This window comes from Phaethon aethereus (genome assembly GCF_964289735.1).
Source record: "Phaethon aethereus genome assembly, chromosome: 3".
NCBI lineage: Eukaryota > Metazoa > Chordata > Aves > Phaethontiformes > Phaethontidae > Phaethon > Phaethon aethereus.
The window spans coordinates 36,639,020-36,927,377 of record NC_138576.1 but is presented as its reverse complement, the minus strand read 5'-3'; the positions used below and the strand labels follow the sequence as shown (position 1 = coordinate 36,927,377).

The following is a 288,358-nucleotide window of genomic DNA, read 5'->3' as shown; positions in this document are numbered from 1 at the left end:
AAGGAGAGCACAAGGTAATCATATGGGGTTTTAATTGGGATGTAATTTACAGCCCCTTTGCCAAAAAAGTAAATTTGATGGGAATTTGGTTTGTGCTATGATCAACTGTTATTCCTTCTTGAGACTGACTCTTTTAAGTGCAATTATTATGTATATAAGAAATTTAAATTACATTGCACATACACTGTAATTCAGTCATCCCAGGTACAGAAATATTCTGTAGATATAAAACAACCCCACATGAAAAAGCTTTCATTTGTATAGCAGTCTTGATTTCGCTTAGAAAACCAAAGTAAATTAAATAGACTTTGAAGTCTCCTTCAATTGAGTTGCAAGTTGAAGAGAGAAAAGAACAAGGAAAGAAATAACATGTTTTGTTAGTTTTGCTCCAAGTTAATATTTGAGTTTGTTCTTATTTCTTATCCTCCTTTTTCTCTTCAAATTTTAAATTATTTGTTTGCCTCACTAGAGTCAAATCGCTTTGATCCTTAATTCTCTGAGTTATTTTTCTGTGTTCCTTGTTTCTCTGCCAATCATTAATTCATCTCATTGTGAACAGACTATTAAAAAAGTCAGGTTTTGCTCAGTATGGCAATGACGTATTATATGCTTAGCTTTACATCCAAGATGTTGAAGACTTCCTGATTCATTCTATGTGCCAATGAACAAGTTTTTCTAATGCTTTGCAGAAGGAGTAATCTTGCTGTGTCTGTGTCATTGTTTCCCTTTTGGCTACCATATTCTCTTGAGTACCGCTGTCAAACTGACTTCTGTCAGAGCTAATTAATTCCTCTGCGATAGTATCTTTAACAGAAACACTGACTCTTAAAAACCTCTGTCATGATGATAACAATAAACCTGAGAGCTGATCCTCTTAGTGTAAACTGGCAAACCTAAACTTGGGTTGTTGGGAACACCATATGTTTCAGACATGCTCTGGCAGGGCTATGCAGTTTTGAGTAGTTTTCAGCTCTACACTAGATATTTAACCCTCTTTCCTGTCCCAGTCATCGGTTCTACCTCTTTCCTTCTATTGCTTCTGTATTGCTCCCCTCCAACACCTTTCTTCTCAGCCTCTTACTGTCCCATATTCCCTTTTCTTTTTCAGAACATTCAGAAATCTCTTTTAGGAAGTTCCCTAGTTTCTGTACTCCTTTCTAAGCCCTTTCTCAAACACTGGTTCCATTCCAGCTGTTCTCCTGATCTCTAAAATCACGTGATGTACCGCCTACGACAAATGCACCAGCTTCCTCTTCTGCAGCTGGTTACCTTCCAGCTTGGCTTCCAATATTTCTGCTCTACTGAAGCTACTCTCACTGCGGTCTCCAGGTCCCTTTCCAAAGCCAAACGTCAGGACCCTTTCTTAATAATTTTCCTCTTTGCCTCCTCTTTTGGTTTAGATGTGAACCAACATTTTAGTCTTTACTTACATTTTATTCTGAAGCACATTTGAAATGAGGCACTTTCTTACCTACATCCTTCCATGACTTCCATGACTTCCATGACTACAGCAGTCCTCAAGGAGGTACGGCAATTTCCCTGAGAAGATTACCAAGGTTCCTAAACTGGTAATTTGCAAACACCTCTTAAACATCCACTTTATGATCAGTCATCTGATTCAGACTTTCAAGGACAATGAGCTATCCCTTTTTAGAGATGTAAAAAGTTTACAGCAGACACTAGGAATTTTTGCAAATAAATACTTTGTCATGATTTTGTTATGAATTATCAGTTTCCACAAGGTAATTTTTATAGTGTGGAAATATTTCCCATATAAGAAGAATTTTAAAATAATTATCTTCCTAGATGAGGAAGTCTAGACAACAGGAGGATTTTTTCTCCCTTCTTTGTGTATTTAGAAAGAGAAACTAAAATATTTTGGTTGACTGGAAAGTCCTTGTTTACTATTTAGGCTGGAAAAACAATAAGAAAAGCATACTGTTATGAAAATCAAGTTACAGCAGTGAAAAAATAAATGAAGTACAGCCTAAAAGAAGAAATACAATGCCTTTGACAGAGCTCAGACTTTTAGGAAACTATTAGAATGTTTGTATTAGGAAGAAAATCGCAGCAAGACTGTGGTTAATACCTGAAACACAATGAATTGAACGCAAACTCCAACGTCAAAGAAAGAGAGAACAAAGAGACCATGGAAACATCTGACAGCTTGAGGAAACAAAAGTTCTATCCAACTAAAAGTGCAGATGCAAATGAGAGTCAGTTGGTATAAGAATCCAGCAGTGGGGATTTTCATTATAATGATGCAATATAAATGATCCCATAGAGAGGATCTGGAAACACAACAAGGAAATTACTGTATTTTTTAAGTATGAAAGACTGTATTTTTATGTATTAAGGAAATGTTTATGTATTAAAGAAATAACTTCAGATATGATGCTGCAGACATATTACTAGATTAGTCTGGTAAAAACTATTCATGTAGAATGGCTTGCTGTAGAAAAGGTGCATTTCTAACCTCTCTGTATGTTAATTTTTGTACAAATGCTGCTCCACCTTTTGTGTATAGGTAATAGAAAATATCTTGACCGGGCAAGGAGGGTGGAAGATTCTAGTTCAACAGTAGGCATTATTTTAAATTACTGTTTCAGTATTTATGATACAGTCTGAAAGAAAATCAAATGCAGACTGGAGTCTGCCATGGGTCTCTGTCCCTTTTAATTCAGAATAAAGAACACCTGATAAAAGGATTTACAGTCATTCAAGGTCTATATCAAAACCTGGACAGCCTGATATTTTCTTTTTTAATATTTCTTTTTACTGACAGTGTTAATTTAAAAAATATATTTACAGAAAAAAATCCTTGGCCAGATGCTGATCTCGGGTAGCCAAGCATAAATCTGGAATAATCTGATTGATCTTGAGATTGTAACTCTAGATTTACGCTCATATGCCTAAGAGCTCCATCTGGCCCCAAGCTTTAGTAACTAGTAAACCCCTTCTGTTCAGGTTTCTTCCCATTGCTCTTATAATATGGTATATGGATTCAAAAAATATGGAAGTTATTTTGATGTTTTAGGTCATGATCAATATTTTATTATTGAATGCATTGAAAATTGACACTTACCATAGGAAGAAAACCAAGAACTTCTCTAAGTCAGAGACTTTATTGTTACACTTGTCTTTTCTGCAAAATGAAGTCTTCATGAAGAACATAAGAAGAGCTAATAAAACCTGGAAACATTTTTTTCTTAAGGTTAACATTTGTGGAATAAGTTTATCACCTTCTGTTTCAAAGAGGGTTTGTTAGCTTGGTATTTTAAACGAAACCATTGACTCCGAAATGCCCATCTGAACACTGGAAATTGTCTGTGCCGGGCAGGTAGGAGTCTGACTGTGAGCTCTGTTCCTTTACAGCCAGACTCATCCTGAATGTGTAGCCAGCATCCAGCTTGTTGTGCCTGCTGCCAGAATACAAATAACAAATAAACATGGCAGAAAGTGTATAGGGAGAGATTCTTTAACACTGAGTGTTTCCTCCAGAACTCACTATTTTAATAATGAACACAGCCCATCCATGATAGGCAGAAGACTGATGTTTTTAATGCAAATATATTCATCAGTTCTGGAACCACTCTAGCCTTAAAAATCAAATTAACAATATCCATTGAGAGATATAATACATTTGCACACACCAAAAAAGGGAAGAGGTGCCTTCTCCTTGGTAGCTGAGAAGGTTAAAAATACAGTTTGAGGTTGACAATGTCCTTCTATAAGCAAGAACAATACCATAGCAACAGTTGTTATTGTTTAAATATAATGTTTACATTTGAGTACAAAAAGTACTTAATGAATGTGAAAAATAATACACTGAATAATTTCAGAAATAGCAATATTATGCATCTACCATCGTTCATCATTGATTAAGCTCTAAAAATGTGAGGACAGAGACACTGAAATATTACATTTATGTTTCTAAAGATACATCAGCTGTAAAAACTATGAATCCTAATAGAAGCATTGTAGTGAATCACATTAAGTATGCAAGGTTAATTATGCAAGTAAGTTTGACTCTTTCCCAGGTGGCCCTGCAGGACCTACCTGCTGTAAAGAGACAGTCTGACTGATTCCACTATGGTGAATAGAAATGTGAAAAGAAAATTTGCTATTTGTCAGCATATCCCAGGGGTTTGGAGAATTTTTCCCCACATATTTTTAATAAAAGATACTCAGGCAGAACTGCAGCACTTAAACAAATACCCTGACTTGTAGTTAGGAAAGGATAATAATGTCTGGTTTTAGTCTGACTTGAGGTTTATACGAACAGAACAAGCCACATAGTTGACACAAACAAGAGGATGTGCTGCCTTCTCTGGAGACCTTCATAGACAGATGAACAGAGGAAACAGGTAGCTGTGCCCCTGCCTCACTGTGCAATTCTACAGCATCAACTGTCTGTTCTTGGCATCCATTAATTTCTCAAAAAGGACTTTTTCTTTTATCCCTCGCCGCCTCGTCTTATGTCTGGCTGAAGCCAGTCTAAGACAGCAAATCTGCCAAAAGGCTCTAGGAATTATGCAGCCATGGAGTGGGCAAGACTGGCAAACCAACACGGAACCAGCCCAGAGAAAACAGAGAGAACCCCACCCGTGTTTCTCTCAGACCAGTGAGTCAGTCATCTTCAAACTACTTTTGTGGGATGACTAATGTCAGAGCAAGAGACAGGGTAGGAACACCATGCCAGGACCAGAAGAGGGTAAGACTGTTTGTTCAGCCTCCATGTAGCCTTATGTCAGCTTAAGCTGCCCAGAAAGCTCAAGCTGCTTCATCCTTGCAGACGTTTTCGGAAAAATGATCTCAACTGCCATGTCCGTGTGCTACAAAAACCAACTTTTTGTGTATAATCTAATACCTCATGAACTGACATGTCCCTTTAGGAAACAACATCAGCCATCTGCCTGCTTCATTTTGGTCCCTCCAGTGGATGAAGATAAAATTTCTCTTCTGTAACAGTGGCAAGAGAATGCACATTGCATTTTTCTGTGAGACCTGAGCAGATCTTTCAGTTAGAGAGCATCTTTTTTTTTTTTTTCAAAGCAGATTGTTTATATGCAAAAAAACCCCGAACAACTCAACATTTTCAGAATAGCTAAACTAGTTGCAAATTTGGGTTGAATTTCTCATTAGATGTTTTAAAATGTTCAAATAATTCACTTTAAAATATGCAAAGTGACTGGTTTCCTTGTATTCCAAATGTTTTATTTGGTAGTACTTGGCGGGGGGGGGGAAATGCTAAGGAAATAAAAACATATTCACCCAAATTATAGGAGGCAGGTGCAATTTTTTTCTTGTTCCTGCGAGGGTCTGAAGCCATGTTTCCTGAAAAGCAACCTAGCTACAACATTGTAAGGTATTCTAGAGAGTTCTGTTCAGTCTTTCCCACTGATTCTGTTCCATTTGCATGGACTACTTAAATATTCATCTCAGGCAGTGAGAAGGAAAATGACTCAGTATTAAAGCACTTTCCTGGAAGGTGAGAAATATTGGCTCAAATCCATGTTTTGATTGAGGGCAGAAGTTGGAATCAAGGTTTCTCTTTTCTCAGAAATGTATCCTATCCCAGTCGTATTTACTCTTTTTTTATTGTCTTAGCGAAAGATTCGGCCTCTACAAGGTGGAAGAGAGTCAGCAAAAGGTGTTGCACACATAATACAGCATAACTTGGTAGTTAAGTCATCCTGGAAGGTGCAAATTTAAATCTCCGCAGGGAGGGGCTGGTGTGAACATGACATGAAATGGACAAATTCATCAGCTACAGGGCGAGCAACCACAGTGCAACCAACCTTCCAGCTGCCACTTTTTTGATTTTCCAGTTATACCTACATACGCTGTTCTGAGCCTTGTGTCAGAGTTCAGCCCTGGAGCAAAAAACAATAAGTGTTGTTCCAATGACAGGTAGGAGAAAAGTGGACAGGTTGTTACTCTGTAGCTTGGGTCTCCAGTGCCACAAAAAATCTTAGACTTAAATTTTATCTCACAGTGTTTGGATTTCTGGGGAAATGAGTGGTAGAAGCAGTTCACAGAAAAGGCCTCCATTCGCTTCAAGCCCTATCAAGTCGTAAAATTGTTAATACACTACATTTATGCTAATCTATGGTAAATGTTAATACAGTAGTGCTGTTAAAAACTGACTCAGTTTTTGCCAACTGTGATGGCAAAACCGAGACACCACTCAAGGGCACATGTGTTAGTCAGAGACTATTGAAAGATAAAAGAGAAGATTACTTGCCATGGCTACCGTATCCCTGAAAGCTAAAGGAACACTTCAGAAAAAATGATACCAGTATTTCAGCTCACATAGGAAAAGAGATCTTATGTTTTTCCTTCAGTATCTTCCTTCAGGAGAAGGATAAAACTAGAAGGGTATCTTGAACAGGAGCATTATTTTAGATGTTTATATTCTGAAACAGCAATTATTTCATTTGCTTAAGTTGCAGCAAGTACAGTTTGGTTACTATTTTAAATGTCCCAGATAATCCTGACTGAAAATTAATTTAAGATCCCTCAAAAACTTTACAAAAAAACCCAACCAAACACAAAAAAAAACCCCAAAACCCCCAGGGCATTACTCTTTGAAACAGCATCTATTTATCTGGAGGAATGGTAAGTCACGTTTGACGGCATTCAGCCTGAAACACCAGGTTACAGCACAAGACCTGAGAGTAAGAAGCTTTATGTTCTTCCCCTTGCCTCAGTGCATAAACTTGAAAGGCAAGAAATTACTTGATGTCACCAGAAGGCACAATGCAGGCCTGGCCTGTCTGCAGAGAAGAAGGGAAAGTGAGGTCAGTCATGCAGAAACCAGCAAACACGACCAGATCTGTGCCACCCCGAGGGGACCCTGCCATTGCACAAACTCAGAGGTACCCATCCCAGCCAGGTAGTACAGCCTCCCCACTGGCCTGCCGTTCTTGGTGACCTCCCAGCCTCCACGCTCCAGCACCAGAACATTTTCTGAGCCCTTCAAAACCTTGTAGGAGATCCCCAACTTGAGAATTCTGGTTAAGACTACGTACCGACTGCTCCAGGGTCTTTACAAGGAGAACCAATAAGAGGAACGACAGCAATTAGGCTAGTTTCTGAATCTGTATATATGTAAAAGAAAACCTTGCCTTTCATTAGGGTAGAAAGCTTTCCTTTCCTTGCTAATATTTTTATACTTGCTGTTTGTAACCTGGTGGTATTTTTTAGGGTTTTTGGTTGTCTTTGCAAGAAAACAAAAGGAAGGATCTTCGTATCACGCATTTTAACATCTTTTTTGATATGTTCAAGCATAGCATCCCTGAAATGTAAGACTTGAATTCTCCTTCTCATATATTTCCTTTGAAGAAAAAGTATACTCAGACCTCTCTGTCAATTGGCATTGTATTTACCATATTAATGGCATATGATAAAAAGATTCGTTATTTAAAATAAGTGCTGACTCCCATCAGTTGTAAGTTCAGAAACAACAGATCTGATGGCAGCTTCCTTGTATCTACTGCACGTGAGCAATAGTATAGACTGATGGACAGGCTGATTCTACTTTGCCTATGCAAGGGGTCCAAAGCCCCTGGAACACAGGCTTATTGCACTTGTACAGCAGAGCTCCTCTCCCTATATTAAGTGTAAAATATGTGTCTTAAATGGTTATGCTCACCCTCCTGGGTTACTTAGATTTTTATTTTTTTAAGTTTAAAAAATTAATTTTGTCATGAGCAGACAGAGCCTGCAGAAAATGAGAATTAACAGAAATTTTAGATTTTCTAATGCTGGCATGAATTCTCAGTTGAAACCTTCGGAACTCTGTTAATGAGTTGGAAAAGGATGCATTGCACTTCCACTACTCTAATGTTACACCACAGAGGTTCCACTGAGGTTGAATCTTGCTGAGGGTTCAAAAGCCTCTGGCTGCCAGCTGGAAGTCTACTAAATGCACATCATCAGACCAGTCATACAAAAGTTGCCGTAGAACATGAATGTGTTGCAGTGAGCTCCAAACATAAATTAAATTCAAGGTAATTTTAAATTATTTATCTAAATAGGAAAATAACATCTAGTTATAGAAATCCTCATCTTCTTTAGGAAAACAGGTTCAGGAGAAAAGGACACACCAAATTATAAGTAAGTAACATGAATTTATTTAAATTAAATACAATCCCAGTATCTTCCTCTGCACTATGTAAAGCAAACTTTGACTTTAGGTATTGTGTTCATGAAGTAGGCTGAATGAATACCTGATTAATCTAAGCAGAGTATTAATCTAAAAGAGAAAAGGCCTGACAACCACGTGTACAGTGGCAGGTCATGAAGATCCATTACTGATCATATTCAAGGGCAGACTGTCATTTCTGAATTATATTGAAGTCACCTTAGAAGCTTATAGCTTAGAAGCTAGTCACCAGAGAGAGAACTCATAAAAAAATATTAATTTTGGCAAACAGCAGTGAAACATATCCATTTATTTTATTCTCTAGCTTAGGCAGTTAACAATTCTAAGGTTCTATGTTATCTATAAGTTTTTGAAGATCCAGTCCATTACCTACACAAAATAGGCTGTTGTAACCATTTAAACATTTTTCTCACCATTTATAAGTCCAATTATAAAACATAATATCATACATTAATCTGTATGTATCCACACAATTAAAAACAGACATGAACTTAATTTTGTCAAAGCCAGTAATTCACTGATAGCTAAAAAGCACGTGGATATGCAGAGGTGAATAGGACGGGATTAGTTCTATTTATTTATTTATTTGTTTATAATAGTGTTTTTTAGTAACCAAAGCATGTAGACATGCTTTAAAAAACCTCCAAATGTATTTTCTGTTGGGGAGCACAAACAAAAAAGAGAGGAGGTCTTGGCTAGCTCCATCAGTCAATGAAAACACCACATGCCCTTATGTCTACTCTCATGAGCCCAGGAAGTAGCAGTAGCCACAACAGCACCAGCTTCAAACTCCAATGGCCATGCAGTGCTAGAGCTACAGCAGCTCCAGCCTCGGTGTTTCTGGGGGGAGATGGAGCTGGTCTGCGTAGCATCTGAAGGTATGGCAGGAGCTGGTAAAGAGGGGGATGTCCAACAGATTCTTCCTTTACCCTTCAAAGGTCAAAAAGTACTGTCAACAAAACAGCGACAGCTGCAAGTCCAGTTACAGGGCTTCTATCTTGACACTTATTTCATATTAACCACTTATATACTTTATACATGAACACTTCAGTGTTCAGTTTTGGGCCCCTCACTACAAGAAGGATGCTGAGGTGCTGGAGCGTGTCCAGAGAAGGGCAACGAAGATGGTGAGGGGGCTGGGGCACAAGTTTTATGAGAAGCGGCTGAGGGAACTGGGGTTGTTTAGTCTGGAGAAGAGGAGGCTGAGGGGAGACCTTATCGCTCTCTACAACTACCTGAAAGGGGGTTGTGGCGATGAAGGTGTTGGCCTCTTCTCCCAAGTAACTAGTGATAGGACAAGAGGAAATGGTCTCAAGTTGCCCCAGGGGAGGTTTAGATGGGATATTAGGAAAAATTTCTTCACTGAGAAGGTGGTCAGGCATTGGAACAGGCTGCCCAGGGAGGTGGTGGAGCCGCCATCTCTGGAAGTGTTCAAAAAACGTGTGGATGTGGCGCTTCAAGACATGGTTTAGGGGACATGGTGGCGCTGGATTAATGGTTGGACTTGATGATCTTGAAGGTCCTTTCCAACCTAGTGATTCTGTGTGATTCTGTGTGTGATTCATCACATTTTGACTCCGATCATTTTTACTGTCACTATAACTGAGATACTAAAGCTAAGCTTGCCTGGCAGCCAACATCAGCAGTAGTTGTGGTAGCAGCGCACTTCCACTTAGGAAGGGATCCCAGGTCACAGTTCAAGATACCAAGCAGAAGAGTGCAGAGATGCTTGAATTACGAATGCTTAGGACTCGTCTGCTCTATGAGGGGGAAAACCCCCCACACATTGGCCTTCATTGTTCAAGTAATCACAATCAAGAACAGATATTCCACTGTGTCCAACCCCTGAACTTATTTCTGAAATGGCAATTCCATGGTTGGATTTTTTTTTAATACCTAGGTACTAATATCTGCATTAGCTGTAGATAGCTCCTGATACTACAAAAAAAGTGAAGGGTCTCAGAAAAATTAGACCACTTTTTGCATGACTTCATCTTCCTCAGCATTATAGTCTTCAAATTTTCAATCTTCTTATACAGGCTTAGAACAGGAGTTGGCATTATATGGGAACATACAAAGTAAATACAGTTTGCAAAAACACTGAAGTAATACCTTCTCTCTGTTTATCACTAATAAGGACTGAGCTCTCTCTAGTTTCAGGCATTGTCCTTCAAGAAAGATGTGGATCAGCTGAGCAGGATCCTTAGGAGAGCAATGAAGTCAGGAAATCATAATCTATAAAGAAAGGTTGAAGGGTCATTTAAATTAAAGCATACTGAAGAGGCATGCAACGTTGCTCAAATACATAAAAGGCTGCTGAAAGGTGAAATAAAATAATTGACTGTGCTAGTGGTGGATAGTGCAAGAGGTAGTTGGTTTGAATTAGCATGAAGATTTGGATAGGATACTAGCAAAGTTTCTCTGATGATGAGTGTAGTGTAGCACTGAAATATATCAGCCTGGGGAAGCTGCTGAGGCGCTGGCACTGGAGATTCTTGGGAACTGCTTAGACGGACATCTGACAAGAATGATCAAGACCTAGTCACCATTGCCATGGAGCAAAGGAACCTAGTGAGGCTCTCCTGAGGTCCTTGCTGGTCCTGTGCTGTGATGCCCATACAGATTAGGGTGTTCATCCGCACAGCAAGTTTGGGAGGAACACAACCTTAGCTGCCAGTTGTGGTTACTACATGTAATTTATGGATTACTGGCTCTGCTCAAAGACATAGCTAGAAAACAAATGTGCTTCTTTTCTGTATTGATCAAATTGTGTGGTCATGATCAATAGGAAAGAAGCATAATAATTAATCTGGTAATCTATTTTATATTTTAGAGTTGTGATTCCTATCAGCTCACTTTTGACATCTAAAAGTTAGATCTCTGGCGTAAAGGTCTTTCTTTAAGATGCAAGACATCTCTTCAGGCACTTTCGCCCTATTCTTACTGACTAAATTAAACAAGGTGGTTTGTTTACTATGTGTGTGTAGTTCCTCTTGGCAACACAGGAAGCCTCATCAAGCAGACAACTATTTCTGTGGACTGCCAAGATAAACCTTGAAGTAACTGAGGAGATTTTGAAAGGAACAAAGAGCAATCCTAGTGTGGAAATGGCAAGCTGCATTTCAATTCATATTGCGCTGCTGATTAAATAGAACCAGTGTAAATGCTCAGATTTATTTTAAGGGTCATGCTGAGGGGGTACTGTTCCTTCTATGTATCTAGGTATATTTACGATGTTTTACAATTTGGCAGGGATTGTTTGAAGTACACTATGATGTTATAAGCCAGCACACTCAAATCAACTGGACTGCTGAAAGAGGGCTTCCGGAAGGCAGACATGCAAACCAATTTATCCCTAAGACCAATATATGATTGCTTCTTCAGCTCTGGGACTGGATTCAAAAGCTTCCTGCCGTGTCACTCCATTCCCCTCCGCAGTGTATGATACTTCAGTGTGCCTTCTACTAAAGTAAAACTCAACATCTGCTTTCAGCAAGTTTACAACATCCTTTTAAATTGATGTCAATATTTCATAACAAAATTACACCAATGTACACTTAGATCCAAATATTTGTTTAAACAAAATAAAAACTCCATATGATATCCCTTACGAATTATCTGGGACATCTTGTGCCTGATAGCAGTAAGGAGGTTTTTAATTAGTCTTTATGAATAAGGAAGACAAGTCCTTACATGTGTTAGTTTTTTATTATAGTGCTGTAATATTAGTAACCTCACTTTATTAGGAACCTTACTTTGAAGTAGGACACACAATTTTAAAAAATAAATTGGTATAAGTTATGTTTTGTGATGTGGATATTATGTAAATCAAATTTCATTGTGTGAGAATGTGCACACACAAAGAAATCATTATTTCCTAAGTTATAACTGATATTATATACAATATGCAATTAACATAATTACTTTCCCTAATGTGTGGATAAATAAGATGTATTTCTTAATTTTTAATACAGCTTTGGAAAATTATCATATAAATGCTGTTAAATAAAATCTAGTTTGGTTTGGATGCTCTAATATTTTTCATGACATGAGCTCTAAATGGATTCCAAAATCAAAACACAACACAGCAAGGAGCTGCAGCTGATAGACAAAGATCTGCTCAGTGCCTAATATTAAAAACATTTTAATTGTGCCCCTGTCATTGAACATAATGTTACTATATTGAAGGTCCTGCCCAACATAAAGTTAGTATGGAAGACAACAGGTGAATTTCACTGTTTCAAAAGGGTCGGTGGGGACAATTTTGTTGTTGTCAACTCACATGATGTTCCAGCAATGTATATCCTTGAAGAAAGTATTTCTTTTCTTCATAAAGGCTGAAGATATTAAAAACCCGACTGGACAAGAGACTGAACAACCTGCTCTTTTTAACCCTGCTTTGAGCTGGAGGGGGAGACTAGATGCCCTCCAAAGGTGCCTTCCTACCCAAGTCATTCTGTCCTTCTGCCATTCTGTGAATAAGCAGGTCGACCAAGAAAACAGAAATTGCAATGCAGTAATGTATGTGAACCATTCCTTTTCCTGGAAACTTCTCTTTCCTTTGGAACAAGTTTATTATTTTGGTTGCACATTCAGCAGTATTGCCCCAAATCCTGTGTTTGCAGATAGACTAGGTGTCCCAGAAGGGACTAAATCACAAAGAAAATGAGATACAATGCTGCATAACACAAATAGAGGTATACATAAATCTGAGCAAAATGAGAGTAACATTCTCTTCCAGTTTTACTATCTGAAAATCTGGCATCTACTGTAGCCTAGCCATTTAAGACCCCTCTGTGAAACAGGTGGGATTAAGGCATCTTTAGAGGATATCTTTACCAACTTAAAAAAGACCTTAGGAGACTGATGACTTAATCTGGGCACTTAAATTTTAGATAGCAAAGCTAATGGAAAAGGAACCTCATAATAAAAAAATGAGAGAGATTCAGCGAACGATAATCTTAAGTGAATGCTAGGAGTGTGGCATTAGTTGGAGAGAAGCCAATCACACACATAACTTACAATATATTTTTATGTGTTCAAATCTGCACACAGATTTATCATCTGTCATTATAATTATTTAGATTTGAGTAGTCCTACTTTATTTAGATTTGAGTAGTCCTACTTCAACGGGCCTTTTTTTAAATTAGACCAAGTCTCTACGTTGAGAAAAGCACAGTAATAATCCCCCAGGTCAACATTTCTGCAGTGTTGGATACGTATTTTCACCACCTTGCTGTTTGCACATTCCTGTTCATGTTTGCATTTGTTCAGAGCAACAGCACAGCCTGCATGGTCTCAGGCAGAGCAGAGCAGATACAGATGAGCATGTGTCAGTCACTGGGAAGCCTTCGGAGAGATCAGGTACAATTTGCTGTGGGAGTGTCTCAGCACACACCACTCCGTAACACTTTGTAAGATGCAGCACAGCGTATCCTTCTTTGTGTGTTCAGTCATTTCTGCTGGATGCATCCAGATAGCCTTGTGAAATGCATCACGCTCCCTATCCCTTTGTTCCCTCATCTAGCATTGCTTTTAAATGAATGTGTCTTTTCTCCCTCTTCTTGTCATTCTTTCCGACTGGCAGGTCCTTTGGCTATTGCCAGCCTGCAGAATAGTACCCTGAGACAAAAGAAAACTTATGAAACCTGAAGACCTTCTCTGGTTCTCAGACCACAAGGTCTGCATCATCGTTCAAAATTGTGGGGAATGGGGAATAATTTATGTGTCTTTGGATACGATGTTTCAGCAAATTAATACCATGTTAGTAAGCAGAGAATAAGTAGCGAAATTAAAAATGTGTTTCCTGTCTCCATCATTTCCATGTGCTGTTCACAGTAAAAGTGCTTCTAACCCCAAAGGCTGTGATGCCATGCCATTTGAGAAGAGTACTGATAAAAAGGGATGTAGCACTTGTTACCTGGTGCACTGGAGACCTCAAGGACAGCACACTAAAAACTCTGAACCAGTTTCCAACACTAAAGAAGACACGGAGACATCAGAGCTTCCGTACCTTTCCCCTAGAGAAGACTTGGGATGTTATGCAAAAAAAGAGTTTTAAGCACACTGGTTAGAGGCAATTATTTGGACCTCCAGTACCTACTGCTGCTTCCCTTGAGTGTTGCATTGATTTTAAGGAGAGTCCTCAAGGATTAAGTTCTACGTGTCAAGAGTCCACCCTGACTCTGTGACACCACAGCAACTAGCGATTACGGAACACAACACAATCAATGGACAAACAACCGCAACATAAAAGAAAGTTTTGTCTGGATAATAAAATACAACATTCAAGTAACTCTCTGGGGACCTCTGTGGGTCATAGTCCAATAAAATGGGAAAAGTCAGCTTCGCTATTTTTTGCCTAATGCTGTGCAGTAGCATTGCAGCAGGAACTGAAAGCAAAGACTCCAGTCCCCATTAGAAACCAATCCCAAAAGCAGTCCTTTAGCTGGCACCCAGCAGTTATCAGGCTACAGAACATCAGCTGCAGCAGCTGGGCAGGAACTGGAGCACAAGACAATAAAGGATCGATGGTGATGGGGAGCAGTTTGCTATCATTCACCACTGTAGGAGATGCAGACTTCTTTTGATGGAAGTCAAAAAAACTGAACAAAATCTCTCTCAGACCTTGGTCTTTTTTCCACAGGATGTGCAGGCAAAGAATATGGTTGCACGACCAGTTGGGCACCTAACACACTATAAGTGAATTTCATGCACAATAAGTTTTCATCAGGATTTCAGCAGGCGTACACAGTGTAATACCGTTCAGAATACATACAGCAACAGAGAAAAAGAAAAGAGCTTTGCTTGGAAAGGGCAAAGCCAGTGCTGATTTTTCTCCTGGTTTCTGTATGCAGCCTGTGCACACCTTGTCTTAAATAGGAACCCCTCCAGGGAGGCTGTGAACTCACAATATCTCCCCAACGTTGGAAGCTTTCAGTGGTGGGAGAGAGTTGGGAAGGAGGGAGAGAGTCAAACTAGAACTGTACTGCAGATCCTTTACACACTGTGGCACAGTGAAAATTGTTCCAGGGAGAAAATGATGAGGACATAAAATGGAAAAGTCATTCTGTGGAGGATCTCTGAGCTCATGAATCTCCTCACCTCAGTTCTACTTCATTCTCAAAGTGAAATGAATCACCACGGCAAAAATGGAATTAAATCTTATCCAGGCATAGTCCTGACACGCACAGTGAATCAACGTCTGTTACACATGGCACTCCTTTCCTCTGGTAGGGAATGGGTGCCATAGTACTGACTGTCTCACAGACTGGCAGAGTCTCCCACTGCCTAGCAAATTCACCACGGTATCCCTGCAGCTCAGGTGGGCTCACCAGAGGTTTACAACACTTCTCATTGCTGCATGGAAACATAGTTAACTGCTCATGCCATTGAAAACTTCCACCTATTATTTCCAGCCCAGAATTTCCATTTTCTCAGAAACGGCCATGTTCTCCTTTGGTGTAAAATTTTTATTTTAATTTCCTACCAAATGCAAGCACAAAAACCAGGACAACTGGGAAAATGTTTTCAAGTGGAAGATGCCATTAAAAGGAATAAACCTACTACTGTAAAATGAAACTTTTCAAGACAAAGCATTCCAGCTAGTTCTCCTTCTAACCTGACCCCTGTTCCAGGAATCTGTAAATATGTCTGTCCTGGACTGTTTTCTTGCAATGCCGCTGGACTGCACAATACGGATATCTACAATTTTTAATAGGTCAGCTTTAAAAAAAAAAATTGTTTACATAATGCTTTTGCCACCACTTATATTTTTGCATAAATAAGCAGAGCAAACACAGCAATGAGCTCCAGTTCTGGATTATATGCTCAAAATACAACAAACCCCATCCACAAATTTTCCATCCTGTATTTTCTTGATATAAACATTCAAATTACACGCACACAGTTCACAATTACTTAATTGTTCATAACAAAATTTAAGTGTGTACTTTGCAATTAGTCCTACATAGTAAGAATATAATTAAAGGAATAGGGATAATCATTTGAAACTTCAAATGAGGGAAAAATTGATGGTATGGTGTTTGTATTGCAATTTGATTCCATTTTAGAAGCAAAGACTGTAAAGTGTTATTTCTAAGCAATAGAGGACATATTTAAAATATCGTTGAGTATGTTGCATGCATTTACCACTGGCCATTTTTCTTTGTAAAACTGTCATGTTTTAAGGATGTTGGGGTTTTTTTCTCAAGTAACAAAATTGGTAGTGTTACATACCATATTGAGGTAAATCTTTGATCACCATTTACATTTTAAATGTATAAAGGCTTATTTTAGAATATCATTCACTCTCCATTGACATAATCTACCTGTCTACTTCATATTTGCCTACCAGCTCTTCATCTGCATTGCCAAAATACTTAGGTATTTTTAAGTGGTTTGGAGTGTTTAGTGACTTGGAGAACACTGCAGTTTTCTGCATCTACCTGGGAGCATTTGAAATAGACTTGACTTTTAGCAGTTCTGAAACAGTCACCTGAAGCATGCTCATGGTTAGGAATACAAAGTCACAAATGACTTAGCAAATTTAGAAAAAAATACCATATCTGACCACTTCATGTTCATACAAAGCACAATTTGGTAAAAACAGAGATTAAAAACAGGAATTTGGAATGCAAAGAGATGGAATTCTAGGTTACAATGAAAATCTAAGGTATATCACTAGGATATCAGCTCAGTGTCCCTCCGCAATCTGGTGTTTTATCCTAGTTACGCAACAACAGTTTGGCTCAAATGGGAAGGGTTGTCACCATCACTCAAGTTTTTAAGCAGAATGAGATCCAAATCTCAAAAGTGATTCTCAGAACAACCAGGTTTCATCTGCTTTAGCACAGAAGTCCCTTGTGACCTTCTGGCTTGAGCACTTCTAATGTAAAATCTGCATTGTCCACTTGTTCCAACTGTAGACCAGCCTACATGGGAATGGTTGCAAAACTTGTGTTAACTTCATGAAACACTAAAGTCACACAACATGTTTGAGACTGAAACGTGATAAATGTAACAGACCAAGCCTACTCCATATAGCGTTGAGCTTAATTGCAGATATTCCCCAAATGCTATGTGGAATCAGAGAAAATTGCTGGTATTAAAATTACTCTGAACCCAGGTGGTGGGGGAGGAAGGCAGAAGGAGAAAAGAAGAGGTCTTTCATAACATTTGTATCTCAACCAAAATTGCAGGGTGTACCTCTGTGCTGGGTAATGCACAATGTGATCACATTAGTTTTAATTTTGATTTTCATGTGTTCATAACTTTTATACTCTTTGATGAATTTTTAGGCAGCCGAGCTTTACTATTATGAATATTTCTCAGAAAATAATGTAATAGTATTTCATTTACAGTTCTAAGGGTGTCTACCCGTATATATTTCTATACTAGTCTGTTAGTTATGAAAAGTGAAACAATAATTCTAACTTTTTTGTAAAATACAGATTTCAAAGAAGCCTTAACCACAGACAAACAACACCAGATTTCGAGTAAGAAAAAAAGATGCCTAACAAGTTGATAAGTACTTTTGAGCAATGAATTACTCTTGAGCAATGAATATTTTTGAAGTGTTGCAATACATTCAAAATCTATTTGCAAACACGAATAAGCAAAACTCAAACATGTTCTTTAACAGAAAAAATTTCTGAGTTCTCACAGTAACCATCTCAACATATAATAGGCAATCACACTTTTAATGTCAGTTTTTCTCATAAAATGTATTGCTAATCATGTTTCCGTCTTGCTGAGCATGGTGAGCATAAGGTTATAACACTTTTTTCATGTGCCCTGCAAATGGGACATTGTCTGATTTTCATAACTGGGGTAAAGCCTATACATTTTGACAAAAGCGAAAGGATTTTGCCTCTCTTATTCTTTTTCAAATAATGTCCTCCTTCAGAAGCAATCTTAGGAACTTCTTTAAGACTATACACAAAGTAAGGTAATATTCAGCACGCTTAAAGATACTACAACCTGCTTTCAAATTCAAGTCATTATTTTAGACAAAGTATAAGGAAAGTTATATTTTAACAACTTCTGATGAGTTAGTTGAATTATAACAAAAGAAGGGTTTTAGATATGAAACTAAATTCAATTTTATCCAGTAATAATGTGATGATTGTGACAATGGAGAATGTGCTAGATAATTCAATAATAAATTTGGAAATATGGCTTGAATGAATATTGAAAAATTGTTGTTTCATTCAAACCCATTTCAGCCTCCTTGGTCAAAACATGACTTTGTATTTCTTACAAGATTATGATTTTCTTATTTGTGTGATTTCTGCTTTGTGTTTTGACTGGCCCACCATAGACAAGATATACCAAAAAAGCTAGAAGCTTTCAAACTTAAAACCTGGTGTTTACTTATTTTCATTGAGCATAAAAAGCAAATTATGTTTATTTAAATTTTTTTGAAAGCTCATGCTTTATGTTTCACCAGAACAAGCTTTCCTGTCTACAGAGAAATTTCTAAACTACCTACAAATAACATGTGGATCCTCAGGGTTCATCTTGCCTTTAGTCTATGTTTATATTTTGGTGTTCGTATCAGGAGAATATCAGAAATATACTGAGATCTTACATTTAATGAAAGAAAGATTAAAAGTCTTTTTTTTCTGTTTTTAGATTGAAATTTGTCAACATGCAAACAAAACCAAATTTTTTTACTGAATTATTCTGATAGTTGTTGGATTTTATATATGTCAGTAAATGTTCATTAAACACATTTAAAATACAGGAAAATACATTTGTGTAGAGTGTTGGAGAGATAATTACACACTAAACACAAACTGCAAACAAAGGGATAATTACTTGCCTTCACGGGTTTCCACTCAGTGATGGTGAGAGTATATATTTATCTGATAATGGTATGTTACCTGTGCGCTGGGTGCTTTCTTGTCCCCAGTTCATAGCCTAAGGTTCTTAATAATAATCTACGTCAACCCTTTCAAACTATATGCTTCTGTGGATGGGGGAGGAGGTTCAATGTCAAAGGAAAAAGGGTTCTCCCTGGCATTTGTGCTAAAAATGCAATTCACAGTTTCTTCTAATTATACAGTTTATGAAAAGCTTTAGTTCCAGTTGCTAAAACCTGCCTTCATTTTCACACTGATGTCCCTCATCTCTGTTGCTGAATACTGCTTTCTTTTTTCACAAATATAAATTCCAAATTAGGGTGTACATTCTTATCTGCACATGGGAAATTAGCATTCAGCACAGTTTTCCAGTTTTTTGGAAGCTAGCAAGATCCTTACTGAGGTTGTGTGGGCTAAAGTGGCATATTTAGCCAATCAATGGGAAATATAAAAGGTCAAACACACCAACACGCTCTGATTCTTTCTGGCGCAAGAGATTAATATTATACACAACACTTTTATGTGAATGCCCAAAGCATATGCAGCAGAAAAAGCTTTTCCTCTTATATTTTAAACGCAGAGTTGAATTCTGTGTCCTTAAAAGTATACCAAGACAGAGTTTGTCCAGTGAGTTTCTGAGAATACAGAGGTTCACATGTGAGTAGAGGGGGTGACGTACATGGTGGAAAATGTTATCTAGTGACATTTTCTTTAGGATATCTTAAGGCTTCTAAGACACCCAGAAAGCAGGTACAACCCAAGGCCTTTGGGACATTTGTATGTGTCTGGAGTTGTAGCTACAAATGTCTGGACAGTTACATTCAGGCAATGGATTTCAGCCCAAGGCGTACGAGGATCTTAAACTGCGATGTATGAAAAGTTCAGTTTTGAAGCCAAGAGTTGATAGACCTTCGCATAACAAAAGCCACATTAAATATCCTAGGCCATGTATTTATTAGCATGTTAGCCTGGATCCAAGTTCACCGTGTCCACCTGTTGTTTCTTGTTGTTTCTCCACCTGTTTCTCCTGGCAAAAAATGACAAGTTCCTCAGAAATGTGTGGATGCTTCTCATTTGTTCCTGCTTCATGTTTGTCCAAAAATGATCCTCTTTGGACATACAGGCTATGACTAGTAAATCGGATGTTTCCCCAGACCATTCTTCACCAGTGAAGCTAGGGAGCAGTCAGGTTCCTAAAGCCAGGTGGCCCAAAGCTGTCCATGTCCATACAATTAAATGTTATCACTCCCTAGAAGCTTGAATGGATCCAAACCAGCAAATGGCCATGGTGCTTGACCTGCAATAACTCCCAGACTATGTCAGAAATTGTTTGGGGAGTCTCTAGGTGGTGAGGCCAAAAGCATGCTAAGGGGCCATCTAAGCCCTTTTGCAGCATGTGCAATCCCATTCCAGCGCCCAGGAAATCCTGGCTCAGGTACTATTCAATTTACTGGTACACGGAGACGGTCACAATTTCTGAAGGAATTAATGAGATTTACCATCCAGGCAAAAAAGGGCAGTTCATCTGCATCTGCCTGAGCACATTAGACCTTTCTGGTTTGTAGGAAAGATTCACATAGGCACCTTTTTTGTTCTGGCCTCTTCTTCACAATACATCAGAGGGACAATACCATCTCTAAGTCCTGCTCTGAGGACCTGCAGCCAGCAGAAATGCAGCAATAGAGTGCTTCTTGCCGAGTTTTACTTGGGCTGGGAGAATTTTTGCTGAGAAAAGGAAGTCAAGATGTTGTGGTGAGCGTGCTTATGTTGGGCAGTTGAGCAAGTTGCATGAGGAGTTGCTGGCACTGCACTTTCCAAGGAAAGGGAACAGAGAAATTCCCCTCCCCTCAACTCAGGAACACACTAGCAGACCCCTTTAAGAATCTGCCCCACACTCAGACATCTTCCTTTTATGTTCTGTCCAAAAGGCCTCAGGGAATCATGCTCCGGTGTGCACGTGGGGAAGAGGGTTACCAGGAATGACACAGCCTTTGGCACAAAGTGTCACAGCCTGCCATTTACATCTAAAAGTTTTGTGCTCACAGTCGGTTGCTCTGAGCCTGGAGGACACGTGATGCCTTTTTGCCAGAATCTCATGGGGCTAAAAGGACACAGTAGGTAAGTATGGCTGGGCCTCAGCCGTGACCCATCTGCCATGGCTGATGCAGAAATGCAGCCAACTAATTTCAAGCCTGAAATGAGCGCTGTTACCCGCAAGTGCCAGGATGGCACTGAGGAATTGCTTTCCTCCCTCTCCCATGGTACATGGGCTTACGCAAAACCGAAAGATCTCCCAACACCTGCCCTCCTGCTTCTGGCCACAGTCCCCCTGCACCTCGCAGCAAGAGGCGGCGAGTTCAGCAGAGCAGCTGAACAAGCCGTGCGTACCAGGCGCCGGCAAGCCAGGGCACCAGGAGCACCAACGGGCTGGGAGCAGTGTGGACAACCAGACGAGCCGATGAGCTTGAGTTTGCTCCAGTCAAAGTGTAACGTTCCTGGAATTCACTGAAGCCAGAGGCACATCTAAAAAGTGGTTCATAGCGATACGTCTGTGCAATCACAGCAAAGGTGACAACTTCTAGCTCCGGTAACATATCAATTCATGACTGAAGCTAGTACAGCAGTAGGACCAAGGAAAATTAATTTTCAATATAGCAAAAGGCTATTTCTAAAGCAGCTAGAGGTAAAATGAAAGCTGATTAGTAGCGTGAAAGGAGTGGCTAAATGAACTACCGGAAAAAATAATTGAACTGAGACTCCAGAAGTGCAGAAGTGCTGGCACAACTGAGGAGCTGCAGAATTGCTCAGAGGAGCCAAACGTGTTTTAAATAAGCAAGGCGGACCAAAAGCATCCAGAAATCAGGCAGCATGCCAGCAGCAGCTTAATAAGTAATATATTATGCCAGAGCGAGCTGTTAGAAGCACTGCCTTCACCAAGCACAGATGAAAAGTAAATGTGACCGGTCCTCAGAGACATGTGCTAAAAGTAGACGTGACCAGTTCAGAATGGCTATTGTGCAAGCACCGATGAGCCCTGACCTGCTGACCCTCACCACTCATTATTCTGTAGTTTGGCAAATCAGGTGACTGAGAAAGGAGTAGAATGGCATGATTTAACAGTAGCTAACAGAAAAAAAAAAAAAAACACAGCCCAGAAAGACCCTTTTAAAATATTAACATATAGATTACAGAAATGTCAGCCTTAAATAATAAAATATTCCATAATATAAGCTTCACTGATGATATAACGAATATTAATGAAATCTTGCTATAAACACGAGATATAAGCCTCTGGGATAGAGGAGTACTTAAGGAGTTAAAAGCAGCTAAATTACTTTATTCTCAGGTTAAAAACTGAATTATCTTCTAAACTCTTCAATCACTGATTAACTTAGAGAGCATTGGGGAGCCTGCTTAAGAGTTATGTTCTGATTTCTTTATGAGGCATTTTTAGAAAATTTTGGATAAACAACTCACCGTATGAGTGAAACGAGTAACATCAGCATTCACATAAGTCTACAGAAAAATGGAAATCAATAGAAACAGAAAGTGTTAAAACAAAACCAAATTGTCAGTGAACTCATAAGGTCAAATTCACCGATTAGGTTTATTTAATAACTATTAGATCAGACAAAAAGAAACCCTGATATTTTCAGAACCCAGCACTAACTATTTTTAAATACCTATTCAGCTGCAATGGCTCCATCTGAAACAGGTACAAAAAAGTTGTACTTTCTAGGTAAAAAGGCACGATATGCTGCAAATGGAAACATCCCCAAAGAGCAAAATGTTCAAAGCAAAAGAGGAAATATTCTGTGACAACCTTTCAGCAGTGGCATTACATCAATTCGACCTGCCTGAAGCTAACCGCAAGCAGTGATGTTTCTATCTGTATGCTTTGCTTCCCTGCTTTAATATAGTTAAACCTAGGAAGTTCCCACAGCAACCAACAATGCAGCCTTGATACACAGACCAGTATTTCATAAAAATAGGTATATCTAAGTACAGCAGGAACTTTTAGAGCTTCTAGAATGCTTTTGGGGTAGGAAATTATTTTTTTCCCTGGAGATAGTTTGACAGGATTGGAAGATGTACACAGGCTGGAACTGAGATTAAACTAAATCGAATAGACAAGGAAAGATTCCTACTATATTTTCAGTCAATTTTTAAGGAATGTAAATTAAACTTAATTGCCACTCTTTGTTTCATTACAGTCCTCAAATTGGAAAAAAATATATGTCCTCCTCAAATTGCAACAGGACTCCCACTGATGTAACAGGAGGAAAAAATACCAATTTAGAGTTAAAAAAACCTAAATTTTTTTGTTGTTTGGGGTTTTTTTAATTATTGTGTGCTATTTATTCAGCAATTTCTAGTATTATTTGGTGGTGAAAAATTTGGTGGTGTTTTAGAATCACTGTGTTGCCTCCTTTGCTCTTTTTCCTACCTTTTCCCCTATCATCTTCTCTTTCAATTGTCTTTGTCTATCTTGTTTTCCTTCTATTTATTCTGCTCTTGTACCTAAAATCTTTACACTCTTCATTCCATGCTCTATCAAAATTATTTGGCATTAACATAGTTATGTTTGCAGCAGTGGCAGCTTAACCCACAGAATGCTCAAAAGAAAATTTCTTAATAAGTTTGTGTGTGTATTCCTGTGTGCCTGCACCCATAACTCAACAGAGGTTTAAGAGAACTATATTGTACGGAAGACCAGCATAGCTTATTCATAACCAATGTAATATTAACAAGACAAGAACATAAGCAAAAATGGCAACATTGCCTAGCAGCTTACAAAGGACATTGTAATTATCCCCTGTGTGTGCTTTCTGTGCTCAGCCTAGGCTGATACATGCCCACCTCTGTGGGCTTGGGAGGACCAGCGAGATCTCAGATGATAGTTACCATGCAAATACAAATGTTCAAAAACGCGGTAGCACATTTAGTGCTATTAAAAACGCACACATTTGTGGAGACACATTACATACAGTAACAAGTCTGTACCAGGTTTGCTGTAACCCCTGTTGCATTATGCCACTACCACAAGTCACTATTGAGACAGAAAGACCAAGAAAGGTGTTGGAGGTGGTTGGGATAGACCCCAATATCCACCTGCAAGCAAATCATGTTTCTACTCAGTTTCTTTTATGCTAACTCATGATTAGCCATTCATCCAACCATTCATTGAAATGGCTGAAGCAATTGTTCAATGAGATCCTCTTGTGGTTCTTTGGGTTAGCCTAACAGACAGATAATGGGCAGACAGGAAAAAGAAAAGTGGAATATGAGATCCTTCTGTATCCATGGCTTCTGTCATTTTTAAACAGGTGTTCTTCGCTATCAGAAATACAGACACATAATAACCAGACACAAGAGCCTCCACCTCCCTTTCCTATTGATCTGAAGTAATGGTAAATATTGAACAGTGAGTGTTTGTTCCTGGCTGAAGTTTTATTAATAAATTCCAGCACATGATAGAAGAATGAGGTTGGTAACTGCGGTCTTTCTTGAAAAATATCAGAACAGACTTTTCTCCCCATGATACTTTTGTGTCATGAAACACTCCTTACTCAGACCCAGTCAAAACACTCAGAGAGATGAAAATCTAGTGACTGAAACTGAGCTATTACCAAACACCCAGTAGAAACAGTGCATGAAAGATGCGTGGCATAAAGTACACAAATTTGGCACAGCACATTACTCGCAGAGATCACCCCAGTCTAGAAGAAGAGAGTTCCTAATTAGCAGGCACAATGCTTGGATTTAGGTACAGAAGTTATGAACAAATTTATAAAATGGCAGGAACATACAACCAAGGCCAACAATATGTAACATATTTCTTCTAGAAATTAGAACACAAGGAGGGAGAAAAAAGGTAAATATAAGGCTGGACAGCTACTAGAAATAGCCATGTCTAAACAAAGAGGAATGCTAAAGGTCATTCTGAGTATGACATTTGGCTAAACTCAAAACAAAGAACCAGTTGCATAGCAGTAGTCGTCACAGAACTTTTAGTCTATAAAAGGCTTTCAAAATTTATCTCTATTATTTAAATAAGTTCTCATGTCAGCTTTGATCTTTCTAATACATCAGTAATGTTTTGAAGCCAGTTGTTATTTTACAGACAGCATCATGGTCCTGCAAAGACCTTTTCTATAATTGAGTTTATGTATGAACAAATGTTGTAAGGGTGTCAAATTTGAGAGCTTTAGATGAAGGCTAGTATCCTACTGTGAATATTTTCCTAGAGGAAACTTGGGGTTTTGAAGGACAAATAATTACTGATATCAGATGTATTTGAAAGCATATTAGGCAAGCCAGTCCAGTATCAGGAGGAGGTCAAATCTGGATGCCATCTACTACACAAGAAACCTATGGATCTCCCGTAGGGTTAATAGTATCTGTCAGTTTCATATAGGTCCCCCAGATACCCTGCATCTTCTAAAATGGCACTGGACACCTATTTTTAGGCACTTACATTTCTTGATCACACTCAGGTCTTTTCACATTGGTTCTCCACTTTCTAAAATCCATTTCAAAGCAAAATTTTTGGTTTAGTCACAAGGTTTCCTCTGCATTAATCAAGTTTTCCATTACACTATAGAACAAAAGACACATAAAATAAAACAAAAATGAAAGTTACCACAATCCCAGAAACTGGCCTCTCACTGATAATGCTCAATGTCCAGCTTAGCTTCTTGACTCTGACCTGAAGAAACAGAGAGATCAGCTGGACAAATACAGTGCTACATGTAGTTTTAAAAATTAAGCTCACTAAAAATCATCCAGCAAACTTTGGCAGTAAATAAAAATTCAAAAATGGGATAGAGACACAGAATTTACTTACTTATCTGTAGCAGCGACACAGAAAATCTATGACTCTCAACTGATCCCTTCTGTGATAAGACCAAGCCACAGGGTAGACAAGTAACAAAAAATATATCATCTGTTTAAGATGTGACAACTCCAGGTCGCTGTTCAATGAAGCTCTTAAATTTCTATTAATTAAAGACCCACTGATTTCAAGATCCTTTATGTTAAGCAGGTGGGTTAGTGCTTTGCTGGTTCATTAGATGGTAAAGTAGTTTCACTCAATACAAATATTTTAGGGGAGCAATTACATCTGTTTAGGCAGACAGGATCAAAAGAAGAAATATAACTAGAACTAATGATATAAAATAAAGCTTGACACATTATAATAAGAAATAAGACATAAATCTTTAAATTGAGGGTCATTATGGACTGGCACCAGAATATCTGGCTTCTCCCTTTTCAAAGTCATCATGTCAAGACAGATGAAGATTAAATTCTATTTAATTTTACTTCATCTGTAATGCTGCTCATAGTCTCACAGGTCCTGCTGGTATTAAAACCTATACATTACATGCTTTGACAGCGATACATTATAAACCTATACATTAAAACCTATACATTATATCCCTTAATTCAAAATTCATTATTTAGTTCTGAGATCTTCGGGATAAAGCTGCTTCTTAAAATATCATATTTCATTAAAATGTTATTGATAAATACTGCATATTTATTTTTTTTAAATTACACTGTTGTATTACATATTCAGTTTGGTAGTCTGCACTCACAAAGGTAGAGGCATATGAACTCTTTGGCAAGTGTATGGAATCAACAGAACTCCAAGCGTTTGCAGACACAAAGCATGCAGTTCTGCCTGTAAGTGGTAAAATGGTGAACGAACTTACTTTGCCTAGCCCTCAGTCTGGAACAAACTGTAGCATTTTGCAAAAGCATTTTGGTTCAAGATTGTTTGTTTTTCAGTATGTATCATGCACTAGTAATGTTGTAGCTATGGCTGCAAGTAATGCTAATACTAAACTGCTTTTCACTTATATATATTCACCTGAAATTCTCCATCTCGATGGATCGAGAACTGGCTAAACAACAGAGCTCAAAGGGTTGAGGTCAGCAGCACAGACTCCAATTGGAGGCCTGTAGCAGTGGTTTTCCCCAGGGATCAGTACTGGGTCTGATTTTGTTCAACATCTTCATCAATGACCTAGATGAAGGGTTGGAATGTACCCTCAGCAAGTTTGCTCATGATACAAAACAGGGAGGAGCGGCTGATACACCAGGAGGCTGTGCTGCCGTTCAACGGGATCTGGACAGACTGGAGAGTTGGGCATAGAGGAACATCATGAAATTTAACAAAGAGAAGTGTAGAGTTCTGCACCTGGGGAGGAACAACCCCATGCACCAGTACAGGGTAGGGGTTGATGTGCTGGAAAGCAGCTCCATGGAGAAGGACCTTGGAGTCCTGGTAGACAATCAATTATCTATGGGACAGCAATGTGCCCTGATGTCCAAGAGGGCCAATGGTATCCTGGGGTGCATTAAGAAGAGTGTTACCAGCAGGCTGAGAGAGGTTCTCCTCCCTCTCTACTCTGCGCTGGTGAGTCCTCATCTGGAGTATTGTGTCCAGTTCTGGGCTCCCCAGTTCAACAGAGACAGGGGACTTTTGGACAGAGTCCAATGGAGGGCTACGATGACGATTAAGGGACTGGAACATCTCTCATATGAGGAAAGGCTGAGAGACCTGGGGCTGTTTAATCTGGAGGAGAGAAGGCTGAGAGGGGACCTTATCAATATCTGTAAGTATCTGAAGGATGGCTGTCAGGGGGGTGGAGCCAGTCTCTTTTCAGTAGTGCCCAGTGATAGGACGAGGGGCAATGGGCACAAACTGCAGCAGAGGAAGTTCCACCTCAAGATGAGGAAAATCTTTTTTACTGTGCTAGTGATGGAGCCCTGGAACAGGCTGCCCAGAGAGGTTGTGGAGTCTCCTTCTCTGGAGACCTTCAAAACCCGACTGGATGCATTCCTGTGCAACCTGCCCTAGGTGATCCTGCCTTGGCAGGGGGGTTGGACCAGACGATCTTCAGAGGTCCCTTCCTTCCAACCCCTACCATTCTGTGATTCTGTGATTCTGTGAAATTGTCTTACTATCAGTAGAAGTAACGCCTTGGAAATCTTGTGCAGAATTTTGTATTTCAAAAGCATATGTGGGAATGGAAGTCCTCATTCTGCTTTCTATTGGCGTTGGATTGTCTCTGGCGACTTTAGAGTTTAAAATTAGAAGACTATTCCACCCCTTTCCCCACATAATAATTTCTTCAACATTTTTATTTTTTCATCCACTACTCCAGTATTACCCCAGAGGTATCTTTTCCCTTAGCCCTGTTCCCAAAACTCATTTTCATGTAACAACGGCAGAAGCGTATGCGTGGAAAAGAAGGTATAACAGTAGACACCTGTGTAACCTGTACATGTAAAGAACAAAACATACATAGCCAGTTTTGACCAGAAGTCAGTCCTATTTCTTTTAGAATTTGGTTAATATTCTTGCATTGCACCTACCCCACACTAGATATTCTGTTTATTGACAACAAAATATGCAAATGAACTACCATAATACCTACAAATAAATGTAAGTTCAAATGATAAGAGGATGTGAGGATCTAAAATGTTGCAAGTTTCCCATCAGTGTGTTTTTTTATGCAGTGGTAAAATATGCTTAACTGATAACACCTCTAGGATAACAGCATGCCTGAATGCACCACAACAGAGAAAGCGATGGAGCAATGGGAAAAGGGAAGAACTGTTCACAGAAGGAAAGTGACAAACAAGCAATAAAATCAGCAAAAGCAGAAAAGAAAAAAAAAGAGAGAAAATGGAGTGTAAAATGCTATGATGTAATTCAAAACTTTCAAATTTAAATACATAACTAAGAGAGAAAGTTAAAGTTCATCATAAAAATAGTCATTATTTACTTCTAAAGATATATTAGAGTGTATTATAATAATAACACTGTCTTAGACTAGTGTTTTAATGATCCTTGTCATACTTTTATTTCAGTATCTCAAGACAAATGGACTTGATAAAGAATGAGGAGCTCAGTAATTGCTCTGGGTCTAAGGTGTTTGAAAGATCTCTTTACTCAGTGATGTACTTTCAACATTCTTATTAGTAGAGGACATATTCTGCATTGCCCTCTCCCAAGGGTTCCTAAATCTGGGAAACTGAGCAGCCTAAGAGATACAGCACCTGAGACTTCTCAGTGGTATTTTAATCTACATATGAATTTGTATTCTTTAACTGCTGATGCTCCCCTAAGCAGAGGAAAAAGAAAACTTCCACACCTTTTCCATCTAAAGCTCAAATGTTAATAATAAAAAGAAAATTTCTTCCTATTTTGTTAAGTTGTTTTTTCCTATCATTGTTAATATTGAACATTTCGAATATATTTATTTAAACGGGAAATGCTTGTTCATGCAGATCAGGTCAGCAGCAGTGTCTGGACAGAAAATCAATAGGAGAAAAAGAGCAATGATTTGGCAAAAAGAAGAAAGAGATTGCTAAATATTTTTGCTGTCACTTGCCTTGCTTGTCACTTTCCTACCTCCAGGATAAAACCCAAGAGTGAAGAAGTAGGCATCAGCTCCCACCTTCTTTTCTTAAAAAAGTTTTGATGTATTTATCACCTAGGAAATAATGGAAAACAAAAGTAAACAAAAATATATCTCTCCTTCCTTTAATTTTTTTTTCTGTGGAATTCAGGAAGAATATTACAGAAAACGCTGAACAACTCTATCTACTGTGCTTCACAGAAATATAATATATCCAGGCACCCACACTGGAAAAGTGTGGTTAGCATAACTGATAACTGTAAATACAAGTCTTGAAATTGTCAGCATTTTTCTTTCTCCTTCCAGAGCACAGTGTAAAGAAAATGTGTAGCAAGTTCCTCGCAATCTTTTTTTTTTTCTAACGTATATGCACATCTTCATTGCACTGGTCTGAATTAATGTCTTCCAAATAAACATTTAAAGCTGTCGTGTGGACAGGGCCTGCCCCAGAGAGACACAAAGCAGGTGGCTGCCTGTAGTAGCAGACTGCTTGGAGAAAGTTTTTTCCTCATTACCCAGGCTCTGGCTCTGCTCTGCCTCATCATCGCCCCCTCCCAGCTTCCCTAAGTCATGCTATCAACACAAAATTTAATTTTGGTGCCGTTGGTGATGAGGACAAAAAAACCTTTCTTCGTCATCTTTGGGGCGACAAAATTTAATTTTTTTTTCATACTTCTGAGTAGCTTTGGGTCAGGTCTGCCTTACCATGCCTGCTTACGAAGGGGAGAAAATAAGCTCCCAACACATATTTACTGTTGCAAAAAATCCTTGTGCATTTACTCTGACTCCAATTATCACTCCAATAACTACAGGATCCAGGAATACTTTCACACAGTTTTCTCTACAGAGAAAACTAGACGCAGTGCCAAACAATAATATAAAATAATAATCAACACAACAGAGAGAACAATAGAGATTACTGCCTTTATTTACATGTCAATTTACTTTTGAGGAGGAAAATGAGGGCTAACATCTCCAGAGATTAAGATCCAGATCAAAATCAGTGAGTATATAATGTGTTATTATTTAAGATTTTATTTTACATTAGTTGTTTGTATATCCTCAATTTTATGTTATTCAATTATATTATCCCTAGATCATAGAAGGTCCTTCAAATTACTACTGCTATATTAATGCTTTGAAAGGTATTTTTTTAATAACTTCATTATTTTTGCTAGATTTGATCACATTCAGATTGTTCAGGATTAATATAATTGTAATACTTTTCAAAAGACTCATTAATTCCGATTCCTGAACGTCTGGCAATAAAGTGACGAAAAGCAAACAAGATTTGTTCGTTAGACTCCTCAGACATTAGCATTCAAACACAAGTGAAATCCAATAAATGCAAATTTAAGAGACTCCTGGCACTTGAAACCAAAATGATCTTTTAACAGTAAAGTCAGTTTACTGAAACTACCTTTTTTTCTGAGCTCCTCTATGAGCTTTGGGGATTTTTATTGTAACATTTATATGTTTTAAATACCATCTTTTTTGCAACATGAAAGATCTACGGAAGATGCAAATGAAAAAATGATTACTATCCACCTCTGGAAGGAATCAGAGAAGATTGATTATAATCATAGCAATTCCAAGCATAGTTTAAAGCATCAAGAAAAAAAGCTTTCACGTAAACAATTATTTTAAATCTTATTTTTACTTCTCACTGCAAATATGCTAATATGATTATGTGATTATGTGGCATAGATTTATTCAAATTCTTATCTTTTGTACAGTCTAATGATTGAAAATGAAGAACAACTTAATTATAGACAGCTGATCAATTCATGGTTTATGTCAAGTTCCATCTGAAGTTGAAATTGGAATTGCTTTCTTACCCTGAAAAGTGTTTTTTTTCATTGCTCAGAAAAGATTTATGACCAAAAGCTACTTTCCTGACTAGGGATGTGTTCCCCGTAATTAAGAAATGTAACTGATTTCTTCTGGTTTGTTTGCAATTCAAGATTTTAAAACTACAAGATCCCACCTCTTTTACCTTATTTCATTCATATATTTGGAAGTTTCTGACTTTCCAAGTCTGTCTACCAGCTTTCAAAGACCAATTAATTAAACTGAAATGAGGAAGAGTAACAGCTGCAAAAAAGAACATCGTTGTCAACACCAAAAGTAATAATTCAACAAGCTCTTCTTTTAACTCCTTGTTGGTTGTCGCAATGACTAATCCAGGCTTTAAAACACATTTTTACATTTGCAGTCAATTCTGAAATGTTAAAGTCTGCATTGCCTTGATTCCTACCCTCAATGTTGACAACTTACTTGGCTCAAACTTCGCTGTTATTGTGGTATTCGCAACATCTACAGCTTAATGCAATGTAGGCCCTCTGCAAGCTCCACGCCCGAGCTTCTCTACCTGAAGATGAAGTCAGCTGGAACTAGACTTGAACCAGAGGATTGACCAGAATGGGGACAGTGTCCTTGACAGTTCAGTCCTTGACAGAACAAGGAGCCTGAGTTTGAGCCTGGGTTCCCTTTGCCACAAACATAAAATAAACAGCTGAGGCTTTTATCACGGGCACATAACTATAATGTGCAGCACAGATTCATTATGCCGTGAACAGCACGACACATGGCCTGGCTCTCTACAGGCTCCAGCTCAGTGCTGAGCACCACTGCCTTGTTTCTACCGCCAGCTGTGGTTGACGAGCAGTATTGCCACGTTTGCCCAGAGCAGAACCCGTGCCAATGAACCTCAAAGACCAATGCTGGCTCCGTGCCATAGCACGGGATGGGATCTGCCTTCATGCTGTCCCCAGATCTGCTGGAGGAAACAGTAGGCAGGCAGGCCCATAAACACCTCTGCAGAGAGCCAGCTCCCATCCCGCAAGGCTGGCGCCGAGCTGCAGCTGGAGCACCAAGTACATCCAGGCTGCTCTGGGCAGAGCTGCGTGGGCCGGTCTGCGCCTCGCAACCCCAGAGCTCCAGCTTCCAGTGGGGTGTATTTGCTCGAACTCAATGGCAAGCTTACGATGGCTCCTTGTGTTTGTCTGAAGCATGACGCAGAGACGCCTGAGTGACTTTTCAGGGGCAGCTTGCCGGGCAGTGCGTAACGCAGCCGCATGGCAGCTCTGCAGTGCAGCCCGCTACCTACATCTTCCCGCTACCCAGGGAATCCCAGCTCCCACAGGACTGCAGAGCTGACTACTGCAGGAACAGCAGGTTTTCAGTAAGTGTTTCGTGACTGAACTATCTAGCTACTGGTTGTTATTATATCACAGAATCCTGTAGGCTAGGAGGGACCTCTGGATGGAGATCACCCAGTCCAACTCCCTGCTTAAAGCCAGGCCAACCCCCAAACTGAACCCTGGGCAAGCTGATCTAACTGTGTAGTCGGATCTACTTTCAAGTTACTCAATGCACTTCCATTTCAGTTATCTTCCATTAAATAAGTAGAAATAGATTATTTATTATTTCAGGATCCAGTCATCTTTGTGATTCAAAGCCAATCTATTCTATATAAATCTGAACAGAAACTTCTTACCCTAAACTCACTGACTCATTGCTGTACCATCAGTAACCTCTGTTAGAATCCTTCATGAGAAATTTATTTACGGAGCAGTAAGAACTCTTCGTAAGAACAATACTCCAAATCATTGCAGAGCCACTCAGGTTGCTGTGGTGTCCATATACAGGCAGACACTGGCTTACAGTTTCACGTGCAGTGCTGTACACAAGATTTAACATACAATGTACAACTGGCAGTATCCATGAGATAATACGAATACATTTCAGAGGAGAATGAGGTAAGAAATCTGCTAGTACTTAAACACAACACAGAAAGCAGTTAATCTACACAAAAATAACAACACAGAACAAAACATTAACTCAAATGGTTAAGTTTCAATAAACTTATTTGGCATTTGTTTGTTTTGAAAGTTTTTATTCCTTTTAATACTGGGACAATTAGTGCAAGAGCTTCTAATAGGGACACGGTCTTGAATGATGACACAAACACATATACAAATGAAACATCTAATGGGCTCTGCCTTGCATGAAACCATATTCTTTTCATTATTCATGTTAGCTCCAACATGTTTTAGGAATCTCAATGAGTATTAGAAAAATTGTTTGAGCCACAAATTTAGGAAACCAAACACTGTTCAGTTGAGCTTGAGAAGGCTATGGCATTCTGTACAAATTTATCAATCAATACAAGGAATACAGTCTATGACACACAGAGAAAAGCACACTGCCTCTTCTTCCAGAAATTAAATGCCTGTGGGGTAGCAAAGAATGGCCCTACTAGTCTGCCCGCAGTGACACCCAAGAACAGGCTGATCAACCTTGCTATAGCACCCGTGAAAGTACTGTCCTGCCATGGCCTGAGGCTGCCTGTGGGATCACCAGTGGTGTTACGTGCCTCAGCAGGTGGGTGGTTGCATGAGGCACTCTTGTAAGCTGTCTGCAGGCACTTCAGCATTTCTCTTGGGACCCCCTTTTCAGAACAGTGTAGGCATACCCAGCGAGTTGTTAGAAAATTTTGTATGTTAATCTCCCGCCTTCGTAATGTGCTTGTAAGATAGGGGTTTTTAACCCTCTTTCTCATTCCTGTGTTCTGGGTAGTCCACGCACAGAAGAGCAGCTTATTCCAACTACCATCTGGCATAGTTGCTTGCTTAGTTTAAGTAACAGAGCTTCATGTGTGGGCTTGAAGGTTGCTGGGTTCAGGCACTGAAATGCAGAGAATTTTTTTAGTTCTGTTTTAGTTTGGGTCTGCTCAAGGACAAAACAAAGACATTACATTCAGTAGGCTGTGAATCAACCCTGTGCCTAAAACAGAGGAATTTTTAGTGACAATTATGAAGTTCTGTTACTTGAGCACCCCAGCAGAAGACGTCAATACTAAAGAACTACCCTACTGTCCTACATAGACTTGCTACAAAGGGGTGGTATAACACTTACTTGACTGCTGCTTATTGCAACCTTCATTGAATGGAAAAGGGAGATACGCTGCACAGCTGCAAAGTGGATGCTGTAATATTTCATAGTGCTAGGCTATAATTGAGTCAGGGCAATGGGGAGAAACAAAATCCCACTTAGCACTCCGTTTTTCCCCACCAGTAAATCAGCAGCTGATTTTGCCTGTAAATTTCTCAAGTATATGAATACTATAGCAGTGTTCAAAAAAGAGTATGTTAAAGAGAATATAGCTACAGCGTATGGTAGGAAATACCATACAAAGTGCAGAAATAAGCCAACAGGAAAAGATGGACATTTTTTGTATTAATTTAGCTGAAAACTATGTTGGGTGCTGTTTAATCAGTAAAGAACTGTTCCAACTTGACCCCTTTTCAGTAGGTCATTAATACTAGAGATGAGAGACTTCTAATCCTGCAGTTAAGTTCTGTACAACATCTGAAACATGACAGAGTTTAATTTTATCTGTTTTAAGAAGTATTACACTCATGTGAATGCACAAATTCAAAACGTTGGGCAAGAAAATTTATTCTTATTGTGATGTTGGTCTAGTGACCTCCTCAATTACATTTTTCCAATGGGGACAAACTCCAAATACATCTCATTCTTAACCTTCAGAACAGAAATTCATACACAAAGGCCCCCCTAAGGATCGTGTTCAGGGAGAGAGACATAAGATAGATCTAGTTTCTTTCATGTTCTCTGTCACTGGAGTCTCTCTCAGATATCATTCCTGAAATTTATCATACATGTTTCCTCATCTTTCTTAGCAGTATCTTTCTTTCCTAAAGGTGGTGGTAACCTGGGATTAGGTTAGTATAGCCAATGGACTTATACTTCTCACTTGTAGGTGCATCTCCAGTCCCTAGCAAAGAAGTTCTACTGGAAGAGCTTAACTTTCCTAGTATCCTGAGGTAGTCTATTGGAAAAAAAAGATACAAACTAAAAAGACCTCCAACAAGAACCTCAGTACCTTAAATCAGCATCTAAAATTATTTTCCAGAAATGCTGACAAACGAAACCTGCGAAATAGAGGTTTAAGCCAATGAAGTTACTCTATTTTGTTACTGCTGACTTTGATTACTTCATGTTGTATACAATAACTTAAATTTGAATATGAAGGAAAAAAATAAAATCAGAAAACATTTTTTTTCATTTTTTTAATTATCAAAACAAGGAGGCGTCAACAATTTGCAAACAAAAAAAGTAAGAGAACGTCAGTGAGCAATTAATCTAAACCAAGCCCTTCCTCTGAAAAGGTTATATCTTCAACTAATTGACATTTTCAACAGAAAGGCTTCATCAAAAAATTTTCTCAGTGGCTGTACTTTACATCTTTTTGTAAGTATCCCTGGCTTTGATAATTCCAAGTAAGACATCACCAACCTACTAGTTAATAATGAAGTTTAAAAGAAGAAAAAAATTCCTATAAGATCTGGGTTGATATATGTCATAGGCTATTAGTATGCATGTTTATCTATTGTAATTTTAGCTTTAAGCATATTAAAAACTTTCATTAAAGTGAGTGCTATCTATATTATTCAGGGAGGTGGGGCATACACACATGTGGTTACCATAATGGAAGTAACAGGCTCTAAATTCACCCCGTACGTTACTATGTGGTAACCTGTTTAGCTAAGCCTTAAGATTACATTTCTTCATGGTATTTAAAATTCCAGCCATATTCTTAGGTAGCTAAGCTAGTCTTTTAAATCAGATTTCTATTCTTAAATCTTTGGAAACAATACATAAACCCCCTTCAGACAACTAAAAATCTTCATCTTCTTGTTAACTGATGCTTGACACCGGCTCTGGGTGCACTGTGCATCAAGACAAGCTCTGTGAGCGTTTTCATTTCTGTGAGATTGACTCTAGCAACAGGCGGGGGCTGAGCAATATCTCAAGCACACTTTACACACAACGGTCTCACAGAAGCTGTGCCAGAGCAGACAACTTGCAGGTACTCTGGGGCAAATGCCATTTCCACTAATGCAGTTTTGCAATTATTTTTAAATGCAGCTTCTTGGTATGGGTCATTAGACAGTTTTTTTTCCCAAGAGAGACCCTGACTCTGAATACAGTTCCAGCACACCAGGCTACAATGTTCTACTTACAAAGACATAGCATAAAACTATCCAGGACATAAAAAAACTTGAAACTTAAACAAGAGGGTGGAGCTGGGAAGAGGCAGTGCTATATACATGTTGGTGTGGGCAAGGAACTAATGCACAGAGAGATTAAGGCCATTGTTCAGCAAAATCTTAAACACATGTATGAGTAATCCCAACGCTGTTCAGGGTGGCGTTACTGCTAAAAGGAAGGTCTACAGCCCTATCCATTAATTCAGGGCCCTGGTGACCTGTCCAAGGTCACCCAGTAAATCTGAGACAATGCTGGGATTTGGACTCAAGCCTCCTGCTTTCTACTAGTATGCCTTTAAAAAGAAATCTAGTCTCCACTTTTTAGTTTGGGTTTATCACCATTTTGTTGATTTTCTTTTTTTATAGTTTTTAGATATGTACCCTGAATCTCAAACAAGCAATTACAAATTTCATCCTTCTTTCCAGTGTATCTCAAATCTAACTAATATTTTTTATATATATATAATGTTATATAACTGAATTATATAACAAAGAGGGGGCAAAAGTAACAGGAAAATAACATAAGCATGGACGTGAGAACAACATTTTGGTGAAATGTAGGTATACACATAACGTTTCATAAAATTACCACGACACACTTTCTGTGAGGATCGCCATATAAGTGAGCCTTCACTAGAAAGTAAAAAAAAAAAAAAAAAAAAAAGATTCTGCTGAACATATTTGGGAAGATCCTTTCAGAAGAGAATGTCAGACTAACATATCTCAGAAATAGCGACCTCATCAGAGAATCGTCAGGAGCTACAGGCCTGTTTTACAGAAAAAAAAAAAATTCTTAAAGACTCAAAACCAGACCTTGCTATTATGAAATGGACTTTGTTGTTAAGAGGTGACAGCTTAACTTTTACATTGAGTAGAAAAAAAATAGTAGAGTTTAAGCCAGAATTAATTAATTTATCTTACCTAATTAATTGTTTTCCAGTGAAGATACGTTGCAATGATTTCATCTTGGTTACATCAGATCATTTTCCACTAACAAGCCCACACAAATTTAGAAGAAGAGGCTATTATGCACTCAGCATTTCTGAACAGTTTTTAAGCCAGGAGCATAAAAAGTAACCATTACCTCAAGTAATGGGGTCCCCAGTACTGTCCCAAGACCATTTAATCAAAACAGCTAGAGGACAAATAACACTTAATTTCACTGAAATTAGTAGGAGGCTTCTTTTTTCTCACCTCACCTTGCCTCTTTTTCTTTCAGACAAGAGAAGCTGTTCAGGAAGCTAGGTTACTCCTCATCCTCTGTCACAACTGTTGAAGCAAAGTTTAGATTCAATTGAACTGATTAAGGAGATGGTAGCTAGAGATTTCGTTACAAAGTAGAACTTGTTCAACTTCACTAGCAGGGTGACAATGAAGGAGAAAAAACTGTGAGAGAACTGGAGAAATGAGAATCAGTTACACAGACTGTGCTACCAAAGGAATCCAAGAACCATGTGAAAAGCGGCTTTCTATAAGTTGCCTTAGCTTTACTTAGTATACTTTTATGTCTCCACGGGAAGTAACATGAGCAGAAAAATCCTCCTTTAGGATATGAAGCCTGTCATCTTCTTAACAACAGTGAGTGATCCATTTAGAGAGGCTCGTATGCACAGTGCATTCAGCAACCTGCAGAAAAGCCCTCCACCAACAAACGTTGCACGTAGTGGTAAAAGCTCTCACTCTGACTACTTCAAAGAGCAAGGTTTTCCATTAGGCTTGCCCAAAAGTGTCTACAAATCATGTGATTATTCCATTTGGGAGTCTGCCACTGAGCTTCATTTGTGTATGCATACATTATAGAATTATTATTGACCCTTATGCATATTGGTTGGCACCATCCATTAGTAATGTTGTCAGACACTTCCCATTGTAACACCTTGTTTACTATTTTTTTAACCTTGCCAAGTTAAATGGGCAGAAGTTTTCCAGGCCAGATGTCTGCCTGAGATCATACTTTAATGGAAAATTTCCAGGAGGAAGTCCAGCTAGGAACCCATCCAGAAGAAAATAAATCTTTGTTTAAATATTGCCAGCATTGATCCTTTCTTACAGAAGTTCTACTGGCCCCTGACTCTGCAAAAGGACCATGACATTTGGCAGGGCTGAGCTTTTTCATCAAGAATGTACCTTTTGCCACCCTGGTGAAAATCACTCCATACGGCTTCAGCCAAAGCCTTTGCAAAGCCAGGGGTTGTGTAGGTAAGTCCAACAGAAACTTGCCAACGTTTCCGAAGTTTAAAAGGTAAAGTTTCTGCAGAGCTGTCTTTACTAGGAGTGCTTGAGCCTCATGCTGCTCCCACGGCACCTGCTGCTGACCAAAGAGCACATGTAGTCCTCTCCCTTTCCAGTGTGTAAGAGAAGTTACAGAAGCTAGAAATAAGTTTCCCAGGCAGCAAAAAAGCAGAGGAAAGGGAAAAAGGGAGAAAAACAAACAGAAACAGAGATCTTGTCCAGAAAGCTCTCTGAAAGATCTTTGGAGCTGTAAGAAAACTAGATCCTCTATGTTCAGGCAAAGGAGACTTTGTACTTTCTTTGCAAATAAACAAATCCACATCAAAGAAAGATGGGACTTTTCATCCAGACAAAAACAATCCCTGAATTTTAGCTAAACACGAGTGAAAACGGGTAACAACTTTTGCTTCAGCACTAGTTCCCTGCTTCCTATGAGTTCAATTTTCTGCAGGATATCTGCTCTAATTTTTTAATTTATTTGGAAGGACATGGGTTGCTATTGATCACCAACTTAATCAACTCATACAATCTGAACATCAGAGTTCACAATACTGTCAGAATTTTGTGAAGCTTTATGAAATTAATAATAGACTTATTTAGAATATCTGGATATTACAGAGGCAACTGTCAGTCCCTGTAGTTTTTGTTCTTGACATCCTGTTTGTGCTCTTTTACATGAAAGTACTTTTGTTTACAGAAGTAGATTTCTATCATATCATAAATAACCATATTTAAATCCTAACATCAACTGGGCAGCAGCTTCTCCTAAAAAGGCATAGGCTGTGAGATTTGAGTGCAAATCCAATTTAGTTCAGTCTCTAGTGGCCATTGCTAATAAAACTGAACATAATTTGTTGCAACTGGCAACTTCTGCTGAAAAGAAACTTGCAAGTTACCCAGTACAATAAAGTATAGAGCTGCTGTCAAACTTCGCTTTCTGCAGGGGTGGGGGATGGAGAGAACAAGAGTGAAATACAGTTTTCCAATTCCTTTTCCAGGATCTAGGCGTATATATATTATCTTTATTAAACCTTACTGTGAAACATGGGGAGTAGGAAAACCCCACTAGTTTCAACGCAGTCTGACACTACAGTATTTAGGGTTTGCTTGAGAGTCCTGGAAGCTTTAAAATAAACACTCAATTGATGTGTTGAATAAATTAGGATGGCTGAATAGATCTGGAAAAGTATTTAATGAACACTTGGAAACATCTATCCAATGTTAAGAAACAAAAATAGGAAAGGAGAATTTTTTCCACAAAGCAAAATAATTTACAAAACTATCTTACTCCAGAGGTGGCTGTAACCTAACTGAGCTATAGGTGATACTAGAACAGTTGCACAAAATCAACATACATACTAGTAAATGAAATCGGCTGGTGACCATCCTCTGGTGCTGAGGTCAATTGACACAGCACAGCTGGTACCCTGTAACTAAACCTTTCTTCAACCAACCACATGGTGGTTTCATCTACATAAACAAATAGAAGCACTACACCGCTCCCCCCAAAATGCCCAGATATTCTTTGTGAAGATATTAGTAGGCAAAAGCCAAACCCATGGCAAGGAGCATAATACCAACTCATCTGTATGGAGACTAATGGAACAACACTTAAACATCTACCTTGTCATCTTAGTATAAACACAAGAAAAGGTCCACAGCCATGTTTTGGTTTGCTGAATAGTCTATATTGTTAATATTGTGATCTCTTTTCTAATGTAAGAGCCAGCCTTCCTCCATCAGGCACCAACAGAGGTGAAGTTCTCACCAGTTACTCCCCAAAGAGACATGTACTTTGAATGACAAGGGTGGCTTGGGTTACCAACACTGGTCGTGGTGCTTCAAGACATGGCACATAGTCCAACTCTGCTTTTGGAAGCACAGCTTTAGTGTTAGGAAGCCTTTCCAAATATATTACTCCTAAAGGAGTTCTCAGGAATAATGTCCAGAGGAATAAACCAGGAAGCAAATTCTCCACTGCCTGCCATGGCTCCTTCCCAAAGAAGATAATAAAACTAACTATAACACTGTACTCTGGCTAGGATTTGTTGGTTCAGGTGTATCATTGGCCCCTCTGCGCACAGACATGAGTCCACACAATACTTGCGTAGCAAAGGTCTCTGCTCTCCATTTCATGGTGTAGATTTTCCCTGGAGGTGGCAGCATCGATAAGTACTGCTTCCTTGAGGGAACTGGTGGGGGTACAAGGAAAAAATTTCTCTTGAGTCATTGAGGTTTACAGTATTTTTCCACCTATGTAGAAGGCAATTTCAGCAATTGCTGATTGATTTTCAGACAATTGCAGCAAGTAGCTTTGACCACTGAAATCAGGAGGGCAAAGAAAGTAGAGTAAGCACAAACATTGCAGAGAAAGTAGAAAAAGATTTTGTATGAAAGAGGTAACAGAGTCCCCTGCTGGGTAAGCGTCTTTATTACCTTATCTAAGGTCAACTGCAACGTAACTGAAATGGGCCTGTTCTCTGCAAGCACAGTTTTAGCTCCAGCCTGCCTCTTGCATGGTCTGCCCTACATCTGTGACACCGCTTGATTCTTCACTATTATCCATACCTACCCATTCGCCACAGATCCCAGTTTTTAAAACCTTGCCTGTAGCCCTGCTCTCCATGGAAAAGGACTAAGAAGTATTTTTGTCATTTATTAGTTTTAATGAATGTGTTAAGGACATTGTTTATACATTGTTTCCTAATGAAAGCTTTTGCACATGTGCACAAACAACTTCCACTCTTGCATCTTAACATTCAAGCTACACAAAGAAGAATGTGAGTTAACTGTCATATGTTAACATACGTTGCTTTATGAAATGCAACAATACCATCTTTTTCACAAATTCTGTCCTGCCTACTTGAAAAGAAAACACAAAATATACTAGTTAATTTATAGTTTTCTTATCTGCCTCTGACTTTTCTCCAACTGTTCACACCGTTACTGGTGACTGGTTTGGGGGGGGGGCAGGGTGCCACAGGTATCAGCTTAAAAGGCTTTGGTTTGTTTTTCCATTACTGTTCTTCAACAAGATATTCACAGAGTGAAACCCAATTTTACTCTCACTTAAATCAATTGGCAGAATTTCAACAGGGTGTTCCCCAGGATCTTATTCCTACATGCTTTGGACTTGTCATGTTACTCCAATCTCTTTATTCACCTGTTACTTTACACGTTTGTCAGTCTCCTGGCATGAATTGAACTTACAACTTTTTTTCCTTTTTTCTTATTTTACTTTCACTGGAATTAAAGCTGCTATGACACAGTCTTACCTTGCCTCCACTCTAAAGCCTTTAGATAGCCAGATTCAAACCACTTTCTGTGTCCCTTCAGCTGGGCTTGCTTTTTATTTCTTGGGCTGGCAGAAAATTATGTGAGAATCTTTTCTTCTGCTCAGAAACATGGTGTATCCTTATTTAATACACTTACTGTTGACATCTTATTAAAAATCTACAGTGAGCATTGATCCAGTGTTAATTACTTCTTAAAAATAATTTTGGAAATGCTTTTCTTTATTTTCTGATGTCTACAGTGAAGATTTTGTAATCTTTTCTAACCATTTCTCTCTAGCCAGTTAAGAAAAGAGATGCAGTGGAGAGCAGACAAAAACTATGTCCTTTAAGTATTCCTGTTGTAGACAAAAATCACTGTCACTTATTTCAGATATTTTCTTTTCATTTATTTCATTCTTTACCGCTTTCCCTACTTACCCTCCATGCTTCAGAGAATCATCTGCAAAACAGTGCTTTGGTGTTCCCTCAACAAAATCATACATATTTCATCTCTGCAGAAGTTCCCTAGCGAACATAACCCCCAGGACACTGAACAATGAGAAAACTTCAAGACCAGTGTATGTGAAAAATCCAAACTGGAAGTCCAGCAAGAGAACATAATAAAACATTAATTTTCTTAACAGGACTGTTAAGAAATCAAATATATGTGAAATTCATTCCAAAAAGTGAGCAAATTAAGGTGCTAAGACTTAACAAATGTGAATACATACCACTTGAGCACCGTGCTATTAGACATTCCCAGGAAGAAAAAACCTCACAGATTATAACCTGTTCTATTTCTGCCCTCACAGCTAGTAGGTTTCCTCCTCAGAACTTCACAGTAAACAAACAGAAGAAATCTGTTCTCCCAGGGAGCAACACACTTGTGCTTTATCTAACACTGCTTGACAATGGCATATTTACACTTTATTAGGATATGAATTTGGATAGGTTTAGTGTCTCCAGTACACCATAATATTACAAGCTTTCAAATTTATGTGTAGTCTAAGGTATCTTAATAGCTAAATTAAAGTCAGTAGTACACGTAAAACCACATATCTCCACATGTGTTTATGAAGCTGCAGTCTAAACAGCAATCCATGGTGTTTATTATTACTTTTTAATACAACTTATGAACAGCTGGAACTCAAAGAAAGGCTTTAGGAAGGTAAAAGTAATACCAGCCTTCAAGAGGGAATGAAGAGAAAACATCATATAATAAACATATATTCTTTTCTTAAGGAAATAGTGGAGAAGATATTGAGATAAATTATCAGTAAGCAAACAAAAACTAACTAAACCATATTTCTAAACTGTCCAAAGTGATGACCAATAAATCTTGCCAGGCCAATATGGTTATTTCTAACGATAAAATTAAATGGCTACTTACTACTATGTGGACTATTTGCCTGCTTACCAAGGTAGGGCCAGACTATTAGGGAGCAAATGTTGATATAGTGGATATAAAAGATTTGTTAGTAAGCAAACTATTGATACTGGATCAAAGTACTTCTTCACCATACTAGTTCATCTTAGCTGAAACTTTTATTTGCCTTAATAGCAATAAAAAGTAAACATCAAACTTGCAAAAGGCAAAGAATTATTGGAGAGTAATTGTGGATCTGAATGTTCACAATATCCACATAAACTTACCAGTGTTCAACCCAGCCCGCTGCAGATTTTTCAGTAATGATATAGCGGGTGATAAAGTCATGCCTTTGGTTTATGAAAGTAAATGTAGATGGTACATGGAGCTGAAATTTCATTGGTAGAAAATGACAAAAAAAGGTACAGCAAGTAATGTCTTTCCTATTTTTCTGTTTAAATTCTTTTCACAAATGATTGGCATACAGTTTTCTGCTCTGTGAAGTTCAACCCTTGAAACCTCAAGCATGCATGTTGCTTCTTTGTAATTTCTTTTGTCAAAAATGTAATCAAGTCTTGATCATTTGCACTTAAATAATCCCTTATTATTAGTTCTGGGAAAAAATATTTTGATCTGAATAGGAATTAGGTGCAAGGTTCTTGCCTGAAGAATTTTTAATTTAAACTTCTCCTTTTACTTTCTAGAAAATTCTTATTACTGGCAGTATAAGCCCTACTGAATATGTTGGCCAGATTAATGTCTTTCCTAATAACAGGTATTTTTTCCTGCTTCTTGTAGATTGGTGTATAAATGATTGATCTTCCTGTTTTCCAGTCTGTGCTTTATCTATTAACACATTGATCTATGTACTTCTGAGATTATTTGCTTTAGAGCTGTCTGCAATTCTGGAAGAGACAATGCTGTTTTGACATTAAGTGCCTCTACCCTTTTCTGCCTTGCCTCTTCGTCTATCAAGTCCTTCACAGAAAAGGTTTATAAATTTTGACTAATATTCCAGTGATGTTTGAAGATTTAGTGATAGCCAATAGGATCCATTTTATGCTAACAAAATGTGAATTCCCACTTTGTTTAATGATGAGATTTATAATATTTATGAACAAGCAAATAAAAAATGTCTTTCCTTCAGAACCATCAAAACCTTGACTTTCTATTGACGTCTTGACTTTATTCCCTTTCTCTCATAGGACATAGATGACAGTTCCATAAAATCCTCAACTTTATATCATGTACCATTAAGCTAGTCACTTGCAGAGTCCTCTTTCTTCCATCCTCTGTCTCCTAACGTAATGCAAGTACTAAAGTAAAGCTGCTGTTTACTTTTGTGTTAATAACTGCATCTTGGTCTACCACGGTTGGGTCTAAGCAGTTATATTTTTCAAAACAAGAGTATAATGAAAACAACAATATCCATATTCTTTTCCTGCAACAGTGTCTCTGGTTTTGGAGTCCAGAAGTAGTGTGAAGCCATGGTCTCCAAGGTGAACCACAACACACCTGCAGAATCATCTTACAGACAGCTTGCAATGCAACAGCATTAACTGCTGGTTTGTTGAACGGACATTGCTTTACAGTAACAGAAAGGGGCTCAAACTAAGATAAAACAATGATATAGAGAGAAATAAAGACACTTAAAATGGTTCATTTGAATGTACAGTGGTTATGGCCATCTGAGAAACTGTAAAGCACAAATAAAGACTTGCAACAGCAAAATTGAAACTGGTGGTTGGTGGTAGAACACTGAACAGCAGAGGAGAGAAATCTTATCATTACAGCAACACATTTCCTAATACAGCATTTCATATTAATTAAAACTAACATTGCTTGTACTAAGGTCTTCAGCTCATCACTAAGGAAATGTTTCCTGGCAGAAAGTCACTATGTTCATTGACACCGTGCAGCAAACATAGGCTGGAGCTGATAAAGTTTTGGGTTATTTTTTACCATACTGTTTACCCTTCTACAAGACATAATTCCCATTTACATTTCATTTTTACTCAGAGATTGAGGATCCATTGTTCAAATGATGCACAAACACACAGGAATGGCTTCCAAATCCAGATGCTCATAATGTAAATATCCTGAAAGCTCTGGGTTTTCCCTTGGATTCCCCAAGGCATCTGCCTTGTCAGCCATGCTCCAATGCAGGCTCCATTCAGCAGACTCCCTGGCTGCAGGTGGTCATACCCCCTACACCCTGCAGCAGCAAGGTAAAGCTGGAGTTCAAGCCGGTACTCCTCCCATGACCATTCCCACTCCTTTTCTTCTTGCCTGGCACAAGTTTCTCCACCTGTAAACTGTCTGGATTGGTCTAGATTTGAACCAGTCTGAAAACCAACACATAGACAAGATTACCAGAGAGTCTGGGCGCACATGTGACCTTAAGCAGTAAACTAAGACCACAAAAGGAGGTCACATCTACAGAGACAGCACATAACTCCCCAAATTGTCTTTTACTTCATGCGCTATTAAGTGCACATGGTTTTGGGATGAGACAAGAGCCCTGCTGATGAATGTCCCTCAAAACGAGAGGAGCATTGAAGCCTGCTCCACCTTATTCAAGGTGCCCTCCATCCAGAGCTGAGAGGCAGCCAACCTCCCTGCAACACTGACTGCAGCCTAGATGGACCAGAAAGCCTGGCTCAACTGGCAAACCTCTGCTTTTTCACGAGAGGTTATATTTTGTGATTTAGCTGAATCTTTCTATTAACAGGGAAGTCATTAATAAGATTAGCAGGCTTCTTGATGAAAACAAACTGTGGCACCCAGGGGAAGAAAAGAAGTTAAGACATATGATAAAATCAGAGAGGTAATAGGGGAGGATTCTCTCAGGAACATGAAGTAGCAAGCAGCATTGAAAATAAGAGGCATCTACCTTTTTTTTTTTTTAATGTTGAACTATAGTAAGACAGTAATGCACGACTGTCATGGACTGAGAAAACAAGACAGGTAGTTATAGTAAAGCTCACTTTTTTTTAAGAATATCTAGGAGCTAAAGGACAAAACAAATGCAAAAAAACATTCACTACCAGTAAATCTGCTTCCTTGGGTTTTATGTCAGAAGAAGACTTATCAGATTCTCTCATTTCATCATCATAGAATCATAGATTCATTTCTTTTCAATTATGAAATTTTGATGATCCTGAACATTTGAAAAATTTTTCACCTTTCTCTGATGATTTTTGCTGCTCTTGAATACTTCTGGATGTGTCCTTGCCTTTCAAATATCTTCTCTGTTCTTAACGACAGTCAGGTGGTTGTCTTCCACCTGTCCCGACATACCCTTTTTCTTCCACAGTGTTACCTTATATTTAATGTTTTGTATACTGATATTTAATATACCAATTTATTTTTATTTCTGTGATAAAAAACATTTTAGAAAGAGCAATAAGAAAGATACTGTGCTTCTAGCTTGCTCATTCATGCTTTCATTTACTAATGCTTCTGTTTGCTATATGTAAGCAAAGAAGAACAGAGACATTGAAAAGGGAGGCTCTTGTAGCATCTGGGATTACTTGCTAATTGATTTGTCTCAGTATCCTATTGGTTAATCAGAACATCTGCACTCACTCTGCCCATCCTATGTGTGTGTGTGTTATGTTTTTTTAAAATAAAATTTCCATTATACAGGGAGAAGACCAAAATTCTCTCTCTTTGAAAAGATCTTGTTATTATCCTAGAAAGACTGGATTGAATTCTGTGTTGCAAGGTCAAAACTACAGTAGAAAGGATCATCCTCATTATAAAGTGATATCTTTGGGCTAGAAAATCATTAAGGTCAGAAAATAAATGTCAATATGGTATTTAGCTAGTGAAATGTCTTTTACGTTTTTAAGTAGCATACCGTATGCTACTTTTGAAAAACATGGTAATACAAATTTATAATAAGCACAAAAAGTAGGACTGAAATATATTATATGCATGTGAAAAACATCCAAACTCATTAAAAAAAAGTATAGAATTTTTTTATTTGTATTCATTAGATTTTGCTATCTTAACAGTACATGGGTAATACAGAAAACTATTTACTAGGTTTGATGAACTGCAGTAACTGCATGAGATAACTGTAGTAGGCACCTGACATGTAACATAACAAACATAATGGTATTTGCATTTGCAAAACTCAGCTTTCGCCTCCAGTCAAATTTATTTTTTGAGCACAGAAATATCTGAAAACATGACTTGGTCATTCTAAGAGTGAAGTAAAATTGTATATTAATTTTGAAAGATAATGATAGTAGCTAAGCGATTGGGTAATCATTCAAGAAAATACCTGCTAAATCATCTTATCCATCCCATCTGTGCAGCTGTTCCATTCCTACAACTCCTGCAATTAGCCTGCCCCTGGACATTGCAAGATACTGTGGTCATCCAAAACCCAAATATCTAAGCTTACCTCACTACCTTTGCTGCCATTTGGAATGCAGAATTGCTGTGTATAATTGTTAGCAATTATTTCATATAAATCAAATTGTGAAAATTAATATAATTTTCTTTCTGGCTCTGATATTCTTTCTCACTGTGTCTCTTTCTTACACGACTGTTCTTTTGTATAAAGGCAGTTTATTTCTATATCTGAGGGACTACGCAAATTGTTGTCACAGACATAATTTTAATTACTTTAACAACATAAAAACAAGATCAATACAGCACAGCAGGCAGAAATGCTGTCTAACCTTTGAGCTCATCTTGACAACAATTAATGTCAGCATGTAGCTGGAGAAGGACCAAGCTTTGATGTTTTTATTCCCTCTTAGCAAACACTGGGGTAGTCTTAATGAGGGTGAATGATGTGTGCCTTCTAACACACCGGGCTGAATACACTCCATGTTGCCTTGTCATCATAAGCAAATGGAGATGGTTTTCTACGTACTTAATGGTGATATTTCCTAGAAAATGACAAGTCAAAGAATCACAGTCATCAGCAACAACAGCACACCAGACCACAGAGACCACCCTGCTGAAAAGGACAAGCCTAATGCTTATGGCAATACCTGCTTTTGTGAATCCAAAAGTCACAGAATCACAGAATCATTAAGGCTGGAAAGGACCTTCAAGATCATCAAGTCCAATCATCCACCCAACACCACCATGCCCACTAGACCATGTCCTGAAGTACCACATCCCCAAGTTTTTTGAATACTCCCAGTGATGGTGACTCCACCACCTCCCTGGGCAGCCTGTTCCAATGCCTGACCACCCTCTTGGTGAAGAAATTTTTTCTAATATCCAATCTAAACCTCCCCTGGTGCAACTTGAGGCCATTTCCTCTCGTCCTATTGCTAGTTACTTGGGAGAAGAGACCAACACCCACCTCGCCACAACCCCCTTTCAGGTAGCTGTAGAGAGCGATAAGGTCTCCCCTCAGCCTCCTCTTCTCCAGACTAAACAACCCCAGTTCCCTCAGTCGCTCCTCGTAAGACTTGTGCCCCAGACCCCTCACCAGCTTCGTTGCCCTTCTCTGGACACACTCCAGCAACTCAATGTACTTTTTGTAGTGAGAGGCCCAAAACTGAACACAGGATTCAAGGTGCGGCCTCACCAGTGCCGAGTACAGGGGCACGATCACTTCCCTACTCCTGCTGGCCACACTATTTCTGATACAGGCCAGGATGCTGTTGGCCTTCTTGGCCACCTGGGCACACTGCCGGCTCATGTTCAGTCACATCCAAGCTCTCCAGCTTAGGTGTACATGCCACAGTTGAGACCTGGGAGGGGAATTATTCCTCGCCTGGAAAGCAAACTACATACTCCCATCTCCATGGCTGGAAGATTAGGTCCTACAGTCCAAAACCACTGAAAAGTTTCTGTGCACCCGAGGAATGGGTAGCACTTTGACAACAAAGGATTAGCCATCCGAATGGAGACAAAGTGCAAAGAAAAGATAGCACAACTCCTTCTCTAGGAACCAAGGGGATGCAACAATTAATAAAGATTGGACCTAAAACCACCACTCTCTCACCCATAAATTACACATTACCCCAACTTTCAGGTGACACTAACTCGTATATCCTTTTTGAATGCTTAGTGGAAAAACAGCGGAATGAAACTCCCATTTGTAAATGAACATTTGCTTAAGCATTAAAAAAACAAACTCCAAACATCAGGACAAAAACAGCAATGTAAAGCTACATGAAGCTTATTTTATCCCTTTAACAAAATTAAGATAACTTGCAGCTCTTGTTGCTATACATGCCTGTTTCCAATTATTTTTTCATCGCTCAAGTTATTTCCTAAATCAAAACTAGGCCAAACATTGTTATAAGTGCTTACAACAGTTATATTTCTGTAAAATTTAGATTTCTAAGGCAAACCAAATCACCATAGTATCTAAAGTTCTTTTTGCAAAGCAAAAAGACTCACTCTGAATTATTGCAAGTACATACACTATTCCTGAAACACAAATGAATTTTTTTTACAGATTACATTTTCTTAAAATTAATGACCAAAATATTTAGAGAAGAAGAAGCAATATGTATACAGTTTCTACTTCAAAGCAAGAGGATTTTGATCAGTTTCTACAGTTTCTTGAGCTCAAAGAGGATGCTTGCTAACTTGCCAGACATCGTGTGGAAGCCCCAAAGGTGTGTTAATATGCTGTTTTGCACACTTTCAACCACCTCCCAGATGAGAGGAAGTTCTTTATTCTCTTGTGGATATTCAACTGAAGAATATGCTCCTGTGATTAGTTGGGGTTTACTTGAATGACAGAAGTGGCTAAAATGAATTTTAGTTCCTTAATACTTTTTTCTAGTCATTTGGTTTTCTCTTCATGTCACCTGTAACAAAAGACATGGCATGACTGTGGTTCCAGGAGGAAAGAAAAGAAAAAAGCACTTGTCTGGTCATTTTGTAAATAATAATCTTGAGCTTTTATATGCTTTTTTATTCATAAAATTTACCACATCATCTTTATTAGATGATGATTGCTTCCATGGCTAGACACATTTAGTTCTTTTGTGGCACTACAGCAAGTTGTGCTGTGTTAGGCTCTTGTTTTATCAGGGTCATCTCCTGGATTCATTTCAGACAGAATTTATTCACTATCTGCTCTCATTAATTCCAGGTTTTAGGGTATATTTTACTGGTATCATGTCTGTAGTACTCTGAGCAAGTCAAATATGAAGTAGTTGTTACTGTTTTTGTAATGCAGAAATATCAGTTTTTACTCTTGTCCAATGCATGGCTGAAATCTGATACAACTAATAGACAGAATAAAAAAATGGTTACATACTTCTCAAAATTTTTTATAATTAGATAGGAAATATGTCTTGCAGTCACATAGATCTCCATATCCTCAGTTTTCATTCATAATAATGATGTTACCTATCACCTTCAGCATCTGTCTGTAACTAGGATAAAATACTTTACCAAGTGATATCAAGTACCTTTAGTTTCTTGCTTAACATGACTTATTGTTCTGGTTTTGTCTGGGACAGAGTTAATTTTCTTTATAGTAGCTAGTCTGAGGCTATGTTTTAGATTTGTGCTGAATACTGTGTTGATAATATAGAGATGTTTTCGTTATTGCTGAGCAGTGCTTACACAGAGTCAAGGCCTTTGCTGCTTCTCACCCCACCCCACCAGCGAGCAGGCTGGGGGTGCACAAGAAGTTGGGAGGGGACACAGCTGGGACAGCTGACCCCAAGTGACTAAAGGGATATTCCACACCACATGATGTCATGTTCAGCATATAAAGTTGGGGGAAGAAGAAGGAAGGGGGGGATGTTCAGAATGATGGTGTTTGTCTTCCTGAGTACGTGTGATGGAGCCCTGTTTTCCTGGAGATGGCTGAACGCCTGCCTGCTGATGCGAAATGGTGAATGAATTCCTTGTTTTGCTTTGCTTGTGTGCGTGGCTTTTGCTTTACCTGTTAAACTGTCTTTATCTCAACCCACGAGTTTTCTCACTTTTACCCCATCCCATGGATGGAAGGTAAGCAAACAGCTGTTTGGTTCTTAGTTGCCACCTGGGTTAAACCAAAACACTTCACTGCTTCCTAACTCAAAAGGGTGGAGACTTGATGCTTCAATTAAATAATACAAAATCCATTCAAAGATGCATTCAGATGTTCTGCCCCATCTTAAGCCAGCATTTTATTCTTTATTAGATTGGCATTTCAGTGCAGAATTTGGCAGCTTCATCCCCACTGAAAAGCATAATGTCTTGCTTTAAAAGGTCTAATTTAATCATTAAATCACCAATGTAAATTCAAAGAAGCATATGCCCAGTGGCTTCATGACGGCAACTGGGACAGACATAAGCTACTTAAAAAACACCCACTGGAATGAGAGATATTTGTCTTTTGGTTTTCATCAACTTTTTTTTCCTTTTAGGCAATTTTTTAAAAGATGCTGCAAGCTCAAGTGGCCTATTGAAAAGTTCTAAATTGCCTTAAGTAGGAAGATTTATTGGGCTCATAATTGACAGGTGGTAACAAGTCTCAAAGGATTTACTGAGCATGAGAGCCTTTCCTCTCCAAGAGCTCGTTACATTATATCTAACATGTCAAGGGTACGGACTGCAAAGCAGGAAAATCTTTGAAGGTTTTAATAAAGACAAAAAAGGGCCTGAATTGGAGCACTGAATGAATGAAACTGGACAGCACTGCAAAGCTATGGGGAAAGAGGGACACAGCGCACAAAAACAACTTCTGCACATTGGGCACTGTTCATCGGTCCAGTGCCCAGCTTGCAACATTTTGCCCTTGCAGATGAATCTGCAGAGGGGATTTAGGTGACAAAGAGCACCCTAAAATTTATCACAAGAGGGGAGCCACAGAGAATACCTAAATTTTAACATAAGAGGGTGTGACTCTCTCATCCTGGCTCTCTCCAGGCAGCAGGTACTTGAGATTTCCCAAACCTGAACTCCTCCAGAAACAGGCCATCTAAGTAATGTCTTCAAAAAGTGAGTCAGGTCTTCCATTCAAAGCTGTGTTTCCCTTTACCCAGTTGCTTTTATTCAGCCAGTGTATGTGAGAGCTTCAGTTCTCTGCTGACCTCAAGCAGATTTGGTCAAGCATTTCCAGCCTTTCATGAAGGCGCAATAATTTCAGAGTATGGGGAATACCTGTTTGTTGATTCATGGAAACTATTGCCTCCCTCACAGTAAGGAAATGATTGAATGCTGCTACCCCACAGTTTGTGCAGAAGGCTTTCATCATGAGGCCAATGAACGGAAGGGGATGTAAGTAATTCCGGGAGAAATCCGATACATTGGGGGTGGATATCTCACTAACTTCAGCTTTGTAAATGTAATGTTATTTGAAAAGGAAAGATTATTAATATGACAGAGCACAATTTACCAGCAGTACAGTGTTTTGCAAACCTCACTAAATCCTCTGAGCATGAAAGACAATTTTCTTTGGTCTTCTGTCAACAGTTGGGAATACCAGACAGTGGACATGAAAATGTGAATCATCTTTCCTCTCTCTTCCTCCATCCTATCAAAGATACATCTTTATGATTTTGATGCACTCCCACACTGCAATTTCCTATAGCCATAAACGAGAGATAGGAGGTGGTCATCAACTGGTCTGCAGCCAGTGAATCCTAGCCAATATCCCAGTACAAACCCCATTAATGCTCAGCATGGACTAAATTCAAAGTTCCTTAGAGAAATACAAAGGGGTGTTAGTATTGCTACTTTTTCTACAGTATTCCACTGATTTCCTTCTTTTTCCTAGCTCTCTCTAGTCAAGTAGCATAGAAACTGATTGTCCATGAGTGATAAAAATAAATAAACAGAAAACAGTACTTTTTTTCTAAAATGAAAGACGCAAAATTCCCACATATTTTAATTTTTTCTCTGTGTTCTGTTATCAAAGCATAAATATACAGGCAGAAAATCTTAATTACGTATGACTGTTTCAATCCTTTTAAAGGTCTTTGTTGCTTCCAAGGCAGTGATTTAAAAGCCGGTGACTGAACTAGAAGCCACAGGCTATGTAAATTGCTTATCTATTGATTAGTCAGTAGAAAGTGCACAGTTGCAAAGAGTAAATCGGTTTTGCATGGAGGCACCTTGAGTTTAACAATAAATGTCATGTGTAATTTGGGACTAAAAACAAAGTGAGCGGCTGCCCTTAGACACAATCTGACAGCTCAAATACATTTGTCAAACCAGAGGGAGCCTAATAATAACCTATTCAGGGAAATGTGACATTATCTGGCACAGAAGTATGTTGGAAATGGTTCACTTTCTACACAAAAATGTTTTCAATACCTCACTGATAGTTACTGGCAAATAATGTGGAAAACCTCTGTCTTCAGATTTTTGTATTTTTTCTTTTTTATGTATAAAATTATATTCCATGCATGATATGATGAAATGGTTCTTACTTTTCAGTTGAAATATCCAGAATATTACAATACTTCTTATTATACAGATAGTTATCACGTGAAACTACAGCAGTCAAAAGTTAAGGCATCAATGTGTATTGTTGTCATCTTCTTTCTTACACTGACTTCACTTCTTATACTATAAATATTTCCAGTTTAATGGTTGATCAAAATAATGATACTGTTAATTAATTTCACACTGCATCCACTCTTTATCTCATGCCACAGAGAGTTAATTCCTAGGTCTTTCCAGTTACCTCTGTTAAAATATATATATGTTGTATTTTATTGATAAACATTATGGCACCATAGGTGGTATCCCTGTGGTGCACCTGTTCCACAAACCATGCAGAGCTGTTCCAAGTCCTATCCGCTCTTCAAAAAAGAAGTTAAAACCCACTTTATATGTTTCTAGCTTGGGGGGTTGGACAGCTACAAGGCTGAGAAATACCACATATAACTTAATACAGTAGATAGCATTACATGTTTTGATGTGTCACTGTGTACCATTCTGTTAAAAAAAATCACTGAAAATCTAGGTGACCATATTTTGCTTGACCTTAGGCAAATCTCAAACATACATACTTTGATTTCCTCCAATAAAGAAATATTGCTTATGGCAGTTATTTGGCTGAAAATTATAGCTGTTGCACGGTTGCACCAATACAGGTTTCTAACATTAGTAACAAATGCCTGGGTTGTGGAAGATACTTTACAAATATAAAACATCATTTTTGATGATACCCAGAAATCTTCATGTCACTATTACATGCACTAGTAACAAGTTTTTAATTTCAGCTTTGCTCATTCTTGATGTATATCCCTCCATTATGAACTAAAGCATAACCCATGAAAATTCCTATTTATCAACCTGAGGTGAATCAAGAAAACTCTTGCTTCCATGGCAGAGACTCATGCCATAAGTTATTTTCAGGTCCCATGCAGTCCTTTTTGCTATTTGCCCTGGCGACCATTCAGCTTCCTCGTCTCTCCTACCAGACGCTGCTGGAGCTGCCCATTCTCCCACTGCAAGGACTGGCCTTGCCTCTCCTGGTGGAGATAGTAAAAGGAAGCGTTTGATCAGGAGCAAAACTACAGGGTGAGGGGAAACAAAGTGACTGTGATAGGGCTATTGCAGGTCAGAGGCAAAGTGGCTGTAAATTCACTAAAATCTGCTACCAAAGCAGCATCTCTAGGACTCCTGCTGCATTGCTTCACAGCCACAATGTTGATGGGAAGAAACTGGAACTACAGCCTTGTCCTGCTCCGTGGCCACGCTTACGCGGTGCCTTACAGCTTGAGGCATCTTTCTACTCTTATGCTCAGAGGCCCCTAATTCCAGCATCTGTGAACTTGCTTTGGAAGATGTCAAGCACCTCTAATCCAACCAAAGTGAGTAGAAGCTGTGACCACTACCCTACCACTCCTCAGATTGGCCTTGTGAGTACAGGTGGGAAAAATAAAAAGTTTACCTTAAGAACAAATGTGTTAGTGAGCAGGATTCAGAGTTCAGGTGCTATGACTCCCCATCTCACATCTTCCTTGCATGTTCATGGTCTCTCACTTCTTTCTGATCTTGAGGCCAGAGGCAGAGATTTCAGCAGTAACAGCTGAAGAAAATTAACTCATGGAGGAGTCTGTGAACTAGATTTGTGCAGGCTGAAATCCCCGGCTACCAGCAGCCAGGTCATAAATAAGAAGGTGCCTGGATTTAGCTCAAGTGGAAAGGCAATACAGCAGCAAGGACAGGTGTAATAAAAGAAATTTTCTAGGCTGATATTGATCACTACCATCATTCTTTCTTGCTTTTGTTTCAATCCAAATGAATTCTAGTAATTTCAAGCATACTGACTTGATTTCTCTCCGGATTTTATTTTCTCTCCTTGCACTCAGATGGGTTTATTATGCAATAACTCCACAATGAGCGTGAGGCAGGAAATAATGATTCATTTAATTATTTGTTTGCCCTTGATATAATAACATTCTAGAATTTGTTTTGGAACAGCATATTTCTCAAGAGTCTTAACAGTTATTTTAAGATTGTAATCCAGCAGGTGCTCAGACGGGCTGGGCTAGTAAAACCTAAACAAAAGCTTAGAAATAATGAATAAAAATTTCCATTGAATAAATGTGAAAATAAAATGGTCATCTCTTTCTGTCCTTTTCTCCCTATCAAAAAAATATGAAGACCATTACGTATCTAAATAAAGAGAAAAAAAGACTCCAAAATACCTGATTCAGTACAGAAAGTTTTAAAATGAAAAAGTAACAGGCTTTTCATCATGTCATCTGGTGACTTCAGTGTTACCACTCACTTTACATAAGAACTTGCAATTGTACGCTTCCTGAAGCAGCAGTAGAGGAGCCATTCCTTGCAATCCCAAACAGTAACTTCCAGCGGCCTTTTAGCAAAGCTAGCAGAAAGGTGATAAAGCCCACTGTGTTGGAGTCATTACAAAATGAAAACCAGGATCCTTCTTACATGGTTTTCTAGTTCTTCCATCAAGAAACAGATAACCTCTTAAAATTCAAAATGATGGCACTGCTCTTTGCAGAGTCAATACTGCATTTTTGTGGGGATGAGCCATGTTGTGCTGGTTTTGTCTGGAGTAGAGTTAATTTTCTTTGCAGTAGCTAGTCTGAGGCTATGTTTTGGATTTGTGCTGGAAACAGTGTTGATAATACAGAGATGTTTTCGTTATTGCTGAACAGTGCTTACACAGAGTCAAGGCCTTTGCTGCTTCTCACTCCACCCCACCAGTGTGTAGGCTGGGGGTGCACAAGAAGCTGGGAAGGGACACAGCTGGGACAGCTGATCCCAAGTGACCAAAGGGATATTCAATACCATATGATGTCATGCTCAGCGTATAAAGCTGAAGAAAGAAGAAGGAAGAGGGGGGACAGTCAGAATGATGGCATTTGTAACTGTTTCCAAAGTAACCATTACGCGTGATGGAGCCCTGCATCCCTGGAGATGGCTGAACACCTGTCTGCCGATGCGAAGTGGCTTTAGTTTTACTTGTTAAACTCTCTTTATCTCAATCCACGAGTTTTCTCACTTTTACCCTTCCAGTTCTCTCCCCCATCCCACCATGGGGAAGTGAGTGAGCAGCTGTGTGGTGCCTGGTTGACGGCTGGGGTTAAACCATGACACACGGTTACCATACCCAGTGGGCTATGGGAGACCCATGTTGGACCCAACTTCTCACTGACTGTTTTGGCAAGGAGGTCTCAGTCCCACTGTGCTATCTCAGACACGAACGTCCTAGTATTCAGATGAATGGGCACACAATGCAGACACTCTTACCAGAAACACTGGCGTGTGTGGGGATTTTTGTTGATAATTATTTTCCTGTGACAGGAGAGTACCCCTCTAAAAATGCCCTTCTTAAACCATTTCACTTTGTTCGGGGTGCTTAACACTTTGTTTGCTCTGGAAGACTGGGAATGCCCCCAGAGCTCCTCAGAAGATACTCACTCTCTCTCTGCCCAAGACAGAAAGTAGACAGTGACTATATACACTAAGCATTATTCAAAATCTAATTGATGAGAAAGATCTATATGTGGTTTTAGAGCCATTGAAAACAGTTTTTTCCTTGTACAATAGCTTGGATAATGGAACCTATAACAATTTAAAAGTTGATTTGAAAAGCATTAAACTTGCAAAATTATGTGCCAGAGAATAAGTAGTGAAAATGGTAAATTTGCTTGGCAAAATCTGGCTATGTATTTTTGGCCAGGTGCTAAAGTTTTAGAGATATAAGTAAGTTTGAAGTAACTAAACATAGCTATTTAATTTTCATTAAGTCAGAACTATATTCGTTACATTTTCTTCAATACAAGAGATCATTGTTTTAAGACGACTGCAATTGCTTTTCATTATGCAAAGAGAATAATCTTCAATAAGTGGAAAAGCTCTTGTGTACCAGTGGTAAAAGTCATGTCAGAAAATGTTTCATACAAGAACCATATAATTGGTATATAAAAGTAATAAAATAAGAGGGTGAAATCATAAAAGGGTGAAATCGTAAGAGGGTGAAATCATTCTGCTGTCATCTGAGGAGGAATATAAATGTGTATGGGTGAAACACATGCAGTATCTTTGGTGATAATCTACCATACCAGCCCAGGAGTCAATTATGACAAGACCTTGTTATTCACAGTTGAGCATTTTTATGAACATGAACATTTTTTGTTATTCCTGTTTGAAAATCAGTGTGGACATTCACTGTTTAAAATGCACTTTTTGAAGTACTGGAAACAGAGGATCTCATACTTCCTATTATAAACTTAGCAGTTTAATCTCTGGCTTCAATAGGGGTGGAGACTTCCACACTCATTTTTTCTTGTTTTCATTTAGCATTATCCCTTTTGTACATACACATATCTTGCCACCTAATCTTTTAGAAAGATTCTTCTTGTACCTATAAGAGTCTAAGGTGATACAAAAAGCAAGGTTTGGAGGTGGAAGTAATATTTTTTACAATACCAACTGGTATATTTGTAAAAAAAAAGGGTCTTTCAGACTCACAAACCCTCATTAAGGTCTTCATTACAATAAAATTGAGGCTTGAGTATATGTATATCAATAACAAAAAAAACCCTAATAATAGCCTTTTTTAATTTTTTCAAAGTTTAGTAATAAACAGTAGAATATAAAAGTTGAATAAGCAGTATTATTATGATATTGCTTTTTAAATATTACTTGCCCCGAAGGATCATCCACTAAAATTATTTAACAAAAAACCCCCAAAAACCCTAAATTTAAAACTCATAACCCTTCTACAGCAGGCATGAACTGACTGTGATATTAACTAAGCTTGACCTTCTTCTCAACTCTGGATTAACACATAACAACTGCAAAAGGAAGGATGAACTAGTTGGTTCTTTTTGCATAATGATACATTTTTTTAATGAAAGGGTATCACTTGTATTTTTATTCTTTTTAATTACATTCTAACCATTTCCTTTTATTTTTTAAAACCTCCTATAAATTAATATCTTAAAGAGAAATTGTTTTAATTAAGAATAGTCCCCAGAAAAAAAGTAATGAAGTTTTCATGCAAGTTTAAGCATTTTCAGCAGAAAAAGAAATGTGTTTTTAACCATGATAAAATACTTTCACAATGAACCAAATTATAAATTCCTTTCTGCACCGATTCATTTAAATGTATGTCAGCTAGGGATAACTTCAACAGACCCTATGGCTCATACACAGGCAATAACAGTGCTAGATGAGACCTATAACCTTCACATGAATAAAACAGATAATATTGAAGACAAAGTGTTGTTGCTTTGCCTAAAGCTATTTAAAAAATCTTTTAGAACTCTTTTTAGTATTAATAATGCCGTCTCCAGACACACTGAGATCACAGTCTGGGCACAACTAGTCTGGAGAGACCAAAGTCTCTAAAAGCCTTGGCCAGTCTCAGGCCAGAAACCATGCCTATGTCACACAGACTGGAATAATACATAACACAGGCACCTGCTGGGGAACTTCTCCCTGCAGAACTGCACTGAGCACTGCAACCTGCATGACTGTATCTTGAGATGTTACCTAAATCAAGCCTATTCTCTTTAGGGGTAAATATTAATCCGTACTCTAGTTCTAAGCAGCAGCTCTGCGAAACACATGTCAGTTCAATCCTGGATCTAAAAAACCCACTTAAATACATGCTTGGGTGTCCTTATTTTAGGAATATACTTTAGCAAATACTTAACTTTAAGTACATGCTCAGGATATACACAGACAACTAAACAGAGAACAGAGAAGAAGACTTGGACCTCTAGTTAACAAGATCTAATCTGGGGAAGTTAGAGGTTCTTCTAGTGACTACTGGGTAAAACGATATGAGAATGATTTGACTTTGACATTGAAGACAATTCATCTTTGTTCATTAGATGGAGGGGTAATGAGCCTGTTACGTGTCATTTTGTTAGGATTGAAAGGTGTTTTGACTAAGTAGAATAAAGTAAATTGATGTGATACTTTCAGATTATATTTATGAGACAAGTTGTTTTGACTTTAAAATAATTCAGTTGTAAGAATAAAGCTAACTTTTCCATAAATACGAATGTGTCTGTGCTTAAATCAACAGAATATGAAGCTCTGCCTTTAACACAGAGGCATTAATGCCCATGTGTTATAATTTAACAAGTATATAGGCTTGTTGGTGTGAAAATAAAAAGGAGTTAAGAATGATTCTTTGGAGCTGTTTCCCAAAATGAAAACTTGATGAACTTTGCTCACCTTTCTTTTCTGTCATACTAAGATTTTGGAGAAGTTTCCCATTAGAACTGACTCTGGTTTAGAAATACCTTTTATTTAGTTTGGATTGTGCTGTGCAAACATGGGTCCCTACAAGGGATCTCAAGCAAGGCATGCATCTGCTATTATTCCAAGCTGGATAGTTGCTGAGTTACTTTGGCTTGCTTGCTGCTAGCCTAGGGCAGAGAGTCACCACCCTCTAAGAGGCAGAGCAGGGACAGTTTCTGCTCAAAGCCATAAGGCAGGACTTCTTGTCACAGAGGACAGAAGAGTTTTGGGACCTGCAGAGTACTTATATCAAGGTACTAGTGTCTGATGTAACTGTTGTGAGAGGGCTCTCAGGACTATGGATTGAGGTGGGATGAGGCGCTCAGCTACACATTTGCTTGAGAGCAAATGGAGAGTTATTTGCAAATACAGTGCAAGTGTTCTCTGGTTTAAATGAAGAAACTTGAAAGGCAGGTACTGGGAAATGGTGTCTATAGCGCCTATATAGTTAGCCTTTATGTATTTGATGCTATCAAAAGCCAGCGGCCAGCTTTTCACTTTCATTGACCAGAAAGGAAAACTTCCTTTTGTGAAGAAATTAATAATGAGCACTAACTTTGCTTGAAGTCGCCCCTTTTGGGCGACATTTACCCCTCCATAACAGAAACATTATTCTAGGCTAGTGTTGGACTTTCTTTAGTATGAATCAAATGATGAGAATAAGGAGTCGTACAAAGATTTAAACAAAGACAATAATAATGACAGTTATGTGCCATCCACTACTTTCAAAAGCATTCATTATTGTTCCTCTAACTTATTCCAGTTCAAAGACATACTTGCAATTAATTTATACTGAGGCTTTGTTATGCTCACTGTTCTCAGATAAATATTTAAATTATATTCTTGTTCTTATAGCTTACAAGGGCAGGATAACAACCTGTATACCCAAACAAGTGAATCTTCTGCGAGTCATTAAAGAACCAGTGATTAAAAGGATATTAAACCAAAAATCCTCATATTGTTGAATCAATCACTTCATTTATCTTTGAAGGTATCTTTCTATTCTTGATAATAATGAGAGGATTAAGATATCTTATTCACAATTTTCCAAATATAGGATGATTTTATCAGCTTAGCATGCTACTAGGGAAGTAATATATACTATGTTGCACATTGCTGAATTAAGATATAATGGGCAAACTAAAGGGCAAGAAGGAAATGCACAGGCAGTGGAAGCAGGGACAGGTATCCTGGGATGAGTACAGGGACGCTGCCTGGTTGTGTAGGGATGGGGTCAGGAGGGCCAAGGCACAGCTGGAGCTGAACTTGGTAAGGGATGCAAAGAGTAATAACAAGGGCTTCTACAGGTATGTTAGCCAGAAAAGGAAGGTCAAACAAATGGTAGCCTCCTTGATGAGCAAGGCTGGCAGACTAGTAACAATGGATGAGGAGAAGACTGAGGTACTCAATGACTTCTTTGCCTCAGTCTTCACTGGCAACGTCTCTTCCCGCACCTCTCGAGTGAATAGACTGCAAGACGGGGACTGGAAGAGCAAAGTCCCTCCCACTGTAAGAGAAGATTTGAGACCATCCAAGGAACCTGAACATGCACAAGTCTATGGGACTCGACAAGATGCATCGCTGAGTCCTGAAGGTATGGGCTGATGTAGTTGCCAAGTGACTCTCCATCATATTTGAAAAGACGTGGCAGTCAGGTGAAGTCCCTGGTGACTGGAAAAAGGGAAACATTGCACCCAGTTTTCAAAAGGGTAGCGAGGAGGACTGTAGGGAACTATCAGCCCATCAGCCTCACCTCTGTGCCTGGAGGCACCTGTTCCTGATCATGGAACAGATCCTCCTAGAAGCTATGCTAAGGCACATGGAGGACAAGCAGGTGATTTGAGAGAGCCAGCATGGCTTCAGCAAGGGCAAGTCCTGCCTGACCACCCTCGGGGCCTTCTGTGATGGAGTGACCACATCAGTGGACAAGAGAAGAGCTACCCATGTCATCTATCTGGACTTATGTAAGGCCTTTGACATGGTCCCCCACAACATCCTTCTCTCTAAATCAGAGATATGTTGCATTTGATGGGTGGATTGTTCAGTGGACAGGGAATCGGTTGGATGGTCACATCCAGAAGGTAGTGGCCAATGGCTCAATATCCAGATGGAGATCAGTGATGAGCAGTGTCCCTCAGGGGTCTGTACTGGGACCAGTACTCTTTAATATCTTCATTAATGACATAGACAATAGGATCGAGTGCAGCCTCAGCAAGTTTACAGATGATACCAAGCTGAGTGGTGTGGTTGACATGCCTGAGGGATGAGATGCCATCCAGAGGTATCTGGAAGCTTGAGGAATGGGACTGTGTGAACTTCATGAGGTTCAACAAGACGAAGTGCAGGGTCTGAGAAGGACTTGGGCTTACTGGTGGATGAAAAGCTGGACATGAGCCAGCAATGTGCTCTCACAGCCCAGAGGGCCAGCCATATCCTGGGCTGCATCCAAAGCATCTCAGCCAGCAGGTTGAGGGAGGTGATTCTGCCACTCTATATTCTACTCTGGTGAGACCCCACCTGGAGTCCTGCATCCAGCTCTGGAGCCTTCAGCACAGGAAAGACATGGACCTGTTGGAGCGGGTCCAGAGGAGGGCCACCAAAACGATCAGAGGGATGGAACATCTCTCCTAGGAAGAAAGGCTGCAAGAGTTGGGATTGTTCAGCCTGGAGAAGAGAAGGCTCCGTGGAGACCTTCCTGCAGCCTTCCAGTACTTCAAGGGGCTTATAAGAAAGATGGGGACAGACTTTTTAGCAGGCCCTGTCAGGATAGGACAAGGGGTTTTAAACTAAAAAAACGAAGATGTAGACTTGATCTAAGGAAGAAATTTTTCGTAATCAGGGTGGTAAAATAGTGGAACTCGTTGCCCAGAGAGGTGGCAGATGTCACATCCCTGGAAACATTCAAGGTCAGGTTGGACAGGGCTCTGAGCAACCTGGTCTAGTTGAAGGTGTCCCTGCTCATTGCAGAGGGGTTGAATTAGATGACCTTAAAGGTCCCTTTCAACCCAAGATTTTATGATTCTTTGATTTCATGATTAGTAGAAGGAAAGAATGCAATAGAATGCAAGAGGAACATCTTTAGAGTAAAAAAAAATTTACGTTTTAACAACATCTAGAAAATAATGTTTGAGTATCCAGATAACATTTTGACAAAATGCAAACTCCACTGAATGACATATCTCCTTTAGAAAGAGTCTGTAGAGGCAAACTGTGTTTCCTTCAAAGAACAAAACTAAATATTTCTTTCAGCATTATATGAAGATTGAAACAGCTGTTTGACCACAAGAAAAAAGTTGTCACTTTCTCTGCTTGAAAACCCAAATTCATAAGTTCAAAAGTCATGAAAAATCTCCAAAAACTGCAAGGAAGTTTCTGGGTTCAGAACTGAATTTGAATCTCAAATACAAAATTGCTACTGTGTGCCAAGAGTAGAAAAGGGTTATGATTTAGGATAACATCTTCTTTAAAGTCTTTACGTGTTTCTTAACCTTTTTACAGGGTCAGGACTAATGTGAAAGTTCAAATGTGAAAATGCTCCAAAATGTGTACTTCTGTGATGATAACAGAAACACACATTTTGTGCATTCATCACAGAAATACACATTTTCAACCATCAAAGAATGTTGTCATCACAGAAATACACATTTCAACCATTTTAATAATTTCAATGACATAGTAGTTCTTTGAGGGAGGTTCATAGAGATCAGTAAATGCAGAAACTATTGTGTCTGAGTGGACCAACAAGTGTAGGCTTTGAAAACATCTCAGAGCTACTTCTCTAGGTTGCCTCTACTAGTCAATGGAGAGAGATTCCTGCGACACTCTGACACAGGTGTAAAAATTATGAGGAAAACTATCCTATCCATTACCTGTTTCCCTCGTTGACAGTAGGAGGTGCATGTCCAGAAGGCTGGAAAAGACACTTAGTTTTTCAGATGGACAGGTGAAATTAATTTTTTCCTAAACAATGTGGAACTTGTGCTTCCTATTTCCAGGTTTATCTGTTAAACTATAAAGCCACAGTAACCAATCAAAACTCAGAGATAATTCATTATAAGCTGTAATTATGTAGCAATGGGGGAGTAAGTATACAAAAGGCTTTAAAATTCTAATTAACTCTAGGAAATAAAAAATGAAAAGTAACTGAATGTGCATCGTAATAAAAGCAGGATAAATTATGCTGCAATGACAGCTCAGACAAAAGACTCCTTTTTCAGTTAAAAAAAATTATTTCACATTTAAACTGAACTCTTACTTTTTGAATACTAAGTTTGTAAAGGGAAATTAATATAGGATATTTAAGCTGGTATTGAAATGCCCAGAGATTTTATATTCTTTACTACAGTCCAACACCTTCAAAATATTTTGACTCCTCCATCTGACAAAAGTTTACTCACCTCTTCTTATCATGAGGGGAAAGATATGTAGAAGAATTTCAGGGTTTTCAACTGCAGTAGAAAAGCTCACCCTCATTCCTATTTTCTCATCTACCTACTCTCATCCTCACCTCCCAAAACAGGCACCTCCAACTGACCTGACCTGAATTTTGCTCTGTTTTTTTAACCTCCCTAGTGAAATAAGAGGTAGTGCTCTGAGATGCATCTCCACCTCTACTACCTTGAAAAACTTCTCTTTACAATAGGTAAAATCATTCATCATCTGCTACTTTCCTATCTCCTGTGTGGTTAGGAGCTGGTGAGAGAGGTATAGCTTCTTTACCATAGCATTCCTACTTCACTCTACGTGCATCCAGGGAAAGCAGCAAGATCATGTACTACATTTTGGAAATGTTTCCAACTTAAATTGATACTCGGCCCGGATTTTTCAAAATGCTCATGATTCATGGCAGCACCTGAACTCGGTGTGAAGAAATTTAATTTAACTTTAAACATCAAAATTCAAGTCTTAGGAACCACAAACCGGGAAAATAATTTAATAGAAAGTAGTCTTCTGGATCAAGTCACTTGCCTATAAAATAGATATGTTCATATATGATGAACCATAAAGCTGCTGAGAAAATGCATATTTTTTTATTTCATAGGAAAGTTTGATTAGTGTGCAGTAAATAATATATATAATGCATTATCAAAAAGCATAGTCAAGCATATAGAAATGTGTTTCCAGCCTTAATTTCATCCTGGTTACATATATGTGTGTATATATAAGTATTGTATATAAAATATATATGTGTTAAAATACACACATACATGTACTGCTAAGGTTTTATAAAATTGTTTTGTTTGATCAATTATCTCATCACCATCATTTTTTGAGGAGCATTACCTACTTGGGAATTATGCAGACAGTCCCAGAAAGCATTAAAAATACTTCTAATATAGTATTTTGCATGTTTCATGGGGAAAAAAGCTGTTCTAAAATGTTGGAACATTTTGGAAAGAAAATGGTTTATGAAAATCATTAGGTTTTTCTAACTGGAAAGAGTTTTGAAGAAAATAAAAGATGCATTTAAGATTTTTCTTTTAAAAAAAAATCAACTGATGTTTTCTTATTACACAACACTGCTTACTGTTCCATCTTTCAGAATCTTACAGTACCAAAAGGTGAGTTGCATGGCCCTACTGGACATCCAGGATATTTTACTGTCAATAGACATGAAGTCCACAATTTTTACTCTGAAGGGCTAATAGATAGATGATTTTAAGTTGTCACTTTTGCATGATTGAACAACGCCCTCCTGTACCCAGATCAGTTTGTTTTGCAGGTAAAATTCCTTAGCTGAGGGACAATCGAGTTTGATTTTTAAAAGATAAGGCAGCTATTTAAAGCTGCTTAGAGACTTGGAGCATTAAAATTTTCCTAGCTGAGATAGGTTTCTAGACAGAAGAGTGATGAAGTAGATAAAATACTAAAGGCATAACAATTGCAGTTAATGATCTGACCCTGCAATTTATGATATATTTATTACTCTTGCCAATAGTCACTATCTCTGTAATAGAAATAAGTAGTTGATTAGGCCAAAATCATAACAAGCCATTAATCCTCATTCAGAGATTATTTTTAATGAACAGACAGTTTTAAGATAAGGACACACAAAAAAAAAAAAAAGTGGATGAACCACAATGTAAAAAGGATACTTCTGACAAGACTAAAAAGAGAACAGATCAGCTGACCTTGTTAGCACAGGACAAGTCAGTCAGAACAGCTGATCTTTCTATTCATAATTTTTAAAAAACTACCTGGATTTCAAGGAGACACACTGAGTCTCATTTTTCCTGCTGAAACAAAGACCAGGAAAACACCATAATCTTAGTAAATGACATATTCATTATCGTAAATACTGATCAAATGTTTCTGACTTTTAAAACATACTGGGATACTAAAAAGCTAAAAGAAGTGAGTTAATCTGAGTTTATGTAAGTGATTTAAGTTTGAACAATATAGATGCTACAAATCAAGAAATTCAGAAGTCGTTTGCTAAAGTAGCAGACATATTGTTAGTCACCATCTCCCAGTAAATCAGTGTATGCAGTGTATGCCAATCCAGGGGAGAAAGTAAGGATAAGGTGCTGCAGCCTCTTACACTCTCCTATATTAAATATAACTAGCTTATCTCACACTAGTATCTAGAAGCCATAGTGCTAGACTAAGACCTGTGCTAGAATCTGTGAGATACATAATGGTAATAAACATTTATTACAGATGTACTTAAACATACAAATCAGATTGAGGACCTTTGTTGCAGTCCATGTGGTACAAATGGAAAAAAGACAACATTGTTGTTGGTGAAAACTACATGCCTGACTAGAAAGCACAGTGATTAACACATTGACAGAAAAAAGTAATCAAGATCTGAAGATTCTGAAACAATGGGAACATTAAAATGAAAACTTCTCTTGGTACAGGGTCAGGAGTTGTAATTAAGTCAGGAGGGAATCGGGAAACAGAAAAAGGAAAGAGAATGAACACATCATTTGAAAGAGAAGTTAAAATATGGAAAAACAGAACTAAAAAAAAAAAAAGCAACACCATGTTGACAGGTTCTCCATAACTGCCTTCAAAACTTCCTCCACCTTCTTTTATATTATTAATTTAAATTAAAATACGTTTCATCTTATAATTTTGAAGTACTCCAAAAGCCTCTTCCCATACATCTATGCCAATTTTTGTCTCAGAAGAGATCAGTAAGGATGAAAAGCACAAGGAGCTTTGGGAAAAGAGGCAGCCTGGAAGGAGAGAAGCAAAAGAAATGCCACACATGACACTGCTAAAAGGTTGCTAGGACTCTCAGAAATGAGGTAATGAAGAGAATGGACAGGAGTTGCTGAAGAAAAGAAAGGCCTGCTACAATCTGTAAGAGCAGAAAATATGGAGGCTACATACTGGGAGTAGCTGCCATCTAAACACATGGGAAGTAAGCACTGTTGGCAAGAAATGAGCCTGAATTCCAGGTTCTCTGTAAAAGCTCCATTTTCCTTCTCTGAACCCTATTGTGGGACCTCAGGAACTCTATAAAAAAGGCAATGTCTTTTGAGTAGTATGGCAAAATTCAAGCTTAAGTCTGTTCGGATGTTTTTAATTCTTTTACTGTGCGCTCCATCCATATGCACAGTTCCTGCGGGTGCAGAATATCAATTGATATTTACCATGTATATCTGTAAGCGGTTTTAGATTTAACATTTCTTATTTAACAGAAACACAGACAGTAACACACTAACACAGTTCACTTGAAATAGACTCCTGCCACAGAAAAGACATGTTATTTACTGACCAACAGCTTTTGCCTGTGATGTATTTCTGCACAAGACAACCATCACTGTCTCATGCCATGCAAGAGTGCTTCAGTCCTTGGCCTGAAATGTTAGCAGTTAGCATCCTGACAGCAAAACACACAAGGCTGGCAGGCTATTTTAAAAGGCATTCATCTGATTGAGCAGCAATCACCAAATTTCCAGAAAGGCCTTCTTAAAGCTTATGTTAAGAACCACATTTTTTAAGAAAAAAAAAAAAATAGAATATGCAGTCTATATGCATTCTTTAATCCCTTAAGGTTTACCAGTTCCTGCAACACTTACTTACCATCATTACCAACTGCACAAAGTGTCTGTAAAGATGTAAGAAAAACTTCACATTTCCTTCCTCTACAGAGAGTTTTCAACTATTTAGATTACCTAACCTCCAAATTCACTTCAGATTAGAGCTTGGAAGTACGGCACTGTCGTTTATTTGCCCTCTCACATACTGTTGTTTCTCTTCTTCTCCCTCTAATATGCCCTTATTAGGACAGACTACCACATTCCATAAAAGAAAATGTAATAACCACGTTCAATAATTTTACTTCACAGCCCATGCCATAAGAAGTATTCATAAACCGAGTAGAAACCAGCTTTACATTGCATAGCAAATCACACCCTCATTTCCTGCTTCTCTCCTCTAACAAAGCACAGTCAACTTTCACATGCAGGGAGGATGGCAGATCAAAGTCTTATACCTCTTCGGTATGAAAATTTGTATTTGGCACCATCATCCCTTTTTAAGCTGTCCAAACTGCAGTACTTCTAAACAAAGGGAACCACAAGACAAACATACTCTTGAGGACAAACTCTTGGCTCTGCTGTTCCCACTACTGAGCCAGTGAAAGATTTTTGTATGGGCATGCAATCGTCAGCATGAAAATATCTAACAAATGGGATTGCAGATAGGAGAATAAAATTGCAAATGAGAAAGCTCAAGATAAAGTTATTCTTGAAAACTCAGGTGTGCTTGTACAGTAAGAGTATTGTTTTCAGTTTAGTCCAAGATAGGTCATTTACAGATTGAATGAGTTTTAGAAACTCATTCCCAAAGGAAACTTTTTTCCTTTGGGAAGGCTGTGCATATGTCAGCATTCTACCTGACCCCTTTTAATGCTCAGGGAAAACAAATGTATCAGTAGGTAAAACAAGTAGATAACAACAGTTTGGTGAAGACAGATTTTTCATGACAGTTGATGCAACACATCAGTAAGAGATATTACCCATGGAAGTCCATACACTGCTAGAATGTCTCATAAAGAAAAAAAAAAAGACAACATTTCTCTCATTTCTTTTTAGCATCTTATTATATTTAGCATCTTATTTTATTTAGCACCTTATTTTATTTAGGATCTTCTTATTGCAATTTCTTTTTCATAAATAACTTGTCTAATTGTTTCACTTTTATTAATGAAAGCCAAATGGCATTGAAAAAAATACCTTATTAAATACAAAAGCTAAAAAAATGTGTCAGCCTGTTCACCAAGAATCCTCAGACAGGATGGTGATAATTTATTTATCAGTGTAAAGAAAATTATTTTCAGTGTAAACTTAGATCTTATAAAAACAGCTGTAAGCAAACTACCACATCAGTGTTACATAAGATAGGTGTTGCATTAAAAAAAACCTTTAAAATTGTTTGCAAGTTAAATAATGCCCAATAACAGATAATAACGTTAGGCAATACTTGGTCATTGTTGTTTTTTAAAGAGATATATTTATCATGACATAAAATCATAATCTATCTGTCTATACAAATAATTTGATCTATTTGTGAATTCACTGTAGACATCCAGTTTTATATGGTACATTTATTCTAAATATACTATGACTATATATATATATTTGCAACCAGTTGCCACCATGGTTGGTCACCAGGGTTCCAATTTGGCCTTTATCTAGCTGCACATTTCCAAAATATTGTGAGATGAAAACCTCAATTTTCTCACTTTAAAGTTCACTATTTAATATTTGAAATGCTGCTGCACAGAGGATCGAAAAGTACAACCTGCAGGTCACATGGACTGCAAGAAGCATTTGTATGCAGACACATGCAAACATGTAGCTTTTCTGGCCATCCTTCTGAAGTCATGGTTTTCTTATGCACCTTCATGTCACATCCTAGCAATTAAATGGTCTTTAATGAACAAAAACTCAAGGCCCACTCCATTAGCACTTGAATGAATTAACACTTTCAACCAGTAAAATTGTATCTTCGCACCTGGAAGATAATGAATTATTTTTCAGGCACTCGCCCTTTTTGCCTCAAATAAAAAAGAAAAAAGTATTTTTGTATGCAGAGAGCATTCAAAGCCAGGTGCATTGACAGTAACACATTATTTTCATCCACAGAGCCCAAACACAATCCCATGCCTTTAGCTCATAATCTATCGCTGTACATCAGCTATCTCCTCACAGAAACCAGTCTCATCCTGCATCACAACTCAAGGGCAAAATCCAGAACAAAAACGTATGAGGCTCTATGATGTTCCTGCAAACTTTCTGGATAGAAGGAGCATGTATAGTGAAGGATGCATCTTACATTATTATTCCTAAAATATGGCAACTGCGTACTTGCAGTTTTGCCTTGTGAATGTTGGTGGATTCAGCTTAGATATCCACCCATTTATGTTCCTTGATTGCTGTTGCTGGACAGGAAGGTGGAATAGCCCCAAGCCCACTGCAGCATAGTTGTCTAAACTGATACTCATTTTCCGTTGCCTTAGTATGCTTGACTGTAAATGTGTCAGCTCAGGAACTGGTTCACGTATGCTCCAGCTAGTCCTGCCATTTGTAACAGCAAGATCTGCTCCGGAGCAAACAACAGCACAGCTGCCTCAGACACACAACTTTAATCCATCTGTTTTCATCTGCATATCATTAATCTCTCACTAATGGATATAAATTCTCCCTTGTTGCTGTAAACAACAGCAAATATGTGTAATAGATGAACAAATGTGGTATTCTATACATACGCAGCCTGAAAATAACACAAAAAACAACGATGTGACAAGTGACAGTGTATAGAGCAGTTATGTACAGCAATCTGATTGTTCTGTAAGATGTATTTGCAATTTGCCGAGGCAAAAAACGAGACCTAAGAGCAAAATGGGAGACCACATTCTGAAACACATTTACACTGAGAAAGATTCTGGGGTCATAGTAAATGAGCTAATTAAACATGAACATTCAGCACAGTGCTATAGATAAGAAAAAGACTGTGATTCTTTGATGCTTAAACCAGCAAATACTAAGATTACTGAAGAACTGGTATTTATCTCTGCAAAGAGTATGTGTGAGATCATTACTGGAATATTATGTCATGCTGTGCAGTGCACACTTTAAAATTACTTGGCAAAAAGTTAGAAAGAATTCAAAGAAGATCTTCGAAATAACTTCTAATAGGGAAAACCCATCTATGAAAGCATCAATAAAAGATTCCTGGCTTATAGCTCCTTACAATAACAATTTTTAAAATGTATAATGAAATCCAGTAATGAGAAGAAAATGAAAGATAAAGTTCAGGCTCAGGTTTACATTTCAGCTGCGAGCCTGAAGAATGAATCATGAGGAAAATATTAGGGGAGAGATGGATTCTCAAGCATTTTTGTCTTTTTCAAATCATACTTTTTTTTTCAACATCTGCCATTTCTTATGCAGAGATTATGTGCAGTCTAGGGACTGTCACTAAATGAACACAATGGTCCCTTTTGCTCTTAAAATTCATGAAGCTCTTAAAATTCCTCAAATTGCATGGTTAAAACAAAATTTCTAAAAAGCAAGGGATTCCCCGGGAAAAATATGTTTATTTTCCTGTATGTTTCTCAAGTGGATGTCATCTAGGACAGGATCTGATTGTATTTCAAAGTCCTTCACAGTCTATTCAGAACCTATTTGTCATATTCAGTACTCAAAGACGAGTTTCTAAAAACTTTTTAAGAGGCACATAAATTGATCATCAGGAATCACCAGAGACAATCACAGACAACAGCAAGGCCTGGAGCACATGGTATAAGGCATTCACAGGCAGATTGAGTTCCAGCAGGCTGTTCCTAACTCAACTCTTTCTTATAATGCTCTGAACAATGCCTCTCCTTTGACCATCTTAGAATAAAATCTTGCACTATTATGCAGAGTTTGATTTTCAAAGCTTTATGCTTGTTCTTGTGAAGTCTTACTTTTATAGGGTAGCAGCTGTCAACAGCTGGACATCCACCCTGCTGCCTTCTTTCAAATTGTGCCTGCATGTCTGGGATGCTTACAAAAAGCTTGAGAATATTTAGGCTGCTAATACTCCATTAAAAATTTCCTTTCTAGGTGGACAGTTTTTTCTTAATGTACTATACTCCCCATTTGTGACACCCCCATTTTACTCAGATGGTTAAACCGTTTACTTTCAGGGCAAGGACTGCCTTCTTGCCTTAACTCTGTAGAGGTCTGGGCCAATAAAGTCCTAGGACATATCTAGGTCCAGAAGGCAATAAGTAAGAACTAAATACAGTTAACTACCAAAAGCCGTGCAGTTTACAATATTTTCATGTCTTTGAAAACACTGAACTGTAGATAGAAAGTGTAATTCACTAGTTTGTGTTTACCATTGCTGCTGTCTCCAGCTAGAAAGTGTCCTTTCACTCGTGGTGCAGACATGAGTGTTTCAGGCCTGAAAAATCTCACTTCAGTTCTTGAAAATGTATTCAGTTAAGGACATTTACAACATCTGACTGCTTCAAAAATTACTTTTTCCCGATTTTAAATTATTGTACAATATTTTTAAGCACTGCTGTTTCCAGCAAGTCAAGGAGTCTTTTCCTACAAGGAATACTATCCATTAAATATCACATTTAACAATTCAAAACAAACTTATCTAATTCCTACTATCAATCTCTCACTTACAGCTCATCACTTTTTGTCCTTGCTTAGTTATTTGTACACCTCCTTTTCTCTAGGTTCCCCTACAGCCATTTTTGTCAAGTTCATTGAGTACAAGCATATATTTATTTACTTCACAGTCACCCCTTTCACAAATGCCTTTCCTGTCCTGGCATCACCATCTGCATCTGCTTCATATTAATTTCCTTAATTTTCAACACTCTGTATAGCTATGTTACTGCCCATACACTATTTTCAGTCACCGGCTACCCTTCTTTCCAATTCTCATGTTCTCCCGTGCCAATGGCCATTCCTTCTGTTGACCTCCCTCAAAATCTCTCTTGTGTTGTTTTTTGTCATCTGATCTCTGTATTCAGAAATGCTTCTGTAAATATGTATATATATATACATAAAACTTCCACGACCCTCTATAATCTCTCCTTATTACCTGGTAATTTTTCTAGTCTTCCCAAAAATAGTTTTCTGATTTCCTATAAACTGAAGAGTGATGCCTTGTTCTTCCCTGATTCATGGCTCATAGCTCAAGAAATCTTGGTGTAATATTTTTTTTTCCATCTGTAAGACCATGTCTAGTTCACTGATGTTTCTGAAGTCAATCCATAAGGATACGTACCATATGTAAATAACTATATTGTTCCCATGACTTTCTTTTATTCTTACCCTGCATCTCATATTATTTGTTATTCTTACTTATTGCAGGATGCAAAAATTACACAGTATGTCTTTCTAGATATCTCTGTTCACCCTTTAATATGCTGTGGTCACTTTTGGCTGCTGCAGAGATGATGTAAGCAATGGATGTTTTGTATGAATAGGATTAAAAGAATTTTGCTAATGTAAGGAGCACTTTAAGAAAGTATAAATCCCAGAGGAAAAAAAAAATTTGAATAGTTCACTGCATTGGGAGATCACTAATGAGATAGTAACAAAGAGACAGGTGGTAAATATCAAAAGTCTATTAGCCATTAATGATATAAGATATTATTTGGTAACGTTCTCATGCACACGTGCATCCTCATTTTAAATGAGTGAGCTATCACACATTGTCAGCAAGAGACAGCTATTATGCTCAATAACCAGGCCAAAGTTAAAGCAGAGTATGACCCAGAATGTGAAAATATGAACAAACCAAATTTCTGGAAAAAAAATGCAATTGGCCCTACCTGATGAAGTACAAGAGACATTGTGTTTAGTCTTGTATGTTTAAAAAGGCACTAACAAAAGTAATTAAAAAAATGTATGACACAGCATGTTAAGCTATTCACTCTGTAAGGGGACCCACTTTGATACCCCTATTTTACTCCTCACCTTTTCAAAATGTGCTTTTGCGCATATAATTGCACTTGAGAAGCTAATGTGGAAAGTTTACATCTAGTGGGCCTTGTTGATTAGAGATCTTCCTTTTACTTAAAGGTCTTTTTACTTAAAAGGTGCATTTAAAGGTGATTTAACATCAGTCTTGTTTTGCAAAAATAGGGGGCTCTTTCAGACTCCCTGTTTATTTGCCACATGGAGCATTCTGCAAGATGGGGTTGATTCAATGAAGAAGGGTTCTTTTCAGATGAACTGACAGGAAAAAGCAGCTCTCAAGTGTAAACAATGCTCTACCCTTTATTCTGCAGAAAATAAATGTACATATCTGGTTTGACTAACTTGCTAGTGCTACAAAAGTACAGCACACATATAAAAGAGGAACTTATTTATTCATGGCTGTCTAGGGAGAGTAGGCAAAAAGCAATCTTTCTGAGTTCAGTTAAAATAAACAAAGACAAAATTTTTCATATATTAGTGTGCATTTCAAATAAATATTACATTTATAAATAACATTATGTATCATTAGGTCTTCGTCTTATGAATTAATTTCTAGTAAAAGATTCAGGACCAAATTTTGGGAACCAACACCATCCGGACCTTAAGTTTATGTCCAGAAGCATAATTTCTGACATCACATGTGTCTGGCATCACATGTGTCTGGCATCACATGTGTCTTTATCTTATCCCAGTACACTGAAAGGCAAAATCCTGTTACTTGTACTCACATCAATTATGTTATCAGTGGATGGTAGAACAAAGTCAAAACCTGGTTTTAAAACTTGTTCTAGAATTATGTTACCTAAGCTGTTCTGTGACAAAGGGGTGAACAAACAAAAAGCAAAACACAGTTCTGCTACTGAGCACAGACTAGATGGAATTACTTTCATATATAATTCATTAAAGCTCCAGTATTAAACAGGTTAAAGCATGATTATTTAATGGGTTTCAGTGCTATGAATCCTTCATAATAATAGTTAAAATGGAATAATCTTGCATTATTTGTAACTATGGTGGAGATATGTGTTTTGGTTAATGCAGTTATAAAATAACTTCCCTGAGCTGCAAATGTACTTTATTAAATTACCAATTATTGCCATAGATGGATGTGCTGGGAAATGCTTGTTTTGCACAGTCCATCCTGAGGACAGTGCAAATTAAAATGAATGAAACAGCATAGTTCTTTTCAAGCCACATCTCCATATTTGTCTTCCTGCTAATTCTGAAATCAAGAATATTCTAGACTATCTGCTGTGCTATCTACCCTTCCTATTGAGAAATTAATTTCCCATACAAGCTTGTAAATCTGTGATTCTGTCTCTTCAAGCAAATGATTTTTCATTTTAATTACAATTAAAAATCAGGTGGAAAAATTATGTACTTGGATCAGAAATTTAAATCTTTGTTTTCTTCAACAAAGCAAAAAAATGGTGTTTTTTTGTTATTTCTGTATGAATTAAGAGTGGGTTTTCTCCCTTTTTTTTTAATACCTAAATATTAACAATTAATGGGATAGACTGAGGAGACATTCACTGAGTTAATGGGGAAGATGTTTTTCTAAGCAGCCCTAAATATCCTAAGATACTCAGAGAAGATGGGCTAGCAGTCCTAGCTAGTGGTTGAGGTTGAGCTGTTGAGCTGCTCAAGCTCCTTGAGCTGGTAGTGGTTATCTTGGTGAATTGTAGAAGATAAGGGAAAGCTGCAGAAGGTGTCACATCTTGAAAAGGGAGGTCAGATGGAGAAGAGAGCAAGGAAGAAAGGGTGTTATATACCACTTAATGTGAAATACTGAAAGGAATAATTGAACTATTTCTAAATGTCTACAAGATAACACAGAAGTAAGTTCCAGCCAACATTCCAAGAACAATTTTACAGCTGATAGATAACTTGCTTGCAAAACCCAGTTTTCAGTCAGTGCCTCAACTAAGATGCAATTTCTGCAAGCGAAATAACAGGAGAGACCATGAGAGAGAGCGTGTTTGCAACTTGCCTATGCAAAATTTGGACAAAAAAGGCTACAAAAGAATCTTTGGCTAAAAAAGTGCTGGAAAGCACTGCCTGCTTCTCATTTTTCTGAAATATTTCTTCTAAACAATCAGAAAAATCCAATTCAAAAATCACAGAGAGATTTACATTAAAGTAATTTTTAATATCTTAAATAATCACCTTAAAGAATCTATGTCATGGATCCAAAGGCCATCCAGATATTTCTGAAAAAGCATTGGTATTTTGCCAGTTGGAGCAAAACATTTGCAAAGCTGGATTTTAAGACACAACTATTTTACCAACTTCATAGCAAGTTGTCTCAGTACTGTCTCAGGTATGTGAAAATATTACTGGTTTTAGTTAAAATTTGCACTTGAAAAAACTTGTAAGGGTTTCCAGATGCTTGTCATATGTTCAGCTATAACTTTTCCTCCTCTTGCTTGTTTTTCCTAGCAGACCCATATTAAACCAAACAAGAAAATACAAACAAGAAACATTCCACCAGTTTGGTCAATACACCACACTAGCAAAAGATTACAGTGCAGCTCCAGATCAATTGTATAACCCACAGAGGTTATGAGAAAGATAATTACTTCTATTTTTCTGTTAAAGTGTTGAAGGAGCTGACATATTGACCAGCATGAGTTAGTAGTCAATATTTTAACTATTTAACTGAACCCTAGTTCAATCACATGATAAACTTCAGCTCATAAAATATTTGCAACTGCCCAAGGGCTCCTGTGAATGCAAAATAACGCAAGGCAGTGCAGTCCCTGAGATAGCCCCAAGCCTCCCTCTATGGCCAAATGGCACAGGCAGACACAGGGAAATGATTTTTGTTGCTGGTCCCACAGGAGTACAGGGCTATCCCCGTGACACCTGGTTAAACAAATACACTGTGCTTCATAAAGAAATAAACTGTGCTTAGCATAAGTACCCCACTGCTTTGAGATGACTACATTGCCTCCAACTCCAGTTTGGTGGAAATGAGTCAGGTGAATATTGGTTCAGGGCTGCCTCTACTGGCCTCCGCTGCATGACATGGGTATGCTCTGAAGAGCTGAAGGACACAGCTCGCAGTGACTTTCAGTGGAGTTGTCATAGCCCACCCTTCTTTTCTAGGTGTGTGTGACTTAAAAGTAATTTTTCTTGCACTGATGCTATGTTAGGTGGAACACGTGAGATATACACACACATGTTTTAATAAAGAATGCTTCCCAAAGAACTGAAGCAAGTATTAAAAAAAGAAAACATAAGCAGTACTGTTGAAATTATTTTAGGGAATCATTCAAGAGTGCCCAAAAAGCAAGGCAACTCATCAAGAGGCAGTGGGGTGGTTCTGTGTGTTAGGGAGTGTTTTGATTGCATAGAAATCAATGATTGTGAGGACCAAGTAGAGTGTTTACGGGTAAGGATGAGGGGGAAGGCCAATGAGGCAGATATCCTGCTGGGAGTCTGTTACAGGCCACCCAACCAGGACGAAGAGGCAGATGAGACATTCTATAAGTGACTGGCAGAAGTCTCGCATTCGCTGGCCCTTGTCCTTGTGGGGGACTTCAATCTACAGGACATCTGCTGGAAGTATAACATGGCAGAGAGGAAACAATCTGGGAGGCTTCTGGAGTGTGTGGAGGATAACTTCCTGACACAGCTGGTGAGTCAGCCCACCAGGGGAGGTGCCTTGCTGGACCTGCTGTTTACAAACAGAGAAGGACTGGTGGGAGATGTGGTGGTTGGAGGCCGTCTTGGACCTAGCGACCACGACATGATAGAATTCTCAGTTGTGAGCGAAGTAAGGAGAGGGGTCGGCAAAACTGCTATCATGGACTTCCGGAGGGCAGACTTTGGCCTGTTCAGGTCACTGGTTGAGAGAGTCCCTTGGGAGACAGTCCTGAAGGACAAAGGTGTCCAGGAAGGCTCGACAGTCTTCAAGAAGGAAATCTTAAAGGCGCAGGAGCAGGCGGTCCCCATGTGCCGTAAGAAGAGCTGGCCTGGCTGAACAGGGAGATTTTGCTGGGACTCAGGGAAAAGAGGAGAGTTTATCACCTCTGGAAGAAGGGGCAGGCAACTCACGAAGAGTACAAGGATCTCGTTAGGTCAAGCAGGGACAAAATTAGAAAGGCAAAAGCTCAGCTAGAGCTCAGTCTGGCCACAGTTGTAAAGGAAAATAAAAAATGCTTCTACAAATATATTAACAACAAAAAGAGAGGCAAGGAGAATCTCCATCCTTTACTGGATATGGCGGGGAACATTGTTTCCAAGGATGAGGACAAGGCTGAGGTACTTAATGCCTTCTTTGCCTCAGTCTTTAACAGCCAGTCCAGGTATCTGCAGGGTATTCAGACCCCTGAGCTGGAAGACTGGGATGGAGAACACGATAACCTCCCCATACTACAGAAGGAAGCAGTTAAGGACCTGCTAAGCCACCTGGACACCCACAAGTCTCTCGGGCCTGATGAGATCCACCCGAGAGTACTGAGAGAGCTGGCGGAGGAGCTTGCCAAGCCACTCTCCATCATTTATAAGCAGTCCTGGTTAACAGGGGAGGTCCCAGAAGACTGGAGGCTTGCCAATGTGATGCCCGTCTACAAGAAAGGCCGGAAGGAGGATCCTGGGAACTACAGGCTTGTCAGCCTGACCTCCATACCTGGGAAGATCATGGAGCAGTAGGTCTTGAGAGTGCTCACAGGGCATGTGCAGGACAACCAAGGGATCAGGCCCAGCCAGCACGGGTTCATGAAAGGCAGGTCCTGCTTGACCAACCTGATCTCCTTCTATGACCAGGTGACCCGCCTAGTGGATGAGGGAAAGGCTGTGGACGTTGTCTACCTGGACTTTAGTAAAGCCTTTGACAGCATCTCCCACAGCATTCTCCTGGAGAAACTGGCGGCTCATGGCTTAGACAGATGTACTGTTTGCTGAGTAAAGAACTGGCTGGATGGACGAGCCCAGAGAGTTGTGGTGAATGGCGTTAAATCCGGCTGACAGCCAGTCAGAAGTGGTGTTCCCCAGGGCTCTGTTCTGGGGCCGGTCTTGTTCAATATCTTTATTGATGAACTGGATGAGGGGATCAAGTGCTCCCTCAGGAATTTTGCAGATGACACCAAGCTGGGTGGGAGTGTTGATCTGCTGGAGGGTAGGAGGGTTCTGCAGAGGGATCTGGACAGGCTGGATCGATGGGCAGAGGTCAGCTGTATGAGGTTTAATAAGGCCAAGTGCAGGGTCCTGCACTTCGTCCACAACAACCCCATGCAATGCTACAGGCTTGGGGAGGAGCGGCTGGAGAGCTGCCCGGCAGAAAGGGACCTGGGGGTGCTGGTTGACAGCCGGCTGGATATGAGCAGGCAGTGTGCCCAGGTGGCCAAGAAGGCCAACAGCATCCTGGCCTGTATCAGAAATAGTGTGGCCAGCAGGAGTAGGGAAGTGATCGTGCCCCTGTAACTCGGCACTGGTGAGGCCGCAGCTTGAATCCTGTGTTCAGTTTTGGGCCCCTCACTACAAGAAGGATGCTGAGGTGCTGGAGTGTGTCCAGAGAAGGGTAACAAAGCTGGTGAGGGGTCTGGAGCACAAGTCTTATGATGAGTGTCTGAGGGAACTGGGGTTGTTCAGTCTGGAGAAGAGGAGGCTGAGGGGAGACCTCATCGCTCTCTACAACTACCTGAAAGGGGATTGTGGCGACGAGGGTGTTGGTCTCTTCTCTCAATTAACTTGTTATAGGACAAGAGGAAATGGCCTCATGTTGGGCCAAGGGATGTTTAGATTGGATATTAATTAAAATTTCTTCACCGAGAGAGTGGTCAAGCATTGGAAGAGGCTGCCCAGGGAGGTGGTGGAGTCACCATCTCTGGAAGTGTTCAAAAAATGTGTGGATGTGGCGTTTCAGGACATGGTTTAGGGAACATGGTGGCACTGGATTAATGGTTGGACTTGATGATCTTGAAGGTCCTTTCCAACCTTAGTGATTCTGTGATTCTGTGAAGACCCTAGCAAGACAGCCAGCTGGCAAGCCCACAGCATTTCCAAAGCAACAGCCAGAGCAGACTGTGGCAGCTGCCCCTCTATTCTGCTCTGGTGAGTACTCCCACCTGGAGTATTGCATCCAGCTCTGGAGCCCTCAGCACAGGAAAGACATGGACTTGTTGGAGTGGGTCCAGAGGAGGGACACAAAAATGGTCAGAGGACATAGCACCTCTCCTATGCGGACAGGATGAGAAAGTTGGGGTTGTTTAGCCTGGAGAAGAGAAGGCTCAGTGAAGACCTTCTTGCAGCCTTTCACTACTTCAATGAGGCTTATAAGAAAGATGGGGACAGCCTTTTTAGCAGGGTCTGTAGCCATAGGACAAGGGGTAATGGTTTTAAACTAAAAGAGAGTAGATTTAGACTAAAGAATAAATTTTTCACACTGAGGGTGATGAAACCTTGGCACAGATTGCCCAGAGAGGTGGTGGATGCCACATCCCTGGAAACATTCCAGGTCAGGTTGGATGAGGCTCTGAGCAACCTGATCTAGTTGAAAATGTCCCTGCTCACTGCAGTGGGACTGGACTAGATGACCTTTAGAGGTCCCTTCCGACCCAAAGATTCCATGATCAGATGTTATAGCTGGTGAGATACTATTTTTCATATAGTTATATCTAAATCCACTACTTTCTAAAACACATTTTTTGCTCACAAAAATAGAGCATATAATGGAAAACTTATGTGAAGAAGAAATTTAGGGGCAAAATTTTATATTTTATGTTTAAATGGCAAAGTTACACTCCATATTCCAGGAATGCACAGGGATCTGAACCATCATTCACCAACTCTGCCTCAAATACTTGAAGGGATACAGTATATGTATAAATCTGAACCTTCAAAAAAAAACCCCTTTATTCTATAGAAAGGCCTTGCACACTATCCACACAGAGCTCTGCAGAAGTGTTTTCAAGCACTGAACATGGGACCCCACCTGTGCAGATCAGATTATAAATTCAAAAGGAAACACTGACAGAATCATGTCTTGGGCTTGAAACCACCTTACCAGAGAGTCTGAGAGTGGGTGTTTTAAGGTACAAAGTCAGGACTCCTGTGATAAAAGCAGGTCCTACCCTACCTGCCAAGACAAAGTCCAACCTATTTCTTCCTCTGGCAAGGACACCACCACCATTGAAGGCAAGGGCATGAATGAAAGGTGGCAACTCATGGTCTAAGTATGTTGTTCTAAAATCAGGTCCCTGAACCCTTCACTGGCTCCTGGCCACTGAGCTTTGAACTTTTACAAAAGCTAAAAATGGCATATTTGCACACTGTTGACTATATATAGTGAACTAGCCTATTTATACCAGCTGTTGGTGTTTGCAGTACTTTAAGCACTTCAGAGGCTCACTGGGCACTTATTTCTAAGCTTCTTGGAGGTGTACTAAGGAAAAGAAGACAGAAATACTGTAAAACACTAATCCTGCCTCTCAAGGCTATGAAATTCAAATGGCCACACAAGTCTTTTCATGCTGATTCTGTTTTACAGGCTATGATCGGTTACCAAGTAAGGAAGTTAGCTAAAACCATGATATCCTCAAAAAAGCATTCCATGACAGCTTCTCTGGAATGATAGATGTGAACACCTCTTTTCTAAAGCTTTTATTAAAAATCTCTGTGTTCAAAGGCAACAAATTAAAAGTGCTACTCAAAGTCTATTTAAGGATGATTCAGCAGATGTGCACTTAGCCTCACAAGCACTTGAATGTGCGGCATAGGACAGGATACAAGACTCTTCAGCATAGTGATCCAAAGAGGTGAAGAATATGAAAAAAACCCACTCTACTTGAAACAAAAGCCTTGAATATCAGGTGTCCCTGACAATACTGGCTTAATTAGGCCCTAAGCAAGCTCTGTCATGGGCCACTACTAAGACATTTCCCTCCCAAACTTCAGCATTCCCTGTAATACTGGACCTCCCCTCTCCAATGCAAGATGCAATCTGTAAATCACACCAGTTACTGTGTTAGCTGTTTCATGATGTAAACAGGGACTAGATGTTTCAAGCTCATATTTCTGTAAACAGGAGACAACATCCAACTTAAATTACATTCAAGGTGATTTTAGCGATCTTAATTCAATCCCAGTTAAATCACAGAATCAGTTAATCCCAAAATCTGGGGTTTTTTATTGTACCTAATAGATTTTCTTCTGTTGCTCAGTCTGAAATTTTCACATCCAGAGCTGTTTCTCTGAAGTTGAAGTTCTCAAACTTTATCTCTTTGGAGAGGACGGCCTTCTCTAATGATTCGAACTCTCAACTTACTACTTCATCATATTTTTAATGATATTTTCAGCTCTTCAAGATTTCTATGTTTACAGAATCTAAAAAGGCAATTCTGAGTTCAAGAGGATTTTCTTTTTTTCAAGGTCAAGTGCAACCCAGGCCCCTTTCCACACCCAAGGGATGCCACCTTAAGGAAAGAGAGCAAGTTCCATAAGAAAGAACAAAGGAATCTGAGATATTCCTACCTGTGCTGCTTGTGAGCCTCCAATCTACTTTTTCAAAGACAAATATGCTATTTTGGCTATCTGTATTGTCAGAGCCTGCTCTGTAATAGAGAGGGCGTGGAGGATGGGGAACAGTTCTTTGCAGGGCTGCTTCTCACATCAGATATAGCTGGAAAGATAGCAATGTACTGGAACAAGTGCAGAGAGAGAAACAAAGAGCTGGGGTAAATTATAATCCTCACCAAATGAAGAAGACAAGAGACACCAGATTAATCACATACCAGTTCCCATCTTCTCAAAGAAAACTAAACAAATACATTGTCTCAGACTACAACTACATTGCAAAATTACAAATTAATGATACACAAAACAGTCTACGTTGACAGAGCATTATTAAAGTTGCCATTCAAATGCTGGAATTCAGGCTTAGGAAATGACAGAACTGTCTGTAGAGACACCATCATTTACCTCTCATCTGCTCCAGGAATATATCATCTACAACAACACTTTGTTGCATAATCATATTCTGAGTGCAGATCTTCCAAATCTCATGGAATTGGACCTACATCCCATTCTCTCTTGCTGCAAGCCTCTGCACCTTTCAGCACAACATGGGACCTTCCTCTTGTCCTGTGACTTCACGTTAGGTTTCCCTAGGTGCGTGGATCTGAGGCAATCTGTGTGCAGCCCACAGATGAAGCACTGGGAGAGGAGTTGTGCCTGATCAGTAATGTGCCACCCAGTGCTTCACCACTGTGGTCCACTTCACGTCATAGTGTCCAGATGTATTGCATCGAATATACCAAGAGGGAAAAAAATTGAGGCATGCATCATTTCTTCAACTGGAGAACCTGTCTGATTTGATGTGCAGAATGGACTATGCTCAACTAAGGGGCTTGTCTACTCCCTGCACACTCTTCAAACTTTTTTACATAGGTGGTATAATTAACTTACTCACAATCCTTCCTCTACAGAGGTCCTCAACAGAATTTCTGAAGACTTCATGGGCATTCAACCATCTTCCCAAAACACATCTGTGAAAGAGGCTAGTGTCATTAACCTTGTACGGTTTAATCCAAAGGAAGATAAAGTCACAGCTTTTCTCACACCATTCCCAGGCTTAGGATCCTGCCTCACTAAAGAGATCCCTAACTAGTTACCCTGTTCTATAAATTGGTTCCTGATGTACTTGGCCAGCCCAGCTCATTCTTTGACTCTTCCACGCAAATTCCTGTTCTCATCATTCTGCTTTTGAACAGCTTACTCAAGTTTCCCATTTCTTCCCCCTTCTGCAATCCTAACAGCAGGATCTCCGTCATTCTTCAGCCAACTATTACAGCAAATTCCAATGTTTTGGGTTTTTGCTTTTTTTCATTATCATCTTCTTTCTCCAGTTCCTTCTGCAGTTTTCGTTTTCTGATTCTTCTCCAGTCTCTGTGACACTGCACTTTGAATTTATTCCATTTCCTCCTACTACTTTTACTCTACTCCCCACAGCAAGAACAGATTACATGCTCTCCTTCAGGAGACAAGGCTCACCAAAATCAATTCATGGGAAAGGCTTCTGAAACTCCTGTAGCCGTGACCTTGATCATACTAAAATATTTTGCAGCACCAACAGTTATTCACAGAATCACAGAATCACAGAATCACAGAATGGTAGGGGTTGGAAGGGACCTCTGAAGATCGTCTGGTCCAACGCCCCTGCCAAGGCAGGATCACCTAGGGCAGGTTGCACAGAAACGCGTCCAGTCGGGTTTTGAAGGTCTCCAGAGAAGGAGACTCCACAACCTCTCTGGGCAGCCTGTTCCAGGGCTCCGTCACCCTCACAGTAAAGAAGTTTCTCCTCATCTTGAGGTGGAACTTCCTGTGCTGCAGTTTATGCCCATTGCCCCTCGTCCTATCACTGGGCACTACTGAAAAGAGACTGGCACCGTCCTCCTGACAACCACCCCTCAGATATTTATAGACATTGATAAGGTCCCCTCTCAGCCTTCTCTCCTCCAGATTAAACAGCCCCAGGTCTCTCAGCCTTTCCTCATATCAGAGATGTTCCAGTCCCTTAATCATCCTCGTAGCCCTCCATTGGACTCTGTCCAAAAGTCCCCTGTCTCTGTTGAACTGGGGAGCCCAGAACTGGACACAATACTCCAGATGAGGACTCACCAGCGCAGAGTAGAGAGGGAGGAGAACCTCTCTCAACCTGCTGGTAACACTCTTCTTAATGCACCCCAGGATACCATTGGCCCCCTTGGCCACCAGGGCACATTGCTGTCCCATAGATAATTGATTGTCTACCAGGACTCCAAGGTCCTTCTCCATGGAGCTGCTTTCCAGCACGTCAACCCCTACCCTGTACTGGTGCATGGCGTTGTTCCTCCCCAGGTGCAGAACTCTACACTTCTCTTTGTTAAATTTCATGAGGTTCCCCTATGCCCAACTCTCCAGTCTGTCCAGATCCCGTTGAACAGCAGCACAGCCTCCTGGTGTATCAGCCGCTCCTCCCTGTTTTGTATCATCAGCAAACTCACTGAGGGTACATTCCAACCCTTCATCTAGGTCATTGATGAATGAACCTAGAAAACTGGGTTTTCTGGGGCCCAGAAAAAATTGAACCCCATACTGATCCCTGGGGAAGACCACTAGCTACAGGCCTCTGACTGGACTCTGTGCCACTGAGTCATTCAGCATGGTCATTTCTGAGCTACACGGACCATGTTCAGTTATTCTATAGGGATGATACAGATGTAGCTTGAACAAAATTTTGGGATGTTTCTGAGGATAACCAGTGTGAAGACAAATGGGGATTGAATTTTTTGGTCATTTTAACTATAGAAATTCAAAAATTCTCTACCAGCTGTTTGCCAATTTCAGTTTTCACAGAGATTGCAAAAGGGTTCCCCCTATCAAAAAGAGAACCTTTTATCAAAACATCTGGGAAGGCTAGAGAGTTTTAAAGATATAATCTCAGAACATAACAGTAACGTTACAGAACAGTACAAAACAAAATATCTTTCTTCTGATAGTCTAACAGTGTGCAAGGAGTAAAGGAGAGAGGATGATAAAAATAAATGACTGAAAAAGTGACTGTATTGTTTTGGCTCAAATTAAAAAAAAAAAAAAAATTCAAACATGTGAAGTGAAAGTTTGAAAAGCTACATACCCATTAAGATATCCTGTTCAGAACAGTTTCCAATTGCCGCTTATTGTAAGGAAATTCTATAAAAGGTGTTATACAGCTTTGCTTATGTATCTTTTAACTCCTGTGTTTCTATGGGAAATTATTTATTAGGAAAGATTTGTAACATTTTTCATACTATGTTTATAACTTAGATTTTAAAACTAGAGACTACATCTTTCTAGGTTCAACAAATATTGATCAGGAATGGATTTCATGCAGTCTTTCTTGTCTTGGGACAGAAGGATGGATTCATGCTTTCTCATACATTTTCTTTCAAATATATTTTCTCTTTTCTAGATAACCCTTTTTACAAGTCCTACACCGACACACCCTTAAAACTACAAATATAGACTTTCACATCAGTAGTAGCCTAAAACAATCCATTTTGCATCAGCAACATATGAAGAAAAGCTTCTTGTGCTCACTGCAGCTAAATTTCAGACGCTGAGTATTTTGCCTCTAGCCATTTCAGTTACTACAAGTCATGTAAAGATATCACAGAAATTAAAAAATCTGAGGATTGTTGGGGCTACACTTCAATCAGCAAGAGGTAGATCTGCCAACAGAAGCAGATTTATAGGTAAAACAATTAGTGCTGAGGACTTACTGTTGGCAACAATAGATAAATACATGTTTTGGGTGTTTTACTATGGACTAGCACTACTCTGGTCCCATGGACAGCCAGTTAGCTGTTGGAGTAGATTAGGTGAGTTTCTGGAGTGCACCTTCTGACTTAATTTCATCAGAAAGGAGCTAGTTCATGTCCAGTGTCTCCAGCTGAGAGGTTTACTTCAAAAGAGCACTCCTGACCTAAACCAGGACCCTAATGTAGACACACTTTGACAATGAGGTTTCTGAAGCTATAATACAAATCATGACTCACTGTATTGAAGTCAGTGTTATGAAGGTCCTAAATCAGGACCCTGTAACAACATTACTGAGATTTAAAACTGAATTACCAACACTTACATAGAGGTTTATATTTGCATACAAGGAAAAGGAAGAAAAGAAGACAGCTTGAGGTCTGAGCAGGTAAATTAGAGATGATGTTCATCAACATTTTAAAGAATTGCCAGGAACTGTTATCTTAGCTGGATAAGCTAGGTAGCGTGTAAATTCATTGCTATCTTTGCTAACTCTCTAAATATGCTGCAGGAAGAACTACTTTACTTTTTCTTGGGGTCATCCAGGGCTAGATGCAGACAATCTGGGTGGACTGTGTGACATGAGGAATTTACAAACTCTTGCAGGGTAGCCAGAAGGTTCCAATTTCTAGATTCCCAGAAGTCCCTATTATAACTGAATTCTAAAAATTTAAGAGGAAGCTGTGGTGTAAACATATGTATTGTTCTAGTAATAATGCCTGCTGCCCAAGTAACTCTTATACAAATGAGGCATATAAATTAATTCTTCTGAGGAGCAAGGGAGATTCTCTGCTTATTTATCCAGTGTGGGTGAAGGGACCTGTGCATGTGTGGAAGGGTTTAAGGACTTGTTTGTTTGATTTAATGAGTATAATTTCTCTATCAAATTTTTAAGCATACACGAAATTTCAAGCAGACCTTTATTTCTATGCAGAGCCTCATGGAAGTATACCCTTACAGACCTTAACAAAGAAAAGCACACGGTATGGTTTGAGATATTCCTCCCTTCTACTGTTCCATAGAATGAAATAGAATAAAATCCTATAGAAAAAACCTGTAACTTTAAAATACAGTATTAAGCAAATATGAAATAAAAATATGAGCAAGATCCAGGCTCTTTCTCCATGACCAGCTTTTCTACCTTCCTGATTCATCCAGCTAAGGTCAGTCCAGTAAAAAGAAATTAATGCTTGATCCAGATCCCAGTCCAGATATTATTTCTTTGACACATTCCTGTCACTGCCACAAAGGTTTGAAAGATTTTTTCATTATCCTGTTATACCAGGGCCAGAAGATTCAAATGCAAAAAAACCCTTGCCCCAATAATTAATCATCATTTGTGAAAATTGCACCTTACTCATATTGTCTATTCTAATAATAATAAATGGAAGATCTGATGTTCTTTGTCTGTTAGGTTAAAAAGTTCCCTACTTCCCAATACCTGCTCCTTTTTTCCCCTGTAGACTGTAGTCAAAAAAATTCTTAAGCTTTCCTTAAGATAGAAATAAATTAATTTCCTTAAATCCTATTAGTGTAATCCAGTTTTCCAGGTGCCAAATCATTTCTTTGGTTCTTTCCTAAATATTCTCCAGGCTTTCAACTCATTTTTAAGTGTGAGCTCCAAAGCTAGACTTTAAACCAGAACTTTAAAATACAAGTTTCAGAAATGCCAAGTATGGGCAAGATCTTGTTATGTGAAGGCCGATCTTCTGTTGCCAAACTAGAAAAGAAAATGTGTCACCACTAAGTGAACCTGTTTATGAAAGTCAGTCAAAGCCCAAGTGAAACAGAATGGTGTTTAAAATCTCTCTGACAAAGGGGTCTCAAAAGTGCCTGGTATGATTCTAGGACAGCATGATTCTGGTCTGAAGGATTCTAAAAGCAAAAGGAAACCTTTAGCATTGAAGCCAGCTTTCCTGTACATTGATAATGGGTTGAGGCTGCTTATCTCTCTTGAAACTGGTTATAAGGCACTCCTGTGTGGAAACATGAGATGACTGGAATTTACTGTGAGCTTTGTCATCATAGTTGCCATACCCAAATCCTGAAACTCCTCAGCCCAGTTCATGCTTTTACATGCTTGCCTTTCAGAGGCATTGAAAGTAGATCAGGTCAGACTGAGGAGAATGAAGCCAAGGCTTGTGACTAAATTATGAATGGTGTGCAGACTTGGGGTCCTGCTCTTAACATCATCTGCCTATGTTTTTTCTACCCCTTTTCTAACCCTTTCTTTTCTTTGGCATACTTCTGTCTTCATTCAATTATACACTGGCTTAGCAGACCAGGAATATCTCCCTTGAAATATCTTTTGAGATCATGATTAGTGAAAAACTGGAAGTAATTCTCAACAAAACATGTGACCAACACAAATTTGTTCAGCTTTGGAATGTGTTATTGTTGCAGTCTTCCAGCAATGAAGTTAAGAGTTGTTATCATCCTCAAAACTACCTAAATCAAGTCAGCCAAGTGGGTTTTTCTTCTCAAAGTCCTCACTAGCTGAAGCAATAAAGAATTCTATCTAAACAAGACTTGTATTTCACAGCTGTTGTTACATTTGATGTATACTTCAAGTGCTTTACCACCCATCCTATCTGTATTAACATGTAATGCTGGTCATCTACTATAAACTCTAAAAAAAGTTGGTTTTTAAAGAGAAGCCTCCTAACTTTTATGTGCATTTACCACATTACTGGCAGACTAGTCACTTTTTAACTCTCCAGCTTAAAAGGAGAGTGGGGAAATTGGCTTCATATCCCAATGAAGAGAGAGAGGAGTGCAGAGTTGTGCACATTCCGCAGAAGGGGACCATCAAGAAGAGAGGTGATATAAGTTCAACTACAACCACATTGGAAGACCCCAATACAACTCCACTCGATCACACAGGGCCTGTGTTTGCTAGGTTTACAATGAAAAGGGTTGTGGGTTTTTTTACTGTTTATAATTAGAATTGTTATGTATTACTAAAAGCAACACATTTCCATATTTTTTTTATAATTATCCATGAAACTTTCCTATTTCTCTTCTTTTTTTTCCTTCTTAACAAGAGGTACCTGCAAGTGGTTAAAAGCCAAAACTAACAATCAGCAGAAATATGATTTCTCAATCTCCTCATTTTACTCAAAAGTATTTTCTTTTGTCTTTGGAATAACCTTTCTGTCAAAAAGCTACACAGAATCAATGGGATTATTTTCTTTGTAAGGCACCATTTCTTGTTTCACACTGAAACCTTAATAACTTTAAAGCAACTCATCCTTCCCAGGGGAGGAGAACTTGTCAGCATCTTAAATCTACTACATGAGCTCTGTACTGTATGAACTAGACAAGAAATCCATTATACAATAAAATGCAGTATAAATCTGTATTACACGGACATTGTTAAAGTGAAATTCTGTCAAGTTACTCTGACATAGTCAGAAAGTCAGGGAGACCTCACCCAATACAAGAAAAAGAAGATGAATGGATAACAGTATTGTCCAGCTGGAGGCTTCTACCTGGGAACTTATGCAATAAGCATAAAAACGTTAATAATTCTTGTTAAATTCATCTCCAGGATCTCAGCCCTGTGCCAAGGGGAGATCTCATGGCTCCACTTTTCATTCCATTCTGCTGTAACTACCATATCCCCCACCTCATTCCAAAACCTGTCTTCTCCTAACCCTGTTGGCTGACCCACAGCTGACCTCCACTCCCTCTCCACTCCATAGCCCTACTTGTTCAGGCTCAGCCATGTGCTTTCACATAGGGGCCTCCGATGACTGCACAATCATTACTGCCCTTAAATTACTTATGTCTTCTGCTTCGCCTGCAGGAGAGGTCACCCACATGCTACAAGCCCTCAGCAGGACCTTGAACCACTGAACCAACTATTTCCAGGCAGCAGAGAGTACTGCTGGAGTGCTTCAGACGGTATCAGTGAGCTGTAACGGCCTGCACTGTATGGTATGAAGGGGGAGAAAACCCCTCTTTTTTAGAAGGCTTCTTTAGCCCAGACCATTACAGCACAGCTGCACTGGCAAAGCAATGGGGTCTGAGAGCTATGGCACAAGAATGGGATTGAAGAAGGACTAAAAGCTTTCTCAGCTGGTTTTGCCGACAAACGGAAATACCCATCTAGTCTGCTCACGTGTTGCCCTGGAGAGCGGGACAGGCAGGTCAGGGACAGGGCAGTGGCAGGAGAGGTTCACAGCTTGGGCAAAGGCCTCCAAACTCTATGTCCTCCCCACATCCGGGCCCGTCCACTCAGCTTTGTGAGGGGCCATTCACAGGAGAGACGTTAAGCTCTCAGGGCCACGTCCCTCCCCTTCCAAGGAAAGGGCCTCGCAGGGACCTAAGCATTTTGAAATGTGTGGAAAAGCCTGTCTGAGGCCTGACAGTTTCTGGCACTGTGCAGCCTTGCCTTTTTACACATCCAAAGAGAAAGTCCTGTCAGAAAGATTTGTTCTAGCAGAAGTTGTTTTGTGAGGAAGAACATGGAAGCCTCGTTTCAAGCACTCTTCCTTCTTTTATCTTCCTCTCGGGTACACCGAGACTAAATTAACCTCATCTCAACATTTAAAGGACTTAATTCCATGTTCTTTTGTGAACTGTTAAAAGAAAGAAGAACATTTAACTACAATGTGAGGTTCAATTATTTCAATTACCACCTCCTGCCTAAATGAAGTCTGTTCCTTCAAAGACATCTGTAATTTTACACTCATTTGCTCTTAAAATAGCATTAATTATAATAGTTTCACTGGAAATGATAAAAGAATACATGAACAAATTAAATAATTGCTTATATACATTAAAAAGTCGCATACACGTTTAATTTATAAATTAGGTTTTTTACCTTACATAATTAATCATGCAACCAAGAACAAGTCTAAATAAGTATCTCATGAATGCAACATGAGATTTTGTCCCCTTTTTTACACATACTGTAAGAGTCACATTAATATGGGATCCCATTCTGGAGGTTATCTCACAAAACAGAATAGACGGATTTAAGCAGTTGATACTTACAAAAAGCACAGTAAAGTGGTATAACTTACAATGGAAATCATCATGCTACCGCTTTGGTGCTTTTTCTGTGATGGAGATGATAGGTGTTAGTGGGATTGTTTCTCTGTGTGGGATTTTGCTAGAGTGTGGATCAATGAAATGAAAGAACAAAGAGAAAAAATGAAGAGAGAAAAACAAAGCAGAGGAGGAGAGAAGAGAACGAAATATTGTTGCACAGTCAGAAGAAAAATGAAGCGACTGTGAAGCTGGCAATGATGCTCCACACAGGGTCCCAGGACATCCCCTGCAAAAAGCCTGCTAGGAAAAACATGGATGAAGGCCCACACAGGAAGGCAGGCAGGTCTTTGTGATATTTGCTGTAGGAAAACAATATTTGTAAGTCTCTGTGTAAGGATTTTATTTCAGTTATGTGAAATGTTAGAGAATAAAGGCCTTACAGTGGAGAAAATACTTCAGTGTAGAAGGTATACAGGAGTGAAGAGAGTTTCAGTTAGACAGCCCTGTTGTATGGTTGTTGTTACTGAATTTAGTCAGAACAGAAAATGAACTGACAAAAAGGGATACATTTCTGAAAGATCTATTTTAAATCATGATCATGTTTTGTGTCTAATTTGCACCCAGAAAAGGCAGGTGCTGTAATTTTGAGGTGAATAAGCAATAAAGTAATTTAATTCCTGCTTAGACTGCCAGATTCCACTCAACCTTACTTATAGAAATCATCCTCTACATATCCAGAGAGAAACGGAACAAAAGATGTATAATTCCAGCATGAACAATCTGCATATCAAAATTTTCATTCTCAGATTTCAGCCAGAAAAACTACAGTAAGCATTGACAACAAAACAGTTCAAGGCCTTTATTTCTCTGCTCTTTTCACAGTGATCCACGGCACAAATTGATGCCACTGCTTTGCCAGGATCAGTGTCAAAGGCACCCTTACTTACTTTCAGAATACTGAAACATACTTGCTGGCTTCCCAAGATATATACAAATACTGATTCTACATTGTTAACTTGTAAGACTGAGTCAGGAAGACAGAGAAGAATATGCTTCATTATTTTGCAAAACCATATTATTTGTCCTATTTAGATCTAAGATGGAGTTTATCATGATTCTGCAGTGGGTGTAGGTGACCAGGCTTAATAGGATGAATATTAATGGAACCAGACATCGAAATTCACCGCACAACGTTGAAGAACCTCCTGTGTTAACATTGTACAAAACACAATGGCATCATTCAGCAAATAATAATGAATCAGACCCCAGATGATGGCTTGTCTCTAAATCAAAACCACCTATACTGATTTCATTCCTCATCTGTAGAAAAATTCACACAAATTTTACTCTGGAACCACAGTCTATATGACCAGTTACAACCAGTGACTCTCTGTAAGACACGTGAAAGCAGGGACTGGACTTCAAAGAGCAACCCCTGAGTATTGTCAGCAGCATCATGGGCAAAGAAACGGTACACATGTTAATAAACCTGACTTAAAAGAGCTAACATGTCTTCCCTATTATTTCAAGAAGTTAACTGGTAAAGGGAGCAGAAAATCTTAGCCTTGGGGACTCACTAAAAGCATATTTTCTTATTAGGATCTTGCTGAAGGAGGAGATTCAGCACACCAGGGCCAGGAGATTACCCTTTCTGATAGAGTAGTGATTAATGTGTGATATAAAAAGTGGGTGGAAGCACTGTTGAAACTTGTGCTCCTCAGAGATGTTCTGTCTGAATAGTGAGATTGCTAGATAATAGGAGGTGCTGGCTCCTTGTTCCTCCTATCTCAAATAATTCCAGAAGTAAATCTTGTATACAACAACTCCCACTGACTTCTGATCCTTCAATCCTCCTCTCTCTGTCTCTGCATTTTACTCTTTGTTGTTCCTTGGTGTTTCTCCTTAGATGTACATATCACGGTTGATAAAATTCTGCAGTTGTGGCATGATAAGAACACCTAGACAAATAGCTAAAGTATATGTTTAAACCTCAAACATAATTATTTTGTTCATTGGATATTATTTCCCTCTGCTTAATCAGATATTGTCAGAGATAGACAATGATTCCCAGAAACAAGAAAAGAAAAACTTTGTGTAAAAATCTGCCAGCTTTTTTCCATGATTTTGCCAGGAGACTCCTGGAGTGGTCGGAGGATAACTTCCTGTGCCAGGTAATAGGCAGCCCTACCAGAGGGGATGCCATACTGGACCTGTTGGTCACCAATGCGTGTGAGCTAATTGGTGACGTCAGGATTAGAGGCAGCCTGGGCTGCAGTGATCATGCGCTAGTGGAGTTCACAGTCCTGAGGAATATGGGGCAGGCAAAGAGTAAAGTCCGGATCCTGAATTTTAGAAAAGCAAAATTCCAGCTCTTCAAGGAGTCAGTCAATAGGATCCCCTAAGGGACGAGGGAGCATAACAGAGCTGGAAGAAGTTTAAGGACGCTTTCCACAGAGTGCAAGAGCTCTTGACCCCCAGGTCTAAGAAACCATGAAAGGAAGGCAAGAGACCAGCATGGCTGAGTCAAGACCTGATGGGCAAACTGAAGGGCAAGAAGGAAATGCACAGTTAGTGGAAGCAGGGACACGTATCCTGGGATGAGTACAGGGACGTTGCCGGGTTGTGTAGGGATGGGGTCAGAAAGGCCAAGGCACAGCTGGAGCTGAACTTGGCAAGGGATGCAAAGAATAAGAAGGGCTTCTACCGGCATGTCAGCCAGAAAAGGAAGGTCAAACAGTACCCCCCATGATGAACAAGACTGACAGACTTGTATCAATGGATGATGAGAAGGCTGAGGTACTCAATGACTTCTTTGACTCAGTCTTCACAGGCAGCCTCTCTTACCACACGTCTCGAGTGGATGGACTGCAAGACGGGGACTGGAGGAACAAAGTCCCTCCCACTGTAAGAGAAGATCATGTTTGAGACCACCTGTGAAACCTGAACATACACAAGGCTATGGGACATGACGAGCTGCATCCCACAGTTCTGAGAGAATTGGCTGATGTAGTTGCTAAGCTGCCAGGCCACTCTACATGGTATTTGTAAAGTCATGGCAGTCAGAAGAAGTCCCTGGAGACTGGAAAAAGGGATACATTGCACCCAGTCTTAAGAAAGGGTACAAGGGAAGACCCTGCGAACTACTGACCCATCAGCCTCACCTCTGTGCCTGGGAAGATTATGGAACAGAGCCTCCTAGAAGCTATGGCTAAGGCACATGGAGGTCAGGGAGGTAATTCAAGGCAGCCAGCATGGCTTCACCAAGAGCAAGTCCTGCCTGACCAGCCTAGTGGCCTTCGGTGATGGAATGACCATATCAGTGGACTAGGGAAGAGCTACTGATGTCATCTTTCTAGATTCTGTAAGGCATTGGACATGGTCCTCCACAAAATCCTCCTCCCTAAATTGGAGAGATATGGATTTGATGGGTGGACTGTTGGGTGGATGAGGACTTGATTGGATGGTCGCATCCAGAGGGTAGTGGTCAAAGGTGCAATGTCCAGGTGGAGATCAGTAATGAGCAATGTCCCTCAGGGCTCTGTATGGGGACCAGTACACTTTACTATCTTCATCAATGACATAGAGAGTGGGATCGAGTGCACCCTCAGCAAGTTTGCAGATGACACCAAGCTGAGTGGTGCTGTTGACATGCCTGAGGGACAGGATGCCATCCAGAGGGACCTGTACACGCTCAAGGAATGGGCCTGTGTGAACTTCATGAGGTTCAACATGGCCAAGTGCAGGGTCCTGCACCTGGGTCGGGGCAACCCCATGGTATCAGTACAGTCTGGAGGATGAAGGGATGGAGAGCAGTCCTGCCCAGAAGGATGTGGGGGTACTGATGGATGAAAAGCTGGACATGAGCCGGAAATGTGCGCTTGTGGCCCAGAAGGCCAAGCATATCCTGGGCTTCATCCAAAGCAGTGTGGCCAGCAGGTCAAGGGAGGTGCTTCTGCCCCTCTACTCCGCTCTGGTGAGACCCCACCTGGAGTCCTGCATCCAGCTCTGGAGCCCTCAGCACAGGAAAACATGGACCTGTTGGAGCGGGTGATCCAAGGGATGGAACACCTCTCCTAGGAAGAAAGGCTGTGAGAGTTGGGGTTGTCGAGCCTGGAGAAGACCAGGCTCCAGGGAGACCTTATTGCAACCTTCCAGTACTTTAAGGGGGCTTATAAGAAAGATGGGGTCAGGGGTCAGACTTTTTAGCAAGGTCTGTTGCAATAAGACAAGGGGTAATGTTATTGAACTAAAAGAGAGCAGTTGTAGAGCAGTTGTTGACTAGATCTAAGGACTAAATTTTTCCCACTGAGGGTGGTGAAACCCTGGCACAGGTTGCCCAGAGAGGTGGTAGATGCCCCATCCCTGGAAACAATCCAAGTCAAGTTGGAACTTCAACCTGATCTAGTTGAAGATGTCCCTGCTTATTGCAGGGTGGTTGGACTAGATGGCCTTTAAAATGTCCCTTACAACCAAAAGATTCTATGATTCTAGGATTATTTTTTTTTACACAGATAAAGTAAAATTTTAGGGAAAAAAACCTGAAATGCTTATCCCAAATCACCTTCATTCATTCTCTGTAGTGACACAAACAGTTCTCTGTATGCACTCAAAGTCATAGAATATAGTTTAAATAGTTTTAATATTTAAAAGGAACTTTCACAACTCAAAAAAAATTATAGAAATTTGTGATAGTTTTATTGTCTGCTTTTATTTTAATGTTATAAAATAATGATATATTCCTGTATTAGTTGACAGCCTTTAAAATTGCACTTAAGATCTCTGCCAATGATATCTAAGTAACTATCATACAGAAATTTCCCTTTCCTACATTGTCCTCATGTTTGAACATTACTTCTAGACATGATTCTAATCCATGATAAGTTACAGCTCTGAAACCTTGCACTGAAATACTGTGGCCCTAATTCTGTTGACACTTCTCAAGAATTACCAGTTCTGTTGTCACTGGAAACACTCATCTGGAATTTGCTGGCCAGTGAGGATGGACAGGAGTCTCCCTTCCTCTTCTGTGGCATCACCGTGTAAGTGACAATGAATACAAGGGGTCCCAGGATAAAAGAGACTGGGATCTGAAGTGGTTCCCCTGGAAAATGGTCTTGTTGCCTTTTTCAGAGGACAGAGCAAATAGGATCTGGAGCCAGAAAAGGCAAGAGCTAGATAAGATATCTAAAGAGTCCAGCATCCATAGAGATATCTCCTTTGTCATTTTTAACCCATCATCCAGTGGTGAATTCCCTAATATACTAATTTCATAATGATCCTCTTGGCTACCTCTGTGAACAGCAGCACGACAGCTATTTTCATCGGAGTCTTTAATGATGAAAATTGAGACAAGGGTAACTTTAATTCTCACATGAATGCATGTTCTTCCTAGGATATCCATAGTATTTGCACTTCCCCAGCATAACATGATGAGGTGGGAAGGCACAGGAATGGTGACAACATGAGTCTGACTGTTAAAATCGTATTTCAGTAGGATATTTCTCCAGGTGCACACCAGCTGGCCTAATCTCTAGCATGCACCAGCAGATGTAGAGCAGAAAGAGACATTCCCAGTAGGTATTCTTAGAGAATGCTACTAACAAAAGGAATGGCAGAAAAAGTGTCTTGTCCTCCCTGAGAAGGAGACTTTGCATGGTCTGAGGCTTACGCCAGAAGCCAAGCTAAGAGGACTGAATGCCCATTTAGTGTGTGCACAGAATCTGATGGACTTTAAGGGACAGACAGGAGCTGGAAACATACACCAGTGGTCAGGGAGCTCCTGACTTGTTAGTTGGGACACCCGGGGTACATTTCTAACAGGTGCCTATGGATCACTAACTCAACTTAACTTAAGATCAGGGCATGACTGATGGCAGAGGGAGGCTAGGAGAGTGCAAGCAATGTTTTGTGCCTTCCTCTCCACTGTGTCAACCAGAGTACCTCATGATATCCTCAAGAGTGGTCAAAGGGCTAGACAGTCTGGACTATCTGGACACAGGCCCCATGACCAAGTCTGGAGTGCCTGTTTTGCTGGCATGATCACTACTGTCTAAATAATCATGCAATCTGGAGATAAAGCAACTAATCACTAGAGCAGTCAATGTATTAAGCATGTTATGAATATTTATAATACAAATAAAAAATACTAAGGTCATTCAGCACAACACAAATCAGCAGTGGATCATTTAATAAAAACAAACAAATAAATTTTAACACTGCTGAAGATGTTACACAGCCATATTCTGCATAATAAATCCATTGTTCAAAGTCCCCATGCAGATTCTAGGCCTTCCTCAAGAAAAGGGAGTAGAAAGTCTTACTTCTAGTTCTCTGGGGAAGTCTAATCATTAGGAAATTCTGTAAAAGGATAGGCACCACACCTGTGCCCTTAGAGAGTGCTTATATAGAACATAGTGATAATTTTCATTCAAGAAGCACAATGGTGGCATTGGCTGTCAACCAGTGTTCCCACTCACTTCTTAAGATTTAAAGATGAGCCACGATATTCAGAGAGAAGGAACTCAAAACCACATATTTGCGCAATATTTGCATTATCTATCTCAATGTGTGACTTTTTGAGATTACTCTAAAACAGCCCCAATTTCCTTATTTCTTAAATAGAGAACCTAGCCATCTACTGATGCTTCTGGGCTTAAAACCTAGCTCTTAGGCACTGCAATATTTAAGAGCAACTTCAGGAGGCAGAAGGGGTTTTATGCATAGTTCTTTTTCTCCTCAGTACTTTATCAACAAAATATCAGCACTTGTTTTAATTCCAGAGGTGACCATTAGCTGAGGAACAAACTGGTACTGGGAAAATGAGGCAAAAAAAAAAACTTTAAAGAAATATGTACATTTTTTATGACAGCTGCAAGTACATACGCATCTTTAATTCACCTGGTCTCATCTTCACTATTTTATAATCCGTGTCATTGAAATGGGATTTTCTGGAGGTATCCAGATCTCTGCAAATATCTGTAATGACACTGTTCCTGGTCCTGTTCCTTTCTGTCAGGAGAGATGTTGACATTTTTTAAAAACGCAGTTGACCCTCAAAACAGCATCTCTTATTATGTCAATACAAAGCAAGTAGATTTGTGCCCCAGCTCGATTTCCATCCTGGTAAAAGGAAAGATTTAGTGCCCTTAATAGCTGAGTGAAAACCCTGGTGAAACATATGGAATTATTTTTCTAATCGTTACTGAACTCTTTCTGCAACCTATTAACAGAAGCCTTGGGATCGGTCCGTCATGCGTTGTTACAGGAAAGAGCGTTATTTCATTCAAGAAGGGTTTCTCTTGCTTTACTACTTAGATTTTGTAGCAGACAACAAAAGCTTCTTTGAGAAAGGAAAAAGAAACATATATGTGTATTATGTATGTGTGTGTATTATTATGTAAATGTAAATAATACACATAAACTAGCTGCCTTTTGACACTGCTTCATGCCTCCTAACCTAGACAAGAACAGAATAGGCTCTAAGAAAGAAAAGTCATACAGTCAGAAATGTCTTCCAGAGACACTACAGAAAAAACAACTCTCCATATGTCTGTCTATTGCTGTGCAAAAACAATTATTATTAAAAATAATTATTATTAAAACCTATATAGGCTTTTGGTCTGTACATTTTCACAATGCAGTAAATATCAAAGTTTAATTAAGTTTGATCAGCAGCTCTTCTTTTTATTTGGTTTGAACATGATGTCTGATGGTTTCACTGTATATCCCTTCCTGCTTATGTGAAATAAAGAGGAAGTACTCCCAGATATTTTTTTTACAAGCTGTAAGATCATAATGTTTAATGTATTCTCATATAGAAAGAATCCTGTACCTCTGACTATTTTGTTATCCCTCATTGTTCCTTTTCTTCTATGTCTGGGGTGAGCAGAGCTTCATTCAGCACATGCAGATGGAGTATAACCTGTTACAAGCCCAAGATGGCAAAATTTTGGTTTCAGCCATCCTGTTAAGCAGCAATTTTCATAATTCTAGCCTTCACCACAACTGAGCTTAAACATGAATTTCGCTCATAAAGTGCTTAAATAATAGATTTTAAGGCAGAGGAATTAACTGTATAATGAAATAATAGACACTGAAGTTCAGTTATGTCCCTACCTCCAAGTTATAGAATCATACTTAAGATTTTTAAGGCTCTTCGTTTAACTATTAATATTAGAATAATATTTTTGTGTTTGTTTATTTTTCAGTAAGCATCTTTTTCTAACTAATCCTGCAATGTCCCTAGTCCATCCAAGTTTATTTGAGAAATTACAGTCTGTTGTAATATTACAACATGTGATGTCATGAGCAGAAGAATTTGCCTTTCAAGCCACAGCAAAAGGAGAAGTTGTGTTAGTTGTATCTAGGACGAAAGATTTCTCATTCAAATATACATTTATTCAATAAACACAGGTGGAACACAACAAAAAGTGAATTGCTTTTTCTGTTAGTTCATTTTATCTTGGAATGAAAGTACTTCTAATGCATAAAATTCGCCAAAAAATGGGTTTTAATCCTAACAGTAGGTTAAACACTTGACCTTCAATACAAATGTGTAAATTAGCTGTTAACATCTGTACCACATATACTAAATAATAGCTTCACTGATGAACAACTTTAACAAAAATTCAATAGCAAACCACTGATTTAAACAAAGTAGAAGATGTCTGATCTTTTATGAGATGAGAACGGTATGTACCTCTGTGCTTTCTGGACAAAGTTAAACATATTCAAGAGAGTGCTCTCAAATATTGTTGTACTAAATACAATGTTGAACTCCTGTTATTTTCAGGTGGGTCCATTTAAGTTCAGAATGCATTTGTGGGTCCATTTAAGTTCAGAATGCATTTGTATCTAGCAGACAATAACATCATTGCTTGTGCTGTGAACCCTGACACAGAGTAGTTTACACACAAAAAGCAGAAAACCCACCAGGTTGATCCTGTTTATCTAGGGTTCACAATTTGTAAGATATTCTGAGTGTAAAGACTCAAAAATAAAAATACTACACAATGCCAGCTTAAGAAACCAAAGAGAACCTCCTCCCCCCTTAATATTTCTTAACATCTTTGGATACAAATAACTGTTGTAGAGAAACAAAACCACGCTTTTACCATCTTGAGAGGATAACAATGGGATTCTGTCACTTCCCAGGGTGTAATTAAATGACTGAGATCGATACATTTATTTCTCTTTTTCAATGAGTTTCCATGATTATACAAATGCCTGAAGTGTGGCTTCAGTCATCTTACTACATAGAATTGCAATATGAATATCTTCTAACATGACCATGATTATCACAAAGTCAAATATATTTCAGATTTGTGTCATTTATTAACCATTTGAAAATCATTCCTTCACATCTAATATAGATTAATTATTACCAAGTAATAAATCATGAATCCTAATGAAAAATAGGAACGCTACAATATTGTCCTGAAACTGACAAATTTGTAAGACACAGCCATCTCATTTCTTTCAGAAGTAGCTATATCTCAGAAATAATTCCTCAGCGAGGAGCTTCTCTGGTGGTTTTGCAAAGATGGCCACAGAAAGGCTCAATGAGAAGGCATACAAAGACAAATTCAACATTACTGAGAGAAGTAGGAGCTAGTCCTAACTGGAAGATGGCAGTCAATAGTGCTAAGCAAGTATGAAATAAAAACTAAAGCCATAAAACTAAAGTTTCTATAAAAAATGCAACCACCACAACTAAACAAAACATTTATACTGAATTTAGAAAAGAAAAATAAACTGGTTTTGCAGATTTTTTTACAGATTTGTTTGGTCCAGGCCACGGCAAAGCAGGGAACACTTTGCCACCATTACTGTGTGATATTGACTTCAGAAAAGACCTTTGACTAGACAGTGACTTGGCTTCTTTTTGTGCTACCAAAGGGAAAGGGGAAAATAATTATTACTGTCGAAAACATCTACAGATTGATGTAGTTATTGACCTAGTCTGAATGCTGATTAAGTATTTCCGCTTCATGGGATGAAAAGTGTGAAGTGCAGGACGTGTTCACCTCTAGGCTGATGTACTTGGTTGTGTAGGCAAAGGTAAGCTCCTTTGCCTACACAGCACCCATGAAACACATCAGAAGTTCTGTTTGTGTTCAGTACTTGTGTGTAGTACTGTGTCCAGTTCTGGTCTCCCAGGGTATGATAAAAACATTAACACACCAGAGCGAGTCCAAATGAGAGCCACCAGGATGGTCGGGGGCCAGATTATGAGATGTATAAAAAATGGCTGAGAGAAATGGTCTTGTACAGCCTTAGGAAGAGAAGGCCCAGGGGAGATGTTATGGGTGTCTTCAGCTCTGTCATAGGAGGGAATACAGAGGACAGACAGCCAAACCCTTCTCAGAGGTTAACAGTTTTTACTGGGCCACTGTGATAACGAAGACACAGTTTAGTGAAGGCTGATAAACACTCCTAAGCGGGGTGAATTTTCACTGTGTGCTCTGCTCTTACATTGTGGCTACATCTGTGTATTGCGGGTACATCTGTAGATGTGGCTTATATCTATGGCTGCAGTGGCGAGATAACGCGGGCCTGCATACAGCCACATGGTAATGACCCTTGAGATGAAATGACACTAGCACAAAATAAATTGTCAGGCATTATAAGTGGGGAGGGAAATAAAATACAACTCTGAGTCATTGTACAGATTTTTCCTACATATTATTAATAAAAGAATAGAGGGCTAACTTTCAACATCATTGTTCTTCTTCACAGATAAAATAAATCCTGTAGCCCAGGTGCAAAACTGTTCAGTCCTTTAGTTGCAGCTTATATCAGTCTGCCAGATCTTTATCGATTCAGCAGCAGTGCTCAAACTGTTTTTCCAGGATTATGAATGCAGCACGCTAGCAGAGATTTCTGAATGTTGGTCATATATTTGGCCTGCAATATAAAGGCTTGCCCATATCAGTCAAAGGAATCTGCTTATAAAATACCTAAATTTTCCTTCTTTCATAAGAAATACTTTAATTGACTTTGTCGTATGAATGACATCACTTTAAAATGTCAGCTGACAGGCCTACAAAAAACTGTTGCAGCTTGCTGCTTTTATTTTGGTTTAGCTAAGTGGAGGCAGAAAACTTTTCAAAGAGTTACTAACATTTCAAGAAATGGCAGTCTCTCCCTGGTATTTCAATCTGTGGCAGAAACCAATGCAGCCGAAATTCTGCAGGCCTTGAGGGATCCTTCAGTTTGTCTAATGGAGCTCTTCAGTTGATGATTCGATGCAGTCAGCTTTTCCCCTAGTTCAGTCTGACACTCTGGTTTACATTTCCTATCTAATAGGAAGCGTAAGGGAAGTTTTGTAACACCAAAGAGGTTTGTGTTCTGTCTTCACACACAGTCATCAGTAACAATACAACATTCAGTAATTCCCCAGCAGCTCCTTCAACATTAATAGAGCTATGTTCAGCTTAGAGGAGCAAATAAGTGTAGCTCTCCTGATAGCTCCACATATACCCTAAATTTGCCATTAACCACAGTGCTGCAGATCTGGCTTAACAAACTTTAAGAACACAGTGGTTGTTTACTCACAGCAGTTGAGAACTATATCAAAAAACATACTTTGAAAATCTTCCTAGAGGTACTTTGGTAAATATTAAAAACATTTGGCTCTTGTCATTCTGTACTAGTTCATTTTCATGCTGGAGGATGCAACAGATCAGGCAAGTTCTCTGAACTCTCAAGAACTCTGAAGTTCTAGAGGTATATAAATGTGGACAGATCATCATTCCAATTTAAAACTGTATACTTAGATTTGACTTCATGTTTGCATCCAAGTCAATGTAAAAGGGCTCTTTGCATACTTAAATTTGACGTCTTTAAAATAAAGTATTGAATTAATCATGTGTTAGAGACAAGTTATCATATCTCCCTTCTGAAATTACTGCAACAATGTGTACTGTGCATTCTTCAGACTAGCTTGCACTTCGTATGTGGGAGAACACTGATACATTTGTATTTCACAAAAACCTTTTTACTTTGAAAAGCATAAGAATGACTTCAGTGTTTATTTAAATGCTGTTTAAGCAGCATAGACATAACAAAGAACTTTTCCCCTCCTGTCATTTGAGAATATGATCTAATTCCACAAATTCAACTACTAAAGTTTTTAATACATATAAATCAAGAAACAAATTTATACATCTCTTCAGTAACCTTTAGGGGATATAATGATCCTGATTCGGCTCTCACTTGCATAAGCACTAATAGCTACCAAGTTATTAAAGTTTAAGAATTTGTTTAACCAACATAGCTAAGAACACAAGGTCTGATGCAAGGATTCACACATTATGTGTATGTGATCTGCAGTGATACAAAAAGAATTGCCTAATATAAATCCTCACAAAAGTAGAATTACTACATAAGTTCTGAAGGCGTTCTTCACAGTTTAATGTCCTAGCATTGTGACGCAATGGCTTGGGATGAATGAGTTAGTGCCATAAGAATTGTCTGAAAAGTCAAGCTAGAACTAAAAAACATTTTGGTGCAAGAATATTCAAATTAAAAATCCAGTGATTTTTTTTTTTCCTTAAGGAGAAAGGTTTCATGATTTGACTCTTTTGCAGTATATTATGACTTCTGTACTGCCTGTGAGTCACAATTGCATTCCTATGCAAGATTAAGTACATTGTCAGGACTCAATAATTAACATTAATGGTAGAAAAGACTTATTAAAACAGTAACTCAAATAATCAGTAAATTAAAGCCAATGAAAATGTATGGTGGGAAAGATAGCTGATATTTTTAAATGCTGGGTCATGCTGAACAGTTCTTTCTAATATTTGCACTGTTTCTCCCATCTTTTAGTATTGCAGACTGAGAAGGACATTGTCAAAAATAAAACATCAGCACCTGATAAGTGAATTAAAAAACCTAGATGAATCTTAAGAGCTTGCTAGGAATAAGCATGCAGCAGAACTGGCCTGACGTGGGCATCAATAAATTTCCAGCAAGCCAATGTTTTAGATTCATCTGACCTCTGCCTATTGCATTTCTTCATGCAAATTCTTCTGAGAAAAGGTTATTCTTTGCATTTTTTTAAACTTAGGCTGAAAAATAGCAAGTCATTCAAAGTAAATTTTAAGAGGTGTGAGCCAACATTCAGAAAACACACCCCATATCTCTGAAACAATGCTGGACAATAGAATTGCACCAGGGGAGGTTTATATTGGATATTAGGAAAAATTTCTTCACTGAGAGAGTGGTCAGGCATTGGAACAGGCTGCCCAGGGAGGTGGTGGAGTCGCCATCCCTGGAAGTGTTCAAAAAACGTGTGGATGTGGCGCTTCAGGACATGGTTTAGGGGACATGGTGGTTCTGGATTAATGGTTGGACTTGATGATCTTGAAGGTCCTTTCCAACCTAGTGATTCTGTGATTCTGTGATTCTGTGATTTCAGTTCTACAGCTTTTAATTTATTTTCCCAGTTTAACTATTAAGTGCTAAGGTGTGTTTGCATGTTTGAAAATAATTTGTATGCCATCCAAAACTGCAAACCTGCAACCAAGTTCAAACATGGTACAAATTACGTAGCAATAAAGTTAAATGATTTATTCTTCTGAGACAACGGCATTCTGCTAAAATTTGTCACGTTTAGTCATCACAGTGTCTGTGTCCCTTTCAACTGTTTCATGAACTCCAATTCAGGAAGAGAACAATAATTTCCAAATCATCACCTAAACCAATCTGGAATCTCATAGCAATAGTACTTGCCACACCCCAGAGAAATGTCTCATCACCTCAATCCTTCACAACATCCAAACATAAAAAATGCTAAACAACAGTGATATTTGAGTGTTATGTCGCTGAGGATTTAAGTGTTGCCCCTGAAGAGAAAACATGAAAAAGAAAGACAGAACACAAACATGAACTAGACTTTACAAATTTCTTCGATGACATAAAGATCTCACATAAAATCCTCAACATAATCTTATGTTTCAAATTAAAAGATGATTCCAGCCATGATTTTTTTTAGCCATGGCAGAGAGTTAGAATTTACTGTCTTGGTTAAAAAAGTGAATTCATTAACAAAAACTCCACTTTCCATAAACAATTGCATAAAGAAACCTTTTTCATAAAACATTTGCAGAAAAGATATCAAAAAGATGTTTTCAAAATGCAATTCTGAAACCAGAAAATGTGGATAAGTACTTCACACACTTCTTAGTTTTCCCAGGCATGGAGATGTGTCCACTTACCTTTAATGACTAAGAAATGTATAATGCAAGAAAATAAACAACCTGAAGCCAAGAATTTTGCAAGGGGCTGGAAACAATCTGAAGAAATTATTAAAATCACATCTACTTGTACTAAATAGAAACATTTGCATAATGAATTTTCCTTCAATGGCATGAAAATAGTGGGTAATACATGTGTATAATCTGCATATATGCTACTGAGAAAATCTAATTACAAAAAAATATGCAGTCTTTTTATAGATCTAACAGGTGAGATGTTTACAACAACATAGATAAATTACTTCTAAGTTATATTATTGCTTAAACATTCCAGCAGTTCAGACTAAATCCTTCTTTAACAGGCAAGAGACAACCCAGCTGAGACCAGTGTCTAAGCACTTCTTCAAATCCTTAGTGTCTCCTATAGTTACTTCCCTGCTACAGTGGACTGTAAACCCAGTAATTTCTTAAAAGGAAAGACATGACTCAGACAAAATGTAGCTCCAGTGTGTTATGTCTCTGTGAGAAACTCAAGTGAAGCCAGAGTGCAGTAGAGCCTCAGCTCACTTCAGGATGTGGCCTATGAAATGTTAGAAATGCAAACAAATTTAATTATATCAACACTAATACCCACGAAATAAAGCAGCATTAATTTCCCAGATATTTTCAAGAGAGGTTATTAACCCACTGTATCAATCTACAAGATGAATAGTGGAAGGGAGATGGCACTGTGTCAGTGCTTCCTTGAGATAAGGCAACAAATCAGACCTTGGCAAAGACTATGAAGTTCTCCAGGCCAATCAGACTTAAGGACATTAATTTTAAAACAGCAACAACAGCATCAACAAAATCTACTGAACATATTTTACTTCTACAAAGCTTCATACAATTACTTGTACCTATTAATCCAACAGAGAAAAGAAGGCTCAAGGGGCATCTTATCGCTGTCTACAACTACCTACTGGAAGGGTATAGAAAGGACAGAGACAGACTCTTCTCAGAAGTTAGCAGTGCAGGATGAGAGACAACAGGCAAAAGCTGCAGCAAGGAAAACTCCAACAAGATATTAGGGAAAAAAAAATCACCATGGAGATGGTTAAGTCCTAGAAATGGTTGCTCAGAGAGATCGTGGAATCTCCATCACTGAAGACATCCAAAACTTGATTGGTCCAGGTCCAGTGCAACCTCCTCAGACTGGATCTGCTTTGTTGGGAGGGCTGGATCAGATATTCTTCAGAGACCTTTTACAACCCACATCATTCTATGATTCTGTTCAAAGATATATCAGAGTTACAGTACTAAAGAGTTTCAGATACCACATTAGAGAACTCAGTATTAAAGGTGGTACACTTCCACATAGCAGCAACCATTGCATGCATGTAAAGATTTGTAAAACCATACTTGATCCTGCTTATTTACTAAACCTTTAACTGTAGTGCGAAAAAAAACAATTTACTTGAGCATTGTGCTAAGTAATTTATATTTATAGCTATAGCTACAGATACATATTTTAAGATATTGTACTTATACTGATTAATATATTTTAAGATCATAATCTACTCCTAAAGTGCTACAAAAATCTAATACAGATTTACATTTTTCATGATAAGTGACTTACAAGGAAAACAGTTAACTAGAACTCAAGTGGTATCTTACAGCTCTTTCATTGCAGCCATCCTAATTTGAACAACTAGGAATGTTAATATGGTTTGGACATTGATAAAAAGCTCAAAATTAAAATATTTGCAACCAATTCCACTTCTTTTAATGAAATTGGATGTGAATTCTACCAATATATTAGTATTGCATTTGTGTGGCAAAGTTTTCGTAGCGGGGGGTCTACAAGGGTGGCTTCTGTGAGAAGCTTCCCCTGTGTCCAACAGAGCCAGCGTCAGCTGGCTCCAAGACGGACCCACAGTTGGCCAAGGCCGAGCCCACCAGTGACAGTGGCAGGGCCTCTGGGGGAACAGATATAAGAAGGGGGGAAAAACCTCCAGACAAAGAAAGGAGTGAGAATATGTGAGAGAACAGCCCTGCAGCCCCCAGCCCAGAGCAGCAGGAGGGGCTCCAGGCGCCGTAGCAGACACTCCCCGGCAGCCCCTGGGGAAGCCCACGGCGAGGCCGGCTGTGCCCCTGCAGACATGGAGCTCCACGGGGGAGCAGATCTCCACCCGCACCTGGGGAGGGCCCCACGCCGGAGCAGGGGGATGCCCGAAGGAGGCCGTGACCCTGTGGGAAGCCCACGCTGGAGCAGGCTCCTGGCAGGACCCGTGGCCCCGTGGAGAGAGGAGCCCCAGCTGGAGCAGGTTTGCTGGCAGGACCTGTGACCCCGTGGTGGGACCCGGGCTGGAGCAGCCCGTGAAGAACTGCAGCCTGTGGGAAGGACTCATGTTGGAGAAGTTCATGGAGGATGGTCTCCTGTGGGAGGGACCCCATGCTGGAGCAGGGGCAGAGTGTGAGGAGTCCCCTCCTGAGGGGGAAGGAGCAGCAGAGACAACGTGTGATGAACTGACCACAACCTCCATTCCCCGTCCCCCTGTGCATCTGAGGGGAGAGGAGGTAAAGAATTCGGGAATAATGTGAAGCCTGGGAAGAAGGGAGGGGTGGAGGGAATGTCTTTTAAGATTTGGTTTTTTATTTTCTCATTACCCTACTCTGATTTGATTGGCAATAAATTAAATTAATTTTTTCCCAAGTTGAGTCTGTTTTGCCCATGAAGGTAATTGGTGAGTGATCTCTCCCTGTCCTTGTATCAACCCACAAGCTTCTCATTATACTTTCTCTCCCCTGTCTAGTTGAGGGGAGTGATAGAACAGCTTTGGTGGGCAACTGGCATCCAGACAAGGTCAACCCACCACAATATTTAACAAGTCTTAAGCCAGTATCTTAATTCTTATTGTAAACTAAATAACATAAATTTTCAACTTTATGAAACATAATAAAATTTCAAAATACCAAACTGAAATCTCAGTGAAGCATGAGGTCACTTACAAAGTCACATGGTATTGAACTTTGAACATGTTACTATCAGAGGAGGTGGCCATGCTTCACAACAGTAATAAAGTAAGATGCAAGAGAGGGATGTACATTCTCAAATGTGCAGTTGTTCAAGGGATTCCTAGACAGCATATCCTACATTGAGTGATAGCAGAAGCAGAAAATAAACTAGCAATATTTACACTAAACTAGCAATATTTGGAAATAGGGCGCTTTCTTCCTACTCTAACTAGTGCAAGCTTACCCACCTCCAAGCTATGGGCCAAGAATGGAAGCATGAAACAAAGAAAATGAAAGCCTGCCTCCAGGAACAGTTATTTATACTCTTAATATTTTACCTTCTAAGGAGTGGCCATTGATCCTCCAACTTCTCTGAACTTTGCACTGGTTGTGATATAAGCAGCATGGACATCTCTATCCAGATATAATATGTCTAGCCTGCTTTTCAACTCAGTTCATTTAAGACGTGCGTTTAAGACATGAGACTTGGTGACATTCTTTATGTTTCAATTATATGCACAGAATGATCCTGTGATGGCAAGCACATGTTCTACAATAACTCTGTGTTGCTCTGCAGACTGTCTGTCCATGTTTCAACCTCATAACTGAAGTAGAAGTGGTTATTCGTATTTTGACTAAATTAAAATCATCAGTGTTCAGTCCAATACACTCATTTCATCATTGCTGCCAACTTGAAACCTGGTTTAGCAGTTCCCAGTTACATTGTATGAGTGGGGTGCTACCAGCCTGGCTCCAGATTCTCAAGTACCTCTGTCCAAACATACTGCAGAAGACCTGGATACCCTACATAACTGTTCTCAGACATGTATCCCAACAACACACAGTTGGGTAACCGAATCAAGCCCTAGAGATTTTCTTAATCACCAGCTGAATTTTTTCTGACTGTGGTGACTAGGACTCCACTTAGACACTTATCTCCTGTGTAGAACCCTTTATTCAGAAACCTGAATTTCTATGTTTTATTCTCAATCTGAATCGTTTGCTTAAGTACGACAGTGGTCTTGGCTATTTGTTTAAAAATGTGGAAGACCATAAGCATAATTTATGAGGTTCAGAAGGTTCTGTGGAGAATTACTACTACTACTACCACTACTACTATTACTTATTCTATTTTTATACTTTGTCCCTAAATATTTGCCATTGGTTACAGTGATGAGAGATAGACAAATCAGGAAAAATATTTGGCCTGATCCATTACATCTATTTATATCTTTCTTGGTTTTTTATGAAGAAACTGTTGAACATTGAAAAAAATACATCCAAATACTATGGTTTTTATTTTGAAAATGATAGTTTTATAAAGTAATCAAATGCCGCCTTTGAAAACAGAACTTGGGTACAAGTTTTCATTAGAAATTTAAGATCCTGAGCTGTCCTTCTTTAAGAAAAAGTTTAAAGAAATATCAAAGATTAAGCAGATTCCTCCACTTAAGCAATGCAGTCTCCATTATATGACACATAGGAATAGTTGTTATTTCTGAGTGATACTAGAACCATTAGCTGTACTTAAAGAAAAAAAAAAAAAAGAGATCTGAAACTCTTGAAGTAATTCTCAGCAAGATTGTCCAGGAGAGATAATAATTTCAGAATTCTTCCAAATTTTTCATAGCCATGCTGTTTAATGCTCTACTAGCTCACAGAAATGGTAGAGGTTAATCAGTCACATAAAAATGTATTTGAAAATGAATTTGTATGCACAGATAAAAGTACTGTCTTGAATTTTATTTTCAGCAGGTGCCTCATCAGAGATACTAGGATTTTATGAATTATTTACCTCATTTTGGGGGGTACAATAGGTGCAGGATGAGCAGAAAACTTGTTTCACAGGAATTTCGGACTGTAGATTAACATTATGAATCAATCAATATTCATGGTGTCTCTTTAAGCATTAAAAATCTTTGTCATCTTAAATGTGATGTAATAATAATGGTCTGCACCTATCATATCACCTTCCAACTAAGGGTCTCAAGATAGTTATCAGGCATCCATAAATTAAGCCTCATAAAATCATTGCTACATCAGATTATCCTGCTGGAAAGGAAACAGGAATAGAATGGTTCCAAGTCTTGCTAAAGGTTATGCAAGAAATATTGTAGAGGAAAGATGATAGAACGAAACACAATATTCCAGGTAAGTATATCCCATTAAGTTACATGGTAACTTTACATAAAGTTCAGGATCATTTCTCTTCTGTTTGGGGTATTCTTTAACCTTGTCATAGTTTTCACTGAGGTATCAGCAGTGATGATTAGGTCCTTGTATCTGAGTGATTCTGTATTCAAATCCCAGTGAGAGATATGAGAAGTTCCAATTATTTCTTCTAACACTGACTACATTGCATAGATCAGCCATGAATTATGTTTACCATCTTACTGCTTAACTTCCTAATTCTGTCAGGAGTTCCCCTAAAGGTTATTTATAGAATCATACACACACATAAGAGATCTGATAATGCTTTCCAGTGGCAAATAAATCAACACATATTTTTATATAAATACATTGGGACAAATTCTGTTCTAATGTAAGATGGTATGGCTCCTTTGATGTCAAAGAAGCTGAACATGTTTACCACTGTATAGAATCACAGAATCACAGAATCACTAAGGTTGGAAAGGACCTTCAAGATCATCAAGTCCAACCGTTAACCCAACACCACCACGCCCCCTAAATCATGTCCCAAAGTGCCACATCCACACGTTTTTTGAACACTTCCAGAGATGGTGACTTCACCACCTCCCTGGGCAGCCTCTTCCAATGCTTGACCACTCTCTTGGTGAAGGAATTTTTCCTAATATCCAATCAATGGCCCAACTTCAGGCCAGTTCCTCTCATCCTATCACTAGTTACTTGGTAGAAGAGACCAACACCCATGTCGCCACAACCCCCTTTCAGCTAGTTGTAGAGAGTGATAAGGTCTCCCCTCAGCCTCCTCTTCTCCAGACTGAACAACCCCAGTTCCCTCAGACACTCATCATAAGACTTGTTCTCCACACCCCTCACCAGCTTCCTTGCCCTTCGTTGGACATGCTCAAGCACCTCAACATTCTTCTTGTAGTGAGGGGCCCAAAACTGAACACAGGATTCAAGGTGCAGTCTCACCAGTGCCGAGTCCAGGGGCATGATCACTTCCCTACTCCTGCTGGCCACGCTAGTTCTGATACAGGCCAGGATGCTGTTGGCTTTCTTGGCCACCTGGACTCACTGCCGGCTCATATTCAGCCGGCTGTCAACCAGCACCCTCAGGTCCCTTTCCGCCGGGCAGCTCTCCAGCCACTCCTCCCCAAGCCTGTAGCGTTGCATGGAGTTGTTGTGACCCAAGTGCAGGACCTGGCACTTGGTCTTATTAAACCTCATACAGTTGACCTCTGCCCATCGATCCAGCCTGTCCAGATCCCTCTGCAGAACCCTCCTACCCTCCAGCAGATCAACACTCCCACCCAGCTTGGTGTCATCTGCAAACTTACTAAGGGAGCACTTGGTCCCCTCATCCAGTTCATCAATAAAGATATTGAACAAGACCGGCCCCAGAACCGAGCCCTGGGGAACACCGCTTGTGACCGGCCGCCAGCCAGATTTAACACCATTCACCACAACTCTCTGGGCTCGGCCATCCAGCCAGTTCTTTACTCAGCAAACAGTACACCTGTCTAAGCCATGAGCTGCCAGTTTCTCCAGGAGAATGCTGTGGGAGATGCTGTCAAAGGCTTTACTAAAGTCCAGGTAGACAACGTCCACAGCCTTTCCCTCATCCACTAGGCGGGTCACCTGGTCATAGAAGGAGATCAGGTTGGTCAAGCAGGACCTGCCTTTCATGAACCCGTGCTGGCTGGGCCTGATCCCTTGGTTGTCCTGCACATGCCCTGTGAGCACTATCAAGACGAACCGCTCCATGATCTTCCCAGGTATGGAGGTCAGGCTGACAAGTCTGTAGTTCCCGGAATCCTCCTTCCAGCCTTTCTTGTTGATGGGTGTCACATTAGCAAACCTCCAGTCTTCTGGGACCTCCCCTGTTAACCAGGACTGCTGATAAATGATAGAGAGTATTCTGATGGAGAACTACTAAACCTTTTAAAATTTTAATCAGGATAGAAGTATATCATTGTTGCCATCAGTTCAACATTTCTCAGCAGAAAAGAATTATTATTTATGTATTGGATAGTTGGTTTTTTTCTTAACATTTGCTGTTGTCTTTTAATAATCAACCGCATAGACAAACTGCTAGTTCTGAGCCAGAGTATAAATGTACTTTCATATTATTTCTGCTGTCTGTGTCTACAGCTCAGTGTTTGCAAGGCTTCTAATAATTTTAGAGGCATGAGTTTGAAAAAAGTGCACAAATTGGATCAGTGCAGGTAAAACAATATCTCTGAATTGAAAAGTAAGGTGGCTATTCTAGTCTTACACAAACAAACTTAAAACAGCCCTTTTCTTTTCTACAAATAAGCTATCACTCATGTTTCAGGAACTGCTGAAAAGATTATCAAGATGATTCCTGAAAATTAGTTTTGTAAGAGAAAGACACAAACAGAGACAATGTTCAAAAGCAGGATTTTGCTTTCATTCCTCATGAGCGAAATTTTCAAATAGATTTTTATAAGGAAAGAGAAATTGTATGGAGAAACATTATATCAGTGATTTAAAAGCAAGAGAGAGGTCTATAAAGCATGAGAAGACATCCCCAGAGTCCACTGACATTTCCAGCATAGAGAAAATCTGTCAGGGATTCTTTTCTTGTTTTGCTTTTGGTAGCCAGTGGGCATTATATAAATCCTAGAAGGATATTAAATTTAAGCAGGCAATGACAAGCAGTCTATCTTTTTGTCTCAATATCAGAATTCAATGAAATTTTGTTGTAACAGTTCCTACTGACTGAAGAGTCATTTCCCGATGAAAACAGAATTGACCAGCTAAAAGTTTTTTGCTAGTGTTTTTATTGAAATCATCAACCTTGACTTGAAGTTGTCTTGCTTGCAGTCTAAAAAACTTTAAGAAAATTTTTTCTCTTCTTCTCTTATGCAAGAAAGGAAATCTATATTATTATAATTCAAACAGCCAGGCATCTGTATGCATCTTTTGAAGGTATAGGTAAGGTCAGCAACTACACACAAGTCAGCCTTCCAGTTTTGAAATGTCTGTGGTACTTCTCTTACTATCATAAAAGCACACTTTTTTAACAGGTTCATCCTCCAAGTACTGCCTTGAGATAGGAAAATTTTATGGAAATTAGTTAGACTGATCAGCAAAGCTCCAGATCATCAAAGGCTATTAAGTCCCTAACTCCCCCTGACTGCAGATTTGGGGATCTGACCCAAGGACTTTGCTGAAAGTCATGCAGCATGTCTGTAGATGAACAGAGAATTCAACCCAGCTTTCTAAATTCCCAGGATATTATTCTAATTACAATTAGAATACAATTCCTTGAATCCCTATGCCTTAAGTAGGTTGCTGAAATAATTTTCCAATATGAGCAATACTCTGACGTTTTACGTATAGATACATCCTGTTATTTTAAAGGTACACACTGTTCAGTGGCAAAAAAATAGGGGGTGGGTGCTGTTGGTTTTAAGTTGTTTCTATTAGTTTTAATGCTGCATCAGTCAGGATTATCTCACTCACCTGACAGCCTCATTCAGGGTTGACATTCAGATAATACTCTATTTTATTTGGATTATGGTTTTTATTTGCATATATGTGATGTAATTTTCTGAACACCTGCTTTGCCTGCACCCACCCCACCCTCTCCTGTGTACACTTCTTATATATCTCTTGTGTGCTCAGGTAGCCTGAGGGCTATGTTTAGTTGCAGTCTCTGATTCAGTCATTAGATGTCCCTGTGCACTGTGAAGGATTCTGTGTGAGGTGTAATCCCTGGTAAACACAGGGCTAAACCAGACTGGTTCTGGGAAGTCTGCTTATTGTATTTATGCTTGTTACTATCCTGTTAACAGGCTTCCTCTTTAGAAAGGCCTGTTGCTTACCATTTTGTAGAATCCAGACGAATACATATCCAAAAACATCAAGTGGCTAATCCCAGTTAAATAGCATTGTTCCTTTTATTCAGTAGGACAAGACACTGCCAACTGTCAGCCCCTTCAGTTTGTCCAGTTTAGATTAATAGCTTTACCAATGAGAACTAAAGATCAGATTGACTTACTCATGTGCCATGAGCATCTTTGTATCTTCCTTTCCCTCTCCACTTGAGCCTGTGCCTCTGTACAACTCTCTGGCTTTTGCCCTCCACCCATCCTCCTTGTGCAATATGCAGTCGCTTGAACAATGGAGTAGCTTCTGTGGGGATGAAAACCTGCTGGTTTTCTCATAAGTAGAACCCATGGGGATGAAAACCTGCTGATTTTGTCATATGTTTGCACTTTCTCATTAGGCTGGAATTCTGGACTCAGCAATTTTATAACCATTCCCCTTCATATTCATTACAAATTAGTGAAGAAGCATTTAAAAAGTAAACAATAAATCATAAAATACAAACATGTGTATAAAATACTACACACTGATTCCCTTGAGACCATAAACAACTTCAACAGGAGCACTGACTGCACAATTAAAGCAGAACAGATGAGTTTGTATTATATCAAAAGAATTAATATAATCTGTCATATCAACAGGAGGAACATATTTTTGCAGTGCACTCAACAAACTGGAATTTTCAGCATGGACTGTTAATATCAAAGTATCCACTCTGCATCTGTGGACATGAAATAAGCCTTGTTAAAATAGGGGACAAAAGGTGTTATTCTTCCCTGTCACTTGGCAAACTGAACAAGTGCTGCACAATATTTTCATATTCCCTAATGCCTCAGTAGCTGTCATGTGAATTTCACAAAGCCCTTTTACATTATGAAGTGGCAAATATATTCAGAATCATCAGAATTCCCTGATATTAAATGTTTCTCTCTGTAATGAAGTCTCTGTAAATGTAACAAAAGCAACTACTGTAGCAACGATTCTAATTTTCTATAGCACTGAAAGAAATGCTGGGATTTTAATGTAAATTTAATCTCTGCAATTTAACAAAGATGTGTATTCCTATTATTTCCCTTATATTGCTTTATGTATTATGAACCTATGTAGGACTGTGTAGGTTCCCCCACCCTCAACAAACATCTCAGCGAAAAGATTTTTAGTGAACCTTTTGCTTGCTGCTCTTTTCGTTATCTTTATATCCTGTATAAAATGCCATAAATAAGCTATATGTTTTTAAAAAGGTTCTGACAAAATGTGTGTCATGATACATTCCCATCCTAAATTTGTAACAACCTTTGTAAATGTCAGATGTGTTTAAATTCTCATGTAAAAAAATTTGTCTATGAAACTGCAACCTGCTTTTAGAATCCAGTCACAACCAAAACAAATCCAAATCCAAAATCCAAAACAAATAGTTAGATTGGCTCGGTTTATCATTTATACCTTGTCTTTGTCACTTATTTATCATTCTAAGATTTCTGTCTCTGTAAATCATAGCTGACAATCTAAGGAAACTAATACATTTATCATGTTGAAGTAGAAAACTATGAACATAAGTTAAGAAAAGTATGTATCCAGGGCTTCAGTCATAGAAACACATACACATGTGCTACACTTTGCTCATAAATGGAATCAACAGTTTTGATGAAACTAATCATGTATTTTAAGTCAATTATATACCATTTTGTAGAACTCAAGCCAAAAAGATGATGAAATCAAGTCCTTTAGTAAGAGTACATTTGGGACACCTAGTTACAGGACCCTTCAGATTATAGCTCTCCATCTGTTGTGTGTTAATGGGAATTAGAATAAGGCTGATTTAAGAGCTGAAAGGCAATGCACTTTCACTAAAAAAGCACAAATCCAGTCTACTTAAGAGGGTTACGAGAAGAAGAATCGGTAATGCAAATATAAGGTACTTATCTGATGTTGCTGGCTCTGTGCAAATTTCTGGAAGGAGAAGCTATCTTCCCGTTCAGCAGAAGCCTTACCTTCAGTCCCTGCAAGTTTTCAGTACTACTGTCTACATTCATATCAGAATTCTATAGAAGAAAATTATTAAGACCTATGTGGGACTTTTCAGTTACTTTTACAAAATACTTAAACTGACAACTATTCTACAGCACACAATTCTTTGTGGAAAGTAGTGTAATTTAACCACTGCAATAAAATTAAGCATGCAGCATAATACATAACAATTTACATTTATGTGACATTAAATGCTTTTCTGCAGTAAAGCAAAATGTAATTTGAAAACAGTCCTCCACTGTGAATAAAGACCCAATTTTGAAGTAATGATGGTGTATTACAGAAACCTTTTTTTACCTTTTGGTAGGCTCCCTAATATTGAATGGGGAGCTATGTATCTTTGGTTTATGCTTCTCAGCCATCCTAGTGGTGATAGCCAATAGTTTGTTTTACAGGCAAGTGTTAGCTCTGCCAGGTAAATAATATATATTTCTAGATCTAGGTATATGCAATCAGCATTATTCCTCACAGTGAATTCCATTCCAGACTGTTCCCACAAGACATGCAGCACACATGGCTTCAGTACAGCTTCTACAAATTCAGTAGTGAAATGTTTCTATTCACCAGTTTTGATCTTTTTTTTTTTATTTTCTGTGAAATCTGCTGTGTAAGCACTGTTTCCAAGGTGCAACAGGAAATCAATCTCAAAGGTCTTGCTTAGGGAATTCTAATGTATTCGAAATTTTTTACTGTGTTACTTAATCTGTGTTACCTTTGTTATCAGGAATCTTTTTGTCACAGATGTAAGACTTTTTATCACTGCATTAGAAAAATGAATCCTGCTAGGAGGCTATTACAAATGATGAAAATTTTATCAGACTGTCATAGTGTAGCATAACAGAAACCTGTTTCTAGATTCAAAAAATTACATCCAGAAAGAACATGGAGCACACCAGCTCCTTTTCATAGATGATGTAAGAATATTGAAAGCAGACTTATTCATGGATTTGTAAAATATTTGTAAGATTGGATCTCAGCCCATGTCTCCCATCCTTTTGCCTGGTATAGCAAAGTTCTAAGAGATTTTAGGTAAAAATAATCTGTTTCCAGAGCATTTAATGAATATACATAGAACCATATTCCATTGCTTTCCATCATTGTTATTTCTTATATTGATTACTTGTTTGCTACTACTGGACCTCCTGTTTCTCCCCTCTCTATTTCTTTCTCATGACCCATTTCATTTCATGACAACATCTGCATTCCATTCTCTTTTTATTGTGTAGGTTTGTTGGGGTATTTATACTCAATTTCACATTATGCTTCTGGATGAAACCCTCGTCACCATTTTTGTTAATCACAGTGGATTTTTTGCTAACCACTTCCATAACACCAAGAAGTCAGTCTTTTAATCTATGTAAATTAACTTGTCATATTGCCTAACTTCTTTGGAGGTTTTCTTGACTTAGATAAGTTATAAAATAGATATATGCTATAAGATACATACATATGTAATGTTTCTCAGAGTGGCCACTGACCTCTCCATATCCTAACACTTTCTGTGAACTATCTCACATTTAAATCCATCCTGTGGTATAAACTGTGTCCCACTTCTGTGCTGCAATAGATTGGACAGATGTCCATCCCCAAATACAGACAGCACTAATCCCAAAACTACAGTTCTGAAGATATGAGTGTGGGAAACTCCCCACTTGATAGCTAGAAAGCCTGAATATCAACAATCTGTATTGCACCTTGCTCTGTATATCTGAAACTGAAACCCTGACCTGAAACCAGTTCCTGAGGGAATTGGCTGATGTAGCTGCCAAGCCACTCTCCATGATATTTGAAAAGACGTGGCAGTCAGAAGTCGTCCCTGGAGACTGGAAAAGGGGAAACATTGCACCCAGTTTTAAAAAACAGTACAAGGGAAGACCCTGGGAACTACTGACCCATCAACTTCACCTCTGTATGATCATGGAACAGATCTTCCTAGAAGCTATGCTAAGGCACATGGAAGACAGGCAGATGATTTGAGAGAGCCAACATGGTTTCACCAAGGGCAAGTCCTGCCTGACCAACCTCATGGCCTTCTGTGATGGAGTGACTACATCAGTGGACAAGGGAAGAGCTACCCATGTCATCTATGTGGACTTGTGTAAGGCCTTTGACATGGTCCCCACAACATCCTTCGCTCTACATTGGAAAGAGATGGATTTGATGGGTGGACTGTTGGGTGGATGAGGACTTGGTTGGATGGAGATCAGTGATGAACAATGTCCCTCAGGGGTCTGTATTAGGACAAGCACTCTTTAATATCTTCATCAGTGACATAGAGAGTGGGATCGAGTGTACCCTCAGCAAGTTTGCAGATGACACCAAGCTGAGTGATGTGGTTGACACGTCTGAGGGACAGGATGCCATCCAGAGGGACCTGGACAAGCTTGAGGAATGGAGCCATGTGAACGTCAGGAGGTTCAACAAGGCCAAGTGCAGGGTCCTGCACCTGGGTCAAGGCAACCCCCGGTATCAGTACAGGCTGGGGGATGAAGGGATGGAGAGCAGCCCTGCCAAGAAGGACTTGGGGGTACTGGTGGATAAAAAGCTGGACATGAGTTCGCAATGAGCACTTGCAGCCCAGAAGGCCAAGCGTATCCTGGGCTGCATCCAAAGCAGCGTGGCCAGCAGGTCAAGGGAGGTGGTTCTGCCCCTCTATTCTGCTCTGGTGAGACCCCACCTGGAGTACTGCATCCAGCTCTGGAGCCCTCAACACAGGAAAAACATGGACTTCTTGGATTGGGTCCAGAGGAGGGCCACAAAAATGATCAGAGGGATGGAACACCTTTCCTATGAGAACAGACCAAGAGAGTTAGGGTTGTTCAGCCTGGGGAAGACCAGGCTCCAGGGAGACCTTATTGCAGCCTTCCAGTACTTGAACAGGGCTTATAAGAAAGATAGAGACAGACTTTTTAGCAGGCCCTGTCAGGATAGGACAAGGGGTAATGATTTTAAACTAAAAGAGGGTAGATTTAGACTAGTTCTAAGGAAGACATTTTTCACAACGAGGGTGGTGAAATAATGGAACTGGTTGCCCAGATGCCCCATCACCGGCAACATTCTAGGTCAGGCTGGACAGGGCTCTGAGCAACTTGATCTAGTTGAAGATGTCCCTGCTCACTGCAGGAGGGTTGGACTAGATGACCTTTAAAGGTCTCTTCCAACCCAAACTATTCTATCATTCTATTCTACGATTCTATCAAAGTCAGATCAATAACAGACGTCCACAAGCTTATTTATGAAAGCCCTTAGCACAAAAATAGTTGCTTCTTACTAAGTATTGTTCTCTGTTTCAAAATCAGTTTTCCAGATCACATTACTACTAGGAAGACACAACAATGCCAGTTCAGGAATTTCAGCTTAGAGAGGCATTCCTTTGCATTGTTCTCAAAAAGGTGTTGATTTCCCAAGAAATTTCCCAAGCTGTTTCTTTCCAGCTAAGAACAGAAGGACGATTTCAACACTAAGATATGTAGACATGCTTATCTTGGATGAAAAGGAGACCCAGGGAAAAATATATGGGAAGAGTAATGGGGATAAAAAGGATTTGACATTATCTTCAACATGAAAGTAGGATAGAAAGCTGCTTTCATCTTGTTTTTGTAGTCTAGCATAGGCAATCATGTGCTTATCACTTTCCTGGGGTAAAACAAACACTCTATATACAGAATTCCTTCAAAGCAGGGCCATTTGACTGATGAACACTTTAAAGGTATTTGAGCAAATTGCCCTTATGGACAGCCCACAAATTATTTTTGAGACAAAACTTAGGTCCCAAGAAAGCAGGAGCTTCTTCACATATGATGAGAACACTTACCCTTCTGGAGCCTGTAGGACAAAACAAGACAGCTCCTAAAACCCTGCATGGACTTTCCATGAGAGGTGCTACCACCCTAACTTGGGATTACACATGTTCTGTGCTTCAAATAAGGATGACCATGTTTGTTTTAAACTAGATAATTCAGTCACTGATAAAAACATAACATGGAGCTTTGCACTGCCCGGCTGCTTAGGTTTTTTCATGCATCACTTTTGAGAACAATGCTGAGTCTGTGCTGCTGTGGTTCCACCACTGGCAGCATGTAAACATGGATGGACTTCAGGCATTGCTACATAAGTTATAGAAGTTCTCAAAATGCTTATTCAAACTGAAACCAGAGGCATGTGTGGTAAATGGAAGAAACACAGAGCAGTGGCTTCCCTCCATCCATCCCTTTCTTTCATCCCAAGATGTTAAAGCTGTTTGAGGAAGTAAGTTGGAGCTGCCACCCAATGCTACATGTCCCCATGTCTTCACATGTGAAGATAGGTCAATGAGACCTGTTTGTTTTAAAGTGCTGGTCTATAAAATGCTCCTGGAACATTTTAATGGAAGCTGGCACCTAGGAAAGCATATGATCCCCAAAAACGCTTCCAGCCTAACAAGATGGTGCCAATGAAAGCGGTCGGTTTCACAAGCAGGACCTGATCACAGAAGCAGGATCCCAAACAGATCTCAACTAGGCAGCAGTAAAACAGCTGCCACTAGCACCCTCAAGGCATGGCAACAGCAGCCTCTGATGACCTTCAGATGTAGTGTGACAGAAGCATTTATTGTATTTGTTACCACAGTGCTTATGAAAGTGGGGCTTATACAATTACACATGCAATATCCCTACTCCACAACAGCTTCTTATCTAAATAGTCAAGTAGATGAAAGCTAGAGAGAAGGATTAAATATACAAACAGAGCAAGAGGAGTAACAGCCTGCAAATTTCATGTCAGTTCACCTACTTTTGTTTACTTGTCCTTTGGGCAGAGTTTAATTAGTAAGGAATTAGTTGACAGAAAGACAGAGGACAGGGGATGTTAAAGGTAGACATGAAAGAGATATGGCAATGACCAGAGCAAGGGAGGAGAGGCACACAAAAAATGTCTGGAGTGAGGATGAGCTGAAAGAGTCTGTAAGAAAGGAAGCTCAGGGGGCTGTAGAAGGTGGCTGCATAGCACAGGGGAGAGGTATTCATAACCGGAACTGTAAAAAGCAACCTGATGTCTGTTGTGTTAAATGTATAGGGACAGAGGCACTATCTTGTCTTGCCTCTAGCAAGTTCATAAGCAAAGAGGCAGCCCTGAATGGGTAAAAAGGATACTCAGGCAGCCCACAGTGTGTCATGCATAGCTGGTATACAGAAAGTTTTGGGGTTTTAACTTCTTCTGTACCAAAATCAGCCTTGAGCTGGCTCCTCCAAAACCATTTGTCTGGCTGAGAGTCAATGTGGTGCAAAAAGCTGATGCATCCCAGAGGGTGCCTCTCCTTTGCTGTTCCAGATCAGAGATCTGAGGAGCTCCAGGGACCCCCAGTTCACAGCCTAGTCATCTCCGGGCTGAGGTGGGAGGAATGCACATAACACATCCTCTTCCATCTGCATCGAGCAGAGCACCAAGTCCAGCTGACAACAGGGCCTGGTTTCTGGAGCCTGCTTTGGCTCCAGGAAAGGCCCTCACTGTATTGTGGCATGAGGAAGCTAGGGGCCACTGTGGTAAACTGAAGGTAGCAATGAAGAAAGAGGAGTTGGAATGAAAAAGATGTCTCAAAAGGAGCTAAATAAACCCTCATGTTAACACACTCCAGTGTAGGGGGTAGAAAGAAGGTACCATGCTGTTATTTATTTTTTCCTAATAAAAAGATATTCAGCCTTTCTAAATTATAATTCTCTTGTGAATTTTGAAGGTAGGAGCTACCTACATATTGCTGTAGCCATCAGTGAAATGCAGAGGGAAGGAAGCAGGAACTGCCAGCGGAGGGTGGTATTGTATAAGATAAAATAAGTAGCTTCTCCCTTCTTACTTTGGAGTTACCAACCAGGGGTAGCTAATAAACACCACAATAATCCTTCACTGCACTCAGCTTTCAAAATAACACACCATAGCGGGCTGGAAAGCAACTTAAGGCCAAGGACACTGAGGAGGTGAGAAAACTGTGGAAAGAAGCAGAATGAAATTAGGAGGTGGGATGAAATTGGAAGGTCAGAAAGGAGAGAAAGCAAAAATGGCGAGGATGGACACTTGGGGAAAAGAAACCAGACAGGAGGTGACCAGGGCAGAGGATGAAAACATGGTGCCTGGGTAAATAAAAACTTGGTGGAAAATGTGATTATAAAAAATGGAGCAAAAGATCAGAGAAAAATTCTTTAGGGTTCATTCTGAACTAAAGCAGAAGGAACAATGGGATTTGTGTACAACAGATTTCCTGACCCAGCTTCTCCCTTCCTGCCATCCATATGCGCCATCAATGCTATGCAGAGGGTAACTGTATCCTAACTGAAGCATGCAGGTTGTAACTGGAAGTAGCTTAAGAACAATTGATCCTGTTTATACTGTGAAAGTATTTTTGAAGTCCCGTCCTATTACTTTGACCAATCCTGTGTATTCTTTTCTGGGAATGGGTCATCTTTGAGCATTTTTAAAGTGTGCCTTGAATAGATGAAACCTAGTTTAGCAATCACAGTAAGAATTATGATTAAAAAATAAAAACCCAAACATGCTATTAACACCATTTCTAACAATACACACAAAGGAAGTTTGCCACATCACAGAATTCTGTTCCAGAAAAGAATAAATGCTAGAAACTTTTTTCTTCTTACTAAGCCTAAAGTTTTCTTTCTTTAAAATGTAATTTCACCGTCCTAGACTTGATAAACTCCTAACTGTACATGGAATAATTCTTCCTGTTCTGTGTCGGTTATTCTCTAAAATATTTGTGTATGAATATATTTGCCACATCAAAGAATCTCCCACTGAAAATACTGCTTGGAACTGAATGTGGCTTATAGAGTCCCTTTAGCAGGCTGAAGTGGTGTTCAAACAGGTTTGAAAACTAATTAGCCTCTATACGAGGAGTTGTTTCTCTTTGCTCACTGTGAGGGTATCATAAAACCATAGAATGGAGGAGGAAGGAAGGGGCCTCTTTATTCCCTTCCATTAGGTATTTTAAAATGTTAAGATTCCACCCTGAGTCTTATAGCATCATAAAATATTTTGGGTTGGAAGGGACCTTTAAAAGTCATCTAGTCCAACCCCCCTGCAATGAGCAGGGACATCTTCAACTAGATCAGGTTGCTCAGAGCCCCATCCAACCTGACCTGGAATTCTTCCAGGGATGGGGCATCTACCACCTCTCTGGGCAACCTGTGCCAGGGTTTCACCACACTCAGTGGGAAAAATGTCTTCCTTAGATCTGGTCGAAATCTACCCTCTTTTAGTTTAAAATCATTACCCCTTGTTCTATCCTGACAGGCCCTGCTAAAAAGTCTGACCCCATCTTTCTTAGAAGCCCTGTTCAAGTACTGGAAGGCTGCAATAAGGTCTCCCTGGAGCCTGGTCTTCCCCAGGCTGAACAACCCTAACTCTCTCGGCCTGTCCTCATAGGAAAGGTGTTCCATCCCTCTGATCATTTTTGTGGCCCTCCTCTGGACCCAGTCCAAGAGGCCCATGCCTTTCCTGTGCTGATGGGGTCCAGAGCTGGATGCAGTACTCCAGGTGGGGTCTCATCAGAGCAGAATAGAGGGGCTTCTGCCCACCTCCCTCGACCTGCTGGCCATGCTGCTTTAGATGCAGCCCAGGATACGCTTGGCCTTCTGGGCTGCGAGCACACATTGCTGGCTCATGTCCAGCTTTTTATCCACCAGTACCCCCAAGTCCTTCTTGGCAGGGCTGTTCTCCATCCCTTCATCCCCCAGCCTGTACTGATACCAGGGGTTGCCCCGACCCTAATTTAGGGAGAAGGACCTTTTGGGGGACCGTGTCAAAGACCTTACACAAGTCCACATAGATGACATCAGTAGCTCTTCCCTTCCCCACTAATGTGGTCACTCCATCATGGAAGGCCATAAGGCAGGACTTGCCCTTGGTGAAGCCATGCTGGCTGTCTCAAAACACCTCCGTGTCCCCCATGTGCCTCACCATAGCTTCTAGGAAGATCTGTTCCATGATCTTCCCAGGCACAGAGGTGAGGCTGACGGGTCAGTAGTTCACAGCGTCCTCCTTTCTACCCTTTTGAAAAATGAGTGCAATGTTTTTCCAGTCTCCAGGGACTTCACCTGGCTTCTATGACTTTTCAAATATCATGGAGAGTGGCTTGGCAGCTTAGCAACTACATCAGACAACTCCCTCAGAACTCTGGGATACATCTCATCAGGTGCCATAGACTTATGAATGTTTAGGTTCCTTGGGTCATCTCAAACCTGATTTTCTGATCCCAATAGCATCCTGGCCTGTATCAGAAATAGTGTGGCCAACAGCAGTAGGGAAGTGATTGTGCCCCTGTACTCAGCACTGGTGAGGCCGCACCTCAAAGACTGTGTTCAGTTTTGGGCCCCTCACTACAGGAATCACAGAATCACTAGGTTGGAAAGGACCTTCAAGATCATCAAGTCCAACCATTAATCCAGCGCCACCATGTCCCCTAAACCATGTCCTGAAGTGCCACATCCACATGTTTTTTGAACACTTCTAGAGATGGCAACTCCCCCACCTCCCTGAGCAACCTGTTCCAATGCCTGACCACTCTCTCAGTGAAGAAATTTTTCCTAATATCCAATCTAAACCTCCCCTGGTGCAACTTGAGGCCATTTCCTCTTGTCCTATTGCTAGTTACTTGGGAGAAGAGGCCAACATCCATGTCGCCATAACCCCCTTTCAGGTAGTTGTAGAGAGCAATAAGGTCTCCCCTCAGCCTCCCCTCTCCTCTTCCTCCTCCAATTGAATGCAACCACCACACTATTTCTCCAACTTTCCTACATTTTGTTAAGAAAACATTGGAATTACATTTGGATATTTACTCTTGTTGGAACTATGTGTTATCACAGCCATTAACTTTGTTAATGACAGTTATCATCACACATACAGATCAGGAAGTTCCAGGGTATGGTCAGGTCCATAAGAGTCCTGCTGACTGTCACCTGCCCCTTGCTGAAGACAAAAGCAACACCCACTCACACCTTGGAGAAGGAAGTTGTCATCAAGACATTCCAGGAACCTCCTGGATTGCTTATGCCCCACTGTGTTGTACCTCCAACAGATATCGTGGTGGTTCAAGTCCCCCATGAGGACCAGCTCTTTTGAATGTGAGGCTGCTCCTGTCTATAGAGGGCTTCACCTGCTCTGTAGCAGACCCCCATTATAATGTCAGCTCTCCCTGCCCTCCCTGTAATCCTGACTCATAAGGTCTCAATCACCTCCTCATCCACCCCCAGGCAGAGCTCCATGCACTCCAGCTGAGCACTGACATAGAGGATGACACCCCCTCCTTGTCTCCCCTGCCTGTCCTTCCTAAAGATACTGTATCTTTCCACTCCAACACTCAAGTCATAGGACCCATCTCACCGCATCTCTGTGATGCCAATAAGATCATAGCCCTGCAGGTGTGCCCACCTTTCTAACTCTTCTTGTTTATTCCCCATACTATGTGCATTTGCATAGAGGCATTTAAGTTGGAACCTTGATGAAGCTGCCTTACTGGTTAGAGTGGTGCTCTTCAGGTGCTCTCCTGCTGACCTGTGATCCTTCTCCAGGCTCTGGGCACTGGCATCAAACTGGCAGGAATGGGATGGACTGAGGTTCCCCCTCCCCTGGCAATTTTAGTTTAAAGACCTCTTCACCACCTTGGCAAGCCTATGACTGAAGATGCTCTTCCTCTTCTCTGACAGATGGACCCCATCAGCCCCCAGTAGACCAGGTTTCTCAAAGCAAGTCCCATGGTCAAAGTAGCCAAACCCCTGGCTGTGGCACCAGTCCTGTAAGCATTTGTTGATTAGACAGGTTCGACCGGCCCTTCCAAACCCCTTCCCTTTGACAGGGAGGATTGATGAAAAAAGTGCCTGCGCTCCAGAGTCCCTTACCGCTGCTCCCAGGGCTCTGTAATCCTTCTTGATACTCCTCAGACTGCTCCTGCCTGTATCACTGGTGCCCACGTGAAACAACAGCAGTGGATAGTAGTCAATGGACTGTACGAGGCTTGGTAGCCTCTCAGTGAGATCCCTGATATGAGCCCCCAGTAAGCACCACACCCCTCTAGAGTGCATCAGGTTGGCAAATGGGTGCCTCCGTACCTCCCAGAAGAGAGTCACCTACAACTATCACCCCCCGATCACGGGGAGCAGATAGGGCTGCCTTATGCAGCTCTAGTGTCTCCCCTGATGTGATGGGTCTTTTCTCTCTAGTCTGCAGAGTGGTGAAGCAGTTCTGCAAGGGCACCTCAGGTTTCGGGGGAAGTCTCTTCCTCCTGCTGATCCTTGCCGTTGCAACTGTCCATTCTTCTGCATTATTGGCCCCCCTCCTTTCTGTGTGTGCCAGTGGGGGAGTTTTTGACTGTTTGGCTACAGGATGTGGGTCGTCTGCAGACTGCGCTTGGAATCAGCTATCTAACTCCTTCTCAGCCTCCCTGATGTTACGCAGCCTTCTCACCACCTCCCACAGCTCAGCCACCTGCTGCAGGAGATCCTCCACCTGGGCACGCCTTTTTCAGGCAGGTCTGCTGCCCATTTCTGTTGCAGAAGGAAGATCTAGGCACTGCAGCCTCTCCCTTCAGCAGCTCCGTCTGGGTGGACAGCAGATACAAGAACACCTAACAGTTTAGATATCTCTCTTCTTGCCTCCTCACTCACTACTAAACATCTTCCCTCATTACCATAAAAAGAAACTGATCTATGGGCTACTTCTATGTTTCCTGCTCCTGATTAGACAACACCTATTGTAAAAGACCACATCCCTGCAGGCTTGCTTCATGTACAGAGACATATTTGATACCTTGATTTTTTTTATAGCTGATAAATAAAATGTTCAACTTAATTTGCTACACTGCTCAGGACAGTTTTGTGAATAGTAAATGCATCAGTTAACTCTACCAGCTAAATCTAGAAAGATCCTTTCAGAGCATCAAGAGAAAAACAACTTGTCAAGCATGGGAAGAAACATGTTTCAGTTCATTACGGCTCCCCATGATATAAGCTTAAGCAGCTCCAGGAATAACTGAAAGTTGTGTATTGGTATGCAAGCAAGTGCATGGTAATCTGTTTGAACAGATGTACTGTAGTCTTTATCTCTACTGACTGGAAGCTAATGGTCAGCTTGCTGAATCGCTGCCCATTAGAAAAAAAAATCATTTTAATCCTATTTAGATGTTTGATGATACCAAAGAAAGATCATATAACTATCATCATGAGCATCCTGAAGCAACAATCAGGCTGGGGTATTTTCCTCATAATAATGCTGAATTTTACTCAGTTAATACCATGCTTTTTCCATACCCTTATCTCCCTTATCACACTAAACAGCATCTAAATACACTAATCCTTTTAAGAGTGTACAGTATAAAAATTTCAGACGAAAGCACAGATGATGGGGTCAAGCAGTCATCGGAGATATATCTGTAATTCATCATGTAGATGTATGCACACAATACTTTTTCCCATTCTAAATAATAAGGGGTGTTAGGGCTTCATAACTGTATTAGTAACAGCAAAACAGCAAAGCTTTTTAAAGACCCCAGAGAATCTTGGAGGTATCTTTTGACTGCAGAAGAGTTCTAGTCTTATGTTCATGAAAGGAGACAAAGAACTTCATTAACGTAACACTTGCTTCAATTTTGTGTTCCGACTAGAATTCCACAATATCTGCTGCAACTGCAGAACAGAGCATCAGGCTTCTTGTTTTGGAGAAGAGAGGTATCACAGAAAATGGACGAGTTTGCTGCACCGTTCAGTATGAACAGGAGTTGTTGTAACTACCGGGTAAGCTTGATTTTAAAAGCAGGTTAGTCTGAATTAGGGACTGCAGCTCAACGCTTAACATTAGTCATGTTGAATCAGATCAAAGACACAGTTAATTTACTATCTTATCTATATGTATGGCCAATAAATAGATAGTGAAATAATATAAGGAACAGGCAAGCAAAAGTAGTAACTTGCACTCACAGGGTTTGACAATCAATGATTAATGGCCTTTGTGCAAGAGGTTGCAACTAGAACAGCATGTGAATTCCATTCCTTCATGAATTTGTCAAATTATTTCTCATTCTTACATAAAGAAAGTAAATTTTTGTAAATGCATAATTAAATTGGAAAATTTATTGTCCCAGCAAGCTGTGAAGACCAAAAATATAAAAGGCTCAGGAAGAAGGTAGACAATAGCCTGAAAATTAACTAATTTTGATATGCAAATCAGAACATCTAAAAATAAAATACTATTTTTAAAAATAAAATAATAATTTGTGAAATATTTTATCTACATTTTAATGCATGAGAAAAGGGGGAAAAAGTCATTCTTGCTTACATGTATTATCTTGTTTGTTCCCTCAGAGAGTGTTCTAGCTCTCACAGGGTCACCCCCTCCGTTTGCAGATATGGAGGCTGAGAGACAGGGCTTGGCTTGGCCAAACTCAACAGCAAAGAAGGGAGCAGAAGAACCCAGGTTTCCTCACTTTTAATCTGAAGCCTAAAGCTGTGCCTGGTGCATGCTGCCCTGCCAGGTATCAATCTGGCTCCTATGGAAATAACAATTAGCAGAGAAAGACTTGAGGTTATTTAAAATGTACTTCATAATTATATGTGTATAGCAACTTTTAGATCATCTTTATGTGACCATGCCTTGAGCCCCAGACTTACCAACAATTTACAACAAAAGTCTTCTAAACGGAGTCTTTGATGACTTAAATTGTCATTTTTCTACAAGCAAAGGAAACAGCTTTAGTTGTGTTTAAACAGCACATGAGTGTATAACTCTAGGTATGTGCAGTGATTCACTTAGGCGACTGTTAACAGGTCTGATTTAACCCATTTACAAGCACTTGTCCTGGGTGAATGGGTATTTTAGCATATAGTTTTGCCCTTCTCATGTCTTGGTTGTATATTTGTAATGCACTAGTTAATTTCAGTAGAATTCTTTTAATCACTTCTTTAAAAATATATAATTATTCTTGACAGCAAACCAACTAGAAGAAAAACTTCTAGATTAATTAACAGTGACCTATAATTAAACACTACAGTACTTAGAGATGGAGTGGTCCCTAGACAATATTGCTTTAGCTTTAATGAGTGTTTATCATTCTTGTTTGCTTCCACTGTGGCAGTTATCAAGGTTAGTTACAAAATCTCTTAATTAAATGGAAATACATAGAAGGCACTGCCTTAATAGAAAGCAGCTTGAAATATTAATGATTTAAGCATAATCTCAAAGTATGCAGACTCCTGCCCTACAAATTTTTAGTCACAATTTACCTATGGAGCTCAATATTTTCCTCAAGTCATAGCTTGACACCAAAAAGCATTGTGATGTGTTCTAGGATTGTTCCTGTTCCTCTCTGAAAGATAAGAGCATGTTTTATGAAATGTTTGTCTTCTCCAACTTGTGAAATGTTCAAAAATATGTTTTTAAATGAAAGCTTCGGTAAAGGACTTCTGATTCCTGGCTCAGGCTTCACTAACAAGTCTCTGCATAGTAATTAAGTAAATCTCTTTATTACACATTTTCAAAATGTAGTCCAATGCTTAAATTAGATTCTTAATGGAATTAAAGGATCATATTCCTACCAAATTCCATAGGGAGTTTGGTACCTAGGGTACTCTGAGGAAATAATCTGTGGCTTTTGCCAATCCTGCACTTTCAGATGTCACCAGAAACAACAGATTCCACCACCCTCAGAAAAATTCCTTACACTTCCAACTGTTGCAGACTGAGGGCTGAAGCAAGTAAAAATAAGATAACATTGGAGGCCACTTCATCTTTCAACTGTAACATGTTTATAAATGCTTGCTAAAGCTTACCTGGTTCATGGAAGTAGTACTTATAAGTTGACTACACTATATACCATATGATTACAGTATATAAAATATGTAAAGACAAATATTGGTATTGCTAAAGAATGATCCTTATGTAATACTCAAATTTTCTCCAGTAGAAATCCTGATCATCTCTACTGTTGCTTTGCATTGTGCTGCTGGCAAGGTATGCTTAATTTGTTTTGTTAGAGCAATAAAACAATATGCATGAAACAATATGCATGAAGCATTAAAATGAGCACTGAAAATCAGAAAATATTGTGAAAATTAAAAAAAAAGCAGATCTTGTTTGGTCCCAGCACAGTCTCTGTACTAGCTGGCCTGAGTAGTTAAAATCAGGCAATCTTGGGAAGAGAGGGAGGTTACCATTGTTTAAATCCTAAGTAAAAATAGAATACCCACTGGGTTCAAATGAAGGTTGTTCTTAAAGTAACTTGAACTTACGGATGCTGCCAGTCTAGATACTTCCTATGTTAAAACACAGTTGCACAGAAATCTCTAACGAGGACAGACCATTACAAATGCCCACCTGCTAGTTTTTTTAGGTGTAACAATAAAAAGCATTCTGGTCAACAAAAAGTAAGTATGGAACACTTACACATGCCAAATACGTAACCAGAATAGTTATTTGGGAAAATGGAACAGAGCTGTTTAAAAAGTGTATTCATTCACTGCCAATTCTTGGCCTGGTTATAGCTATGTGCTTGAAACAGCATTTCTCAACACCGTTTCTTATTCTGCCTCCATGCAGCACCTTCCCTCCCCCACTTCCAGTTTGGCATCAGACTATGCCAGTCCTGAACACTGCTGCAATTTACTGCTGAGTCACGTCATTTCACCACTGTCACAGCACATCATCATCACTGTTCTGATAGAAATACTTTTGGTATCAGAATGGAGAGAGGCTTCCAAGACATATGCAGTGGTAAAGCTCAGTATAGTGTGTTCTTTCAGGAAAAGCTGTTTTCCTCTTCAAAGGAAGTTTCCTGGGTTTTATGGTCACTGGTTTGGAAATGGCACAATTAGCTCTCCCCATGATTTTGCCTCTGCTCACATGTTGTACCTCCGGAATGCACAAAGGATCAATGTTCGAAGGCAATGGACACTAGAAGAGACTTCCGTTGTTTATCATGGTGCTGCTGAAGTCTTCTGGGGTTGACAGATGCTGCTCCAGAAGGTTAATAAGATGAAGAAAGCTCTTCCAGCTGGACTGTAAGAGGGATTATGTCTGAGCAGCAGATAAACAGATTATTCCAGAAACAGACACTGCTTTTTTTTACAACTTCGTCACTCTTGTCTTACCACCACAGTCCCCCAGGCTAAAAGTGTGTGTGTTGGAGGGGTTTGTCCAGCTCTTTCATTCTGGCACCTGTTTCACTCTTTGCCTAGTTGCAATTCAATGCAGTCCAAGGCTGGGGACACCTGAAAAATAATAAGAGGGAAGACATTTGGGGATTTTTGTTCTTTAAGAAAACAGAATTCTTCTACTTGACCTACATATTCTTATCTCCTGCATGATTGATCTTGAAAACTGTGAATGATCAGTAGACAGCATGCATTTGAAAACTGGATTAATATTTTTGATCATTTGCCTTGCTCTCCACATCCAGGGAAGCAGAGGTAAGTTATTAAAAGTTTATATGAATTTACATTGCATATGTTGAAAAAAATAAATTGAAAGATCAGGGTGTTTTCACGTTACAGAATTGTTTGATTGGAATTGGTGTTTTGACAATTCAGCTAGAGACAGTACAGTTAGTGACACTGGAAAAGGAAACACTGGCAAGATTTTTAATGTGTGTTTCCCAGGCTTTACGATCTCTGTAAGAGATGTCATTTAGTTTCAATTTACCTGCATATGTTCAGTTATGAAAAAATATAATTTCAAAAACAATTACATGGAAGGGGAAAAATAGCTGAAAGAAAATCTAAGTGCTGACATTGTTAAAGATAGTCTGTCATCCTTGAAATTAAGAGAAAGTCATAAAGTATATCTCTCTTTGATTTTACTTTTTAATTCCATGTAAATAGTGTCATTTGATCATTAACGATATTTTGGAAATGTAGCAAAAAATGAGAGAATGAGTGATAGTTCATGTCTGACAAGATGAAAAGTTATACCAAAATGTTCTGGTTTTGCATTTAAGTTGCATATTCTATGATGGAAAGAGATAGAATGAATACCAGGTAATTCATGCATGCTTGATTATAGCCCATATACATAGTTATGAACTGAGAAAGTGATAATGTAAAAAGTGGGGACACACAGTTTCACCCATTACAAATTGTGATTGTATGTTACAATACATTTCCCATAAAAGTCTTCAGCAAAATTCTGGGAGGCTATCATGACAGAGAGGAATACAGAACTGTATATAATCTCCCTAAGAGATGTAGTAGAATATTTGGTGCTTAGAATGTTTATCAACACTGAGGAAAAAGTGACCAATAATAAACTTCACATAGCATCTTGCTTAGGTAGCAATGTTGGAATTTTCTCATTTTTTATGGCTTTCAGGGGAAAAAATATTTTTTTCTAGACATGCATGTGAATGATAATTGGAAAATTAATTCCCACCAGTTTTATAAAGTACACGTGGTACGAGTAAACACATAATAATTACTTTTTATTGCCATGTGGTCATGCCATATATATTATTTCAAAACTATTTTATCTGAAATATATGCACACAGATCTCAAAAGACTTCTTGTGTTAAGAAGCTTCTTTACCAGAGCAGGGGTGCTTCCAGAACTGTTATTTTATGACTTAGCATTAGGGTCAGACACTTACAGAAAATACTTTCAAAAGTACACAGGCTCTCCCAATAGTCTGAATACTTACAATCACTCATTAGTGAGTCTAACGCAGATGATTTGAGGCTTTTATGGCTATTCAAGTTTGCAGTATATGTCAACTGTGATAGACTAGGAAATAAGAGATTAAGATATAAAATACTCCCATCTTAAAAGAAAAAACACAGAGCTAAGAATTGGTAAATATTTAAAGGGTTAATTAGTTGGGTTTTTTTTCCTCATGAACAAAACTATCTTAAATTCAAATTCCTGATTTACTCATATCTATATTTAACAAAAAGTGGGTTAACAAAAGTGGGGCTTGCTCAGTCATGTCTTTTGGTCCTTCCTCCCCATCCCTTTATTAGGACCAAAAGAATTCTTCTCTCAGCCATTTGGATGCTGTCCAGGAGCACCTCCGATTCCACAGTAAACAATCAGGAAACTGTAGGGAGCAAAGTAAAGACTTTAGAGATGACGTGTTTATCTTTGGCTATGACTAGTGCCAGAATCCAGGAAATTACCACAGGACTTGAACTCAGGTCTTTCCCACTGTTCTGCCACAAACTGTCTCTAACAATGGGAAGGGAAAACGAGAGGGATAAAAATCTTTGTGACAGCAAAAAATCTACGTGTAAAACATGACAGTAATTTTTACATCTTGAATTGTAAATTACTGAAAACCCAGACTACCTAGCAAAATACAGAGGAGCTTTGAACTCCCCAAACTATACATTGATATGGGGTACATCCTAGCACTTGATACTAAGAATGTAGCCAGAGAGCTTTCAAGGCTATTTAATGTTATATTTTATTCAGCAAGCAAATATCTGCTATTTACTCAGCCATTCTTTAGGACACAAAGGCTTTGTGTGTGCTCTATGAAATCATTTTAATTCATTCTGACTTACCCCTTCCCACTTAGCTGTTCTAATTCTAATAAGCTGAAGTGTTGCAAATCTTCATTACTATAATTGCTTTTGAAAAAAGGGTTAAGCAAATTTGTGCCAAAGGGAAAAGGAAGTCAAAGAAAGAAAGGAAAAAAAGACACGTGTTTTTTGCTGATTATTTTCTACTTTCATCCATAAAATAAGAATTACCAAGTTAAAGTTAGTTTTTCTGGTTGTGCTTATAAACAAATGAAAAGTAAACCTTTTTTTTCCCCCCTCCCCAAACAAATGTAACACTAGATTATATGAGGGTTTTAATCTTACCTATTTCCTGGCTAAAAGCCAAACTTGAATAAAAATACTAGAATATCGTCACTGAATCATAAAGATTCATTCCAGATATAATCACACCCATACCATAGTGATTAGTGAACTATATGTGAAAGAACAGTTAGATGTGTGGGATTTTTTTCACTGAAAACACCTGTGGATAACATGATCACTATTAATAATAAAAAGTTTTCTCTCTTTACAGGACATTAGTTTACAGGCTACAATAAAATAACTTTACTTGGAGTCTTAATCTGCTAGAAAACCAGATTATTGTTTATGCTATTCTTCATTTCTCAGCTAACTGTGGTGTCCTAGAGGCTTCAGCAGTGCACTAAACAATGTGGCCAACATTCACTAGATGTAGCAAACTTACTGTCTTCCCAGAAGGAAAACTATGTAGGCATTCTACTGCATTTTGATGCTTTAAAATATTTTAAATATATGTTTTACCCCCTGCTTTTGTACCTCTGTCCTATTCCCAGTCCCTTTGGGATTAAAATGAGTCTTCTACTCATTCTCTGTCACACAATTTTTCCATTTTTATCAGGAATTAGGTGCACTACTCTGCACATTCCATGTGCTTTCCATTTTGCAAGCCCAGCTGTGTTTCAGACAATTTCTTCCCCTTAGGAACGTGTGATATTGAACAACACAACTCCTAAAAAGGAATACTTATCTATCTGTCTGCTTGTATATACATATATACTGGCATTTAGTCACAATCAGCTGCTATTTACTGGACAGACACTTCAGAATAGTAACATATCTGGAAAACATAAGATTAACAATCATTTGGGAGTATCCTGACACGTGCAACAGTGTAGGTGTGTTTATACACTCTTACATGATTGTTGCACACCTTATCATTTTATGTAAGCATATCACCAATTTTAACCTTATAGCTGTCTGACAGAATAACACTATCATCTTCATTTCACAAAACCATGAGAACCTGAGGGGTAATATAGAAACTGAAGCTCTGACCTGTAGAAAGCATTGTGGTCATAAAGCAGGACAACAGCAGAGTTTAGCAGGCTGATTCTCAAAGCAACTGCCTAGTCACATAGATGTCTGCAGATCAGTAGGGACCAGACTCATAGCTACATAGCGAATTGTACTTAGGCCACCATGCTTATCTTTTCAGTGGTGAGGTTCTACTGACTTAAATTTCTACTTCAGTGCAGAGTCAAAATTACCTTCTTATTGGTTACTCTGAATCTTTCAGTACCTGTCTCAGACTTTATCCAATTGTATATTAACAGTCTTGGTAACCATGTTACCCAAACTGCAGTTTTAGTGGGTATGCTCCAGGTATACCTTTCATACATATGAGTCAACACAAATCATAGAAGCCCAGCAGTTTCAGGTAGGAAGCAGTAATGCACTCATCTTTCATTCTGTGATTTTGTCATTACAGCACAAAATTAAGACAGCTCTAATCAAGTTCTTTTTCCTTTCCTCTTCTCCCTCAAAACTAGATCAATTTCATTTAGCTCAGAAGCTGTCCATGCTTAGGGCAAGGAATTGGAGTAGGTGACCTCCAGGTCTCCTCCCAACCTAACTTGGTCTATGCAGCTTGACACATAACTAAATTAAGTAAGGTTAAGTCCAAGTCACTCTCTGTCAAAATGAGATGGAGTCAATTAGCTAGAGACTGTAGGTTGTATTGCAGGATGAGTGCCCCTAAATTGTGGGTAAAATTGACCATTTCAAATTACACAAGTTCAAGCAAAGAGATGGCACTGTGGCCATATTCATATTCATATTTGGATACAGTTACCTCAATAAGCCCATTCTGCACTGCAGCTCTTTGACTCGCACCATCAAAATTGTTGAAATGTCGTCATACATGGCAAAGTATCACTGGAACTTGAACTTATGCTGTCTCACTGACTTTCTCAGAGAGTGGCTCTATGTCTTGAGTAAGACTGATTAGAAAATGAACAGCAGAGGTGCTCAAGTCAGTGTTTCATCACTGCAGTTTGGATGCATCTCCCCAAGAACTACTCAAACACTTAAATCATTTTCTTGCATCCTTTGATGCAAACCATATCAGATAATAGAACGGCATTTCAGGTCAAACGCTTCTAAGATAGCCAAGGAAATACAAATAGATATGTGTTTCATATGTCAACATTAAAACCAATCATTCTTCAATGCGCTTTCTAGTTTGGGTCCTGGACCTTAAGAAGACTCTTACAGGATTCAAATGTTTGCAATGAAACCATAGATGGCCTCTGATATTTTCTATTAGTCCCAGAAGCAGCAGTAGAGTTTGAATGAATAATGAAAACTTGCATTTATCTATCTGAAGGAGATGGTATATATTTCTGCCTTAAATGAGATGTATGATGTCAACGAAAACATGAGTTTCTTATGATGCTCTTTCAGGTAGGAAGGAAACGTCAAAATCACATGTTGACTTATAAAGCTTTCAGCATATTCAATATCATGATTGGTACAGACTGCATTTATCGTGAATGTGGATCCATTGTTAGTCAGTATATGACAATTATATTCACAAAAGCAGGAGAATCTTACCAGTGACATATTATGTTTTCTATTCTCATCTATAATAGGTGGATAATTCACCATAGTTATTTTGCTATGAATTGTATAGTTAGCATAATTCAAAGATTTTACCAAATTGACTATTTAGAGAGGGAGAAAAAATTATGTTTGTCTGTTATAAGGCCTGAGCATAAATTTCATTAAAATTGCTTCAAATTATCTTTTTAGCTTGCTCTCTGAAGTTGGTTGATTTAACAATTGTGTTTCTCCAACTGGCATAGAAAACCACACAGATTTGTGTATCTGGGAGGAGAGGAATAGCTGAGAGATTATGATATCTAGTTAAGTTTTTCAGTGTTACCTACTTGCAAAAATGGAATTCTTCATACTTACTGAAATTCCAAAGCACCTTTGTTGATGACAACAGTGATCTTTGGTACCAAAATGTAAATCCAGGTTAATTTAAAGGGTTCTGCAAAAGAACCATTATCTAACACCATCTCCTAGCTTTGCACGTAATACCATTAAAATAAAAAGCTTTGGGGTTTTTATTAAAATTTAGAAATTTACTACTATCATTGCTATACCATATATTTCAAAATAATTTACCACATTCTTCTCCAGATTTTTTTCCACATATGTTCCAAGGTGTGGGTTGTTTCATTATAACCATACATTTAGTATTTTTAACATAAGAATAATAATGGGAATATATTACATAAGGATTAATGGGAACCTTGCCTTATTTAAGTACAACATAGTACATAGTTAACAGTAACATGTATCTCTTATGAGAGACAAGACCTGAGCTTATTAAATATTAGTATTAATTTTTCTAATACGGGATTCCATATTCTCAAGTTCTTAAAGTTGTGAGCCTTTATGGTTGTGAAAACAAGCTTGTAAATGTAATGCAAACACAGTCAGAACTACAGTATCTGACAAAGCACTGGCAAAGCAGCCCCAAATATCAGCAAGAGTACAAAGGTTGCTACTTCCACATCTGCATGAGAAGACAGAGGTTGTTGCATGCTTCTCTGGAAGGGAAGTGCTGCTCGTAGTACTCACATGCAGGATCTAGGCTGCATTTGATGATAAAGTCATGCCACATTTTAATCTGGCCCTGCTCATCTAAGTCCCTTCAATCCAGTCAGACCCTTCCCATGCAACTGGGGCTGAGGCAATGTGGCATAGAAAAGATTAAAAAAGAAGTATAAGGAGAGAACATGTCATGGGCACCCTGTCAGTCACTGGTAAGTGCCATTAAAATTTGGAGTCCTCACTATTCCCATGACAGGAGGAGACTGCCTCTAAGCGAAGAGTCCAGGATATTATCCTTCTTTGTACTTTCTATGCTCCATCTGGTGTTTTCATTGATCAGTCCTTTCAGAGATGTCAGGATCAACTTTCCGTGATTAGTCATCCTTGCTTTTGTTACTGGTTGAATTATCAACAAAAGGGGCTGTTGGCCCCGCTCTATATCTAATTGGATCACAATACCACATTTATGGGATCTTTGTTGAATTAGCCCTCTTTGATAAGTTTTTCTCATCCTATTTCAGCAGTTCCCTTTAAATAAGCCTTGTATTTTAGTTAATAATTGTTTTATTGTGCAGGCAATATGTCTCATTTATCAACCAAGCATTCCTCTCTATCCTAAGAACATCCATTTATTTTTGAGACTTATCTGTTTTTTCATACATGTCAAACCTTGTGATGACTTTAATGATGAATTATTCAGACTTCAACAGTTTTGTCCTGATGTCATCTTTAATTTTGCTGCTGAAACCTTTAGCTACCATATTTTAAATTCTTCTCTTTGTATACAATGACATCTTAATTTTCTAAGGTCAAACAAAACTAAAAGTTTACTTCTAAATTAATGCTGTAGGTAAATGTTCCTACACAGAGCTGAAAAAACTGCTGAAAAAACCCCAATCAACCCACACCAAAACTGGAGGCCTCCCAAAACTGATACTATTAACAGCTAGAAATTAATAAAGCTGTATAGAAAGGCATCCACTACAGTTATACAAAAAAATGTATGAATACAAGCTTCCTGCTCCTGTGTTTATAAAAGCGAATTAAAAACAAACAAACAAAAACAAGAAAATGCTGACCAATTATCTGAATGGCTTTAAATTCTTTTTTTCTAGAATCCAGTTAAACAATAATGTATGTTTCCTTTTTCATAATGCAGTTTATTAAAAACACGTAGGAACTCTCACATTTGAAATCTATTTCTCCTGCCTTGTTTTATTACTGAGGGTATAAATTTGATAATGCAGGTCTCAAGAGACACAGGGGAGAGGCCTGGCCTAATTCCAAGGATTTCAGATTTTTAATTTGAGAAATGAATACCATTTATCAGCCTGAAACCAAAACCTGAAGAACAATACTATGTGCTTGAGAGACCTGTATGGACATCAAAGAACTTTGATTAGGTCCCATATGATTAAGATTGCTATATCATATTTTGAAAATTGCTTTATCATATTTTGAAAATATTTTTTTATATTTGTCTAAGTTCAGGACTAGAGGTCATGTTTGAGCTGGCACAAGCAGCATGCAGGAACAACCACAAAACCACGGATGAAATGCAGAGTACATTTATTTTTGTTATTTTGTCAACTGAGGGATCCCCAAAGCAGCACCCGGGCAGAGGCACACAAGCAGGGATGCAGGCAGCGTGGAGCTTGGTCCATGTTAGAGGATCACTGAACCTGCCGGTTTTGCCTGTATATCAGGGACTCACGCAGGCATAGTTTATCACTGTGCTTTGATCTTTCCCACAGCAGGGCAGGAATCTCTTAGGGAGCCTCTAAGTCTATCACAGACCTATGTTATCTAAACACAGAGGTTCTACTTGTCAAACACACAAAACTGAACAATGATTAGCATGACATATGTGTTTTTCTACACCCCAGCTGCAATCTACTTGAGTGTGTTTGCAATCCTCGTTGCCAATCTTCTGTTATTTTGCCACAAATCAGGAACTCCAAATTTTAATAATGGCTGACAGTGACTCTGTAGATCACTTTGGTAAAACTACCTCAACTTTTTTCCTCAAGTATGGTCCCTGGAAAATGGGGACAATAATGCAGATTCTTCTGTGTGAGAATAAAGGAGAGTTAGAGCGTCGCTTAAGATGCCTTGGAGATTGAGCTGAAGTACAGTAAAATGTTACTAGACTTTGACAATTATCTGCCCTTCTGCCCTAGAACTGTCAAAGAAAACTAAAAATCTTAGATATACCTTTTAAAGATTAAGCTGAGACAGTCACCTTTATGAACCAAAAGAGTTAAATAAAAAAATTCATATTGGGCACAGTAAACACTAATTATATTAATTGTATATGTTTGTTTCAGAAAAGGGAAGAAAAAAATTACAAAACTGATGCGTTTTAAGAAAAGTAAAACAGCCTAGTATTATTGAGATTTTTTACATGATCAAATGGTGTATTGTGTAAAATTTGCACAACTGCAGTTTACTTGATTACTATGTTGCATGGTAAAAAGAAAAGGGATCAGGTAATATATATGGGTCCAATTTCATAATAGCACAGGTCTTTTTTGATTATATTTTTCAATCCAGGACACTGAAAGCAAAGCATCTAAAAAGTTGTAGATGGAGGCTTACTATATGGCTGAATCATCTGGGAGTCTTAGGTAAAAACTTCTCAGTTCAGAATTTCCACAGACACAGGGGAAAGCACAGGTCTGAAGAATTACGAACAAATAATGTTTGTACCAGAAAACAGGTTTTCTTCCATTCACGTTCAGTAAATATTAGGAAACATATATTGGACAATCATGTGGAGATGAGGGGCTGATGCTTTCTTCAATCAAATTTTGCTTAAGTTTAGTAAAAAGTGATTTCAAGAACTGATGCTAATAAAAGTTACTCCAGTAAAGAAAATTTACTAACCACAAGATATAAATGAATTTAAACCTATTACAATAAACATACTTAAGCAACAGATCCCTCCCACAAAAAAAAAAAAGTGGAAACTGAAGGGAAAGAATGAAAAATTAAAAAATTTACACCTACCTTGAATAGGCTAGCAGAACAGTGATAACTGGAAGCAGATAATGTATGGTCACTTTCTCAGCCTGAAAAGCCCTAACATTGAGAGTTTGAAATCATTACAACAATCATTTGAGAAGAATCTCCTTTGTCAGTCTTATGAATAGTATAAATCTTAATTCAAGTTAATGACCTAGAGGTAAATCCTGGGGAAGAAGCAAATCCTTCAAGAAAGGCCTCTGCTCCATACAAAAGCTATCAAAGGGCTTAGTGACAAAATCCTTTGCCCCAGTTGGTCAGGCTGCCTGGGCAGCTGGTCTATCGCAGTTAATACACCTTGTAAAAGGTAATAGACTTACAACTGGCTACTTTCCGTGTAGATTTTTGGTATTCTTCTAGAGGATTTCGGGGGTCTGCTTTGAGATTTCAATGGCATTGGATCTTCTGCTCTCACCCCATATGTCATTCAAATAATTCAGTCTCAGCTGATCTGATGTTTTGCTACTTGTGGTTTCTGATGGCCCCAGAGCTGTGTTTTCACAGGGGAAATTCCTTTTGTGCAGTTTACAGTTCATGACCTGACATTACTGTGGAAAAATTACTTCAGTTTCATTTATTGACAAGCACTATATGACTGCATCACCACTTTAAATTACCTTGCAACAATTAGATAGTTATAGGCCTACAGGTTTCTGCCTTTGGCATGCTTTATAAAGCAATAACACTCACATGTTGCCTTCATTGTATAATTTCCTATCTTTTATACAATATTCATCATAATCAAGCAGTCAACTTTTTTCCATATCTGAGCATACACCTATGTCATATTGTATATGTCATTATTATAATTTCTACACAGTAAGCATTGGATGTTCATTCTGAAGTTAAAAAATAACTGAGACATATATATACACACACACTCCTATATATATCTATACTGACATATATGGTAGAACCTTTCCCATTCTTTACCTTTGAGTACTATTCTTTTTGTAAGAGTATGCTTTTCAATTATTTTTCCCTTATCATTTATCTGCGCACTTTTCTTTAAACATTTAATTAACACAGTTCCAAATTGTCAAGATAATGTTTTTACCTTCCGTATTTTCTCTTGATTTGCCTAAGAACATGAAAATTAGTGATTCTTACATGCAGCATGACATTTCTTCTTTCTCCAGCAAACTGAAAATTTTTTACTCTTCATTTTTTTATAATATTACTGTCACTGAACTTGTTTCTTTTGAACCCTATTATTTCCTTTTATTGTTCTTTTACAAGTTTTTAAACCATTCTTCAAAGCAATTTTTTCAGTTGATTTGTCAGCATTCAGGTATATATACCATACATTTCTTACATTTTCTCCCTTGAAGCTGTCCAGTTATCTACAGATTTTACACTTTTCTTTCAAAACAGTTTTTTCAAAATGTCTTTTATTCTGTTTACCACTTTTTTTTATTTTTCATCCATAATGACTGTATCAAATGTATGAAAATGCAACCAAAAAAAGGTATTTCAAAATTAACTTTAACATCTTTATTAATATGTATGCAACATTTTGGAAGACAATCTAAAAGATACTAATTTCTCCTGTCACACAATCCTGCAAAATGCCATATTTCAGCTCATTTAAATGTGTATCTCATATTTTATTCTTATCATTAATATTTTTGCATTAAATTTAGCTGCTATGTCATGTAACACTGCATCACAAATACTTCGGAATTGGAACTAAATGAGTCCTGAATTTTTGTGTGCCTTTTAAGGTAGGGGTTCCTATGCTTGAGGCTATTTTGATACCCTAGAAGCGTTTTCATTCTTCATAACTGAGTAACCCCGTAAGTAAAACTTAAGCCTAGATTTTCAATTTGCACTCACTGATTTAACTTTTTTCTACTGTAACTGGTCCACTTTGCCAGGAATAGTTAAAGATCTATTGAGATACAAAGCCAGAGCGTTCACACCTATCATACAGTGGCAAAGAAACATAATTGCAGTCTGTTCTGATTAATACTTCAGTTTATATGTCAGGGAAGGATAGAGAAGTTCACTGTGGAATAAAAGAGGGACACTGGAAATAGCTCGTTCTTTCCCCAAAGAAAAACAAACTCCCACACAACTTTTGAGAGAAAGTGCTTAAGGGTCCAGTTCTTGAGATGGGTTCAAGCCTATGAACCTAATGTGAAGGGAGATGTGCCTTGAAGCCCAAAGGAAAGATAAGAATATCTCAAGAGGATGCAGATTTAAGGTACAACTATTTCTCATTTTACTTATCTGCTAGCATAGACACCTTTTCATGCTGTAAGCTGATACAGATATGCTTCACTTTCCCCAAGCTCCAGGCTGTTACTTATCACTGTACTGTACATTTCCCTACAGGGTGATGTGCTCACATATGAGGTGCTGTAGCACAAAGTTCAAGCACTTAAGCGTCCTTTCTGGATCCAACCCAAAGTCATTTATGAAAAGAAGATTTAGTGCTTCTGAAACTTGTACCCTGTGTGTCCTGGAGTCACGTGTTGAGGTATAAGGAAATTAGTTACTAGGTCTCTTGAGTCCCAGTTCTCCCATGTGATCACAGGATGTTTCTCCCCAGCACATTAATTCATCCAGGGCATTGACAGCAATATAATATAACAAAAAGAACTCTCAGGTTCATGGCCATTTTTCAGACATGGTCTTGCATTGGACACATACTGCCTATGCAATGTATGTTTATGTACATGCTTACTTTTTATCTTTTCCAGAAATCCCTAATAAAATAAACCATGGTGAAACCAAACATCTTGCAGACACCTCAGGGTCAGACAAAACAGAAAAAACAACAAAGAGGTCCAGAGTATCAACCATAAGGCGGATATTTGACATGGCAAAACACCGAACAAAGAGGTCATCCTTTTTCTCAACTGGTGTGAAAGTTTGCCCACAAGAATCAGTGAAGCAGATTTTAGCCAGTCACCAAGCTTACTACAGATTAAGAGGTAAGATGATGATTGCAGCATGTACTTCCTTCTTGAAAGTATTTCTTTTAATTGAGGAAACACAGTAATTTTCCAGAATCTGGCTCTTTAGCTCTAGGCAGTGTATGTGATATTTGCTTTATGTTTTGTTTTTACATAGATAATCAAATATTACATGCAGATCAGCATGGTTCAAGACAGACAGTTACCAGAACAGAATAAAAGAATGCACTCAAAGGACTAATGAACTCAGTGTAATTGCATAGTGTTCTAGGGTGGCAGAACATGAAGACCAAATTATATTTGCACTACTGTGTAAAGATGTACCACCTTTCTCAAAAGTGCAGCAGGTACCATCATTGCTACTCATAATTAATCCCACCAGCTCAAGACAAGTAATGAAACTATTCATCAGTCATTGCAAAAATATGTTGGTGTATCTGTAGTTATATTAAGTCTGTGGCAGTGTTGGTATGCTACAAACACTAAGATAATTGCCAGCAGCTCATGCAAAGAAATTAGTCTTATTTTTAAAAACTCTGGAATAGTGTTTCTGCCCTTTTCCAATTAATTCACTCCCTCCCCAGCCCTTTCTTTACCTCCCTTGACTGTAGAGAGCCTATAGAGTTACCACTTCAATTTTAGGTCCCTAGAGAGCATGGTACAAATAACCCTCTGTTTTTTATATTTCCTCTCATCCTCCCTCTACCTCTCTCAGTCTTTCATTCTGTGGCTATTCCAATTTGCATTAGAAAAATGCATATTTTTGTGCTGCAGCTAGATGGTCCAAAGCTAATTCTAAAACCTTGTCAGCACTTCTGGGATCTAAGGCAACATCTACTCTAAATCAAATTTGCTTATCTATTTGTCCTCTATATTGGTCTGCAACACATATGTAACTTGGCTGCTCTTCAGCTCTCTTTTGGCTAGTTCCCTCTGAAATTAAAACTCAATGTAGAGCTGCAAAAATTTTACTCCAGCAGCCACTTGTTATAGGCAAGTGTTTGTAGCCATTCCTAGGGATAAAAACATTTTTGGTATGTTTTTATCTATATGGTATGTCACATTGTGGGACTGAATTTCAACCCAATGGGCATTAGAATTCCAAAACATGTGTTAAAGAGGCTGATCCAAAAAGCTTTTTTAAAACTCTAAATAATCCTGAAGGTCCCTAAAACTCACTGGTCACATCCCTGATTGGCCTGAAAACAAGCTAACCTGATACAGGCTGGTATCATTGACTTGAATTCAAATAACTGTAATTATGACATTTTCATTTAAAAACTGATCATGACAATTCCACCACCTTTTTGAAGAGTGGTACATCAGCTGGGATAGTGGGCTTTATAAGTCACGTAGTGCAAGCAGGTTTAAACTTATATCTCCTCTTCCCCAGCAGAGTGTCCTACACACAAAATTCTCTGAGTAGATGTCATCCAGTTCTTCAGCTGAAGCTGGAGTACTTCCCAAAAAGCAAGCAAGAGAACAGATGACTGCAGCTGAATAATTTGTACACTCATTTAGAAAAAGGTGGTTTTGCTCCCTTGAATAGTTGCATATTTTCAACTACAATGTCCTTCATTAAAACCTCAAAAGAATCTTTCCTTGAAGGAAAGAGCAGAACCCAAGATGTCTGCCCTCCAGCTGAGCATGCTAATTTACCTGATGAAAGTGATAAATGAAAAAAAAAAGATGTAAGTGAAAATGTAGTGATGCAAGCATTAGCCTTGAAGCTGTAACCACAGTACAAGCCTTCATGAAAAGATGATCCGGTAGCCATGCTGGAGCCTTACAGCCTGTGCCTATCTGTGGGACAATCTTACCTTCATTTTGTTTTGTAGACATACTTTTAGGTCAGTTGTTTTCTGTATCTAAAGTCTAGGAGGCCACTTACATCCCTCCAAGTCCCATGACACATTTAGAACTGTAACAGCACCGTGAATCATATCTGTCCTCTAGAGAATTTTACTGCTTCCTAAGAAAAATTACACAATTTTTGTTTTAATATATATATATATCTTCTATGCCTTCAGGAATGAGCACACAACACAAAACAGCTCAGATACAGGAGTTCAGACAGTTGCTATTGGATAACCTGAGCCTACTGTGAGCCTATACAAACTCTGAAATAACACACCATAGCTTAAGTCACCATGAAGACAGTCCCTCATGTGGGGCAAACTGGGACCATGCATAGAATCAGCTACAACGTCTCCTCAGCTGGCCATGTGTCATGTTTATCTAAACCCTGGTAACTGGATTATTTTTCATCAGATAATACATCTTTATTCAGCAGTTATTGCTAAGAAAAACAGATACCAGACAGTTGTAAGTGAGAAAAAGGTAATAGGAAGTAGCCTTAGCTGCTAGCTCATAATGAATAAATCTCTTCAAAAGACAGCCTGTTCCTTTTTAATAATCTGACCACATCTGCTCCACATGCAGCTGCTCTACTGGGAGGGCAGGTCGTTCCTGAGGTATTATTGAGGTGCCCTAACACAGCTAGGTGAGTACATCCCTACAGCAAGTTTGGAGAATACATAGAGAAACTGATTGCACTAATTTCAGAGACACCAGTATTTTAGATAATGCAGATAAAGTATGTCACTCTAAGTCGAAGCAGGTATCAAAAACTGAAAATAAATTTCCCATTTCATGGTAAAGAACTTTGAAAAGTAAAGTGCTAAAGGCAACAGCTTTTAAATTGCTAGCAAGTTTTTGTTAAAATATTTTTTCTAATATGTTTGAAAATGCACTTCTCTAAAAGCATTTAACTTCAAACAACATTTTGAAGAAACATGTTCCTTCATCTTGAGTGAGTGTACATTGTATTTTCACAAAACCGAAAATACAGCTGGCTTTGTTGACCCTAACAATACTAGAGGAATCAAGAAATAGTGACAGAAGCAGTCACAGGAAGGTATAGCAACAGATGAGATGATAAACTGAACTGATTCTATTCAAAACATATTGGTTCTAGCAGCCACCAAGCCATGTTAGTTACCGTACACAACTGAGTTCACAGACTCTGCAGAGGACAACCTGCATAACTGGATATTTCTGCAGTTACCAAGATGTTGGTAAAGTGCACTCAGAAGTGTAGCCCCACCTGGCCATCTGTGACTCTCAAAACCTCACTTCTGCAGACACATCTAAGACCTGTGTTATCAGAACCATCCAGGGAAAGTAAACCCTATAAAGTATTTCTGAGCAGTCATTTTATAACCTAGCTGCTGCTGCTTTCTCCCCTCCCTCACATACTCATTTATGTCATGATCCTCACTCACAGTGCTAGAGAGCAAGGTCTTTGCAGCAGGAACTTACCTTTTACAAGTTTTCCCTGAAATGCCTGACAGATTTCTGACTGCTAGAAAATAAATCAAAAAACGGGACATCAAGCCCAAATATACATTCTAATATATTTTGTAACATACTATACCTGAACTTCACAGCTTGCTTGCATAAGGAGTGAGCCAACAGGATATGTAAAATTATTAGTCTCCGTGATTATACTATGTGTTTTACATAATCTCATGTAACTAAATCAGTTTATATCCAGTAAATGAAGCTCCCTTAGAGCCATTCCTGAATACTACCTTCTCAAAATCTCCCCCACTCTCTTAATCTCTTTATGTTCATTTTAATTTCCCCAAATCATGCAGAATGCTACTGTTCTCTCTGCAGCCACAGTACCTGTTAATCTTGTCTGATGTAGCCTGGCATTTAACTCAGTGATTCATCAACATGGAGGAATATTTAACATTGAACAAATGACTGTGCACAGCTGTGTAGAGAGGAAGGAAGTCATGTTCTTTCCAAAGAATTTTACCTAAGTAATTTAATTTTTCCAGAGGTGTTTAAAGAAATATAAAAGCATGTACCTGCTGCAGAATGTCCTTAAGATTTTGAAAAGACTAATTACATTGAAAACTTGGAATAGGACAAAATTTAGCTTGTTTTATGTATAGTTAACCATAGTAATGTACAAAACCTTTGTATACAGTTAAAATTAAGATTATTCAAGTGTGATGACTGATAGATTATTTTTTTCTCTACCTCCCTGTTTGCTCTCACTAGAACATCCAGTATGTATCATTGTATGTATGTACCTTTGAAGTGAAGGAAGTGTGCTTTGTGTTTGCTCCTTATTCATTATGATGATGTCAGGCCAAATTAATCTCTCCTTTAAAATTGGGGAAATTAGCAATCCTTAACTCAAAGATGATTAATCCTTCAGCATAAAAGCAAATGACTGTCAGCTCAAAAATACCTAAAAGACCTAAGTACCTACAAATAGCTAGAAGCTGGATTTGTTTCCTAAGTACAGTAAAATGTGTAAATCCCAAATCACTTTTAAAAGGCTTTCAAGTTTACTTTTTGGTACAAAGCATCCGTCCCCAGACCCTTTCTTCTTACTCAGTCTGCCAGGAAGCTGTGTGGGAAGCCTTTCGAATTTTTCTGGATCGGATTCCTGATACTTCTGAATATCAGAACTGGGTTACTGCCTGCCAGAGGGAAACCTTCTGCATATTTGACATTGGCAAAAACTTCAGCAATTCCCAAGAGCACCTGGAAATAATCCAAAGGGTAAGGACTACTGACATTTGTTTAGAAACTGGGGGACACTTCCAAGTCCCTCCCCATCTGCTTATATAAGGGAAAAGTATTCCTCAGGAAGAGGAGGGGGCATGTGTTAGAAGGAAAACATAAAAGTACAGTAAACGAAAGAGCTAACAGGCTTCTGCTTAATGATTGGATACACCCACTAGTAAAATGCTGTTTTTCTTAATCTTTTTGCAGCGAGTAAAACATAGAACCTTCCAGGAAAGGTAAGTAGCACAAGTAGAACCTTGCCACTTGACATTACTGCCTTTTTTGAAAAAGCTATGTGTAGATGTGCGTGGATGTGAACAGATATACAGATAGCACTGTGGTGTATTTGGTGTGTGCTGTGAGAGATGTGTATACTGTATGTATCATAGTACACAGTAACTGAATCACAAATAATGAAGGTGGCCAAATGTCTGAATTGTCTGTTCATTTTGAGACACCACAGAATGTCGTCTTAGAATAGTCTGAGCATGAAAGCCTGACAGAGCCACGGCTTTGTGTTAGACTAGTGTTGACTAGGAGTGACAAAAGATTACCCACAATTGTTATAATTCTCAAAAGGAAAGTCAGAGAATTTAACAAAAGTTTATCTGGTAGGCTACATTAAGTAATAGTATGAAAACTTTATTCCTTCACTTTAGCTTTCCTCTGTATTTTTGCATATCATGATAGTGTTAACTAATGTGATGTTTTATTCCATAAACTCTTGGAGAAGAGTATGTTCCTGGCAATGCTCAGAAGTCTGAGAATGGCAGGATTAAAGTTACAATAGTGAACTCTGTCTCTCTGCATATAAATACTATAGTACAGCCAGATAAATCATTGTCCACAGTTTCTCTGATTAATGTATCATTTTTTCCTTCAAATTTTCTTAGATTTTCAGATGTAGCAAATAACCTTTTCCATTTATAAATTACACTGTCTCATGATCACAGAGGTCTTATGTATCTGGGAGCTTTGAGGGTTCTTCTTTCTCAGAAATGTATTTTTAATAATGTAGGGCCTAATTAAACTCCCCTGGAAGTCCAAAGGCAGGTCTTTTCACTCAGTCTAGTGCAAACAGCATCAGCAAGGCAATAAGTGACTGATCTCAGACCTCTTATGCTCTTTGTGAACAGTATAGTTTTCCCCAGAGACAATTCAGAAGGTGAAGTAAATTCTATGAAATTACTCTTATTTTAGCTAGAAATACAGGTAGCTGTGATTATGCATTGTTGGACTTCACCTTTACTACAGTGTGGTTGGGAAATGTTTTATATCTTCTATAGATGCCATGTAGACAGATCAGTCTCCAGTCAAAGACACAACACACAGTTTAACATTGTGAAAACATTACAAATAATTCTTTAGTTGTCACCACACAAGATACCCAGAGGATGTGGTAAAACAGGAGTTGATCATGTTCTTTATTTATGTTATTAAACATCTAGGTTGGTCCTGTATAGAAATGTAGCTCAGCCGTCTTTTCTGTCTATGCTACAAGCTTCATGTTGTCTGTTACCACACTATGCATTTGCAGTGCCCTTAGTTCTTTCACTAATATCAGTTTTCACAAACAATCCACCTGTGTGAACTGCCTTAATAATAGCTATTTCTATAGAATTTTTTTCCACAATTGGGCTTTTTATTTTATGTTGTGTTTTTTTCCACACTCTACTTAGATCCTGAAAAAAATGAAATTCTTCATCCCCAAAATGTCACTTAGAAGATTCTTATCTAAGAATCGAATTCTTTCCAAAAGCTACAAATGAATAAAAATTTGGTTTTAGAGCAGAAATTATGCTGCAGCCTTAACTGCAGGACTCTTTAACACATCTAATTACATATACGTACAACTTCTGCTTTTCAGGCAAAAAATAATATGAACAATACAAAAACAAATCCTGTGATGCAAGGCAGACAATCTGTACATCACACCCACCATATTCTTACTTGAGTTTTCAGCTGTCTGCCATGGGGAGCATAGTAGGCATTAACCCACGAATATTACATCCAGATCCAAACATAAACATTCCTACAGTTCATAATAATCTTGATCCAGGAATATGATTTGAAACTATCATTAGTTGGAAGCACCCTTATGATATTATAATGCAGGCTGACAACTGAAAAATAAGTCCACACATCCTCTCTTCACACCAAACCATATGAAATGGAACCATGAAATGTCCATTGGCTCTAAAATTAGAAGAAGCCCAAAGCCCTCACTGAACTATCTTGACAGGATGAGATATAGCAAAGGAGACAATAGTTGGTTTAGAGAATGTACAAGACGACTTGCTTCCATTTTAGTCAGTGGTCAACCATTGATAGTCTTCAAAGGGACAAAAAGCAGACCTTGTGCACTGATTTAACCTCTGTGACTCCATCCCTCTGACTGCTTGGAGAAAATCAGCCATGAAACCTCCTGAGCAGACTCCTGACAGAATTGGTAGTCCTCGGTGGAGTAATATATCAGATCAGTGGTTTTGTTCATTGTAAGAACATATACCATATTGAAGGAGAGGAAAGGAAAAATATAAATGAATATAAAATATGATCTACTGTTCCATTGCCTGTTTAACCAGCTTATCAAATATTCCATTAGAAATAGCTTCTCTCCTTTAAAGTACACTTAATATAGGTGTCATTTCTACATTATTTTCACACTTTTGCCATTGCCAGTACAACATGCTGATCATTAAATCCCTCATTTCTATTTGATTGATAGGAAAGATGAAATATCAACAGAGAAAACAGGTGGCAAAAAGCTGGAAGACATTCCTTCAATTTCTACAGGTAAATCAAATCTGCTTGCTGTGTCTCTGCCCATTAAATAGAATTGCTAAAACCAGCGATTTATAGATCTTAGAAGGCTGTAATTTAATGAATGCGGTAGAAGCATAACAATTTCAGTGAAGTACAATGAAAACGCTTTAGCAAAATAATCTACAAGAAGCATTTTTCAATTTCTTTACAGCATGCCTGCTACTCAAATGTAGCATTCCAGGTTTGTTTCACAGACATAAAATGCATATGTTTTCCTAATTTCACCTGTAGAGAGTAGAGCTAATTTTCCTTCAGTTATGAAATAACGTTTATAGTCTCAACTGCTGCATTTTGTTAGCCAAAGTAAGCTAGCAGATGAAAATAAAGAATTACTTTAGCCAGAAAGTCACAGTGATGCCAAGACACTAATTTGAGCAGATTATTCCAATTAGACCTGCCAACACTATTGTATACTACAGTTCTTCACAATAATGTTAGAAATTTATGAGGTGATAAAAATCTGTAAATATGAGTATTTTGGTTCAAGGAGAAAACATCCTGCATACATATTTTTATGAGGACCAGATATGACAGAATCTTATTGATAGCAACTTCCAGCATGGTAATTTTGCCTCCATCTGGAAAACTCTGTCAAAGACTCTTGTTACTTTAAATTGAGCCCTAAAGAAAGGTGGCTATGATAGAGACAAAGATCTCAACTGACAAAATCAAGCTTAGACATTTGGTGATATATAATGCAGCCTGACACAGAGCTATCAATTATTATTATTTAATTCACACAGTTTCATTGATGCATAGTCAGTGCCATTTTTGCCTTCACATGCAACACTACTGATGTTTTGACCTGGAAAGAAAGGCCACCTTTTGTATAAAAAGTAGCTGCTTTACCCATGCCATAAGTCATGACCACCTTTCACTGGCACAGGCTCACACTCAAACACACTCTCTGTAAGGAAAGCTTCTCCAGTGAGCTGATACCCGGCCAACAGAAAGGGGAAGATTTTTGATGTGCAAATCTGTTCTTGCCTGATTTTACTTTACCCCCTAACAGGGTCCCCTGGCACATCCCTGTCTCCATATGCACCAGTACCTAACGGCACACTGTTCAATGAAATTGTTAATGACACGAAGACTCCTGTGAAGGTGAGGGCAGCCTGTTTTCCTATCCTACTTTTTCACTTACCTCTTCTTTTTGAGCACAGTTAACAGAAAAGAGGGGCAAGCCTTATAAACACTTAGTGCTTATAAACCATGAGTGCTCCCCTCTGTTACTGCTAGTAGTACTGAAGGGTTTAATTAGTATCTGTTCTGTAGTGGAATAGTGCATAATGTTTCTTGTGTACTTGGTAGAAAGTATAAAAATATGGCAACCAGCTTTTAGGCGGAGTCTTCATTCTTTTGATGAGGGGCCTGTTGCCTATTTTGCACTATTTTGTAACCTTGTTCTTCATTAAATGATGTAAAAATGCATACCTTTTAGGCTTTCCACAACACAGGGGATAGGACTGGACCTTCTAGCTTTTTTCCTGCCACACAGCCAGCTGTCAAACAGGGGATCTCCACTGCTGTCTCCTCAGAGCAGCCATGCAGCATGGCGCCGGGGGCTAGCCCCTCCTCCGCAGGTTTACAGCAGCTACCGCAGGTTTACAGCAGCTACCACAGGTCACAGGTTACATCTGAGACAGCGGTGGGGGTTTCAGGAGGGGCTGTTATTTTCCTTGTGCTAGCTGCTGTGCCTGGGGGTGGCAGTGAGGTAGCCCCAGTCTCAGCGAGGTGACAAGGAACATTCCGGAACCTCCCTCTGGAGAGAAACCAAGGCCTCATCATGGCCCGAGGGCCTAGGGTGCACCCTGTTGCTGAGGAGCCCCAGGTGGGAGCCAGCCCTTTGCGTTTCCCCTCTGCTTTGCTCTGAGATTTTTTTGGGTTTTAATTTCTAAAAAGTTTGCCTTTCTAGAGCAGCTCCTCAAAAAGCCACTCTGGGGGTTTTTTTGTTGTTTGTGTGTACTGGCTGTAGGAAGAGGCTCAAGCCACCTCCTCCCCACTTGGGTGAACTCAAGGTCTCAATGCTGCTGCCACCAAGAATCAGAGGGCAGAAATGGTGGCCAAAGCCTCGCCCATCACACCCCTGGCAAATCGCCACCGTTCTCCATCCTGTCTCTGCAAGCTTCTCAGCTCCAGCATAGGAATTGCACTGGAGTGATCTCAGATAAATGCCATTTTTACTGTCTGAAATGATTACACCCTCAGGATCTAAGAAAGCAAAATAATCTTAATATTTTAAACTGCGTACACCTACCTGTATCATAGTTGTTGGAGTGAAAGAGCAGATAAAATATGAGGGAAAAAATGGTTTTAAAATTGCTTATTTGTGATGTTCAAGATGTACCAGGAGATTGGCATTAACCAGTTCCTCCATGTTATAGATCTCCTCATTCTTTCTTAGCCCAGTCCTTTGTGATCAGCTCCCTAAAGGCTGGATCCTCAATAGTCATAGGGCAACTATACAGAAAGTGCATATTCCTTAACCTTCTGTTTATATGATAGAACATTACATTCTCTAACTGATGAGCTGTATTTTTATATACAAAACATATGTTCCTCTAAAACTGAGGTATCCTAAGGAATGACTTAGCAGAGCAGATTTACGCAGAAGCAATGGGTGCAGAAAGTGTTCTCTCCTGGTTCACTCAGTCTTTATTATATCAACATCTTATTTTCTCTCTTATCCCCTGACACACCATAATTGCACATATTTCTTGTTCTTCTTATTCTTGGAAACTATCAAAACCTACATGCTGTTATGTATGGGACAGATGTCTTTAGCAGCCTCATGCCAATCCACCTGGCAGCAGAAGTGGAAACCCCACCTCTCTGTGGGATTCAGGCTGATGAGCTTGCTGCTTTTTTGGGCCAGTTTCTTCTTGATCATTGTCTTGCTCCTGTGTTTTTATACCTTAGATAAACAAACAAACAAAAACTGGCTGAAAGTAGAATTTCCCCTGAGCAAATAAAAATATTAAAAAGCATTTAAAGAATACAGAATATGTAAGTATTGGATATAAGTATAAACATGCAATGTATATGCAGTACATACAGTAATTAAAAACTTGTTTTGTGTTCCTAGACCTTCATATTTTTAACAGGCAAATTTTATAGAACCCTGACAGGTTTTATTCAGGAAAAAAAAAAAGGGTTTTTTGTGTAATCAAATACATTGGCAGTGGAACGCAGGGATGGTATGTGTTAACATTAGTAACAAGATTTGTGAAGAAGGACTGGGAGATTGGCGGAAGGCAGGAGTTTCCTGGGTAGCCCCTCTGCATCACCTCTTCAGGTATTTGCGTTCCAAGACTTGAAATTTGAAGTTCAGCTCTGTTTCTGAATGAGGAATAAGAGATACCTTCCTGATTTTAAAATTAGCAAATGCATATTGTTATATCTAAGATGAATTAGGAAATCTTTCTGAATGCACCCATAGCGGCTCTTCTCCTTGTGGCCTGCACATCATACTCTACAAATGAATTGGCTTTTGGAGTTTAACATTATTAAAGGAAAAAGTTAGTAAGTGTAGGTCAAAACTGCAAATAGTTTCAGGAAACAATAAACAAAGAGTACTTTTAATAGCAGTAAAGTCAGCTGCACAGTCAAAATGTAACACAGGTAGGGCTACTTCAACTTCATTATCAGGAAAAAGCAAATGCAAACGCATGAACATGAACAGACAGTAACAGAGAGTCTGTCAGTCTGCTCTGGTTGACCATGGGTGTTCTGAGGGTAGGACACCAACCAGCTTTTAGCATTTGCTTGTCACTCTCCTTGATGTCACACACTTTCCTCCAAAGTAGCAAGTAAAGCTGTATGACTTTAATGATGATGGAAATAAGAAGACTTGGTAACAGTCTCTGTGCAAGAAAGGCTTGATTCATCACCTTCATTTATGCATATCAATAGTAACTTTCAAGTCACAGTAATAGAAACTTGTTTGCAAAGGCAGAATAATTAAGCCAACAGATGTGGCTACTGAACCCTTGCCTTTTGTAGGATATGGTTCAGAAAGTTATTTTGGGGACAGGTTTAAAAGGGAACTCTTCTACATAATAAATACTGAAATGTGAGGGAAAAATCAATTAGTTCTATTTCTCCCCTTTTTTTTTCCTCTTCTTTTCCAGGAGCTGGGAACTAATACAGTCCCAGAACTGCCTATGGAGCAAATGGTAGAATTCAGTGTCACTCTCACTGATCAGGAGTACACAGCTGAACTTAGTGATCCCAACTCCCCACAGTACCGACAACTCGCTGCCAAATTTCAGCTACAGGTAAGGAGGTTGAGTGAGTGCCAAAATGCTGGCCTGGTACCTTGACTGAGATTTATAATATGAAACTGCCTTCACCATGAAACAAAACTAGAATCTACTGCCCTCATTCGAAATAGGTAATTCCTGTTGTCTCAAGACCTTCATTTTTCCTTCATGTATAGCCAGCTTTCCCCCTTGTTTAGGCCATCTGTTCAGCCACCAAGCTAACAAGCCAACGTCTTTTGTCAACAGTAGAACATCAGATAACTGACGAACAGACTAACTTTAGGAACATCATTTGAGCTTCATCAGGAATTCATGGGCAGTACTTTGTCATAATTTAATTTCTACAATAAATCTAATGAGAAATGTAATATAAATGTTAAAGGTAATCATCTACTGTTGTCTGAACTATTCTTCAAAGGACTTCCAGTCATTTTGTTGTGCATTACCACAGTTTCTGGAAGAACTGGAACATCTGTGGTGTTTTAATATAATTAATAATATTAACTGAATGTTCAGCTATCAATTTAATAGATAGCAGTTAATGCCTTGAGGCTCCCAAAAGGTTTTCTTAGTAAAATTAACTAAGGCTTCTCATCAGTTTCACAAGGATTCCTTGGTACAAGCTATTTCAGTATCCTGGTTCAGTTTCAGATATGCATGTAGAAGGATGTGCTGGCAGAGCTGATAAAAAGTGGCTTCTCTGGAGATTTCCAGTATTACCCTCAAACAGAACTGCCTGCAGACTTTTTTTACTATGCATATAATGATTTAATTCAGCAATTTGACTTTGAAGTTATTTCATTAATTTCACTAGTAGGAGGGGTGAAATGCAAAGTTTCTTGATTGTTAAATTATTTTCCATTGTCATGAAATTTTACCTGTCACTTTAAAGAGTCCAAAGCTGCTCTTGACGTGCAATGTTGAATAGAAAAGTATTTGTAGTCTAGTACCATGAAATACAACTGATGTGATTTCCTCCAAAGATAGGTTATGGAGGAGGCAGAGGGCAATCTTAATACAAGAGTTTTGCAAGTGAATTCAAAGGGTGAGAGTGAGGAGATTAGATTCAGAATTAAAACCTCATCCAGCTACATGAGCTCCTGTACAAATTCCAGAGAAGCCCTTGCAAAGGTTGGGGCCATGGAGTTCCAAGCTCAGTTTCTAATTCATTCCAGGACACAGGGAATGTTACAGTAGGGAGGGAGTTACAGGAGGGAAGAGTTACAGTAGACATTACAGTGTCTAATGTTCGGTACATCTGTACACCACAACAGACATTTAATGGAATGCAAATTCAGATGCTTACACTACTCGGTGAATCAAGATTCATTTGGCAAAAGTAGGAAACAGGAAGATACATATGTACATACAGTTAATAGAAAGCATCAGCTTCATTATGATATAAAGAGAACCAAGAAGAGACTGAACGGAGTCCATGCCAAGAGTCAGCTGGCAGAACATGGATAAAATGGGGTTCAGTTGCCTAAACATGCACCTCTGGTGCTATTTCAGGTGTCCCAGGTTATCCACCACATCTGCAAGGGCCTCTCAAATATGAGGGAGCTGCACTCTTTTGAACTAGCAACTGACCAGATGACCTTAAGGCATCTAAAATGATAGCGCTTGCCAAAGTTTAGGAAAATGAATTGCATCCTAGTGATTTAGGCCCTCAATCGCCGTTACTTTCAGTGAGCATTTGTCATATGAATAACATATAAAATCTTCTCACAGCCTAATTGCTACTTCTGCACCACTTTTACTCAGTCAGACCAAGCTCAAAATGAAGTATTTACCTCAGTTCCTTTCGTACTGTCCTCTTGTGGGAGATGGGCAAGGGAGTGTAGATGGTAGGCCATTTTCTGCGCTAGACTTCAGCTTCTTTTTTGCTTGCTGTGATGAAAAAGACATCTAGGCTGGTACAGTGTGGCAGATACATACTTGTTATTGTGATAATATACCGATCTTTCTTCTTCACTTAACCTACATTAGTGATACAGGGAAAGTTGTGGGTCTTACTGCCCTTTCCCTACCATTTCTGACAAACTCTCATGTATGAATTAATGTTTTAAATGTATGCTGGGTTTGTACAGAATCCTAAAGCTAAGGAAGAGGAAAGATCTCCACATCAGTTCATATACTTTTTAACTGATATGATGAATTAAAAGGACCTGATTCCTCAAAAGGCTTTTTCACTTCAAGTGCTGAATTCCCTCAACTCCACAGGCTTTGCTCACAGATGATGGCTTAGACAATGTATTGCCTGGTACTTTACATGACCAGGTAGTGAACCAGAAAGGAACTGTGGAACTGTGTGTTTAAAAAAAAATTCTTTTCCTCTGACATAGTAGATGTACATTTGACTTAGCTGTATAAATGTTGCTACAACTGGAAAAGACCAAAAGATCAATCGGCTGGATCTCAAAACATTGTTAATTCTTGAGGTGCTTATAAAAACACTTACTATACTAAAGTCTGAAAAATGTATACAGAATTCACCTGTTCTGCTCGTTGTTTAGTCTTCATATTGTCTCTTCTATTCAAAATCATGTAATTGTACAATTGTTTACATTAGAATTAAAAATATATAAAGTTGTTCTCTTTGTACCACAGTCAAGACTGTTTAATTTATAAAATGTTTGTCAAATATTCTAAATCTATCTCCATTTAGTTAATATTTCTAAATAATTAACAATTTACAGTTAAGGTGACTTGAATCACAAAATTATTCATGAACCAAAACTGCTGAAAATTAGAAAAATATTTGATTCATGTTGTTTGACTTGCTCTATTATGAACTAGATTATCACTGATTTACATAATTACATTACTAAAACACGCTGTATTTTGTAATTCATTTTGCCTATTAACAGGCAATACAGGCAGCATATACAAACCAAATATTGTATTTAAGTTGAGCAATGATGACACCACAAAGAGGGCAGCTGAGACTGTGTCCTAGAGCTCTTCCTGAAATGTGAAAAATATTGCCTAGGTAGTCAATGTGTGCTTGCTTTTTAGCAGTAGAACTTACACTGAATTAATGATTTTATTTTTCTCTATAGATGCAAAAAATATTTGAGAAACTTCCAGGATTCAAAGAAATCCACGTATTAGGATTTAAGTAAGTAAGAAAATGGGACTCATTTTTCTATTGGCTACTAGGATTCTCCTCTTCCTTCTTTCCCTCCAACATGAAGAGACCTATATAATAGTGGGGTATGTATTGCTATAAACAGAAAATAGATTTCTGGGAACAACACAGAGACAATATGGAGAGAAGTGTAAACACATCCCAGATGAGACTATGAGGTTTTGAATTACTAAATAGAAGTTAGCTTTGATTCCCTGAGGGCTGAAGTAATCAATAACTCCTTTGAAATTCTTTGCTAGCAACATTGTATTGAGGACTTTCTTAAATGACAAGGTAAAGAGAGTTAGGATTATGATTATTTGGGTGGCTACTTTTTCATGTGTGGATCCTGTGCCCTTCATAGATCACACTGAAGGTGCCTTGGCAAGAGAAGGTTGAAGGAGGATACATGTTCACACATATGAAGCTTTTCCAACAGGTGTTTCCTTGGTGTTTCCAACAATTAAAAATGTTTCATTTTTTAATAAACTTGTGTTCTGTCTTGCCATTTCTTTTCATTTTAACTTCCTTGTACGTTTACTGCTAACACAAGCTACTGTGGATTTTTTTCAATAGACAATCTATGGGAGGGGTGTCAAAACCTGCATGTTTTATATGGCTATACTTTTATAGATAAGAGCATATTATGTAAAGAATCAAGAGGAAAACAAATTACTAATAGTAAGAAATAACATAAAATTGGAAGGGAATAAAGAGCAGGAAAAAAAGACATAAATTCATGTGGGCTTATCGCACAGCATCAGGAACATTCAGTCCTTCTAGTAATATTTAATACACGTTGAAGAACATTCATATCATAACACAACTTTAGACAAAAGCATACTTCTTCCTAGTTTTTCTCTCTGCAAAATTGCTGGGGAAAAGGAGAGAGAAGAACAAAATAGAGTGAAAATTAGTTGCTTACATTTTGATAATGCAAGTGAGAAAACAAAAAGCTGGCTACTGCAGAACAAGCAGAGAAAATCTGCAGCAGCGTCTCATAGTAACAACGAACAATAACTAACCTCTTTCACTTGTGACTCCAGGACATCTGAGTTCCATTTCTGTTTAGTATGATGGTCTTAAGAACTGATCTGAAAGCACATTCATCACTGTGGAAGACCAGGATTGCTTCCAATCATCTAGTAATTTACTTAGCTCCTGAGAGTTACAGATCAGCAACGACAGGTGGTGTTGTCCATTCTCCCTTAGCCATACTGCCACATATGTCAGCAGCATTTCCCATAATGCCATATGGAAGGACAACATTAGAGATATGCTAGAGAATTCATCAGGAAAAACAACAATGCATTATATTACAGAAGGTCAACATAGGCATGTCTTCCAGAGGTAATTAACAGGTCAAGTTATCCCTGTGACTAAGATCTGAGTAGGCATCGTGCAGAGTAAGAGTAATAGTTGCTAATACTGTCACAGGTGTTCATTGCCACCATAAAGATATAGATTAGCAATGACAGTGGTCAAATGGCACCATTTGTAGTGGGAGAGAGGAAAACAGATATTTCAGACTATCAAGGTTAAAGTAAAATTCCTGTTTCCCATCCAAAGGATGGAGATTCCCATTGCTTTGAAAGGAAAAAATAAAATGATGAAGAGTAGGCTGTCATTTTCACACAGAGATAAAAATTATAGATGACACATAAAAGATAAAATAAATTGTCAAAAGGTGTTTTTCATGTATGACTGATTGATTTATTGATATACATAAATCTTTGTTTTTCTTTCTTTTGCAATCCTTTATCACACCCTTTCTTCTGTGATGACATGAAGACAGAAGAAGGAGAAAGATGGGTAATTTGTCTGTAATTCATAATTAAGATTATCATTTTATAGACTATCAGATGCAGACAGATACATAAATAAATTATCTTTATCTTGATGTGGCAAAGTGAATTGATTTGTGTTCTAAGTACAAAATCTGTGATATAAAGCAGCAGGGACTGCTTTTACCTTAATCTGAAAGGTTCATGTAATCAAATTTTGTCACGATATCTCTGAAGGAAAGAAAATTGTTTGACCTAAGAAAATTCACAATCAGATGACTAAAGATCTTTATCAGTCATAAACTGAAAGTGAAAAAAAGTAGGGAAACTTCATGTTTAAATTTTCTCTTTTGATCTGCTGTTTCCTAGATGTATTCCCATATACACATATCTTCAATAAGTATGTAGAATTTATTTGCTGTCTCCATTAACAGGCCAGATAGAATGGCAGAGAGACCAGTTACTAGCTTGATAAAATGCAGGGAGCTTTTGACTGGTGATATAAACAGTTACAGTCTTTTGTCATTGCTTAAAAGTGCTGCTGGGGAATAACTTGTGTAGAGGTTCCTATAATTTCTCTTTTATTTGTAGTTTAATGCTTTTCCTGAATTCTTGAAATGTCATATAAATGTAAATACATAGCACATACTAGATAAAGTGAAATTCCTCTCTCTCCAGTTATTTGATATTATGAAAAGCAACATAGTGGAGTACAAATGTTTTACAATGTACTAATTATTTTTCATTTTTATTAAGTTAATTTAGCATTTATGAAAAGTGATGTATTAATAATTGTGAAAACGTGAGACTTCTGTTAAACATGTGTATCTAGGGAGAAGCTATACACGTTCATTTGGACTTGGAAAAACTAGTTCCCATTGTGAAAAGTGATTTGCTTGCCACATTAGCTAACTTTCTTGCTGTTCTTCAAAAAACAGTAAAAGTTGCCCCAGTTGTGATAGTATTTTTGCTTACTTGTAGTTCTATGAACTGTCTAATCCCTTTTCATATGTTCCTGTATAATTAATAGGTGATTATGGCTTCTAGTAACCCCAGTATGCATTTATGACTGTTTGAACCAATAATCTATGACTTCAAACTATATTACCAGTTCCACAGATCTCTGCACAGTCAAATTAAACTGGATTATGTTAGAACATTTTTACAATTTTCTTCAATATTTGAATTTTTGTTAGAAATTACTCATCAAAGAAAAAAATGTTTAGGTATAGCAAAAGCAATTTGAAGATGACAGTCTCATTAGAAAGAAGTATATCTATCTTCATTGTTTTTACAGAAGATAATATGTTATGGTTGCATATATTTTTGTTTGTTTGTTTGTTTGTTTGTAAAATCAGTCCTCAGCCAGTAACTGATTTTGCTGCACTGGGCATTTTTGCATCTTGCCCTTGCAGATCAAGCAGCACTGTAGCACGATACGTGGTGAACTTTGAGAGAGATGGCTCAGAAACCAAAAGTACAGCAGATGACATCTCAACTATTGGATCTAATAAGGTTGAAAATGAAAAAATTCCACTTTCTCTAAAGGAAGAGAGGGAAGTATCAGCAACTAAACTCACAGTAACAGACCTTCAGCAACTGGTTGCTATAGCACTCCATGAAGACCAGTCCCTGCCAATGGACCTTGGAACACTTCAGTTTACTGATGGTCAGTAGGCAGGCCAATGCCAGGCACAAGTCTGAACCTTGCCCTTTTAAACTGATGCAATTTCAGTAAGGTCTCCTTTGCTTCCCCAACGGATGGTTTTCATTTGATGTATCCCATTCTCCTAAGTGTTGCATGGCATCCAAAGGATGCACAGATCTAAGTTAAATTCTATAGTAAAAGGTACCTTTGTAATTATACAGCCTAACTTGAGTCACACTGTAGCATTTATTTTTCTTGGTTGTTTGTTTAGAAAAGCTGGATATTTTGCACACTAAGACAAATAAGAGAAAATAAGACAAATATGAGAAAAAAGAAAAAGAAAGACTATGAATATTCACTATATCACTTTAATTTCCCAGTAGAGACAGTCTCCTTTCTTTAATGAGACAAAAAGTGAGGGCTTCTTCTAACAGAAACTTAGCTTTCTGAAAGCTAACTTTTGACTGCAAGCAACCCATCTAACCTCCCAGTGAAGTCAGAGGGACAGACACCTTAAAGAGCAGTTGATCCCAAGCTAAAATCGGTGGTGTGAATCGCACTGCAAATGTGCATTTTGCTCTCTGAAACACAGAGGCAATGTAGATGACAAGCTGGGTGTGAAGACCTCCAGCAGAAGGTTGAAGGGCTGCATCCTGTTCAGTAATCCAGCTAATAAATACTCGCTTCTAGTCCATCAATGATTTTTTCAAAGCTAGCATTGCCTTAGTTTTGGGGAGGTGGGTTAAAAATGGGGAAAATAATTTAAAATATTTTTTCATATATATATTTACAAAAACAATTTTAAAACACACACCAAATTTTAGTTGTAGTTTAGTTGTTTCATTTACAAACAGCAGTATTTTCTTGCAAAAAAAAAATTTTAGATGAACTAATACTTTCTGTAAGAATAAAATGTTATATTTTAATGTAGATTAGAAGTACCAAGAAAAAATTTCATGGACATAGAACACTTTAATCATAACTATTTTAATCAACTTTTTCCCACTAGTTATTTTTAATAACCAGTTTTAGAAAAACAGCTTGCATGCAAGCATGTTTTAAAGAGCTCCTCTGAGCGGGTGAAGGGAACAATTGGGCACTAAAGCCAAAATGCTGAAAGTAACAATGGTGTGGACTCTGGGTAAAACTGAAAAGAATTTAGGCTTAATGAACAACACGATATAATGAATCATAGCCCATACGGATTTAACTGAGCAGTTCAAACTTGAGCTGATTTTAAGCATTCATCCATGGTTCAGTTCTCTCCAGACCTATCCCATTTATACTAAACAAAGAATACTACATGTCAAATTCCTGTTTTCAACATAATTGCCAGTTTAAATGTAAATTTATGCCTCTTTCTTCTTAACATGGATTTTTAAAAGTAAATTTTTGATGGAGAATAATTTTCATCTTGTTTTTTACTGAGTTTATGTGTTTTGATAAGTTTTCAGTGTGCCACTGCAGAAATATTGTGTGCTGGGTTGTTTTGGTTTTTTTTCAGAATCTGTTATACCACCTAGTGACTTTGATAATGATATCCAGGCCATGGTCACTATTCCTCTGGCAGGCCCTGATTTGGTAAGTTAATAGTGGTTGTTATATTTATATATTTCTCCATCAGAAACAAAATTAAACAGTGTTAAAATGTACATAAATATACAGAAAAAGGTTTTTATGCTAAAATACATATCTGTTTTTATAAATGCTGTAGGGATGGATGTTGTGGTGTTATATTGTGACAGAGATACTGTTTAGAGCATTTACAGGTGAATATTACTGCTTGATTACCTTTTCCAGCTTTAACTACAAAGTAAAAAATGCCTCACCAGTTCAGTAGTACATCTCAATGACAGAAGGAGAGCAACTGACAGGGACAGTGAAAGTCATCTTTCTTTGACCATTTTTAAAATTACAGGCAGTGAGATTAGGATCACATGCACATACCAAACATTTTATACATCCCATGACTTCATGCTGAGTTAGCTATTTGCAGGCTCCTGTGGCTAAAAATTACTGGCCTTTTTAGCAATGAAAGATAAACATAAGAATGAAAGCTGCTTTTTAAAAACTTTTTTCAGGAGGATTCCTTGAACGTGGAACTCCCATTAGGTTACCCCAGCCCAGCAACAGTGGATCAAACAGGAGACATCTTGGTCAATGAATTTACAACTGGAATCCCTGTGCTAAGTGGAGACATCAGTGCCCCTGAAGACTTTAATAATTTTGTTTCATCTGAACCTGTGTTTCCTACCAAACCCTCCAGAGAACCATTTCAGGACAAATCTCCTCCACACACAGAAGATACTGCTACTGACCACCAAAGTTTCACAGTGCCTTTCAAAGCTCTGGGTAGCACTAGCAGTCCTCCAAAACCAGAGGATTCCTATTTGCCTCCTCCAGCGGATGATTCTGCTAGCAATGACTTAATCACTGATGGCTATGAGTCTACAGTGGAGCAGGCTACCACACTGGCAGTTTATACCACAGGTAGCTTTACCCCACCTAATCTCCTGCAAGCCGGAGATGAGGATACTGAAGCTGACGAGAAGAAAGAACTGACTCATATAACAGGACCACCTTTCAAGGAAGCTGACCAAGATAGTCTGTTTGGACAAGGTAAGACACAAAAGATTTTTCCATAAGAGAGAGTAGGAGAGATCCAGTTGTTATTACAGATACAGTCATGTAGAAGTAAAGTAAGCATTCCTTTTAGTTGTGACAGAAATTTTTCTTGACCATCAAAGGTGAAAAATTTACATTTCTGATTCTCATTTCAGGAAAATCCTAATGTACTTGACTTCAAAGTTGTCAAAGTAAAAAAAAACCAAAAAAACAAACAAACATAAAAACAAAAACAAAAAAAAAAGCCCCACCCCAACAACAGGCCCTTGGGCCCCTCACTATAAGAAGGATATTGTGTTGCTGGAGCAAGCTAGTGAGGGGTCTGGAGCACAAGTCTTATGAGGAGCGGCTGAGGGAATTGGGCTTGTTCAGTCTGGAGAAGAGAAGGCCAAGGGGAGACCTCATCGCCCTCTACAACTGCTGGAAAGGGGGTTGTGGTGAGGTGGGTGTTGGTCTCTTCTCCCAAGTAACTAGCGATAAGACCAGAGGAAATGGCCTCAAGTTGTGCCACAGGAGGTTTAGACTAGGTATCAGGAAAAATTTGTGTACTGAGAGAGTGGTCAAGCATTGGAACAGGCTACCCAGGGACGTGGTGGAGTCACTATCACTGGAAGTGTTCAAAAGACATGTAACCGTGACACTTCAGGACATGGTTTAGGGGGCATGGTGGTGTTGGGTTGATGGTTGGACTTGATGATCTTGAGGATTCTTTCCAACTTTAATGATTCTGTGATTCTGTGAACAAATGCATAAGGATAAGGCATGCTTTCTACAGGTTATTATGGTAAATATTCAAAATGCAGAGTAAAAAAAGTCAGAAAAAAGAAGGATATCCCAGGCTAACACAAAAAATTCTGGTATTTAAAACATGGAAGGTAAATTACTTTGTGTTCTACGGGCAGATCTGGTTGATAGCAGCAAGAGTATCATGAAATAATTTATTCCAAGCAAAGAGTACAATGGGTCAGAAAATTTTACATATCTACAGGTCTGATGAATGTGAAAAACTTTTTAAAATTTGTGTTTTCAATGTTTGTTTATTCAGTTTTATCCATACAATAGGGTTTTTTAGAGGCACCCAGAAATATGAGAAGAAAAACCCCACATAATAAATCAAAAAAGTATATACATACATATATCTGGGTGGAGAAAAGTCTGTATAATTTAACCTTTAAAATGAAAAATATATGATAGACATGTTTCCCACAGTTATCAGAAAAGTGTTGGCCCTGCGGATGAAAAAAGTTTGCACAAAGATAGTAGGGCCAACTTTAGGGCACAGGCAAATTAGGCTTTCCCTTAGAACAGCAAAATGTCAATAAGACTGCTGCCTCCATCGCTACCATCAGCAGCTTGGAAAGCCATGAGACACTGAGGAGAACTGTGGTGTAGGGTAACTGGATTGTATGGGGCAGCAGCTTCCACTGGCAAAGCACTTAGAGCACAATTCCTGCTGTTGCCCTCCATCTGTCCCAGCTTTTGTCTGCTCCCTCTCCTGCTCCCCAACCTGGTCTCAACAACTCTGTGTTATTTTAGACTTACACTTCTAAGAAGCTAGAGGTCACTACAAACACATGGGAGGAATTAGTTATTTGATGGATATTCACATGTGCTTTGTCTCAGATTTTTGACTGACCCTCTGAACAGAAAAGCAGAGGGCAGGTAAGAACTTCATAGGAATCAGCAGGAGTCTCTGAAGTGCCCACGTAGTCTCTAAGCAATACTAAAATATCTGCAAAGAACAAATTAAAAACAAATTCAGTGGCAAAACTCCCACATTAGCTTGCACAACCACACTCAGTGCTTCTGGATCCCCAAGAATGTCATCCTCAACACTTGTAAGTTTGCTCCCTGCTTCAGGGAAGTCCCTTGCTCCCATAGGAGGCTCTACTCTGTCCCTGTTCTGCTAGCTCCCTCCTTGCTCAGCCCTTGGCCTTTCGTGTCCCACCCTGCACTCCAGAAGCCTCTTGGAGAGAGCATAATGAACCCTACTCCCCCTTTCAAGACATTCCTCCTAACCCAGCAAATCCAGAAATAGCAAGAAGGCACCTTCATCCCTACTGCCCAGCCACATCCTATAAGGCAAACGGGCAATGTTTGCATAGCCGGTCGGAAATACCCCACTGTGTGGTAAGAATGTCCTTCACGTTGGGCCCACACAGCAGAAATGTGAGAGAGGGGAAAGCCCATGTAGTGTACTGTCTATAGTATTGTTCTTTCTGGATCCACTAAGTAAGAAGATCAGCACTTTAAAGAATAAAGAATGTAAAAGCTGCCACTTGGGATCATACACTAATCAGCTCCAGACAGGGAAGAGCATAGCATATTCTATGGTCATGTTGCAACTGGTAGTTTATGTACTGCATAAGAACTTCCTGTTCTATAGTCTTGCCTTTATACACAGAGTTCTGAAGTAAGAGAAAGGCAAATACTTGATGTATTTATGATTAACAGAGTGACTTAAAGATTAGAAAATCACTTCTTATAAGAATCAATTGTGAAATATTCCTGAAAATAAAATTTATGATGAAAAGTGTTAAACACAACTATTTTCAAATGCATGCTGAGAAGTCTTGTAGTGCTACTGATAAAAGCACAGCATACCTTCAGATAACAGTACAGCATACCTTTAAATAACATTCATTATAACTATGGAATAGTGTTACATTTGCAGGGGGAAAAAGTCATAAGCATTTTTCATTCTATTCACTCATTGGGTTAGGGATTTGATGCCATAAAACCCACATATTTATTTCACATTTTGCTAAATAGCTAAAAAACCTTGTAGCCTAACAGCTCCAAATGATCGAAGAGAAATAGAGAGTATTTGACTCACGAAAAATGCAGAGAAACTTATGCTGAAGATACTAGTTCCATTCTTTTTCTTCAGGTCAAAACTTGTAAATAGTTTGTTTATTGCAATTTATTATAGTTACTGACTGACTGTTTTTCACTGGATGGGAGGAGGGATACAGGAGATGGACCTCCCTCTGGCCCCAAGGTTCAAGCTTGCTTGATTGTTCCCCAGTGACAGTGTGGGACTACAGATCATTTGACTCTCGCACAGACTCTGATACCTCAGATAGAAATGGGGATTAAATTACGTGTTTCTAAATGATCCTCAGAGACAATACATTGCATAGTTTAATGAGTTTCAATGTCACCAGGTAAATATCAGGACCAAGGGAAATTTTAGGAAGGATAATACAATAATAAGTTCACCACGTACTAACCCAGATTTCTTCAACAAATTTTCTCATATAATTTGAAATTCAGTAAAAAAATATATGTAGGTTTTTCTTCTTCCTAAAGCCATTATTGCCAGTGCCCAAAGAACAGGGAATTGTTTGCTTAAAGAGGTGTGGGTCTTCTGTAAGCAGATCTTGTAGGCATCTGGTACTGACCCTGTAAACACTGTTGCACATTTGGGTTGGAACCTGTCAGTCTAGAGCTATAAAAAAATCTTCCCCAAAATAAGGCCCATTATCTTGTTCCTCTTTGTTGAACACAAGTTATGTCTAAAACAAGCACTAGAATACAAGAATTCCATCATCATCTCTGCAACAGAGAGAAGGAGAAAAATGATTGTTCCCTGTCTAAAAAGAAGGGATGATGTGTTAGCAATGAAACAAAGCTGTAGTTACTATGTTTGCTTAAAATCTTATACTACATAAAATATACTGTATGCTTAACAGAAGAGCAATGCAGAAAATCTATTTACTGAGTTCTTAAAAGAGTAAATTATGTATACTTTTTCAAACTTTTTCTCTTTTTATAGCTTTTTCAGCTCTGCAAGTCCTGTGTACAGCATTCCCTGTATTCTTTTATTTCCCTAGATGTTACATATTTCATAGGAAGAGATAGAATTTGATCTGGAAATTCAGGACTTAACAACATTTATGACAGAAGCTTTATTAAAGTCAACAAGTGCCGGTGATACAAATTTTAACATAGCAAGCAGAATTCCTCACTAGCAGGTACATAGTTTTTCACACTTTGTGCCTGGCTGCATTTCATAGCCACATTTATTAGTAACTTTTTTTTTTTAAATCCTTTTAATTGTTGCTGGTGTGAAACGGCAAGAACTACTTAGACAGTTCTGTAAAAGGTTGGACAGAACTGTTTAGTGTTTAAACAGTTGCATGCAATTCTACTACATTAATTTCCTGCCCTTTCCCCACCCTAGAGTCCAGACGATGGAGCAAATTTTCTTCATCACATGCTTAGAACTTTAAATTCACTCCTCTTTACCATGAAAGGAAGAGTTGGCTAGCAGAAATAACAAAGTTTGAGATTCTTTTAGGTGTCCTCATCAGCTGTATGTTTCACAGATGGACTTTATTGCATTGGTTATCACATGTATGTAACTACTGGCTGAACATTACTACAGATCCCTGAGCACTGGAAGTCTACAACCTACACCAACTACTTTAATTGTGCCTACCTGAGGTCGCTGAGCAAAAAAATTCTTTCACAGCTCCCAAACAGATAATCAATCAGACTCAGCCTCACACATGCAAATACACACAAAGTTCTGCATATGACATCTAGGGAAAAGAGAGTAAAAAACAGGTGAGGGATGAGAAGTCAAACTAACAAGAGGTGTCCTTTTAAGCCATGCAGGATGAGATTTGTCACGCTTGGGCAGACAGTGGAAGGAATGAGCCAGGAGCAAGTGTGAAGCTTCTTTCAGATGATACTGTGCTCATTCTGGACAGTGATGGGCAGTAAAGAGCAGGCCAGTGAGGATTAGACAGCCGTGATGGCCAAACAGTGATGGCAGTTACTCCATTCCTTGAAGTAGCCTGGAAACACTAGGAAGATGATAAACTGTCTTTAAAGTAAGCCTCTCAAATTCTGTTTTGAGATTTCTCAATAGAATTAAGAGAAAAACCCTGGGAAAAATTTCCAGACTTCTTACTGAAAAGTTCTGAAATGCCAGGATCAGATGTCATGGTTTACAAACATCTGACAAAGGTTTTTCTGTGTTGTAGCACCTTCAAAATTTAGGCTATTTCCATTTTCCATTTACAACAAGTGCAAAAACCTTGTTTTTTTCTATGTCTGTGATGATACCTGTTCAGTGCTCTCTAGCTTTCCTCTTTCTTCTTCGTATTTTTTTCCCCTCTGGAGTTAACTCATCAGTATCTCTTCTGTATGGATAAATTTCTTCTCCCTCTCTTTGCAGTCTTCCTGTGACTCTATCTAAAACAGTATGACCATTCAGAAAGGAAGCCACTTGTGTAAAGTATTAGATTATTATTTCAAAAACCAAGGAAATTTTAGTAGTAAAACAAATGCAAACAGATCTATAAACAGATAAAAGAGTTCATTAAGTCTGTTACAACAAGAATTATATACTTTTACTTCCTAAACAGTTAGAGGAATTTTAATTTGTGTTTGTTTTAATTATAGCTACTAACAACTTATACAATCCAGGTAAATGGTTATCCCAAAATACTGACCATCATGGAGGAAGCAATATTTCTGGAGAAGTTATTCCAGAAGTATTTGACAAAACAAAGTTGGCAGTAAAATACTTCAACTATTCTGTTGTACTCCATCTCAGTCTCATCAGCCTGGATCATCCTTAAGCTGTCAAGAAAGACTCTGAGTGAAGATGACTCTGCAGGGTGTATCACAGAGTTTTTTCTGGGAGAAAAAAACACTGATGAGGAGGAGATGGTAATCCCATCTCTGTATGCATAACCAATAAGAACCTCATTAATTTCATAATTGCTGTCGTGTTCACACAGCATTGCTGTGAGTGGTCTCCTTTGATGTCTTCCTCCTGCCCAACAGTTAATTCGGTTGTGCACTCCTCACTCACTACTATTGCTAAGCAATCTCTAGAAAAACTCGGTTTTCTGGATGTTTGGGGATTCTTTCTGCCTCTGCTTCACTCCCAGCTGCCTAAGCACCACCTGTGCTTAGCATAGCTTTCTATTTGGCATAACCAGCATTGCCACGGAAAAGAAAATCCCATTACTTCTTGCAAGAACCACTCTGGATGTTTGCAGGATTGGAATTCACCCATTCTTTGTGCCAGGAATACTCACCATTTTTTTCACATCGATGGTTAACAGGGTAAGAACTCTGCTGTTTTCTTGCATGTTTTTCTGTTTTTCTTATGTTTTCTTTGACCATAAACTGACAGGTTTTCTCAACTTTCCCTCATCAGCTCCTCTCTCTGCCCTTTCACTTGTCGCTTGCCACTTCAGATGTGCAAAGAATGCTTTTGTTGGAGGTGCTGCTTCAGTCCGATGCTTGAAAAAGTGAACAGGTAGGTCTAGCTATGTCATTTTCTCAAGCACTATATGCAATATTGATTAGCCTAAAAGTTATCTGTGAACAGAAGATGAAGCTGAATGCAGACATTTCAGCAGGCCTACATTAAGATACATCAAATCTAAGAAAAAGTTCATCATATGTTCACCATTGTGATAGTTAGAATTGCATACTCAAGAGTACTATAGGTATTCTGGAGTCATAAAGATATTAGAGTATGTGATTAGCTTATAGCCAAAATTTAATGACAGTCTGCTGCTCAGCTATCTACATGCTGGGAAAAGCAGGAACAACCTGAATAGAACAAAACCTGTATCACATGTTCAAAGCATGCTTAAAAATACTAACATGAAATTACTAATCCAAGAAAAAAGGTATGAGAGAAATAGATTACTATTTTCCCAATTTAACACATCACTTCTTGTTTAAATTATTAAGCTATCCAATCACTTCAGTTCAGTTTTACTTTAAGGTTAAGCTTTGCTTCCTTCAAATGGAAGTTCTTATTCATACCCCTCCAAATACGAAATATAAATGCACATTAACCAAAACAAGTGAAACTTTACTTATGCAGTTGGTAATTCCAATGACTCATTGAAATTACTGTGTGAAGTACAGAAAACAATTTATATTTCTGCAAAGGAAATTTGCTTATCCAGAGGCTGAGCTACATGTATAATGAAAAAATGTTAACACCTCATTCTCCACCCACATAGGTAGCACAAAGATATACCTCAGTGCTCCACCAGTTGTTCACTCATACTTTTTACTCTGAAGTCTCTTCCCCAGACACAGGCACAAATTGCTATCCCATTGTTTCCACAGGTGCACACCTGCACCAGATGCTCATATTCTGCACACACGCTTGGGGTTCCTCTCACACAATCATCACCGTTGCTAGTAAACTCCATTGCTCCTGCAGCTAATTCTCATTGCACCTCACATGTTCCCTTTTAGGCTCTCAAAGCTAACCATCCTTCAGTACCTCTGTTTTCCAAATGCTATCACTTCTCCTATAATTAGCATTTCCCTGATTGTCCCTTTCTATGTTCAATGCTGTTTCACTCCAAACTAATCATCCCCCTCCCTCCAAAGTCACCATAATACTGTTCACTTAAAATCAGCCCACTAGTCAAAACTTAAGCTTTTCACTGGTGCATGCAACCTTCCACTACAAGTGAGATGTAACATATGTAGCATAGGCTTTCGTACATTCCAGTCTCAGATCCCATCTTGTGTTAAAACCAATCCATGATCACATTTCTGCTTGTGTGCAGAAAGCTGAAAAATAACATATTAATGTCCTGAATAAAATTATTGAAAAACCTCTGACCAGTGCAGTAGTAAAATAGGAAAAATATTTTAAAACAATACAGATTTTTAGGCTGAGGGTATAAGATAACCCTTTGCCAGGTTATAAACGAATAAATCTAATGAAGTTTACATGTCAGATAGTCCAGATGGAACAAATATCAGGTAAAGTGGCACTGCTGAGACTAATATGCCCTAAATAATGCATTTCCTTTACTCATTAAAAATCCCTGATCTTACTAGAAATGCTGACTTTGAGAAATAATATGCTATGATCAAATGGTACTAAAATTTTATCTTTTTTAAATTATTACAGTCCTCTCTTCGGAGGATACAGTATCCTTCCAGCATAAGAAGGTCCATTTGAACTCAGCCTGGCATTTTTAATAGTGAATTCCTTGTTAGGGGATAACTCATGACACCTGCACTAGACAACTACAGGGCAAGTTGTAACTTGCGTACTCTGAATTACATCTCTGGATGGAGTTGTATACCTCTCTCTACCAGCTACAGAGCGGGCTTGGCCTTCCAGCTTTTATTCTTTCAGCCATACCTGAGATTCCTCACATAGATGGCACTGATGTTAATATCAATTTAAGCTGTATGTTCATCAATTTGAAAGATGCCATAGTATTCAAAACTAACAGACAAAAAGACATAAAAATCTTAAATGTATGCAAATTTGCAATAATGTTTGTATTAAATTTAACAGGTTTTGTGTTTTTGTGAAAATCTAGAATGTGCAAAGCTCCTGACAGTATAGATCTCATATATTTGCACATTGCAGTTTCAAAAAAAGAAAAAAAAGAGTTCTGATTTCTAGTTGAAGATTACAACATTTTCTCCAATATGTTCTTAACATTGCTTTCTCAATACAACTTTATAGAAAGGTATATGGAGGAAAGGACTAAACACAATTTCAAGAATAGTAGCCAGGTGTAAGTTAGAAGGAGGCAGATGTTTCACTTTCATTCTGTAGAGTGGTAAGATCATTATGTGCATCAGTAAGAACATGATTAAACCAAGCCTGGATGCAAACAAATTAGTTTCTTGTTCATTTTATTGCCTTTACTTGTTTAGGTTTCTTTTTCATTCTTCCCCAGTTGGTGCATTTTTTTTTTAAATTAAACTATTGTAGAGTACAATACTTGTAGAATAGTGGTGCCAATAACAGATATCTGAGTTTACAGTCAAAATTTTATATATGGCCAAATATTCCTTTAATAACCATCTTTATTGCCATGCAATCTGGAATGATGGGCCTTCAAGCAGAGTGGGAGGAGGGTATTGTTGGCATAGCAAAACCTACCAGGGGCTGACTGAAAAAACAAGAAGTATTATTCATGAATGACATTGTCATACCTGAGGATTTCAATTCCTAAGCAACACCTTTCAATAAAACTTTCCATTGTTTTGGTTTATTTTTCAAGAGATGAGGAGGAATGAGGTTGGCAAAATACTGCAGCAGTAATATATTTCAGTCCTTTCCCCTAAATGGTTGCGTAGCCTAGAGCAGGGGCTGAAGATCTGGCTAAACTTGTCTTAGATCATTAAGATAGATAAGTTCCAATCTTATCCCTATTAAATATCTTATTCCTCCTTTCAGAATTGGGCATTAACTGCTGCTCTAAAGTGAAAGAATGTAAATCAAAATTGCGCTAAATAATTCTTTAAGAACTTCAGAATATGCCTACATGATACTGCAAAGCTCCAATAAAGAAAAAAGTAGTGTGGCTTGAAGAGAATGCATGCCTGAAAGCATCACAGCTACCACCAAGAGTTAAGTTAAGAGCAAGCCAAGTATCTTAATCCAAAAGTTTTACATGAGAACTTATTTAAATGTCACTTTTTTGGAAACTAGCATATGTCTTAAGACTTCTCCACACCAGTGTTATATGAAGGCCTCTTAGGGAATTTCAAAGCAAACATACAGCTAAAGACTGTATGAATACATTTTACTGTTCTGTGTAGTTGTTGCTGGTTTTAACATTTAAACTGCCTGCTCCTTAAACAATGGTGCTCTGGCTATTATGAACTGCTCAGATTCAGAATCCAACCATGATGGATGGATTTAACAAGCCAAGTCAGCACTAAGGCATCTGGTCTAAACTCATGATCAATATCACTAAAATTGAAGTGTATTCTTACAATGCAACATAGTCTAAAACCAGCAGGATCTTCCTAGTTAAATATCTCCTTCCACCTCTCTCTCACAGTCACTTGTTCAACTTCAAAACTATGAGAAAAATCAGATTGCCTACATCCAAGGCACAGCAGTTGGGGAGAATAAAATACTCCTCATTCTGTGACTTTCATTCCATTAATTCTGTGGTTTCCACATAAAAGTGAATATATTAGGAAAAAAAAAATATGTATCCAGTGTTTTCAGTTTTCTTGGCAAGTCTTAAGTGCTCATCTGATGACAAGATTTTAAGAGATTCATGGGTTTTAACTTTCTAATTTCATGTTTGTCTTTTCTGTTTTTAGGTCCTTGGGTCAACACATTAATTGAATTTGTATCGTGTGACTTCTATTTTGTTTTTACCATTTTGTAAACTAATAAACTTCAATACCACAAAACTGCCTGATAGTCCCATCACCTACAAAAATTTGCTCTTTTTTTTTCCTATCACGCAGCTGAGAAAATGGGCAGGGATTTGGAGGGTACTTTCAATTCTGAAGGATAGGTATTATAACCTGCCAGATTTTGTTTCTAATCATTCTAAAGCAAAATAAATCAAAAACAGTATTCTAGGTTCCAGGTTCTCCATTTGGGGAGCTCCAAAATCGTTACGGTGACATGCAAGAGTATTTGCAATGTTTGGATGGATGCTTCTTTATGTTTCAAGGTGTTTGTAAAGCTTTAGGTTATTTTCAGACAGATTTTGTTATTTTAAACTCATGAAATAAATTTTTCAAATTTCATTGTAGACCAGTCAACAATGGGCATAAGGGAATAAGAACCTTCCTGAAGCCATGGTTTTAAGCAAGATGTTTCTTATTCAGCTTTGATTCCATTCCTTTGTAGAAGTGTATTCGTATTTGCAAATTCACTGCTGCTCAGTTTTGCTTCTCTATTTAATTCATTTATGTGAATACCAATCAAGTTCAGACTTCTCAGTTTAGATCGGTATCTTGTTTAAGATATATTTTAAAATGATTTCTCTATGGTAGCACATAGTGCAGAACTTCAATACAAAATAGCTCACAATAAATAATAGTCACAGCAGCCTCCGGTATTTTTTAAATGTTTTCATTGTAAATGTACTTACTAATTCCCCTACTTCACAAGAGCATTCTAATCTCTGCTGAATCATTTCTTTAGGGATTAATTTAATCAGAAAACTGATTTTTGAACTCTTGAGCACTAGAATGTCATTTTATCTGGCAATCTCAGTAGCAGATGAGGTAAAGGTTCTGTAAATGGTAAAAGTGACTTGTCATGTTATGGAAATAACCTACCACTGACCTACTGTCCATACAAGGTATCTAATTATACACCTGTCTGTATAGTATTCTTATAAAACACAGGAATACTGCCTTAACATCCAACTTTATACTCCCTTAATTATGAGTGTGAATACTGGTCAACTGCCTAAAGCAATTAATATGGAAATACTGACTTCTGCTGTAGTCAGAAGAGTGCTGAGGCAAATGGGTGTTTCTGCATCTCTTCTGAGTCTTAACTTAAGAGAGGCAGAACAGTCACCATAACCAGGTGCAGCAGCTCTTGAAGTCAGTGGAAAGATGATAGTGGGATGATGGTTCAAAGCCCAGGTTTAACAGATTATCACTGACTGCTCTCCAGTCCCTTTTCCTCAGATACTTCTGTTTCATAGTTTCAGTGCAGAATGAAGTCAAACATTGCTACTCAGAGCTTTGGGGATGCTTAAAACCTGTTCCTGTACTGTTCAAAGTACTTATGTGTTTCTGAAATGCTTAATCCTTTAGAACTGCTGAAACATGAGAATGCCAAAGACAGTCATTAAAATTTAACAGTCAAGTCTCTCAGTATATGAATTTCACACAGGTCTATAAAGTAAGCTTGCCCAATTAATCGTATATCTATTGTATTTCCAACTGTTGTGCTTCAATGACTGCTTTGAAGCTGAAAAAGTTTAAAAAAATCATGTATTAAATGTATTTATTGCATTATTTCAAAGCTTTAAAGACATACGCTTATTCAAAAAACATGCAAAAAGCTTTAATTAGAAAACTATTAGCAGATAGTTAATTGAAGTAAAGCAAGCCCTTAATAAAACAGAAAATGGCAAGCCAAATTACTGTTTTTCAGCCATGCATTGGCCAATGCATGTGAAAATGATAATCAAAGAAAAAATGAATTTGTAATTGCACAAGAAACCAATGTTTCAGAGGGCTCTTACAGGTACAGTGCCTAAACATGAAATTGCTCAAGGCAAACATGACTCCCTTTTGCTACTGACTGACTGCCAAGAAGGCAAAGGGAGCTTGCATTTCCCAAGGAGAGACGGATCAACAAAAACATTAACCCTCAGACATTCCGTAAAGGGAATTCTTTCTCTGTAGTGAAAACTTTGTGTAAGTTGAGTAAGACCAGCTAATTTACACCAGTGAAAAGTTTATGGGCAGTCAGGCTGTTCAGCATCATTCTGCTTCTCTCAGGCAGGATTAGCTGCACTGAGGGCAAAGTTGCAGGGGAGTAAAAGTAGTCAGAGCTTGGCTTTGTTCTTAACGATTTACTCTAAAACTTTATGCACCTTTGACGAACAAGTGAAGAATTCTTTGCTTTTTATGTCTTCAGTCATTGCAGAAGTATATAATACTACTGACCTCCAAAAAAAGCAATCGTGGAAAAGATCTCAAAGTGCGATGAGGACCATGTCATAACTCTGTTCAGGAGCAAATGTCCCAAATCAAATACACAGTCAGTTGCCCCAGCCAAATTACTCAGATAAGCATGAAATTCAGTAAAACAGGGTCGTTCAGTTGTTACCAAGTAGGAAGTGGGCCTTGATGACAGTGTGTAGAGCCCAGCTAAAGAAGCACCCTTGGAAGATTCTTTCACAGTGAACATAGACAAGATTAGTAAGCTGTAGTTGCTCAACACCCCAAATTCTACAGTGTTTTAGCTTTTCAGGTCTTGATTTTGCAAATTTAATGTTATCCTCTTAGTTTTCAGAGTGTCAGGTAAAACTGAATTGTTCTGAGAATAATGAGACATTATCATTACTAAGTAGTATTTTATTAGGATAGAAAATACTTCTCTTGTGACATCATGTCAGAATGACATTTATTTGTATCTTTGGTAGTGAGAAGATGATGATGAAGCACAGCTGCAAAGTACGAAAATTTTCAGAATAAACTGAAGGCTGCTTATATAATTTACACAGAGCACTACGTAATAGTGGAGCTAGAGCTGCAGCTATCAGGCTGTTCTATGAAAAATTAGACAACTCAAAAAGTTTCAGTGAGGATGCTAAGGAAAAAAGGTCAGGAGATACAAGAATTTTTAGGACTGGAGATGGAGAAAAGATGGGGTTCACTCCCAGTGAAAGTGCAGAGAAGTTCTTTTGGTTTCACTGGACGCTGAACCTGGCTTCTGGAGAGTTCATATAGACAGACAGAATGACAGGCATAAATCATTCTGGCTCTTCTGGCTTGGCTTTACAATTAAAAAGACAATCAGTAATTATGTGCTGCAAGACATTTGTTGTGACAGGTTAGGTTAATGATCCTCTTCTCTTAATTCCCTTAATCCTCAACTTACTTGTGCCCTAGTTAAAGATGAAATACCTCAAACAAAAATTCAGCACTTTATTTATTTGTTTGTACACAACAGTCCTGCATCCAGGGATTTTGTAACATTTCAGGCACCCACAAAATGTGTAAATTTGAATCCAGCTACTTGCTGTACCAGTCCATCTGATATTTTTATCAGCAGAGCTGCCCATAAGGAGATTCTTACCCTGCTTTATGGGTGAAACTCTTAAATGCAAACTTTTTCCTTCGTTAGTTATTTTCTTCAGCCAGCATGTATACAAATATATACATGTACATTGTAATAAAGTAATTTTCATATACAGAACAATATCTGTAGGTGGACTTGGAAAATTTGTCTATTGCCAATAAGAAATGTCAATGCTTATTAAGTTCATGAATAAAATTAAATACCAGGACCTCTTAATGTATAACCTTCTGGGTCTGCTTATTAATGCAAACCCACTAGAAAAATGTCTCATGACAATTTGACCTTTCCAAACAATAAGTCCTTATTCATGGTCAATTAGGAGGTTTTTACTCACTTAAAAAAAACATAAGAGGACCAACTAATGAGACATCTAAAATAAAGTTGTTGAAATGGCAGTTGATTTGTTCTGATTAGTCAAACCTATGTATTTTACTCCGTCATTCGGGAATAAATGCCTACAGGTAGCACTCCTTTTACAAAGATTTGATATAGCAGTGTGCCTAGGGAATTGGCTCTTAATTTAGTGTTTACACATCTTTACCAACAGCAGTTTAATTTTAGATATAAAACTCTCCTCAGTACAATATTGTCCTGTCTTGTCCATGTAATACAAAAAACCATCTGGAGAATTCAGCGAATCTTTGTGGGAGGGTAAGTGGTGCCTGAGAGTTAGAGTTGAGGTTTTTATTACTGATAGCAGTTTTTAATTCCATGTCATTGTTTAACTTTCAATATGGTTACTCTGGGGGTATATTTGAGTTCAGCATCTTCCTCTGTGCTCTCTGTGGGCTCCCTAGACCTGAATGATAGCGTTGTAGACCAAACTGTATGTTGAAATGAAATATGCTGAGATTAAGAATGTCTAAATCTTCAGTGTTTGTACCTTTAGAGGTTTCATAAAATAATTCCCTGGTTTTTTTCTAGCCTTCTCCTGTAAAAATGTCATCTACAAGGAAAACTGTTCGAATTTTTACAAATACTTGCTTTACAATGAACCAGTTTAAGTGTATTTTGTGTTCCATTTCAAAATTATATATATATGCACATACAGAATCATAGAATAGTTGGGGTTGGAAGGGACCTTTAAATGTCATCTAGTCCAACTCCCTTGCAATGAGCAGGGACACCTACTGGATCAGGTTGCTCAGAGCCTCGTCCAACCTGACCTTTAATGTTTCCAGGGATGGGCCATCTACTACCTCTCTGGGCAACCTGTGCAAGGGTTTCACCAGCCTCATTGTGAAAAATGTCTTCCTTATTTCTAGTCTTAAAACAAATATATATTGGTTTTATTTATAAAATTTTTGGGTTTTTTTATTTTGTTTATATTTTTAAATGTAATATATTTTAAACCAACTTTATAAAAATTTTATTTAAAAAACCAATATTTTAAGTGCAAAGGATGGGTTTTTTCATTGCAGATGTCTAGGTCATCTTTGTTTCATCCATAGTTTTTAACCCCTTAAGACTGATTTTAACAAAGTCTCATGCAGACAGTGGAAAAGCTTGGCAAAACCAGTTGCAAATCATTTTACTGCTGATTCCAACATGTCACCTGTGTAGGCAAGTCTTGCAGCAGTAATGTGACACATTAGACAAAGTGCTACCAACAGAAGGGGTCAGTAACCCCTGGGTTCAGGACTGGTGGGGTGCTTCAGCAAGGGTCCAGCAGCCTTTTAGGTGCCATTTAAAGCCATTTACTTTCACATTGCAAGGGACTAACACCCCCTCTGTGGTCAGTCACTGTTTATCTCAGCTGGAGGGACAGTGACTGATAAGAATTGGCAGCTTATGAAAACAGGTGATACGTGCACAGAGGTCATCTTGGTATGCCCTCAAGGCCTTTTAAGTTACTTTGCTTGTAATAAGAGGATGCCAGAAGACCTTTATAGTCTATGTATAGACTATATATATATACACACACGTATGCACAGCTATATGCCAAATGTGCAATATATATCTGTGTATTCTGTTTCAAACTTGCTGCAATTTCAAAGCCATTTCAGCACTTCTTTCTCCTGTAGTTACTTCTTTCTAAAATATAATCTGCCTAACAAATACCATCATGATCATATGCTCAAGTGTGTGTTGTCATGCTGAGAGAAGGTTGTTCTGTGGAGTTGCAGGTTCATCCCATCAGTAGATCATCCTGCATTAATGCCTCCAGCACTAATGCTAAGAAATCTCTTCTGAGTTCCCTTAACTAATATGTGACTCTCACTCCTTACCAGTGTAACAGGTAACAAGAGCTTTGTAAACAGAGAACATCACTAGGCTTTGTTTTTCTAATCTGTCCATATCCTTGATTACACAAGAAACATGGGGACATGACAAGAGAAAAGCATCTCAAGTTCTCAGTGAAGTATTAGGGCATCAAGCTGTGGTGTAGCGTTTGGCATTACATGCGGCATGTACAACCCTGGGTTCCATACAGCACTTTGCTATTCTTTTTTTGGCTCTTTTCTAAGACTGGAGGGACTAGGACTGTAGCCCTTGTACTATACTGTCAGCAGTGCAAATTAGATATCACAACAAATAAAAGGAGACTGCACAACTGTGCTAGTTTAAATGGAAATTTGATACAACAACTTTATAGTCCTGTTGTGCTTCCAGATCACCAGTCTGCCTTTGCAGTAAAGGAGAATGCAGCACTTCGTTGTTCTCTGCATCCCACCCAACACAGATGCTTCATATTAGTATTGTGCTTCAGAGCCTTTACTGAATTACCAGTATTCTAAGCTCACTTGTTATTTTGTACACTTCAGTCATGAACAGTCACTGGGGATGTGGGAGGGAGGTGGGAGGAGCTCATCATGTGAAAGATTTTCCCATAAGGATCATAAGATTGGGCACTCCTGATCCTCAAGGCAAATCCAAATATCCTGATCTCACTTGCTCAGGTTTTATGCTACCACAGTTCCATTGATTTCAGTGAGTTCAATGCTGTTAAATATGGGATTAGAACTCAACCCTAAATATCTAACCCAAACCAAGTGAAATACAGGCTCTTATCAAGTGGGAATTTCTGTCATATAAATCATTCTGATTTCCAAATATTCTGACCCATTAACATTAGGCACTTGAGGGAAGATGTTTTCATGCATGCAGATGAAGGCAACAAGACTGACAATGAAAATTTGCCTTGTCCAATATGGAAACAGGATACTAAATATTGACAGAGTTGGGTGATCTTCAATAGCTTACCATCAGCCAGCTAGATTTAAGGGCAAAATAGGCACCCCCTGTAGCATGCCATTTCTTTGCAGATGGCTCCACTAAAACCTGGTCTCTGGAAAACCTTGGCAGCACCCAGCTCCTACTGATTAGTTCCAATGTGCCAAAGTATAAAAAAAAAGTTTGTCCATCATGCATCCCAACAAAGAGGAGGTCAGGCAAAAACTCCAGGAGACTGCATGGATGAACAAAGAGCTCCTGGACAAACTCAAACACAAAAAGGAAGCCTACAGACAGTGGAAGCAAGGACAAGTAGCCTGGGAGGAATACAGAGAAATTGCCTAAGCAGCCAGGGATCAGGTTAGGAAAGCTAAAGCCCTGAGAGAATTAAATCAGGCCAGGGACATCAAGGGCAACAAGAAAAGCTTCTATAGGTATGTCAGTGATTGATAAAAGAAAGACTAGGGAGAATGTGGGCCCTCTCTGGAATGAAATGGGAGACCTGGTTACCTGGGATCTGGAGAAGGCTGAGGTGCTCAACTAGTTTTTTGCCTCAGTCTTCACTGGCAACTGTTCAAGCCACACTGCCCAAGTCACAGAAGGCAAAGGCAGGAACTGGGATAATGAAAAAATGCCCACTGTAGGAGAAGATCAAGTTCAAGTGCACAAGTCCATGGGACCTGATGAGATGCATCCACTGGTCCCGAGGGAACTGATGGAGGAAGTTGCTAAGCCTCTATCCATCATATTTGAGAAGTCGTGGTAGTCCGGTGAAGTTCCCACTGACTGGAAAAGGGGAAGCATAACCCCCGTTTTTAAAAAGGGAAAAAAAGAAGACCTAGGGAACTACAGGCCGGGCTCACCTCTGTGCCTGGCAAGATCATGGAGCAGATCCTCCTGGAAACTATGCTAAGGCACACAGAAAATAAGGATGTGATTGGAGACAGACAACATGGCTTCACTAACACCAAATCATGCCTGACAAATTTGATGGCCTTATACAACGGGGTTACAGCCTTGGTGGATAAGGGAAGAGTGACTGATGTCATCTACCTGGACTTGTGCAAAGCATTTCACACTATCCCACACAACATCCTCATCTCTAAATTGGAGATACATGGATTTGATGGATGGACCACTTGGTGGATAAGGAATTGGCTGGATGGTCACACTCAAAGTGTTGCAGTCAACAGCTCAGTGTCCAAGTGGAGACTAGTGTTGAGTGGCATTCCTCAGGGGTCGGATTTGGGACTGGTGCTGTTTAACATCTCTGTCAGTGACACGGACAGTGGGATTGAGTGCACCCTCAGCAAGTTTGCCAGTGACACCAAGCTGTGTGGTGCGGTCGACAGGCTGAAGGGAAAGGATGTCATCCAGAGGGACCTTGACAGGCTCAAGAGGTGGGCCCAAGCCAACCTCATGAGGTACAACAAATCCAAGTGCAAGGTCCTGCAGCTGGGTCAGGGCAATCCTAAGCACAAATACAGGCTGCATGGAGAATGGATTGAGAGCAGCTCTGCCAAAAAGGACTTGGGGGGTATTGGTTGAGGAGGAGCTCAACATGAGTTGACACTGTGCGCTTGCAGCCCAGAAAGCCAACTATATCCTGGGCTGCATCAAAAGAAGCGTGGCCAGCAGGTCGAGGGAGGTGATTCTGCCCTTCTGCTCTGGTGATACCCCACCTGGAGTACTGCGTTCAGCTCTGGGGCCCCCAACATACGAAGGACATGGACCTGTTGGAGTGAGTCCACAGCAGGGCCACAAAGATGGTCAGAGTGCTGGAGCACCTCTCCTATGAAGACAGGCTGAGAGAGTTGGGCTTGTTCAGCCTGGAGAAGAGAAGGCTCCAGGGAGACTTTATAGCAGCCTTCCAGTACCTAGAGGGGGCCTACAAGTAAGTTGCCTATGGCAGGCGGGTTGGAACTAGATGATCTTTAAGGTCCTTTCCAACCCAAACCTTTCTATGATTCTATGATCATCATCAGCTGTCCAGGACAATTTGCAAACCGTCTTTGATGACTGGCCTACTTTGAGCTGCAAGATAACAAGGGAATCCTGCAAGAACATGTAACAGTAGCTAATAACTGGTCTTCCAAAGAGAGGGAGCATCTTGCAAAGCAGTTGCTTTACAAACTTGCTATATTTTGTGCATCCAGAAAGTAGCACATGTGGAAGGTGTCCTTGCCCTGATTACCCATCGGAGTAGTCCACATCTTGTTTCTAGAATGCTTTTTCATGCATAGGTATGAGAAAGTGCACTGCTGCTGTGATAAACTCTGCTCTAGCAATAATTTGCCTGATATTCCTCAGCACCTTACTGAAATACAACATTAGCATCTATTACTCAATACCTGTTAAATACAGTCTTAAAATGCATTATGCTTTCAGACAGGTTTATTTGTAACAGAACAACATTTGCACTAGTTACTAATACAGTGACTGCATAAATAGAAGTTGATGCAGTAATGATCCTTCCAGGCTGCCTTATCTGAGGAGTTCTACTTCAGATTACTCAGGTTATTTTTGGAAATTGTTTCCTGAAGTTCACTGCCCCACAGAACAGACAAAACCCTAGTTCTTCCCTTAGCCAAGGCTTGTGAAACACTTGCGACAAATGGAAAATCTTACAACTGAGAATGGGAGGAGGAATACTCTGGTAACACCATTGTTACTGGTATTCCAGAGTAAAATTCACTGACCCTTCACCAGAGCTAGAACCACACTGCCCTGCTGGTAGTGTCAAACTACAGTACAATGGAAAGTATTTCCCTTTTTCAAAAAACTTTAATAGTCCTCATCAGTCTAATACTTGAGCACCTCAGAGAAATCAGAGAACCTCAATAACGCTACAAGGAGATGAAGATATTGATTTAGGTAAAAGCAACCATATAAGGGGAAAACCAGGCATCTTACATAAATTCATTGTGTATATTCTGAAGTCAACAGAAAGATACAGGCACTTCAAAAGATCCAGCATATGTATGGATGGTTTTCTTCAAGTGAGATAAATGTGTCTCTATTGACTAAAAAGGAAGCAAAGATGACTGGCTTAGAGGATGCATCTCACTTCTACATGTCTCCTAGAAATGAGATCAATACCACACAAAGGCATATTCTTAAGACTCCTGAGGAGTTTGAAGCAGAACAAAAAAGTAAATCTAGCTGTCTCACAACCTACTCCAATAGCTTAACCACTGGTCAGTCTATTATGTGTTTTACTTATTCTGTTACTATTTATACTAGTTATTCATTTATGTATTATTTTTATATTTATATTATACTATTTATTATTTTCCTAGTAACTTATTTTATTAGCATGTTTTTTATTTATATCTTTACTACCACTGAATCACCATATATACACTACAACATACATAATAAAACAAATTATAAAGGGGAAAAAATATTTATGTAGCAGCTCTTAACATAGGTTTATGCAAAGTGGTAACCAGATGGGAGGAAATTATTTTCAAATATCTAATTCTAGTAAAACCACATACTGTGCCTTATAGCAATTCTTTGCTGTTTGGAGAACTGTGGTCAGCTTAGCAGAATGGGTCTATATAAAGCTATATAGAAAATAATCCACATTAGACCAAGGCATCATATCTGCAGGGAGGAAGCAAAGAGCTAGTACTTGCTGCTAAATTAACAGTGTCAAGAAAATAGACAGCTATCTCATATTAAGATTTTCTTTGTTGAAAATGTATGTTTGTTCCTAAAAGCAGCAATACAATAAGGAAAAAATTGGGCCTTACTTGTTTCAAAGCAAGGAAATGGAAAGAGACACAAAGAACATCCATGGGTAACTCCTATGCCATGGACAGGAGAGCTGCCACCTCCTTCGGTCGAGGTTATTCCCAATGCAAAAGTCAGCTCTCCTTTAGTAGTTTCATTGGCCAGTGGGAGGAAATTAATGCATAGGGAATGGAAGCGTTCATTTACTGGAGGAAAACTTCTTTCCTATCAGCTGGTAAGCGATTTTGCCTGCAGGGGGCTGCTGAAAGTCCCACGTGAAGAGCTCACGTAACTATACCACTAGAAAAGGACAAAGTCATCAGCTTGGGTAGATATATGTTGCTTGAAGGCCATCATTTTCAACTAAATTGTTATGGCCAGGTAGCTGCAAGCCTAATTCAGAAAGTTTCATTCATCAGGCTTTAGATTTGGATTTAGCCATCACACATCCTAGATCCACGCCAAGCCCCAGTGGAGATTTCATAAAGTTCAGCATCTGGATCAAATGGCTGCTTCAGGTGCAGCAGATGATTTTTTAAGGTTTGAATTTGTCTTCACTGGTGCTGTTGTCTTTTAGGTAAATCAACACAGTTTGCATCTGAAGAGGCTGTACTGTTTTTCTTAACAACATTTTATGATTACTGGCAAATAATAGCTTTAACCTTTCGTAGAGGGGAACAGAATGACTCCAGCATACAACCGATCCGAGCAGATAGCTCAAAGCTGCATTCTATTCTTTCAGCAATATAAACTGACAGTGTGATTACGTACCTTCAAAACAAAAATGCACTTTGGAATGGTTCAGGAAATACTTACCAAGCGTAATTATTATTTAAACATAGCACTCACAGAAATCTCATCACTCAAATATGTATATGAAGTGTTTTACTCCAGTAGTTGTTCCTTGGTGATGGAAATCAGTAACATTTTCATGCTTAGATAGTGGTAACGCTTGTTTTTTTTAAAACGCTTTAGTAGAAATATAATATCCTTCTTATTTCCATGCTTGATGTTTGTTATGCTTGCTTTTCAAAATAGCTATTTGTTTTTCCCGTTTTCCTGCAGCAGTTAAGATCATGGATGAACCAGAATCATCAGGGGATGACATTTTAGTTACAGCCAGCATTTACAAAACATTGCCTGTCTTTATTGGTTCAAGTGATCTCTCTACCATGCAGCCTGAAGATGTTGTTATTACAGATGTGGTACCATCAGACCAAACAGCAACCAGCCCACCCTACAGCCACTCCGAGATCATCGAACAGTCCCTTGAAGTACCAGATTCCTCAGTGCCAGCATCTGGGAGCATTCCTCCTGATGGCACCGGGACAGGAGTGCAGGATATTGCTGCCGAGTTAGATCACATCGATGTGGTGAGCACAGCAGCACTGGATGAAGTGGAGCATGGCAGCGGTTTTATCTCAGTGCTGGCAACTGAGCCTGCAGAAGCCACCCCAGCTCCTACGCTGAAGTATGTAACTACCAGCTCCATGACAACCGCAGCCAAAGGCAAAGAACTAGTGGTTTTCTTCAGCCTGAGGGTAACCAACATGCACTTTTCCGATGACCTCTTCAATAGGAGTTCAGCAGAATACAAAGCACTAGAACAACAGTTCGTGCAACTGGTGGGTGAAAATCAACTTGAACAACATATACAATAGTTGGGCACAAATTAAAGAACTACACTGAAGAGCACAGTATTTTAACAATATCAGACCCTACTACAATTCAGTCTGATAAGCTGTATTTTTAAAGGACCCATAAGCCTGGAATGCTGTCAGGGTATGAAGAAAGATTTTATGAAGTCAGTAATGAAAGTTTTTACTTGTTCAAGAGACTCCAGATACATGCCTGACGTAATTTATTTGGCTTTTTCTTAGATTCATGTCAACAGTATAGCAGTGCTGATTACATCTAAGGCTTGTGCCTACATGCTGGATTTAAAAATAGGCCTTTTAAAACATATCATAGCTTAGCAGGGGGAATGTGATTAGATATGGATTTTCTCTATGGGTACAACAGGGCAGCAGGTCAGCTCAGTAACATGCCTATTATGCTACGCCTCAACCTGCCTGGATTGAATGTTTGAAAATAATTAAAGTTGGCTTTTGAGTGAGGTGATTTTTTTTTCTTCCAGATGAATAAACTCCCCAACTGCTGTGCACTTCATTACAGGGGAAATTGCTGCCCATCCAGCTCAATACATTGAGAAAGATGCACAAATCCAGCAGATGATAGTGCTAAACAGAAAAGGGAGTTTGGTGGTGGAGTTTAAGAATTGTATTAAATTAAAAGAAATAAGTGTGCGACGTGTGTACTTGATAATGAAAAGTGACTGTAAGAGAACTTAATAGCAGGTAGACATTTACAGTAAGTTAAAATAAAGGCAACTTTCTGTTTTGCAGCTACTTCCATACCTTCAGTCCAACCTTACCGGTTTTAAGCACCTGGAAATACTTAACTTCAGGAATGGAAGTGTGATAGTGAATAGCAAAATGAAATTTGCCAGGACAGTGCCATACAATATCACAGAAGCAGTACACTGTGTTTTGGAAGATTTCTGTGATGCTGCAGCCCAGCACCTCAATTTGGAGATTGACAGCTATTCCCTGGATATTGAGCCAGGTAAGATTGCGTTAATAACTTATGCGCAAAACCAAAACGAAGCAGATAATCTTTTCCAGATTGTTAAAGCTTCAGAAGGATTACAGTTTTGGAAATAACAATATTAACAATAGCCTCCCAGTGATGAGGAGTAATAAGAAAAACCAAGATATTGCAAATTCAATTATCTGCAGACATATTTTTGTACTCTAATGAAATGCTGGGTGGAGGTGTTGGTCTGTGCACGTAAACCAACTGCTTTCCAGGGCCAACTATAGGGACCTAAAAACTCACTAGAATAAGGGCTGCACGAAGACAGGTGTAAAGAACGTTGATGTGCAGTTTACAGGAGTGACTTATACAAGCTTTGCATCTGAGTGTGTAAACATAATTTCTGATCATTTTTGCAATGTTGTAAGAAAACCATAGTTCTGGGCATCATTAAATGTATTTTTAAAGGACTATAGAATTCAAGACAGAAGGAGATAATTTCTAGGAATAATTGGATTCTACAGATATTCACTGACCAGAGCATTGCTATATACAGCACTCCATAGATTTGTAATTCCAGCATCCCTCATGATGTAATAAATTTCAAATATGTCGGGACACTACTTTATGCTGGAAGGTCCACTGGCACGGAGAAGAAAAATACCAACACCTTCACATGCATATGCCTTTAGCAGTTTTAGTTAAGCTGTCTTTTTATGTACAGATCTCTGACAACTCCAGAACAAAAATCCATTTACAAATCATGCAGGCATTTTCTATTCTGTTTTCATTTTATGTATCTCCTTGTCGCCACTAAGAGCATAGGTAGTGTGTGGTAAAGAAAGTTTAATGAAATTGTAATATTCAAACTTTCAAATACTGCCATGATAAACTGATGCTTTACTGAATATAGTATTACGTGAGTTCACTAGAAAGAGTGAACTTTGGACTAGCACATGTTCTCTGCTTTCATAGTATATTGTCATTAAATAAAAATTAAAATTACAAAGTTGCTAAAATGCAAACACAGAAAAACTCAAAAATCTTTCATCTTCATCCATATTGCCTGCTTTACTGATGTGGTATTTCAACATTTATTCAAGAAAACGATCTCACAATGGGTTTGCTGACAGAGGTGTTCTTTCAAGGCTGATGAGCAGTAGTAAAATATCAACATAGAAGAAATTATGTTTAGAAAGCCAATATATTCCCATACAGGTGCTTCAAAGCCCTACTGTCTTTTCACTTCAGAAAAACAACAAACAAAACAACACAACCTGTTTAGTAAATTAAGGTCAATTAGGCCAATTCCTATTTATTGTGAAAGTAAGAGCCATCTAGTGGTAATCATGTTATGCCAAACTGAAACACTGGTGGGAACTGAGAGCCCAAAAATATGTATGAGGACTCAGCAGCTGCAAAAAGGGCTGGCTGCATTAGTGATAAATAATAACATAGTGGGCTTTTAAAAATACTTGCATGCTTTTTTTTTTTGTGATCTAAACAAAGTGAAAACAGAAAAGATGATGAAGTGTGGCAGGTACATAGTCCAACACTTTGTTAAGGGAAATGAAACATTATCACAAAAAATGACACTCTAACCCAGCAAAATGCTCATGACTAATTCTACTTGTCAAATAGAAATGCACTGAGATCTTTCAACTTCCAAAAACTGCAGCACACAACCCTGGATAATGCTTAGAGCCTGTGTCTCCTTACTAGCAGTATCAACCTTTATTTCCACTACTAGAAAGGCAAACTGTGACCATCAAAACAGGGGAGATTTACGTGAGACATGCAGTTGTGCAGCTGCTACTGTTTTGATCAATTAATCATACAAACTCTTTTATTAACCAATTTTCCTTTGGAAGTGTTCTGGTTTTGCTTGGAGTGAAATTCTGTGTGGGGTAAAACAAGAATCTAAGAGCTAATATCCCCTTTTGATCTGCCCATTGTTTTTGTTTCATTAGAAACTAAACTTTGTAATTCCTAATCAGTAGTATCAATGACCAGGGCTAATGACCAGTAGTATCACTGACCAGAATTCCAAATATTTGGAAATCTTTTTTTTTTTTTTTTTTTTAAACATAGAAGCAAGGGTTTACCTGACAATAAAGTTACCTTGTAACTTATTGTATCACTTTGATGCCCAGTTGTTAGAGTTTATATGTGCCTACATTTACAGTCCAGGAGCAAAGTAGATCCCAAATTAACATGCACATTGCATACAGCACAGGGAAATTGAGCATGCTAAAACTCACTAGTCTTAAATTAAAAAAAAAATAAAAAAGGAACTAGCCATAGAATTATAGAGGGGTTAAAAGTGAACAGCTTTGATGGATTAATTTCTACCAGTTAAGCATATCCTAATGTGTGTCTGAGATTTCCAGTACTACTATGAAGAACGCAACGCTCATTTTTCATTGAAATGAGTATTACAGAACATCTAGGGCCATGAATTGGCTCTGGAAGAAAATTCTCAGCCCAGGTAGTACCTACAGGAATTAGCTGTAATATCCAGTACAGATCTTTTTAAATTACTGATTTTTCTTCTTAAGAAATTTTAAGCCTACATAACTAAAAAAGGTTGGTTTTCTTCTGCATTGATGTATGAGGTGATTTTGATTTCTATAAACCGGATCTGAGACCAAGTTCCCCTCTACAGCTAAGACTGCCACATGCAAACTTCCTTTGAACAGGTCTGGTCACAGAGGACCCAGTGTCTTGTGGAGCCCAGCTCATATCTCTGTATCTGATCTCACGTTCTTTTCTGTGCTCTCCTTTCTTGTCTTTGTACGCTTTTGTTGTTGTTCTTTTTTTCCCTTTCTAGATTCACACATCTTATTGACACTCTTTGCTGGCAAGAATGGAATTTGTATCCCCTGGTCTGCTTCTCACCTTTTCCCTTCTATCCAAGGGCTTTACCCCACAGTACACAGGGAATTGCCTCCATGAGACAAGATTGGTGGATGTAGTCCTCCTCCTCATCACTCCATCAGCACACAGCTGGGCTGAGCACTGGGTTAAAATGACTCCTTCTGGGTCTTTTTTTAATTTGTAGGAAAAAGCAGAGACTGGGAAAGGAATGACAGGTGAAGTTAGGACTTCAGGCTGTCTCTGATTTGGGCCTTCCTATGAAAATCAGCAGACTCATTTTCCTTTAACCTCACAGAAGCATTCCTTGCTAATATTTAAAAACAACAGTAAAAAAACCCAGCAAGTTTTCCCAATGCTAACACAGCACTTCCAAAAAAGCCCTGCAAGCACGTGTTTTCTCTAGACGGTGCCAGTATTTCTATGTTGCAGTCCTCAAAGTATTGTGTAATATTCAGTAATCTAATTCTCTCCCTGGTCATGTCCTAAATGATGTGTTTAAGACTATTACAGACAAAACTATTTCTTACACATAGGCAAGGCTGCAGCATAGTACCCATGAGTATAAAACTTGCACTTAAAGTAAAAAAGGATCAAAATATTCAAATGTGAAAATCCTTGTCAGTGAGATGAAAATTAAACCACAGTCATGGGGTAAACAAATGTACAACTAAATATAAGCTTGCATGCTTGCTGTGTCATCTACAGAAAGAAGGATGTGTGTCCTTTTATGCTAGACTATATCCTCCTATTAACATGCAAACGTAGCAGGCCAGTAAATGTGAATTGTTTCCTCTAGCTGCCACACAGCCTGCCAAATTACTTTAGGGTAAAGTATCAATTAATGATTTAACCATCTTTTACAGCTGATCAGGCAGACCCATGCAAATTCATGGCATGTGACGAGTTCTCTGAATGTATAATGAACGATGGGACAAAAGAGGCCGACTGCCTTTGTAAACCTGGTTACGCAAGCCAAGACGGATTACCCTGTCGGAGCCTGTGTGAGTTAGAACCCCACCTTTGCATCAACGGTGGGAAATGTGAGTTAGTTCCAGGAAGAGGAGCTGTCTGCAGGTAAATAAACGGTGCTTAACACGAATTCTGTTAACAGACCCCTGATACGTCTATTGCATGAACAGGCAGGGCTGTGTATATACTTTTCAACAGCATAAACCATGCTAATAAGCCAAGACTTCAACATTCAGACACTTCAAGCTACACTGAAATACCCTTCTTCAGCATAGTCTCACTACAGATAAATCCATTTCTGCCTGTTGGTACACACAGAACATCATGATCTAGTTATTTTTTTAGAGATGCTTTAGAAATTTATTACAAGTTCAGCATCACTGGCAGAGATAACGAGTACAAAACCATGCATCCTTTTCAGATTTCCAAATACATCTCAGAAAAATGAAATAACATGTTCATGGTTTTGCTATTGATTATATATTAGTATTTTAAGAAATTTTTGTTTTCTAAATTGTATTAAAAAGAAAATCGGTATTCTTATAAACACACCTATGAACACTATTCTGATTCCAGACCACCCAATAAAGCACACGAAGGCTGAAGCTGCTTTCAGGGCTTTCTGGGAAAGACTTGATGATTAGCAGCTCCACCTAACTGCAAAAACATTCCATAAGGAATTTTACATGAAATTATGTTAATTCAATATTGAAAAATACCACAGTGCTTGAACATATTAATTCTCTTTTAAAAGAATCAAGTTTCATCTCATTGCAAGACTAGACTATCCAGAGCACTATGTGAAACTCTGTATACCAGACTGGCACATGGTAGTTGACCAGCCACGTGTATAAAGAGACAAGTTACAATTCTTGCACTTGTTTATTCTCTCTTAATATTGTCTTTACTAGGTCAATGATACATCTTTTAGTGTATTTAGGATTAACATCAAAAAATAAGACTTTTGAGCAAATTATTCATATGATAATTTCACTGTAACAACAAAATTACCATAATTCATTTTCTCCAGTGAGCGCAATAATGATAATAAGATTATATTGAATTTACCACAGTTACTACTAAATTCCTGACTTGTGGAGTCACAGTAGTGCAGCTGCAGTATTTTGTACTAGAAATTAGCCTGTGAGCTAAAGATGTCCTCTTCAAAACTTTACTGAAGTAGCAAAGAGTATAGCCTGCTTCTCCAAGACAAACACACTAAGGAAAATAACATCTTTCCATTTCAGAGAAGCCCTGACTTGAGGTACAGTAATAACCAAACCATCATTTGAAATTACAAAAGTAATAAAAATAATAAATGAAACTTTTTGTGAATCATAGCAAGTTACAAACTTACTGCCAGTCTCAGACTGACAGCTTGTGCAAACTTGTACAGTCTGCAGAGAGAAAATTTTAGCCTTTTATTTGCCTTAGTCAAACACTTGTTGTGCTTATGAATTTACTCAGAACCACGTTAGTTTTTCCACTAACTGGAACCCTTGTGTTCTCATATAAAATATGGCAATCTTCCCCCTTGCTTTAAAGGCAGCTATTTGTAGTAAAACTCTTATTTCAGATCTTCCTACTCAGATTAAAATCACCAATAAACAGAACAAAGTCTTCAAAGACATGTTTAGACATTACTCCAAAACACACCTGAACTTCTAAACCACAAATGCTATTTCATCTTCACCTGTGGGGCTAGAAATTTGTCAGAGATGTTCCAAATGCGTAATTTCCTTAAAATTTTTAGGTTGTCAGAGAATATATCAATGTCTTTTTCTTTAACAGTCACTCACATGAATTAAGAGTATTTCCTTTCCTCTATTATCAGTCACATTATTCCATACAGACACATAACAATTATGTTGGAAATACTGTGCTTGTATTTAATTGCAGATTTTCCTTTGTTTTCATTTGAGGTACTCTGTATTTTCTGTCTTCAAGTTCTGCACATTTTTCTCTTCCTCTCCCTATTTTAGATGCCCTGTACGTAGACACGAGCTTTACCAAGGACAGCGCTGTGCAAAATTTGCTCCAGAACCCATACAACCCTTCATTTTTAAACCTCTCATTCTTGGCCTACTAAGCCTTGGTTTTCTTTTCATCATTTTAATAATTAAGTTAAGAAGAGAAAGCAAAAGAAACTCTGACTTGCAGTAAGCTGCTCACAATTTTTTTCTTCACATTTCAAGATATTCCTTTTTTTTTTTTTTTTTACCATCTAAAATCTTACCTAAACAAAAATGTTCTGCATTGTAGAAGTCCTACTCTCAACAGCTGCAATTCAGAAAATGCTGTAAGGATTAATCCTGCTTTTGAACACGACGAACCCATAACTAGCTTTTGTCATACGGCTTGTAGTGTAAGTGCTTGTGTCAGTTCGTCAGAGATCATTGATCACGAAGCATTACATGAACTTGAAAACACAATTCAGCATGGAGGTAAAATGCACGGAAGTACTTTTCTTACCCCTCAACAAACAGCCCTACCTCAAATAACAGGCCCATCTTCATGTATTAACTACAATTAAAGCAAATTTTATTCTAATCTCTTTCTTGGCAATTCAGAACTAAAAATACTAATTCATTTATTTGCTTTCCACATATACCGCTGTGCAGGTTTCATAACAAACAGGACTATAGAACTGCTTTTCTTACAGCTCGCTTGCATGGCTTTGGTTGTCCATCCTACCTGAGTGATTTTTGTGATTTAGTGAAATAATCATTAATCTACTGTTTTGGTTTCTTTTTTTTAATGTTTTAGGTCACCAGACGAGTTTACAAAGCCAAGACTGACAAGTTAGTCTCCGAAATTCTTCCATTTCCAGCATCAGCGAGACAAAACCAAGGTTTGTGACCATTTTAAAGAGCTTTAAAATTCTACTGAGTTTCCTGTTTTTCAATGTTACCAGGAAGGCTCTTTGTACTAATTACACACAAAGAAAAGCTTGTTTTCTTTGGATGCTTGATATGACAACTACAATCCCTTCTTAAGTGCTTCTATGCCACAAAGTTCCACTCTGTATACCCATTTGCTAACGTGGCAGCCACTGAAACACGTGAAGGAATAAAGAACCTCTAAAATGAAAAAGCAACACAAAAGCAAACTGAAGGGGAGGTTTTAATAGGAATAAGAGATCATTTAAAAATACCTTGTGCCTGTTTAAGTTACATAGAGTTTGAACAAGCAGGAATTCCAATTTGAGCAGAATACTGCTCATATCTCAAACATTATTTCAAGTTTTGCAACTTGAAACCTCTTGTATCTTTGGGGGGAAAAAAAAAGACAGAAAAGAGAAAAGCTGAGTCAAAAAATTCTCTAAAATTGCCAGACTGTTCTGATGTATTGAAGTATGCTCTCTTGAAAGGTAGACAAAAAGCTTTTACTTTGCCATTTTCAGTTGTCTGAATCACAGCCCAATGAAGAACAACAGGTTTTACAATAGCTGTTAGTACCCAACATTATTGAGGGGACTATCAGGATAGGGTTGCCCTGGCACTAGCTATGTACCTGGGAGACGGGATACCAGAAATCTTTGGTTTGAACCAGTACATTGTTGTGTAAATAAAGGAAGAAGAAATGATACCACAGAGAAAGATTTATTTTCACTGATCTTCACCGTACCCAGGTCTGGTTTCTTCAAGTACTCCAGCCCACAGTTACAGACTGAGCTGACAAGTGGGGGACCGGAATGCAGCGATAGAGATCCGCAAATCAGCAGGGAGCAGCAGTTCAGAAAAGCTCAAGAATAATTTGGCTTCACTGCTGATAAAAACAAGAGCACAGACATTTGCAATTAGTATTTTACACCCATCTTAAAAGAAATGTGTCTCTGGGTAATTGTAGACCAATAAACCTTCATATCAGCTGAACTACTCAAAATTTCTACTTACAGAAGCATTCAATATTTTATGAAAGGAATAAAATGGCACATCTGTGGGAGAAAACTGGGTCTGTGTCATCCAGACTCTATTTGAATTGTCAAAAGTATATTGACAAAGTTCTTCTCAAGATCTAGTAAAGGAAATTAATTTAGTAAGAAGTGAAGCAACCACAAAATAGAAATTGATTTAAAAAACAATTAGGTGGTTTTGGCCACTTTTCACCGTTACAATGAGTGTTTACATCAGAGCCCTTATGTTGAACACATTTTTCATTATTTGAAAAAAGATGATGGAGGAGGAAAAATGTATGTAGAACACAGCTTTTGTTAGCTGAAACTAAGAATATCGCTTCCATATCACAATCTGGAAAACTCCTTTGGGGCTAGGATTTTTAAAAAAGAATATGGTCCTTGAATTGAATTTTTAGGAGAAGACGAGTATCCAGAACTCTTAGGCCAAATGGAAAATTCCAGTCTTTAAATTCTGTTTGCAACGTGTAATGACAGCAGTGACAGCTTTTTAGGACATATTATCTACAGTAAATACAGCTCTGGTCTTATAAAGGCGTATATGAAAATAAGCATAAAATTCCAGTACAAGCTGAAATAACCTTCAATTCCTTCCTAAGCACAAAAAATGTCTCCAGTTATAGGGTCACTGCATGGAAAATGACTGCAAAACTGAGTTATCAGAGGAAGTTTTGTTTGGTTGGGTTTTGACCCCATTAGTTATCCAGGAACTAACGAACATGTTTCACACCCAGGTGAGGAACCTGCTCTTCCTTCTCTCTGAGCTCAGTAGGAAACCCAAGTTCTTGCAAGCAGCTAAAACCCACAGCTACCTCTCTACATGGTTAGGTCTCCAGGAACTTGGTGTCTTGCTCCACAAATAGCATAATATGAGGAATAAAATGACTGTGAGAGTCACCTTTCTCTGGGCCAAAGCAGAATGTGACAATAAGCTAGAATTCACCCATTCCAATGGATCAGCTTGTTCAGACTGAGACAAAAGGCCAAGTCATCCACATCCAGTTGGCCTACTATGATTGAGTCAAACATGCCACAGTTCTCTATAAATTATCTGCTCCTTTGAAATGAAAGCTGCTTCATAGAATCATAGAATCTTTGGGTTTAAGTGTATTTTGTGTTCCATTTCAAAATTTTATATACATATATATATATGCAAATGTAGAATCATAGAACAGTTTGGGTTGGAAGGGACCTTTCAAGGTCATCTAGTCCAATCCCAATGCAATGGGCAAGGACAGCTTCAACTAGATCAGGTTGCTCAGAGCCCCGTCCAACCTGACCTAGAATGTTTCCAGGGATGGGGCATCTACCACCTCTCTGGGCAACCTGTGCTAGTGCTTCACCACTATTGGATTAAACCAATACAACAACAGTACAAGGTAACCCTTGTAGAGGGTTAGAGCTCCCCCACAGATATCGGAGATTTAGGGTTTCATTACCAGAATCACGGGGGAAAGATGACCTAACATACCATCCAGAGACAGAAGTGCTGTGCTCTTAGTTCCAAGAACCCCAGGCGTCAGGTTTTACACATTTACAAGCTTGCATGGCACAGCTGCTGCTCTTACACCTAAAAACAATGCATAGGAGTGGAAAGCTTATTTTATCCCAGGTCTGCTCTAACTGTGAATCTCGTAGATACTTTAGATACAGCTTTGTTTGTAGCACACCGCGTTCTAATTATTTTACAGTCAAAAATGTGTTCTTCAGATTATGATGATAGAGGTGGTACTTGTTTGTTATTTCGTACAGAAACACAGCATTGTTATACCAGGGAAGAAAAATAGTAATTTTACTGAGCTCAATCACTTAGTATGTTAAAAAAAAAAAAACCAACACTTCAGGATTAACTCAGTTCTGCTTACAATGAACTGGAGATTATCTCAACAGATTTTAGTGAGAACTTGCCTATTAGCAGTAGAGAAATAATACATTTTCAAATTCAAAAACGCTTTTCAAATGCCTTATGAGAGTTTCTCTTACAGGTATTCAAAAAAGGAGGTCTGCATTATCCAAGACTGGACTTCCGGTTGATTATGCATATGAAAAAAATTCAGGGATTCCTAAAGAAATAACATTTTAGCTCCAAAATCAGTCCACATTAAAAAAAAAAAAAGTTTTGTTAAAGAAAAACAACACAACCAAGCTGACCAACTATTTGACCATGTCTCAAATTTGCCTAGGAAGAAGTCACCGGTGTTAAGATGCATGCATTAAGCATCCAGTGCTTACACATCTTAACTGTATTTTTATTGAAGAGCCAAGTGCTAGAAACAGATTTTGCTGAGAAGTGACTTTTTTCAATATTGTATGTCACAATCGTTCTGCTAAAGATTTCGGTGAAACTTTATCACATTTCTGTATCCTTTTATTAACCCTCCTTACATACAGTAATGTAAGTGGCAAACACAGAAATAAGAGCTGTCACGGACCAAAGGCCACATTAAAGGCATTTGGGAACTTTCTCAGTCTCTCGCTACAACTCTCACATTGCAAATCAGTTGGGATTGATTTTTTTTATGGTTTCTATGAACCTCAGGTTCCTGTTCTTCTGCTAGTAAACACATGATGTATACATATGTACATATACACTTCACTGCTTAATTTCTGGTGACAGTTAAACTGTCTCATCCTAAGATTTCAAACTGTTTGCTGAGGCACAATGCCTGCAGTTTCATCTTTTCAGAACACAAGATTTATATTCACAAGCACCCTCCCAGTAGCACGCAGATTACAGAGTCGCATATAAGCACGTACACTTTAAGCTCAGTGTACACACAAATAACTTTGAGAGGTTGCTGTTACTTTTTGTAGACAAAACCTAAGCAGACAATGGGTGGCCATTAAGTATTTTATAGGCTTAGTAATTTATGCTCTATGGATCCCCAATCCTGATTCAAGTATGAGCATTACTTTACCTTGAAAGTCTTTTTCTTGAGTATATCTACATTTATATATGCCGCACCAGTGTTGTATGATGTTCAGGCACTGTTTTGCTGCTTGGTGCATACCAGAAGTTGTACTTACAGCTCAAACGGAGCTTGCACAAAGTTCATGACTATGCTGGATGACAGCTCCTCACTCAGATGTGAAACGTTCACGTGTTCAGGACAGCAGCTGACTTCAGTGACAATTCTTTTTACTTCGCACCACATGGTTACCACAGCAAAGACTGAACTTTACCTTCCTCTGCACGCAAAAAAGAACTGTTTACGAATTCCAAACAATTATCTGCACAGATTTGCCTGCAAAACCACCAGAACTGGTGATTGTGTACAAACGAAGGCAATGCACCAAGAATGCAAGCTTGAGTTTCTACAGCTGAAATAGTATTTTTACTTACTTTATTTAACTAGGAAGAAAAAAGAAAAAAGAAACCTAAGATGCGGTTTTACACAGTAACACTTCAGAATAAAATGCGGAAAAATACTTCTTACAGGGCATGGGAAGTCAACCCTGCCAACCACTGTTAGCTTTTCACTACTGCTCGTGTAAGTTAAGAATGCATTAAGAATGCTGAAAGCATTCCTTTTTTTTCCATTACAAATGTATTTTTGTATGTGTTTAGCATATTTCAATTCATACTAGTAAACACTAGTCAGATTTAAAAATAAGTAATTTTAAAATGTGTATTTTAATAATGATTATTCATGACTATTTATCACTCTGAACTATTAATTACCAAATACATTTGCTGGATGTAAGCCTTTTGTATTTCAATAAAATATAATAAAACTATTTACTTGAAAATATCACAGGGAATTGAACTGGTATTTCATCTCACATTAAAACACATCCCGTTATCTTAAACCTGATCTAAAGCTACAGTTGGAAATGAAGGCCATAAGGAAAGTGAAACAAAACTGTATCTCCTAGATATCAAAATCTGAATTACTTCAATCTTCTTAAATAAAAAAAAATAATTTGATTAAACTCTGATTTGGCCCTTATGGCAAGAAACTTTTATAACACTTTTAAGAAAAAAAAAAAACAAACAAGAAAATAAAAAACACAAAAGCAACACCACACCTCCACCCCAAACATAAATCTTTTCCCGCAGCACATAAACTCAAAGCATAAGTGGTTTTACTAATCACCAATCATCATGATGTAAAACAACCAAGATGTAAACTGTACACAGCACAGCAAATGATAAATACGTTGGAAGTGACAGCAATAAAGGTTAAAAAATTAGTCATGAAAGTAAAAAGATACGTTTTTTTAATATATATGATATCAAAATACTGAGATATTTTCTATATATAAAAATATTTTATATGTATCAAAATACTCAGAAATGAGGTATGAGACTTAAAGATCACAAAATCAGAATTTTTTAACATCGAAATATTATTTTATAGGAACACTTACCTTAGAAGTAAAGGCAAAATCTTTACTAGAGTATCTTAAAGCACCATAAACATCTGATAGAAAAGCATTAGGCAGTTCCAGTACAGAAATCCTTTTATCGTTCTCATAACATAATCTACCCTTACTTATTATGCTTTAAATCTTTAAAGACAAAATGGCAAGAGAGATACAACTGAGATTTCAACATGGAATGTATTTATTTTTTTTTTTATTTTCAGTACAGTATTAGGAGGTCATTTAAATATTTTAAATAAAGATTTTTGGAGAAAAACCCAAAGGATCCAACTAGGGAAAGAAAAACAACCGTATCAGTGGATGAAAGACAAGTATTTAATGACCTTGTGATCTTCAAAGTAGCATCCTCTAGAAAATTCATATTCCCGGATCACCTAGTCGCAAATGCAGCCTAGCGTGGTGACTCTCTTCCACTCCTTTGGTTGCTGGAGTGTTTCAGGCAGAAGATCTCAACTATAATGGAGAACTTCACTGAGAGGCAGGAGGATTTTTTTAGATTTTTTTTTTTAAATCAAACACACAGAGCCAAGCCAACATGTTTACCTCATCATTTTGCTTTAAAAAAAAACAAATTAAGTTTTTCTCCATAACCATATATCAGAAGGAAATTAGGGAATAATACAATCCGACAGCTCAGCCCCCTCCCACACCCCTTTCTTTTTTCCTCTCCAAATCAACCAACTGTATAATTATGTGACACAGTAGATGGGACAACGGAAACAATCGTTAGGCAGTGGAATATTGCCTCACATTAGGAAAAATAATTTGAAATTAATTGAAAATTAATTTCGTTGCACAAAAAGATCAGTAAAACTAAAAGCACATGTTGCTTTTGGTGCAGGGAAATGAAAAAAGAGCCTGCTACTGTGTAAACTAGAACACCCTGGTTTTTGGAATGCATCTTCTGCTTGCCTCAGGCATACTGCCAGAGCAATGCCGAGAGGTGGGAACACCTCATTTGAGAGCATCCAGCCCCCAGTTCCTCTTCCACTATTTCAAAGTCAATGTTTAATTTCCTGATAGCTCATCTCTGTTAGTCATTTAGTTAACAAGAACTCCCCATTCTGAGAAATTAATTTTCTTTCTGATGCCAGTCAAGGAAATCCTGGCATAACCAGGGAAACGATGGGAAAAATTCTGCTCAGATTTTTATTTAAGTTCCCCACAAGTATGTTTACACACATATATACTAAAACATTTAAGTATATATATGTGAATATACATAGATACACTTAAATATTTACATGCTTTGCTTACCATGTTCAGTCTCATAAGATCCTTTTTCCATACATATATGAAAAGTGAATATATATCAATCTATATAAGTATGAGACTGAATGTGTTAAGTCAAGAGGTTAAATCCAGATATTAATAAATACAGGGTAGGGCATGATGGCCCTATCACTTCAGTGATTTTTCTTCCTTGTACTGCACGAACGATCACAGCTTCTTGCCGTGCTAAGTTTCTGCAGACTAGAAGTTCTGAAACTTTAGTTCCAATACAGTAACACATTAAACCAGTAATTTCAATCTCAATTGCACAAGCAGCACCTTTAAACTCAGGCAGCACTGTACAGGTTTGTACGCAATGTGCTAGCTAGCAGTCCGATGCACTTCTTTCACTTTCCAGCCAAAAATTACTGCTCCAGTGAACATTTTGTTTGGGTAAAATGAAAACACTTTCTAGTTTGCAATCACATGACCAAAAAATAGCGTGGGGACGCAGTGGATGCCGAGATTCGCTGATGTAGCGGATTCATGCGGAGTTAACGTGTTATTGTAATACATGTGGAGATAGTCGAGTAAGGAGCGCATTTGTAACAGCAAGCAGACTCTGGCATGCAGCACAATCTAAGGCCAGCGAGCATGTATGTATCATGAGCTTTCTCTGTGCTACAGAACTGTACCTCTTTAAAAGGTACTAATTAAATATATTTATGCCTTTAAAAACTAGTATTTCCAAGAGGTTTCAAACTCAGCAAACAGTGAGGAAATTATTCTATAGTGTAAGCAGACTTTGTCAATTCATAGAGCAAGACTTCATTTTTAAATCAGGTTGCGTAAGTAACTGGACATCAAGCTACTGATATTTCAAATTCCTATCGGAGACATAATAAATAATCAAGTTTAATTTGTTGAAGTAATGGCCCAGCATGGTGAAATAATGTTCACATAAGTGAACAAGATGCATCTTAAAACTGTATGAAATTAATAATTCCCACGCACAAAAACTCCCAAAACAAACTGCTTAATAAGGGAACTGTTACAAGCTATGAAACTTGACAGGGGAGATTAAGATAAAGCTCAGTGTCGGAAACACTACGATATTCCAGTATACTGAAAATTGCAGCTATTTCATCAGCACGTAGCATTAAGATGATGCACTGTGTTACTGGACCAAATATTTTTATACAACCTAACAAAAGGTACAGACCTCGTGCATCTCGTTACAATTAAAATAAACGGGATGTCTGAGGCTCAGGTCTCAATATTCAGTGAAGTTACACTGCCACCAAAAAGCTGAACGTATTTCCCTTATGCTATCCTTAATCTTATATGCTGCCAGACGTCGGTCTTGGATGATTTTGCATTATGTATTGAATTGTTTATCCACTACTTGGATAAACAAACTGCCCAAGAATTCCTAACGGAAATTTGGTCAGAAAAATAAAAGCCTGAAGGACATTTGTACTTCAAGAGAAAAAAAGAAAAAGAAACTAAGAAAGAAGTGGTATAAGCCCTAATGAGCAGTACATTCTTTGAGTACCTCCAATATCACACACTATTGACATATATGAATGCTCTTCTCAGAATGTACAGAAAACCATTTCTCTTAAACCAAGACAGAGAATGCATAAATAGGAATTTATGAGTATCAAGTTAAGGAGGATTTCCCATCAGTTTCTGAAAAAGTCAGTAAATAGAGAGACAAACCAGTTTTCAAATCAGGACGTAAAATGTCTCGGATTATACAAAAGTATACTCCAACTTCTCTGGAACAGAAGTCAAAGCTAAGGCCTCACAATTCCAGTTATTAGAAACAGCATATCCTCTTTACTAGGCCACCACTTGAAGCCAACTATTCAGTGTTTTAAAGAGGGGATTTTATAAAAAGGTGGTTGCAATGCAGTTCTTTGTAATATGTACCCACACATAGACAGATTGCTTAAAAGTGTTACAAGCCATAACAGAAACTGTTAAAGAAAATACAACAAACTACACTGACTGAAATTTCCTCAATGTCCTCATACCTAGTGAAGTTCACTACACAAATTAAACGTCATAAAGTACAAATTAACAAACCACATGATTAATAAAATCTGTTCACTTTATATTAAACATCTCTAATATGATTACGGAATGTTTACGTCCTCTGTTGCACAGAGGAACTCTTCCCTTTGTATCACGGGCAAGAGTTCTCAGCTCGAACGCTACTGTGCAAAATCTATTTCAGCAGGTTCTGCAGCATAGCTGTAGCGTACGTGGGACGAGCTTGTCTGCTTTCAATTGCATTTTGAAGATACTGGATACCTCCACAGCGCTCCCAAATTTCTTCAAACTGTCTCGGCAAAATTTCAGCACCTCGTTTTCGAGTTAAGCCAGTCTCTTCAAGGTTAAGCTCACACATATCCATATCATCCTTACCTGAAATAGTAAAGGGAAAGAGAAAAAACTTTGTAAAGCTTTTGCATCATTCAAAGGTCCCATTAACAAAGATCTAATCTTTGTTAATTAGATCTCCTCTCTCAAGCTCTCGTTTATTAATAGAATTCAGAGCTTATGGGGAAATCAGTCCTCAGACACAGGGGTTGGTTGGTTGGGGTTTTCTTTGCTACACACAGAGCAGAAAAGCTGTATTGGAATAAACTAGCATCAGATTCTGCAACTGACAAAACTCTGCTTAAAAAGCTAGCGAAAAGGAATAAAGGAAAAAAGCCAAAAAGATCCACATCTTGACATACTCTCCTGAAATCCACTACGGGATGACAACCACATCTGTTCTACACGTACTTTCAGCTTTACACAGTTTTACGGTGAACTGCTGTTATTATTTAATTTGTTCAAATGCAGCAAAGCAACTAAGAACTCAACAATTTTGATCGAGTAGCCAGTTATTCTTAACCTGTCAGCCTTCCACGTTAAACAAACAATGTTTACCAAATGGGACTGACATAGGGAATCCAATGCAATGATGAGTGTAGCTCACGCACTATATTTTAATCTTATTTTTAGTAGGCGATCCATAGAATGTGGTATTCATGACAACAATGCTACTTTTAGCGATGGGCTTTCACATTGAACAGGCAACGGTTGATATAAGGAATTCTATTGACAATAATTAGCAGAAAACCAAGGAACTTTTGTTGCTAGTAAAACATCACTCTGAAGCTAAAACAAATTGGTTAAATACAAACACTCAAAACACAAAATTAAACAGCATTTCTCCAGTGTTTTCTCCCCCTTTCATTATCCTCCAGAAAGGGAGGATACATTTCATTACCAGATAAATCTCTACCTATCCATGGCCACATTTAGTTTTTATTTTAAATGTTTAAGATTAAAAAGCTATTCTCCCATATAGACAGCATAAATATGGTAAAACCATCAGTTTGCTATTGGCACCATACTATGGAAAGACAATATATCATACACACAAATTCACAGAGTCACAGAATTGTTAAGGTTGGAAAAGACCTTTAAGATCATCAAGTCCAACCATCAACCCAATACGACCAAGCCCACTAAACCATGGCCCAAAGTGACACATCCCCACATTTTTTTGAACACTTCCAGTCATGGTGACTCCACCACCTCCCTGGGCAGCCTGTTCCAATGCTTGACCACTCTCTCCATAAAAAAATTTTTCCTAACATCTAGTCTAAACCTCCCCTGGCACAACTTGAGGCCATTCCCTCTCGTTCTATCACTAGTTACTTGGGAGAAGAGACCAACACCTAGGTTGCCACAACCCCCTTTCAGGTAGTTGTAGAGAGCGATAAGGTCTCCCCTCAGCCTCCTCTTCTCCAGACTAAACAACCCCAGTTCCCTCAGCCGCTACTCATAAGACTTGTGCTCCAGATCCCTCATCAGCTTCATTGCCCTTCTCTGGACACGCTCCAGCAACTCAATGTCCTTCTTGTAGTGAGGGGCCCAAAACTGAACACGGGATTCGAGTTGCCAAGTCCAGGGGCACAATCATTTCCCTACTCCTGCTGGCCACACTAGTTCTGATACAGGCCAGGATGCTGTCGGCCTTCTTGGCCAATCTGGGCAGGTGGCCAACAACAAAAATTGTTTTGATACAAACTGCTGTAATTTTTCAAAGCTAGCTAAAAGCCAATACAATGATAAGTATAACTTTCCCAGATAAGCTGTGATGTTTTATCTTCATACTGTCTCCAGCACAGTGAATAATCTGAGGACACTACATAATAAAACCATTTGCATTTGGATTCACACTCTGTCTATGATTTCCCAAATTAAAGTACGAGTAAAACACGTGACCAGCTACGTCTCCAAATGATATTCCATAACATTTGACTACCATCAACAGCAGTCCCAAATCTTTAATTTCTGCCCAGACAAGAACTGCTAATGAAAAAAAGAGGATAGGACTTGGGAAACTTGTCTCATCACCCTCTTTTTCTAAAGTTAGTTATCAACTCTGAACCTTTTCAATATTTGAATTTTGCTTTCAATACCAACCCGCTACAAGGAGAATGGGTGCCTTGTCAGGATGAAGTTCCATTTGTCGAGCAATCCATGGCCCATCAAAATGCGCGTACCACCAACCCTTCTTCTTGTTCTGGGGATCTTTGTACTGGTCCGCGGGACGGATGAAGGGAATGCGGAAGTAACGCTGTTGTCTGTTTATTTCAATCTCTCGTTGTCTGGTTGGTAGCTGGCTTGTTGGGTTCTGTTGAGCTATCATACAAAAAACCCCAAAAAAGCAAGCAAACACAAAATAGAAAACAAGAAAGCCATATTATGACTTGCTTGATTGATCAGCAAAGTAAAAAAAAAAAAAAAGACAAAACCCAAAACAAAACAAAAAACACCACAACAACAAAAACAAACAAAAAAAACCCCAAAACCAAACTAAACCCCAAAACACCTGAGACATTCTCTCTGAATACAAGGTCATCTGAAGTCCCATCAAACCTAAAAAATATTCCCATCTCATATAATGTGTATTCTTCTAAAAGCCACAGCTACAACACTGGTGAGGAAAGGCTCGTGTTAACTATTGTATCTATCTGTTGCTCTACAGGTTGCTCAATGGCATCATGTATGTTTAGACAAAACAAAGTGAGTAAAATAACGCATTCTGCTTTAAATCAATATTTAAGGTAAAACTTCCCATATAAAGTTCCCAGAAAAACTTCCCCATCTTCTCACCAACCAGAAACATTAATGAGTAACTGCTCTAGTTCAGTCCATCTCTTTGTAAAACAGGGCCACAGTGCAAAGAAGCATTTCCAGTTACAAAAATACGAAGCACCACTTGAAGATTTTTGACAGTCAACATAGAAGCATGTGTCATATGTTAGAAGTGACTAATCTGTTAATAGAAACATGGACAACAAATACTGCATATTACAAAGCTGCCACCAAACATAGCTTCCTGCCTAGGCTTCCGTGTACTAAGACTCCATCACTGCAGCTACTCTCTGGCTGCTTTCTTTTTTAAAGCAGTTCTTTATTTCAAACCATTAAGATCAACAGACCGAACTTCTAGAGGAGACAGAGTTCTATGACATCTTTTAAAGCTTCGTATATAGTTTTGGTAAACATTTCCCATGTGCATTTTTGGACTCCCTCAGAGTCCCACACACGTCACACTTCTGAGAGAAACTTTTGAATAAAAGCAAATATCCTATGTTAACTCATCAATTGATTGACCTTCTTAATGTTATGTATACACCATCGGAATCAGTTTGACACAGTAAGTGCTCTTCCAAGCAAGATCATTTCCTATAATGACTGCCTCCTGCAAAACTTTGTTACTGATCTTGTTTTAGTGGTTTACAACAGCACTGTTACAAATAACCTGTTTAAGAAATTCTGAATGTGAATCTATGCCATCTCTACAAAAAAAAAGCAGTGTTAACAGTCCCATGTTTCACTATAAAGGGAATAATTAAAAGTTAATTCCTTTTTTGTCCATTGTCTATTAAGCATCCAAACTAATTTTTGAGCTAAAATTTAATAAAATGAAAAATGACAATCACTTCTAACAATGTATTTTTACAGTTACGAACAAGACTAATAGAGTACCAAGTGCACCTTGAAATTTCTTCTACTTAGATTCCAGTAAAAGCAGTTTTTCTAAATGTGAAGAGCAGAATCATAAAAAAATATATGCCCTACACCCCCCCAATTTTTTTCCATGTCTACATAAACAAGGAGAAGAAAAACAAGACAGATTTTAATACATGAATGCTACTTTTATACACCAACTCTGATAAAGCACGTATTTTACAGCGAGACACAGTTTATAGGAAATGAATTCTATTTTCTACAAATTGTCTGAACATCTATCACAGCAGATCAGTGCTTTAGTATTGTCAAACGCTTTCTGCACGGCAATGGTAATTGCTAAGGCTTAGTTCTACCCCTATGCATACTTAAATCCAAGAAGAAGTCTAGAGGACAGGAATGCTAAACATCCAGTATAACCTCTACTTTTCAGTGCTATGGAATTGTAGTTCTTTATTCAAAAGAAACCATCACCTGAGTGTTAGTTTGTGTGCTAGGAAAACAGCTGTTATATTAAGTTGATTCCAGAGTTTTGCTACAACAAAAAGCCATGTGCAGCCAGTAAAAACTGTTAGAACAAGCACAGGGTTTCTTGGGCCGGCATAGGGCAGGAGGGAGGTAAAAAAGAAGAAAAAAATAGGAGATTATACCTTCAAATAACATACATCAAAAGGTTATTTCGTTCTCCCTTCCCATGACTATTTAAATGGGTAGGATCTTATGAAGATAAACAGTAAAGTACATCTGTAAATTACTAGAGGATTTACCATCAGTTAATTATCATCAGTCGAATAACATTGCCAAATTGTAAACAGAATGTTTTGGAACAATTGAACTATACGTAAACATGTAGCAAAACACTGGATTCATTAATGTTAGTAAAAGAGCTCTCAAGTGTTCCTATTCTTCGAAGTTAGCTTAAATAACCATATCCCCACTTACATGAGTTGCTCAAAAATGGTGCAAAATCTGTGAACAAATATTACATGTTGAACAAAACATAAACGTGCTGATCCTTTATAAGTTATAGTTTCATTACCGCAACATTTTTCACCAGTGCTGATGATAGAAAAATAGAAATTCTAGTTACAAAATAAACACAGATGTTGAGCTAAGTATTTCTATTCATTTTCTGCTCACTGGCACATACAGAATGTCTCCTTTCCTCAAGTTTCATAGGTTTCCAACTGCATCTATTTTCATCAGAATTTCATTTTTAAATTGATTACTTCAATGATTTGCAATGCCTGTTGCAAAACCTCAGTTGTATACATGCTAAGCACAGACTGCTGTAACAAATCTGCTTGTTAATTAATGTAGTACTTCTAGTTTTTTACATTTCTGCTAGGAAGAAATTTCCAGATTTCTATGAATACCAAATCTGCCTAGCCCAATAATAATACACAAACCAGTGTTTATCTTCTCCCTGAATGTATGAATTAATTAAAGGATACTTGTAAAATTCTATGAACATCAGTGAAAAGACGGGAAGAAGAAACTAGATCACTTGAAGCAGACATCCACCGACACTTGAAAGACTTTTCACTTAAACATCCAAGAAATCAGAGTTACTTCTTACTGCTTTCTCAGATCATTTTAACACATAGATGTGAAATGCCCATGTAGTAGTATTATTTGCAATAGAAAGAATTAATTCTGACATTAACACGAGTCTCTAAAGGTTACTATCAGTGAGTTTCTTCTGAGCTGCAACTTTCTAACTTTTTTCCAGATATATGAAACTATATTTCAAGAAAAGTAAAAAAATGCAATGAAAATCATTGAAAAAATGCTGTAAATGTCTAACTGAATGTGATGAGATCATGACTATTCCAAGCTCTATTTGCACAAATCCAAATACTTTCTGCTCTTTGATACTTGCCATTAGCAATACTGTCCATGAATATTTATTTTATCCATTTAGCTCCAGACAGAATCTGCAAGCTCAAATGTAAAGCAACTTACCACTTTGTAGAAGGGCTTCAAAGGCCTTTTCCTGCTGTTTCAGTCATAAGCTTTCTTAGGCACTTAAAACCACATTACTAGGCATGGCCACAAGGACCCGTCCTTTGATAACATCTTTCCCAAGGGCTCAGATTTCACCTGCCATGTATCTGTACCAAAGCTCCCTGAAAAGCTCAGATTCTCAGGTAATGCTCAAGTGATGTATAACTCAGTAAATGAAACAAGGGGAAGGAGACACCTTTGAGTAAGTATTAACACTGAGACTAAGTAGGGGCACCTGTATCCCCCATGTCCCAGGACAACACCCTAATCCCAAGCTAATGGAACTTTGGGAAGAGCATCTTCTATCCACCTTCCCTTTCTTCTCCCTCTCCCATTAACTGTTCATACAGGAACACAAGAATCATGGAACCAGAAGACAGCAGGAAAAAATCTGACTAAATTGTTATATCCATTTGCTGTGATTCTCTTTATTTCTTAGATTGCTTTTTATAACAGACTATCACTGCACTTGAGGAGGAGGGGAAGAGAAAAATCCACTCTGCAAATATCACTCCAGGAACTAGGCACCTAATTTTCACGTCTGGCAGTGTTAAACATAGTAATTCCTACACCTTCTTGTTAAGTTTAAAAGGCAGTTACTTTTTCTCATTAGTGAACTGCTTTGACAATAAATACCCATCTGTGAAATCAGCAGAATGACAGTCTAATGAGAAAGCAGGAACTACACAAAATCTGTCATCCCGTAATCAAAAATTGCAGTATCAACAGTCATAGAATTTAAAAAAAAAAAGAACGTAACTTGAAATATATATGGCTTTCAGTAAAATAAATGAGAAAATGATTAGCACGTTTTAAGAGCATCTATGTCCATATACCTGTGTTTTAAGAAAGGATAAAAGCATGAGGGGAAAAAACAAACCTTAGCATCAACACTTTTTGTTTTGTCTGGACACCAAATGTAACAGTGTATTACATAACAGCATGATTCATTCCAATCTTGTTTTTTTATAGCACAAAAAATGATAATCACATGCAATTCTCTGATAGACTAGGCAAGAACTATTTTTTTAATCTCTAGTCTATCCTTAGGTATAATTCTGGGTGCTGAACTATCACAAACTACTCTCAGAAAGCAACATTTGTAATTACAGAGGTCAGAGCTAGTATGAACAACCTTAAAAACAAAGTGCAGTTTCATAAATGGAAAATTATCTTCCTTAGTCTTAAGTAGCACAGCACTGAGCATGTAGCAAAAATGCCAGCAACTGCAACACCAAATAAGAACTATTTTTAACAGATGTGAGTTGGTATAAGAAAAGGTTCTAGGGAGAGCTATTCAGTACATGTACTTGGGTCTCCTGAAAATATTCTACTTTCTACAAAGTATTTGCCAGTTCTATCTTTTAAAAATATTTACCTTAAATCAGTATAAAAATTTTCTTTAAAAAACCTAAGAATTTCTTTCAACCTAGCAAAACTGAAATTCATTCTAGAACTGTTTTCTTTAGAATATTGTCACCAAATCTATTATAAACACAAAATTATCTCTCCTTACCATAGTCTGTGACTGATTTGGGAGCACGCTGTTCTGCTTCTGCATTCCGTTTCTTATTCTTGGACTTCCAAGCATGATACACCTTTAGCCTTCTGTGAAACTCCTCTCTGCAAGCCGCCAACAGTTCAATATCTGTCTCAAAAATGAGGAAGGGATGAGTGGGAAAAATCAGAAAAATTATTTATGAAATGCTTTTCTATCTTTATAGGTAAATAATTTTAGAACACGTTGTAACACTAGTATGTTATAACATAATATAATAAACATAAAATTTCACCGCTGAACTGCAGCTGAAAAGAAGAAAATCAGCAATGTGACTGCTCAGATCTAGGTTCTTTTTCCACTTTATTAACTATATTTTAATTTTGCTGAATTTCATGATACTAAGAGACTGAATGATTGCAAGGCTTTTTCATTAGGCACCTAACAGTATCCAAACTGGCTTCACTAGGGATGAACATACATTAGCACCATGTATTACTGCACCGCCTATTCAGCTGAAAACATTGCTCCAGTCTTGCATATGTAAAAACAATAGAGAGAGAGTTAGCATTTGGAGCTAACTTTGGGTTTTAAATACAAATAGAGAAAATGGGTTTGTTTCCAATCTCTACATCCAGGGAAAAATTCTGAGTTATCTTAAATCAGAAATTAACCAACTGCTTTCAATCTGATTGCTTTTCAATCAGAAGCAGGAAGAAACACTAATATTTAATAAAAGAATCATTCTTACCTGTTTCTGTCTTCCTAACATTGGGGGAAAAGTAATTAATGTCACAACTGTGAGCTTCCCAAATGAAGTTACACACTTTGAAAATTAAAGAATAATCTGAACATCTAAGACAGAAAATATTTTACGCTGTGCTTTACATGACATACTTGCTGTTTTCTGATTTGGTGATAGCAAAAAAATTCTTACAACACACAAATTCTAGGTAAAGCACAGTAACTATTACTCCCTTTGTAGAAATGTATAGAAGTGAGACAATTTAATCAAGAAATTATAACATGCATCTTATGGCCCAAGCAGTTCAACGTCGTAAGTATATAATCAGTAAAGGAGGTAACAAAGGGAATTCTGTTTCCTCAATACAAATAAAGCTTAGTTTGCTGTTCTCTTCTGACAGAACTTTTTAAAATTAATTTGACATTCATTCAAGCCTGAATAAGTTCATAAGCAAGTTTTTATCTTCGTCATAGGAAAAAAGTAACACTTTTCATACAACCACAACTTTACTTCTTTCTCAAATCAGAAAAAAAAAACCCCAACTTACCACAGGAGGTATTGATTGTATCGCGGAGCTCTGCATATTTCCACTTACTGAGATCATGCTTCCTAGTACCAGCAGCAGCTTTCGTGGCTTGAACTGAAGGACCCCTACAATTATTAAAAAATAATATATATTTTTTCAAGTACAAAACAGGAATTATTACAAGAGGAGGAACGGATCCCACAATCAACACTGCAGCAGCACACTTATTACAATGAAAAACAGCAGCACAGGAACTGAATTCAAAAGCAAAGTACCGTATCATTTTCAAGATGCTGAATTGATTAAGAAAAAGTGAAAGCATCATTTCTGTCCAAAATCATATAATAATCTGATCAGTTGCCTAGGATTCACAGGAATTGTCATTAATAGTTAGTGCTTATGGGTGAAAAGACACGTATTCTATTTATTTGTATCTCACCCCATGCTGATGTACATTTTTCTTGGTACCAGTCAAGATACAGAATACAGACAAGAAAGCATGGCCATACACATCTTTAATTGCAACGGAAAAACAGAGGAGGAAAAAATATTTCTGAAGTAGGCAAGGAGAAGGGAGAAAAGGCATTTCCTCTGCTGTTTAAAACTGGCTTAGGACAAAATCCTTGTTCCAAGACTAGAGAAAACATTCCATGCCTTTGACAAAAGTCTAATTTGAGAGAAGAAATCAAATTAATTCTATATTAATTGTATAGTAGTTGCCTGAGAACAGCAATTCTTATTCGTCGGCGAGGGGTGATCATTAAGAGATAACGAAAAAAAGACCACTCTTAGAAGAAAGGCTGAGCAGTATAAAAAAAGACTCATCCAGAAACAGTGTTTTTCGAAGGCAAAAGGTATTCATCATGTAGGTAGTATGCAATGAAGTCAACAGCAAATGCAAGTGAGAAATTATTACTAAAATCTCCATCACCTTTAACAGTACATATAAGGTTATCTATGTAACAAACAAATATTGCATGCATATGCATAAAGATAAACCTGAAAAAAATACTCCCCCTCCCATTAAAATGGCATGGATAAGGAGTGGAAGAAGTCTCCCTTAGGAACAGCAAACTTCCCATGGATTATTTGGATATAAACTAAGTTCAAAACACTCCAACACTCAGTGACAATCAGAAGACTTTTTAAGCACTAAAGAATTCAAGAACAGACACATGATTTTATCAACCTCTGCTAATGCCCACAACTGAGAATATGAGGCAAACAATTATCTTTCAGGATCTGAGACTATTTGTTCAGAAGAAACTAGATCTTTAAAGGGTAGCAAATACTTGATGCAACATGTCACATCAAAAATTAAGAAGAGAGAAAAACAGAAGAAACCAGGACTTTTCAGTGAAGATCTGTTTTGGCAGCAGTATCTTTGTGGGACTGTTACATTATTACAGTATTTATAATCCTGTTAGTATTATTTTAAAGTTTATTTTTCCATAAAGGTCTCATGTGGGACTATGAAGCTTGATGTTGTTTATTTTTCCTTTTTACTTAACAGGTTATAAATACATTTTCTGGGAAAAAATTCTCTACATAAATATAGCAGTTCTGAAAACAGAGATAACAAATGCAATTTATTTTTAAGTTTCATGGAACAAAACAATCTGTTTCACCAAATGTTCTTCCTAACAGCAACTGAACCACCTCTTCAAATATAATTAGAACTACAGAATCATACTGTTTATTGCAGCAGCACCTTAATTATGCCTACTCATACTACTGTTCTGAGTCAACACACAGCTTCCAGTTACGGTATGTGAGAAGTCTGACACAATGTTACCTCTGTGACTTGTGATCATGGCTAAGGGATAGGAACTTTTCCTCATCCTTAGCACTACTCCTAAGTGTAAAAACAAATCATTAGATAGACAGCCCCCTTCAAAATATGTATTTTAAATGTTTTGTTATCATTGGCATACCTGTAGGACATTAAAGGATTGCTGCTAAACGTAATTTCCGCTGCCTGGTGTCTAACCTTCTTGAACCCAATTTGACAAATCCTAAGGATTTTCCTTATTTAGCAACACTACCCACCACTCTAAGAGTTTGCTACATAATTTAGAGCAGCAGAACTAGGCTGTAAGATCTCTGGTTAAACTAGTAATCTTTAAGAATGCTAATCCAATTGAACGGCTTAGCCTTTCCATTACCGTACTACTCCGCACTCTGCAGATCACTCTTTTGTTTTCTACATGACTTTAAGCGTAACGGCCTGGCAGTAAGAGAAGCATCACACTTGACAACCAGTCTTCACCGCTCATTCTAATAAAGTTATGTATCATAAACAGCATTTTCAGACTTAAGAAAAATCAGTCTCAAGTCAAGAGTTTCTAATATATGAAAAGTGAAAAAAATATAGTTAAGCAAACATGGAGTAGGAAGTGCTGCATTTTTAATTCAATCAAAACACAGAGCCTCTGATTTTGCCCCAAAGTTTTGTGATTTTTTTTTGCACCTTAACAACTTGCTATTGTCATTGGAACTATGTCAATATATGCAATACAATTTAGCCATCTAATATCACATGCTAACTTAATTCCACACATTGTTTACTCCTATTCTTAAAATGCCACTGCAAGAAACAAATTTCATTAACAGCTGTGTTCCCAATTACCAATGCTAAAACTAGAAAAACCATCAATCATGTGAGACAGATCATCTTCAGATTATATATACACAACATAGTGGCTTGTTTAACAACAGACTCACTTTTTAAAACTCTAAACAATTTCGCTTCTTATGTAAGTTTCAGAAAACGAACGTCAAAAGATTATTTTTGTCCTCAAGTTGCACAAAACATTTCTTAAATACTCACTAATATGGAGGACAACATAACAATTTCTTCCAACAGAGAATGAGTATTCTGACACAAACTACCACGAGACTGTTGCAGTAGAATTGTATTCAGATCTAAACCTGCATTCTCCTTTCCTCCTGCATTGAGCATAAAACCTTGCATGAGCATTCATGAAATCTCAGAAGGGGACTTTGTTTAGATGTCTTAAGAGGGGTTTTAATATGCCTTTAACATTGCAATTTTCAAAACTGCTTTTATTTGAAGGAAATTTTAAATGGAATTTTTTCTTATTAAAAGCACTAACAGTTACATTAACATTAACTAACTTCATTAACTCTGTCTTGAATCTGGAGAAATCCTCCTTTGAAAGATGTGGAGCCTAGTTTTCTATTATCATTATAAGGAAGGTGAAAAGAGAAGAAAGCTGGAGGAACATTATCAAAATTACAGAAAATACCAGGATATATGAACTATTATTTTTTTTTAATATATATAATCAGTTGAAATACCAGAAAGGTAATTGTTGAAAAAAGGTGTCGATAAAGGAAATTTATCTGAAAGAAGTAATTTACTTATCTCCTTAGCACTTAAAAAACCCCAGATTCCATGATTTTTCATTCCATTATAATTCAACCCATTTAATCTGTGATTTCTTTTTACAAAATGACTGATTAATTTGGTATTGTCTTGTCACCTACCTAGACAATATTTCTGACATTTCTGTGGCCATTTGTTCCCTATAAGAAAATTGATAAATAAGCGTAAACGAAACGTATTAATATAAAGACAGTCTTTATAACTGTGACAGTCTCTTGCCAACCAAACTGAAGCTAGTTCAAGTGCACAAAACAATTATTTTAAATAATTTCCATTCTAATATGTATATATACAGTCCTGATTCTGTAAAGAGCAATAAATCACACAAGGCAGTGAAAAATGGATGGTGTGTGAAAAAAATTTACACTAATTATGTAATCATCTTTAAATAGATATTATTAGGTATATTAGATTATTAACTTGTTTATTAGATATAAGCAAAGTAGTGGATATAATTCATTACAACCTGATTTAAAGTTTACAGATGCACACATTAAGATTATTATGTGGTATTAGTAAATAAGAGGACAATATCAATTTCCTTTGAATTAATTAGTGTTACTTTTTTTTTTTATTAGAGCATTCAAATGGAAAAAAATGCCATACGCGGTCATTTGCAGCTTTGTTCCATTGGCTCTGCAAATAGAAGATATTTATGTTAGATAGATTACTTCCTAGCTACCTTTCTAATAATTTGAAGTGGGAAAAGATGGGTCACAGTAGTTACTGCTCTCTCACATCTTATTTATTATCTTATGATTTCTTTTTTTTTAACTGAGAAACAGGATTATACAGACCTTTTTTCTTCATCTTTCGCATTCAATTGTGTTATATCATTTTAAAAAGTTAAATTAATCTGTAAAAAAATGTACAAGTAAAAACGTCCTCCACTCTTTCTCTCCCCTACCCCATCTTTCAAAATCAAAGATTTTGAGACATGCTACTGGTATATTTTATGCCTGCATAAGCGTATCACAAGAATTAACGGCAATCTTCATATAGCTGCTCTGGGAACTAGACAGATAGCTTCTTCACGCAAGCTGTGAAAAGACACTGAGTCTAACTGCCATACTGAAGACCCACGTGCACACGCATGTAACACTGAATATGCTACAAATAAGAACTTATTTGGATTGTTCCAACGCAACGCACAGATATACTCACAACACCTTCACTGAGGTTAGCTTATTTTGGTGCTATACGCTATCCTATGTGTTTCAATAAGACACATAAATTAAAAATATTGCACAGTTGAAAACAGATATCTATTATTTAACTAATGTTTTACTCAAGTGCTAAGCAGTTCTGTTAATTTACCCCTAGGTCCGTAAATCCTTTATTACACATGCTTTCAAGTTGTGGACAAGCAATAAAACTGGGTGAAGCTAGGAGAGGTCGAGCATATCCAGCACAGAATAAGCACATAAAAATGCTCGATTACTGCCAGAACAAATAACCTTTCTTCTTTGACAGAAGCCAGCGAGTATATTTCTCAAAGAAACTACTAATACTTATGAACCTTTGAATATCTGTGAAAACTAATGGTGAATACAGCAAGTTATCGAGGAGAAATGCAGTAACAGTGAAGGCTACTCATTTTCAAATATGACAACACCTAAGTATCACATTTTCCTTAAAAATGAGCAAAATACAAGAGTCCCTTCAAAGTGGCACACAAAAATCACCTTGTTCTTACTATTTTCACGTGACAGGTAGTATAGCACAATGGAAAATACCCTTTTATTCATGCCAACGTGTAAGCATGAAATGATGTTACAAAATTGTATGAAAACACTGTAGAGCCGATACACTGCATGAATTCAGTATGGACTGATAAATGCTTTATCTCACTACAGCAAAATTTAACAGAAAAGGGAAATATATGTACACAAAAGTCGCATAAATTTCAGTGTATCATATGGTAATATGCAAGTCTTGAATCCAGAATATGGCAGAATGTAACTTCCTTAGACTTTAGTAAAATTGGTATCAGTTAAAATAAGTCCTGAGAATTTATGTTTAAATTCTATTTATGCTTAAATTATTAGATTACATGTTGTGTTCAAACCAATAAATAGTCTTCATTTCAGAGAAGAATTCCCACAGTTTCTACCTTTAAGGTGATTGCTGCAGTTACGTGGAAATATACCCTTAGATTTCAGTAGAAGATGCTGGGGTCTGGGAAAGGTTTTGGTCTGTTTTCAAACAAACCAAAATAAAATCAAATCAATGGTGAAAATAAAAGAATTTTCTTCAATTTTTGGACATGCTTAAAACTCTCTGAAGTAGACTGCAGAAACAGAATGAAAAAAAATTGCTAATGAGCTAAAAAGAAATTTCATTTAAGAAAAAAAAAATCTTTCTACTACTTTTTCCTAGATTTATATATTATTTTGTTCAAGAAAGCATTTACATAGCTACGTTAATTTGTTCACACCATTCTGCACTTTCCAATCATTCAGAAAAGAGTCTTCATTCCTACCACTAGCTACACAGCGGAGAGAAGCTGGAAGTCATAACTATCAGGATGGGTAGTTCGTTGTCCATTCTGGGACTACAGAAGGAAGACAAATACCAGGATCACCCATGAGTAGTAGGAAACACTGTGGAGATTAGAGCTTCACTGACAGAAAAGTTACTGACTTCTCTGAGCCTCCCTTCTTTCATATTTAGAAGTTTGCCGGGCTGCAACACTAGAACGACTTTAGGTTTACCATCAAAGTATCGCACCAAAATCCACACAAGGAAAGCATGAAAATCTCCAGAATGCTGTCTGTGAAGCACTTGGACATCCAAGTGAGCATGTTAAAGTCTTATCTGAGGTAAAATCACAGTAATTTTAGTGAAAGTGTCCAAAAATCAGTATCGTACATGAAAAAAAAATTACCTAGATATCTCACATTGGTATACACTTACTAAAAAAAAAGTATACATCTAGATAAAATTACAGTAGCAAAGAGAACGTATCTAGGAGCTTGAAACTCCATGGAAACGCTTCACAGGTCCCTTTATGCAATTTGACCAATAAGCGCCATTTTTACTGGAATTTCCAAGTCGCCTCTAAGGCATCACCCTTTGCACAGGAAAAGCTCTTGCTTTGCAGGCAGCGTGGACCTGTGTACCGAAAGCCAAGCACTTCTTGTGACACATCAAAAAGTTCAAATAAAACAAAACGTTTAAGACAACATTTAATTTTCAAATTCATCTACATTAAATAAATTCGTTCCACTTCAAAAAAACTTACCAGTCAGGACACAGAAATAACTGCTATTTCTGCATTTAAAGAAGGATTCTTGTTAAAAACCAAACCCACACATAAATTCACACTATACTACAGGAATTTTCAAGTACCAAAAAGGGTGTATTTTATTGCTACTTACCACTGAAGAAATTCCATTCACTACTTTAAATGAGTCCGAAAAATCATAATTTAAACGGGTTGCCATCCTTGTGCCAGAACTCAAAAAAGAGTAAGGGAACCGCAGTCATATTCACAAGCACCTACTAAGTTACTGATGTAGCAAGACGCAAAATGGAGAAAGTCTTTAAGCAAAAGCAGTCTATTTCTAACAAATTTCACAAGTTAATTTGAAAAATATTGCAGCACACTGACTTAACAGATCCATTGGACTAATAGAAAAAGACATAAAACCAACAAGAGTGTAGTCTTCCCAAAGGGATCAGGATAGGAAGATGACACACACAAAAGAAGAGAAATTTTACTACTTAACCACATACCTGCGCAGTCCTAAATCAAGCTGAGCCTCATCACTGATGAGTTCTGCCTCACTCTGGGCAATTCTCATTGCAAGTTCACGATCACGACGTTCCTGTTCAAGCACTGCCTGGTGCTGGGTTTCCTCTTCTCGTTCTCTAGCTAGCTGAGCCTCAATTTCAGCCTGTTTTATAAAAACACACCTTTAACTTTATGCAATCAAAACCAAAATGCTCCATAATAAAAATTATTAGTAAAATATGCCAAGTAGTATATTTATAGCTTTCTAAACATGCAAAATTTACAGAACTGAAAGAGTAATAGCATTAGTTTGACCCAAGAAAATCAAAACAGCTACAGATGGCATCTTGGTTGTCATATAGTTTATCAAATCATTATTGTCCACCACTTGTATTACCTTTTCAAATTGAAGTGCTAATCGATTATTCCTTATTTAAAAACACGACATCTTTGTTAGCTATTATGAAAATTAGACTTCAAAAGTTTTTAGAATCATTAAAACTCAGATGATACAGAGCAATATGATTACTCCTCCACAGCACTAACACAATACTCCCTTGATATTCTGCACTTGGCATTATAGGACTTTGTAATAGGCATTGATTTGCATATAAGTCCGTGGTTCATTTACAAAAGGGATCAAGACAAACACTGGAATCCTCCGTGGACCTGAATCCAATTGAATTTAAGCAAATGGTAAAATTCCAACGTACTGCAATGCAGAAGCAATCCAGATACACTGCCTCTGCAGAGCAAAACTATGATACAAGTTTACCATCTTTATTTAATAAAAGGTCTTGCACACACAGTAAAATGCGACCATCCAATTCATACTTCTGAAAGTCATACACACCAAGTCGTAGCAGTGCCCTTCTTGGTGCCCAAAAGTCAAAGGAGACAACATCACTTCCCACTCATCATCGTGAATTTGCACCACTAAATCAGTGCAATAACACCAGTGACTTTACCCTATGAATCCCACCTTAGATTAGCTGATAGTAACAACCACCAGGAGAGAGAATAAGCAATTAACTGTATGCAGAAGAAACAAACACCCTGCTGGATTAGGTATCTGCTTTGTATCCAAACTCAGTGTTTCAAAGTAAAAGTGTAAATTACATTCTGCATTGCAGATATCCACATATCAGAAACAAAAAAACATGAATAAAGACAATCCCTAGAGATGCTCGAGTGCTGGCAGACCAAGTTTTTAAACCTTCTGGCAACAGGCCATCTCACTTCCTCAGTGGACAAAATTTAATCCATTTAAACCACCCCTGAATGGAAACTTATCCTATGACTTTCTCACAAAACACTAGGCATACCTGCAATGATCTCCAAGCAATAATTTAGAGACTAGACAAATTACTCTTTTTATATTTAACTTCATCAAGCTGGTAGCGCTTATTAAATACAGTAACAAAGGAAAGATTAATTTGTCATCAAAGTTAAGCTGTAATTTCTTTGTTAGTTCCAGTGTCTTGGTTATTAAAAACAAAGGTGTGGTGATAGAAAAGAGTATGCAGAAGTAAGAAAGGTAAGCAGTGCTAGGCTAACTCCAGGGATAACAAGATATAGGTGAAAAATTCTGCTTCTGATTAATCGTGGACAGGGCTTAAAAGGGTCTATAAACACCAGTGACCCCAGCCCTGCACTTGCTACAACTACCCCTACAGAGAAGCTTTTTCTCTCTGAGACTGCCCAGGCAACCTTCAGGACAACAGGAAAACAAGGGTATAGGGACCAAACACACCTCAGAGTGAGAGTTCATGATGGGTTCACAGTAAGAAGTGTCAGGACTCAAGGGGGAGGGGTGGAGGAGCAGGGTTTGAACTGCATATATTTATTCTACATGAATGTATTCAAAGGGGCTACTAGATACTAGTCCTGTATGCTCTCTTTATTACCAATATTCTGAAAGTGTTTACAGTTAAGCTGTTATATGACACAGCCTAAGTCCTGATGTGACTTCTAGTAAGAGAGTGACAAACTTGCCTGACATGGAACATCTGCAAAAACTTCAAAGGTTAAACTAGGATTCTCCAGCATTGTGTATTTTTAACTTTAAAAAAAACTTTAAAACCCCTTTAAAAATAAATGCACCTCTACTAAGAAGACCTGAACTTGCATGTGGACTAGAAGTAGGTGATCTGTCTTCTGATGCCCTAATCATGGTTTTCACCTTACATTTACTACAAAAACAACACTGCTGAATGACTCTCAGACACACATTTATAAAATGAAGCTGTTAGACTCGGTGGAGAACCTAAGCTGTGAAAAAGATTTAAAAAAAAACCCAAAACACAAAAACAAAACCCACACATAGCTAAAACACTAACCTGAATACGCTTTTCTTCCTCTTCCCTCTTTTTCCTCTCTTCTTCTTCCTGTTTTCTCTTTGCTTCAATCTCAGATTTCCTATTACAAGAGGAGGAAACAAAAACGTTATGATGATGCCAAGCGAACAAGAGACAGGAAAGCATCTTCTATAAAACCGAATGGTAATCCGTAAGTCAGTACAGTCCAGATGACAGGACACTACATGTAAAGTCAAGAAACTTTCCAAGTCCATCTGTATTTCCAGCTGCACCATATCATTTCTTCCATACTCTATTCTGACTACACTTACCTTTATAAAACACTGGGAAAGGAAATGTTTTAACACTGCAGAGCACACCAGGACTACAATCCAAGTGACTCTCCTTAAGCATAGGAGTATTAAAAATGACCTCATTGAAGTGCCTTTCCTATTTTCTTCTCATTTTATAACCAGCAACTTTTTCAAGACTCACAGACGTCTTTCCTCTTCTTCTTTCCTTCGTTGTTGTTCTTCCTCTTCACGTCTCTTTCTTTCTTTTTCCATCTCCTCCTGGATGCGTCGTAGCCTCTCTGCTTCCTCTTCCTGCTGTTTCTTCTTCTGCAGTGCACTCAGAAGCTGCTCTGAGCTTCTAACTAGAGCATCATATTCTTTCTGTATCTGTTCCCTAGTCATTATAGTGGTCTGCAAAATGAAATAATAAGAGGGGATTATATTCTTTTACATTTGTACTTCACTTTTTAAAAATGTATATTGAAAAAATATTAAGTGAAATGAGATCATTGAGCAGTATAATTAAATTACGTATACACTTCAAGGTAAGAGAGCTTGAGCACATCCTTCCCTTCCTTCCTAAAATCCTGGGGATCCATTACTCTTCTCTCTCATGTAAAACCATACAAAGTAACCTCCGTTCTATCACTGAAATTAAACATGACTTCTCTTTAAAACATGCCTTCATTTTTTAAACCTTGCAGTTTTAAGCAACAGAAATTAATTCTTAACGTGCTAAGATGAATACTAAGGGCCTCCTATGTGCATTTTGTGTCGTGTTCTTGGCTTCTTATAGTGGTTATTTACAGCTCTTCCCTTTCTGTCATAGCACAGAATAGTTTCTCTTACTGTGTGTGCTAGCACTCAGAAAAAGTACTGAATCATGCTGTGACTTAACTTTTTAAAAAAGGTATTAGTAGCAGATAACAGGTTGAAAATACCGAAAAAAATATTGGCTTTGCTACATATGTTTTCAAACCTCATTGACTGCTACAATTTCCTTTCGTTTTAAAATTCACATTGATGTATACCAATAAAACTGCAGGTGTTTGCAGACCGCTGCTGAGTGTATATCATTACGATAGTCACATTATCTTATTTTTATGGAAAAGAGAACTCTAAACTGACAGGTTAACTCTATCATCTTTTCCACCCTGACTTTAAATATAAAAGTCTTAATACAGAACACCAAGAAAGCTATAGTATTGCATGAAACAAAAATTCCACGCATCGAATTTTTTCTAACACTAATAAATTCCGGTGTGCTCCCATTTTGTCTGTATGCTTCTGTAGTAAGAAACTGAGAACTATAGACCCCTTGCATAATCAGCAAGCTGAATCTCTTTACTACCAAGTCTGAAAAAAACCTCATAACTGGAATATGTATCTCTTCACTCTGTGAAAAACGCTTGTACGTTTCAGTCCTTATTAATTTAAAACATTGCTAATATGCACTATTCCAATAATAAAAGCAACAAAGAAATTGTTAACAACACTTGTCTCACAATATCAACATACGTTTTTGCTTTAAATTCTCCAGTGTCAATTTTGAAACACAGATAATACCAAAGTCTAGACATATGCACCCAGTTTCAGGATTCACTTCGGTTACATTCACAAATAGTTTTAAACAGGATTTACCCAGTGCCTCTGAAAATTAAGACCTCTATATTAAAATGTCTTTTCTATTAAGAAAAATACATTTGCCTTCTACTTTAGATTATTTTTTTTAAAAGATTCCACTAGTACGAAACCATTTCTCTGATTATTATCATACCTTAATTTTGGTCATCAAAGCATCAATAGAATACTCCAGCTCCTTCACCTGCTTGCTTGTCTCCGCCTTCCCCTCCTTCAGAGCACTTACTACTTCATTAAATCTATCAAGTCTCTTCTTCAGCGTGCGCACTTTTATCAGACCATCAATGCTGTGAAGGTAAGACAGTTTGTTTGGATCTTGAGATGTTTTTACAAGGTGATATTTTTAAAGCTACCACTAATCACTCACATTAAAGAGGTAGATATGGAAGGCAAGTTATGCCTTCTGATAAAACTCACTCTCTTCTTTTGAAATTTAAACACTATCACATGAAGTAACTAAACAATGGAGCCTTTTGCAAACAATAATTAAAACTGATTAGCAGACAGTGACTCAAAATGGAAAAATGTATTTTTATTTTGAGAATTAATGTGGGTTTTGTTTTTTTAAATAACAAATCATTAGTATCCACTGGAGGATTTTGACTGGAGTCAATAAAGGTTGAGTTGTGCCACTTACTCCAAGAGCAGTATCAGGACTGAATCAGATAAAAATTAACTACACAGAACAGAACACAGTCATTAGACCTCATAGAGGGGGGGGGGGAAAAAAAAGTCCAGGGAAAAGAAGAGCCCAGGAAAACTTGGAGCTTTTTAAGGAACCAATTCTGAAGGCCACACATACAAGATACAACTCTGCAGAGACAGTCTTCCTAAGAAGAAATCACTGAACCAGGATTCAGAAAAACACCACACAAACAGTAGAAATCAAATCATTAAAGATATGTACAGAACAGCTTAAAAATACAGGGACATGGTCAGAAATGTCAAGGTAAAAAATGAAACAGGGTATTTTATCTATATTTTTATATATATTTAAAGTACATATTTATAAAAAAAAAATACAAGGATGTAAAAGAAAACATTTTATAAGAACCCCACTATTAAAGAACATATTGTTAAATCTCTATCAAAGAACAAAAAAGGTGTCAGCAGAGCTGATGGTTTTTCCACCAGTATTCCATGCAGTCAGATTAAAGCTAATGGAATTATTTAATTTCAAGAAGAGACAAGACATACAGAACACAATTATTTTTAAGATAAAAAAAGAAAGGGGGCCTATAAAGGAAGGTGTGAATGAGTAAAGGACAAAAATGAATGAGCTTACATTTCATCTAGAGAGACTTAACTAAGGATTTCTAATAAGCAGGCTATCACTGAAGGATTTTTGGAACAAAAAGCTAAACAAATATCTCTTAGGAAAAGGTTCAGATTTAGTCTATTCATCCTTGGGAAAAAGAGGAGGAACATGGCACTTCTCAGTCTCTTTCTGTCATACTTAGCATCATTCTATGACTTCAGATTTATTTAGTTAAGCATCGTAAATCTCCTCTTTACATTCACAAGAAAATATTATTAAAAATCCATTTTCTTCAACCAAGGAATATCCTCTTACCGTGGTTTGTGCTTTCTCTTGCAAAGCCACATACGAATAGTCTTTTGTATTTTAATGCAGGCACTGGCTCGATATTTTATCTTATTTTTCACTGTAAACACACAGAAGATACTGAGTCTCAATAGTTTATACAATTTAACACAACTCCTATATTACCCACACTTAACGGCTCCAAACTGTATGCAGACTACATGTGCTTGAGAGCTAGGTCTATACCAGAACCACAACACTTAAGACACAGCAGACAACAGAATTCACAATATTGAGCCAGGCATAGAGGGCTCCCACCCAAACGAGGAAGAATTAAGTGTGTGCACACTCGCACGCGTGCACCACCACGCCCTCCAGATTCACAGACCTCAGTCAGCAACCTCAGTGAAGAGTCACTGGAAATGCTCAGCTGGAAGTCTAAGACCTGAGCTGAAGGGTCATCAAGTAGACAACATCTGCTAGAGATAATAAAGTGGCTGCAACTTTGCTGAGCATTTCTCTGCAATACTGAAACAAAAAAAACCACAAAACAAAGCCTCCAGCTGTTCTTCTAATACAGTCTTCATTCAAAGACTCAAATGATTGGGACCAGGAGGCACGTTAGAATAACATCAAGGCACAGGCGCAAGCATGCGCGCCGAGTAGTTCGAAAGTGCAAGAGTAAATACAGTTTTTACCTATTTGCTCGAGGAAGCATAGACACCTAAGGACACCTTTAGTCATCAGCTGAGCACACGGTTTATGAACACAATGATACTTAACTACTGGACTTAGATTATCACAAAGATGCACTCTACCTTTTGTGCATCTATTTCAGCTTTATTCTGGGGATAAAATTAGCTTCTAATTTCCAATAAAAAAACTAAGAAGAAAGTAAGGCATATGAAACTAGCATATTATTTCCCTGAGTTTCTACTTTTTGGACACAGTGACAGACTTTGTATCTTATCCTTCTGAAAAATAGACTAAATGGCATAAATTTCTAGGTCAAAAACATGACTTTAGTGTTACACTTTCTGATGTCTGAAACCTATATAATAAGAACCCACAAATTCTATTTGCCCCAGTATAAACAGCAACAAATAGCACCTGATCAGTATGGGATGTAGATGTCACAACTGTGCTGACCCAAATGCATAGCCATAAAGGCATGAGGCCTTCATGCTTTTCTTCCCCATCTTAATGTATACTTTCCACCCTCTGTGTTATTATAAATCCCTGACATCCTTCATCAGACCTTTCCCCATCTCCCAGACACCTTTACTGAAGCACCCCACAAGCATCACTCTCTGTTCCACACTGCCTCATTCCTGCTCTACATCGTAAACTGGGCAGGACAAGCACTTAGCAACTGCTTATCAACAGTGATAGGCACTTATTTGCTGTTCAGCAGGAATTGCTGCAGTGGAGATGTTTGCCCCCTAATTCATGTCAGCGCTTTCAAACACACAGTTTCTGTCTGGAGATAACAACCTCTGTGCTGGCACTTCCCAGAACTCCATGACTCCATGTTGTCAGCTGAGGGTGGAACTACTGTTCTTTCCTGCTGACGTGGAAGTCTCTCCCCAACAAGACCTGTGATAGCTAGTTATTTCTGTGCAAGTGTTTATCCAGGCCTCAGTAAGCACCCAAGCAGACTGGACAGAGGATACTGGTGGTGGGCGTATGTCCCACTTTTAAAAACCTCTGCTTTAAGCCCCCCTGTATGCACCTAACATAAAGCATTAAAAAAACCCCTCACCTACCTTGAAAGCAATTACTCAGACTTTAGTATGTAACCATCTATATATGTCCTTAGCCACATTTCAAGGTGATAGTAATTGCTTTGCTCTATTTTTAACAAACATTTCATAGAACATAAAATACGTACATTTAATCACTGAGAGAGAACACCATTGAACTTTTTTCCAACGACTGCAGATAAGCCAGCGATTCACTCGTTTAACTAGCTCTGCTAAGTGATCCGGATCAGACTTCATTATCTGATCAAACTCTGCAAACTAAATAAAAAAAAAAAAAAAGTTTTACAATAGGAGAACAGAGAGTGTTAGACATTATAATTTAAAAGCATGTTGAGTAAAGGTAAAATATTTTTAATGTAGACTGTATGACATCATTGTATCAGCTTTCAGTTAATTCAAGTGAACAGGTATGTCTGGCATCACTCTATTCTTTAAAGACAACAGAAATGACTACTCTGATTTTTTGCTTGTTTAATTGATGTGCAACACAGCATTTTGAATAATCCAACCATTTATTAATCACTAAAAATATTTATTGCCAAAAGCTCCTCTACATCCTGAACACTTACTCTGGCCTTCTACAACTTCAAGACACCTCTAGTTCTGTATCTGGGGAATAAATAAAGCCCTGAAAGCACTTCTCAAATTTTAACCTTTGTATAAGAGTCCAACTAAAGGCAGCCTTTTCTGAAAATCCTGCACTTAAACTTTTCGGTAATTATGACAATAAGAACATTCTTCTGGGACTACAGTAATTTTCCTTTCTAGTTACAACAGCTCCCTACTTCATCTCCTTTCTCTGCATACCAGCAGCACAGTGCTCAGAATTATGGAAAAAGATTTCAGCTATAGATTTTACTAGAAAATATTTTTCCTTTGCTCTGACTTGCTCTTTTTAATAGTCAACATACATCTTAAGTGACTGGTAGAACATCTGGGAATACAACCATTGCATTAGGAATACAGCAGCATTAGCAACAAGACTATGAAGCCGATTATATCAGTACTAATATTGATTTTTTTTCATAGAAAATGAACAGTATTTACAAAAAAAACCCAGCAACCTTACTTAAGCTGTCCACACTTAGCAATGTGTTGAACAATGTTGAGGTTCGTTCCAACAGAAATTATTCTAAGATTCACGTTTATGAACTGCAAGAGAAACATTACCTTGCCGGGTCTAAAAAACACTTTGGTTAGCCCAAATTTGTAATCATTTTCATTCAGTCCCAAGGCTTTAAACAGTGCCTGAAACACAGAAAACACTTAGGATTATATTCTGCCTCCAAGAAAAAAAAAAAACCTACCCACACCAAACAAACCAAAATCAAAGTTCAAAAACCACAAAAAGAAACCCCCACAATACTACTTCTGTCCTGGATGATACAGAAGAATTAATTTCTTTCTTACCTTGCAAAAGAGCCTAGGATCCAGTCGAGCCAATTTTTCAGGCAAGTATTTCTTGTACATATTATACAGTTCATGAAACGAAGCTCGCGAAGGGAAACCACCTTGCATCAAATCCAGAACAGACACCATTCCTAGATTCATAGAAACACATGCACAAAAGTTGGTATCAGTAAAATGCAAATGAAGGAGTGATTTTTGTGATAACCAGCAGTTCATGACACAAGCCTCAAAGACTGTCCTGGTTTCAGCTGTTGAACAATGAGCTGTGGTACAGCTGCAGCGTCAAATACATACACAGTGCTACAACATTTAGTGTACTTCCAGTACTAGTTATAAGCTGCAAAGATGTGATTTTCATGTCCCAAATAGTGTTACTACATTTTGGCTGCAACTAGGACATCAGTAAAGTACAGAAAGAAAATCAGTAAAAGGTTTAAATTACTTCAAGCAGCACAGGGCATGCCAGCTTCTGCCTGCTGCTTTACATAACCCTATCAACAGATTTTGCATATAGGTTTTTAAGATAGACCTTAACTTACGGTTGCCATCTTTAAACTTAACCCTTTGCATATTTGCTTTCAACGGAAATTTGATTTGTTTATACTAAGTCTGTCTTTTTCAAAAAATATTTTATAGCATTACATTTTGCTTTTTCAACATTACATACTGTAACTTTGTTTTACTAAATTAAGCTTCATTTACTGTTGCTAAAGTAAGCACATATGGAAAAGTGAGCTTGTAAGACTACTGTAAAATATTGCAATTGTTGTTCTGGACTGAACTGCAGCCCTATTAATACTGTAGGCAACACAAAGTGATGGCATTCACCTCCAGGTCAGGAGATCTAAATTTATGTACAAATACATGGCTACATAGCTTCTTACATCTGCACCTTAAGTCTGAACTCTCATTATAATCAATGGAAAAACAACTGATGGAATTTACATCAGCTCTTCTTGGGAAGAAGAGACCCTACGGCTATTCAGATGAATTATTTGCAGGGTTCTATTGACTAAAACGAGAGCTAAGTTACTAAGGATCTAAATAACTGTTCATAAGGCATAAATAAGCTACTTTCTAGAAAGCAACATTTCAAGCAAAGAAATATTGCTTCCATCTCACATATTTCAAACTCAGGTCAATCTGTAATGCCCAAAGTAATAAACAGAAGGAAAGATATCAGAGGCATATATTACCTGAACACTGAAGCTGAGAGAGGATCTGTCCTCCTTCAAAATGGTGATTTGTCATCTTTAAATTAGGTTTGATACAGCGAATAAAGCTAGACCCCTATTACCAAAACAAGAAGTTAGCAGAATCTACACATTTTTAAACCTTCTGAAATGACAATCATTTAGGAATTGGGGGGGGGGGATACAAAAGAATAGTATTCTAAAAGAGAATGCTGACGTCCTTTTGCTCTCATATACCGTTTTTGCACTCTAACCTTAGTCTTGATGGAACTGATCTCAGTGCTCAAGCTATTAACTAGATTCTCAACTTTTGAGTTTTCACTCAACTGTTCTTAACACCAGTACAATCTAATTATGATTTAGCAGTCTGGATTCTACTACCTTCATTATCTTCTACCATCACATCACCTAAATGCCCCAGTCCTCAAGAGTCCACATTAGTGAACACGCTACCAGCCTCCTAACATTGGAATCATGCCAGATGAACTGGGCCTTCATTTCTTCTAACTTTTACTTTTTACAGTTTCTTTTGGCTCACAGCTTCACTCTTCCATCCTGCATCTTGACCCAGTCTGCTTCTCTCTTATCAACACGTGTGGTATCTCTACAATTTCAACCACTGCTTTCATTTCACATACATTAAGGATGATATTTTTGCAACACACCATCCAATTATTCAGATTTTCCTGTAACAGGTGGCTGCTAATGATAACCTACCTTATATACTAAAACAAAATTGGGACTGAGAAAATATTATATTACTACTGGTTTGCAGCATCTTCTCTCTTTTTCCATCTCACAGCTGAGAGTAAGTGAGCACCTGCCAAGGGTGCTCTGTAATAACGATACAACATCAGTCATGGGTTAGCTAAACTCGGAGTACAGCAAGCCTGGCCACGTATTTTTTCCGTGGACTGGGTCTCAGTTCTGGAGTGTTCTGTGTGAAAGAGATCATCTTACTATCACGCCATCCTCATGAGTACAGTAAAATCTTAATGTCAGCTACACTCCAGCACCTGTCCCATTTGTTTCCCATGTTTTTTCCCCCCCTTCTTTTTTTGACAGAGCATAACCTCATATCAGAACTGGTTAGAACATGTGGTCAAGAGAAACAAGAATGTGTTCCTACAAGTTCAAAAAAAACCAAACCAAACCAAAACAAAAAAGGGTATGTTGAACTACATGGAGAATTCCACAAAGTATCAATTTCCATCAGCTAAATTATCAAATACTCATTAGGGGAATCAGATTCTTTGACCTACTGTGCATTCACAGCCTATCACAAAAGCAAAACAAAACATTTTGTTTTTAACGGCTGTTAAAATGAATCTGGAAACAGAAATTAATAATAAATTACACTCTGCCTTACATCTAAATAACATCTCTAAATCTGCAGATTAGTCATCAGTGATAACCAGCGAATGGAGGGAAGTAACAAAAAAGGACAATGCAGCCCAGACAGATTTCATCACCTGCACAGCAAGACATTTCAAAAGTGCCATATAACTGCAAACTCTAAAGCAATTATTTATCACATTTATTGCGAGCCCTATTGTTGAGATAATCGATTATGACTTATGTCAGAAAATTATGAACCTGCATCTGTATATATACTTACAGTACTGTGAAGCTTCTCAAGAAGCAAATTTAACTGAGTCTGTAAAAGAAAACAGATCTTTCAAGAGTCTTACAACTTTGACAACTACAGAAATATACACACAGAATAGTGGAATAGCATTACTGCATGCACGTTCATTGTTAGTAAGTCAGGCAGAATTGATACATCAAACGTTCACAAATTTTAACAAACAAAATCATGCAAGTGTGCATGAATGGTCCTGAGGAAATTGCTTGTGTTTAATTGTACAACAATACTGTATGGACTAGTTACTTACTACAACACAGTTATCAAAATAAAGTGCAAGCCCACTTGGGAAAAGAAAGGAAATAATCGCTATGTAATAAAATTATAAAGAAGAAAATGAGGCTAATCAGCCAGAATTAAAAAAAAAAATACACTGAAGATTTGTGAATGCCCAAATTTAATCTATAACAAGTATATATTTGTATGTTAAATAATTAACACAGAAAACACATACACTCAGAGTTTTCTTGGTTGTTTTGAAGCTAAGTCAACATTTCAGTGAATGAATTGCATAATCTATTTTTAATTCCAGACTGCCAAATTTTTAATTCTCTGTTGATGACAGAGTACAATTTTTAAATCACATTTACTGAGGCTGGATTTAAACATACTGTGATGAGAAAGGACCACAGTCCTATGATTATTTGGGGTCAAGTCTACAGGATCACCAGAGACTTAAGGCTATCAGCAACCATTTATAGTTGCTATTGAATGCAATTGGTAGGGACTTAAAATATTACAGAACCTCATCAGAAAAAGTTTTACTTTACAGATGTGTTTGTTTTACCATATAGATTACGGCTGTGCCAGCCTTTCTAGTTTACTAGCAAGCATTAAGTACATAGACTGAAGTAAGACAAAATTCTGTATGTCCTAACATATTTCTCATTTTCTGTACTGGAACCAAAACTGAAAGGATCTAACTTTTGACTAAATTTTTTTTTAACCAGATCTTTCAATTACCTTAAATCCAAGCAACCAGATTTGCATCGGCATCACCTACAGCTGCAAGTCATCCTTCCAGGAGATGAAATTGGTTTGGGGTTTTTTTGACTTACCATGGATATGGTTAGAAAGAGAGGAGTGTCACAAGAGGCATGACAAACACTAATAACCTCCTGCGCAGTTCTCACACATAGTCTTTATATCTACTTGAATATAATCTTCATGATTTTTAAGTTAGAAATGCTTAATTTTGGAGAGGACAGCCTAATTTCCATCAATAAAATACATTTCTACTAGAGGAAAAATATCCCTTCCTTATACTCTGTGATTTGACAATAAGCCAGAGCCATTCTCAGGTAAGTTCCACTACTACCCTTCGAATCATGTTGATTTAATCCACCATTACTGTATTAAGGTAAAGTTATCCCAAAGATTCTTGAGTAGATCTGATGAACTAATTAATCATTATTTCCTCAACTGGTTTATGTGAATTAATTTTAATTACTTATAAGGAAGGGATGTGTGAAAGATTTCATAAAAAGAAGTCCTCGTGACATCGTCTAATAATTCACATAGAAGAATTCAAGACTGACATACATACTGACTGATTCTTATTCTTAAAGAGATGAAATTTCTGCTAAGATAATAAAACTTATTTTGTTGTCATCTGAAGTGAAATTTTCAAGGCTATTAGTGTTCATCAGCAGCACATGTTGTGTCTGGGAAGGTAGCACTAAATGAATTACTGGAAGTAACACATACATTCAAAATGCCATGAAACTTGAGAACATTGAAAGAATTATAGACTGATGGGCCAGATCCAAAGAGGACTTCAGTCATGTTCTAGGTGCAGAGGTGAACACCAAAGTCACAAAGGCAATCCAAAAATTTCCCCACTCAATTGCTTCCTTAACTTAAAAAATGCCTCCCTTTTTACTTCAGCCCTCCTTGGACAATAGTATCATTCACATGTCCACATCTACTGGATGTGGGGTGCTAAATCCAAGAGGAACTGAGAAACCAGATGGAATAAAGCGGAAATTATCTCAGAGATCTCATAGTTGGCTTCATTTTGAAAATGCAGTTATAAAAAACAATGGATCCTAGCTTTACCTACAACATAATCACAGTTGCAGGGCTTGCTCAGGAAATGGCTTTTCTGTACGTAATTCCATTTTTTCAGTCTGCCTTCTGATCATGCATTTTTTATTAAACCAATTACTGCAGTTTAATTCCACAACCATCATTTAATACAAAGGAGGAGGAAATAATCATCAGAGCAAAACTCAAGAGAGCAGGCTGACCAATTCCTAGTTAAATACCAAAACCACTACCTTGCAAGTCAGGCTCTGTCGCCTACTCTTCCTGGACTCATCAAAATTTAATTTCTGGCTACATAACAACCCATCTCCAGGAGAATCCCCTATGTCAGAATGACCAATAACTTAGCACTATGGGAAATACAGTAGACATAAAACACTGAATACAGTATAGATCTGAAGCAGAATACTGCTGCTACACAAAAAGCAAGTGCTGCTGCCATATTCTTCCCATTCTTCAGCCCCTGCATTTTTAGAGAACAGTTCTAAACACGGCCACAAGATACAATTATGCAAGAAGGAATTTATCTTGGAGTTCTGATTCAGCACTTAACCTTGACATGGAGCAGAAATGCGGAAACACTATTCTGCTACTGGTAGTGCCCCACTCTACAAGAAAGGTTTTGGACTAAGACACCTGCTTTCCCCACGGACTGCATAAGGAGTCGAGCTAGGTAAGCTAGCATACCAAAAATGTTGCAGCACGTGACTTGAAGGCATACAAATCCTTCATTGGATCTGGCCCAGATGTGTTGAGAAGAGCTCTTGCTGAAATTGCAGCAGCTCTACCAACAGTAAATCCATAAGATTGAAAAATTTACCTGCAGCCCATGGTTGTGCCTGCTTTTCATCCCTTAATTCCCCTACAGTTCTCTTTCTAGCCATGCTGAGCTAGAATAGTCCAGCTAAAATAAAACTGCTGAATGAGAAAAGGATGCAGAAAACATTTGGAGAAGACAAGGTTTGAAGGTCAGCTTTACAACAAGCAGAAGAAAGGAGAAAATGAGGAGAAGCATCAGATTCAGGTATTCAGGAAGGAAACATTCAGCACAATGAACATCTTTCTGTGAAAGCCATGACTATCTTTATAATTTAGAGAGGAAAAACAGTGGTTAGGTTAGGTATTGAATTTTGAGAATGGCAAACCATAGCCAATTGATACATCTCCTAGAATACACAATTAAGACAGGATGGAAGAACACCTTTTGTCACATTTAGAACCCCTTAAACCCCACAGAATTAAAATTTAGATCTCAAGACTTTAAACCTTTTGAATAAAGACTTCCATGTGGCTTTGCAAAATTCTGACTTAAAAAATACTGTATAATCGCTGTAAGGACTATTATGAAACATCTTTCTAACAGAAACACATAGCATATAGCGTGAACATACTGGTTTCGTATAATTCAACAGAAAAAACATCTATTTAACAAAATTTTCTTCGTATGAGTCTCAAGTTGCCATTAGTTCTCCCAACCTTAGGTTCTACTTATTTCAGGTAACATAAAAGTGGCATACATTACAAGAAGGTAAGATTCTTTGCTATATTATGTTACCTTGAATTTGTTTCCCACACTGATGAAACTAAGTTTCCCAGCTTTTTGTTTGGGATCCTTGTTGTTGTTAGTGTTAGATTCAAATAGCTGTCGAACAAACTTGTCCTTGGATTCACATATAAGAGATTCAAGGGACATGTGCAAAGCATCATTGTTTTTTTCCACAAATTGCATCTGAAAAGAGAACCCACGAAATAATGGCACATTTGTTTCACTGCCCCAGTTACTGAAGTCTTAAAAAAAAAGACAGAAAACAAAATTATATACTTAACTAAAAAATCAGCAAGAATATGTGGAGTAAATATGCAGACATTATTTCAAATGACTTTTCAACTGGATACACAAAACACTAATGACAGAGAGAAAAGATATGCTTAAATTTGAAGGATGTTGTTGGAAACATGAAACCCAGGGTAAGGTTTAGTGCTTTTTAAGAGATCAGCTGTGTTTTTGTCAATGATTATCCTTCTTGTTTCCACTTCCAGCACTCAGCACAACATCACTTGGGAGTTCCGAGAAGCTTAATTATTCACTGCTTGTAATACCACTTAAGATCCGTTGTGAAATGGGAATTAACATGCACACTTTAATTGCTGCATCTACACAAACTAAATGACAAATAATTATTTTAGTAGTACTGTAACTATTTAAGAACAGCTGATTTAATACAAGATACTGTGTCTTCCTACAAACCTTACCTCTCTGGTTTATTTTAAAAGGCTCACTAACTTTCGAAGTTAAGAACAATACATTACACTGAAATTCAGAAATCAAGACGCTAGTACCCAGTTTCACACTAACAAAATTCTCAATAGCTTTTGGTGCAGCTTTAATAGTGACTTTGATATTTACGAACAGAAGAGGCCAAGACTAATTTGAAGAAAATATGAATTTGCCAGATATCACATAAAAGGATTTAATGGTTATGAGAATCAAAGCACAAACACAGACCTCCAAAATTTCTTTAGACTATGAAAACACAATACTGAATATGAATGCAGCCAGCGGAGCGTCCTCATCACAAATCAAGATTGTGAGAACTGCCACAAGTGCAGTAAGAAAAATAAACAAATAACAGGTGAGGTACAAGACAGCTATAGTCCAAAAGTTTTGAGGCCCAACCTAAGTAAGTCCCTCTAAGGGAGGGGATAAATTAAGTCAAGCACATTAGCATAGCTTCTGGACCAAAGCTACCTCATATCTGATTAGCTCTGACAGCAGAGCTTAAGTGCTCATATCTGTTCCTCTGTTCCTGAAGTCTCTCTAAGGTATTATTAATTTATCATGATGAGGTACACAGTTAAACATAGAGCACTTTAACTGTGTTCCAATTTTATTTATTACTTTGATATTGACTCAGTGAGTCACCTCAGAAAAATCAGGTAACACACAGACTTAAATTTTCTTATTTGTAAAATGACCTACAGAATGTGCCTACTTCAAAACAACACAGCAATCATTATCATTCTTGGAGTATTCTGAAGTAAGAAAGAACAAGCCCCTGAAGTACACGTTTTCAAATGACCAAAAAAACCAATCTTTACAAGTAGCTTCCCTCTTATGCACTGGAGTTACAGACCAGAACAATGAAGCATTATGGATCTTTTGTTTATCCTAAACTCCTATTTAAAAAAAAATTACGGTTTAGATATTGGCTTCAGGTGTTTCAACATTTTCTGTATGATGAATAGTCAAAAAAGTACAAGAGTCTGGAATGTATTTTGAGGAGAGCAATTCCAGGTATTTCATATTCTTACATGAATGATTCTATTGCCAGTAGAAAAAGAAAACAAAAAGTCTAATATATGATTTTTAATAACATAAACAGTGATTGTATACAAGGATAAGCATGCTCCTGAAAAGTTACCCTTTAGTCTAACAATACTTTTATATCACATAGTATATTCTTCTCCCCAAGATGCAAACTTCTGTTGAAGTAGATCATAAATCGATATATTTAATATTGACACTATTAGCTATAGATTTATAACAAACTCTTACACTAAATCTATGTCACCAAAACAGTCTGTAATCTGAGAAGTTAAAAGAAACTGTCAATTCCATCACATACTCACAAAATTAGTTTCAAAGCTAAGACATACCATCTTTTGAATTTCTCTTCTGATGAAAGGAAATTTTGTTATTTAATCTATATACAGTGAAAAATACAAAAGTACTACAAAGCATTACAAAATCAGTTTTGTGTAAATAAAATTACCGTCTCATAGCACACTGCTCCTGCAAAATGTCGGATAATAAAGCCTTCATCATCTCTGATATTTCTGTGAACAGCCAATTTAGACTTTCTAGGAATCTGGAATTAAAAAATTGAATTAAAAAGAACAATTACACTGGAAAGTGAGGAAAAGTTTATTCTTAAAACATGATCATGATTATGCCAGGAGCACTAGGTGTTAAAATGACATCTTCTGCAATACAATCATGATGACCACTACCATTGCCATTCACACACAGATACTCCAAAAACCTATTTTCATTCTCATTCACACCCTTAGATACCTCACATTCAAAATAAAAGCCACCAGGATTGCTAACATCGGCTAGTCGATTTTCTTTTTGTTTTTAATCAACAATTTCTGTACTGTTCATTCCACAGATGATGAATACCCTTGTCATATGAATTGTGGTGAGGTGGGTGTTCGTCTATTCTCCCAAGTAACTAGCAATAAGATGAGTGGAAATGGCCTCAAGTTGCACGAGGGGAGGTTTAGATTGGATATTAGGAAAAATTTCTTCACCAAGAGAGTGGTCAAGCATTGGAACAGGCTGCCCAGGGAGGTGGTGGAGTCACCATCACTGGAAGTGTTCAAAAAAACGTGTAGACGTGGCACTTCAGGATATGGTTTAGTGGGCATGGTGGTGTTAGGTTGATGGTTGGACTTGATGATCTTGAAGGTCTTTTCCAACCTTAATGACTCTGTGAATAGCATTAGATAGAAGCTTAAAATACATTTTCAGATGGTGTATTTTAAAAGGCAATCACCTAGTTGATCGTACACATACCAACAAAAGTATTTCATTACACAGCAATCCAGTTAAGCAAGGTAAGTGGAAACGTAACAAAAAGTAAATGGATGACAATTATATTTGGGTTGCATTTTTTTCATTGGGGTACTAACTTTTCTTCTTTTTTTTTTTTTTCTTTTTTTTTTTTTCTTTTTTTTTTTTTTTTTTTAAATTTCAACAGAAATCAGAGAACCATTGAATAGTTTGGGTTGAAAGGGACCTTTAAAGGTCATCTAGTCCAACACCCCTGCAGTGAGCAAGGACATCTTCAACTAGTTTAGGTTGCTCAGAGCCCTGTCCAACCTGACCTTGATTGTTTCCAGGGATGGGGCACCTGTTCCAGTGTTTAGGTCATGTACATAAGTTGCAGTAATTTGCATTAATCTTCCACAGAGTGCTGTATGTTAAAGAATTAACAACAACAAAAAGGTTTTCCTTGTGTGTTCCCTATTTTAATCTCTGAAGTTCTAGCTATACACTCTATGTGAGTCAGATATTCTCCAAAGCAAGCAATTTTTGAAAGGATCAACAAAATAGCCCATCTGATATGAAAGACTCTAAATTAAAATGTGGGTTTATTTCCTTTTCATGCATTACATGTTAACAAACTTCAAATGTAAGTGAAGAATATGGCTTTAGTTTCAGCAGGATATTAGAATTGCTAGAAGACTTAAGCCTTCAGTGAACTTTTCAACAAACCTAATAACCAAACTTGTCCTTAACAAAAGAATATGGGGATTGTGCAGACTGGTGTGGTATGAGATTTCTTAAGAAAGGCTTTCATTAAATTGAAGTGTTACTATCAACTCTTCCAAGAACTGTTTTATTAAAACAAGACAGACAGCAAAAATAAACCTACAGAGAGTCTGAAATGGTCCTTGTGTTTTTGGTGCACAACTGAAGTAAAATGCTGGTCACTTGGTTGGGGAAGACGATTTTCTTCATCCAAAATATCCAGTACACCTATTAATTTTGCTTCAATCAAATCTATTAATAAAACAAAATGTGTTTACAAAAATTGAATATATAACCTCATATCAGAACCAAACATTACAAGTTTAAAATGCTACTGATCTGATTCTGTGTAACTGTATATAGGGAAAGCTGTTAACACAACATACAAAAAGTCATTGCAAATTAATTTTACATATCTGAATTCTTTACTTAATCGATATCCTATATATACAAAATTCTATCTCTAACACAAGGAACCTGGGGGAAAAAAGATCAGGCACGGATTGTTCTATTTTTACTCTGTGTCTCAAGGGGAATTTAGTCACCTAATTCCCAAAAGGTGCCTAAATATTTCTGTGGTACAACCATAGGTCTTTATGACTAATTACTTATATTGTTGGAGGGGGGGTTTAAGCTTTTCATCCATGTTCCACCACATGCCGAAACTAAATGCATGAAAACACTCATACGTCCATTCACAACAGGATTCAGGGAGAAAAATGAAATGCGTTTGTTTTAAGAAAAGCAGATCAGACTTGAGCATACAGCAGTGGTTTTACAACTTTTTACAAGTGTATCGCCTTGACCTTTCACATACATATACAAAAGCCCTTGAAAGCTGACATAGAAATTCATGCTCTTGAAACTATGAGACATAAGAATTTTGCAGCTTTTAAAACTTTCTTGTATTATCTATGAAACTGTTCTTGTAAGAGGAATTTTTATTACCTACTTTTCTCTGGAAAGGAAGAAATGACTAATGCTTGCACTGCAGCAGTGCCTATGAACTCCTACCACAGACTATAAACAGCATGAGACTATAAAGCACAAAGACAGCCCCAATCCAAGAATTTACGCTTATAAAATCTGCATAAGCTAATTTAGCTACAGAGATGACTAACATTCCATCAAAACATTCTAACATACTGTTAGACATTCAAACAACTGTTTCTAAGATTCTTCCACAGTGTTAAAGAATTGTCCATGTCAACATAATATCCCTCTCTTTTGTGACAGTTAATAATTCTACATGTTCAGGGCTGCCAGTGGCCTGGTCTAACACCTTAACCAAAATAGTATTTTTACAGAAACCAACATTACGTTTCTCACTCACTTCAAAAGGCAGTAGAAAATCCTTTCCCCCTGACTATGCAAGAACAGAAAAAATGCATATATGCTGTGCTTTAACTAAGCTGTAACTTTATTAAGTTATCTAAGAATAACTCATACAATGAAGAAATGTGCCAAATCTGTAGTGGGGTATCATATGTTGGTTGGAATAGGAAAAGGGGTCATGACTGAGAGACTGCTACTTTTATTCTTAGGTAAGCTGCCCAAATCTTTTCTGTGGCAGGAGAAGGCAACAACTTGGCACCGGTCTCTACAACCTGATCCATCTTTCCACTGTGAGTCAGCCAGAGACCTTTTCTTCCAGTAGGCACCAGGGAACCCCTATGATCCTGAGAGATGTTTCACAAAACACATGCACTGGTGAGGAAGCAACCCTTTTTATAGAGACGTGACAGTCTCTAAACTATAAAAACATTTTTGGGAACATGTTCAGCCTTATATACACATTATTAAACACATTATTAAAGCACCAGAAGAGATAAGATTTGTATCCATAGAAGTCACCTGTTTCCTGTCGCTATGCTTTTGTTCCCTCCTCCAAATACCTTCCTATTGCTTTTTTACTAGATGGCTAAGAGGTGCGCTTGACAAGAGTTGTCTTTAGTTAGGTCAGAGTTAGCGACTGTACAGTCCTAGCTGACAAAGGGAAAACTTCTTCAACAGAGCTACAGGAACTCAGAAGAACCAGACATTTTGCAACAGATGTTGAATTCTGTCACTCTGAATCTTCTGCTCAGCGAGACCTGAGTAGCTACCATAGCAAATTACTGTAAATGCAAAAGCAAGATGAACTTTTGTTGACAAAACACCAATTCAGAGAACACAAGCTGAAGACAAAGGAAACAGCAACACAAAAACAACCCCACAACATCATCTTAAGTCTCTGGTATTTCAGTCTGTGGAAATGTAAAAGCAGCAGTAACATCTAAAGCCTGTTGCCTGTAGTTCATTTTGTTTCTTTGCTCATTGACTCAAAAAAGGTGGGAGGGAATAGGATGGGATTTTTATAATTCATGGGATATTTTTCCCCAGACACCTTGACGCCTTCACTTTATTTACCCTGTGTAGGTGTTCTGATTAGTTTTCTAGGAAAACACACAAGAAATTCACAAGACTGAGCTGCAGTTATTACACACTGTAGGACAACATGGCTCTATTACCAACCAACATTGGAATGTTATACAAAGCTGGAAGAATTCACAAGGTTGCAACCGTCATTAAAAGCATAAAATTACTAGTGCTATGTGTATTTTGACTCTTCTGCTTGAGGCTTTTTTTTCCTCCATGACACTAACGAATAGCTTGACATTTCAAAAAGTACATACCTATACAGTCCTGATTATCTACATAGCGCACTTCATTAACCCCCAGGCCTTCTTTTTGGTAAAGTTCTTGTTCCTAAAAAAAGGAGTAATTTAAAAGAGAAAACACCACTCACCATGTATTGTTTTTACCCACTAAAGAGCTTTTTTAAATAAACATGAAGGTTTTTTTAAATACAGCATGAATCAACAAACATTTTAGAATTTCCTTCCACAGTTTGAATATATTCCAACTTCACCTCCTTAACGATACGCCCAGACAATTAGATATTCCCATTAGGTATGAGATATTGTCCCGTATCTGGATACCTCATTTTAATGAATGGTAAAAAAGAAGAATGAAGATTGTTGTTTTTCAAAAAGCCGTATTCTTTTCTAGCACAAGCAGATGTCACACAGTAGGAAAACAATTTGTCAACTGAATTTTTTTTAAGCTAAGCATAATGTGTAATCTTATGGAAAGCAGTGCTACTTTAAATAAATCTTTAGTAAGAAAACAAATCCTCAACTATAACATTAAATATAACATACCTCTTTCAGAATCCTTTCATTAAAAAACTGCTGCAGTTTTTCATTACAGTAGTTAATACAGAATTGTTCAAAACTGTTGTGTTCAAAGTATTCTGAAAAACAGAAGTTAAAACTTTTATGATAAACAACTGTTCCAAGACTTTATATTACATAGTAACTAGGGAAAGCTTCATAGCGCTAATATTTAAAATCGCATTCAGGTCCATATCTCTTTTTTCCGTGAAATAAAATCCTTTACAGATTTTCAAGTTGGGCATAAGACAAGATACAAAAATACTGCAGCAGATCATATTTCTAAGACAAATAACAGTTATATCTGGCAGCAAACCAAAGCAAGATGCTACTACACAGTGACATCATAGCTCTAAAGACCTGAAAACCAAAGGTTCCCTTTTTCACCGGTCTTGGACCACCTTAGCAGGGCACATTAGAAAACATGCCCTATTCTGAATCTTAGTGAGCCAAAGAGGACAAAGCTATACAGGAACCATTAAAAGAAGCTCTACACCTCCTCTACATTCTTGTATCTCAGAAAAACGAGGCTTTATTTGCTTTCTTGATATTTTCTTAAGTCCTTGTAACCCATCCCACCCACCACTGCCAAAAAGAAAACTTTCACACTCTCCATTACAGAATTTATAATTGAATCTTTGGTGGTAATAATAGAAAACTTGAAAATTAATCCTTCTTTTTTAAGTATACTTACCAAAACCAGCTATATCTAGAACTCCAATGAAGAAAGAAGAAGTTTCAAATGGAAAACACTGGTTTACCCTGTTCACTACATGGTCAAACAGATGACTATATACAGTTTTAGCCAAGGCATCACGAGCATTGTTTGCTTGTTCCACTTTCAAGGGTACCCTAAGAAACAAAAACACAGATTTTTCAGAATTCCTTACTCTAAAATACTGAGATTAGACCCTAAACTTAAAAAGAGCCTTTCCAATTATTGTCAAGTGGGACACAAAAAAACCTGAGCTCTAGGCCCAGGCAGGAAATAATCTTGCCAAGTTAGACTAACTATTGTATCTATAAAAGAAAGAATAATGCTTCACTATCCTCAGTAGAAGTGAGATGCAGATGTTTTCATACTTGCTCATTAGATAATTAGAAACTATATCGATAATTGTCAGAGAAAGATATTTAAATATACCTTTCTATAAATATATACATTCCCATCTACAAAAAAAGCAAACAAACAAAAACCTCACAAGTCTCATCTTCAAAGCCTATGAAATGCATGACAAAATCATGGGAGTATCAGGCAAATATAACTACATATTTATCTGTAAATATAATAATATATATCTAGCTATTTCATAAAGTCAGTATGACAGTGACATGCTTAGAACACATATATTTCAAAGTACATTTAACCACCTGATTCCCTGTACAAATACACTGTATAAGACTTTTATTTTTTTAAGTAGGTTTTGGATTAACAGATAAAAGTACCAAAACTAAAAAGCAGTTACACTCTGCCCAGCTGAGGAAGTGCCTGTAGGAGTCTCAAGAATAAGACAACTGATACAAGGATAAAGCCTTAAGGAAATGTTTAAGAAACAACATGAGAGAAGTATGAAAAATGAACTTTTGGCTTTATGGTATGATTGTAAATTGCACCTAGATCCTAATCATGTTGCCAAAGAATTCAACAGCAAAATTCCCATTAATCTGAACAGAATTAGACCAGAACAGCATCAGACTGCCAAAGATCAAAACTCTCCAAATAATCTTTACATGTCAATGAAAAAAATATAAATGGAAAGGGGAAAAAAAAAAAATAACGAGAGCCCCTTGCCAGGCAGTATCAAAATTTCATGCATGGACAGAATGCCTACAACTTAGAACAAGTATGGGTACACAAAGGCTTTGCACAATGCTGTATTGTGACAGACAGACATGTACAATGTTAAAGTAAATCAAAAGAAAAGATTTTTAGGGAGAGCGTCTTTGCTAACCAAACTGATAAAATTTGCAAGAACAGGGAGAAATAAGATTTTTATCACACCAAGCCTGTTTGTCATGAAGAATACAGGATGACGGCTGTATGCCAAAAGCTGTTACGCTTTTTCTAAATATCTCAATCAGCTGGCTTAATAAAACAAACCACTTCCCCCCATATAGCTTGCCTCTTGTATCCTTGGACCACCAGTGCTACAACAACAATTTAGTAAGAATCAAAGGATAGACTGTCCAGCTAAGCTGGCCGATCACAAATTATGGAACTTCTGAAATATGCAGCAAATCTACGTTTAAAAAAAAAAAAAAAACCTCTCACCTGAACTGTTTAAGTAAGCCCTACGTGCAAGGCTCGGGATGCCACGGCTGCAGAACGGCCCTATCGCCCCCTCCAGGTAGTTTTCTGTACACAGGAGTACCAAGAGCTGGCCGGTCAGAAAAAGAAACCTTAACGCTACACGGCTGACCCCTATTGCATCATTTCCTTCACTTCCCAGAATTCACAAGCACTACACTAACTCAAATTTATTATTTCTGCATTTTTGCAAGGATGATACTTCTGATGCAGAAACATGAGACTGATGGAGATCACTTTCCATTGTGACTGCTAAGTCAGGGAACCAGAGACTCCGTCCACTAAGGACACCTGCAGCTACATTACATTAGGTAGTAATTAGCTTTAACACACAATCTTGTCTTCCACTAAGTATCTCCTGACTGATCTTAAGGTAACGAGTACTGACAGAGATCTTATCTTATAAATAGAAGGAAGGTACCTTTACATTCTGTTCTGATACGTTTAAGAGATCAGAATACTAATTCCCACACGTCAGCTGCAGGACTATTACATAATACAATACACTAAAATCATTTATGCTTTCAACTTCTTTTTTTTTAAGTATGTTAAGCAACATGGCAGAGTCATACTTCTAGAGTATGTAATTATGAAGTGGCCCTGTTCTTCAAAAACAACAAATTCTGCCATTATTAAGTAGAATTCCAGACACTGCACAAAACCCTATTTTTATTTTAAATTATCATAGAACAGAAAGTCATGGAAAGAAAATATAACCCTGCAATGTGTTTTGCACAGCTGAAAGTATAGAACCACAAAATAATGCTGAAATTGCACAGAGCCAGTCGATATGGAACTGACAGTCAAAATGAGCAACTTCCTTCTTGCGAACTCAGCTTTCCCTGAGCTCCTCCCTTCCCCTTGTCTGTATACTGACAAAGAAATCTCTTTCCTGCTCCTGTTTCTTGTTTCAACAGGAAAAAAATATTTTTCTTCCTCTATTTCACCTTCTCCTCCTCTTCTCCTTCCATCAGCTACTTGTAAGGAGCAGAGAAGAAATCATTCCAATTTTCTAAGATATTTGGTAAAGCTGCAATGAAAAAAACTTGTTTGGTCTTCATACTAATTTCTTCAGCGAGGTTTCCAGCGATCCCCAAGGTCTGAGGACTGGGGGGAAGCGCTCTCACGGGCTGGATTTATCCTGTGGACAATTCCATGAAGTTGCCAAACATTTTCCAAAACAAATAAACTGCAATTACAGTATGTGCAATTTGACCATGGTTGTCAACAATTCAGGGAGAAGAGAGCAGGTGAAGTGATACCTATCAGTCACTGTCATCCAGTCTGGTTACTACTTCACAAATCAAATGGCCTGGATGAAATAACCCTCCCTAGTGAAAGGCCTAAGTAATTAAACAATATAAGCAGCGCATTTGTTATTTGATAAAAGTTAAAGTTCCTAAAATGATAGAGAAACAGTTTTTTTACAAAAACATAATTTTTGAAGTGACTAGCCTCCCAGAGTTTTTCCAACAGAAGCTTCAGTACCACCACAAAAACAAAATAAACAAAAAAGGCATTTTGGTAGAAAACATACTCTGAAAGAAGCTGGAGGACCTAGAATGATGTCAAGTTTAATTTTTCACACTGTAAAATAATTTACTTTGTGATGACAGAGTTCTGTTTGAAAGCCTTCTTGGAACGGGAGAAACTGAATAAGAGATTAGTACAGTGCATTTATTTACAGTCTAAGAGGTGTACCAGATTTTTTTCTCTCTGTAAACACACTTCACATGGATGGCAAAAATCAGCCATCAAAAAACATCAGCCAAGAAGATGATCATTATGCTCTTTTTGGGAGACTAACAAGAATGGATAAACGTAGTGCAGCTGTCAAGTCTCCCTGGCAGTCCAGTGCACATTAGTATTTAATAAAATCCAGGAAGATAGCATTTAGCATCACCCTCCTACTGCTCCTTGTTAGCTCCATTGTGCCGGACAGAACAAAGCCTTTGTTATACTCCGAGCACAGTGATTTCAGCTGAGCTATTTATTCACTGTGACCTATTAGGACTCACATGATCTACTCACACACAAAGGGACTCTAAGAAAGAGAGAGAGAAATGAGTAGCTCTTTGGGTTGCTGGAACAAAATAAAACAACGTCCTTGTCAAAACTCTAATATCGATAGCAATCAAATAGTTTCTAAACTATGCTACCATAGCAAAACCTGGTGGTTATTTAGTAAGTATCTAAAACAGTCCAGTCCACTTTCCTTGTACGTGCAGTAAGTCACATGAGAAAAAGATATTAGCGTATTTATTCGCATATGTTTGCTTTTAGCTGCACAAGTTTAGAAAAGGTTAGAGAAATAGGTTTAATGCATTAATCCTTTGAGATGGTGGAAGGAGTCCTCTAAATTCATTTTTGCCACCCACAAAGTAAAACATTGGGGAAAAGTATGATCTTCTTGCACAAAAACACAGCTGCTTGTGGTTGCAGACTTTTGAAACCGTACACTTGCTAACAACGCCCCGGGCTTATCAGGATAAATATGCTGAAAGGAAAATCTTTAGTCATAATCCAAAGTGAATTTGAAGTTGTGAACAAAGACTGAATTTGTTCTTTAAGAAACTTTCCTTAACAGGGTCTCTTGAAATGTAGTGAAAGGGAAGCAGTATATTATGATACACCTTTGCTTTAGTGCTTGCTACATCCCACCAAACATTCTCATAAGTATACAGACACACTTTATCTATACGTTATGTGTACAACAGCCAAAACCAATCTGTTGTCAGAGGCAGAGTCAACAGCTCACTGAGAGCATTTCCAGTGGGATGCCATCTGCATCTGACATGGATGTGATTTAGTTAACTAGTCCTCCTGCTTCTAGTTAACACTTTCACTAAATAGGAATGAGAAAAGTAAGAGTATTTTCAAAAAACAGTCTGATAATACTGAACTGAAAAAGCAGGAAATCTTAGTAACAAGATTAGCAATTTTCACAATGTGAAATAATTGTGAAATTATTTTCACAAATTGAAGATATGATCTAAAATTCCACAACACAGATTTTGGTAAAGGAAAGCGGTGGTGGTGTATTTAGGAGAATTCAAAAATATAAATGCAAAATGGAGAATAACCAGGTAAGCAGTGAGTCAACAGAGAAAGATCAGCAGTTATAGTGGACCACAAGCTGAATTAAGTAAAAAATGTTGCAAACTCTGCAAACCTGCAATTCTCATACCACCATGCATTACTATGAGCACCATCTGTACTGTACAAGATGTAATTGTCTACTCTAATGTTATCTGTAATACTGATGAAGGTTCTACAGGATGAATATATCAAAGATTTTGCTGTCAATTTAGACATGGTCTGGAAGACTGCAAATAGTAAAACCTGGAAAATATTGGCCACTGGAGGCACTTTGTCATGTCAGACCCATGTCTTCCTACATGTAAAGGTTGTTATAAAAAGAAAAATTATTTGTAACTTCCCCTATCAGCTGATAAGGCAGAAAGATGACAGTGTGTGTGAGTCCTCAATTTCTAATAACTTGGGGAGGGGTGGGGAGGTGGGGTGGTATTTATAACCACTTTCCAGAAATGCACTATTGTCTATATTATGATGAGATCTTGAACTTTTAATTGAAGGCAGAATAACCCTTCCCCAATCATTACTTACCATTTGTCACTGCATTATAACTTTTTCCACGGTAATCACTATGAAGGTTCTAACTTTTGAACATCCCTTCTTTCAAAGTACAAAAGTAAGCAGACCCCCAAGAAGTCTACTTCTTTGCTCTATCTAGAAATACACCTCAAAGCTCAGTTATTCGGTAAGAATGTATTGCTGGAACAATAGCCCATACCCATGCTAAATTTAAGACTCCTGAATATGAATTCATTCAGAAGAGATTTTGTGTTCCCCTAAAAAATACGATGTTCAGACAGTGACAGGCTGTCACTGATGGTTTATTATGCTCAAATTTTGGCCAGGAAGATCAGTGTCATCCTGGATATCAGGAAGCAGGCACTGAACAGTATTTCCACCACAGCTATTCTCTTTTAATTTATCATTATTGGTTGGAATTAGGGGGAGATCAAGATTACTTCTGTTGCAAAGAATGAGCTCTTGACCACTGGAAACTTTCATTACTCAAATCCATTCCATCCCTTGAGGACTAAAAAAGCCAATGTTCTCAAGTGCTCAAAGATCAACTTTTCACCTATAAGTCTGATATAACCTAAGCATGCATTACCTAACATCTGCCACCTTTACTGGCCACAGTGACGTACCAAGGTTAAATCAATCAGCCGCTACTTTGTTTCAGTCCACAAGTTTATGAAACGTTAGCAAATACTTCATACTATAAAACATAAATATAAATAATACTAATACATTTCAAAATACATAAAATATGCAAGGCACTTAATTATGGCTTTCATATATTAAACATCTGGTGTAATGTGCATGAAGTTGCATTTCTGATTCAATGAAACTAAAACAAATCTGACTGTTTCCATAAGTCAATACGAAGCACCCATGCATTCTTCCAACGAGTGATGTGAATGTTAGTTTCCCAATTAAAAGATTGATGCATTCAGCTAAAGACTGAGAACTACTTTTAATGTGCTCAAAACTTTTTAGCCCAAGCTCAGTTTTCAATGCGATGTTTTCTGTAGCTCCAGAAAGTAGACAACGTAGAAAACCAAATGTTAAAACAGACATGAGTTGCACACAGCTTAGCCAGCACCCCTGACAGCTTCCGTGCTAGACGGATCAATCTCAACAAGAGAAAATTTGTGGTGGAAGATAGAGGTTTTCCATAAACCATAAAGTGAAATTGATCATTTTCATAAAACTCAGTTTCACAGAAGTCATAACTTCCATGGTGTTTAAACACATTCCTTGCAATAATTCCTTCTTCGTGGGCATACAGAAAGAAATCATTACCCTATTTCTATGCCTAGGAAGTTACCTTGATGACAGCTTCTTGTTAAAATGTAAGCTACTGAAAAAAAGTGATAATTACTCTTTTTTTTTTTTAAGGTCACTATTTACTTCAATAGTGATGCATTCTTAATAGCTACAAGAAAAAAAAAACAACCACAAACTCTTCTCTTAAATTTATCCTGTTCCACTACTTTTTACGTTTTGTGAAACAATATTAACTCTGCACTCAAGATTAAATATTTGTTTACCAGCAAGAGCAAGCAGCAGAGCATTTCTGGGTTTCTGTTTGCGGTGGTGTTTTTAAAGCCGAATTTTGATTTCAGAACAATGACATGTGTCAAACACAGGGACACTGATCACTCAGACACCATGAATGGTGGATCTACCACCCTCTAATTACAGCATCCCAGACCTAATATCACAGGGCAGCAGTCATGGGAGCACCGTGCAGCCCCCACGACAAGAAAGATGAATCCAAGTATCTGCTGAAATACTTTAGGCACAGCATTAACATTCCTTGAAACGGTATATCTTTTAAATCTATTAGCATATCTGGTTTTCCATGTAGGTCATGGATTTAACAGGCTGACTGCTATGCTGTCGTTGTCCACGCAGTGTACTCACTGACATGTGAGGTTTTATAAAATGTGATAGTGAGTTATTCAAAGCTGTTTCTTTCCTGAAAAAAAGACCATTTTATTCAGCTATCGTACAACTGCCACTTTTCCAAATAAAAAAAAAAATAAAAAAAAATCCAAGGACCTAATAACAATGAAACAAGCGAGCCTGAGCATCTAAAAATGTACATAAAAATGTACATTTGGAACAACTGGTTAAAAAAAAAAAAGAGTAAAAAGAAAACCAAAACCCTCTTAAAATTTTGTCAACTCAAAATCAATTTGCATGATGGAAAAACATAGCACGTTGGTTCTGTTTTGAAGGGACTAACGACGGAAGTCCGCTAGTCTTCCGCGCTCGCCTATGTTTGCAGCACCACGTTTTTGCAGTTGTACTTCGTAACCCATTCATTACGTAAGCATTTCACACAGCTGCGCTTAGGCTAACCGCAGCTCAGTTCGTACGTGCAAATGGGCAAGCGGGAGCCTGAGGCCATCGTCTCCCTTCTCCCCGCGGGGGGGAGGGGGGGGCGGCAGGCGGGGGAGGAAGGGACCAAGCCAGCGCCGGGGAGGCAGATCCCCAACAGCGACGACGTGCGTGTATGTGTGTGTATCCGTGTGTGCGTGCGCGCGCCCTCGCCCCCCACCCGCCCGGCGCCGCGCATGGACTCACTTGATGACCGTTCCTTTGGCGCCCCCTGCCGTGGTGAGCATCACGCGCGTGGTGAGGCTGCCGCGCAGGTCCTCCGGGTCCAGGCCCAGCAGCGCCGCGCAGCACTCCAGCGCCGGCTCGCTCCGCGGCCTCAGCGTGCAGCCCCCTGCGAGCGACCGCCACAGCCGTTACCCCACCGCGCCCCCAAGCGCCCGCCGCGCCTCGGGGCCGGCTCCCCCCCCGAGTGCAGACAGGCACAGACCCGCGCTCTGATTTTAAAGCATGCTTCCTAATGCCATTGCCACAGGTGCGAAGTTTGGCATTTTTATGGAAAATTCTAGGGGGGGGAAATAGCGAAGGGGTGATGATCTTGCCGCGACGACTGGAAGTAACATCAACTCTGAAGGAATGAAAGTTTGCCTATGGAAATTACTTCATATATTAAATGTATATCAAAAAACAAACAAACAAAAAAAAACCCCAAAAAACCCTCAAAAAACAAACAAAAAAAAAACCCCACAACAAACAAACACCACAACACAAAAAAAAAACAAAAACAAAAACAAACAAAAAAATACCCACACCAAAAAAACAACCACACCACCCAGACACACTCAAAAACTACACATGAAATTCTGTATTTCTGGAACTTCGTTCTGAACATAGGCCATTCAAAAGCTAACCTATTCCTAAGTGAAAGAACTATCCCAAAATGCAGAAGTGTTAATACCCAGTAACTAACTCTAGTGATTTTAAAACTTTTGGATTTGCACGTCCCTGTAATCCCCCAGACTTCCTTGCTATGTAGGCACAGCTCAATAGAAGTGCCTGGCACGGCAGGCTCCTGCACTTAGGTTTTCAGATAACGCTGCATACATTTTCCCGGGCAAAGAGCTGAGGTGTGCTTCCTTCTGCTCTGCACCACGAGCTAGAGCTCGTCCAGCCTCTACAGGTTCTTAAATCCTCAACTGAAACACTCAAACGCTTACGCAAAATGTAACAAATTAATTATACCAGGATTACATTTATTTCCTGTTGTTCTTAGTAAAATCTATTTCTACAGGTAAGCAAAGAGACCAAAAGGGAAAAATAACTAGTCAAACATTGCTTGGAATTCCTTAACTCTACAATGCAACTAAGGAAAACAAAAAAAAAAGACACAAAAAAAAAGACAAAGGAGTCCTTAAAAGATTAAGGCTTCTGTGACTTGATGTCAGAAGCTCTGAAACACCATCTAACCTGTAATAAAAAGCTTTTGTTTGGTGTTTCCCAGATTTTCGAGGGAACTAACAAAAATTCAGAGGGTGTCTGGTACAGAGAGATATTGCCCAGAGCAGGTCAAATGAAGACCCTCTGTGTACACATGCAAGGTGAGAGCAAAATAAAGCCCCTGTTTGCAGCGAACATTTTAGAAGTGTAACAATTCATTCCAGAAAATATGGGTATGAATTTCAGTATTCAGAGAAAATCAGTGTTCTGGTGTCCTCCCTCCTTTCTCTAAACCCTGACTCCTCACTCTCTGTGAGGTTTGTGTTGCCTCCTGAAACTGTCTCTCCACTCATCTTCCCACCTTGTCAACCCCGAAGTCCCATCTCACTGAAGGCCCAAACAGGGAAGCTCCCTGCCAGCTTACTGCTGAGCCCCGTGAAGCCACTACCCTTCTCTACCCTCACGTCTTCCCAGATTCATTCACATTAATCATGCTCGATTCAGTCATCTTCATGAAGATGGCAAGACCATGAACTGACACTGGGGAGGTTCTGATTTGACCTAAGGAGGGGGGAGGGGGGAAAAAACAACCAAAAAAACAACCAAAAAAACCCCACGTTCTCTGAGACAACCCTAGGCTACCTGGTCTGAATTCAGTGTTGGCCCTGCTTTGACCACAGCACATTGGACTAGAGATCTCTCTTGATCTCTTCCGAACACAATGTTTGTACAGTTCTGTGGCAATTCTGTGCTTGGGGTTGGGAGCTCGTGAACCTATAAGGCTAGTACTCATTTAATTCATCATTCAAAACACCCTTTAAAACATTCTTTGGCATGCCCTTCCTAACAACTTTACCAAGTGTGGCAACAGCTATACATACCTGAAGTAGGACTAAGAGGAATCAATTTCATTGTATCTTGTGTATCTTGCAACACAAGATAAAGCTCTACATACCTATCTTTTCTACTATAGTTGTATTTGTAGTACATCCAGACCAGGAGCTTCTTCAGTCCTTCAGGAATATATGGACAGCAGTTCTCAACTTAGAGAGGCTGATTTCCATAGTAAGGTAAGAACGACCGCTCCCAAAACACTCATTCCCCTTCCTCAGCCTTCCTGCACATTCTACTACTACGTCTCAGCTACGCTCGTACCAACTCATCTTGTGACTGACATCTTAACATCCTAATCACATTAGGAAGTTTACAGTTACCTAAGTTTTTTGCTGTAACTTTTTTCCCCTCACCTCTCAAAATACTAACATGATGGTATTTTTGGAAGCCAAAGGACATAATGCCTTTCTCTACAGATGGGTCTACAGATGGTAGTTGCTAATTTCAAGATGTTTTCATGACGTTATCAAGAAGTTGGACCTTTCAAAATTATTATTAACATACAAAAACATCTCTTTTCTTTATATTAAACTTTGCACTGAACAATTTCTTGGACAATTTCAGTGAGAGCCTATTTGCTTTCAGAGCATGTAAAGAAGTGTAACTTCAAAACAAACAGGTAAACTCAACTTCAAAATGGTGTGAATTAAGACTGAATTACCCTTGAACACAAGGCAGCTTTCCGAAGCAATAATTTGCATGGAAAGGAACCATCTATAATCAAGAGACTTTTTCAGTACTTTTACAGAAAACAATTTATGTTTCATCTAACCTGAAGTGCTCCCAGCTTCTTCAAAATCAATATTTCCAAGGTGAAGGACACCAGCCACTACTCTAAAAAGATCAAGTTTTTCTGCATCATCCAGTCCAATCTTTTTCATTGCTGTGCACATTCTGTTAAAATCTCCATGATCATCTAAGAGTGGATCCTTCAAGGAACCTGCTTTGAGGTACTATAAAACAAGATAAACAAAAATTCAGTAAGTGACTTTAAAGTAAATGTAAGCAATTATTTTCAGTCAAGAATAAACCATAACAAAAAGCATAAAAAAGCATGCCAAGCTAAGTAGAAAGAGATTAGAGCTCTTCATACAGTACAGGCTTTGCAAGAATCCTAATTTGTTTTAATTTGTTGATACTTCGAAGCATGATCTTCAAACTTCAGCTTCAAAGCAAACTTCAAACTATCTCCAGAAAGCAGAATTTGGACAGCGTGACAGCTAAGGACAGGGGAATACAGGATAGTGAGCAGTGGAAAGGAAGATTTTGGTTAAGGAAACTATGAAAGCCCTTATACCAAGGAGTGCTTCTAGCCCCTAGCAGTTGAAAGAAGACTGAGGTCCTTTCAATAGGATGACAGAAAGTTTGACAGGCCTTGAGAAGGGAGTACAAGACAAATCAGAATTGGAAGAGTTATCCCTATCCCAGACAGACTTACTTAAAGAAATATACTTGTTAACATTTGCTGGTGATTAAGAAAAACAGTAAACTTATTCGCAGTGTTCTATAGGTTAAAAGAATACCAGCTACATTTTAAAATACCAATTTAACATTTTGCTGATTCTCCTAATTTAAATACATCAACAGCCATTTTAATTATTAATGGTTTTAAATAGTAGATAGTAACACATCTGCATGCAATCAAGAGACTAAATGAACATGCACAGACTGATCTAAGGTTTTACAATTACTTGAAAACGTCTTCAACTAAGAAGAATTAACTTTAAATAGAAGTCTTGTTAATGTCAAATAAGCTAACATGTTCTTTATCAAAACAAAACACCACATGCATCTGAAAAATTCACTTCACACAACATTTAAACACATCAATAAAATTAAACTCCATCTTAATTATATAAAATGATCACCTCATCTTCCTGATAAGGAAAACACAAAAATAATATCAGTATTAATTGACTATTCCAGCTACTTTCATTAAAATAAACAATCTTAATATTTTTCATAAAATGACAGAGCAGATATTTAATTTCTGATGTAAAAAAACCTGAACAATGCAATGTATTTCCTGTTTAAGTGGCTACACTAGGTTGAAATATCATTAAAATTTGATCCTTTATTAAGCCTTCTAATTGACATGGCTGTAACATACAGGTATGATGGCACCATATGTTCTGCTATTTAATGTCTAATATATATTTTCAGGATTATTCTCTCAGTATGTTTTAATTTAGACAAACACTTATTTCAAATTAAGTCCTTTAGAGGACACATTTTATGACAGAACACCTGCCTGTAAATCCCATCAGTAACAGAAGATTGCACAGGTTCATCGTCCAGTAGCAAGAATAAGTGAATGTTGATACTTTGTACCTACATAAATGACCAACTTTACTACAAATCTTCATTTAAGGCAAATTAGGTAAACTGAGGCAAAATCTCCCAACCATCTCTTAGCCTGTATGGTTGAAGAGAGCTAAACATCTACCAACTTTCTGCCTTACAGTAGTATCAAATCAGCATTTCTGTATCTCACTCTCCGCCATCCCCGACTATAGAAAATAGCCTACATTCAATCAAAAGAAACTGGCATTACGTGCTCAAGTGTTACGATTCTGTGATTCTGTGAAGAAGGACATTGAGTTGCTGGAGTGTGTCCAGAGGAGGGCTACGAAGCTGGTGAGGGGTCTGGAGAACAAGTCTTACGAGAAGCAGCTGAGGGAACTGGGTTTGTTCAGTCCGGAGAAGAGGAGGCTGAGGGGAGACCTTATTGCTCTCTACAACTACCTGAAAGGGGGTTGTGGTGAGGTGGGTGTTGGTCTCTTCTCTCAAGTAACTAGCAATAGAATGAGAGGAAATGGCCTCAAGTTGCGCCAGGGGAGCTTTAGACTAGATATTAGGAAAAATTTCTTTACTGAGTGGCCAAACATTGGAATAGGCTGTCCAGGGAAGTGGTGGAGTCATCATCCCTGGAAGTATTCAAAAAACGTGTAGACGTGGCACTTCAGGATATGGTTTAGTGGGCATGGTGGCGCTGGATTAATGGTTGGACTTGATGATCTTAAAGGTCTTTTCCAACCTTAATGATTCTGTGATTCCGTGACGTATAAACACTAGAAATCCAGGTAAAGACTTTACAATGTTGACCTGAGCAAAGGTAGTATCTATAGTGTCTTTCACAGCTAGGCATGAGCTATGTACAACCTCAAGCCCAAGCTCTCCCAAGGTAAAAGAGATGGCACAGTGACTGGAGGAAGAGCTCTTGAGTAAACTTATCTTTGTATTATTCCATATGTATATGCAGCTTGCCCTGCTACTGAATCCCAACCATGGATTTGATTAAGATTTTAAATATCTTCCAGCTATACAAATGAAAAAAATCATACTTCAGGTATGAATAGATGAAAATTGTAGTAGAGAACAGAGTAGAAGTTTAATGAAGTGTTTAAACAACTTTCAGTTCACATATATTATTAGTTTGGGTTAAATTCTTTAGTGCCCTCATGTGAACAAGCTCAAAGGCTTAAATGCTACAAATTTTAGTAATTTCCGTTTTAAAAGAATGTAAATGGAGATGGAGCAGGAGGAAAGAAGTATTTTGAAGTTTGACGGTTTCTTCCAGGAAATGCCATGCTCTGCTGTAAGTACAGTTCATAGCAAGGGGACAACAAAAAACAATAAAGAATGCAGTGTACTGGGGAGAGGGTTATACTCATCCTGGAAGCACGGTTGCACTAGTGTTTTATAAAACAGTTTGGAGCATCACTTCAAAAATCCAGACAGTAAAAATGGCTCTGGTAAAAAACTATTGCTTCTGACCTATTCCGAGCAGTAGTAAGACTTAAAAAGAAAGTGACAAATAGTCTTGGATTAATTTTTGCTTTCCACAAGACAAGTTGCATCATTAAGTGTTATATTATTGTAAGAATGAAAAGGAAAACAATTTTATACACTCTTTCTCTGTGATTTTAAGATGCATGTTAAAATGCATTTCTAGGACTGAACTCCAAAACCAGAGTTCTGAATATACCAGCTCTGACAGTACCCACTTAGACCTATAAAGATGTGTAAAATGAACATTTCTTTTCCACACTGTAAAACTGTAATAATAATTTTCAAATCTATCTGCATTAGTTAATAATATAAACTAACTGAAGATACAAACATACCTCAGGACTCTTGCGATTTTGCAAAATCTGCTTGTCTGTTTCTTTGTTAGCAAAGTATCTGGTACAGCCTCGATTTAAATACTGTAACAATAAAAAAAGTGGAAATGCATGCTTAAAGATAGAAGTAGGGAAAACGTGCTTTCATTTAAGGCTTGCACTACACAGCTTGATTTAATCATATGATACCAACAACATGCTAGGTATTCAGAATTCATTCCTTGAACATGTATTCATCTGCATCTACAAAATAGGAGAATTGCAACAGTAACAAACTTCTGCTGAAAGCTTTTCGATTTTGACAACTGAAGTACATTTTGACACAGTGGGATATTCATTTTATTAAGTCGCACAATCTTTTCTTTGACTCTGCTAAACCTACAAATGGAGGCTGGAATTACAGAAAAGACAATCAAAATTAGGAATCAAGAAAATACATTTTCTGGCCCATGTGTAATACTAAACTTTACTCCAGCAAGCTGTACAGAACATCAGATAAAATTCACAATAATCTTTATGTTTTCAACAATACATAGGCTTTATATAGTATATCCAAGGGTGAGAGGGGTAGGATCAAAGAATTTGTGGTACTATGTCCAGTGTAGCTTTATGGTCATTTTTCTTCACCAGTGATATTTCTATAGGTAGTAAGAGACATAGTGTAATAAAAACCTTGAAGAGTATTAAAAGCTTATAACATGGTACAAGCAGAAGCCTAATTCAGAATCTGGCTTCTGATATCAATCTCAGGTTGTACAGTAAAGAGAATAGACCAAGCATTCACACAATGACTGGCACTTCCAGCAAAATGAGATGGCCAGCTTTTTCCTTCTGATTTGTTCAGCTGAAAGGAAGAACTCTGTCCAAAAGTTTGGACAGAACCCTTTGTCTAAAGGAAGTGAACTGATTCTTTGCTCTAGCCCATGAACAAAGAAGATGTTTTCAACTAGGTGAACACAGATAATTCTACATTTTAATTAAAATTTATATACAAAAATCTAGGGAATAAAATATTTCTTAAAGCATCTCTAACAGCAGAAAAAAACTAGGTGACAAATTTGATATTAAAACAAAGGGACAAAAAAAAGCACTGTTCAAAGTTAGCTTGGTGTTTAAAAAAATACTGAGAAGTTTTCTTTATCAGTCAATAAGAATGCAAAGCACAGCATATTTTAAACAAAACAATATATCCCGGTATTACAGTATCAGTAACATGATCCCAGAAACTGGGGATGGGAAGTGAAAAAGGTTGTACTTTTCAAGAAGAGAGCGTGGAAACTTATCTGACAGCCTGATAATGTGAACCAGCATGGTATTCAATAATAACCTATGTAGGAGACATTTGGTCACAAGATAATGGCTTTCATTTGAAAGCTAAAAGCTCAAGTAAATTTACATATGAAACCTAGGAGAAATATTTTTGAAGCACACAAATACACAGCTTGAGGTTATCGTGTATAACATCTAAATATCATCGTGCCTTTTTTTTTTTTTTAAACTCTGAAGTACAACACCCCATTATAACATCAGTGACCCAAACATAAGGCAATCCGATCTTTCTGCTGGAAATTAATATCTGAAAAAAACTGCAACTTTTCACCTCCATCAACTATACTCCAGCTGCAGGCTTCTGTGCAGCTTTTACTTTCAAAGCCATGTGGTGCAGTCCAAGCCACCTGGGACCTACCAGATTCAGCACAGACTTACCTAATGACTTTGACTCTCTGAAAACTTCTGCAGGGGAACCTCAAAACACAAGCACCTCAAACACCTTACACAACACAGGGGTGTGTAAGGGCGAGAGAAGAAACCTACAACTTTTCATAGTCCTTTGCCAAGTAAATTCACGCTTCCCCAGGGGAACTGTAGGGTAAGGATGGACTAACAGAGAGGTAACCCCCATCAGCGCTGCTGAAATGTAGACAGTTCAGGCAGGTGCAGCCAATGCAGTTGCCTTGGTTCAGGTGCCCAGAGCAAGGGCACACCTGTGCCAAGATGGTCAAATGGAGAATACAAGGGATCACTTAAGGCAAGGGGAAGCCAGCCTCACGGGGGGAAAAAAGAGCATTAAGTTATCCTTTGCCTTGTAATATTGTTTCACTTCTGTGAAGAATGAGAATTACCTTAGATTTGAGATAGTCCTATTTTCAAGGGAGTGTAGTTAAGAGAAACCAGGCATTGAGCAAAACATACTTGACTGTTAGGACCCAAGTTAGCCCTAATTTGGATTTTGACTTGACAAGCTAGAAGGCACAAGACAAGTGGCACAATAGAGACTATTCAAAACTGTGTCTTTAGAGATGGATTTTTCTAAATAACCAATTTAAGAGTAAAATTCTTTTCCTGAAAGTTTTTCTTGTACAAAAAATTAGTATTAATATCAAAACACTGATCAATCATCAAACCTTGCCTAGTATAATATTATCATCTATTATTAGAAGCTTCAAAGATGGTATTTCCATGAAATTTGAACCAGGCACACATGCAGTCAACAAAAAATGTGGTAAAAGTGACACAAGCCATTTTGTGACGAAACCCAAAGCATCAAATGAGAATGAAGAACACAGAAAAAAGTAGTCTTGACAGAAGTAATACAACTTCAAGAAAAAATTGACCTTTTCCAGGTTTTTTTTCCTAAGAATCTCCTATAAAGTGATTCTTCATGAAAATTTAGTGCAATATGACTAATAAACTTTAAGTATATTTGTATTAATTTAAAAATTAATTCATACAAAGATGAAAATGATCCTACTTTTTTTTTTGTTAATCTACTTTAACTTCAGAAGGGGAAAAAAAGGTGGGTTTTTTTTTAAATTTAACATGCAGAGCGGATCTTTCACATGCAACAAGGAACTCAGGATTCAAATACTAACTTATGGTAAAGCAATAAATATTCTTAATGGAAATTAAAGTACCTGCTGCAAACTTAGCACAAGTCAAAAAAATTATGTCATGGTGTGATAACGCTGGTGTGACTGTGAACTCATTATAAATGAAACAGGCAAGTAAGCGAGTGTCTTCTGTAAAGGCACTCGGGCTGTTCAACACTGTATTGCAACAGCCTGATTTTAAGCAGGTTATAATTCTGACCTTGACATCTACAGCCTTGTGTGCTCTCGTGAGCAGAGTTTTTGATTAAAAAAACGAAACAAAACAAAACCCAAAATTCAGTTCCAGAATTAAAATTCTATTGACTACAAGAAACAAGTTTTAATGGAAAAGTGGCTGCGCAATAAAAATGCGTATTTGAAAAATTGTTCAAGACTTTAGCTTTAAAACATACAAGTGAATAGTGCCTAGAACAACTGCACAGTAAAGAGGAAAGTTTTGACAACTAGCTCCATATTGCATGAAAATAAATTGTGCTTTTTTTTTTTTTTAAAGTAATGTGTTTGTTGGTGTTTCAAAGGAAAAGCTTTCATTCTTTTCTAAAGAATGGAAGCAGTTCTTTCTTAATAAGCATCAGACCAAGTTTCCATCATGCAACTGAGTACAAACAGATGAACCATAAGAAGATACAAACTAAATACTTAAAGAAATAATATAAGGTCTGTAGAGGCCCCCTAGGAATGCCTTTGAGGAAGCACGGACATTTGTCCTAAAATACTGCCATGGCTTTTAGGTAGCAGGATCACCTAGATACCGCAGCACAAATGTACGATGTGCACAATATGGAACTGCAGCTCTATGCCCGCTTCCTGGCTCATCAGTAAGCAGAGGCTGACTTGGCCAAGCCAAGAGGCAGCAGCAACCCGTTTGGTCACCAGTGGTATGCTCGTCTTCCCCACAATGAGTGCACTAATTTAGCTCCCACCTACGCAACCACTGCTTTGCACAGAACTAGTAGAGGGTTTGTATCTTTAAGGCTTCTAGTCCTCTGCTAAATTCTGATGAAACTGAGTACAAAAGATTTTGGGGAAAGTAAGAGATAAGCACAGGTCAAGTTTTATTTAGAAAACCAAGTAGGAAGATAACACCACTAAAGAAAACAATCAACAGAGCGATGTACTACTTTGTCAGCAGGGCTCCTCACCCCATATAAGATCAAGGAAGTCTAAAAATATGACAGTCAATTCATTTATATCCTTGTAATTGCACATGTTCTCCAGGGTTGTGTTACAAAACCCTTCCAAACCCATGGCAGGGATTTGGTCTGTGTATTTTAGAAATACACAAAGTTCTGCTGCCATGAGATTCCAAGCCAGGCATAAGCCAAGAGACAGTGGAGAGATGGAGGCAAATGACAGAACACAAGCAAACAACAGACCAGTATTTACCAGTAGGATTTGATTTGTCAATATTTTTCTTTTCAATGCAATTCAACAAAGTACATGGTGATATTTGTAGATATTTACAGTTCAAGTATGACTGTCAAAAAGAAAAGAAAAACAAAACAAAAAACCCTTAGATATATTTATATACAATTAAATAGCAGGAATGAGTGATGGAAGGCAAGCATCTTCACCTTACTAGTAAAATTGATGATGACAATATAAGATGTGAATAAGCTTAGAAGGACCCTGAAAGGGATGGCAGAAGCTTGCTTTGAAGAGAAAGAGAAGAGACAATCAGGAAAAAAAAAGAGAAACAGCTGTATCAGTAAAGCTGCACTGCTTGGGTAAGAGTTCAGTAATATTCATTTCTCAAGGAAAAAAATACTGCAATAATCAAGATGTAGCATGCAGAAATTAAAAGACAGATTAAAAATAAGGGAAATAGGGTTAGAGTCACTCAGGCAAAGAGAAAACACAAGAGAAAACATTCTGACTGACAAGGGAAAGAAATCAAAAGGGAACATCACATTATTTGTCAATGATTTCTCAAGACAATTCAGTGAAATCTGAACGCAGAGAAGGGGAGGAGAAAGAAGGAAAGCTGGAGGAAGAAGTTAAAAGTTAAAATGAAGTAGTAAAACCATTCAGTGGAAAAATGGAAGGAAAAGAATGCAAGAACTTAATGGTAGGACAGTAAGCCAGCCTGTTTGTGGGATTGCTACTAGACACATAACACAGAATCAGGGTTAATCAGGAGAAACCACATAATTTCAGAAAAGGGCAAAACCCCTAAAAATAAAGCATGGGGAGAAGAAGGAAAGAGAGTAAACAAATTAGAAGATGTAAGAACAGGCACACTGGATTGAATTAAAAGGCCCATACTACCCAAGCGCTTGTCTTAGACCATGACCTCTGTTTCACCCAAAGATTTTACTGTTCCGAGTTGGGATGACAAAACTGCGTATGCTATTTACAAATATGGATATACATGGCAGCACAACTCACTATTTCATTCTCCCTTCCTTTTCTAACAACTTCTGAAATTCTACTCTGCTTTTTCCCTGGCACTGAACATTAACCTAGTATTTTTAAAGAAGTATACACAATGATTCAAGTCTTATTTACCTTATTCACTTTCATTTAGGTATAGTTAGGAGTATTACATTCAGCATTTTATTGGCTTCTCCATTACCTGACTAACTGGACCAGTAACAGGTTGTGGAAAGATAGCCGAAACTCAGAAATAGGAAATAGTCCTCAGGAAAGAATAAGTTAGGTGAAGAAAAACCTAAGAGGGAGGATCATGCTTAATGAATAAAAGTAATCTTGGCAGGAAGAGCTCAGCATGGGCTTTGGGTCAGCTGGAGGTAAAAGGTTGAGCTTTCAGCTGAAAGAGATTGGTGAATCATATCATATAACCTGGAGTGACCAAGAATGACAGAGGAGTACAATGACAGGAACAGGAGAGGCTCAAAACTGGAGCAGTACAAATGAGTATAGTATGGTAGGAACAAGGTGCATCAGAGTAGAAAAAACAAGTGATGTGAGAGGATATGGACTGGAACAGAGAAGCTCAACCACCTTGCCACCGTGGTGGCATCCTTTGTGGGAAGCATGAAGGAAGAATAATTTAGGAGAGAGAATCGTGGGACAACTTTTACATCTTCCTAAGCACATGGCTGGAATAGGAAAAAATAAATGCAGTTTTCAGGACTTAAAAGATGGGTTACACACAGAACAGTTAGATCACAACCAAGAAATTCACACTTTACACCTCTAGAAGAGCCCATAACAACATCACCAGCAGCTAGGTATGCAACATACATTTTTTTGAAAAAGCAAATAAATACTCCTCAGTTTTAAGACATAGAGAAGCAGCACAGGAAATCTTCCAATAAGGAAAAATGGCAGGCAGCTGCCATTTATTTCAGCATCAAACAGATTTAACAAAAAAATCTGGTTTTTGTAAAAGGATAGAGTCTGTCAAAGACAATAAATAGAGATTTTAATAAGTTCTATGTGAAAAATCCATGTATGGTAATATAGGAAGCTTTATGAACACTGATTCTGATACTCACCCTAAAATTGTCAGGAGAGCTTAGATATAGTTTTTCCCTAATGTCTTCTGGAGCACCAGCACAAAGCCTGTAAAAGATATGGTAATTCCTCTCTTCTTTGCCTTGCACACAGATCCTAGATTTCTCCAGAAGGTAATGTGATACAAATCCACCAACCACCGAGTTCTAGAAGGAAGAAGTATTTTTCTGATTATCTGAATACTTTTTAGATTATTTGACACTCAGATGTTTTCAATTTACATTCATCTGATCATGGCTCACTCAAGAGACACTGCTCCAAAGAAGATTAAAATATATCTATACCTAATACATATTAAGCTTAGAAAAGAAACCGTTGCCTTTACCATAACATCTCCCCCCAGCTCATGCATTGTGTATGCACACATTCCTCTTAAAAGAAGGGTCTGCTTTACCCCAACAAGCAGAAATCCTTGGTAGAATTCCAATAGTTCCTGCAAACCGCATTGCTACAGCCAGCCTTACACTTTTTGGACAGCAGTAAGTGCCATTACTGTGCTATTACAACCTTCTCTAGTTGCATTTCACCGAGACTCTTGCAAAGGAGAAGGAAGGCTTAAAATTAAAGACTACATTCTTGGACAACATCTTAGGCAGACTAATTATGAACAATCATTTTATTTTGAACACTTGTCCTTCTTTTCTGAGATGGAAGTCTGATACAGATTTCAAAAGCCTTTTGTTATCTGGCCTATGATAAAATTCCCTGTGCCTAGACAAATCTTAATAGCAAGGAAATTCCTGAGCTTATGGCCATTACAGCAACTAAAAAGGACTTATTGGCTGACAAATTTGACTATGGTTATGCAGGCATTCACTCATTCAGGAGGCCTCAGTCAGTACTTATATTCCTTTGAAAAATCAGACCTAATAAGGTCACCATGAAGTGAAATCTTGTGAAGTATGAAGTCTTGTAAAAAAGGAGCTCAAGTAAACAGGCTGATCTTGCACCGGAAAGCTGAAACAAGCTTTTAAGCAGTTTCTGAAGATACTCTGAGTGCTATTTATTTTAATTAATTAATTAATCTGAAACCACCATGAAAGTGTTGACAGATTAAGTTGACAGGTCATGAATGCATCATTCCAAGCAGAAATTTGGGTCCCTTCCATAAATTTATTAATCTGAACTGGACCACCAGATGAAGTCCCTCTACCTTTAAAGGAATTTAGTTATTTACTATCCAAACTATTAACCAGAGATTTGAAGTTTAGTTACAAAACCAAGTGATGAAAACTTAGGAAAAGATGACAAGCTCAAGACCAGATGATGAGCTTCAATTCTACAGGAAGGAACTGCCAGAATTTATTTCTTTAACACCTCAATTAGAAAGATGAGGACACACATACATAATCTCTACAGGGATTGTTGACAAAAGTCTTCAACTTGGACAAGCCGGAGAGCCATACAGTCATCCTTAATTGTGGAATGTGTGCATACATACACTAGCCCAACAAAACTACACCCAAACAAAGAAAAATTTTCCTAAGCAACACAGTGAGTAGTACATCTGACAAAAAACAATTCCATTACTTCTGTTACATACATAATATACATGGGAGGTCCCAAATCTTCACACAAATACATAAAAACATCGATAATTCATTTAAGTATTAAAGCATTAAAATACATTTAGATCTGTTTATATCTAACACGCAACTCACATTTATTTGTGCATTAAAAGAATGCATAAATACTTAACAGCAAGTATTTATTCGCTTTTCTGCAATGAAGGGACAATTTTTATTCTTTTGTGGATGGAAGCAATTTTCCTACTGATTTAACCCACCATTTTCTACTAGTGACACAGTACTGTATGGCTTTGGTTTTCCTTTCAAGGTGACAGTATACAAATCATATCTGTGGTGCAGGACAGTAGCTATTTGGTGCAAGATAGATAAGTCTATTCAGCATACTTCCAGTCTAGCATTACCATTTTATGGAACAAAAGAAAAAAAAAACCCACAACACATCACTGGTTATCTGGATCAAAATTACAGTACCTTTTCATTGAAATGAATTTCTACAAATTTCCCAAAACGACTGCTGTTGTTGTTGCGAACAGTCTTTGCATTTCCAAAGGCTTCTAATAGGGGATTTGCTGTTTAAAAAAAATAAAAATTTTTAAGTGTTAAAATTTTATCAATAATCTACCAAACAGAAAGAGAGAACAAATACATATTAATTATTTAGTGAACTTACTGGGAATAAGGTTTGAAAATTAAAGGAAAAATATTACTTATTACGAATAATCAGTTTCACAAATTGTACTGGATATACTGTGGTGGAACGTACAATGAAGTCCTTAAATACCACATAACATTGCAAAGTATGTGAATCCACAGTATAAGAAATTCAGAAACAAATACTGAAAATTATTCAGTGATGTTCTTCTACAGCAAGTAGGTAAAAAATTGATACATAAACTGTATGAGACAACACACAATTTGACACCTCCCAATGAGTTGTTATTCATAACATCTAAACTATCCACTTATCCCACAGACAAAAGTGCCACTTAAATGTCATGCGTGCAACATGTTAGATTGATTAGGAAATTAAAAAAAAAAAACTATTAGAAGACTGTGTTGATTTAAAAAACAACTTTAAAATGCCCTTTCAAGTTAGGTCATTTAGTTGATTAAGTGATTTTATTTTCTTACTGGGTGCAGTTCTCAAGCGCCTTAAAGCCCATACAGAAAGAGTGGCAGCATTCTAAAGCGCGCGCGCGCATGTGTGTGTGTGTCTCTACACATCATGAACAGTTTAAGCAGTGTGAAAATGCTTAGTAGTTATGAAACTCAAAGCCTCTGAAAGACTGCATTTACTAGCTGTGATGATCAAATAAAACCAATTTACTGAATCATGCCAACAATAAACCATTGAATAAATCTGCAAGATTTTTTAAGGCTTTTACCTAAAAAAAACATGCATTGGGAACTAAGTGAGCAGAAACTCAGACTCAAAACTCCACTGACAACCATCTACAAATCTGCTCCTACAAAAATTAAAGAACGAAGGAATAACTACAATGGTTGGATAAATTATGGATGACAGTACGCCATTTAGTAGGACAACATCAGCATTAACTTTTTGTTTTGGCTAGGTTTTCATTTTTTCAATACTTAAAACTTATGAAAATGCCAATCTGACTTTCAAAACTGACTTAAGAGATCTTTGATAACTATTCAGGTATTTTACATAATATTAACAGTTTTGAAGAAAAGGTTATAAATAAAAATAAACTGCAAGAGGTCTTTCAGATAGGTTAAAGGTTCCTCCTATGCTGTAAGCATGCTCATTAAAATTGTGCCTTAAAAACTTCAAAATTCATGCATCAGATTCTGTTTTAGATTAAAACACCCAAACTCAGAAGAATACCTACAAGTACCAATTAATTTTATAGAATACTGTGTCAGGCATTATCCAACTCTTGGCCGCATTCTGAGTTCCTTCAGCACACAGTGGATTTCACTAAGGAACTGGTTAAAGCAAACCTACTGCAACAAGAGATTAAAGCCTGCAGTAGTTCTCTTGAATAATCCAGTGGCTCAAATTTGAAAACAGAAAATTCAAAGCAAATGTAAAAATTGTTGGTTCAAGAAAAAGACAGAGAGCAATGAGATTCCAAAATAAATCTACTATATGCTATAGAAGACTAAAACTGACATATCAAGCATTATTAGATTGGCTGAGGGTTGGTTTTTTTTGAGATATTTGTATTTTCGCAGAAAGTTATTTTCTGTTCAGTTAGGAAGTGCATACAACATTAAAGAGGCTCAACTGGATGATCAACACAGTCTCTTCTGCCCTTACTTGGGAGGCTTTTATAAAGACAGACACAATGCAAGTGTTAATCCGAATTATGTGCCTCCTGACAAAAAAAAGACATAATAGAAATATGACCCAGAACCATAATTTAGAAGAACTTCCCTGCTTTAGCTGACCTTGAGAACTTTATGGTGAGGAGGAGGAATTACTCTTTCCTGGTACTAACAGACAGTAATGAGAACGTAATCTTGTCCTTGCAGATTTCATACAGCTTAAAATCCAATCCTGGGTACACACGTGTGTGAAGTTCAACTCAAACGCACACTTAAACATTTTCTAGATCAAGGACTACATGACACCACACTAAATAAAAATAAAGTGTATCACAAATAAAAAAATACATTTTCAGAATTTAGGATCGAGGTAAACTATCAGTAAATGATGCCCTAGGAAGTCTGATAGTATTTCCAGCCTAGCTTTTATTTAGCTACTGTTGATTGACAATTCAAATTTGGAAAAAAAAAAAAAACATTGGAAACTTTAATTCAATTAAAGAAAATGTAGTACCTTCTACAATTCTATCATCAATATCTTGGCCAGTACCATAGGATTCTGTCAAATACCTGTAAAGTGAGATGAAAATATCAATATCTTTCATGTGTCAGGTTACCTCAATTCAACAGGATTTAGCCTGTCTGTGCACCATACTTCCTAACCATTTACTAAAGGGAAAGCCTATTGATTACAATTTCCAAATACCTATATCTTTTAAAATAAATGCAGTTTGACTCTTCTTTTTTGTTAAAACAAAAATACTCTTGCAGACGTCACTTTTTTTCCAATACTTCAAGACAAGTTAGAAATTTCTTCTAAATATGCATATGGAAATTACGCTTTTATACAAATATAATGAAACAATTACTGTACTATCTGTATCTATTAATAATCTTAGTCAACGCATAAGGTTTCATATGCATTCCCTGAATTAAAGACTGTTGCCATGCATACAGCTTTTGCATTCATAACAGTGTTGTTAAAAACCCCACACGGAGGTGATGAGATAGAAAATTGCAGGTGCATAATCAAGGTAAGATTCAGTTTAGCAACCGAAGAAAGAATTTTTTTAAGAATCCACAATGTACTTGCTCCCAAATTGCAGCTTCCCCCCACACACACACACACAGGGCACACTTTCTGGAAATTCACAAGTAAATGTGGGACGAGTTAAAAACAGTTCCCAAAAATGGGATCTTCCCCCCCCAAAAAAATCTAGGAGCACTAACAGAGCTATATTAGTATATTTTGCTTTCTGATCACACAAGGGCAAAACCTTCCTGCTTTTGAAACTCAGTAAAGTTTTGTACACGGACTCTATGGGGGCGGGTGGTGGAGAGGAGCAGCAGCAACGATATTTGCCTGCTGTGTAATCAGAGCTGCCTTTGCCGAGAAGCAGAATAACCTCCTTTGATAGCATTCCTCAGGAGATGTTCTACCAGTGCCTGGCATCTTTTTTTACTTTTAGCAGGATCAAAGTCAGGATGTCCCCTGCAAAAATCATTACCAACACCTTGCATTAATTGTAGGGGCAGAAAAGAGCAGTATGAAGAACAGCCAGCCATGACAATTCTTCATGGGATGTGGAAGAGAATACCGCTACTGTACACACATACTAGAGAATACATGATGTCAGGGAAAAGGGAATTGAAGATTTATACTGGGAAACAAGGACAATGGGGGGAAGGGACTGTACTCACATTGCCTGCACTGTGCTTCCCTAGATAATCAGGCCACCTATGATATAGGTGAATGTAATGGAGCAGTGCTTTCCAATTACAGTGTTCCAGAGTGATATAAAGCAGTTAAAGCATAAAGCAAACATTGTCAAAGACATTAAAATCATGTAAGAGGAAGCAAGGCTGACATATATCAGCAATATGGCCTCCATATAGTTTAATATGCTTGATTTAGTATCCGTCGTACATAAACATCAATAAATAAATAAATCCCACTAAGCAATCTTATTCAGTAAATTAGGGTAAAGTATATTACAGAATGTCTCCAGTGATCTCAAAACCAAGAGTTAAAAGCCCTGGATGCTTAAGCAAGCTAAAGAAACAAAGACAGGGAAAACACAGAAATGCACATTTATGGCAAAACCAACAGTGTTTGCAAGATAAAAGTTAAAATGCCTAGTTACGTTTTTATCTACCACAATACCAGATGTGCAATACCAAAATGACTGTATCATAAACCATAACTACTACGTGATGTCACTACAACCAAGTTAGGGTTTCTGTGAATATGATAACATACAGAAGTGGCTACATGTCAGCATTTAAGTTTAACCCTATGAATTTCTTGTATTAAAGTATTTGCAGAAGTATCTTACTGCACTGTGTCTTAAGCCTACTGATTACTTTACAATTTGCTCTGTCTGTACATCAACCAAACTCATAAACACAAGAGATTCACTGGGTAACTTCCATCCAAAAGCACAAACCTCAAAACAAATTTAGTGTTTTCTGTCTTGCCAGCTCCTGATTCTCCAGAGACTATGATGGACTGACTCATCTTGAGCACTTTCATGTCACGGAATGCTTTATCAGCTTAAAAAAAAAAAAAGAGTAAGTTAAACATGACAAAAATTAATATTCAGGAGTGTTGCAAGCATAAAGTTAAGCTAAGATACAAAAATTAAAATGTAACATTTTCAGGAATAAAAAAGTAAATCTTTACAATTGAGTGCATTACAAATTATTACAGTCTGTTTCCCTTTAAATTATATTATAGTTGCTGACCCTCAAACACTGACATGTAAGAGCTTAAAGTCTTTGAAAACAAAGACCTACTCACCTATATCCAAGACAAAATAAAACAAACACAACCACAAAAGCAAATCTTTTGAATTAAATATATTTACAAAATTGTATCCAATCTTACTTTAATGTGTCTTTTAAAGGGATACTTCTAGTTGCTCTTTGTAACAAATAACATCTGAGACCAGGAAACTGGGAAGAACGCAGGTAATTTTCTTGTTATGCAACAGGTGCTAAAACCCCAGCTATTTATACTTTTGATTACAAAACAAAAATGCAACACTGTGAGAAGGCTTTTAACAAGTCAAATGTTGATTTGCAGTTTCCAATTTTTTTTTCTTAAACAAAGTGACTGAAATCAAGTTTGTCGTGTTAATAACATTTAGATGCATTGCCTACAACACAAGCACACAAAAAGAAACAGTGTATGTGCTCTGGCAACATAATAAAAGGCAACGGAAATCACTACAGCGAAAGGCAGTGCCAATCATAATTATGTCATTCTTCACTTCTAAAATCTTCATTTTTTAAAAAATTTTTTTTAATGGTTGTAAATTATATTTAAACCACTTATACATAAAACACTGGAGCTACAGAATAATCATAAAAGGGTTACCAGGGTTGCTAATTTCCAATTTCTTCACAATGCATATTAAGGATGAGAAGATTTGCAATTTTAGCAATCAGTGTTTCTATTTTATATCAAAGTAAATTAATTACTGTGACACGTGGCAACTTATAGATAACGGCAAAGTATTTATGTTTATTTTGTAAAATACAGGCTTAATACATACCAATAGCAAAAACATGTGGTGGCAATGTTCCAAGTGATCTACCCTGGTACTTTTTAATAGTATCTGAAGAATAAAACTTAGGTATATCAAAATATGGATTCACTGCAATAAGAATGTTGGCTACATAGGTCTGTGAAGAAAACAACAGCAAACTATTAGCTAGTATCCAACCAAGTGGTTAACAGCAATTTTCTATTACTGTTGAAGACCATAGCCTAAGTATAACAATTACAGTTCTCTCCAGCTAATGCAGACATAAGAACAGATACATTTTCAGAGTTCCTCTAATTACCTTCTCAGGACTTCTACAAAAAAAGCACTTCTCGGGAGAATTTCCTAACCACTGAGCTGTGGAGTATGTTCTGAATTTGACCTTCCTCCCAATCTCCTTTTAAATTACTTCCTATTGTCTGAGTTACTGGATCAAGGATAGGACACCACAACCTCCTCCTCAAAAGTGAATAAACTAAGCTCCTGGCTAGCATAATGCACTCTCCTCCAGTGAAGAGGATAATTTTTCAATATCTAATGGAAGCAACTCAGCAGGAAGGACTGACAGGATCCTGCCTGGGAACGCACTCAAGCCAGGCAATAAAAGCATTCAGCTGAGAAAAATTAGCTATGGCTGCTTCCACAGTGAGAAATACAGAATGCAAATGTTCTCTAATACAGAAGGAATTCAAAAGGATCTCAAATCAAGACTGCTTTTTACATTTTCATAGGCTAAGATAAGTTTTTAAAGGCTTTTGAAAAAAAAACTTTCCTATCTTGGCCAGATTACATACACGGAAGAACAGGAGTCTGAATCACAGAAAAAAGCAGATTTGCAGGAAAAGGTCTGAAGAAAATCAGAGAAACCTTCAGCTTGAATAACTTAATTTGATTTGTTACTGAGCATATCCCTAGACAACTGAAATATGGACACTATCGTAATACGTTAATAGAAGGCTGGATCACACACAATATATGAATTGTCTTAGAGGTTTCTATTTTCAGCACTTGTTTCACTGAAGGAAAAGATATGCACAGAGTTCTTGGAGAGCTGCAAGTACGAACATTAGTTTTCCTTTTAGCAACGAGATAAACACTGTTAACCAGTATTAAACAAAAAGAAGAAAAACCTGTCTATTCAAACTGTATCTTAAAGTTACAAGGGAAAAGTAGTTAAAATATAAATTGAACCTTGGTTTGTTTTGGTTTTTTAGTTTTGTTTTGGTTTTATTTATTTATTTATTTTCCTCCAGAAAATACACCTGCTTAAGACAACATATTAAGTGTATTTGTTTACAATGAAGAAAGGCTTTATGAACCTAAATACTCATAATCAGATCAGTTTTAGAATTTTAATTCCTTGGGGTTTTCTTTGGTTGTTTTTTTAATTATTATTTTTCCAGAACAGCATTCAAATGGCCATTTTTATTTATTTATTTTAAAGCCAGTGCTTGATCTTGAGCCACATAGAATTTATACCTATGTAAAGTTAACTGCAACAAAGGAAAACAACTATATTTTTATATTTATATAGAAGGCTTTAACTAATTCAATTCATTTTACAACAGTACACTAACACAAAAGTTGATTATTTTAACACAGACACTTAGAAAATATGTAGAACTGTTTTGTATTATCACTAGCCAGCTTTCTATTGGAAAAAAATAAAAAGAAAGAGAACTGTTATCTTCTGTTTCACAGCTGTCAGTGTCCAGGCAGATGGCAAGGACAAAATGTAATTTAGTCAGAATTCATTAAGTACAATTAGGCAATTTGATAGCAATATAAAAGATTAAGATGGACATCTGAGCTAGGAGGTGTCAAAGACGGCACCTGTTTGCTTCGTTCAAAAATAATGAAGACTGAAAACCATCTTTGACAACAGCTACTCTACTGGTGAAGTTACCTGCAGGAACAGACCTTTGTGATACAACGCTGTGCTATGGTTGCACATGAAGTCACGTAGAGAAAAATCTATTGCCCTGCATGGTAAAAATTTGCTAACATTAATGTGATTTATGGGATTCAGATCTCAAACAAGGTATAATGTAAAAAAACAAAAAGGCCTAAAACCTTCTAGCCTTCCAACATTAGCATTTCGGTTTAATTTCTGTTATAGGAAAAACAGAACTGGGAACACTTGGGTTTTTTGATCTTTTTGAAAGGACATCTATCATTAGTCTGGTTGTCATGACACGTAATACTTACGTAAATTCTGTCCTTACTGTACCGAACTTTGATATTGTGAAGGAGAGTGGCCTCATTTAAATACATAAGGGAACCTGCAAGTAAAAGACAAGCAGATACCATTAAGAGCTCAGGACTACCTTCATGCACAGCTGAAAAACTAAATTTTAGGATTAAGGAGAATATTGCCTTGAGGCAGAACTGCTGACTCTATATACACTTTAAAAACCACAGACCTGCTCTTTACTGTACAACTAGAGTTACAGAAAGTTGCTGAACAAAAGACTCCAGGAGTCTCACCACAGGTCCTGCTCAGCATAAGCTTCCTTCTACCAGCCTTTCAGACCAACACAGTGCATTTCCTTCCACGCCGGCCCAAAACGGAGAAACTGGTGCCTTCCAAAATCCCTACCACCAACTGTTTCCTTCCTTCCAGCTCCCCTCCCCATTCTCGGCCACAGTGCCCCCAGGGTAATGCCACCTAACTGACATTTAGAATAACTGCTGGCTCCTGGTGATTTTTAGATGTTTATATTCACTGATTCAATTGGGAAATGCTGTCTAGAGGCAGCAGCAGGCACCACTGCAACACCAGGCACCAACGCAACCTTTTGTCTTTCAACTCTGAATTTTCTTCCTACGAGGCCTCCTCAAGGAAACTGTTGGGGGGCGGGCGGAAATGTTAACAAAACACCACCTGGCTTTATTTTTCTCCTTATCTCGTTAATATAAAATAACCAAACCAACTCTACTAAAATGTTACAAGGCAGCAGCGCAAGGCAGCGAGCGGGCTCCCACAGAAAGCTTCAGACCATACGGGTTCACATTCTGGCAAAGCTGCTCCTTGTTTTCAGCTATAAAGCACTGGGAAGAATTAGCAGCCTTAATTGCAGAGGTCATTACTAGTTCCCATTGTAACAATATTAAAAATATTATCCCTAACCAACTGAGGGCACTACTCATCACACAGACTCGTTTTCAAATATGCTCAATCCACTTTTTCTCGCCGCTTACAATTCAAGCGCACAAGACTATTTTGTCTAGTTACAACTGACTGACTACCATGCTGGTAAACCTAACAGCCTTAGCCCCACTTAAAAAGTTGTATACATCTGACTACTGTTGATGGAGTAAGTGCTGTGCCTGTAGGAGTAACTGCTACCCCGCACCTCACACGAGGGCCACATGTGTACCTCTCATCTATAATGACCGAAGTTGTTTCTCAAGTTGGACCAAGTTGGACCAATGCCCTTTCTCGAGGGCTCCAGCAGAGAAAAATGTATTCCAACTTATTTACGCAAATGTGCAAGAAGGGCTGCCAGTTCTTATGAACTGCAGTCAACCTGCCCAGCCACCTCGCCCTGCCTGAAGCTCAGTAAGCAGCTCTTAAAATCTCCTTCAATGGTCCTCCTGCTGAACCAAAAGATATTGGCAAAGGACGATGGGAACTTCTCGAGAGCATTTCTGTTTCTGTTTTCAATCTTTTACCCTTCCTCCCACAGCGGACCGAGGACTGGCTGTGGCTCTGCCTCCTACCACCTACACCAGATGGGCCTGAAGCAAAGGCAGGTTCAGCAGCGATGTGCAGCCTCCCTCTGCGTAGCTCCACTGAGTAGCAGCCCTTCCTTCCCTTACGTGACTGAATATAGCTTTGCTTCACATGGCTGGACTCATTCACGCTTCTCGAAGGACCCTGCAGCTTCTGGGTTGTTTAGAAGAAACCATCTTCCTCCGCAAAATCCCTCTGCATTGGCAGAGGCACACAAGGCACGCTTCAGCTTGACACTAAGCGAAATCTCCATTTGGGTCATAACAGCCCTGAAATCGGGCCTGTGCATGATACCTTCATGCAGCAGCCTCGATCACCATGGCCCTTCCCCTGTCACCCCATCAGACCTACATCCCCACTGACCACGCAGCGCCCGGCGCTGCACAGGACTGCTCCTTCTCTCCTCCCCAGCCACGTTCAAGTCCCCGGGGCTGAGAAAATGGTGCTGGGACCACAAATTGCAGGCCTGCCTCCACAGACCTCTTTCCGCCTTTCCCTTTTTTAACGAGGTCATCCCAAGAGAAAGAGCCATTAAAAGGAAACGGGCCAGAAACACAAACTCCTGCTTTCTCTAATGAAAGTTAAAATCTTCTCCCCTTGAGAGAGAGAAGAGGCGGGGGGGGCAGCAGGTTAACTTTTGAAGTTTGCTGATTTTTGAAGTCATTTGGGTTCTCAGTATTGAGTTGAGAAACTACTATATAGTAATTGTCTACATACACTTAAAGAAACAATCCTCTCCCTTGTCTGTATCTTTGTAAGAACTTCTCAGGGTTTGCAGTATGTTTTAAAGGAAACAGTCATCAGTTAAGTATCCTAATAAAAACTTGATAATTATCTAAAGAACAAAGTCCCCCAGATTTCAGCGTGTCCCCGGTGCCCCCTCTACAAAAGGATTCCAGCCCTTGTTAAAGCAGTTATACCTGCAGATTCGGTACATAATGGGAGCTTGCTCCCCGAGGGAATGTCACTGCCTTCACTCAAGACATGCAAACTAAGGCTTATGTCAGCAACTTTAAAATGCACCTTCTTTAGAATAAATCCTTTAAAAGAGGCATCCATATCCAGAGGCAAAGGAAGTCACTGGAGAGAGAATTCAGAATATTCATATGGCTCATGCCTAAATATAACCAGCATACATATGTGCATTTAATAGACCATATATTTACTTATACGCACACATAGAGTTCACAGAAGTGAAATCAGGCACTAAAAGCTAGGAAATATCAATGTCAAATTTACTCACTCTGGCTCTCCTGTGCACACAATGAAGCAGGGTTTGTATGGAAAAAAAATTTATCAAGTAATTGCAAGGCTCTGCATCTGTAGAACTTTTTTTTTTTTTAAAGATTCTTATCTGATACCCTGCCCCCCTTCATTCTTTTAAAATTTTTTCACCCCAGAAATAAATTTTAAAAAATAACCTTTTTCTTGGCCATAAAAAATAAAAATTCCACATATGGTGACAACCCCACAAAAGTGAATAGGGTTGGGGGGTGGGGGGAGACAAAGAGTGAAAGAATGTGAATCACAAAAAAAAAAAAAAAAAAGGATAAGTAAATGCTTTGTCTCTGTACTGTTTGCAATATTTACTGAAACTTCACATTTAAGGAAGGGCTAGATTCTCAAAAAGATGTCTCTTGCAGCTAATGCATTTGGGATATGAAAGACTAAGAAGCAAAAAAGCAATACTTCAGCAAATTACTTCCTAGAAGGGAGTTAATCACTAGAGCATACATGGGAATGGTAAGTGTATTATTAGCCAGTTTTTCATGATTTTTTGGAATAATATTGTAAGGTGAGACTGAAAGCACTCAGTATTTTATAAAGTTTCTTCTTAAAGATCAATGTGCGCAGCACAAATGCTCTCTGACAGAGAAAGAAAATGAATCTGGGCTTGACACATCCTAGGGATAAACCTCAACTAGTGAACAAAAAGTGAGAAGAGGCTAAAGTCTCAAAATAATGTTTGATACAGAAAGGATTACTGGACAAAGCGTTTTTACATCTTGTATTTTACTCAGTAAGCCAAAGACGACATTTTCTCTCATTAGAAGACTATTTTATCTTAATTGAACAGTATTTTCCTGGAGTCTCAAATTACTTCCATAATCTCATTCCAAATTCCAATTCCCTGACACTAGGACACTGAGGTGCCAGTACACCTTCAGTAAAAATCACTGTGACAAATGCACAGATTAAATGCATTTCCTTAACAGTTATCATGTGCAGAGAATACAGGTACCAGCTTTAGAAAATTTCAACCCATGTAATGTTTGCAAAAATATAAGCAACTGGAAATAAGTCTACCAGCTTGGCTCCACCTATAACGACATGGTACCATCTAAATCAGATTATAAGCCTCAGGTCTCATCTTCTTGTTCCTTATGGAGCAGCTGTAACAGCTGTATTTCCTGTCACAGGCTATAAATACTGATCCCCAAAACAGGAATTGTGGTTAAATCACCTAAACAACTTTCAAAGTCCTGGCCTCTATTTTAAATGAAGAACAATAGAAGATACTTTTGTCCACCATTTACAAAGTTAGCAGTATTTTCACTGACCAGTAAACACCATGGGAAACATTTAAAAGAATTGCCTTCATCAGATTTTCAACATAGGAGAGTCTCTGATTTGCTCACACAGAGCAACAGAAGCAAAATACTTGTTTAACAGATCTCTCAAAGCCAATGCTAGTGCTTACTCACCTTGCTTGGTACTTTCTCCACAGATCTGAATACAGTATTTGTTTCCACACACCCAACTATAAGATACTTAAAATAAAAGCCCTGCAGATCAACACTGAAGTTTATTACACAAGTTCACCTAAAAACTCCTTCTCCAGCAGGACTCCTGTATCCGATTCACTATAACTTACTTCCTTTTCCAGTGGCGCCGATGGGTTCAGATCCCCATCTCCAGTTTTAGGAAGGTTATCTTACAATTTATTTTCAATTACCTGTACTTCCACAGGAATGCTATCTGAGAAATGGCTACATGCAGGAAAATGCTGTACAATACAGCTTGCTGATAAAGTAACTAATTTTTTTGCTGCACTATGTAAGATACAGTTAACCACCATAATGCTGAATACAGTTAATCCTGATGCAGCTAGGTGATATCTGATATATACCTGAAGTCAAGTAACAGCTGTATGTGGGAATAATGTAACTATGACTTCCTCTGAAGTGTTCAACTGAAAACTAAAAAACACAATAAATTATATTTAAAATGGGCTTACTTTAAGAAGTTTAAAGGACTAGTAGAGGTCATACATAAACTCAAGGAAAGAAGCTAAACATAGACTACAAGGAAGAAACAGCAAGCTTGTAAGGAAACAATATTCTCTTCTATACAGATTTTTTTTCAAATGCATAATTTAAATTCATAACTTACAATTATCTTCTACATCCTTTTTGCTGTCCTCTTCCGCAGGAAACACCTGATTGATAGCAGCCTGGAAAGTCTGTTAGATTAAAAACATTGTCAGAATTCCATAAAAATAGAAATATAGTTCAAAGATGTCTGATGCAATGATATAAGTGAGTGCACTGTAATTGTGCATGGTTTAAAATGAAATTGCCAGCTTTATACTTCAGCATTGGAAATTTTACTGAGTTACTAGATGCAGATAGGAGCTGCTGCATTTACATTACTACACTACAATATAAAAATACAGTCATTGCAATACATATTTTTATTGCAATAAAATTTGATGCACATTTCCAAAATTTCATGTAATATTGTAGTATTGTGTAATATAAAAAATAAGGATTAAAAAAAGTACTGCAAAGGGAACAGCATTGCAAAGCACACACAACTTCCTCAGTTTTGCAGAGAAGCATAAAGAATGAAAATCAAATTATTAGTTCAGTCAAAGAACTGTGCTGTCATTACCACGTGCTGTTTTAAAACATTCCTACTTAAAATATACATGTTCAATACATAATATCCTCTGTATCCCCAAATACCGTAGTTCTGATTGTTGCTTCGGTTTGGTTTTTTTTCGTCAGTAAATCAATACTCAAGTAAAACAAGACCTTCCTTCAACCCTTGTATTCCAGTTAGACAAAACAGCCATTTATCAAGTGTTCATGTCCAACTGGAAAAATTCGTAACAAGAGCAACTTTGTCTCTTCTTTATTCTCCAAAAATCATAATTTGTATTGCTGTAAAAAGGAAGGAAAAACTTCCTAGGACAGACACATTACAGCATCAACACAAAAATACCTATTGTAAGAGGTAGGCTTTTAATTCTACTTTTTTGTTTACTGTAGTAATAGCTTGTTTGAGCTACCTACGAATGAACAAAAACCCAATTAAACACGATAGCCACCATGTTGCTGCAGGCACAGTCTCCTTTTCCCTACGGAAATGGAGACAAGCCTAGTCTAATATTTGAAAAGGCAACCAACTGGATCTAAAGAATGACCTCAGTAAACAAACATGTTTGCTTGTATAACATTGTACTCGGCAAGATAGTTCCACGAGAAACATCTCTCACACAAGCTTAGGAGAAATACAGCAACTGACTCCATCTTTCCTTCAGTACAACAGACACAATATGTGAGCTCTTGTAGATTACACCATCATGAACGGCCACAAACTCCAACTCCCTTTGAAGTGGGAAGGGTTAAAAATGTCTCAGAGCAGAACTAAGTTGCTGCCAGTTGGAAAACAGTAAGTCTACGACATCCCTTCCCTACAAAGTTATCATAAATTTGTAGTCATAATAAATTATACTTTGTCATCCCCTTATCAGGATCTAATGCAAAAAAATATGCACAAGAAGCTTTCTGAAGGAAACGGAGCTGCTTGATGACGTTGGAACGTCTGAACGTCCATCAGACCAACCTCCACAAAATATCCTTTATCAGAGCTTGGCAGAGCCCTGGAGGACATGACTGTCTTTACCTACCTCAGAAAGTTGCCAGTTGCTATTCAGAGTTTTAGCAGGGCAGAGGTTCCCTCTCCCTTTCCTCTCACAACATTGCGGTTAGAACATATTATCCTAATAATTTTCTCTGCAAGTTTGTCAACAATAAAGGCATATCTCATTGGCTAAAGATGTATTTGAACACAATAGTTTCCAAAGTAATCAGTTCACTGTGCACGAAACAGCGGAAAAGTTTAAAAAGAGCATCACTGGCTTCACAAAAATCTAACGTTACTCTTGTTCTTGTCTGCCGATGTGTAACCCAAGTTTAACCACTAACAAAGACAGAAATTTTTTTCACAGGAAAGAATGAACATGATAACCAGCTATTCTGTAAGACTCTTCACAAATCTCTGAACTTTAACATTTCATGGATCTAAAGCCAACCATACCAGATCTATCCCAGAAGAGGAAGGAAGAGCTTTTTCAATGTCCTCACCACTCAGCCTTCTGATCCCGGATAAATTTCAATTAAAAACAATAATGAAAATTCATGCTATATTATGTATTTCATTTTTTTCACTCAATGTGAATTGTGAATTCATTTCTAGAATATTTCAGAAGTGATAAAACAAATAAGCAATAGGAAAAAGACTTATCTGAAAGCTGATGTTTTTCTGCAGGACTTTTTTAGATCAGAACAAGAAGCCTAGTTTCAACTACATCAGCAAAGAATTCCACTTCTGTATGTCACAGTTGGACTACTGCTTTATGTAAGGTAATTACTTGTTTTGTAGGTAAGTACATTAGCTAGATGTGCAGAGCTCAGAGTATTGCCAACTACTATTAAAATCTAATATGTTAAATAGGAAAATGGGCAAGGTATCTGAGGTATATCAATAAAAAAATCTCCAATTAAATTCTTTACTATGTTGTCCCATTATTTCCTTTTTAAAACATTTATTGTAAGGAGAAAACACCTCAGGCATTTGGTGGAAGACTTTTGTATTAAGACATAGCTTAGGACAAACTTGTTCTAAGAAAATGGAGACAATATTAATCTTATGAGACACTCATAAGGTCTCAGGAGGCAAAACAGAAGGTTTAAGGGGTTTTGTAGGTTTTGGGGTGGGTTTTTTTGCCTCTTGATAATGAAGCAGCCGTTAAAATCCAATGGTAATCTTAACTAATCTCCCAGAAACTAGATGAGTGAAAAAAGATATCTTTCCATTCAAGTAGGATCTTCTTTCTACCATGTAATCCAATACATGTAACCATGCCTCCCTTTATACCTTCCAGATACAGACAGAAGACATCCTTACTCTCAGCAGTATTTCACAAACCAACCTAAGGCAGAACAAACGGTACATAAGACAGACGAGAACATGCCTTGTTCGCGCAAGCAAGCTGCGCTCACTGCTAAAAAACCCCTTAGCTTGAAAAACTAAACTTTGGACATTCTGATCCTTACTTTCAAAGTACATTTATTCACTTACACTTAGCCCAGGAAAATACCTTTCTGGTTATTCACAGCATACTAGAGCAGGTGCCCCATAAAGCCTTCCATGACCCTTCAGAGCTGGCACAGGGCTGTAAGGTGCCTCTCAGCTGACAGCAGGAGGGGTACAGGCGAGTGCCTGCAGCTCCACACACCCTCCCAACAACTGCTGGTAGCTCCCTACTGCTGAGGTTCTAGGAAACGCCTGCCCCCCACTCCTCAGTGCCACAAGGATCGCAGGATGGCATCCCAGGGTGCAAGTCCCTCAGAGCATCTCTTCCTAGTCTCTTTACTTCGGTTTGCTACTTCCAGGAGAAGAGTAAATTCCCCATTTGGTAATTTCACTGTAATTTGCCTTCTCCCTGTTACAGCATCAAGCAACACAACAAAGTAAGATATATGCAACAGGATCTGAGGCTAGGATTCCCAGTACGTTTAGAAAAGTACACTCCAAGTAGAAGCGTAAATGCAATATTAGTTGAGTTTAATAACTGGCTGCCCTTCTACTTGCCTCCTTTCCTGTACACTGGTGTGCGACTGCTGGTGGGACACGCGCCAGGGCTCCCAGCCCTGGCCCCCTGCTCCGTTTCGGAGCCCATCCTCAGGGCAGCACTCCAGCCCTAGGTGGGACCACGCTCATTAGCAAACTACTCTCCAGTTTCTCTGTTTTCTATCCAGTCATGGCATTTATCAGCCTTGCAAGCCGATGATCTAGTTTTCAGGGAGTAGCTCCCATCGTGTAACACATGCACCCTCTGTTCTGATAACAGGCTCCTGCAGCTCGGATTACTCTTTCTCATACAAGGCAAGCTGGGTGACTCAGATCCCCACCTCTCCTTAGATACCCAGCCTCCACACAGAAATGTAAATGCCCTTGTTAACTCTACGGGCTGCGGTACCCAAAACTGCTATTGCTGGTTTATAAGTAAATAAGTGTGTTGGCTGACTACCTTTCCCCAGTCTGGACTAGGTAACTTGGTTTCATAATTACAAAGCAATCTACGGCCGTGCTGGCCTCAGCTCCTCATCCTCCTGCCACTGCTTGCTGCCGTCCTGAAAGCTTTCCACTTAATTTTTAAGGTGGATCCATCCTCTGACCTCATTTGCTGCGTTACGCACGGCTCGGCAAGCAGAGCCAAAAGGGTGCCGCTCTGCAACGCCAGGGCTGGCTACAGGTGGGGAAGGGAGGGAAGATTTTAAGAAATCATGAAACTGCTGCCTTGCAGCATTTATTGCAGTTATTAACAACATATTTTAATTAACCATTAAGTATAAAAGGCAATAATCAAACATATGCATATGCATTTCATTTTAAGCCTGTCATCTCTGGTAAGCTACCAGCACCTACAGAGAATGCATATGACATGTTAATGACCCAGATTAAAAAATAATAATAAGTTATACTGCCCGGATATGTTTACAGGATCAGGTTACTCCTCTCTTCCCTGTAATTATCATAGGCAACTCTAGAGTTGCTGGATCACTCCTCCTTACTGAAGAGCACTTAGGAACTATAGTTTGGGGTAAATAAAGTTGACAATAATAGGTATTAATGCTGACTACTTCAAATTAGTGGTCTAAATGCACAAGAACAGAGTCTTCTTAAAAAGACAAAAAGCAACGAGAAACATTTCGTTATAGAAAGAAACCAGTGATACCTTGAAAAGCCTGAGAAGGTAGTCAATAAAATGTTTTACTCTACCTCTATTAATATAAGGAAGTTTGATAATTAGAAATATAGGACCATAATCTCCACAGTATTTAAACTGTGAAGTGTTTGTTCCCTTAGATGAATGACCATTAGGCCCTTAACTGATCTGCTTAATTCAAGAAAACAGCTAACAGCACAATAACAAACCTTCTAGACAAAAGAGATTGTTCATTGTGAACCAGGAAGCAAAATATTTGTATTTTAGGATCATTTTTTGGTTTAAAAAAAAAAATTATATATGCTCCCTGAGAGAAGCACATATTAGAAATAAATAGCGGCTCAGGAATCTGCTTATTGCCTGTTTCTGTTTCAATATACAGACTTTTGTTCTTTATCACGTTAGAACCATTTGGGGACATAAACAGAAATAGTGGTGGGGGTCAAAATGTTTTAAGTCGGTTAAAGACTACTTAGTCATAGTTTTGGAATATATAATATTCTTGTCTGAATCATTTTCTCTTCCCCAAACTGAAGAATGCATACTACTACCACTAAACCTACAGACTTTATCTCTCTCACACAAGAATCAGACGTTACATTTGCTTTATATTTCTTAGGAAAGCAAAATCAACTTCCTCTCCAAGATGTAGAAAAAAGAAAGCCTATAAACACTCCCCCCAAAAAGGAAGGACTGCTGCATAACCTTTTGACCTGTGACAAAGCATTCTCTATTATTGTTGACATGAAAAAATAAGTTACAAAAAAAAGTTTGTCTTTTCCATACCTGAAGATGCAGAAAGGACAGAACTGATAGAAAGGGCACATACCACATATTCACATAAGACAAAATCACAACTTTTAAAAATAGTGTCTGATCTTATTCCAGCTAGTAAAATCCAGGATGCTGACCATCTGAATTAGGATAATTGATAGGTACAAGGTACTTCCTGTAAAAACTGACAATTACAACACACTGAATCTGAAAGATGTCCTGATAAACAAAGCAGTTGGAACACACTAATTAGGATGAATTAGGAGTTCATTTTAAAAGTTATATTTATTTTGCCTTTCTTCTGATGTAGCAATTCCATAGGACCTTTGTTTGACATCGTGTTACTTCTCAAAGTACTTGAAGTAAGAGGCTTAATCTCTCAATCTTTATCGGTCTAACAGCAAGGTGCCTAATCTAAGCCAGAGTCTAGGACACCCCTGTAGGACACTCTCTCTATGCATTTAAGGGAAAGGAGAGAAGCTAACCTCAACAGTAGACTCTTAACCAGTCTCTAATTTAGAAAAATAAAGTATATAGTACTGAAATCAAATGGCTATGGAGATTGAATCCTTCTGTCTTTCATAAGCATGTACTCACATGCAGATAACTGATAGAAAGCAAGCACTTCTGATCAGTGGGATATTTCATTTGCAGTGCAAGTTAAAATGAAACAAAGAATCTTAGCCAGAGAAAACATATTTCCTACTCCTTCAGGTTGTATGTAATCGTAGATATTGGTAAAGATTTGGCCTACAGGTAAAACAGTTTTTGTAAGTTTTTTTTTTGTTCCTTTGCTTGTGAGACACTCACCTTGCCTTTCTGATTCAAAGGTTCAATAGTTAAGTTGTCAGTGCCAATGTCCACAATCATCCCCATCTGAAACCCATCAGTTGGGTGTGGAGCCCAAACAGGCTTCCCGTCCTCCATTGTGGGATCTATCCAGTATTTCCTGTAAGAAAAATAAAATAAATATTGAACAAAAAAAAAAGTGTATACAGATTTAGTAAGCTATCAGGATTCACTATACAGACTTTAGTTTATTATGTTTATTCCTGTTATTCTGTGTGGAAGTAGCCAGCCTGTCAGGACAAGATTCTTACAGCCTTTTTCCAACCCGTGACACTTTGCTTAAAAAGGACCCCCTCAGATGTGAGTATGGAGAAGATTGAAGAACAGATCAGTTTTTGGGGGGGTCCACAGACTAAACCCTGCAGCTCTTTCCCCAATTTCCCTAACTTGGGAACCAAAAAAGGGGTCTATCTCATGATCAAAATAGAAGTACAAGACATTCAAAGCTACGACTATACTAGGAATGTGTGTGTCAGTGGGATCGAGTGCACCCTCATCAAGTTTCCAGATGACACCAAGCTGAGTGGTGTGGTTGACACATCTGAGGGACAGGATGCCATCCAGAGGGACCTGGACAAGCTTGAGGAATACTCCCAGGCGAACCTCATGAGGTACAACAAGGCCAAGTGCAGGGTCCTGAACCTGCATCGGGACAACCCCCAGTATCAATACAGGCTGGGGGATGAAGGGATTAAGAACAGCCCTGCCCAGAAGGACTTGGGGGTACTGGTGGATGAAAAGCTGGACATGAGCCAGCAATGTGCGCTCGCAGCCCAGAAGGCCAACCATGTCCTGGGCTGCACCCAAAGCAGCATGGCCAGCAGGTTGAGGGAGGGGATTCTACCCCTCTATTCTGCTCTGGTGAGACCCCACGTGGAGTCCTGCATCCAGCTCTGGAGCCCTCAGCACAGGAAAGACACGGACCTGTTGGAGCAGGTCCAGAGGAGGGCCACCAAAATGATCCGAAGGATGCAACACCTCTCCTATGAAAACAGTCTGAAAGAGTTGGGGTTGTTCAGCCTAGAGAAGAGCAGGCTCCAGGGAGACCTTCTTGCAGCCTTCCAGTACTTCAAGGGGGCTTATAAGAAAGATGGGGACAGGTATTTAGCAGGGCCTGCTGCAATATGACAAGGGGTAATGATTTTCAACTAAAAGAAGGTAGATGTAGACTTGATCAAAGAAGACATTTTTCCAACTGAGTGTGGTGAAACCCTGGCACAGGCTGCCCAGAGAGGTGGTAGATGCCCCATCCCTGGTGATGTTCCAGATGAGGTTGGACGGGGCTCTGAGCAACCTGATGTAGTTGAAGATGTCTCTGCTCACTGTAGGGGATTGGACCAGATGGCCTTTAAAGGTCCCGTCTAACCCAAAGATTCTATGATATACATACATATATGTGTGTATACATGTATACACACACAAACATATATATATGCACACAGTGGATCATATAACTAACAGATACTTTTCTGTACCAGATTAGGTGTGCAAATACTTGAGTTTCTGTAATGGGCACATGTCGAGACATGTAAGCAGAAACACAGTCTCTTCTCATTTCACACAAATAAACGTGCCCGCTCTTTTCATGTGGCTGGGCATATGGCTCTTAAATAACCCACAAATATGATAAATCAGTTGTGACCGAATATATTACAAGCTTTTGAGAGTCCAACCTCCAATATTATGACATTACAACTCTGCCTCTCAAGGACACCAACCTTACTTTCTATAAAAATTATGTGAAAATCATTTTAGAGGAGTCTATGGTCTTTAAGAGAAATAGATGCAAAGGCATATAAACCTTAGGCTCCTCAAGTTATGCAGCTAAATAAGCTCCCAATTAAAAGGAGTATTTGATTGCATGCAATGCTCATTGTGCTGACCAGGAAAGTTGCCAGGATTGGCACACTCTGAATGGCTAACGGTGCCATTTTAAATATGCTGAATTGGTCCTTTAAAAAAAAAAAAAAACACACAAAAAACCCCTACTTTATAGTCCTTACCCTAATAAAAATAGAGAGTCCACACAGCTTGAAAGACTCACTTCTCCTGGCTGTTTCTTACTGTGCCCCAGAACTCATTCACATACTAAACTGACATGTTTTAGTGATTCCAAAATTTGTAAAAAGTATCTCATATCACCAAGGTGTAACTTGCCTCTCTCAGCATGATCAAAATGAGCCTGCCAAGCTTCAAAGAAAACACTGCCAGCAAACTCCATGAGTCTGTAAGCTAGGAAACATGTCCCACGTTTTTCTTTTCCCACATCTGAACTAGAAAAGGAGCTCCAGAATTTCTCACAACCAGCGAAGGCTGCAGACCCCTTTGCCATAACCAGCAGCAGGGAAAAAGAGTGATTGGCCCACCAGAAAGTTGTACAGCCACGAGTAGGAAAGGACACTCTTGTCCCACAGAGGATCTACATAGAGATGTACACATCCCACAGAGGATGTACATAACCTGCTTTTTTGCTGCCTCCAAGGACTTCAGAAAGCTTTGAAGAGAAGGAAGAGACTTGCTGTGACTGCTTTGAGAATGTTGTTGGTCTTAATATCTTACTTGTCAAGGAATAAGACAATTTGCTGTTGATGTGAAAAGACAGAAGATAAAAAGTACTTCTAAAGCAAAGACTCAGGATGCAAAGTCAAATATTTTTTAAATGAAGTAACGCTCTGAAGAGATGGAAAAAACTAGCTGTAAAGTGCTTAATTTAATGTTGATATCTGGTTTTGTGTTTAAGTTTACTCAATCACATTTTTTTCTCCCTGAATGCAGTTCAGGATGCAAGAGGCTCATGAAGATTTTAACAAATGTTTCTAGTGTATTCTACGTATGCAATTAATGCTATTTAAAGTGATATATTTAATATAAGAAAACCTGCAGTTTACTTTTCACTCACAAACAGAGCATATTAACTTCTTTTAACTACTTATAGAAAGTTTATGTTCTAAAACTTCAAGTATCACATTCACTTCTATTTACTTTCAATCTTTTGCCACATCCCATGAACTCTACAAAACACCATGATCTTCATCTGTTGCCAGCATCGTACGATAAATCCTGTAAAACAACATCTGTTTTCACGTACAATTGGCTCTCAGCCATTTTTTCTTTACTTTAGGATACTGTAAATCAGATCTAGTATACACCACAGTTTTATGGACCTTTTTTTTTTTGTTTTTTTTTTTAAGCCAGATCTGACCTCTGAGTACGACTGCCATTGCGGCATAGCTGCTAAACAGCTGAGTTTATTTCTGGATATAACCAGGTCTTCATTTTCTCACAAGCCTATCATTTGCTTTTAAAACGCTAGTTCAAATTAGTACTTAAGTGATATATCACACAACCACTAAAAACAAGGCTCTCTTTTACATCCCACGTAGCGTGGCCAGGGCTCTGGATGTAACCTTGTCGCACAAGAAACAAACCCTGAAATTACTGCCAAAATTTCTTCCGAAAGTTAGAATCTGACCTCCCCAATTAGCATCCAGAGGCTTCTGCTTTGCTCACTGACATGGGCTTTTGCATTCTTACATATTCTTAAGCCTAGTTCATGCTTTAGTAATAAATTATGATAGAGGAGCTTCCTCTTGAAGGACACAGCAGTGACTGAATTCAGCCACCACCAGGAAATGCATGTTCAAGAAAAATACCCAAGGTTTTGCAAGCATCTAAGAAGCCATTGGGTAAAAGCATCTAAATACAAGTGTAATAGTAATTCACAGGACAATTACTTTTAATAAATACAGTCTTCTGCCTGAGAAGTGACACAAAAACAGCTGTAACATTTTGGTTTTGGCACCACTCCATCTCTGTCATCTGAGAGATTTTAATGTGCTGTCAGAGCACAGACAGCACATTAAAATCAGATACTGAAACCTATCAGGTCATACCTGCTGTATTACCTAGCCCTCCATCTGATGTATATGCCATTGCCCTTGAGATAGATGCCTGAAGTCTATTCCTGAACCAGCTCTTGAATAACTGGTTTCCAGTCCAGCATTTTATGGTGAACGGAAACAGTTCAAAGTTCACCTACCTGATAGAAGTCCTTTAGAAAAAGAAAACAGCACTTTTTTAAAACACGAAACTATGCTTTACTGATTAAAACATACATAGCACAAATTGGGAAAAATGGATTTGGATGAAGAACCTTGAAATCATATTTTCCCCATAAAAATACAGCCCCAGTCTGGTTACAAACCATTCATTAATAGCTATCAGTGGGAACAAAGTTTTTTCTCCCATGTGCATCCATCTAAATCCAATCTACATGCAGCCAACTTCACTACACTGTTTAAAGAGCACACCTATTCCGAAAACTCTGAAACCCCAAAGACTCACATCCACGCTAAAAGCACAAAGGCAACAAATTTGAGAGCAACACCACCAAACACAAGGAGTCACCTGAATGATGCTTCCAAACAAAGAAGGCCAAAATGAGCCATCTTCCACATTTGTATTTGTATATATGTACTCAACATATATTAAAGTAGTTGGTTATAAGTTGCTAGGTCATTCTGGACTCCACAATTAAGACTTCTTCCAGCACGAAGGACAGAATTCACAAAGGGTGCACTTATAACCAGGAAGCCAGCTGCCCTTTTCTCTTTCAACAGTCAGTAGAAAAATTGACCCAGAACCCCGTACTGGAGAGGGACAGCAATAAAACAAGCCTTAGTCTGAAATTGGTAAACTTTATAGCTAGTCCTTCAAATGTCAGATTTTATATTTTTATAATTAGCAAGCAGTAACAGACTTTGCCTTAATTACCAGTAATAGTACTCAACACATTCAGCACTGGCTAAATGCTAGTAGCCAGCAGTTCAAACAACCTGTATGACAAAACCATACTGCACTCCCCAGATCACAATAGCAAGAAAAACACCTGCCAGCTCTCCTTTAACTTTTTCTGCAGAATTATTCCCTTGTTTGGAGAATGTTTAATGATATTTTTTTCTCAAAAAAAGTTACCTACGTAACACATTAAGTCTATGAAACAACTAAGAATTCCTCAGTTGAAAGATGGCGCAGTATCATCCC

General features: G+C 38.2%; 2 protein-coding genes across 7 annotated transcripts; one reads left to right on the top strand and one right to left on the bottom strand.

Annotated features, from left to right (window-relative positions):
- Positions 1-131,919: 131,919 nt before the first annotated feature.
- On the top strand, positions 131,920-194,453 carry IMPG1 (interphotoreceptor matrix proteoglycan 1; the record flags this gene model as incomplete). Its single annotated transcript, XM_081997180.1, has 16 exons — positions 131,920-131,986; positions 143,665-143,898; positions 148,298-148,464; positions 148,678-148,706; positions 151,199-151,266; positions 152,309-152,400; positions 155,427-155,573; positions 158,621-158,679; positions 160,480-160,500; positions 161,888-162,141; positions 163,625-163,701; positions 164,202-164,739; positions 186,272-186,831; positions 187,612-187,831; positions 191,542-191,752; positions 194,414-194,453. 16 exons carry the CDS (start codon positions 131,920-131,922, stop codon positions 194,451-194,453), a joined length of 2,784 nt encoding a protein of 927 aa, XP_081853306.1.
- Positions 194,454-203,394: 8,941 nt separating this feature from the next.
- On the bottom strand, positions 203,395-283,573 carry MYO6 (myosin VI; the record flags this gene model as incomplete). Of its 6 annotated transcripts, XM_081998319.1 has the most annotated exons (35): positions 283,277-283,411; positions 277,066-277,135; positions 272,145-272,218; positions 269,946-270,075; positions 268,836-268,941; positions 266,903-266,958; positions 264,568-264,665; positions 262,549-262,713; positions 256,200-256,280; positions 253,941-253,949; positions 252,845-253,025; positions 249,991-250,135; positions 242,188-242,345; positions 241,482-241,573; positions 240,954-241,026; positions 238,403-238,530; positions 236,735-236,830; positions 234,517-234,690; positions 230,889-230,927; positions 229,274-229,367; positions 228,078-228,208; positions 227,838-227,915; positions 226,796-226,925; positions 224,935-225,025; positions 223,498-223,648; positions 221,923-222,131; positions 221,470-221,548; positions 219,133-219,293; positions 216,001-216,030; positions 215,496-215,534; positions 212,007-212,110; positions 210,733-210,864; positions 208,152-208,178; positions 205,656-205,874; positions 203,395-203,594 (listed from the first exon to the last, which is right to left on the bottom strand). In XM_081998319.1, the coding sequence occupies exons 1-35, from the start codon at positions 283,391-283,393 to the stop codon at positions 203,395-203,397; spliced, it is 3,867 nt and encodes a 1,288-aa protein (XP_081854445.1). In that variant the 5' UTR covers positions 283,394-283,411. The 6 variants fall into 6 exon arrangements, with proteins under 6 accessions (XP_081854445.1, XP_081854440.1, XP_081854441.1 ...); XM_081998314.1 differs by lacking the exon at positions 253,941-253,949 and having other exon boundaries at positions 283,277-283,573; XM_081998315.1 differs by lacking the exons at positions 208,152-208,178; positions 253,941-253,949 and having other exon boundaries at positions 283,277-283,573.
- Positions 283,574-288,358: the final 4,785 nt, after the last annotated feature.